The 288,358-nt window shown below is 40.3% G+C and overlaps 18 protein-coding genes and 2 long non-coding RNA genes across 36 annotated transcripts in view; 12 read left to right on the top strand and 8 right to left on the bottom strand.

Moving 5' to 3' along the window:
* The window catches only part of LOC125768759 (Ig-like and fibronectin type-III domain-containing protein 1), a 105,679-nt gene extending 17,295 nt beyond the window's left edge, over positions 1–88,384 (top strand). For 2 of the 6 annotated variants that reach the window (XM_049436831.1, XM_049436832.1), the window contains exons 3-16: positions 9,097–9,195; positions 30,277–30,339; positions 49,356–49,386; positions 62,175–62,484; positions 73,309–73,482; positions 80,606–80,740; positions 81,380–82,255; positions 83,421–84,511; positions 84,579–85,037; positions 85,110–85,356; positions 85,424–85,602; positions 85,685–86,181; positions 86,256–86,703; positions 86,794–88,384. In XM_049436831.1, coding sequence (XP_049292788.1) covers positions 62,397–62,484; positions 73,309–73,482; positions 80,606–80,740; positions 81,380–82,255; positions 83,421–84,511; positions 84,579–85,037; positions 85,110–85,356; positions 85,424–85,602; positions 85,685–86,181; positions 86,256–86,703; positions 86,794–86,994 — 4,395 coding nt within the window. In that variant the 5' untranslated portion in view covers positions 9,097–9,195; positions 30,277–30,339; positions 49,356–49,386; positions 62,175–62,396 and the 3' untranslated portion in view covers positions 86,995–88,384. Of the gene's footprint in view, positions 1–8,719; positions 9,019–9,096; positions 9,196–30,276; positions 30,340–49,355; positions 49,387–59,773; positions 60,000–60,088; positions 60,446–62,174; positions 62,485–73,308; positions 73,483–80,605; positions 80,741–81,379; positions 82,256–83,420; positions 84,512–84,578; positions 85,038–85,109; positions 85,357–85,423; positions 85,603–85,684; positions 86,182–86,255; positions 86,704–86,793 lie in introns of those variants that run through there. The other 4 variants (XM_049436833.1, XM_049436834.1, XM_049436835.1 and 1 more) reach the window with 4 other exon arrangements.
* LOC125768772 (amyloid protein-binding protein 2) lies at positions 54,157–56,124 on the bottom strand. Its single transcript, XM_049436857.1, has one exon. The coding sequence runs from the start codon at positions 55,814–55,816 to the stop codon at positions 54,401–54,403; it is 1,416 nt and encodes a 471-aa protein (XP_049292814.1). The 5' UTR covers positions 55,817–56,124; the 3' UTR covers positions 54,157–54,400.
* A 9,699-nt stretch (positions 88,385–98,083) lies between the features above and the next one.
* LOC125768789 (signal peptidase complex subunit 3) lies at positions 98,084–99,217 on the top strand. The gene is made up of 4 exons (XM_049436896.1): positions 98,084–98,212; positions 98,276–98,493; positions 98,594–98,860; positions 98,933–99,217. Exons 2-4 carry the CDS (start codon positions 98,351–98,353, stop codon positions 99,060–99,062), a joined length of 540 nt encoding a protein of 179 aa, XP_049292853.1. The 5' UTR covers positions 98,084–98,212; positions 98,276–98,350; the 3' UTR covers positions 99,063–99,217.
* A 131-nt stretch (positions 99,218–99,348) lies between these two features.
* Positions 99,349–100,775, top strand: LOC125768779 (methylglutaconyl-CoA hydratase, mitochondrial). The gene has a single exon (XM_049436879.1). It carries the CDS (start codon positions 99,566–99,568, stop codon positions 100,520–100,522), a length of 957 nt encoding a protein of 318 aa, XP_049292836.1. The 5' UTR covers positions 99,349–99,565; the 3' UTR covers positions 100,523–100,775.
* On the bottom strand, positions 100,719–102,669 carry LOC125768785 (phosphomannomutase). Its single transcript, XM_049436887.1, has one exon. The coding sequence runs from the start codon at positions 101,556–101,558 to the stop codon at positions 100,800–100,802; it is 759 nt and encodes a 252-aa protein (XP_049292844.1). The 5' UTR covers positions 101,559–102,669; the 3' UTR covers positions 100,719–100,799.
* Positions 102,670–110,272: 7,603 nt separating this feature from the next.
* Positions 110,273–115,404, bottom strand: LOC125768765 (glutamine--fructose-6-phosphate aminotransferase [isomerizing] 2-like). The gene has a single exon (XM_049436848.1). The coding sequence runs from the start codon at positions 114,137–114,139 to the stop codon at positions 112,109–112,111; it is 2,031 nt and encodes a 676-aa protein (XP_049292805.1). The 5' UTR covers positions 114,140–115,404; the 3' UTR covers positions 110,273–112,108.
* Positions 115,405–116,368: 964 nt separating this feature from the next.
* On the bottom strand, positions 116,369–142,530 carry LOC125768757 (DENN domain-containing protein 5B). Of its 3 annotated transcripts, none has more exons than XM_049436827.1 (14): positions 142,061–142,530; positions 140,401–140,684; positions 125,834–126,359; positions 124,123–125,146; positions 123,712–123,965; positions 123,394–123,603; positions 121,292–121,502; positions 120,953–121,223; positions 120,675–120,710; positions 119,483–119,618; positions 119,017–119,413; positions 118,824–118,942; positions 118,043–118,756; positions 116,369–117,929 (listed from the first exon to the last, which is right to left on the bottom strand). In XM_049436827.1, exons 2-14 carry the CDS (start codon positions 140,657–140,659, stop codon positions 117,740–117,742), a joined length of 4,347 nt encoding a protein of 1,448 aa, XP_049292784.1. In that variant the 5' UTR covers positions 140,660–140,684; positions 142,061–142,530; the 3' UTR covers positions 116,369–117,739. The 3 variants fall into 3 exon arrangements, with proteins under 3 accessions (XP_049292784.1, XP_049292783.1, XP_049292785.1); XM_049436826.1 differs by lacking the exon at positions 120,675–120,710 and adding an exon at positions 120,084–120,404; XM_049436828.1 differs by lacking the exon at positions 120,675–120,710.
* Positions 142,531–142,797: 267 nt separating this feature from the next.
* Positions 142,798–144,151, top strand: LOC125768776 (glycerol-3-phosphate phosphatase-like). Of its 2 annotated transcripts, none has more exons than XM_049436874.1 (3): positions 142,798–142,940; positions 143,013–143,280; positions 143,344–144,151. In XM_049436874.1, the coding sequence occupies exons 1-3, from the start codon at positions 142,831–142,833 to the stop codon at positions 144,004–144,006; spliced, it is 1,041 nt and encodes a 346-aa protein (XP_049292831.1). In that variant the 5' UTR covers positions 142,798–142,830; the 3' UTR covers positions 144,007–144,151. The 2 variants fall into 2 exon arrangements, with proteins under 2 accessions (XP_049292831.1, XP_049292830.1); XM_049436873.1 differs by having other exon boundaries at positions 142,803–142,940; positions 143,004–143,280.
* A 534-nt stretch (positions 144,152–144,685) lies between these two features.
* LOC125768766 (gamma-aminobutyric acid receptor alpha-like) lies at positions 144,686–206,378 on the bottom strand. Of its 2 annotated transcripts, XM_049436849.1 has the most exons (9): positions 205,631–206,378; positions 204,020–204,385; positions 173,073–173,801; positions 171,128–171,195; positions 165,129–165,349; positions 159,968–160,050; positions 153,425–153,691; positions 146,498–146,639; positions 144,686–146,424 (listed from the first exon to the last, which is right to left on the bottom strand). In XM_049436849.1, exons 3-9 carry the CDS (start codon positions 173,317–173,319, stop codon positions 145,494–145,496), a joined length of 1,959 nt encoding a protein of 652 aa, XP_049292806.1. In that variant the 5' UTR covers positions 173,320–173,801; positions 204,020–204,385; positions 205,631–206,378; the 3' UTR covers positions 144,686–145,493. The 2 variants fall into 2 exon arrangements, with proteins under 2 accessions (XP_049292806.1, XP_049292807.1); XM_049436850.1 differs by lacking the exons at positions 204,020–204,385; positions 205,631–206,378 and having other exon boundaries at positions 173,073–175,000.
* LOC125768791 (uncharacterized) lies at positions 155,575–157,219 on the top strand. The gene is made up of 2 exons (XR_007418964.1): positions 155,575–156,138; positions 156,986–157,219. It is a non-coding gene; the product is annotated as an uncharacterized LOC125768791 (long non-coding RNA).
* Positions 166,962–167,867, top strand: LOC125772087 (endocuticle structural glycoprotein ABD-4-like). Its single transcript, XM_049443444.1, has 3 exons — positions 166,962–167,146; positions 167,372–167,514; positions 167,609–167,867. Exons 1-3 carry the CDS (start codon positions 167,129–167,131, stop codon positions 167,865–167,867), a joined length of 420 nt encoding a protein of 139 aa, XP_049299401.1. The 5' UTR covers positions 166,962–167,128.
* A 7,005-nt stretch (positions 206,379–213,383) lies between the features above and the next one.
* LOC125768768 (arylsulfatase B-like) lies at positions 213,384–219,254 on the top strand. The gene is made up of 5 exons (XM_049436852.1): positions 213,384–214,085; positions 214,263–214,652; positions 215,865–216,117; positions 216,252–216,409; positions 218,083–219,254. Exons 1-5 carry the CDS (start codon positions 213,918–213,920, stop codon positions 218,905–218,907), a joined length of 1,794 nt encoding a protein of 597 aa, XP_049292809.1. The 5' UTR covers positions 213,384–213,917; the 3' UTR covers positions 218,908–219,254.
* A 2,890-nt stretch (positions 219,255–222,144) lies between these two features.
* LOC125768764 (arylsulfatase B-like) lies at positions 222,145–226,572 on the top strand. Of its 4 annotated transcripts, none has more exons than XR_007418962.1 (6): positions 222,145–222,310; positions 223,180–223,813; positions 224,570–224,983; positions 225,052–225,834; positions 225,927–226,055; positions 226,416–226,572. XR_007418962.1 is itself a non-coding variant. In XM_049436846.1 (5 exons), exons 2-5 carry the CDS (start codon positions 223,277–223,279, stop codon positions 226,495–226,497), a joined length of 2,037 nt encoding a protein of 678 aa, XP_049292803.1. In that variant the 5' UTR covers positions 222,145–222,310; positions 223,180–223,276; the 3' UTR covers positions 226,498–226,572. The 4 variants fall into 4 exon arrangements, 2 of the variants coding, with proteins under 2 accessions (XP_049292803.1, XP_049292804.1); XR_007418961.1 differs by having other exon boundaries at positions 225,927–226,078; XM_049436846.1 differs by having other exon boundaries at positions 225,052–226,055.
* Positions 226,573–226,720: 148 nt separating this feature from the next.
* Positions 226,721–227,808, top strand: LOC125768787 (ER membrane protein complex subunit 10). Its single transcript, XM_049436891.1, has 4 exons — positions 226,721–226,870; positions 226,938–227,198; positions 227,265–227,555; positions 227,636–227,808. The coding sequence occupies exons 1-4, from the start codon at positions 226,799–226,801 to the stop codon at positions 227,705–227,707; spliced, it is 696 nt and encodes a 231-aa protein (XP_049292848.1). The 5' UTR covers positions 226,721–226,798; the 3' UTR covers positions 227,708–227,808.
* Positions 227,772–228,808, bottom strand: LOC125768783 (growth arrest and DNA damage-inducible proteins-interacting protein 1). The gene is made up of 2 exons (XM_049436884.1): positions 228,350–228,808; positions 227,772–228,287 (listed from the first exon to the last, which is right to left on the bottom strand). The coding sequence occupies exons 1-2, from the start codon at positions 228,717–228,719 to the stop codon at positions 227,821–227,823; spliced, it is 837 nt and encodes a 278-aa protein (XP_049292841.1). The 5' UTR covers positions 228,720–228,808; the 3' UTR covers positions 227,772–227,820.
* Positions 228,809–228,989: 181 nt separating this feature from the next.
* LOC125768782 (uncharacterized) lies at positions 228,990–232,333 on the top strand. Of its 2 annotated transcripts, none has more exons than XM_049436882.1 (3): positions 228,990–229,313; positions 229,678–230,014; positions 230,080–232,333. In XM_049436882.1, the coding sequence occupies exons 1-3, from the start codon at positions 229,227–229,229 to the stop codon at positions 230,523–230,525; spliced, it is 870 nt and encodes a 289-aa protein (XP_049292839.1). In that variant the 5' UTR covers positions 228,990–229,226; the 3' UTR covers positions 230,526–232,333. The 2 variants fall into 2 exon arrangements, with proteins under 2 accessions (XP_049292839.1, XP_049292840.1); XM_049436883.1 differs by having other exon boundaries at positions 228,991–229,313; positions 229,681–230,014.
* A 235-nt stretch (positions 232,334–232,568) lies between these two features.
* On the bottom strand, positions 232,569–233,337 carry LOC125769502 (tetraspanin-9-like; the record flags this gene model as incomplete). The annotated part of the gene is made up of 1 exon (XM_049438235.1): positions 232,569–233,337. A coding segment is annotated over one exon (468 nt), but the record flags the coding sequence as incomplete, so codon positions are not given.
* Positions 233,338–233,345: 8 nt separating this feature from the next.
* On the bottom strand, positions 233,346–257,744 carry LOC125768786 (tetraspanin-11-like). 3 transcript variants are annotated; one of them, XM_049436889.1, is made up of 4 exons: positions 257,646–257,744; positions 235,035–235,159; positions 234,779–234,970; positions 233,346–234,526 (listed from the first exon to the last, which is right to left on the bottom strand). In XM_049436889.1, the coding sequence occupies exons 2-4, from the start codon at positions 235,110–235,112 to the stop codon at positions 234,095–234,097; spliced, it is 702 nt and encodes a 233-aa protein (XP_049292846.1). In that variant the 5' UTR covers positions 235,113–235,159; positions 257,646–257,744; the 3' UTR covers positions 233,346–234,094. The 3 variants fall into 3 exon arrangements, with proteins under 3 accessions (XP_049292846.1, XP_049292845.1, XP_049292847.1); XM_049436888.1 differs by having other exon boundaries at positions 257,533–257,734; XM_049436890.1 differs by lacking the exon at positions 257,646–257,744 and adding an exon at positions 255,767–256,099.
* Positions 239,569–240,032, top strand: LOC125768790 (uncharacterized). Its single transcript, XR_007418963.1, has 2 exons — positions 239,569–239,705; positions 239,780–240,032. It is a non-coding gene; the product is annotated as an uncharacterized LOC125768790 (long non-coding RNA).
* Positions 257,745–269,405: 11,661 nt separating the features above from the next.
* On the top strand, positions 269,406–287,777 carry LOC125768769 (DNA-binding protein D-ETS-4). Of its 2 annotated transcripts, none has more exons than XM_049436853.1 (5): positions 269,406–270,631; positions 280,208–280,997; positions 281,080–281,240; positions 281,913–282,225; positions 285,196–287,777. In XM_049436853.1, exons 1-5 carry the CDS (start codon positions 270,596–270,598, stop codon positions 285,600–285,602), a joined length of 1,707 nt encoding a protein of 568 aa, XP_049292810.1. In that variant the 5' UTR covers positions 269,406–270,595; the 3' UTR covers positions 285,603–287,777. The 2 variants fall into 2 exon arrangements, with proteins under 2 accessions (XP_049292810.1, XP_049292811.1); XM_049436854.1 differs by lacking the exon at positions 269,406–270,631 and adding an exon at positions 277,685–280,079.
* The last annotated feature ends 581 nt before the right edge of the window (positions 287,778–288,358 follow it).

The following is a 288,358-nucleotide window of genomic DNA, read 5'->3' as shown; positions in this document are numbered from 1 at the left end:
TTAGCAACCTCATCCGGTACAAATAAAGCTGCGAATTATGTCAGAGCACTAGTGTTTTGACATGTTGCGAGTGGTGAGAAGGATGGAGTTGTGGTTCCGGTTTTTTTCGAAGCATTTCGTTCAATTGTAAAGAGAGCTGAAAGGCATGATTTTTGTTTCATTGAGATATGTTTGTAATATTTGATTTAGTAAATGAATAACCATTTATTAATAATAATAATTACATAAAAAATATGAGCTTTTCGTTTGTTTTACTATTTAAGTATACTTAAAATACATTAAAAGATAACCATAAAACCTTTATCGTGGGCTTTCCTTTCTTTTCTACGTAACAGCTGCACCATTTTCCTAGCCAGTTTTAAATTTTATTATAATTAGAGCGTCATGCAAAATTTACCCTCCTGCGAAGATTATTATGCACCGAACGTGTCACATCGAGCAGTTGGTTCATAATTTAATCCGGGAATCTTAATCTACTCCGGGAAGATGGAAAAATGAGCAGGGATTCTGATGGCACACCGAGTGTATAAACTGCTTAACGGTCAAGCTTAACTTCCTGACGAAAATGAGCATTACAAGCATGGTTGGTTTTGTGGTGAGAATGGAGTGTGTTTTTTTTTTATTTCATTCCTTCACTCACTGTTTCGTTGTTTTGTTTGAGTGCTATTATTTGCTAACCACAATGGAAAAATGGAGGGGCAGTATCTCCCTGCATCGGAAAAAGCTATCAAACCCAGTGTCTGACTGACTGTTCCAACAGCTGGGTGAGGATTTGATTCCTTACCTTAATAAATTTCAACCCAACGGTGTTAAACCTTCTGCCGGATAGTAAATGACCACAGGATATTCTAAGAGCCGGAAGGTAATGAAATAGCAACAACAACGGCCAAAAAAAAAACAACACCCATCCAACATAAGCGGAAGAAGACACCAATCGTGCCAAAGATGGAACGAGATGAAGAAGACGCAAAAAGGAGGTTGAAATTAAATTATGCAACGGATCTTGCTGCTTCCATTCAGTTGACATTTCCATTTTATTCTCTCCCTGTTTTGGTGGGGTAAGGAAGGTGTGGGTGAGGAGAGTAAAACGATGGGTGGTAGCAACAAAACCGGAAGGTAAGGCCAACTGCTTCACTTTGTTTCGGTGAAAGTCCAGCGCAGTTTTTTTTTGCTACTACTCATACACAACTCCACCAGAACGCTTTCCATTCTGGACAGACAAAGAAGAGTTTTCTCCCTTCCGGCCTCTCCCCTTCCGATTCCTTTCTTTCCTACAGAGTCCAACCTCCAACCTCCGGCAAATGGAGCATGGATTCGGTTCTTCGTTCCGGTGGCTGGAAGTGTCGTTTACGGAAGTGGAGTCTAACAGTTGGATCCCTTTTGCTGGGAATCCACTCAATGAAACAAAGAAAATGATGATAGATAACGATCTACGTTCTTCGCATTTTCCTCCTGCTGCTCCTGCTCCTACATTTGTCCTCACGTTTCCTGTCCACCATTATTCCCTCGTGTGCACATGCGACATGATGGAGCGGGATTTTCAAAACGCCTTTTTCTAGCTCTCGCCATTGACACACGCAGTGGCGTTTCGATTTCCCTCTCGACAAGTGGTCTAGCTTGAAACACACACACAAAGAGTGGCCGGACGGTATCCTTTACTTCTTACTTACTGGTGGTCGAGGAGGTTGGACTTTGGGGCTTTTTTTTGCTCCGCTCCTTGCAACACTGTTGCCTGTTGGGCTGGCAACAACACTCTTTTACGCACGGAGATGGCAGAGCACACGGTAGAGTGAACATGAATCAACCATCCCCAAATACCCTAGGGTTTTTGGGTGCTTGCTGGTCTAATATTTTTTTCTTGTGTCCTCCGCTTTATTTTGGAAGCTTCTGATGGACTGCGGAATAGATGTGCGATGAAGCTTGAAGCATAGCATCAAGTTGTGAAGAACTGGCCTGCAGGAAATGGAACATTCAAACGTTCCAGCTTCTTGTAGTTGCAGCTGACCCGGGGGGAGTCATTTGTTAGGGACGGCATTATAGGAAGGTGTGCGCGTGTGTGTTACGGAGCGTCCGGAACGAATTAATTTAGTGCTGACCTACAGTTCCGAATATAATTTCCATCTACATAAATACATAATGTACCGCAAACCGGCCGTTGGTTGCGGTCGCATGGTCATATGCCGAATTCCTCCATATACCAGACACTTGGGAGGTGATCGTTACCGGGCTGGTAAGCATGTCTAAGCACACAGGTGCATATTTTTCCTGCCACATTGCTTTTTCTCAACCTATCCTGTCCTATGTTCCAAACCCTCTCTGATATTGGTGTATTGTGCCTTCTATTTTATTTCACCTAAATGTTTCTACAGCAGGCACGACGAGTACGTGTCTGTTCTAAATGTAATGTCGTTTTTCTGTGGGATAGTTTTTTTTTTGTTTATGGTAGTGCCTTTTGGGTGTTCATAAATTGCGCAGACAATTTATAATATTGCATATATTTAGTGGTAGTATAAAGATATAGTAAAACGAATCGCCTACAGAATTTTCTATTAGGTTTTGTTGGGGTTTTTGTTTTATGAACTAGATCTGAAGTTGAGAGTTTAAACGTTGACACTAATTTAGAATGGAATAAATTAGGTATGGCAAAGAACTTGAAGACTTTTCCAGACCAAATAGTAAGCTTCTTTTGCAAAAAGACATGATTAAATCCAAACAATTTGAAAAACATTATTCAGCTTCCTGTTCCTCGGATTCTTTGACCAAAAAAATCGTCTCTTTTCTTGTTCAGGGCTCACTATAGTTCAATTCGTTATTAATTCAAACTTATAAAATAGCTCGATTTGCAATCGAATTAAGTATCACGACGATATTGCATTTTTCTTGTCTACCTGTTAGAGATGTGCACACTAAGTAAGAGTGAGTGAGTAAGTTTAATCGTAGAAAGGAATTTATGATTTCAACTCAGCATAAGGAGTTTTTATGACTCTTTTATTTACTCATTTACGGTTTTACTCACTCACTCTCTCTGCCGACTAATAACTCACTTCTTAGCGTTTTTACTTACTCACTCTATGTGCCGACTAGTGACTCACTCTTTTGCGTTTCACCTCACGCAATACGAGTAAGTAAGTCGGCAGAGAGAGTGAGTGAGTGATCGTCAAGGAGTAATTAAAGGATTAGTTTAGAGCAATATTTTTATGACTCGCAAAAGAGTGAGTAAAAGATTCAAATCCTTATAACGTCTCTTTCACGCTGTTTCACCTCTCTGAAAAGAGTAAGTATTCTCATCTCTACTACCTATTAACCTTATCTTATCTAACATTCGTGAGAAAAATATCGATTAAAAATATATTTTACATTGTAAATCTTATTTATACACTTTTGAGTATATTTATCATGTGTTGTATTACGTTTTTTTGTAGATAAATTCTAACTTATATGGCAAAAAAAAACTTTTACTAAAGCTTTTGATAACCTGCACAACTTTCATGGCACAATAATGAAAAGCAGCTTGTATCTAACTTTTTACAATCTCTCCATGGATTTTCCACTTTATACAGAGTTTTTATGTTCGGTTTTTCCCTTAAGCAAGACCGAAAAGAAACACAAAAAAAACTGTAATAAGCTCACCATCCTTGGCGCAGCGAAATTGCTCAACGAAATTGAAATCAAATTCAGCTCCTTCCCGGGCTCGTCACACTTGACCGGAAATGATCATAACGCGCCGGAAGGGTTGTGACATCACAGCACGGCACAATACGGTGTTGGAAAACAAGAAATGCCCCCCTGCGCACAAACAACAAAAAAATGGCACAGTTGACCGGTTTTGCCACTGACGACGGCAAATAAATCACACAAAAAGTGTCATAAGGTGAGTTGGCCAGTCTTAGCTTGCCCGGAGCGAAAAACGGACAACCATTTATCAGTAGTAGCTGTTCTGTTGCGCGAACCGAACATGCAAGAAGAAAGGGAACATACGAAAAGGGAAGCAAACGAGCGTAAACAGAAAGAAACTCCGGTAAAACGATGAGCTTTTCATTTAGTGTGAGAAAAATAAAACTCCTAAAGACGAACCAACTCCCCGGGGATATCGGTTTTTGTGCCGAAAGTTATGGCCGCAAGGATGCAATGGCGCCGGCGAAACAAAATCCCTTCCCGTGGAAACCAATTAACCTTTGACCTTGTTTTGGTGGTTCGCATCGTACATTACAAAAAAAAACAAAAAAAAAACCAGAAGGATCCGGCGGCTATTTTCACACTCGCGTTACATCGACCGAAACGGCGTGTCAGGTTTCGGGCTTTGTCGGCGAAATGGTACACCTCTTAAAGACGCACGTCGGATCGGTTTCCCTGGAGAACTGACTGAGGGCGCTTGATCCTGGCAATTGGTCAATGGTACTGTCCTGGCTGCCTTCCCGAAAAGCAACAACAACAGCAAAAAACCCGTTGCCACTCGACTGGGAGCCGGACTTTCGGGTTGCTTCATTCTCATCAACCCGGAGCATTTTAATTAAATTAGCATCCAGACAATCGCTTACGGCATTCGCCTGTCAACCCTGCTCTCGAGGGAACTTTCCAGCAGCCTGAGCCAAACTCGGACGTTTCGAAGGCGAATTTCAAACGGCAGAAGCTACCCGCCGTTTGTGTGCTAGTTCTTTTTCGCAAAGCTTCCAGGATCGGCAAGGATTTCCCGTGCAGCAAAGGGTTAGCGTTCTGTGCTGCTGCCCTGGAAATGTTAGTCTAGTTTTTCGTTCGCGTATTGTGTTGGGTTTTAATGTACTTTTTTTGGCCTTCCGATGAGCGTTATCCAAACGATGCACACGAGTGCACTTAAATCTGTTCAAGCGCAAAGGAAACCAGTCAGTCAGTGCACCGGGCAACCGTTGATGGAAGTTGCACGGGAAGGTCCTCCATCTAGTTGGCCGGAGATCGTTCCCCTGTTCTACTGCATACGCTTTCTCGGCGCTCCTGTGAGACTGTAAAGTTCGCTCGTCGTACGATACCATGCTTGCTGCTCGCTGACTTGCTAACGTTTAACAACAGTCATAGTCCTTTCGGGAAGTGGCAAAGGATTGAAGCAGAACTAGCTTGCAACTCGAGTCGTTCCCTTTATAGATTGGATTTGTGAAAACGGAGAGAGAGAAAGAAAATGCCGGAGGTCGTAATCAACTAGCAAGGATTATCGTTCCCTGCACTCCACGGACTGGTTTGACTTGTTTTACAATTCCTACACGGTGCAGCTCGATGGGCGAAATGTGTGTGTGTGTGTGTGTGGGCGATTCGCGCACCCAACAAGATAGGTTAGGGAAGAAGTCAGTAAAATGAGTAGTTTTAAGAGTATAAATATGCAAACTCCCATCGTACTCGAGTGCTAATGGTTTCGCTTTCAGCTACGCCTCTCGTTTCTTCGAGGGTTTCTAGGCGCGGCAAACCCTTTCTAGGGTCGGGTGCAAAAGGGCCACACAGCTAAGCTTATCGTGATGCGCCTTTAAGGCGAACAGGACGACCGGTTGCTGTAACGAGCCTGATCGGGCTTAGAGTTTTGGGAACAGCCGAGCCATGTACCGAGGAAAGATGCAGGAATGCATAATTAATTGCTACAATTTAGCTGTTAGTTATCGTTTCATGACCTACGGTAATGAACGCTGGTCGTCTTACGGAGCTCATCCTTGCGTAGTCAATACGTTTTGCACATCTGCAGTTGTCACCACGTAATCAGTATGATTCAATTACAAAATCGAGTTTATATTCGTTGTAGCTTGATTACCATTTTAATGATAACGATATTAAAATAAATATTGAATTGAAGCAATCGCTGATGCTATTTTGATAAAGTTGTGATTCAACTTAGTAAACAAGTAGGTAAAATGATATCTACTAGTGATATTGAATTTGAATATCCAAAATGTTTGATTAGGCGCTGCTCTGGGATTTGTCGTATACGACGAACGACAACGACAAGTTTTATGGGTGCTCTCAAAGTGGGTATATAAGGAGGTGTAGTCATGTAGAACATTTGGTAGGAAAAAGAGGATCGACCCCAGTTGTCAAATCCCATCCGTTTGTTCATGTGTGTTGGTGAATGGCAAATGTTTACATCCGTATTTCCCTGGCGACCAGATTGTACGAATAGGCTAGCTGTCAAACTGATCAGCCTATGCTTCTCGTGTGTGGATATGTGCGTCGCCACGAGTGTGTGTGTCGACATGTTGTCATCGTATATCTGCCTTGTGTGGTTTTGTACCTAGCGTGATTTGGCGTACAAAACTAAATAAACATTCTGCAATCGTTGTGAACAATCTGGTTTGGTTAGTGTTTTTTGAAACAAAATATATGAAAATGAAACGTAACTCTTCGCATTTTCATAAATTAGGTGTTACGGGTCAACTGTACAAAATGTCGGCTCGAAGGGAAGCTTTGGAAAAGTCTGCTGAACAAGAATCCGAAAATGCTGACCCTGATTCTACGGTTGATTGTTTACATGTCGGTAAGTAATTACAGGAACGAAAGAAACGAATGATTTCATAGCTCTTCACTGTGTTAAAGAATACAATTTCATGCCGTCCGTTTCAGACAACCATACAGAAGACACAGAAGACAACCAAACAATCGATGTTGTTCCGATTATTGAAACACCGGATGGTTATACCGACAACACGTTTGTAGCATCGTATCTCGACGAAGATTATGATTGGCTGAGTCAAGCTGATTGAGTGAGTTTTGTTTGCCATAAACGGCTACACGATCAATTATTTTTATTTAATAGCCATTCGTTTTTCTTTACAGGCATGTGAAAGTTTCAGAAAGGATTAATATTAATGTATCCATCGATTGATTGCCATTGTTCAAAGGATCTCCTTCTTCATTTTGGTCAATATTGATCAACTTTCATGAGATTCCGATGCTGTCGCCTATGATTGCAGCAATGTTCCACGGCATCACTAAACATTCTCAGCTACAGGAATTTCTAGGACCGTTTGTTAAAGAGATGAATGATGTTATCGAAAATGGTATCCAAATTAACAACACAGTAGTTAGTGTGACCTTGCGCGCATTTATATGCGATGTCCCGGCAAGAGCTTACTATCAAGGTAAGTTGTTTCGTTGCTTTATTTAACTTACAGCATAATTATTGTTGAATCATATTTCTAATTTTAGGTGTCATGTATTTCAACGCAAAACATGGATGTTTGAAATGTTGCACCGTCGGCGAACACAGATCTAAGAATAGATAGAAGATATTGTGGTAGCAGATCGCCTGCATCTATATCTCGTTTATTAAAAAATTGTTAATATTCTTAAAAACAAGCGTATTTATTAAAAGGTTGTGAAAGAAATTAACTCAAGAATATGCTGTAAACTCTTACAGTTCTAATGTGTTCCCGTCCTTTTCGTAAACTTATCAAGAGGTTGCGTGAACGATTTGATGCCGATTTTTGTTGCTGATTAGCGGATGATATTTGCACTTTTATTTGATTATATGATATTTGTGGCTTTTGGTCCATCAACTAACAAGCGTTTGCTGTTGGATTTATCATTCAGATCGATCGACATGCGTTTCATTTTCCAAACCACCTGCAAGTAGTTAAAACCGAGAAAATTATTGGTCATCAAACAACAGACCAATGCCCGTACGCGAAGGACTATGAATCTTTACCTCAAAAGACCGCGGATCAAATACAACTCAGATAAGACAGGATATAAATAGCACACCAGTGAAACGGTGCTAAGAGCTCTACAAAAGCACATTAAAGGAGCTCTACAATAGATACATATGAAACAAATGTCTAAAAAGATATATATATATTTTTTCAAAAAATAATTATATATCTTGTCACATTTATTGCAACTATACACCGTGAAAAATAATGACAACCGTCGCAATGCCTTTTGACAGCTGGAATTGTACGAATAGGTCTTCTTATCAGTACCCCTAAACGTATACCTTGTAATTGTCCTAATCGTAGTACTTTTAACGATTTTGTGCCGCCAGGGTTATATCGTTGCCACAATCAAAACACTGATGATCACATAAGCGGTAAATGCGTAGAGTAATGTGTAGGATCCAGAAGAACGACGACACGCCACATTTTTGGCCGAATTTCCACTCAATACTTTACAATTATTGTGGGCACCTACTGCACCTACATTGTTCGTCAACAATATCATCACTGTATGTGTGGCCTTCATCGGTATACATATATCGACCCCTGCTGTCAAACTGAAATTCAAAATGGCAATATGTCAAATGCTATGAATACACCTCCTTATATACCCACTTTGGGGTGCTCTAGAATTTGTCGTCACACAAACTGTCAAACAGAGAAGGGACGTCAAACCGTAATAATAATAAGAAAAACATCAAATCATCAAACATACAAAACCAACAATAAAGCGTCCTCAAATCTGAGTTCCATTGCCTAAACTTGTTAGACTGGCCGCTTTAATTAAAATTCAGTTAGAAATGATGCACATTGGACAACTTGCGTCCATTTAATTCTACTGCAACAATTTGTTCTGTTTTGACAACCAAGATGCACGATTTGAAAGATGTGCCTACGACAAGTTTTACGAGGTTTATAGAAAAAACAAATTGATTTGTATAACGACAGATGTATGATCATGTTTTACAGGATTTGACAGAGCACCTTCATACAGCTCCATACGTTTGTATTTGTCGTTCGTCGTATACGACAAATCCCAGAGCAGCGCCTTAGTAAGCAGTGGCAACGCCATCTAGCATAAACCAATCGCACCAAATAGATTGAGGTTGTCAGTTGTACGACGTAGCTGTCAGTTGTATGTAAACGATAGTTTTGTTTACATTTGAGTAAGAACGGGAAATCGATAGTAATGTGAATAATATTCTTTCTTTAAGCTCAGTGATATAGAATATGATGAAAAGTGTAAATAAATATAGGCGTTGGAAAGTGCTCTTTAAAATGTTATCGTTTACAGTTGAAGTTTTGTTTATGGGTGTCGTTTTATGGCCAAAACAGTGCAGCGTTCTTACAACCAGTAACGTACCAACGTACAGCGATATAAAAAACTAAAAACGTTTCATTCATTATTTTCATATTTACTTTTATTTTGCAGATATTGGCAAACGGATTTATGTGAGTGCTTGTGCTGCGGTGGTAAAAAAATAGAGGAATTATCAATCGGAACATCAGCCTCTCCGCGTAACGTCCGGGGGTAAGTTCTACGCTAACAAGCACACACTATAACCACTACTCGTTGTACCGTTTCATGTACGGTCAGTAACGTCACGACGGTAGTATAAATGATGGGATGCTGACATTCCTATCAGCATGATATGAAATAGGCGAAGCGGAAGATTAGCTTTTTGCTCTGTAGTTCGACTCCGGAACAACACATCACCCATCGACAGTGCGGTGCGGCGCACATGTTGCTCCATTTATGTCAACAATTGAGTGATTGCAAAAACAGACTTTGAATTTTGGGAGGTTCACTTTTACGCAGTCGGAAGTATTTGTTGTGGAACGAACGCGAGCATCATTCGGAAGCGCTCTTTTGTTTCGGATATTGCTTGCAACCGACCGGTGCAACGAATGGACCGGAGCTGCGCACATAAATCAAGTACAATCACGCGTTTTTACATGTCGAAAATTGAAAATTACGATTATAAACACTGTTCGTAAGCAAGCCGGACTATCCATATAACCGTTGATGAACGTTTCGTGGTCTTCAAAAAACGTTGGGTGGACAAACGGGAAACGGATTATGCTGTGAAATCATTTGTTTCGTGTTTTAAAAAGAATGACTTTTATAGGATTTATTTGAAACATGTTCCCAAAGCATTTCGGTCACCGATAGTAGTCTGTATCATGTTCAATGTGTAATCGACCCTTTCATTCATTTTTGCGCTTCGTTAATTCATGTTCCGTGATTCAACCACGAAAAGCATGTTTGATTAATCCAGCGAAGCGAGCGTACACAAATTGTACTTTTTATATTTTTATTTTGTTACTATAGCCTTTTTTCGGAGAATGTTTATTTCCCTGCTAATGGATAAAGTCATACCAGCACGAATCATTAACTCATTTTGGATGAAGCCGCTGTCATGTATTTCGTACACGATTGCTTGCCACTAGGAGCGCACGCAAAAAAATCGACCAGCCTTGCAAAAGGAATTCCATTTTGCAGTGGAAAAGCGGTAACCTTTTGCCGCTGCTGGTGGCATTGGGAAATTCTGCTTACCGTTGTATTTACGCTCCGATTTTCTACCACTGCACCCATTGCCACCATACATAAACCCATCCCGGCGCACGCACGCCACGTGTGGTTTATGATACTGCGGGATTGCGGCGGCAAAAAGCAATAGACTTTAATTAACGGTCCTAGAATACCGCACTCGACGACCGCGGAACCGACCGAAAGTCTGGAGGGCTGGAGGTTTTTTTTTTGTGCTTGAAGGCTGGAATTTTTACCATTACCCATACCCCTCCTAAAGCTGCCAAATTCCAGGCTTCAAATACGATGTGTTTGTGGGCGGAATAGGAGATGGCCATTTCGGGGGTGGTGGTTTGTGGGGTACGCGAATTAAAAATAACATCGTGCCCTGTACCTGGTGATGGAGTGTGAAGCTTACATTTGTTTACATGCTTCAATTGACTGCCCGTCCGTTACCACACGCACACACACACATACGGTGCCACCGTGTGGGGAGGATGAAGTATGTATCGGGTTAGGAACCGGCTGTAGGACACGATATAGCAAGCGGGTAGGTTAATGCACCAACGGAAACTCCTCGCTCGCTTTTTTTCCCAGCCGTAGATCCCAGTACCAATGTTATTTTTTCGTGTCATTTTAGCTACATTGCACATACGCGGGAAACGCACGCTGCTAAAGCTTACAGCCATGGGAATGTGCAATCATAAATTGTTGAAGCAACGCACACCGGTAGCACTGCTGTCCCACCCGGCTTCCCGATCCGCTGCCCTTGCTCGACAGACATGCAATCAAAATCTCGGCACACGCTCGGCATTGTTCTGTTCGCTTATGCATGGCGCGATTAAAATTATGTAATTACGCGTTTAGCAGTGAACTTGTAAATTAATGAAAATAATCGCATATGTTCCTCCCATCGTGTTGATGCTGATGCGTTGCGGTCGGGCGGCTCTTTTACAATGCATGGATTTGGAATGAGTCCCTGGGAAGTGGGAAGTTGACACTATTATCGCTTTTAATATCATTAACAGTGTTTTCCACCCCCACCCCACCACAGGTATGTTTGTCCCATGCCCAACAACAATCCCTTTTGTACGCTGAATGGCCATTTTCGTATGGCGGAAGGAAACATTTGATGGTTCGTTAGACCGGCGCGAAGTGGTTGCAAAGTTAAAAAGGCTTTGTTTTTATTAAATTCAATACTCCATCCCCGTACCGTGCGTACATTCGAGTTTCGTGTTTGTGAGCCAACACTTGAGCATGCTGAAGCATCACTATTTGCGTACATAATTTTCATATTATGAGTAGATCGTATGTGGCACGCGCGCGTGGGTTGCGTTTTGGCGCTGTGTTGTGAGATGCAGGCTTGCATGTGTGGTACGTTTTCGAAGCATTTTGTTGATTTTGTCTATATCTACCTACTACCATCTTACCATGCACGGAAACTCTTAATCCACTGGAAGCAAGTTTGATAACGTTGAGGCGAGCAAACAAAAAACAAACCTTCCTTCAAATCCACAACTCTTTTCGGACGGTTGAATGTTGACTCTGGCCAGACTGTGTTGTCCGGTGGTCCGATGTGGTGTAAGCACGCGCGTGAATGATTCGCATCATTTGGCGTCTAAAAATACACGGCACACGATACTGACCGTGTGTGTGTGTTTGTGATTTTAAAGCATCGATCGACAAGAGGCAAAAGATGATCGAAAAATCATCATGTGTGCTAAACGCATCCGAAGGTCACCATCGGTCGATGGCTAGAAGCGGCATAAAACTCGTCTCACGATGGGGGTAATTATGACGAGCTGTGTGATTGTGAGAACAGTGCCAAAGGAAAGAAGACTTTGACGGTGAATGTGTTCTTGTCGAATGTACGTATCGAGCCACTCCTTTGAAACTGATTCGCACGATCTTTGAATTACAGAATGATGACTTTTGACTGTACTGTACCCTACGGGTAATAAATGTAAGTTTTGCGCATGATGTAGCATGGCACTTTTTGTGCATGAGGCTACAGCTACAATCTAGTCGAAGACATTGATATTAGTGGTGGACTGAGCGGGGAAATAATGTTGACCGGAATAATCATTCATTCGATTCGTTGTTTCCGTCGGAAAGCTTTGAACTGATTATTTGATTGCATTGCTAAAGTACACAGACACGTCGGTTTATCTTTCGGTTGTGATTTTAGGACTTCCAATCATCAGCATTATCGGCAGTTACAATTTTACTACGCTATCAACGATCTTATGGAACAGATTAATGGGATAATTTATTTTTAGGTAAGAATTGAATTAGAACTCGCATCAATTTTGCCCTTAACCAACCCTCGTGTAATACTGATGGAAACATGTTAGATGCTTTTTTTGTACGAAGCAAACTGGATTCCAAGTGCAAAGTTTCGTAGTAAATTACATCTAGCAGCATTAAAAGTAGCTACAGCCAACTGGTCTGGAGTATCAACCCATTTACTACGAAAGAAACTGTATCGTTCGACTAACATAAACTGGATATATCACTGCCACCCCGCCGGTTAGTACAAACTTTCTCGTTGGAAAACCATTTGAAAGCACTAAAAAAGTAAAACCAAGCTTACGGCAAACGAAGTCACAGCAAACGAAGCGAACCTTGATTTTATGCCCGTCTTACATAGCAGCACCGCTGATAGCATTCTTTATCCCAAACGACAGCAAATATGCTGTCTTCCTTTCATATTGCACACAAATTCCAACCCATCGCTCTGCGTTGACATTCCACCACTATTGGAAACGGCTCGACCGGGCTGAAAAAAAAAACACGTGGTGGGAGTCGCACAATACCACCCACCGAGGTTCCCCTTGTCAGGCCATCACAACCACGAGTGGGGGTAATAGTCTGCAATTCCATCTTCCGTAGACCATTCGAATCATACTGGAATCGTCGTACTCGCCGTCGCACCATAAAATCTGTGTCTACGCAATAAACGGTTTTGGAGACTTTATGCCAATGTGTACACTTTTGCAAGAATTGCTACCGAAACGATTGCAACACCGTGAGCACGGGTTTGGTGTGGAAGGAAGGGACTGGAGTTTATTTTGACATCATCCACTCGGAGCAGCACTTTTCCATGGAAAAAGGAAACATTACGCTACGGTAACAATTTTTATGCAAATTTAAGCGTCCATGTTTATCTATTTCAATTGTTGTTTTTGGTACTGCGTTTGGTGCGGGAAAGTTGGGTATAGATTCATTTGTTGATTGAATTTTTGTGATGAAAATCAACTAAAGTGGTTGGTTTTTTCTTTTAAAGTTAGGCTATAAGCCAACTGATTGGTGCACGTGTTCGGCAGGTGCTTTGCGATTTGTGAAACGATACTAAAGAAAAGATTTTAAATTTGTATATAATTTGTTTAGTGTTTTTATTTGTACAGCTTCTAAAGTTTTACCGAGGCATGTTCGACTTAGTTTTCGCTTATACTCACCTTGATCGAATTAACTCGTGCCCGTGTGCTTGTGGCTGTGTTAGAAGCTTCCCAACGTGAAATGGTTTCACTGATTGTAAACTTTATTGTTATTTGTACACAAAAACCATTCATTTGAATTAAGATCCCATCGGTCCCATTAACCGATGCTTCCATCAACGTGGCGAACATGGCAATAAATGCCTGGCCTGATCATTAATTTTTATCCTCATCGATGTGTTTTTTTTTTAGTTCCTGTTTTTCAACCCCCTTGTTCGTCACCAGCAAGGTGAGGTTGCGATGTATCAAACAAGGGGCAGAAGTGCAACCCACTCGGGTGGTGGTCGTAAAACTCATTGACCTGTGGGGAACCATTTGGTGGAAAATCGAAAAATCAATTCCATTTCCGTTCCGGTTCAGGAGAAGTGTTGCAGGAGAAGAAGAAAAAAGGATGGTGGGATGGTGAGAGAAACAAAAAAGCAAAAAAAAAAAAACGGCGGGAAGTTCGCAAGCAAATGAGTCATGGTGTGAATTGCTCGGGATAAGAATTTACGATCGATTTTCACGCCGAAATGGATTTATTTACTGAGTGGCGGTGATTAATGTTAAAATGGAATTAATCCTTTCGATCATCGGCAAACCACCCCGGGCGGTGGTCCGTTTATGAGAAGGTAGCGAGACAGAGACAGTCGGTCGGAAACAATAAAAGACACGTTCGTTTTTGTTCCCGCTAGAAAAGTACCGGCGCCACACACACACACACACACATAAAGCGAATCAGTAAATTACAATCGGAAAATATGGCACCAAACCTCTGCCCCTGGTTTCGTGGCAGGAAAGGGTCACCATTTTGTCCAGGCGGGAAATGCTTCATAATTTCGCACCCATTACAGGTTAGCGAAATTAAAATGCAAATTATGTTGGCGCCAACTATTTATGAAGTTGCAAATTAAATCATTTGGTAATGAAATAACTTAACGCTTTGACACCTGACAACTGCACAGGTTGCCCAAATTGGGTAAACTTGTGTACGTGTGGTTTTCATGAATTTTATTTTATGTTTTAATAAAACATGAAAAAGGTCCATCATTTATGGGGTGAATAGTTTGTTTTAATTAATTAAAATTATATGCTGAGATTTTTCGTTGATTTATCATTGGTAATAAAATATTATCTTTTTTGTTATTTGAATTTTAGTATACAGATGATACGAGTATATATGAAACAAATCAAAATATTTTACAAATAAACATGAAAAGCTAGGAAATATAAAATCTTGTAAAAAGAAAATAAAATATCAAAATTCCAAAAAAAAACGGTGAACTGAATCACTCCATACAAGAAAATCCGGTGTTGATAGATAAACTAGGTTAGGTGGCTGTTATCCTTCACTGCGCAGGGTGGCTGTTTGATTACATTTGCCCGTACGAAAACCAAACAACGAAACCTTCCCCGGCAAAATAATAATAATAAAAAAAACTCCCCTGAATCTTCGCTAGGAACTGTGGCTTGGGGAGAAAGTAATAAAATTCGATCCCTTCAAGGGTTTTTGGTTCGGCTCTTTGCGAAGCTAATCGCCAAAAGGGTCGACACCCAATCTATATTCAATCATTTCTTCTCATTTCGAAGTCAACAACCCGCATCACCGGGCACCTTCCCTTCCCTGCTTGGCAAACTGTTTACTAGCCGGGCAAGGGCCACCAAGATCCTTTCCGCGCGGTGTACGCATCATCATTTGCCATTTCACTAGATTATCGCTGACATGAAAGATTCCCTTTTTACCCAGTGTGACAATTGTTTGCATATCGGGGAAAACAGCTCCACGGTTTTTGCCACCGCCAAGAACAACCACCAAGAACGATGGCAACGAGCAGACCACTAAAAGGTCCCGAGTGGGTCGTGAAATTTGTTACCCCACGATAAGGGTTTACGAGTTTCCTTGCGTTTTCCGCCCCACCCGATGGTACCATTTTAGCCACCCTTCGTGTGGGAGGTGGATTCCCGAAACCGCGAGGTCGGTTTTGCTAGTGCGAATCTATTGTTACCTGTAAATTAATTGGCTGTAAAAAGGTGGCCTATTGCTTGGCAGGGATTCATTTTCTTTTTCCAAACACATTTTCCACCCTCTTCGTTATCTAGAGCTGCTTTCTGGAGCTTGAGGAAACGATTTAACGACAAAACCATTACCAAACTCCCGAACAAGATAGGAGAACCGAAACGCTCCACCGTAGGTGATGGATGGCTTGTTGGCTGTGGGGCCGTATTTAATAATGAGAAATTATCAATCATTCTTCGCTTACATCGCAGCATATTCTCGTTTTGCAAACATTTTGTAGCCAGCAGGTAGAGTAGAACTCAGTTTATGTTAATTTTTTTGTTTTGCATCTTTGAAGAATCGTTTTGTCAATGGCTTAAAGGTAGTTCGTTTTGAACGAGGTTTAAAGCCGGCCCAAAAGGTTGGATTCAAGAACGTTTACAGCAAATGGGTACTTTTAATTGAATAATAGAGAACTTTAAAGGATGGCTTATTCGATTCAGAAAGAGAGCATAGACAATGATTAAAATCATAATTATTAAACAATGTCTTCTTTGGGATACTACAACAGACTCATAGCTTTTGGAGTGAGGTTTCTTACCTTTATTTACTCATACCGCGATAGTAAATGTTGCGTAAATACGATGGATAGAGATGAGATTTTGAATTAGTCCTACCGTTAGAAGGATCTGCGCCTTTGCCAGCTATTCCGTCAAACGATTCGAAACATCGTACAGTTATTATCGATTGAAAAGCATTAGAAATGAAACTGGACAATTCTTCAAAGTTCGAATTCATGGCAAGAAATTCAACACCGTTCCAAGCAACTCTTACCATCTACGATATTATTCATGTCGGTATTTGAATATCAATAGTGCAGCCGCTTTTCGCTGGCATTCACTGCTGGCTGGGCGTATTATTTATTTTTTTATGAACACGCTCGATCGAATCAATATTTGCTTCTAAATATTACATGACGAAGGAAATTTGCTCTTATTCGTTACGGCGTTTCCCACCTGTCTAGAAAATTTGACTAAACCCGCTGGTAAACACCCGTCAGAATGTTGGCAGATCAGCTGGCGGAAAGGATTTGGCACCGGGATATGTTGAAGCTTTTCTTCCAAAAAGGGGATAGGATTTACAGTTCACCTTGTCTCAAAAGTCTGCCCTTTCTTCATCTGCCCACTGGCATATACCACAGCAACCACGCGCGTGATTACTTTTGGTCGATGCGTTTCCATTGGGATGGAGTTATCGCTTTTCTTTGTGTTTTTTTCGTGCTTTTCGAAAAATTTCACTCCAAATTGCCTGGAAGACAAGCATTTCAAAGCGTAGTGTGTACGGGATTACAAGTGAATCAATATTGATAAATTGATTTTCAATTGATTGCGAGCTCCGTTGGCAATTCGTCACAATGATCGTGGATGTGATGATTTCTTCGAAATAGAGACATTAAAAACACGAGCTCTTTGAAAAATTGCTGCCATGATAAGTGTAATGGATGCTTCCAAGGGCTATCCTTGTGAGAATTTTTTTATTAAACAATTCTCGATATTATTCCGATATGAGTTTCGTAGCTCAAAAATCGTCACTTGGGATTTTATTGATATTGGATGAGTCTGATTCCCATTCAGAATCTGAATCTTCATGAATCTGAATGATTTTCTTAATTCGGATTCGTGACTGTAAATCTTTTTTTGTAAAGAACCCCAGACCGTATTCTGGATTTTTGTTTTACCAAATTCCCAAAAAGTCAGTCTGGAAAACAGTCCGAATGGGATTTTATACTGGTCTTGTCGTGTGGACCACAACTTTTATTCTCTAGTATAAAGATAAATGAGTGTTTTGGCAGTCGATTCGTGATTTAAATTACTCCTCATTTAAGATCCTTATAAATCAATCTTCTCAAAAAACTAGAAGCCTTTTGTTTAAGTGCTACAAACTCAGGATGTGGTCTACGATTCCTGGCTTTTGAAGATGCTTTTTAAACGTAGGTGAATAGTCAAGATCTGCGGTGCACGGAAATCGGTATGATAGGGAATATTGTACTTTAACTAAAACTGTATCTATTAAAAATGTAAAGCATCAAGATCAGAATGTTTCAATATAGAAAGGTTATTATTTATTAGAAAAATATTTCATTTAAGTTACAATCCTTATCAAAACCACGTATAACGAAATAGAGTTACTCAATTACTAAACTAGTCAAACTCTCAAACTTTAAACTGTTAAAGTGAAATCAACTACTCAAAACAAATACAAAACATTTGTTTTATGTAATAATCGAAAATAAACAAACATATCTAACAGTGAGATAAAGCGAAAAGTTGTCAAACACTGTAATCAATGTTCGTATTGAGCTCTTTAAAAGATAAAACAACATCATCATGCCACTTTGTAATGCAAGTAAATACATAATGTCGGAAATCATACATCATGCCCGAACACACAATCCTGACCAGCCCTTCCACTCGAGCACGGCTAATAGCAAAACCACGAATTCAATCATACGACGTCTTCGTAAAATAATCAAGCTGTGCAATCACACCACTCTTCGTCACCGTGAAATAAGCGAACCCTTACAGTATGATTCCACTCGAGGCCCGTGGTCCAGTGGCGACGTCTGATGGAAAACCGATCAATCGAGTAATTTCCTCTCGGCTACTGGCCTTTTTGCGACTTGAGCACACGCCGCCACGGTGCCGGTGAGTGCATCGAATTAATGTAAGCAGTCCATTAACCGAATCCGGTGCATTCCGCACGTCCGTTGCAACCCGTCAGCGAGCGCATCGGTTGCCATCCACACCATACCGGGCGAAAGGAGCGTTGATTTTCACGACTATCTATCCGATCGGGCAACAGAAATCGGGTATCCAAGGCGCTGCATCAATGCTTCGGCCATTGAACGGTTGCATGCCGAACGTTTGCCCGCTGGAAGTCCAACGACCAATGTACGATGGCGTCAGGCCTCGATCAACGGCCGCACTGGGCGATGTGCGCACTAAATCGAACACCCCCTGAAGCTACAACTGAAGGAAGATGGGTTTGCGACAAAACCCCATGTACGGCACTCCCTCAAGCCCTAGTGCTTCAACCGTAGCGCAATGTGCGCGTTGCGTAACACCCCAGCACCACAGCTAAGACGAAAATATGTAGCCACAGTCCCCCGTTTAGGATAGGCCGGGACACAAAACCACAGCAATCGGAACTCTTCACCGGCGTGATCAGCATAAGGTACGCCAGAAAGGTCCATCTCATTTGCTCTGCAAATGGGTGTTCAATTTACGAGGTGCCACTTTTCACAACCGTACCATCCGGTGACAAATGGTTTTACACCTGCCCTCGTCGCGAAATGGACACTGTTAACACAACCCTACAGAACTGACCCTGACCCAGAACCGCAGCGCACATGTTACCTCGGATGTCTCTGGGGAGGGTATTTGTCTGGGGAGGTTTGTCGCAGAACATAATGCGGGCACGTGCCTTTGCTCTGGTCACCCGTGTATGGTGGCATCGGATGCCTTTTTCTGAGCGGCATACCGCACAAGGCAAGGGCCATGGAACGCATTGTGGCAGGTCAGCAGGTCTTGGAAAACGGCGTGTACTGCGCGGATACTGTTTACGGTTTGACGTAGATCAACGTGATGAGATTGGAGATTTGAGCAGAGCGAAGATGATCGTTATGTATGTTGAGGAATTCACACATAGTTAGGAAGGTCTCGTAATGTTAGGTAAATCTTTAAAAAGGTGGGTGAGTACACTGGTTAAACTGTTTTAATTGCTGATAAGGTTACGATTAAATTTGTGGAATATGTCGTTTTTTTAGAGTTTTTTTTTATTTTGTTATGATTTATTACGAAATAAGTAAAAAAAATTTTTTCATATCATTTAAAACTTATATCTTTCTACAAGGTGTTCGTGATAAATTTAACAATTTTCGCAATGGAAAAGAATTTGTTTGTTGTTTCTATCGTTTTTTGTTTCTATCGAATTTGATGAATTCACAAAACCCAATTACAAATGGAATAAATCACAATACCATCAACAATAGGTATTCACTCAAAATACCCATCATCACAGCTTCAATTCTGTTTGGGAACCTCGAACAAGCTGATGCTACCAGTCTCCTTGGGATGGCCTCAAAAAATGAGTTAGTTTTATCTAGACATTGGAAACATTTTGAAGTAGCAGAAATATTAAGTCAAGCATTTTCCACTGTTCTCACACATATGGCTAGTATGGGTAAGAGGTAGTCGCTTGCTTATCTTTGATTGTTTTTACTGTATTCAGTGGTCATTGGGCAGCAGAAAAATATAATCAATTATAAATGTATTGCGTATCATTAGTATCGCGCAACGGGGATATCTCAATTTTCCGTACATATCATTTGCAATTATACTTATACTGTTTATACTCTAAAGTTATAGATTCGAATTTTTTATCTGATCGTATAGCATTCAACATTCTGTTTATACCTGTATAAAGACTCCTGCGAAAGTGTAAACGGTTCGGATGAGATCTTGTACATCTCCTATCATATGTAGACCTACCAGCAATGCCACTAAATCTTAAAATCGCTACATTTATATTATTTTATTTTAGTACAAATTTATTCATCAACAAACTACATGTTATCCATTTCTATTCTTCATACAAAAAACCAAAGCATCTGCTTTTGCAACACTTTTACTTCATCGCACTAGTTTTCCAGTACGGGAAATGCAGGAAAACTTGTCTATAAATTCCACCGCACAATATGTCTTCTGCGAAAGGAAATGTACTGCCATCTGTAGGGTTGAGTCGCTTTCCCACGTAGGCTGATGCTGGTTTGTTGGACTCGCCGTACGTTTCATGTGTCACACCATTGCTGCGTTTATGTCCTTCCTTTCCTGCACTGCTTGGCCGCTTATGTGGCGTACGCGTTCAACCAAACCACCATTACAACGTAATACATATTTATGCTAATGTTTTCCGGTGGCAACATAAAAATGACTAATGTTGCAAACTTGCTGTTGCGTCCAATGCACACAGGTTCCACGCATAAGAAACGGTTTCGCAGGGTTGTACGTTGCAACTGACAGTTAGCGCCACTACCGTAACCTAGATTGGTGGATTTAGAATTTCCCGTAGCGTACAAAACTCATTTCGATGCTGTCATTCAGCGTGCGATCGATTAGCTGCTGCGGCGATAGATCGTGGTGTGGCCACGAGTTGGAACAAGAAATTATATACTCTCTTCTCCGGGGTTCACGGGCATTCCGCAAACGGGGACCGACCCCTAGCCCCAAATGCAGCCAAAGTGCATCGATTTGGAATTCGTTCGAGTGTTTGAAAAGACGGTACAGCGGTCCGTGCCGAAACGTGCACAACCGAAACGGTTGAAAAGTCATTCCAGTGAATAATTCATTCGCAGTTTCCATCAAAGGACAGAAGAGCGGATGAAAATTGCCACCGGCGTGTGTCGCACGGTTTGCTCGTTTTCTCCAGCAACAGAGAATGCTTACAAACCCGGTGGCATCGCTGACGGTGGCAGCTCGTGTAACGATTGTAATGGTTTGCAAAGCTGCACGATATGAAGCTCCAATGTCGATGCTGGTACCCGCACCTGAGCAGCAGCAGCAGCAGCAGCAGCAGTAGTATTCATCGTGTAAGACAGTCGTCCTAAGACAAAGCAAGCAATACGTCGAGATCTGCAAATTGCTTCATGAATTTGTCATACATTAGCATCTCAACCGCAGATCGGGTGTCGGGAACACCGTTTGGAACTCGGGTTGTCTTGGTACGATGAAGGATTCGTACGGTGCGACGAAAAAAAAAAGGGAAATCCATCTCGAAAACGTCTCGGGAGGTTTTAAATCCAATTTCTGTGCTTCTGTTTGGTACCGCGGTTAGTGGCTGGCTGTCGCGAAAATTGCCATTGTGAAGCGTTATTTATTGGAAGCCTTGCGACAGAGATGAGTCCATGTTTTCTTTATTGGATTGGTAGCCGTGAGGAGTGTGGAACCCATATTTCTCCGGGATACCGTCTCTGCCGTGTCTTATTTTCAATTTGAATGCTGATGGAGGCGGTATTTGTACAGCTTAAATGTACCAAAAATTGATGTTTTTATTGGAATCAATTGTGCTTTAATATCTCAATTTTCATCTTTTTAATGCATCTCCTTACGTAACTTTACCATCAGTCGTCATCTACTAGCAAACACCTGCGTATGTGATCATTATGGCGTTGGAGGAGGAATCAAGACATAGCGTAGTGAACACTGTTCGCTAAAACTACCTTCCCGGCTCAACAGGCCCATTTAGTACGTCGGCTATTTAGTGACCCATTCTCATACACAACACCAGCGACCAGAGCCTTCCGTTCGCTCCGGCCTCCGTCCCAGACTAGGTCAACATATGAGCGGATATGTCCAGCACGTTAGGGTGTACACGCACGAAGGAAGCGGGAAAAACGGGGTAATGGAATAGGTGGTTCCGATTTCAAGGGCAACCAGTTTCAGCTGGCAAGACGACAAGCTGATCTCAAGTACGTTCGGATTGCAGCGAACCGGCGGCGCATGAAGTGCATGAGCACAAGCGCAACTGGGGGCGATACGATTCCTGTCTGTTGTGTGTGCCTGTGACAAGAAGGTTTTGTGTGGGGTTCTAGCAAGATAGGGATTTTGTAAAAGATTTATGGTTAATTTATCGTGCAATAAGAGTGCAAGAAGAGTATAGCACTTGTTACGTTTTCCTGTTTGTTTTTTTGTACATGTATATGAGGTTGTTATGATCATGTTAAAATAATCAGTATTTTGGGCAATCATCGCAGAATGTTGGGCATTAATTAGACTAGAGTTCAACAAGTGTTCATATATTTAAGAAGTGATATCATCTTCTGCTGGTAATCTTAAAAAGATACATTAGATTAAACATAGAATAATTCGTCAGATTTATGAAAGGCTAAACAAAACAAATGGAAAATGGGATCGAAAAGCCGCTTTTAATGTTTAGCTTGCTGTAAGTCCAAAAAACAAAGTTTCTAGTAAACCTATAGGAACTTATTATGCTAAATGTGTACTAAACAAGTTCATTGAATGCGGTTTCGGTGGAGAAAAATGATTTCGAAGCCATTTATTAAATTAGTGTTCAAACTAAACTACTACCTCTTGGCAATTCGGTGCGTAGATTGATGTATCGACACAGGAAATGTTGTTTACGCTACTAACATCTTTAGAACAGAATAATCATCCCATTTACCGTTCTTCAAAATATTTTCAAACTATTTCATCACACTACAGATGTTTCGTCTGATTGAAGCATTTGCTTGTGAATTTCACAGTACAATCATTTGCAGTTTTCGGTTGTTAGAATTCTATTACCAGCCCATTGCCGCCGTGATTTCCCCTTCCAACTATCAACTGCACCGTATGCATTCATCTGATTGCGAAGGTTCAGGTGTAGCAACAGCTACACGGGTTAGTTAGGTAAGCTCGCACAAAGGAAACCACCATTTCCAGGCACTAGAACCAGAGAACGGAAGCTCGGCGAAGCGTGCAAACGTGAGCAAAAGGATCACAGATAAGATCTGGGCCCTCATACAAACGTGTTCGGGGTTCCGTTTTCGTACACTTGATTTGGTACGTTGCGATTGTGGTATGGACGGAAGGGGACATTCGGAAGGTATAGTCAGCTTTCCATTCGGTAGCATAAAATCAGGTCAAGTGTGACTTCTGTGACTTGAAAGTGTAATTATGTTTTGTGGGAGCACATCATGATCGCACTCTCCCGCTCGAGCAGGCCGCGATGGTACCATCGGTGCCGCAAATAATCGCGTCGTTTATTTGTTGCGTCAAGTGTTCGACGCTACGGCGAAAAGCTCTTAGACTGTTTGCCGTGCGAGTTGCCGAATGTAAACGTTCGGTTTGAAATGAGATATCAAAACACCATTAGGAAGATGGTTCTGTCTTTGTACGGTCGGTGGCGATGATTACAAGATTGGGTGACAATAAGGCTTATTTCGACATCTTGATAGCGGTTGCCCTCAAATCCAATCATGGATTGCGGGGATGCGAGGAAGACGGTGCAAGAATGAAGGTCTTTAATTGCTATTTGGCACGTATCGGGTGTTAGAATGAGGACGTGAGAAATAGAATGTGTCAGCTTTTGTGACAAGGCGAAGATTCATCGACTCTATGCCGGCTATCAAACTTACGACACCAAATAAATCAATTGCCCCTTTCTGACTGTTGGTGATTTCTTCAAGGCAATGGAAATTACATTATTATATAATTTTTTTTTATTCAGGTAGAACGGCCTGGCACATTGTTATATTGATATGGAAGAAAATATTCTATGTTCTATCAATTTCATGTTAAATCTAGATGTAAATGATTCTGAATCATCGTCATGTACTTTTTATTTCTTCCGGCCTTCTATGAGACATATGAGATTTGATGTATTCTGGAAAAGTTCGTTAGCTAAATGACTACTCCTGAAAGAGGCTTTCTGCATATATGCAGATGTACAGAAATACTTCAATGTTTTCGCATTGTGTTGCAATTATCGAATGGAGGATCCCTTAGTTTCTAGCCTTGGTGTTCAATCTAACACACAGCAGGTTAGATGTTAAATCTCATGAGCTACTGTAAAAATAATCAGTTTATAACTTCTAGATAGCCATTATTATACCTTCAATATTGGACACTTCACTTTGTAATCGCGCAATTGAAGATTTTTATTATTATTAAACAAATCGCTTTTATAATGACTAAACAAATCACTTATAAATATTAAACAAATTGTATAGTCATATGAAGATATGAGAAAAAATATTCCAAATTACCATCGTTATCTTGTATACTACAGAAACAAGAGAAGTGGTCACTTCATCGATTGACTCGGACCAAAAGATTTAATCCTATTGTCACCACACATCGAGTGGACTTTGATATGTTGTCCTTCGAATTATGATTGCATAGTTTCAGGCTGAACACAACATGACACACCAACACAGAGTCGAGCAATCCTCTTATAACAAAAGAGTTGCTGTAATTGCTATAATGAGGTTATTTGTACCAAAATAGACTTCTTGATGAGTTCGTGGTTGAGCCTGAGTGTTTTCGGAGTATTTTGGGGTTATTCATTGTCAAATCGTTAAATCATCTTCATTCATTCATTTTCACCGTGTCTGGTAAGGATGTGATAGCCTGTGTAGGATGTGTTGCTTTTCAATTTATGAGCCGATGGGGTGTGAGAAATTGATGCAGTATTTAGCAACGAATTTGCCGAGATTGTTCACTTACATGACCCTCCGATTGGTCCCTCTGTCTGGTTTCTCGCATCGCTCAAAGGCAGCTCGCATCTGCTGCACCAAGGCCAAGGGAACTGGTAGATCGGTCGTATATTGTCACACTCGATGAGCGGCCTAACCTTAACCTAGCTTCTTACATTGCGAAGCAATCATCTTTTTAGGAATGTTGCAATACCGCTCTATACCGGCCCACTGGCTGTATCTGTTCATGGTGGCAGTTATTTATTCTTGACATTAAAAGCGAAAAAACAGACATCGAAGGCTCGCTCGCAAACCGGGTGAAGAACGCGCTGTTAATTTAAAACAATTCCAACGGGCCGAAAAAGCTAAACGCACAAGTACGTATCCGTTCTTTGTACGGCTTCTTGTGTAGCAGCTCGAAATCGAAATAGGAAGGGGCACCTGCGATCAAAAATGGTACATAAACCTGTGGTTTCATCCTGTTTAATTAGCAATCAATTAGTGTCCAATCTTGGTCGGGTTGGCTAACTGCTAGGAGCGGGCCAAAAAGTGTGTTGCTGAGTGATCATTGACTCGATTGTATTCTTGGTACGTTTCTCTCGTGCTCTGGCCAAAGCCTTACGGTCATACACTGCAATATGGCGTTTATATGTGAATTAGTTAACAATGTTAAAGCGTTTTACTGTCTTGTTTTCCCACCGGCGGGAGATGACCATCGCAGGGACATATTGACCGTGAATGCTCACCAATGTCAATGTCAATACGTGAATGGAAAACATTTACGAATGTGTCGGTTACCTTTTTCAAGGGAACCGAATGATTATGTTTGCTGATGGCAAAATTGAATTTGAAGGCAAAGCTCATCATGGTGATCATTGCAACGGAAAGCGTAACTCGTGTACTGCGGCAGTAAAGGTGTGTTATTATTATTTCAAATATAATAACAGGTCATTTTAGTAACATTGTAAACACTTCCTATGTATAGTATTTTTAACCAAGACAGAAAACATCAGCTCGATTAAGGAATCGTACCCATTATTGCCTGATCCAAGATATTTTAGGTTAGAAACTAAGTCCTTTTCATAGTTCATATTGTTGATACTTCTAACAAGCTAAACATATTTTTTTCGGGATTTTATTGTATGACAGGTATCGTCTTAAGATTTATGCTTTCTAACTTAAAGGATACGATCGTCCTCATAATTGGATTTGCCGATACATTAATTTTTAAATCCGGCTACTCAGTGAGTTTATTGAATAATTTTAGGTGCATAATAAAATGATGATTTCATGCCAATTCTTCAAATTTGTGAAAAACAATTTTTATATTTGTTATCAAAATAGGTTTAGGTATATGTATCTCGAATCAGGAAATAATGATGTTCCTCGATGACTATCTGCTGATGATACAAATTAAAGTGGAATTTTTCAATGAATTCATTCTGTCACTTTTCAAAGAGCATTTCCCAGTTGACTTTATCAAATCCATAACAAATTACCCTCATTTCGATATCTTCTTTAGTTATTTGATTCCTAATCTTGCTTATTTTTTTGGCAGAGTCGAAAGAATCCTTTTAATTGCCACAACACCAAATTACTCACCCGTAAGAGACCTGCTTAAACCGAGCCACAAACCGTACGGCAACAATGCTGTAACAAATCGAGCTCCATATTTCAATCCTTAAGTGGCAGAACACAACAAATGAACAAGTACAGCTTCTTGCCCAAACAACTCAAAACGCCTGCCGAGGGATCTGTTGTGCGTGTGTGTGTGTGTTGGTGACGATTGTTTAACAACACGACCAATCTGCGGTTTAGCAATGTGGGGACACGACAATGCTGACTTCAAACGAGTCGCATTTCTCGGTGGAAATTTATTACCACTTTTCCAGTACGGTGCAGCACCCCCACCTCACTCTCGTCCCCATACCTCCCAACCATTTTGCAAACCCCTCACGAACGAGAATGGCAGTCGGTCGGATTCGGAAAAGGGAACCCATTTTTGGGGGAGAAAAATCCACAAACCGATGGTTGCGTCAGTTAACGATTTGCACGGAAGAGGAGCAATAAAGTTGCCAACGGCAGCTTAGCGGAAACCACCGTGCAGAACAACACCGTGTTGTGCCAAAAGGTGCCCAGGCGAGAAGCCAAGAATTTCTTGTTACTAAAGATACGCCTTCGACTCATGCGCAGATTGCTATCGAAAAAGGTTATTGGCTTTTGGAGTCGTTTGGCTGGCTCTGCATACTTTCCCGGCCAGGAAAGGGAAGTGATCCTTGCGAATGAAGGGAGAAAAACCCCTCGAACAGTAATCTTTACTCGGATATAATGGAAGAGAGAGCAAGGAGGGTGAGAGATGTCCTTCTGGAGCGTTTCGATTGGGATGGCCGGGGAGGAAGCTAAACGAACCGCGGTACCGATAAATCTATTGCCATAAAAATGCCATCAAGTATGGTTTTCCTTTTCGGTGGGTTATTTTCCCCCGAATCCTGCGGGAAAAGGCTGTAAAACTAAATTTGTTCGTTGGTATCACATTGACCAAAGCAGAGCATGATGGTGGTGTGTCTTTTTTATTGCAGTTAAATTCTTTCTTCAGCAAAAACAATGTAAAAGATCATACGAAAGAGCAATGTTTCGAAAGATACTTCAAATTGGAATGTTTTTTTTGTATTGTTTTTAACTCGTTGATGATTTAACTACCATTGCTTTATTTTCGTTTTTCGGTTATTTAAGCATTCAAAAAATATTATTTAAAAAAATAATAAGTAGTGAGTGTTGAAATTTGTTTAAACAACGAAGTATACAGTTTAAACGTCTAGTCAAACGAATTTGTATAGTGGATAATATAAACTAGGAATGAACTAACAAAAAAGAACTTTTAAAGGAGGAAAAATCTGTAACCAAATAATTTTCAAAAAATAATTTTATAAGTTAAATTCCGAACACAAATTTGATTAGTATTACGTAAATGGGAAATAGAGCCATTAACGGTTATTCAGGTTGCTTTATTGATTGTGCAATTTAAAAAACTATTCGAGTATTAGTATGTTTGGCTTTCGATTTACTGTTTTATTTATACATCAGTCTTTCTAGTTCATTGTAAATTCATATAAACCTGTTTTGAAAATCCGTACAATTTATTCCAAATTAAATAAATGATTCCAACATTTTCTACGTACCCTTATATTTATCAAATAAATAACCATAGGTTAAGGAACGTACAAAAATAAATAATATACTACACTCAGGGTGGCCACTCAACCGGGAAATCGGGAAAACCGGGAATTAGCCGGGATTTTTTTTAAACCTGGAAAAACCGGGAAAACACCGGGAATTTCTCCGGAAAATCGGGAAAATTTTCTTTCATGTAATACCGAATTAATCGTCAAAGTATACAATTTGAAGAGTTTTTTTATTCAAACAAAACGGCCTGGCCGTCCATGTACTTACAGGTACATATTTTTTGAGGCGCTTCTATTTTTCCCTCTCATAAATTTGCAACAAATATGATTTTTGGCATTTTTGCGATGATTTCCTAATGTTTCCAGTCCTAGTGCATGTCAGTATCTTTATGTCAAACCTAGACATGTATTTTTAGATTTTTTCGATTCTTTTGATGCATAGTTCGGAACATGAGTGCCCTACAATAGGTCCAAACTCAAGGAAAGGACAGACTAGACTAACAAGCAGAGTTTTTATACAAACAGGATCATTGAATTCGTGAGTCATTTTACGAACTAAATCAAAAGTCCTATGGGTTTTACTTACTATGTTTTCATAATGTTTCGCTTGTCCATTTATGTTGCATGAATACTAATGGACATTTTGCGAAAGAACTCGGTTCATTTAGCCCCATAGCTCTGTCCATTTAGCCCCACCTTGACAAATTAGCATCACGTGAAACATTTACTTTCATTAAACATTTTTAGGATGTTAATGTTATACTTATTGTGTTTAGTTTTGATTAAACTTCTTCAAATGTCCATAATTCCCAAATTCCCATTTATTTTAAAATGATGTCAACTTTGAAATACCAAAACATGTAAACTGCTTATACTAACTTGAAACTAGAAGATTTTATTTAAATTTTATTAGGTTAATGCATTGAAATTGAATCACGTATGAACAAGTTCCAGGTCTCTAAAGTTGCAGAGAAACCCGATTGTGGTTTACACACATGAACCTAATTTCTGGAGCCCTAAGGAGAAATGAGCAATCGAAATCGGTTTGTCTACCCAATTAGCCATTTGCATGGAATTAGGTTAAATGTTATATGATAAAGAACTTCGGCATTAAACTACCGCGCAATGTTTATTTACAACCGAGAAACTAAGTGTAGTGAACCGCCAAAAACCGGGAAAAACTTGGAAAAAACCGGGAGAAAACCGGGAAAAAACCGGGAATCTAAAATTCTTATTTGAGTGGCCACCCTGTACACTCTAACTGTTTTGAATGTTCCGAGGAAAATCTGCATACATGGGAGGACTGGTACGGATTGTTTTCATTGGGAGCTTTATCATAAATAAGAATGTTATAGTAGCCAGAACCCTAAAACTGAGGTTTGAAAATCTTAGAAATTAATCGAACAGAGCTGTACTACGTACCAACAAAACTACAAACTCTCAGGTTTCCGGTGCTATCGAGCCGTAGAAAATAACAAACCAAACAAAAGTCCTTCTGCTAGCAAGCAGCAAGCTTATACCGGATGGAAGATTTATGCTACACACCTCTCGCCCAAAGGTCAAAACAAGTGAGTGGTAGGAAAATTCTCTCCAACCCCTCGTGGTGGGAAAGGGTTCAGAAATTGTTTCCCCAATATTTTCGAACCCAGAAAAACCGGCCAAACCCCTGAAGATGAAAAGCAAAACAAAACAATCACCGATCCCATGGTCTTCATCCCCAACGTAACCGTCCCTGATAGATCGAGTCCGGTCAGATGAAATTGTGCGGCTTTCTTGGGTGCACGATTCCTAACGCATAGTTTTGGTTTGAAAGTTGTTAAAAGTTTTGTGTCGGTCAGGTTGCAGATGAGGTTTCTACAGAGCTGCAGGGAGATCTTACGTGAGCTGAAGGTGTTTGTGATAAATTTTATTTTCTCTAGCATTATGAAGGTGCACGAACCAATGCTCACAGTGCATGAATAGTTCACAATAATAAATATGATGGAAAAGATTTTAAGTACACCTAGGTATAGTGGTGTATTAATTTACCCTCAATCGGGACCAATTAGGAACGATAAATGGCTATGTTCTAAAACCACTACCAGTAACATGCTGTGAACGGCCCAAAAATAACAAACGAGTACGTGTTTGATAAATTCCACTTTATTTATGTACTCTTTTCCCGTTCTTTTTCAGGTGATTGATGATCTAACGGTGTTGTTGTGCCCCGACAAGCGTACGTCAGCTTCATTCCAGACGGTAAGTAATTAAACAAATACTCCGCAAATAGTTCTTACTCATCGGGCGATCAATTTGATAGCAATCGTGCATGTAGGTGGATAGTATAGAACAAAGAATTTAGAGCAGGACAAAACATACACCCACCAAAAAAAGCTTCGTCAAATTAACATGATCCTTGCGTGCGGGACCTCGGTGCCCTAGCGAATGGGCCGATTGCGCAACGTCCTTGGCGTTCGTGACGGACATCAATATAGTGAGGCGTCATTCAAATACAGTGAAAGAGAAAAAAACAATGAAATTTGGATTTCGGTACGGAGCAGTCCTTAAAATTATTCACGAAAGCTAGGCGAAACGTTTCGAAATTTCGAGTGTTTCAATGGTTGCACGATGTCGAGTGGTATAAAACCATTGCAATTAGCCCTTGGGTTGAAGGAAAAAAAAATAATGTACGATTGTTATTTCATGAAATTGAATATTTCATTTCAAGGTTTTCATATTCAACAAAAAACCTATAACTTAACTTCTGTTTTCAATTGATGTTCACTTGTTGATACATTTCTATTTTAAATTAATAATTCAATCAACATTTTGAATGGTAAACATCCCCAGAAAACATGAATGTTTTTAATTCATTTCGTTTTTCTTCAAACGATATTGTTGACTTTGAAACTCTCGCTACAACCCAATGATGAATGTGTGAGGAAAGACTGTATGACCGGAATCACGACTACGTCGAGCCGTCGCCACCGTTTGCACACGCTGCCAGCAAAATTCCATCCACCAACGCACCATCCGCACGAAACCTGTCCGGAATAGTAATGGCCACACCGGTATGTGCAATGACGAATTTAACGAAAAGCACGCCCGGCCGCACGCAAACTTTCGATAATGAACACGAAAGCATCGGTGCCGAGAGTTCACAACCCTAAAATGCTACCGCGCGGTTCCCCACGGTTCGACCGACCCTGCCAGGAGTCAACTGGTCAATGGTTTATACACCTCAAGGACGTGTACCGTACGTGTCGCAATGTTGTCGCCAAAGTTTGGCCAAGCTTCGGCAGCACAAAGGTGGTAGCATTCTCATAATAATGGCGCTTGGATGGCGCTTATACAGTGACCAATCGGGACTAAGATATGGTCGCGCTCGTAAATAGTGTTTGTTGTAGCACACGTCCACTCGCTACGACACCGTGAGTGTGAGGTGTACGTTGGTCAATGAAATTGTATCAGCTTTATAAATGTTACAAAACCATCAGCGAAACGGAAGGATCTTTAAGCAAGGGAGTGTTAATTTGTTTGCTGGGATTAAGTGGATTTTTTGGAACATAATACAAGCATAGCTTATTACAATTTTTCCACTATTTGATATATTTGTCTATATAGTTACTGGATTGCAATAAAATACGTCATGTATAGTAGAATTATGCTGAAAGACAGTCACTCGTTGAATAATTGAAGACTTTTTGATGCCTGCGTGTCACGCGTTTTTTTTTCGAAGTCGTCGTTTTTATGCTTTACTCGGATTTTTTTTTCTAAATATACTGTTCCATATTTACTATTCTTGAGTAAGACAATTTTGAGTAAAAGAAGTGTTGGATTGCAAAAACTGTAGATTAAAAAACCAAGTAAAATGTTTCTACCTTTCCATAACACTTTCTCTTACACTTCACTTTTTGTGAAAGAACGAAGAAAAATGGTCCCTTTAGAAGCGCCATTAATGATTCATATTTCCATTTTGCTTTTTGTTTAGTTGGATAGATTTTTTTATAATTTTTTTATGAGTTTCATTTTAATGAAAAATATAACGATTTTCCACATGAGCTTTAAGGTAACTGAGGGATGGGAAAATGTTCCTCATTTATTTATGAGAAGGTTTATATTCATCCCTCATTATTTTATATATTGTACAATTGAGTTTTGTTTACTGGGAATTTTGTTTTAAGCTGACAATAAAATTGGCTAAATTACTATTAACATTAAATTTTTTATTAATTCATTGATTTCCTTATAAATTTCTTCATATTGTAGTATTCCCTCATATTGCAAAAAGTGTGGTATAGAATTTAGAAACCTAACTGTTTTATCAAATTAACTTCAATGTTACGTTTGTGAAGAAAAAAAAAAGTTCATATAATTCAAATTAGAATATTCAATTCGTTACAAATCTGTTTTACATGCACCACGCACGTTTTGCTCAAGGTGAACCTTTACTGTAATCACACGTTACGCAAGATGGCGTTGAGATGTTCTGGAATGAGTCAGTGTGAAGGAAGTGAATGGATGTTCTAATCCCTCATCGTTTTCGTAGTGGCAGAAGGTTCATCGCGAAGATGAGCATTGGTTTCGATTCGATGGTCAAGGTGCTTTCGGTGCTTCGATCGATCATTACCGACCGTCTAGCGTACGTTTCTGCTTGCTGCCACGAAAACCTACAACCATCTTAATTAATCAACGACAGTGCGACCCGGCACAGCAGCAGTCCCACACTTAATTACTTCCTTTGTTCTCGCCTGACACTCGACGATAAACGACACCTTCGGCCGCGGTCTAATCGTTGGACACGCGAGATTCTTTCCGTACCCTCCCGCTGCATCTCACCGCCCGTCCCATCGCGACCCGTGGGAGGGTAAACAGTGGGAGGGATGGTACAAAAACACAAAACAAAACCTGTATTGTGGTCGAGCGCACGCCACCTAATCACTCTCCACACTGATGCACCTGAGATGCTGTATTGCCGGTGTTCTGTACGAGCGTTTGGGTACCCTCGGTTCCCGGCCCTTGGTCGTCACCGGTACTGTTCACAAAGCAGCGCATTGTCTTGTTCGTACGCAAATCCGTACGCTCACTATCTCACACCCAACCACAACGGCCCCGGGTATAAAACAAGCGCGGACCTCAAGATGCTTCCTCCGTTGTGGTGCAGCTGCAACTCGCGCGCAGTGACTGCAGTTTCGTTATATAACGCACCACCCGGTTTGTATGTTGCTTTGCAAACTAGACAAACTCACCAAGCGCTGCGTCGAAACAATGTCGATAAATTAGCCCTTTAGGCCAAGCTTTAGCTCAGGGTCGATAGTTGGATCCATATGGATTGAGGGTACGAGGGTACTGGTTTTTGGGTTATATTTCCCGAGCTCACAAGCAGTGATGCATGACGGTGATTGGCACGTTAACCCTCTGGGATGGGAATTATGATATGATATAATGTAGCTCGTTTGATTTTCCATGATTTGATGCCCGATTTCGTAGCAACGCGTATGTTGTTCGTTTGTGCTGATGCTAATTTGTGCAGGACTAGTGTAAATCGGTGAACGTTTGATGCAGGTAATCCTTGCACCAGTTACACGATTTCGACAAATTGGAATATGATGCAATCAAACAATGCATTTGAATGCATTTCGTTTACAAACATGTTTCCGGATGCAATTAAATATTCATCAAATGTTAATATCACATTCTGGTACATATACTGTAAGCATAGTTCTGATTCTGAGATAATTTGAACTAAAAACTGGAATACTATATCAATTTTATTAATTATATTAGGTAGAACGAGCTGACAATATTAAGTCTATCTATAAATTTCCAATCTTTTATAATAAATGGGTCAGAAATTCTGTCTACAACAAAGCAGCATCAGTATTCGCACGCCATTTAACAAAATCTGCAGCTGCAATTTATGAGGGGTTTACCAGTAGACAAAAATGTTGATCTGGGATTATCAGTAAATTCATTCCAAGCGACTATTAATCGATGCGAATAGAATCCACCAGAATATACATCTACATACATCAAACACAGTTAAACCGAACATCTTTGCTTCTATGTTGTATATCTGGTGGGATGAACTTCATGTTGTCTATTATGACCTCCTTGAATCCATCACCGTTAGAGCAATAGCACAAAAATTTCCACGGAACTTTCTTTTGAAAAAGATATCATAATTCACTGAAGCATCTAAAAATTGTCATTCGTATAGAAAATTTGGTTGAAATTTGTTCATAAATTAGTTCCAACATCATGAATCAAGTTCAGCCAATTATTTCCTATTCTGTGCTCCTCATACCTTGATAGTACTAAATAATTGAAGTAACGAATGAAATTTGAAAGAATATTGCATTCCTGCTTCTTTCACATGTTCTGCATTTTGTAATACATCATGCTTCTAGGGTGGTTCTATGTCTCATCATTATTGCATTCGATAGACATCAAAAGAGTTTTTTCTCCAACCTGCTACCGGTGTGTCATTCACAGGTACCTTCCTTGGAAGGAAGGAAATTCAATAAATTCTACCACCCATGTAAGGGGTAGTTTGCCGGTGCAGAAACAATTTTATTTACCTACCAAATTCATCATCAATCACACTGCCACTTCCACGCTGGCCAGTGGCATTGTAAATATTTGACGCGATCCAAATGTAGTTGCACCTAGTACCGGCCTGGAGCGACATTCTTACATTGAACGTTCGAATCTAGGAGTATAAATGGAATAGTGTTAAAACGAAGAAGTTTTTTTTCTCACTACCCTACACCCCGCTATAAGGGGTCACAACGTAACGAGAACTTTGAAGTATGCTCTTTTGCCATTGCCGAACAAAAATTGTTATCTAGCAAAGTAAGCTGGCTAACGAGAGAGAGAGACAGAGGATGAAAAAAAAGTTAGATGTGAATATCAAACACTATCGTATCATGCTGTTCCGGTGTAAGCGATGCCGCCCCCCACCTGTGTGACGATAGAAGGAAGATGCACCAGTGTTATACCAGTGTCGAACGCTTTTCCTAAGAACATCCTGTCGCGAAAGGAAAAGATAGATAGTTTGGAAATGCGGTATGCAAAAGGTAAAAGGCAACACAGGATAACATCCGTTGCCTTTGGTGTTGGTTGATCCTTGTATAATGGAAAGTTTGAGCAGTGGGTTTGTGAGAATGTGGAAAAGGCAGGAGCTTAAACAACGGTATCGCTTTTTTTCGTACTCGCTTTCGTTACTCACCGCTCGCTAGTTATAAGTGCGCTGGAAGATAAAGTGTAGAATTTTAGGAGGACGGCTTCGGTCGGCAGAAACGCTCTAGATGGAGATGGAAAAGAAGAGAACCGTGTCAACAGAAGAAAAAAAAACTAAAAAAGAAAATCTTTCTCACCTCCCCAAACTAAGCAATCATGCAGCCAATGCAGCATCATGTGCATCGTTTTTCTTTTTTTTTGCATCGTCTGCTTCTGCTTGTTGGCTCCTCGTTGTCGGTAGAATGTTCATAAATTTTTAATAACATCGCCAACCGCCTCTCCTCCCTCCTGGCTGACTGGGAACGTTGATCTTGTTTACTGGGAACACTGTGTACACTAAGCCGGAAGAAAACACAGCTGCATACTTCAAATGTAAGTCATCCTCCTTTTTTGTGCCCTCCGAACTGAACGGCCTGATCTAACTAATGTCTACGTTGTGTCCCAGAAGACGCTCTGTTTTGCCCTGCGAATCGGTTACGAAAATGCAGCCAGAAAGCAATCCATTCGCCCACAGAAAAAATAGCTTCCCCGTGCCATATTTCATAGATTCGTTAAAGCTCTTGGGAAGTTTCGAGCGAAGCAAAGGCGACATTCGGTTTCGCTGTGGAGGTAGATTGTCGCGTTATGACGTGAAGATGTTTGATCTGCGTGATTGAAGTGATTGGCCCCGCATGCTCTATGGCTGTTGCCGACCTGTGCCACCGATAAAGATGGATGATTGAGCCGTCACCGGAATCACCGCAGTTGATTCGGGGTCACGTGTCCCTGAACGAGACCTCGGGTACAGCCTATTCTCGCAGAGCTGTGTCAACGTACACACATCTGTTGGAGTTGGAGAGAAATAGAAGATGAAGACCTGTTGAGCGGATTTTGATCCAGATGTGGAAGTTGTAGACGAGCGAGCACCACGGCGTCATTTGTAAGTTTGAGCGCGTTATCTAACACTAGTCGCGGAGTATCAGATTTCCTATCTGCGTTGTGGTCGCAAATCCCGAACAATGTTGAGACAACGGACTTACTTTTGAGTTGGTTAGTTTTGGTTGCTTCTCGGTTTGGCGTTGATTACGCACGCAGATGAATACGCCGCAAGCTGTTGTAGTCTTCCGATGGTTCACAAGATGTTTGCACCATTGACCGGTTCCATTCACTTTACACAACCCGTGTGACCTGTTGGTCTGTTGGTAATGAACGGCTGCAGATCCAGAAGGTTTGTTGCCTTCGCACCGCCACTTTACAACCTGTCGAGTCATCTTCGAGATGGTCAGCGTGATGAGAGCCAAGCCGCTAAGAAGCGGTAAGTTCCCAATCACCGTTCTCTTCGAACTACTCCGGCGGGAAATCAATTATGGACCATTTGCTCCGTGCGCTTGTGGTTGATAGACTTTCGATTGGACCTGCTCTGAATGTGAGCATTCCCCTTTAGTTGACGTTTACCTTCGGCGCCCTCGCATATTCGTTTGGTGGATAAACTGGCGGCGGAACCGGTTGAATAGAATTTGATTTGTTCTTTGACTTTGAGCAAATCGTGCGGCAAGGTGAAACAGGTTTCAGCTTCGGTGGGTGCATGTTTCAAACGATTTTATTTTAAGTTCTGGTGCAGCTGCTGCAGCCAGTGGAGGGCAACCCTCATGTTTCGGCGGTTTCCACTGCTGCAGGACCTCTGGCAATGACACTATAAAACAGAAACGATTCAATTCCATGGCTCTACAGGGAAAAACAGGGAGTTCTTAACCGGGCAAACTAACTTCCTCCACGACCGGTACCGACCGGTTCGGTTGCACCAAGGTGCAGTTGTTGCACCGAATGTTGTACCACCATCAAAATGGGGGGTGGTCGTGGTGGGTGTTTAGTGATGCGGTGAATGTGCCACCGGGCACAGTTGATCGGACGATTGGGCACTTGGGTTTGGGGTTGGTTTGTGGTTGAGACGAGCGAGGAGTTTTATTTTTCGTTTACACCATACCCGGCAGCAATTCAATGCAGGTGGTTCTGATCGTTGGCAGAATGTGGTTGCGATTGGCTTTCGATTAGATTGGCGATTTTTTCCATTTCCTTTTTGCTAATTAAGTTGGAAATGGATAATTTTAGTATTTAAGAGTTTAGTTTATTAGCTTCATCTTATTTATGTTATTTTATGTCTTTAATTAAAGTAGGTATGTCTCATATTGTTGTTCAAATTTTTAAAAGTTCAACAAACTGAAAACTATAAATTTCATATAATCTTTCTTGTAAGCGGTGGGTTGCTTGTTTCAGGTAATAATTTTCTGTAAGAAGCTTTTAATATTTTAAACCGAATTCCGCTCCCTTGCCGGAATTTCATTTACCATTGTAAGGTTATTAAAATCACTAAAAAACAAACTATGAAAATATTGCATCTGTCCAAACTGTCAACAACATTTCAACGGACAGAGAAATCTTTTCACTCTCGGATGAATAACTTGAATGTCATTTGCATTGAAATGAAATGTGTCAAGATTTTATTTTTTGGTTTTTGCCAAACTCGCGTCCAACTCAGCGATTGACACTGTGGTACGAAAATTAACTACCTTATCGTTTTCTTTTTTGTGTGACTGTAAACGGATCTACAATTTCTATTTTACTGCAGTTTGATGATTTTTTTCGTTTAAGGTATTTATTTTTATTTTTTCAGTGTTACTTTTATGGAATTTGACTTTCTTTCTTCCGTTTTTTTGTTGCGTCATAAAATTATCTTTTTTCACTTTTCATTCATGCATTTATTTCATAGCATTTTATATAACAATTATAGGTCTTTTCAACATAATAGAAACATTAAGTTTTTTATGAGACTATTGCTGATGCTATTCTATAGGACCATCCTTTACCAATTAAAAGAAATGTGTGTATGTAATGGAATAAAATTTAATTTAAAATTGTTTTTTTTATCCATGACCTGGCCGGATGGCTATTAAAATTATTTTAAAAATAGTAGAGAGTACTGGTGTGAGCTTTTCTAAATCCTCAATTATTTCCCGTTTTGGGCAATGGGCAGAAATTGGGACTGATCATATAGTGATGAAAAGTACAAAAAATAAGACCAAATCACCTGCTTGTTACTACGTTGTAACGCTTGTACGTTGAGTATTATCTTTTTTTTTTAATTCAAACCATTCATTTTCACCTCCAATGTTTAAACGAATGATCCAAGTGTTACACGGTAATCGTACAAAAAAGTACGTTAATTGCAGCGTTTAAAAAAATCTTTTCACATACTTCTTTTTTACACGTGTACACCTTGCCCGAATACGTGCCCACCGCTAAATTGCTTCTCTATCGGCTTTTGTTGAATGGGCCCATTCTTTCTAATTCATATTTCACGCGCATTGTGGCTCTCGCGTGACCGGTAGCTCCGAAAAATTCCATTTCATATTTTAGCGCAACTTCTTTGTCACAAACGGTGTACAGCAAATGGTGGAAAAAATAGTAATATTATAATATGAATGGCATGTAATTGTATTTGACAAAGCAATCCGGTCAGTGGCAGCCGGGAACCAGCAGCACAGTGTTCGTTTTTCCTTCGCTCAACCGAGATGGAAAATTGGCGCTTGTTAGAAGCTTGGGGACGACTGGGGATGTAAACACTGTTTTGTCCTTTCGCTCGCCGACTCTTGCGCATTTCAAATGGTGTGGAAAGGTAGTTACCACCTTCTGGGAGCGAAAGGCGGGTGAATTCTTGACCCGAATAGAGAGCCCGTGTTGAAACGTTCCAAATGACCTTTCTATCAAGTAGACGGTGGAAAACGCAACCGAAACGCTTTCCTTCGTTCCCTCGTTTCGGTTGCTTTCCTTCGTTCTCGTTTGACAAGCAAACTGTTACGCAGAACTGCTTGATGGAAAAGCATCGTACGATGGTTTTGAATTTCCACCGCATTCACCTCGGCCTGCTTCCGTCCGTTGTGGAGTATTTGTAGGTTTCCTCGTGGTTAGAATTGACCCGTACCGCTAACCCGAATTTTCTTCACACTTCAGTGCGGACCAAGCACAATCCACCGATTTTCCAACATTGAAACAAACTGCTGGCGGACGAATGGTGGCTAGAAGCATGATGGTGATGGGGGGATATTGCTATTGCTGGTCAAATGTCGGTACTTCTGGTCAGATTGACTGACACAGCAAACCGCGAAGGGCACAGGAGGGAAAGAATAATACCCAACATGAACGACACGGCAAAAATACTAAAATGGGAACATTTTCCACGTGCTCAGTTTTCGTGCCAGCAATCAACGGTGCGATCGACGATTTGCTGCTGTCCGCCGGGAGATGAGATGATGGGCCCCGATCACTTAGGCAATGTACAGGGCAGATGTAAACGCGACCCGTTATCAGTCGTTTGCACTCGAATCCGGTAGCTTCGGCTTATGGCGCTGAAATGCACCAAATATCTGCAACGATCGGAATGGTACACGGGTTTACGGGCTGGTAAAACTCCGACAAGCGCAAGGATGCAGAGTTTGTTAAATTTATTGAATGCATGCAAATTCCGCGGAAAATTCCGCACTCACGAAGCTGGCTGGTCGCGTGTACCAAGGCACTTCCCCATTCTACTCCATTCGATGATGTGCTTTCCGTGCCGGCTCGGTGAAATATGGCTCGTTCGCACTGCAGTTCGATATCCCTTGTCTTGTTTTCCTTTCACTTTTTCCCCTCCATTTTGCTCCGGGGGGGAACCGTCCCCCTTTCGCATCGTTGTTTCTCTCGTCCCTGACAATAAAAGGGGTTTGGTCTTTCGGGGTTTTCGGGTCGGGAAAAATGTCAAGACCAACATCGTTTCAGTGGCATCCATAGTGCAAAGTGTGCACGTGCATCGAAATGGGAAGGTTTTCCTCGTTGTCGGCAAGCAAGATATTTGAGAAAATAAATCACCGAATGCAGCTGAGAGCATATGCACGGCATCGGCCATTTGCTGGTAGAAGATGGCTGCGTATGATGACAAATTGTTTTACTTTTCCGAGGTTTCGATCGTTTAGATCATTTTCTATGAATTTGGGAGTTAGTTTTTTCCAATAGGGTTTCGTATTCTTATAAAAACTGTCTCTTGGCCTAATTACATGAGTTTTTTAAGTATAATTATTATTAATAATTTTCAAATTTGAAAATTTATTAGCTAATTGAATCATTTAGATGTTTGAACTATTTTTAATCGTTAAAACAAGGGAAAGAATGCCTTTAGTTAAGATATGAGCTAAACTGTACCATAAAACGAATTGGTATAATTACTTATAATATGGCCATATTCTGCTATAAGAAATATTGAGACATTTGTACAAAAAGCATTAATTTACGTTAAATAGGAATTATAAAAAAGATTTTAAAAAAATATTGTAGAAGAAAATGAATAAACTCAATTGTGTTTCATTTTTCAAACATTACTAGGTATTTATGGTTTTTATAATCGATCAATTATGGCTTAAGGAGTTACTAAGCGCTTGGCTGATATGTAATTAAAAATATATTGCATATCATCAGACTTAGGAGAACTTTGGACTAAACTGAGAAATAAGCTTAGGAGATATATATTGTTTAAGTTGTATTTCAGGTGTTTTATTAGAAAATATCTAACTATGGGTACTTACATTTTATGATAATTGGGGAATTTTTTACCAGAAATAATCTCTAGTAGTATTACTAAATGACACATGACAGACGTTGAAAAGTATATCACGCTGCTACTAAATACACACGACCATACCGAGTCGTATTAACTGAACCAGCTTGCAAATGATGTAACAGGCGAGCAATCTGGATTGATTATGAATACACGTACATGACAAACTAATATCAATAAATAAAGGCAATGCATTATCCTGCCCGTCAACGTGTGCCGGTAGCTACGCTCCAGTAAGCATCGATAAACAACCATTGATTATGCGCACGGTGTGGGACCCAGGGGTTGTGTCACGACAGACTTTATCTGTCGCCATCTTCGTCCAGATGAGCAATCATAAAAGTACGTATCACGTTCCTAATCCTGCTGTCAGCTTCGTTCCGGTGGTACCAGGTCCTGTTTGGCAAACTTGTCGGACATGTGCGACCGTGTACGGGTTCCATATTTCAACGTTTTCATTTACCCATGGCCCATGGTTTACCGACCGTATGCTATAAAGAGCCACAGGTAACGTTGTGTGACCATCCAAATAAGGGGACATATTTTGTCACTCCTCCACATTACGATCCTGTTTTGTGCTCCCGGTGTTGTGGTGCTCCGGAACCGCAGGTCCAATTATTATTGCCCGTGTTTGTTGTGGAAAAATCGATCCCTTTTTTTGAACTGATGTGCGTGAGGACCAGGTGGCCTTGGAGTGCTCAGTTGTCGGTGGGAACGCTGCTCCAACTACACCGTCATCATCACCGGCGTTATGTAAGAATTAGAATCGATGGAAGCTATTAAATCGCTTCCTCCCGTGGACATATCCGCGAACCCGTCCGTCGCATCGCACCTCCCAGAGCTTAAACGAGTAGTGATTTGACAACTACTAAGCAACCCTCCCACACCGATGGGAAGAGATATCCGGCCTCGAGGGCACGAAACCGTCCATTCGCCATTCCACCGCCAACGGGAGATTGCGGTTAGCGCTTTCGTATGCTAATGTAGCGTAATCCGTTTTACCTTTACACTGGGTACCGCTAGCCCAGTTTTTGATGCCACCGAGAAGGGAAAAACGAGTGAAACGGAAAACTAATTTCAAACATCACACTCGACCGAGTGGGATACCATGCCGGACGTTGGAAGAAAACTTTGATTCGTGTTGACGCATTTCCACACGAAAGCATCCGGCCAGATGGATGGACACACAAAAAAGAACTCCCGAGGCTAGATTATGAAATTATGCAACATCGATTTTAACGCTACGGAACGTCAGGAAACAATGTGCCTTCAGTTTTTGTGCTCGCTATCGGATCCAATTTTTTGGACATCCATATTTCCATTTGAGTATAAAATATTTGTATGCCTTTTGTCCGACTGCTTTGTCCGAAGCTCGGAACAGATTAGTCCGATTTGTGGACCAATATGGACGCGACTCACGGTAAGTGTGTTTGTGTGTATAAGTGCGATAGCTTCTGGCCTATGAATATGGTACGATATTACACTGGGGATAACGTAATGACATTCTGATTGGGTCTTGGTAGCGAATGGAAGGTTAAATTGGAGGAGCAATGATTTGTAACAACGTCTAAAATTGGTAATCTGAGAGGTTAGATTGTTTTTCATTCTGATGAATCGGTAATTTGATTGCAGTGTAATGGAAAGTTTGAACCGCTGGATACTTGGAAAAAGTTGTTCACAGTTAATTGAGGGTCTTAAAAAATAAATTCAAATTGTATACTAATGTACGTATTAATTGCTCTAAAATTCCGCTAGATGGCGCAGCCGATTCCACTTAACATTGCAAAATTTTAAGAGTTTATCATTGATTTATTCGTGTTTGTATTTCACTATAACTTTCTAGAGTTACTTATCGTATATTGAGGTATCTGTGGAATCTGATCGAAATGTGCATATTTCGTTAGAAAATGTATTTTAGTTTTTTTAAATGAAACGAATGCGAAAGTGTAAAAAGAAGGATTTTTTTGGAAAGAAACTATTCAGGAGTTGATCAATCAATAAAAAAGAAAGAAGAAAATATGGCTTAACTTAACCTTAACTTTATTTACCCGCCAGACGTACCTGGTTGCAGTTAGAATTAAATTTGATTCCGAATCCTGTCGTGAAGACCGACGTCGCTACAGTTCAAATTCATAAAAAAATACCTCCATACACCATCATTAATTCACTCAATAATATTCAATACCAATTCAAGACAATTGTTGCAAATCCGAAGATAATGTCATAAATACCTATAACATTGCTAAAATTCTTGGCTAACAATGCCAAAGCCATAGGCTTCTGAAAGGATATTAATATTCAAGTTTTCCTTCTACATCAGCGCAAGAAAATATGCCGAATGAATCAAATCAGAAAAGTAATCCAAAATATACACAACATTAATCGATCTTAAGTACCATACTTGAGTTTGTATAACAATTCTGTTTTTCCAAATAGACCTAAGTCAAATCAAGGGGGTTAGTATAGACCGATAAAACCTTACCGAACTTTCTAGTAGTACAACCACTGGACGTCATCATCAACATCACCAACCAATTCCAGGGGCTGATAAGAAAAGAGTGGAACAAGTGGATGCAAGGAACTAATTCGAACCTGACTCCTTCAGGAATAGTTCAAAATAGATGATTTTTGAAATAAAAGCTACATTTCCTTATCCATTAGGGTGGTCATTATATGAGGGTTATACTGAGGGTAATACACACAAAAATACGCTTTCTAAGTTGCCCTTACAGGACATCATTTGTTTTAATATCTGTCAAATGGCAAATTTTCAAGCAAAAGATGTGATTTTTCTACGGGTATTTATGACTGCAGAGCGATACATTAGCAAAAAACAGAACGGATTTATTTGAAAACATAATTTTTTATTTACTTATTTATTTTTTTAAATACTTCGCAAATTTAATTTAACGTACTCAAAAAAAAAAACAAGAATAGCTATTGGTCATATTATGGTTAAAAATATTTTTATTAAAACTGTTCATATTACTTACATATTCTTGCTTACATATATTATATACATATAAATGTATATACATTTTAGTACAACTCTTTCACAATTATGTGGTTGAATTTTTATCCATATTGAATATTTACTATTATTCCATTTTTTTATTGTTTGAATTTTATATTAGCTCATAGACAAATGAGTTGTTAACCACTTGTCATTCTGTCCAAACCAATCGACCTGCCATGTCAGCAAACAATGAACGTTGTATTACATTGAAGACATATAAGTCTGCTCGTCTAGCAGCGGCAGCAGCAGCAGCAGAAAGCACGTTGCTTCCGGGTTAATAAATAAAGCTGCATCCATGTACATTACCAAACGTCTGCCATATCAGCAGGGGTGGGTAGTGGATCAAACTGTAGCACGGGGCAAAACACATCCTTAAGAGCAACCATTCGGATTGTCTCAATTAGCCGAGAGCATGTAAACAAATGGGGTGTTTGCTTGCCCCCTTCAAAGAGGGTTGACTACTGAAAACCTTCGGCTCCTACTTTGTATCGTTGCGCACCCCCAAACGGCACATAGCACAGAAGCGACACTGCCAAAGGAAGCCCATTTTAATTTAATTTAAATTCACGCGCACGAACACGCAATCAGCTGCTTCGGTGGTAGCTCGTGATCGGAAAGACAGATTGGGCTCGAGCCGAGTTGAAAGCATCTGGGAAGGTCTGAGTGTTGCTCATTCATCGGTAGTAAAGCAGTAGATGCCAGAGTGTAGATGCCCCAGCATCTCCCCGATAACACTGTGAAGAAATCGGGCAAAGTTCTCGAATGGCACACAGGCGAAATGTCAGACGAACGAACGAACGAGATGCAACTTACTGGCGGTGGATCATTATCGATGATTTTATCATCGCCCTTTTGCTTGCTGACAGGAGCCGATGATGATAGTGTGGCATTTTATTCGGCACGTGCTTGCAAATATTTGGAGCGACTTGAACTTTGATTGAAAAAGATAATGGTGAAGAAGAATAATTCAATTGACGCAAGCAGTAACAGGTGTTTTGGAAACAGTTGCTACCGAAAAGTATTAAAATTACAGGATTTAGAAAACAATTATGGTTTAATTAAAGTGTTTTATTTTACTCAATTTAATTTAAAATATAAAACGACTATGAGAAAATTATCAAAAGACATTTGTCGTTTGATGTCAACTTAAAGTGAATTATACCAAATTGCCGCAATCGTTGTTGTATGCTCTTCAGTCGACAGTACTTCCATTCCACCTTTCATTACTCCTTGAGTTTACCTCTCTGCACCATTGGCTTGCTTGAAACTTGTCCCCATCCAAAGAAGGTAAGTCTAGTGGTCTGGACCCGGTTGCGACAACCGTGCTGCGGACCATGCAAAATTTAAAACTAAAAGTGCAATTTCACTGCACACAACCGTTCAGTGGGAGGTCGAATTAAGCAAAAAAAAAATGTCACATCATTCACGGATCATATCGTGTGAGTTGCGTTAGCCAAAAACGCATCATCGTGAAGCGCTGCAATCATCCATTGCTACACAACCTGTAACACATTTATGATGAGCTGTTATGTGACCTGGCGAGTGATATGCAGTTTGTGCAGCTAATGCACAACCAGGTCGCATTGCAATCTTTAGCGTGGCTTGGCATATGCGTATGGGAAGTATGCGTTAGGTTAGTAATAAATGATTACAGACGCTAACGATATGTGGCCAGCAATTGTGGCATAATGTTTAGATGTCGTGAGGAAGTTGAGAAATTGTTTCAACGATCAACCTCCACGATTTCGAAGTCTTTTTCGTACAGCAGTCATCATTGAATATAGTATAAACAGATAGATTTTTAATACAAATTTTCTGTTTTTACTTTCACTAAGTACATTTTAGTACATACGTATATAACAGTAGAAGTCAATACAACTGTTATACTTGTATAACGTAGTGTTTTTTTTCGCTTCTTAAGAACGGCAGGATAGCCAGTCCTTGCTACGGGAGGACAGTCCAGATGGGATTTGTTATCCAGTCTTGTAGTGTGGAACCGGCGCCGTTTATCACATACACCACCGGACCACCTCTTATAACGTAGTGTTATACGACTGTAATTTGGACTGTGATTATGGGCAATGAAAAATGTGTTACACAATTTAGGTGACAAAACATACAATTGTAAAGCATCAATATATTTTGTACATTTTAACAACGAGTTTCTTGTTAGTCATCCCTGTGAAATTTTAAAACAAATACTAATCCTTCGTTCGGTACCCGTCGTTAGGAAGCTTTACTTAAAGTGTTCATTCGAGTGTAAAAAAAATTGAAACAAAAAAGGAAACAAAAGCTCGACAAAATATGTCGGGAAATGACAGGAGCACTCTGATATTTTTCCGTGCCACAACCACTCTGGTTGCCACAACTACAGTTACAATTCGCCATTAGAATACTTTCGTCAAATGAAAGTCTGTCAACTTTTGTGTCGCATTTTTGAACCACATCTTTTGTGCGTTTTGGGGATAGGGCTTTTTTACTTTCCTTATACTCCTGGGGATGGAAATTATTTTCTTACACCAATCCATCATTCATTCGAAGTTGCCTGGCGTATTGCTCTGTTTTTTTTAGGAATTTATTTTTTTTCCTTGCAAATGTAAATATGTAAGGAAAATTAAGAAAAATTCAAACCTTAAATAAAAGGTTTATAAAAAGGTTTATACAAAAAATAAAAATGGATATTATGTTTTATTTGAACCAAAACGATTTTATATATTTTTCATTACAACTATGTTTTCTAATTTATTTTTGTTATGCAAAAATGTTAAGTTCTTAATTTAGAAAAAAATCTGTTCCTTACGCATCAACCATGATCCTGCAAGTAGTTTAAATACCTGTAACCAATTGTTTGCCTACACGGCAATAAAAACTTAACGAATTCGCTAAACCAAGAACAAATTCCCTTTTTGTCATCTTTAAAAAAATACAATTTTAAGCTCTGTACCCACATTCAACCATAAAAATCCTCAAAACCTAATTAACGACCTTTTTCGAGGATGGCGAACCCCACAATGTGGGACAACCGGAAATGAAACTCTATCTCCATACCATTACATTCCCGAGTGTGAGCAATCTTTCTTCTGTCCGTCCTTCTCACAATCTAGCCCTTCCGTTCCTTGTCGTCATCAATTTCGCAACACAAAACGTGAAAACATCAAACAACTTTCCGTAGAAAATCTGTCACTTTTTGCGAACTCGGTAGGTCGTGTGTGTGCCGCCGTTGCTGTAAATTATTTCAACCGATTAAAATCCTTGTTCGTTACTTGACTGTCTGTTCGTATTTTCTTTCTTTCGTTCCCGTACCTTCCTGAGTGGTTCCATATTTCACCTAACATTCGTTAGCGTTGTATTACAACCATCCCTGCCCGACCATCCCTGTGCTGTGGTAGTAGTACCGTGAACATCAAATAACCCACAAAATCTGTACCACAAGCTTAGCCCATCAGCTCTGTACGTAGCATAGCACCGGAAAAGCTGGTTGGAAAAGCTTCTTCCAGCTACCGGAAGCAACATTTCTGGCCTTTTTCGTAACCCCCAACAAATGGGTAGGAAAGTTTGACTCATCGTTTGACAAATTTAAATTGCATTGTAGAGCACGGAACCGCCGTTGGTTTGCAAAAGGTGGTGCTACCCATTCACTGGGGACACACTGGGAATATGCCAATCGCTCCCCTTCCAAGGTTTTGCGATCACATTCGCGCATTTACGAAACGCTTCGTTTGCTTCCCGTTCCAATGCTTTGCCATGCCAGGCCCGCGCTTATGCTGGCGCACCGTGATGCTTGCTGTCGAATAATGACGCTTTAAATACCTGCCTTGCGAAGGTGTCAGTGGAGAATACGTTCGATGAAGTTTCTTAGTGTCAAGGAAGAAGCGGAACAATCGAATCGATAGGTTCTTTGAGAAACTTTATTCTTCATGCTTTTAAAGTTAGCACGTTTCAAGTGTTCTAATTGATCTGAATCAGACGCTTCTATTAGTCATTCAACAAATAAAACGCTTATAACATCAGGAATATATGTTTGCGCCTGAAGTTATGCTTTCAGCAGAGCAAGCGAAATTAGAACAGTTGCCAGTTACAAACAAACCATACAATGCTTACGTCCAAATAAATATTATTTAGAAGCTTTACGAAATATTGTGGCAATAAAACATTGTAATTTATAATATTTACTCGTTGGTACGTAACTTATCAATTCAAATCATCTACTCTACGCATTAGTTTCCATACCTTTTGCAGCATTCACACGAAGCTTCATCATTGTCATCATGATGCTGACGCCGTACACAGGGCCTGCCTGCAATGTGATGCCACCAATGTTGTGCGCGAGAGGCAAACAGCGTGACAGCATTGTGATGATGGTTCCTGCTAAAAACCAGGAAATCTTACCACCGCTCGTAAGATCACGTACCTTTTTTTCTAGCGGTCGGCCCGAAGATGAGGTGTTCGATGGTTACCTGTGAATGTTTAGTGCCGGTTGCAGTGTCGTTCACATATACGCACACACGTGCCTTTTATGTGTCCCGACCACCAACAACTGCTAGGACGTGTGCCTGGCACAGCACGTACTTCCTGCACTCTGGCGAATCTTTCTTGAGCGGGTGTGTCTGCCAGTGGAGTACTCTGTGCGTTGCTGCACATTAACATTCGCTTGCCTTCCTATTGGCGATTGTTAAAGACCTTCAGATGGTGCTAAAACCATTTAGTGCATTTAATACTAAAGTTAGCTAGCATGTGAGGCATAATAAATATCTATACATATTAAAATGAATCAACCAATGATCCTCGAGGGTGATGTAATTTCTCTATTTTTAAAGAGCAGAACGGTGCAAAACGACGGAAGCGAAAAAATCTTCAATGAAAAACACGCGTATACATGCGAACTGTTGTAACTCCCCAGTGCAATAATTTACTGATGCGGTTCAGAAAATTTTCCGTCTCCAAGGTACCACAGTTCGTTACACACTAGGCGTACTTTATAAGTGTTCCATTAAGATCAACACGGAGAGTGTACTGACCACCGACATTGACTACCGGATAGCGAAAGTGAATGAAACTATCCATGCAGAACGTAATACTGCGATACATAGTATGTTTATGAGAGCGCCATTAAATTAATCGATGCGTGTAAAAAAGCTCTCAACCAGTTAGGACAGGTGCAATATGTTACAAAGAAAAAGGTTATTGTTTCATTTAATCTCGATCTAAAGGCATTAGGATTAGAGCGATGGGTGGATGGAAGTTCATTGCACTTGCATAAATAAAAAAACCATTTAGTGATGGAAAACCTTTTTATAGAATACATTATTATCTCATTTAAATGCTAATTTAATTGATGTCTGCTTAAGCTTTAGTAGAAAAAGACTAACTGTTTCCTTTCACTTTCATTTTCAGATTAACAACATACAACTTTGTTCCGATCTATGTAAGTATGAACACAGCAATTTCTTTACATTGAAATTCATTAAAAAAATGTGATGCGACCGATGTTTAAAATATTCTGCAATTTTCTATTGTTTTAATTAATTATTTACACTATACGAAATAACGTATGTTTCGATCGAACCTCTTGTCTTCTATGGCTATGAAAGAACGGTACAAATGGGATGTTGTACCAGTTCTGTCGTGTATAATCGGAAATGATCCTTTACCATATTGACTTTAACATACGCTCTAAAATAACGAAATTTTAGGTTAAAATTGCTTTGGATTTTTTTTTTTTATAAAAAAATTTTATTAGCATTCATATTTACATACCATTAACAAACATTGTAACATTAAGGAAAAAAAAGAAAGGTTTTAAACAGGCAATGTGTATACATATATACACAACATACATTTACGGGTTGGACAGAACTACATCAAGGACGTTTATATCAATCGCATCATCATTATTGCTAATGATGTGGATGATATAATTTGCAAACAGTTTGCACACAGCCACGCGTTTACTGGCTCTTATATTTCCCAGAGCAGGAAAGCGCAGCACATTGAAGGACGGGTCGACGAGTTCAGGCACATGATGATTTACTTTTTTAAGGAGACTTCTCCAGGCTCCGTTCACTCTTGGACACATCGCGAATTTGTGCTCGAGAGTGTCTAGAGCATTACACGTCTCGCAAGAGTTAGCAAAAACCCCGTCCCATCTGCTGTAAAGCTCCCCATGAGGAACCTTTCCATTTACTAACATGTAAAGCGTGGAACGTTGTGTTGAATTCAGCTGTTTATTGTGTATGTTTCTCCAGACGTTTCTCCAGTCAACGTAGGGTGTTGTCCTCATGATTTTGGCGACTGCGAACCTCTGGATCTGTTTATTTATGATCTGTTTTGTTTAGCAGGGTTCACAAGGAACTAGCGGAATATAAGCCATCTCCTGAATCACTGCTCTTAAGCATGGGTACGTTGTCGGGATGCCCGAGAGGTTCGGTGGGTTTCCAGCACTAGCGATATGCTGGAAACCAACTTCCAAGCACTCCCTCTCTTTCACGTACCGGTTTGTTAGGAGCGCCATACATTTTGTTTGGGGTAGCTGAAGGTTCAGACCACCTTTCTTGCGTGGAAGAGCCAGTTGCTCCAGAGGAACGCGTATACCTCCGCTTCTGTAGTACAGCAGGTATCCGATCAAAGTTGTGGCTCTTCTCAGGTCGAAAACCCTCGGGGCACACACCGAAGCAACGTACCACAGTTTGGGGAGCAGAAACGTGTTCAGGAGAATGACCCGCTGCTGCAAATTGAGACACCTTATCCTGTGCAGTCTCACCCGAATGAAATTTTTTATTTTTCCATTTATATTTATGTATTTTTAACAGCTATTGCAATATTCGGCATACGTCCATCCGCAATAACGTTAAATGTAAAACGACAGTATTGTTTTATTTAAGCGCATTATGTTCGCTGAGTATTTTACTGTGCGGCGAAAAGAGTCATGCGAGTTGCATACCCTACGGCGATTACGTCAAAGTACAGTGGTTGAAATTACAGCTATGCAGTTATAAACACGTACAACATTTTAATTTTTTGTTGCTCTATTATATTGATTTGGCTAATATTCTTACGTACGTGTTTTTATGCGATGTAATTTGTTGTAAGTCGTTATTTATATTAGAAATTGTTACCTTATTTGGTGTTGAAAAAAAACCAAACGTCGTTTTCTAAATTACTCTTCCTGTATTTAAAATATGTTTATCGAAAGCTATTGCACACGAATGAACTTTGATTCCTAATCCATGTTCGATTGACGCAAAGTAGAATGTTTCATCCGCGTTTGTGGCTTGGAATCGATCCAATGTTTGCAATAAACGGAATACAATATGCATCATTCCACTGCCATTTGCTTCACCTGCGGTCATAGCGTCTATTTAGCTGAGGACTAGTCGATGAAGTGTCCGTAACAAGGGTACCATCATCTGTGGGGAACATCACTGAGAAAACGGAACTCATCACAACACACAAACGTGCACCGGTTCTTATTCTGCGGGTGAACGCAAACCGATGATTGCGCAACCGAGCTCGTTCCTCCACGATCCCAACACCAACATCGCTTAGGATCGGATCGGAGTGCATGGAGGGAATTAAATTATTCAACGGGTAGAACGGGAATGGCAAACTGCATCGTACGGTCGGCCGCAGTTGCATGTCAGCATGTGCGGGGAGGTGTGCATCGGGAACGTTTCGTTTCCCACACGTAGGATACGTTGTATCGCTTCATCTGATGCAACTTTCGATGATTATTGGCACAAATTGTGTTGGGTTTGTTTGGAAAACTCGACGAATTGCGACGCATTCCAGGATAAAGATATATGTGGCCACGTGCCCTAGGGTGCGAATTATTGCGACGCGAGCTAAAGCGCAATAGCCCACGGGTTTTTGGTTGTGGAATACATTTAAGGACGCCCCTTCTACGCATAGAATGTTGGGAAAAGACTCGTCTATAGTATTATAAAGTTAAAGTTCTAACCCACTAATGCAATAAACTATGCCATGAAACCAATTTTAACATTCATCCGATTATGCTATTTAAACTGAACGCTTTCACAGCAAACGAGCTGCTGAATATTCTGTGCCCAAGCGCAATTAGCCTACCGATAGTGGCCTCAGGACATTCCCTCATTCCCTATTAAAACTTTCAAAAGTTCATCCACCGCGCGTCCGGAAGTTAGAAACGTAGTGGTCGAACAGTTTAAATTTCCCGTCACCGGCTTTCCAGGGCAAGTTGCCATTCCGCTGTCAAACCAAACTCCCAACCGTACGGAGTACGGTTGGTAGAAGCATTGCATCTGCATCGGGTGACCAGTAGTACCACCCCGTTTCGATTAGCCTAATTGTTATTCAATTTAATCACCCCTGGAGAAATGTTGCTGGGATGGTTTGGGATGGTTTGGGAGTAAGCAGAATAGATTATGGGACGATAACACGCTTATCGCGAGTCAAACCATTACCGCTAGGTGAGGATTTAGGGGTGAATCGAGCCGTGTCCTCGATTTGGTGGTTTTTCGTTGGAATTGAAAATATCTCTTTCGCTCTCTCTCTCCAACACGATATTTCATGATTGATTTGATTGATCGAGTGGCGAATGCGATGGCTTTAATTTGCATAAACCACGCTAACCGACTCGTGGCCACCATTAAATGCTACAAAGGGAGGAAAAATGCACGTGAAGTAGGAGAATGCATTGAAGTGCATTTAACGATCGAACGAAAACGCCCTTCATCCGGAGACGATAAAGCTGAACAGGCGGACGGAAATGTTCCCTTTTTTTAATAAACACACGTCTACGCCACTGCTAGCTAGACCAGTCACATGTGTTCAAATGTAGACAAGCTAGTTGTTCGCATATGTTGCACCTAATTCAAACCAGACTTATGATCATCATCATCATCATCATAAACAGCGAGGATGCAATTGGAGAACATAATTTTAACGCAATTTACCGAACTGTATTCGTTGGAACACGAAAATGACCCAAGGTGCCTTGAGGGCTCTGCTCCATTTGGAATGAAATCGAATTATGAACTACAGTTCAGTAGCCCCGGTCTGTCGGCGCGTAATTAAAACGATACCATCGGCACGGAAAAAGTTAACGCACTCCCGGAAAAGTTTGTTTCTGCTTCCGGTGCGCTTGCTATGACCTTTGTCCAGTGTGCTCGTTACGACAAAACCGGCTACTTCGAAAATGGCCACAAATGCAATTGCTAAACGATAACCGGTATAGGTTGACACAATGCCACTTGGCTTCCATGCTACGGACTTTTGTAGTTTGAAAAACTTTTTCTTAACCTCGTTCTCGAACATTGGACGTAGAGTCAAAAAGTCAGAATGGAGAAGTACATCATATAGTTTTCGTACATCGGGAAACTGCAAACAATAAACAACATCGTGTTGTACAGTGGTCACATAGCGATAAACTAGAGTTAGAAACAATGTTTAAACCTGTTAGAGTTACATCGGTAAACAAAGACGAATGTCGGGCGAAACAATCTTAAATATTTACTGGTGAAACTTATCAACAAAATAGATACAAACATGTCGTCTGTTATTAAAGACCTGTGAGACCTTGCGTACCTGGTCAGAGTCGGTATTTTACCAATCTAAACTCACTTAACTCACTGACTGAGCGTAACATTTGAATGATACTTAAGAAACGAAATGGATATTACTTAGATAATTTTTTAAATGTTTGGCATATTTCATTTTTAGCAATCAAACTGTTTTAAATCTATTTCAAAAAATTGAACTACAAAGCTCACTTCCACCACAACCAAACCACCGAAGATTTTAAACACAAACCGTGTCACTCAAAGTCAACTTAAACCTATTCCGATACACCATGAGGGACATTCAAAAGTTGTTCGAATTCCTACTCAATCGATACTGGTTGCGTGATCTCTTGCTTCCCCGTACAACGCACAAGGCATTGAACTAAGAGTAAAACTAAGAAACTGAAGGTTATCAACGTGTCCTACCTACCCATCGACACGAAGTGCGAATCGTAATCTTCACCTCCTTCAGATCAACCTTGGCCGTATATGTGTAGCGTCAGAAGACCAGGTAAAGGTTGTTCGCGAAAAAAAAACTTCAACCAGCTTACGATGATAGAGGCACACTGCTTCACCTCTCACGAATGACGTTTTGATGATTTATGATGGAGGGCCACTTAGAAGAATTAACGAAAAAACAAGTCCAAACACAAAAGCGGTTGTTTAATATTGAAGAGACAAAAAAACCTTACTTTTATTTTCATCTTAAAATCGACGAATCTTTTGTAGCCTCGCATGATGACCTTAGCGGTTGTACACGAGGGTGCTAGTGACGCTGCACAAATTTCTTACATGCTACTCTCGACACGTGGAACACTTAAACAATTCTAGCCTATAGTCTTGAAAAGGAGCACACATTGTTGCTACAGTGCTTGGTAAAATTCGACAGCCGCGTGACCTAACCTAACCGCTGCAAGCGAGCCCATCACGCTCGAAGGACGAGTCCAGCTCGAAGAACTTCTCTTTGATCTCGCGCAGAGAAAAGGAATGGAAGTCGCGTTCGCGCGACGGTTGACTCTCTTTGGTGTCCCGCCGATTGTCCGGACCGCGCAGGATAACAGCCCGCGTGTGTTCCAGCTGCTGGTGTACGCGCCGGCTTGTCGGCATGAGTTGACGGGCCAGATCGAGAGCAGTTTCGGCGTGCCGCAGCGCCATATCGAACCGACCGGTCGTGTGCGAACGCAAATACAGACAGTGCGCCAAATAGCCCTCGAGGACGACGGCGTGCGGGCTGAGCAGTCCGTACACACGTCCAGTAATATCGAGACACTCGGTAAACGCGGTGATGGCGGGCAGGATGGCATTCATGCGCAGCAGCACGAACCCGTACTGTTGAAGGACGTCCGCGTACTTGCGATGTAGACTTCCGTACACGGTGCGCGCCCGTTGCACCGCTTGACTGATCAGCATGTTGCCAAGGTCGTGGCGCTCCTTCGCAATGCAGAAGAGCGCAATCAGCTGCAGCACGTCGATGACGTCGCCTTTAGCCGGGGCGTCACCATCCGCTGCGGAGGCGAGCGCTCGCAGCGCCCACTGATGGCAGCGGTCGTAATCCTGCACGTGGTAGTAGTAACTGCCGAGCTGCAGATAAGCCTTGACTAGAGGGAGGAGCGGTGCTCCGGGCTCGCCGGCCGGCATCTCGACGAATGTAAGCAGCCGCTGTACGGTGTGAGCTGCTCGTGAGGTCAGACAGGCACCGATCTGGGCGCGCAGCAGCCTCACCAAACACTCCATCTGCAGAGGCCGTCCCGGTTGGGGTAGTAGCTCGATCAATTCATTCGTAAGCGTTAGCACCTCCGCCCCGCATCGGCACCATCCAGCCTCATACAAGTAGTCGCCGAAGCGGAGCGATTCCAGCACACGCGCCCTGATCCTCGATTGATTTTGAGTTTCCCCTTTGTGTAACACCAGCAGCAGCTCGGTGCGCAACATATCACAGTAGTTGTTGGCAAGGTCCCGCAGGACCGCCGGCCGGCCACAGGAACGGGCGGCCTCTCGTAAACACTTCTCCAGCGTATCGTAGTCCGGGACGTACCCGTTGAACAGCTTCATAAACACTACCGGATCGGTGAGCTCATCTCGTAGCATGTCGCGCAACTCCGGATAGCGACACATGCGGTCCAGGATGGGTGTTAGCAGCGGTGCCGGTAGAAACTGCAACTGCATCAACCGTTCCGCGCTGTCACCGTTCTTCGTCTTACGCACACTCTCCACAAACGCTCGAACGCACGATTGCTGTAGAGAGGGTGAGTTTTCCGGCACAATCCGGATGCCACTGAAGCGAGCCTTGTGCATCGTTTGAAACAGTTCCGAAATCATTTTGTTTTTGGTGCTTCACTTTTCGTTAACGTTTATCATGTACACACACACACACACTCACACGTTAAACACGCATATACAGTATGGATGTTATCACGCCACGTCCGACTTCCTTTGGACGCCTAACCTCAATATTAGTTCGATCGGTCTGTGGGATGCTGTATCTCTTTCTCTCCACCGCGGAACAACGCATTCAATGATCGTGATTTAACTTATACAAAACGCACGTTGCGATACGTGCAACCTTCAGCTCTGGGAATTCAGCGAACAACTAACGTGTTGTGCGACGTTGGTACAACGCTTTATACTGACGCTTTGTCTGACGGGATCCCGCTCGATCGCGACTCGATGTTACCCACACACACAAACACACCGTCCCAGGAACGAAGTTGTTTACAAGAAGCGGTCCAGCAAGTCGCGATCTTCGTGCCACTGTGCGTACTGTTTGTTTGCCGGTGACGCGCCTCCGCTCTCTCCCATCTCTCTCTAGCTTCTTCACGATCGTTCTCGTTTTTTTCTTCTTGCTGCTCGACATTGCTGCGTTCTACCTGCGCGATCGTGTAAACAACTTCGTTTCACATATACCATCAAACGAACGTTGCCTGCGACACGCACATTCGCGCTGTGGCACGATCACGATCTCCTCCGCAGCATGTCCAGTGTAGGTGAGCCCACATGGATGGACAATCTCGTTTATCCTCTGCGCTTTTGTTTTCCGTTCTCTTTTCGCATATCGATCGTCGCTTACGCAGGGTTCGATCGTTGGGTGTATGCGTACGGGTGTGCGTGAGGTGTTTGTTTATTGTACTGCGTGGTGGAATTGTACGCTAAATGTGGAATTTTTCGGACCAAGCAATCGGTAAACAAGATACCCCATGCCGGGAGGGTCAAAGCACCGTAGCCTGAATTGGGCGCTGCTGCATGCGTAAAAACGTGGCCATGACTTAGTGGAAAAATCACGAATATGCTGCTGTTATTGTATTGTCCAGTTTAATTTAATATTTCATTATGAAATGCAATGCGTTGGTCATTGCTGTCTTGAGTAAACACTCTAGCTAACTTTCCTTTTCAAAAGACATTCCAGTGAAAGCGAAATCTATGCATATTTGCGTTTTAGCCATGCTTTTCTTTTGTGTTATGTTATGAGAAATTTGCACGGTTTCAATGTCTGAAAAATCAATATTTTTGCTTACTGTTTAAGTGCAAATCTTTGCATCAAATTTCTTTGTGTTTTAAAGCTAAGCTTATCTCTAGCACGATGACTAACAGCTTGTGACATGCTGTTCGAGGTCAAAGACACTATAAAGCGTGGTAAAACAATATCAAATTTCGGTAGGCTACAAAAGTGCGCAATAAAATGTCGCAGGATCCCATTCCAAAATCACCTTTGGGGTCACTTTCACATAACCTCAATAAGCGACATTGAGAACGGTGGCCCACAATCGATTTGGTGTTGTACCGCTTTCCCGTCGTAACAGAAGAAACAGATTTAAACTCAAAAAGAGGAAGCTAGCAATGGCGTATTACGCTTGTTTTTTTGTGTTTCATTTAAAGCTTGCTTCATTTCGAAAGTAAAAATAATGAGAAAAAACGGAACTGATTTTTCAAAACAAAGTAACAAACTTTGTTTACGCGTATTTTACTGAATCATTGCTTGTTTTTGAATTCCTAACATCCAGGAGGACAAAAAAAGGCCCCTGTATACTGATTGTGTGCCAAAACAACAGTAGCTTGCTTTTACTTCTCTTCTGTTCCCTTCACTCCTACCCTGGTTCCGGTCGCGAGAAACACCCGCACATGGAATTATAAGCCATACCGCCGGCCAGTGTAGTGCTGCGTCATGTCCAAAATGTCTCGCAAATAAAAAAAAAGGATAAAAAAGGTAAACAAACCAATGATTTAACGCGAAGAAACCGATGTTTGGCCGCGAATGGTGTGAGCGAGCACGCAAAAAGCGAACCAGTTTGAACCGGTTGTAGTTTTGTTGTCCATTCCTTCCTTTTGCTTATTTGAATTAAACGCCACGTGGACTCGTGTGATTAATTGATCGGAAACCGTGCTAGTGGCGTCTTGAAAAAGGGAAGTGAGTTGGGAAAAAATATAAACAAAGAGCCTACAATTATCGTCGCGATCCGCACGAGCGCCAGACAGGTGGCCGGGTTCGGTGCTTCGACACTGGTGGCGCTAGTGAAGCGTCGATCGTTGCTTGATTCTATCGCAAAACTATCCGGTTCTTGATGGTTGGTGCAGGTTTTGCCTTGCGATAACTGACAAGACCATGGCGGAAAACATGACGACACACTGCCTGACTGTGGCATCAGCGATAAAAGGCTCAATTCTAAGCGCTACGGTCACTCGACTCTGCTTCCACGTGATAACGGAAGATGTGGTTCGACTGTGTGTGCAACGAGGGGCTGGTGCTTCCCACTGTGACATGCCGGTCGTGCAGCAGCTAAGTGCATTTCTAACCCGGTTTCAAGCACGGAACATAGATTCGGACACATGCTATGTGGTACGATCGGAGGAGCCTACTTCCAAACGACCCGATCTGTGTGTATGTAACTGACCGGTTTCGCCAGACCCTCCTAGTGCACCATTTATCACTCAATGGTAAACTGATGGTTGGGGAAGGGCAAGATTAGACATCACGATTTGCACACGAGTGCGAGAATGAAACGATCGCACTGCATATTTATATGTTCCCACCCGCGTGAACAGCGGTTCGAGACTCGCATCGGTGACGTCATGAAACTGTTAATTCTGACATCTTTCCAGCTTCGAGGACGGACGTATGGAAGTTTTTGATCCAACTTCGGTAACGGTAAATGAGGTGGTCAAGTGGATGGCTTTGCGGTATGCTGTCAGGCTTCGTTTCTAGCGGCTCAAGAGGTACTTCTGGCTAAGCCAGTTTGAAACGTCTTCCGCCAATTAAGAATGTACAACTGTTGCATAAAAAGTGTTCCAAGAGATAATTTATGCACAGGGAGGAAATCCATTAATAACTCTGTGAGAGACTGCTCAATTGATCGATATGCCTTTTTTTAGGATTTATTATACAAGGATTTATTTAACAAAAAAATAATAAAAATAAATTGAAATAAATAATACATCATTCCATTTCTATTTTTTAAAGCTACTATAAAACGAAAAGAGCAATTTAAATTTATGTTTAAATGTTATTTATTTTAATATTGCTTATCCCATTTTTATTCACTATTATTATAATTGCATTACTATTGAAATTTGTATTGTTATAAATATGTGTGATCCTTATTATAACATCATTTCTCGACTGTAACTCTAATAACTATCAGAGATATGTTTATCAACAATTCAAATTAAATTATTACACATGAAAATTTTCATAGAAACGCATCCATCCAATAGAAAGTAGTCATATTTGTCAAGCAGATTTTGAGAGGCTTTGCTTTATTTTTGCAATTTCAGATATAAATTTAAAGATTTGATGAAACTTTGTTGAAAGAATCCACATAATATTTTCCGGAAGAATAGTCATCTTCTTTATGTTGTAATATTGTAAAGACTAAACCCTTACGGCTCCTACGCTGAACAATACTTTCATTACGTAAAGCAAATTTAGTCAGTGGCACTCCATACGCACTAGATCAGGACCTTTTATGGGCACAGCTGTTAGTGAGCGAGACTCGGATCAAATCTACTCTGTCCCCCATTGAGCATCCATCTTACAAACAACTCCGCCAACTCGTTAACGATGACGCATTACAACGATCAAGCGAATGACAATAGACGACACTGACGTCTTAGAACCGTACTCCAGTTGCGGGCAGTCGCGACAACGAAGGTCAAAAGGTGCTCCGCTGCTCATGTTTTGCAACTCGCTGGGATCAAACAATGACGTACTTAGGAGACACAGTGGTAGCGGTGATGGATTCAGCGCGGATTATCGCTGATGGCCTTCGTTGACTCTGCCCGGGCAGACAACCAGGAATTAAAAGCCGACGCTGTCAGTGTTCGGTTCGTGAGTGGAATATTAACAACCGTTGTTCTTTCACGAGGTATCTCGTAGGTCTAACAAATTTACAGACGTTTCATCGGCCTCTTTTACACGATCGTTTTTTTCTAGTGGTCGTTTTGTGTCGATGATCATAGTATATCCCGAGTATACTGTTACTCACAGGGTGTCTCTGCTTGGTAGCTGTAGGTATGTGATTGATTTTACATTTTAAAAAATCTAATTGAGGAGTTTTACCCGATAAGTTAACTTTCCGGACGCTAATGATCAAAGAACGAAACTTTGCGGCTTCTTTACAACACTACCTCCAAATTATACGCCTCCATTTCCGCGTTTTATTTCAGACCCTCATTCTGTAATCTCTACCATGTCCAATTTTACGTGTCCACCACTAGAGAAACTGGTTCTGGGCGCCAGCAAAACAGCTAGCAATTGATAAATAAAATTACATCAGCCAATCCAGGATTTAACCGGTTAAACAATGGAAGTTTAGGTTCGGTTAGTTTACATTAAGCAAGGTTAGGTTGGCGCGGTAAAACCCACAAGCGGCTAGGAATAGGTCATGAGAGAGTTGATTATTTGAATTTTAGATCAATGGGGAGAAAAAAGACGTTATGGTTATGGTAGATTAAAAGGTTAGTTTCACTTCTAAACAGGCCGCGCGATCGCGACATGCAATACAAATTGTTGACAGCTGACTACAGGGGGTGTGTGTGTGTGCGTGTGATTTTGCATAAATTTTTCTTTAGCAAGGTGATAGTAAATATTGCCATTTGATTGTGACGTTTAAAAAGTAGATAATCTAGTCAATCGGTATATCGAGAGTGTTAATTAGTCTCTGTAAGATGGTGATTATCACTCGAACAGGTTGTAAAGAATGCAAGCATACAGTCACGCTCAAACGTTGTGCTACAATGTTGGGTATTAGTTTACGTTATCTTACAAACTCTTACCACACCTCGTACAAGACAATGTTATTGTAAAAGATCATTTTTTGTACAGTCAAATAAGAACAAAACTAAAATATTCCAAATGATTCTTCTTGGCTTAACGACCTTACAGGTCACGCCGGCCATTTCTGGCTTACTAGACTTATTTTACCACGTAGCCGGATAGTCAGTCCTTGCTACGGGGGGACGGTCCGGATGGGATTTGAACCCGGTCCGGCCGTGTGGACTGGCGCCGTTTATCACATGCACCACCGGGCCGCCCCGAAATGATTCCAATGATATGAAGTTTAAATCAACAGTTCAGGGTACACGTTTATGTTATTTTTGTTTTCTCTTTATATTCTAAAGAGACTAAAGCTTTCTACCCAATAAATTAAAGAGGAAAATGAAGTTCGATTATACTTCAAATAATTCATCGATCGATTCCCGATTCGAAAATTGTTTCCTTTTGTAAAAAATAATGGAAAAAATATATATTACATCTTGAATTTCTAGAACGATTATTATGACAAAAGTTCTTAGCAAATTTGTAGAAGAATTCTTTAGGAAACTCAAAACTTTTAGTTTGTATTTGTTTCAATAAAAATATTGTTGGAGATTGCGTAGGACAGTTTGATTAGTACGTCTACTTTTTGGCAATTGTTCCTAACGTTGTTATTGATTTTTTGTTAACTTTTTTTCTTTTCTTCATAAAATCGCAATATTGTGCGCAATTGCAGTTAATTGCGCTTGCATTAATGAAAAACATAAAATTTCCTGGATTGTCCACCTCTTCCTGTTTGGATTTCCGTGTTGTTTTTCAATTGCCGCCTCCAGACAACCCAAAACAAACATATACGAACACGCTAATTCTATCTGATCCAGTTTTCGGTCAAAACGGCAAATCATTGACCTTTCGGCGGGATTGGAGCGAGTAGATAAAAGCTTAATGCGAAAAATAGGTCTACGTGCCATCGGGCACATGAGGCCAACAGTCCAACGTACATGTCCCAAAGCACTTCAACCATGAGCCCTCAGTCACGTAATTGATGTCCAGGTAGGTTCGGGTTTTTGGCAAACCAGTTCCGGCTCGCATCCCTCTTCCTGGTGTTTGGCCATATTTAGCGAACTGCGTATCCAACCATCATGGTGATTGGAGCGAAAAAGCAAACGCCAAATGACGACCATTGCAAATCAATTAGCTACACACCCCTGGCATACGTGATAAACTGTGCGCACGAACGTTTCAAGGATCGTCCAATTCTGCTAATCTAATCTGTGGGATCGGGTGGACAAAACTCGTCCAACGTTAATAAGTGGTACCGAATTTGAGTTTTACATACCAACACAACCGTATGCTTCCATAATGAATTTTGTTTGTTTTTTTTTACCCTAACCTTACACCGATTCTTTGCTTGTTTTTATTTTATGGCAGGCACTGCAGCATTGAATGAATTACCACGGGATAGAACCACGGCCCAGCGCTCTTCGTAACGACGACAATTTTGGAACACACCTCCCATTCCGACGCTTTGTGTGATTTAATAAAGCTACCCGAACCGCACGGATTGTCAAACCATTAGAACCGGACGAAAACAGCGGCCAAACGAGCACAACCCAAGCCAAAGTCCTCGGGCAGGGCACATCGGAACGCGCGATGGCGATGGCTTCCGACCATGTTCGGTATCTGCTGCTTCTGCTGGTTCTCCTGCTCGGCGATGCTGGCCAAGCAGCCGATCCCGTGGGTAAGTCAATTGCTTACTTCGTTAAATATTTATTATCCACAAGTCTGCGGACGGAACTAGCGTGGAGGATGGTGAAGTTTTTTCCACCCAGCGTACCTCCATAACTTTAGACTTCCTGTGCGTGTGCTACATCCACGCAGCAGCATCCTACAAATTCAAGCCGCCGGTGATGGTGAATCAATCTAAAATTAGCAATTTCCGGCCATTTCACTCGAACACACCAACCAAGTCTGGCAAGCAACTGGCCAGATCGTTACCGGTGACAGTTTTGTAACCTCGGCTACTCCGACACACATACACAGACCGTTAGGCAAAAGTTTTGATGAAACCGCGCGATAACTTGACCGCCCTACGGGGATTCTTCAGCGATCCGCTAACAAACGGCTCGCGCGGAAGTTCAGCATCAAGGGAAGCATCAAACATTGGAAGTTAACGTGCCATGGTGAAGTGAATCTTTTACCGTTTGAAAATCGGCCATGCGCCATGTTAGATGAAGGACTTGAAGATATTTGAAACTGCCTGATTTCAGTTTCTCAACGGCCCCTGATTGGTTCGCGAAAATTCACTTTAATCATAATTACATTAGTCACCTGAGCTATTCCATACAGCCGATGGTCTTGGTTCGGTGAGGTTCACATCACTGAACCACTCACAAATTCCTGACGATGATCTGGTCTTGTTGAAACCCGGCACGATGATGGAGAATTACCCAGCAGCATTACAGAATAGGGCTATGTTTCTTTAGTTCCAGTTTGTGGGAAATTCTACCAAAAAGGATAAATACCACTCGTAGATAGATAAATGTAAATTCAAACATCTTGAACATTCCAATTACCGCACCAAACTATCGCCCGGGAATCCTTCCGCGTATGCAAATCGTTTAAACTTTCTCAATTACCGAATGTTCATTTGTGTAAAAACATTCAAATTAAAGTACCCGTTTGAAGTTGTCCTTTTTTATTTAATTTGCAAACATATCATCGAGTAAACAAGTTTACTTTCCGCATCATTAAAACGGTTCACCGGTATACCGGGTAAATGTAGTATCGTTCCTTCCAATCCCGTTCCGGTAGTATGCCAATCAAAAAGTCACTCGTTTCGTGCACTGCTCTGCTAGTACCTTTACTCCATCGTTCGATTCTTGGAAAAATGCACACTGATTAACATTGGTGGAAAAGTTTACCATTTTACAACGCAATCATTAAGCCGGCCGACCCGCAAGGATAAACGGGTGCACGGGTCAGGATCGCTAACCCGGGTGCTTTACGATCGTCTGGAGCTGCGTGTAGGAATTGTGTGTAGGAAATTAAAAAACTTTCCCTCCTATCGAACTCTGTTGGTTGTGGTTCGACATTGGATTGGGGTTTAAACAAGTGGTCCACCTGTGTACACAAGTTTCCTCCACGCGTTGGTAAGATTCGGTGAAACAAGAACTATCAGACAGCATCAGGAAGGACGTGTCGTGTAACGATTCGTTGCAATGTAACCGGAAGCGTTTGCACACCACTTTTGTACATTTCTACAGACAACGTTCGCTGTCGGCATATACTCGTGTTTGGACGAGAGATAGGCTTGTACGTAAAGATTATAATTCTCCCAATGTTGGATCCAACATTCACGTGGGTGGCATGTCATATGAAAGCTACTTTTGACGAGCGGCAATAGCGTGCGATATACGTAAACACGGTTCTGATGCACATGTCATTCGATGCTGTGGGTATTTTTAGTTAACAACTATAATCCCACTTTAGGTGTCTTCTAAACATGTTAAGCTTTTCGATTTTTTTTCGTAGTCGTAGGTGAAAGTGGCCAAACAGTATGTTGACTTTGACTGTACCCTAATTTCCTGGAAACCGTTTGGACAAATTGACCCTCGTCAGAAATGAAATCCCAACCCTCCCTGGGTACTGTTGTCGACACATGTCTGACGCTGTGGGACTAACGATAGTCTTAATTGAAAGTCCAAAAATACAGATCTTTCGATATCCCGACCATAGAATAATGTTTTAGCAGCGTGTTTCCAGCTGGGGTTTAGTGGATGTAATGGTTTCATATCGCGGCATTCAAGCGATTTAACCTGGCAGCAATACTATCTGTGCGTCCCATCAGACGTTTTCTTGCAGTTTAGCAAAACAAAAAAAAAGTTGTTCGAATAAATCCTGGCAAAGAAAAACAAACCCTCACTAGCTGCTTTTCTTAATACACAGCCTTATATCGTTTGCCGGTTTATTATGAAGGAAAAACAGATTATCCGGTAGACGCACGTATCGAGGTCCCGAAAAAGCCCCTTCAGGGAATGCGACTGGAACCCTCTTCCGGAGGTAGAATAATTCGTCCCTATACTCGGCATACAAGCGGGTGAAGCTATTTATGCAAATTGGATTGTTCCTGGGTCGAACACCCTCAGGATAGTCACACTTACAGCACACATCCTCCGTTATGTGGTGGTGCAGTATCCCTTCGGTCATGTGTTGGTTTTTTTCTCGTATGTGAGGGGTTTATGAAATAGTAATTTGTACTCGTTACTACTTGAATCTCAGCATTTGACTGGTGGAATCCCGGTGGGACACTAAGCTCACGCGTGGAACGCTTGTGGTCGATTTACAAGTTGGGTTCACATGTTAAGGCCGCATGTAAACTATTAAAGTGTGAAACAAAATTATCACGGTTTAAGGGAGCCCGATGCGTGATGTCGTTATGCAGATTAGTTTTTAATACTTTTAAATATGTTTGACATAATTTTTATTTATGTAAAGTATTTTGAATCCGATTTTTTATTTCATTCCAAATGCCAAAAGCAAAAGTTTAGGTAAACGGTTTAAAGTTGCAGGCACTGGCTATCGTAGGCAGTTGGTATAGCAAATAGAAATACGTGTAAACGTTGCATGAGAAAGGTCAACAGAGGTGATCAATGCAAAAAGAGAAAATAAGGTAACGGAGAGAAGAAAATAAAAACCAGAAAAACGAGAGCGGTGTGGGTATGAAGTAGAGTAGGTAGCAGCAGAGGTAAATTGAACTTGATCATAAGAGAAACGAAAAAGAAGGCATCGGAATAATTTATATGTTTTTACCCTAGATTTGTGTGAGTGGAAAAATACAGCAAATTTTCCATACTAACTTCACAGGTACGTCAATATTGACTTTTGGAAGTAAATCCCTGCGTGGTGATTTGAGGGACGTTTTCTTGTGTTACCACGGAGGTACAGCGACCAAATGATTTCGTTTGTTTATATTCTTCTTTTCGTAGGGACGGGTTTACCAATTAAAATAATTTCTTTAAACGAACAACGGTTTTATAAATAGTTGCTAAGGTATGATATAGGTCCTTGCACGCTTGTAAAGTTAGCATATGGATCAGGATAGAAGTCTAGAAATGAATAGAAGTCAAAAAATCTAATAGTAGGTATATGAAAACGGGAACAAATACCCAACAAATTTGTTAGACTTTGTGGCTATCATAACTATTAAGACTTATGAATATCAGATTTAAGAAAATAATTTACTAATCAACGCATTACCAAGCGGCAAATCTAAAGATGGTGGGACAGATTTGATAACAGTACCCCTAGAGAGCGTTTCGCTTCTTTCAAATTATAGCCGCGCATCGTGGAGTGGGAATCGAAATTACTAAAAATTAACATCACTTTTCAAGAAGAATATGCATTTTCTTAGGCTATCATCATGTTCCGTCAGGGCTGCTACGTGTTCCTTGGAGCGGAAGACTTCAAGAATCATCATCTGCAAAAAAATTGGAACTTGTTATAGATGCTATTGGTCAGCTGTTCTTGTGGTGCTTAACATCGATGAGATGATCACAAATTCTCGACTAATGAAGAGCATGACCACAAAAAAAATCAGACTTTGTAGTCTGAAGTATTTTATTTTATAAATCAATCAATTAGTGGTCGCGTTTTAGATTAGCTAACTTTGATTAAATACTAATACTAAATAATTGTATTCACAGATATTGCTAATGCTTATATGTAGTCTACAGCCCAATTTATTCTTTGGATTCAATGAAATCTTTTCGTAAGGCAACTCTCAATGTTGATAATATTGATTCTTTGTACTCAATTCAACTCAATAATCAACTCAATTGTTAAGCAAACAACACGTTTCTACAGATTTTTTTTTAATTTCTAAACTTTAGTTTGTTGCCATTGTTGTTACATTGAGTAATTTAAAGAAAAATTCTACAACATACGGCAAAAAAAACTTTAAAGCATAAATTTAAATTTGTCAAAAGCCCTTTCTTTCCCCTGTTAGTTGGTAAAAGCTAGTTTAACAAAGGTGACTGAAACTCCTTCAATTGGGTTTTCTCCGTCGACCTAAGAAAATAAAACCATCTCGAAGCTAATTAAGCCACGATGTGACGGCAAACATCTTGAGCGATACAACAATGAAACGTTTTATTGGTTACGGTTCGGCTAACCTCCCATCGACCCAATATTACGACTAATCGCTCGCAAATGATCTTATCTGTTATCGCTCCTCCCCAACAACACCTCCCAAGAACGGCCAAGAATAGCAAACTCATTACATCATCAAGCGATCGCCAAGGATTGGCGTGAAATTCAGCTGAAGAAAAATCGTTTTCCGGTTTATCGCGCAACAGCGTCTTACGGACCTGAGCCGGGCCCCCGCGCAATGGATGGAAATGTGCAAATCTTCTAGTAATGGGCCTTTACGCGAACGAATCATTGACGCCCTTGATTGGATCGTTTGATTCGTTTCCGTAATTAGAATGATTGAAAATAACAATTTTCTCTCTTTTGCGCGGCCCCCATTTTCCTGTAGGAAACCCAGTGGCGCTCAACTTTTAGCGACGAGTCCACGTCGAGTGCCGGTTAAAGGAAATTAGCTGTATTTTCACTTCATTTCCTGGACTTCCGCTAGGGTTGGAAGCTTTGCGGGCAGGTTGGTGTATCACATCCGTTCTGCCCTTCCTGCCCCTCCGCATCCTTCTTCCTCGAAGTGGATCTTCATCACCGGAACGCCAAAGTGTGGCGTTCCATTCGGTTGGATATTATTTATGTTCACTCATTTTTCAGTCTGTTCGGTGAGATAAGATTTAATTTGTTATGCCACTCCGACACCGCAACAAAACGACAGCATCAAATCGGCTTCGGTAATGGCGGTGGCGGTGTATCCTTTTTTGTGCAAAAACCGGCGATCCTTTTTCACTTGGCTCGGTTCGGTTGGCAGGAATGACAATTTCCTTGCTTCCCTCATCCACTTTCGTTCCTCGTGGATGGAAGTCAAGCGATCAGGAGATGAAGTGACACGAACATGGTGTGTAAATTTTTAACCAAAAACACTGCTCCGTGTTTGGTTTCAAGCTGGTTCCATACCGCTCGGGCGACCAAGTGCGGTGGAGGATGTTGTTTGCCAAAAATGAAAATAAAACATCCGAAACATTTGATTTGGAAGACATAGCGGCATGGAGGCAAGAGGGAGAGAAAGAGAGAGAAGTAAGACAGAAGGAAAACAATGTACATCAAATGGAAAAGTTTAACAGTACGCTTTCCTTTCGTTTTGGTCGTTTAATGAACGTCAATCCTGTAAGAAACAATCTTGCGAAGGGTACAATACATACAATGTGAACCAAAAAGCAGGTACGCGTTCTCTTCCAGTGTCTTATCAGCGAATGGTAAACCGAATGTGTAGGACGATATAACAACAGACAGCAGACTTACTAATCGCTTTAATTTTCCCGGAGCAAACAATGCAATCATTTTTGTTTTATTGTACGTGATTTGTATAGCACCCGCAAAAACTCCTCTTTTCTGGACTGTATGATAGCAGCATTAACAGGCAAATATTGTACGCTTATGATGCCCCATCAAACTAATGAGGTTAATCAATCGTACGATGAGAAGAAATTTCAAGAGATTAATATTGTTTGTACCGCTATGGTTTGTTCTTATAGAGACTATACAATTGTTCACAAAATAACATACAAAATGCAAACGCTTAAAGAACTGAACTACTCTTCATTTTTTAACAACAAAGACTCCTTCCTGTCACCCGAAATAAATGCCATAAGTTGAAATTTTAAGTTGTACTCACTGAAGGACAAATTATAATACATATATAAATATTTATTTGAAGTTATTAAAGTTTGTTTCATATTTTATTTTTTTTTAAACTACTTTATTTGTCTGATCTGCGCGGTTTTACACGAGCTTCTTATAAGAAGGCGCTCTTTCAAGGCTGAAGTATTGAAATATGAAATATTTGTATGAAATATGATTTCATTTCATGATAATTTATTTATGGTTTCTTAGTTTTTTTATCTATTTAAAATTTATAATAAAATATTCTTTAGGTATATTTTATTTTAAAACGCTTCTTTGTTGGATTGATTGATTTTTTGATCTTTAAATTTATCATTTGTCAAAATATACGTGAAATAACAATTTCGAATATATTTATTAACCAGCAAGTCGATCCTTAAATACGAAATATATAACACCACGTGTCAAACGATATCCAACGCTTAAACTCAAATTAAGCGAATTTCTCCGGAAGGTATTAGCCGCGTAATTCGGAAAATCACTGTAATTCGAAAGTATGCGCCTAGAAGTATGCAATATTTTTTTCAGACAGATTTTTGACTACTCCCGTCCCTACAAATGTTTCTTTGTCATATCTATTTTTGTTTTTAATATTTGTGAAAAAGAGATTAAACTTAAGTAATCTTTTAAAAAATCAAATACAGACTAAAACGTTTTTTTTAGCAATAGCCTTTTATGAATTATTTTTACGACATAGCGGAAAAATCAATCCAATTAACGATTGAGTTTCTTCTATATAGATATGTTGCCTTAATTTGCTTTCTTATGATTCAGTTCTTGGAAATCACAAAATTTATTTCCTACCGTAATGGCAAGTTGTACCAAGGTGTAGCACCATTAAGCCATGATATCATCATTAGAGCAGCTTAGTGTTCAATGCAGTAATAAAATACCATCTCCAAACAAAGAACACTTTTCGAAGCATATTTCTTTCATTACCAACCACACAGTAGAGTGATAGTGCGTGAGTCAGGCACATTATTTCCAGCAAGACACAATAAAAAGAAACAGATTTTTCTCAACCATGGCTACATTAGCACCGATATTGTGTGCATGCATGTACATGCAAACGGTGCGTTGTTGGCAAGTGATTTATGAACTCGTGAAGGAGTCGAACGTTTTCGTCCCCAAAGGAGAAGGGAAATCAACTGAAAGTACTTTTACGCATCAGCTCGTTTCGTCGAGTTTCGTCAAAAGTTAAGTAGAGATGGTTGGCAAATCAACTTACTTCTGTTGTGTAAGTGTGCATGTGTCTGTATGTGGGTTTTCGTTTTCCCATACAACACCCATAAACGGCAAATGTACTTGCGACCGCTTACATTTGCTAAACTTTATCGTTCGTAATGGTTCAAATGGGTGGAGGAAAGCGATTGCAAATAAAAAAATATAAAAAACACACACACACCTACAAGTTGAGCTGCGAAGCCTTTATCGTTCGTTCGACATTGAGTGAAATATTTCGACAGCTTTGAAAGCGAGCTACCTACAACAGATTTTTACAACATCGACATACGAGAACATGCCCACCAAGTGAAAGGCGCTGAAGGCTCCAATCGTTCGTTCCCGGTGGCATTCCTTTGGCACTTCACATTCCTTTAACCCAAGCCGGCCAAAAAAAAAAAGACGATCACAAATTTCGACGGTAGGCTTTTTGCTTGTGGCGAAAGAATTACAGCCTTCTAAACGTCATTCTTTCTGTCCCGCTCCCGGGACTTTTCTGCTCTGCTCCACGCAGCCGGGAAAATAATAATCCTATCAAACGCTACCACCGACGCCACCCTTCGAGTGGAAGACGTTTTGCCGAACACAGTCGGTAAGGAGGGAAAAAGCGAATGGAAACCCCCGAATCATCCCCAAAAAGGGGGTTGGATGGTATGATGATGCGCAACGGTTCTGGAACTGTGAGCGAATGAAGCGATACACCAAATGCCGATGATTGCCGGATGGTTGCACACGGAAAATAAAAAATGGAACATTTTTGTAGTCTGCTTTCAACAAGGTTTCAAATCTTTCGACTATCGATTCGAAATCGGACCGTATCCTGTCAGTAGACGCTTTAGAATGAACCGTTCTTAAAGCTGTCCGACACTGAAATAGTTGTTTTTTAGTTGGAGGGAACAAATGTGTGTGTGTTTTTCTTTTGCATCCCGATCTACCTTGCTCTATTTTATTTCCAGCTTAGAACTCTTTGCTGTGCTCGTTATTTTTATAACAGACGTTGGTTGTTCCCAATTTTTTTTGTTTGCCTCTGTTGTCCACCGGGTTGCAAACAACGTTCCTGGATCCGGTAGTAGTCGCTAGATTCATTTTATCATTTTCCACACCTTGACGAACGCGGTACCGAAAGCCAGGTCAGTGGGTTCCAGCCGAATAAAAATGGAAAATTACAAACAAAAAAAAACGGTCCAAGACACACTTTCCTGCTGCTTTCCTGCCTTCGCATTCCTCCGGTAAGGCTTTGTCTGGACTTCAATACTTCCATCACAAACAGTATACCGCCATTTGGAGAGTTTGGTCGCCAAGAACGTAGCCAGATTCGACATTAAGGACACTACTGCCGACGGATGCGATTCACTTTAGCCTTCCGGGCTAGCCGGTGGTAACGAGGAAACTTTGCCAATTTCACGGTAAACATTAATTTTGGAATCAATTTCAAATTCCAGACCGAGTTTTGCGGTGGCAAACGGATCGGGGTTTTTGTGCCGGCTTTTTCAATATGATTAATCCGGCTGTAAGTTTGTGAAATTGGTGGTGCTAACACCAATTCATATTTATTCCCAAATGGGACGAACAATGATCGAGCAAATCTTATTCATTTGTTGTTTGGTGAAGATTTTAACTAGAGCAAGTGGTCGTGTTGTGGTTAGTGGAAAGGGAATATGTTTTTTGTTACTTTAAACAAGAATAGAGGAAAAGGTAGATGTTTTATATGTTATAGAATACTTGTTATAAAAGTTTTATATTAGCTGACTCGGATTCGCAGATACGGGATTTTGACATTTGACAGCCCAATTATAGTGGAGCGTCGATTATCCGGATACCTTTTAACCGGCTGTCCCATTATCCGTGCACTTCGGAAATGACACTTACAAAGACGAATTGACATATTCACTGCAAAAACCGATGAAGGCAAGAAATAAAATATTCAAAAGGCAATCAAAGACTCAAATAAAAGACACTCAAAATACAATTTGCTCAAGTTCGACCAAACAAAACAGATTTATTGTACAACGTATAACTAAGAAAATGAACATCTTACGTTAGACAAAAAATTCATCCATTACAAACCAAAATAAAAAGAGTTGTGCGTATTATCCGTGATATTCGCTTATCCGGGAAGGGCTGAGTTCCGATGAGCACGGATAACCGACGTCCCACTGCAATTTAATAGTCAAAAATCAAGTGTATAGGAAGAAAATTGTTTAATAATAGCTTTTTAATTCGATCGATTCGTTTTTTTGTTGTTGTTGCTAATAGTTACCTGCTGCTGAAAATATTACGAGCAAAGAAAGAAGTCGACTCTATAACAACATGGTATTGCTCTGGCATTCGAAATACGAGGACTGAAATTGTATCTCGGGGTCTTGTATAATTTAAGTTAGAAGATAAGGTAAACAAGAACAAATTAACATTAAGCGACATAAGTCCTGATGCATATCAATCTATATGCTTAATGCTTATCTATATAATTTTCCTCGCATTTAAAAGTCTTTCAAAAATGAAATTTAATTGAGCTACTTTAAGAATCCAAATTCATTATTCTTGATTGCTACATCTAAATCTTCGGTCCAGGCAAACGTTACACTTCACATTTCCATCTTTAATTTTCCAATTACAGTGGAATGCTATTGCTCATTCTTAACTATTCTAACTTTTCTATTATCCACACCCACTATCTTGTCTACCAGTCTCTTGTATTACACAACAATAAGAGAAGTTAGTAATCGTGCATTTGGTATATTGTAAAAACCTTAGTGGAAATTTTAATGTTATTACTCATTAGTAAAATTCATCTCATTCCTTCGTTCTGATTCAGTTTCTTGTTGAACTGACATATATTTATATTCGTATTTCAAAAGTTGGGAACCCACTCGAAGTGCAGACACTCTCTTGAAGCCTAAAAATGAAGTATTTTGAGTTATAAAATGAAAAAAAAAACACGGATTTTCTTCAACAGTCTCACGGAAAGGGATTTTCTTTTGTTAATCAAAGATAATCTTCAGCCCGCTCTTCAATGTCCTAGCACAATAACAATAAAACATTAATAAGATCAAAATAGTAACACGCATTAAAAATGGACGGTCCGTCCGACTCAGTGTCCAACACTTACGCAATCTCGTAGCCATTTAGTCGGGTGTTCGAGCAGGCCGTAGGGAAATTGAAACCAGAAATTTACAGCAAACTTTACATAGATCCAAATCACCGCCACAAAGAAAATAGGTCTCGAGCAAATACCCTGAAGGTTGAAGGTGGAAAACATTCCCAAGTGGCATCGGCTACTTTACACCAGTACGGTTCATGGACGACGGGTTGGTGTTCTGTGCACACAATAAACATTTAGCTTTATAGTGATTGCCGACATTTTTGAGCCATTCAATTCCAGCAACGCTGACCCCATTTTTCTATGTCCGTTTCGGTAGCAAAATGTCTAATTATGATACCCCTTCCGATCGTTACATTGATGTCCTGCTTTTTTACCTCCCTCTATTTTCATTCGCTCTTTCTCTCGCTTTTTCTCTTCACTCAGGCACGGGAGGACCGTCGATGGTGCACGTCGGCGAGGACGCACTGCTAACGTGCGTGGTGATGACGCCCTACAACAACGATACCGTCCTATGGCGCAAAGGACCGCACGAGATCCTGTCTGCCGGCATGAACCGGGTTACCGGTGACAAGCGGATCAGCGTGCTGCACGATGACTGTAAGTACCAACCTCGGGGAAGCGGGTGGGAAGGAATTTCGCCCCATTTACATCTCGGCTGGATGAGGAAAAATTGTGTGAAAACATTGAAAACATTTTTGTCGCTCATTTACGGGAGTGATTATTTCGGTAATAATCGCTTCTCATTATCAGTCACCTTCTTTTTGTGACGGTGGAACGAGCAGAAATCCAGCGAACGACACTGTCGATAAAGCAGGTTAACGAGTGTGGCACCACCTACGCGCCAGCTTTGTCCGTTTCGTCTATTGCGAATCCTGGCGAATCCTTCCCACGGGCGCCTATTGGCAACACTTCCTTTGCCCATTCTCAATAATTCAGCAATTTAATTAAGAAACAGTAGAATACCTGACGGGGGACCGAAGAAAAAAGGCGTCTGTCTCTCTGTTGTGAGACGTCTTGGCAGCCGGATTCAAAGACATTCCAACAGCTGGAATGTGCTCGCGTACACCAACCTGCACAGACCCGGGGGTTGGGCAGGGCAATCAACGTCAACGCTAGAACCGTTTTTCACAATGAATGGAAAAACCTCGTTCTACGGACGAGGGGAGGGGAGAGGGGAGCGAGAAAAATATTTTCTTTTACCTTTTACCAACACTCACGCCTTTTTCTGTCCGCTTAGTTTTTACTGCGGGTACACGTAGGTAAACCAAGTGTTGTTGCCGGGTGAATTTAGGGAATTTGGCCACATTCCACACTCACTCGACAAAAAGGGTTTTCACGCGGAACGTTTCATTCCTGGGTCTTAGGTGTATGGCGCGCGCGCGCACACACGTACACACTCAGCAACTTTTCCTTCATTATACTGTCGGTTCTGTCGTTGGTTGGCGCCATCAGGACATAGCGTGGTGCGTACAGTCACACCACGCCATTGACACGAAACGAAACGAGCCAGATCATCTTTCTACCTGCAAACAACTTACCGAAAGAGTAAATAAAGTGAAAACAATTGAATTTAAAATTGTTTCCCACCCGACGACGACGATCCCAGCAGCTTTGGCATGGACAGGGGGGCACCCCCACGAAACATCGAAAGGATGAATCCCGACTATCTGGAATGAGAGAAAACTCCCGCTCATGTCCTGCTTTTCTTTCAGGGGAAAGGCATCGGAGGGGGCGGTTTGTTTCAGCATTAGGGATGGCTGGTGGACAAAACCGGTCACATACACTGGTCGATGTGTGCTGGGTTGTGTGCTGTGTGTCGCCGGGTAGCATCGTTCCTAATTTTAATTAGAAAGTTTCGAGTAATTTATGCTACGCTCGCTTATTAGGGCGTACGAAACTCGTAAGCACAAAAGTTAAAGATACTTCCCCGAGCGTGTTCCCCGAAGAAACAACACACTATTGCGCCAATGCCATTTATGGAACCAACCGAAAACCAAAACGAAAAACAAAGACTCACCAAAAATGGCAAGCGGCAGATCCTTTTTTGGAAAACCATCGGTACCAATTTCGTGAATGTGTAGATTTGAAGTCGTTGGTTCCCATTTGTAAACGCACCCAGTACACTCCCAGTACAATAAGCTTTGCGTATTCGTTTGCGAAGGTGAAATTTATGTTCAACTTGGCTTTTCTTGGTAGCGGTGTGTTTACAGGCGTAGGTATGTGTCTGTATGTGCCACTTCTGGAGAGTTTGGCGCTTAATCAGAATACATATACGCACCGGCACCGAGTGCGATCCAGCTGCGATCGATTTCACAGCCCGACCGGTTGGTTGCTCTTGAAAATAGAACGCAAATTCATTGCGCTTCATAAGGGGTTCGGAAATAGTTTCGTTTCGGTGTAATAATTGCGGCAGTAAAAGGGTTCGAAAGTTTTCTTGTGCTATAAATTCGATAACGTACCAATGAGGCACGGGTACGACGAGCATTTGTTTAGATCATAAATATTGCACGGAACAAGTTTAGATGTTCTTCATTGTGCATTGCGCATCTGCTACTTTAGATAGATATTTAAAAGCACATTTGTTGCACTACAAATGCATTATCAACAATGGCAACGCTACTCAATGGTAATTTGAATGCGGTGTCGCCTAAAAGTATGCATTCTATTTTTTGTTAGAAACACATTGCACTAGGATTTGGTTAGTAGCCGAGTAATGTTTGATAGTTTCGTTGCATACTTTCAGGTGCTACGCCAGAAAAGAATCTGTTAGTACGTTGCCTAGAGGAGTAATATTTCAAAGGTTTGTTGAGAACTTAAAAACCTGCGTTGAATGTGTATATATTTTTTTGAAAATCAATTAAATTCTCTCAAAGGATCGAAAGCTCTCAATAATAATAACGACAACGTATATCTTTTAAAGTTTAACAATTTTAAAACTTTAGTCTACTGAATCTACTAAATCTTTATTTTGGATTTACACAAGCTAAAAGGAAGTACAATTTTTGCCGAAGTTACTCGAGATAAGGGTAATAACTTAGAACTTGTTCTAAGTTCGACCGAAAACTGATGTGAATCGCATAGCTTTCTGTTTACCACTATTTATTCAATACTCCTCCTTACAAGTACAAGTTCATTTTAATTCATTAGAGCATTCTTTAATCCAGACTCCATTCTTTGGTCCATTTCAATTCATTTAATCATACTTTTCCTATGACATTCAAATTCTAACAATACGTGGATTTTTTTGTATAATTAAATTTTTATCTGTAAATTGTTATTTACTCCCAAAAATACACAATATTTTGTTGCCTCAATCGCTATAAATCATGACTAGTGATCATATAATGGCTATTACATACTATCAGGCGTTGACCTAGAAAGACTGGTACTACCACAGCAGCTTTGTGTAAATAAATGATTTTTTTAAATTAATTTTTATCATTTAAAACAAAAAAAAAACATTATATGAAACATTTAACAAAATGATTCCACAATGAATGATTTTTGTTTTAATTAACTACATGATTTATTTGTACGTAAAGCTGTTGCGGCTAATGTAACGCATTCTTATACAATTAAAATACAATGTAAGAATTACCCCCGAAAGTGCGAACTAGAGGGATGGTGGGGTATTTGATAGCATTCAAGTGCTTCAATTAATGTAACATCTGCAATGCACACATTTTCGCAACAGTTCAGTTCCTTGCCGAAACGCATAATTTAGTGTCACTTTGAGCGAGTGTAACAACCGTTTTTCCGTCCACCCTTTTGCGCATTTCCAAAACCAAGAAGATGTACGGATGAGATGCTTTGTGCCTTTTTTTTTATTTCACCGTACTCCATTTACTCACTGGAAATCACTCATCACTCACTTGAAAGTTTGTCCACCGTCCGCTGCGAGCGACAACTCCACACCAAGCAGATCAAAGGCATCCCGTCTCGGCCCGGCATCGGCAAATGGGCGGAGAAATGGTACAGCAAAAAAAAGACAGAGGCAGAGTTCCTTTTACTGTATACCCCCCGTTGCTTCTCGGTTGGTTACGCTTTGTGTCATTTGCACGGCTTCCGGCCACCGTTACGGAAAACGATTTCCCGAAACACGCTCTACACAACCCTGGGCCCGGTAGTGGTGATGATGATGGTCGAACGGACGGACGGACGGACGGATTTTGCTGGATGGGAAGACCCGTTTTGCAACACTGTCCGGTATCGCTCGGTAAATCAACACGTAAGACAGACGGACAAACAGAACGGCGTTAGTAGTTTTCTGTCCGAGCATGTCCACCTTCCCCGGTTTGGGGTGCAGGCAACTTCCAACTTCCAGCGTACCGATTGTCAGAGAACAGTACGCGTCTGCCGTGGGTTTGTTTATCTTTTGCTTCGCAGCAACGGATGTTACATGTAGGAAAGGTATAAAAGTTTTCACCGTATCGGTCTCTAAACCAGTTCCCTTTTTTCTGTCTTGCGAACGTTGAGTTCAAACGATGCTTTTCATTTCCCCATTGTTTTCATGCAAGACTCGTTCCAATCCTAGTACCGGTTGCATTGTACGGATTTTCCCCAACTGTGCGTGGTGGTAGTTACAGTTTTCATTCGGTGGAAATGAATGAATATAACCGATTGTACAATTCTCGTAACGCAACGCGTTCTTTTTTTCTGCATTGATGATTTAACTCTATGGAACAAAACAATTGTTTTGTGCAGTGCAGGAAAATCAGCATTGGATATTCACCGTAACGCATGTTCCGTAAGCAATTATTGGGTAGTTTTTTTCAATCGAAGCAAAAAACTGTTGGGGAAAAAATAGTGAAACAGTTATTTGCATTGAAAATTGTAGCTAGAATTCAATTCAATCAGCATACATGCAATAACAAAACAGGTGAACAGAATTTTCGACAGAACTGGTTTCCAAATGCTTGAAAAAAAGCCTTTAAATGCGTTTAAATCAATTTCATTTGGTTTGGGTTCTTCCTTCATACTTTGCTTTAAATGTTTTTGCTTAATGCTTAATAAAGCCTTTAAATGCATTTAAATCAATTTCATTGATGTTTGGGGCTTTCCTTCATACTTAAAAAAAGGAAATTAAACATAATTTAACCACTACAAACATGAGGATAGTGACATTTTCAACTCTAATCCTTCAGCTATAAAGACCTCTGATAATATTAGAGGTTGAATAAATGGGATGTAGAAAAATGTGAAATGGGCTAAGCGCTTTTAGTCTGTTACAGTATATAACAGCACAGTGACTTCTCGAATGTCCTTCCACACAAGGGACGAAAATTCCTTCTGACTTTTCAGTAAATAAATCATGCTGCAGTATGACCGTATGGCAACCAACAGCATGGAACTTAAGTTATTGGACATGTTTGTACTATGTTTGATGTACGATGAGTGCAGGCATAACCGAGCTTTTTACCGTTCCCAAATAGCTCCAGACATGCAATGCTCAAGCTTTTACAGATATCATCTGGAGCAACCTCGTTCTTGCGTATATTCTTCACGCTATATATCGCTATAAAATTTACTTCATCACAATGCTTTATAATGTTCGACTGAATTCCTCCAAATGGTAGCAACGATTGGTTGTTCTACTTATTGGATGTTCGAGAGATTTCATATCCTCATTGAGACCCAACAATTAATTGAGACATTTTGCGTTGAGATATCCAATAGTTCCTTATTGATACTAAAGAAATAACTTGATCTATGCGATATACGATATGATTTTTCTCCCAGTAGTTTAAGCAACTAGTATAACATTAGTATCGTAAAATCATTTATAAGAATTGTGAAATATATCAATTAGGCTTGGTCTGGTTTCAGGGCAATCCCATTATATTGAGCCACGGGATTCGACAAACCAAAGAATGTTATAAATTGCGAAAAATCAAAGATCGATCCTCATCTAGACTAGCCCTCCTAGCAAAAAATGTACTACTCCACTTATAAACCATTACATGGAATTCATTGCCAAATAGGGCATTTAGTCAAAAAGATCATACGCATAGGATAAAGTGAAAGTCATCAGACGAACAAAATAAAGGTATAAAATTTGCTGATAACGAAAAGCCAACCTCCAAACCAATTGTCTAAATCTTTCCCCTTACACAGACTGTTTCAACATGGGAAACAACTTGTAGAAAAGGATAAAATTAAATTTCATTCCCATCGCGCATTATGTGATTTGCAACACTTTTCTTCATTTTTTGTTTCTGTTCACTCTTAAACAGTCGTTGTAATTCTTCTACGTGAAACCATTTTGGTGCCGAAGAAGTTGAGGTCACCAGCGAGCAGCAAGCTACCTGGTACCGGTAAAAGTTGCAAGACGGTGATTAAAAAGCATAGCAACATCAACAACAAAAACAGCACGGTTAGAGAAAAAAAATCCTTCGTTTCCGTGCATTTCGTAGCAAAGGATCTAAGGCAACCGTTCGTTGACGCCGGCTTGCCTGGGTTCGCTAATTATTTTCCTCCGGCACTCCGTAAGTTACTCGGCACGGTGGCGACGGTACCCATAAGCAGACTAAACCGTACCAGTACCGTAGTACCTGTTCTGTACGTTCCAATTCGCACGGGTTGGTACCCATTTCTCTCAAGCAGCAACAGCGCCATAACAAGCACCTCCGGTGAAGTGATACTTTCATTTCCCACGACCGCTTCAGCACTTGGCGATTCAGCGCTCACCGCACCGGGAAAGCAACGAAGAGAGTCAGAGTTTAGTAAAGCACCATGCGTCCGCTTGCTTCACATTTTCCCGGCACAGCTAGTGCTTGGACGCAGCACTTCACACACACACACACACACACACAGCTGCCAGTGGACTCCTCGTAGAACAGAGAAGCGCAACACTGCAACCAAACCCATTACCGACGAAATGCTGCACTCGAGTTTCTTTCTATTACCAAAACCGCGAAAAATCTTCTGTACTTTAATTTTCCGGTTAAAATCGTTCACCGTGTTTTTTTTTGTTCTTACTTCGTACCAAACGCGAAACGTTTCGGTGGCAAAAGTGAAAGTTAACATTTTACTTTCTTTGATGTTGTGGTAGGGGTAGCTTTTAGCAAGAATACTTAAGTTATTTTCTGCCTCTTTTTTTTGTTACGAATTGGCATTAAAATGTAACTGTATGTTGTTTTCTTTATTTGTTTTATATCAGGGTGGAAACTTTTAAAAGAAAAATGTGAACTAAAACAAACAATACGAAAAACACACAACGAAATAATCATTATTCTATGTATATTATTTGTATACCGTTAATATTGTCATAAATATTTATAAACCATTACATGGATGTGGGAAAGAAATGTTGAAATATTTCTGGTAAATTCAAAACACCTATAAGTATGCAATTCTCTTTCAAGGAATCGTTTACTAAACATTTTATTAAATTGATTGCATAACTTCAGGCGTACATTTACGCCACCAACAAGAGTAAAATTTTGTGTCTTCTAATAAAATAATGGAAACTCACAATACATACAATACAACTTTACTCGTCTAGAAAAAAAAACTTTCTCATTTGAAATATAGTTTTCTGAATCATTTCATGGTAGAAAAAAGTAGTACCAATATACATCAGTGAATAGATATTTTTAATTACCAACCACGAATGTTTCGCGCGGGTTACAGAACAATAGAACTGTGCACCGTTACACTAAGTATACCTGCTGTTGCTAGTTTCTCATTACCATTTGTTGGTTTTGTTCTTTTCTTGCAGCGCCCAAAGGCAGGACTCCACTCGGCGGTGACGTATGGGTGCTTCTTATCAAGGAGGCACGTTTGAACGATTCCGACGTGTATGTGTGCGAGGTGAACAGTGACCCGATTGTAAGGAGCTTCCATCCTCTAACAGGTAATTATGCCAACGCCAACCGCTCCATACAATGGGGCTCCATTTTGCCTTGAGCGAACGAAACACAAGGTCGACGTTAGTATTGTTGCATTATTAGAAACTCATCACACTGAGCTGCTTGCCTGTAGGAACATTGTTTACTAATAAAACTCAACTCAAACTTAAAGCAAAGATGACGCCCTTTTTGGAACGAAAACAAAAAAAAACATCTCCAAAATGAAAGGTTCAGATAATGTTTAAACAAGCCGCTTTCAAACGATAAAAAGCATGTTAATCTATGCATAGAGTACCAACAGAGTTTTGTTCCCGTTCCGAGCACTAGCAAACAATCAAAGAGAGGAATACCATTATCGGCAGCTAAGAACATCTTAGCTCCACCGGCACATCTACCAATTGCCTAGCCTGGAAACTGCGTCGCAAACATACAACGATAAAGTTTTCCCTTCGGTTGTGATCTGCTCTCCATCATCCGATGCCACGACCCACGACACGCCGGGGCAAAACCACCAAACGCTGACAACTTTTTCCATTAAAACACGATTTTTTGTTCGCGAAACTATCGCGGAAGCAAGATTGCTTGCCGTACACTAATCCTTATACGTTGTGCCCTTACTGTCTCGCTTTCTGTCCCATTCGCAGTTCGGCAACCAAAGAAGAAAACGGCCTCCAGTCGGAACACGACCGATTCCCCGTTTGCCAGCACAGCACCATCCACCGGTCGCTCAACGTCACCGGAATCTGTAACATCGGAAGAGGACGATTCGTCCGACATGTACACCGACTCGGAGGAAGAAGTGAGCCAGGATGGTGTTCCACTGGTGACGCACGATTTCACCGATTGCTGTCATGCGAACAACGTGTCCGAAGGGTGCATGGGTTTCTGTGTGCTGCACAACATTTTGGACGGATCGGCCGGTGCCGAACCGGAGCAGTGCGAACGGGACTTTCCAAACATTGTACGCTGCATGGCGGACGGGCGGAACCATGTGCCGTGCTGTGTGGAGAAGGGTATTCCGGACCTCTGTCAGGATATGTGCCGTGGAGAGTATACGCCTTTTACCGATTTGCTTAAGTCACGCGTGTCTTGCGTACAGCATACGCTACCCGGACTGCAGTGCATTCTGGACAATATCCAGAGGCTGCCGTCGGAACCACAATCCGTCTCGGTGGAACCACTGACGGAGCGTTCGTTGCAGGTTAGCTGGCAGGCACCGGAGAAATTGGCCTCCAGTGTCAAGTACTACCAAATCAATGCTACACGTTTGCATGCGTTCGATCAGGACTTTCTGGCAAATGCTACGGACTCGAAAGATGGGCTAGTGACGCTGCAAGTTTCGTCTGATCAGATGACGGCCGTTCTGTCGAACCTGACGCCCTTCACTATGTACACCGTCACTGTAAGTGCGCACAATGATCATGGTTCCAGTTTGCCCAGTATGCGCATTCGCGCCCTTACGCTTGAGGGTGGCGTCGTCAGCAAGCAGACCAGTGTGGCCGTCGTACCGGTACTTCCAGGTAAGAAGGTAGCTTTGTACGAGTGTTGTTGCAGGTACATAAATGTACCAATCAATCGTATTCAATTAAGCAATTAACGTTGATCTGAGCTAATCTGAGTGTTTTTGGAATATCATCCAAGTGTTTCGAGTGAAGTATAATTAATTCCATAATGGAGTTGCAAGAAAAGGTTCCCATTTTTCAAGTACTTGGAACAAGGGCACTAATGGTAGAGTCATGTTCAAGACGTGTACGTGAGAACTAAAAAGACGATGTAAATGGCACAGGAGAAGGAAGGAACAAAAAAGGAAAGACAAATCACCGTCAATATTACTGGTCACTGCCCCAGTAACTTCATCATGAACTAGTGAACGAAGCGACACCATTATACACCATGTCCCCGACACCAAACGGGATGATTTCAGTGTAACGAAATCATCAAATCACTGCTTTACTGGCTACAGAAACAGCAAACATTTTATTTCACGATGAAACCAAAGAAGAAAAAAAAACCGAACTCTACAGAAGGCACGTATTGACGGGATATGGACAACATGACTTTTGCATTCCACCGTACTAACAGCGGTTGGTACGATACCGGAAGATAAACATGCGAAACATAGGGCTCTCGTCGAATGCAATGCCAAGGGCCGATCGATTATTTATCCATTTTTAAACGTTCGTCTCCGTTTATTCTGTTGTGTAACTGTATAGCGACCCTACCGTTAGCGTCCATTCCGAATGCTACGCGATAGGCCGATGATTAGCAATCGATAAGTTAGATTCCGAGGAAAAAATGCCCTATTTTTTATAGCATTTGTTCGATGTTGATACTTTACCAATTTTGTATAAACTTGAATCCCCTTTGAAAAGGATTTTTTTCTAACCATCCCAATGGACATTTATTCTTTTGGGCCTATACCGCCTACCCGGTTTGCTTTTAAACAACATTTAAACATTCTAAACTCATAGAATAATGAATAAGAAATGATGAAAATCAATCAATAATCGACATTATCGCGATATTGATTGATGGGAAATGGGAGCTAACGAAAATGTTTTATTTTGACAAATTTGTTCTAATTCCTTTGTGTATTTTCCTGCACATAATCCTCACTAGGAAGCTTAATTGCATATTGGTGTAACAAAATTGTTTTAAACATACATATTTATGTACATTTTCCAGATGTCCGTGGATGTTGCATGAAGAAAGGAATCACTCATCGTACCTGTCTGGAGAAGATGTGTGATCCGGTAAAGGCCGACTTTACCGAGGTACCGGATCTGATGGTTTGTGCACCGTGGGCTAACATCACCTTTGCCTGTCTGGCGAACAACGTCGACCATACGCCCTGCTGCAAAAGCCGTGGAATACCCGAGGGATGTCTTTCGTTCTGTTCTGGCACCGTCAAAGCAATCAACTTCAATTACTTCAAATGTCTCCAGTACATGTCCGAGTATAGTAGCTGTCTGCTCCAGGGTTACGGTGTTCTTTCGGGACCTCCATCAAAGCTAAAAGCCCCATTGATATCCAGCCATTTTGTGGTGCTGGAATGGAAACCACCAAAGATTCTACCGGACACGGTAACCGCTTATCATCTGCACTATCGCAAACTGGGTAGCGGCGAAGAGTACATCGTACTCGAGAAAGATCAGGCACCGGTCATTGTGGAGGATCTGGAAGCGGCCACCTACTACGAAGCTTTTGTCGTTGCCGTCAATGCGCACGGCAAAGGTGGTCCATCACCTCGCTTAGTGTTCCAAACGAAGCGTGACATGCTGATGGAACCGGCCCACACACACTACAACATATCGGCATGTTGTCACGCATCTGGGTTGCTACCGCAGTGTGCTCCACTCTGTAGCTACGACGCCAAGATGTCCGACATTCAGAAGTTGGGCAACACGTGCCGGGGTCAGATCGGAACTATCGTGCGCTGCAGTGCCGGTGGACGAGACCACACATCCTGCTGTAATCGTCGGGCAGTTCCACCCAAATGTCAGTCCCTTTGTCGAGGTGTAATTACGAGTTCGCCAGCTGATTGTTTGCCATTTGCGGGTAACATTATACAGTGCTTTGAGGAGGGCATTGGGCATATTCCGGCACCGGTTGAGGACCTGCACGTTACGTCCGTTACGAACACTTCCATTTCGCTTGCCTGGGTACCGTCGGAAATAGATGCAAACAATACGGAAAATAAACCAACCGATTATCTGGTACAGTATGGCAAGGTGAACAACATGACCATGTACGAAACGGTGATAAAACTGGAACATGTAAGTATTCATTTTAAATTGCACTTCTGGACACCTCTCGTCTAAGTTTCTCTCGGTGTGTCTCCAGGAACTCAACACAACCGAAACGGATATAGAACTGAAAGACCTGGAACCGAAAGCACTCTATCGCATTACCGTGGTGTCCCGCGGCGATCACGGTACGTCTTTGCCCTCGTCGATGCTGTTGATCAACACCTCCCGAACGGATTCGGCCAGTACGGTTTATGGAGCACCATCTCCACCGCACTCGCTTGCAGTTTCTGCCCATAGCGCTACCTGGATCACGATATCCTGGCAGCCGCCAGAGTTTTCTCATCCACACGAAAGCATCACCTACAGGGTGATACATAAGGTGGCCAACAACTACACCGTGATCGACACACGACTTTTGTGGGTGCGAGTGAACAATCTACTTCCAAATACACAGCACATCGTGTACGTGGTGGCGATAGGCTCGAAGGGAACCAGTCTACCGTCAGAAACGCTAGTGGCATGGACAGATCCTGCCCTACCTGCTTACGTTGATGTAAGTGATCTGTTGATTTGTTATGACGAGGAAATAATGCCCAGCAATTATTTCAATTTCTTTTATCAACAGCCCCCAACAGTACACCCGTCCGACATCATTTCCGAAGGTGGTTCCATGACAATTCTCTGTCTGGCTATGGGAAATCCAGCTCCAACGATCTCACTCTACGTCGGAGGACATCTGGTAAGGCAGGATACTTCACGGCACATGATTACCGTCATTCACAATGTCACGACGGATATGGAACACATTTCCTGTTATGCCGATAACGGTTATGGCATCCCAATGCAGGCTGCCAAGAAGGTCAACATTAGCTGTAAGTAATGGTTTACTTTCATACCGTTTAACAAACAATCGTACTACAAATCTCGTTCCGTCCTCAGTTGCGCCTCGTATACAGGCCTCGGGAATAACGGTGGCATCGGTGGGTGAGTCTGTTGATCTGAAGTGCACTATCCGTGCACGTCCTATTCCAAAGACAATGTTCTGGCGAGATCACGATGGACGCGTTCCAGTGATACAGGGTGGTAATTACGATATGTCCATGAAGAACGATGTTGATGTAAGTATCCTTGGGAAATGGTCCATGATCACATTTATTTAAAGTTCCACTTAAAATTCTATTTGATGGCGTTCTCAAACAGGACAACTCGCTGTACGTGATGACACTGACGATCGCTAAACTTAGCTCGCAGGATGTTGGCGATTACTTCTGCCATGCGGAGAACGCACTAGGTTCCTCGACAAGAGCCGTATCGGTGCGCATACGCAATACGGCCGCCTCGTCCAACATCTCGGAGTGTTGCATGGCACAGAACGTATCGTCAGCGTGCATGAGCGCATGCTCGTTCTATATCGATATCGAAAGTGTGATCGATAGGCCAGAGTGCATCGTGGACTTTGACAAGCTGATGCGCTGTGCTGCCGACGGTTCGGATCATCGAGGTTGTTGTGCCTCGAAGGATGTACCGAGACGGTGTCTTAACTGGTGTCGCGGTGAACCGATCACTCCACCAGGTATCTGTGCGCTCCAGCACACCCGTACGATCGTTGGTTGTTTCCAGGAGAATCGTGATCGTCTCCCGGGACCTCCACAAAATCTAAAGGTGCAGGTACTGAGCGATGAGGAAGTTCTTATCCGGTAGGAATCCACAGACCCAAGGACGCTTGTAAAATCTTGCTGATTAATTTCAATTCATTTACCTTAATTTACAGATGGGATCCACCAGCAAAGAACCCAAGTACTGTGGAAGGTTACCGGGTGTTTTGGCACGATCTCGAGCCGGTAACCGATAACCTTTCGAACGTCATCAATGGACTCGCCACGAGCCGGTTGGACGCGAAGGAAACCAGCATCAAGCTGGAAGGGCTTAAACCGAACGTCATGTATGAGCTCGTGATCAAGGCGGGCAACCATTTGGGTGCCTCGGTACTTTCGGAACCGCTACGATTTACGCTCGGTGATCAACACATCACTAGTGCATCGCACGGCACAAACGCCGGTGTGGTCAGTGGCATCATTGCCGGTTTGCTCGCGATCATACTAGCGATCGCGGCCATCTTTGTCGTAAAGCGCGGAAAGTTTGGACCGAAGCAAGCAAACGGGGGCGTTGCGTTCGAAAATCCGAGCTACCTGCGCGAGATGAATGTCGAACATGTGCAGGTAAGTAAGGTGGCCATATAAATTGCAGGGACTGTCATCGGAAAACTCATTTGCTCACTAATCATTTGCTCCAAACGTTCGATTGCACAGATTCCAGCCGTCTCCGGGCAGAACGTAGGCAATGGTGCAGACTGGCGGCAGGAATCGTTGCACACAGCGAACGGTACGGCTACGACCGGGCTCACTCATGACAATTCCGTTGTCCCAATGGCCACCGAGGTCAACCCGTCCCTGTACGAGGAGCTCAAGCTTGGCCATGATCGTGCCGGGTTCAAGCGGCTGGTCTCCTAGGAAATGATGATTGCCGACCCGGAAAAACCGCAGGTCGGAGGTGACACGGTACTTGTACATACCAGTGGACAGTTTTAGATGTGATCATCGATTCACGCGGTGCGAACCACAGTGTGCACGCTAGCAGCGCGGGTTTCGATACGTAGTTGAAAGCCGATTTGTATTTTGTACTCATAAACTGTGACACGAGAAACGGGAACCCAAACGAGAGGGACAAACATGGGACAAGCAAGTGCAACACGGGCAACACCGTATACTAGAGTAATAAGGACGCAACCAACTAGGGCAGAGTTAGGTGCTGACACAGAGGATCACCGATCTTCACCAGCAGTCACGCTTTATTGTCGCGTTTCACCGGTGTGATAAAGTTCTAGTGTCACGAAACGACACAAAACGCCAACCAAACACAACGACAGTGATGCTTCTTCATTGCACAGCACGAAGTGGTTGCACAATGCGAATGATGGCCATCTGATGATGAAGCCACCAATTCACATCATGCAGCAACCATCAAACCAAGGCAAGACACAAGTACCGCTCTAGTCAAATAAGGAAACGGAAACGAAATTGACAAAATGGAACCGAATATCCGTTCGTTTGGGCATTATGTATGTAGTACATTTTTGGGCCGAATTTCCGCCGGCATTCCTCCACATCTACACTGATTAGTTACCAGTACGTTTGTTTTCATTTTTTTATTTCCACCATCTGTTAAAATACTTAAACAACATGACAACATGTCGAACATGTGTAATCTCAGTAGCTGTGTTATCATTAAAACGCGTTAGCCGTCGTCGTGCACAAGTAATTTTAGACTCCTCCTCTCACCAACGATGCAGAATTTATTTCATCTTTTCTCCCAAACATTCTCCTCAATTGGCACGGCACACAGAAATAGAAAGTTTACCGAAGTGAATCTCATAGTCCAAGGTGTAAGTTTAGGTCTATAGCGTGTTTTAGCATGTTAACTAACAATGTGACGAGACCAACGTGAATCCCATCACCAATGTTATTTGAGCACGGATAAAACATTCGCCGAGTGTTGACATGTTTTTTTTTCCATTACGTGAACATTAGTAATACCAATGCACACAATGTAGTTATCGTGCCGTTTAAAAGAAAGAAGGAGAGAAAAAACATGAAACATTTTATTAGCAGAAAAGGTTGTTTAAGCCATTTTAGTGAATGATGTGCGAGCGTGTGCGCGTGTGTATGTACGTGTGTCTGTTTGTGTGTAGTTTGTAAAGGAGTGTGTGCAATTGTGCAGTAGTAAACGAAAGTGAACGACTATAAGTGCAGAGGATCGGATCGGTCGCAGTGTCAGTAGGCAGGAAGCAATAAATTTGAGGATAGTTTTTATAATAAAAAACAACTTACACATTAAACTAAATTCGAGCAAAGCGGTGTGTTGCAGTGAAAATATCACAAAAGTTCTACCAAATAGCTCAATAGTCTTTACTGGTCATCAGTGTACTAGATTGCAGCATCATGGAATGGCCGTAAGGAAGATTATTTTCCATAAATTAAAATCACTATTCTTTACACAGAAAAATATTCACCGTTTCCTTAAGTTACTCTTTTTAAGTTTTAATCAGTATTGCTTCAACTATTCTATTCCATTACTGCACCAATATTCCAGATTCTTAAGCTATGAAATATGAAACAGATAAGAAGAGACAATACGCCTTCTGACAAAACCAGCTTACCAGAATCTGTAAAGTATTCCTGGCGATCTGCGAAAAACTATCTTGAAAATCTCATTCGTCAAGCCTGATAGCTACCTCCGAGTTAGCCATCCTATAATATCTACATATAATCGGACTGCACCTCATGAGGCAATGGTCATCTTCGGATGTCCGAATGGTTGATGTTGCGATAACTTTTTTTTTGTTGCAGAGACCGAAGGGGGGAAGTGGAATTTCATTTAACAATTTACCAACTCGAAGACCCTCTTGCGCGTGGAGTGCAGGGAATAGTTTGGCACAAAACAACTATTCCTATTTTTATTCAAAAGTAACATTAAAAGAAAGCTGCTATACATAATGTTTCCAAATGTAGTAGTATATTTACGGGCGACTCATGTCATAAAGAGTCGAAATTATTATTTTGGTTTCAAAAGGGACAACCAGCCTCCCCTAACATAGGGAACAGACGCTAGCTATCCCCTTCGATCAAATTATCCTTATAACCCATCTTCCAAGGGATTGGGTTTCCCCGTATACCCAAGCTCAGATATTTGGAGAGATCTGTTACCATTCTGTACACCGTGGACGTATTGAGTCTGAGTAGTGCATGGAGAGCCTATATTATCCTTCAAGGGACTTCGGATCCGCAGCCATATTAGTGCGGTATTAGTACATACACTGACAACAGGTGATGTGTACGCATGCAGGAAGTGTGGAGAAGGAGAATGAACCATGAGCTAGCTGAACTGTTTGGCGGTGCAGATATCCTGACGGTGGTCAAAGTCGGAAGGATACGATGGCTGGGCACGTGATGAGAATGCCGGACTTATTCCCCACCGGTAAGGAGCTTGTCCATTCGGCACGAGACGTAGAGGAGCACAACGAGCTCATTGCCTGGATCAGGTAGAGTCAAACCTTGTAGAATTCCGAGTTTCCTGGAAACGGATTAGCGACCTGACCAAGTCTTCGGGACCAGTTTAGGGACCTGATCAGTCCAAGAATAATAAGGTGTCATAATGAAAGATTCTTCCTTCAGAGCAGATACTTTGTCTTCTTCACAATGATCATCAATCCAATTCTTAAGATCACACGTTTCAGTCTTGTCCACATTTCTACCGCATCTAAAAATCTCAACAATGCTTTGGACAGGTACTGTCTTTGAGTCTCGTCTAAATGATCAGCAGGAAATTAAAGACAGCTGATCTGGTTGCAATTCTTAGTGTGGTGAATGGATGCAGCCTAAAAGTACTTAGCCAATGTAATGAAAGTAAACGGTTTAGTACACCAATACTCCTCGACCTCTTTTTGCGAGAAGGATTAGTTAGCAGAAAGGAATAAAGGCCAGTTACTTCTTTTATCAATCATGCACATTGAATATTGATGTGAAAATCTGGTTAACTTCTCGGAACAAAAAATGCTTGCTAACTATTTTCATCCCAGTCAGTACAGTATAGCAACCAATTGAAATGTTCCCAATCTCCGTACTATGATGTACACCTCAAGTGCCCTCCTTGAAAAGGGTTTGACTATCAAAAGTTTTAAATCGTACATGGTTCGCTACACACTACTTGAGCAACACACATAACCACTAGGTTATGGTTATGTCTTTCACGACTGTAAACTTTTACCGGTGATGGTTATCAATCTGGCAACCATGGTAGTGGTTTGATATTGGAAATACAAATCCCATCGTTGCAAACAATCCAACCGATAAAAAGCTTCGTTGATGAGAGTGCAAGCAGCATGAGAGAAAGTTTTCCTATTGCATACCATACGCAAACATCCCTGTGTTTATTTCCTTTTATCCCTTCTTTAAGGAAGCGAATGCTCGCTATATTTCTCTTTTCGCCCATTTACTTCTATACCAGCTATGGAACTCTCGGAAAGATGCAACTCGCAATGAAGCATCCAGTTTGTCTGCCTGCTGCCGTTCGCCTCGATCGTTGTGAAAGGAAAGGGCTTTCTAGGACTTCGAAAACCTTTTCTTCCTTGCCCTTTTCAAAGCATTCTACCAGCGGGAAGGAGGAGATGGGGGAATAGCACGGGGAAGAAATACAACAACCTCTGGTGCGCTCGTACGTATAAGAATGCTTTTGGGTGGAAAACTTTTCGTTTTAGTAAAATGGAAAGTTGAGGACACGCTTGTTTTTGTGTTCTCCACTGGTTTTTTTTCACCACTTTTCATGCACCTTGCCGGTAACCAATGCCATAACGTATGTCAACTCCGGCTTGGGGAAACTTTTGTGCAAGAGCTTTACCCGGATATTTTGCTAGATTTGAGTGCATCTTGTAGTTTAGCAGCATTGTTTCTCAGGTCGCATTTTCACGCTCTCTTTCATACTCTTTTCTAGTCAACATACATATTTATGTGCAACTTTGTAGTGAAACGGTTTCCGGTTTTACAAACACAGCATTAATATGCATCGAGATGATGCATTTCACCACGCGTGTTTAAAATTGGGTTGCTAGAGAGCATTTTCGGCTATTTCTCGCCAGGCTTTCTACATTGTTGAACAGCTGTTAAGTGTGTTAGGCTTTTACTTCTTAGGTGTATGCTTTCTGTTTTCGAATAAAATTAGTCTAATTTAATTTTTTTAAAAGAGTATACATCAAATGCATACATCTCAAACCAAGCTATTCTTTACATTTTATTCTTTCTCAAACGAAAACGAAAGAAATTATTATTTTGCAGAATTTCAGCGATCTTCATCTCCCAGACCCAAACTTATTTCCTTCAAACCGCTCTTCAAAATAATCTTATTGCATCTTCATTTGGCCTTACTTACCCCGCAGCTTCTTATATTCTTTCGAATTCATTACCTTTGAACATTGTATATTCACAAACTATCTCTTTTCCCTTGGTGAAACGTTGCAAAACCACACCTGTACAGAGAAACAGGTTAGAAAATGCTGTAAACACTAGTCTCCCCGTCCAAGGTAAAACGTGTTGAGTTCTCTGTTGTATTCTTGCGGTTTGCGGATGGTGTGTTGGATAGAAATAACTTTCTTCCATTTCTGAGAACAGCAAGCAAAGAGCACAGTTATGCACGATTCAATACTATTTTCCCTTCTTGCTAGCTGATCGACCCAGTTACAGTGTTACGCCGTCATGCATTATGACTGCTTGATGAGGCTGGTTGTTCTAAAGAAGGTGTGAACATCACCAAAAAAAAATCTGCTGTATAACTTGTAGGAACCTGCAAGAAATCTTGTGATCTATTGATAGAACAGTAGAAGAATGACATTAGTTCTGAAAACCCCAATGAATAGGTCTAAAAAACAACTGTAAATTCTGTAGAAAACTGTTGCTGGAAAACCTTAAAAATATTTCTGAAACAAATGTACAAAACTGTAGAAACATTCATGGAAAACAGAAATGTTTTAGAAAAATTGTAAAAATCTCCAAAAACTCAAGTGGAAAACTATTAGAATATAAAATAGAAGAAATTATACCGTAAAACCAGTGAATTCTCACTGTAATATTCGTAGAAAATTGCTGAAAATAGTCAATATCATGAAAATGTAATGTACACAGATCAAGATTTACTGCAGGGAAAACTTTATAAAACTTCTGCAAACCTTGGATTATTCTACAAATGGTATATATTTAGAGGAAAAATATTGGAAGCCTCGAGGAAAACTGATCGAAAATTCTCTGTGACAAAAATGTATAATGTAGGTAAATGTGACAAAAAATATATTAACAGCCAGAAGAACACTAAATTATTGGTTAACTCCTAAATTGTGCTGGTGAATAAAATTGTTTACAAAAAAGTGGAAATCTAGTACTGGAAAGTCCATCAAAATATACTGGAAAACTTAAAGAAAACTATTAAAATTTATTGAAAAAATTCCCCTTGGGAAATTCCAAAAAAATGTTGTGGCAATTGTTAGACAATCTGTATCCAACTGTGGCAAATCCTCGAAATAACTGTCGTAAAACTTGTGCAAAAATTTGAAGCATTTTTCTTTTACACAGTTCTTTACGGCTCTCTGCTGACATCTGAAACGTTTTATCTTCAGTATGCGAATGGTTTGCCCACAATTGTGCATCACGTTCCTAACCCGCCGAACGCCAGCAAGCAGTTGTCGAACAGGAAATATAACTAAAATAAGGAACAATCTTCTACGTACGAAACAACACAAGAGAAAACTTTCCACTAACGGGCATAACCACGAACCGGATGAACATCTGTGTACCCTCCATACACAACAGGTGAGAACGTGCGAAATGCCCCGGAACTACTTACAGAATATCTTAAGACGTGGTGCGTTTTGCATTTCTTTCGGAACAAATTCCTGCACGTTTCGCCTGTTTACGATACTTTTTCAGTCACACACACACACACACCCTTCACGTGGAACCTACCCTCAATCGATATGCCAATTTGTGAACGAATCATCAAATCGAAAGGTACGTGAGGAATTTTTTACTTCATGATCACTTCTCATTCGAACGGTTTTTTTTGGGGGGGATAGTAAAGAGGAAAAAAAACTAAATTATTATATTGGTAACGTGAAATGAGCGAGCTGCAAGAATCACAGACATTTTATAATATTCAAAGTTCGAAAGTCGGCGACTGGAGCCTGTATTTGATAAATGGCGTTGTTTCCACACGGCAGGACCGGGGATCAAATCCCATCCGGACCGTTCTCCCTTTTGCAAGGACTAAATATCCGGTTATGTGGTAAAAATAAGTCTAGTAATCCAGAAATTGGACAGCATGACCTCAGAGGTCGTTAGGTCAAGAAGAAAAAGAAACTTTCAAAGTATTCAGAAAGAAATATTTAAATACTCCAGCTCATGTAATGAAAAATTGAAGCCCTCGATTAACTGAACAGAACATTTTTGTTTTCTTTTCATAAAATTTATGTTTTTATCCAAGATTAATAGTGATGCGGCAGCTTGAAATAATTGCTATTTTAGAGATGTTATGAAAACGCCTCGCGAAGGTATTAGGTTTTTAGTTGCCGAAATTTCGTGTACTCTCTTTCTTTCTCTCTTCTATAAGAATCTATTAAAAATCTACATACAAAATACTGCAAATTGCAGATCTTAACACACAGATATCGGCCTTACGATATTAGTCGTTATTTGAAAAAAGAATATAAAATTGAATTCTGAAATTGTTTCAGAGTTCGCATCTATAAATGCAGAGCAGCAAAGTACTCGAAATGATTAAAGTCTTTACAACTCTTAGGACTTTATGTATTGCCAGACTAGAAACATTTACGTTAATTACCTGTCTCGATCGAAAACAAGCCCACTTACAGTCAACCGCGGTTGATCGAAATAAATAAAGAAAGCAGAGACACTCTGTCCCGCTGTATAGTAAATAATAAATTCAATTAAATCCTCTTCCATCACGTACGACGGTAATGAAATGTAACAAGCTACAAACGAAAAAAAAAAACGCACACAGAACAGCATCAACAGAGACCACGGCACGCACACAAGCGGTCGGAATCGTGCAAACAAATGGACGTAACGCACCAGCGGTAGCAAACATTGGACAACGATACTTGCGATTCATTGTTTACCTCTTTGTTTTTCGTGGCGTGGTTTGTTTAATTTTTTTCCCCTTCCCTCACGCGTTGCAATTTAATTTGTTAGCTTTCAATCGTGCGCACACCGTGTTGAGATTGGAGATCCGTTTTTTTATTTTCATTTTGCACCACGATGTAAAACAAACATTATTCACCAAACTAATCTTCCACTTGAGCCATTATTCTGTTTAGGCTTATCGTGCACATTGTAAATCATTTCAGCATTTCAACCGCTAATCTGCCTGCAATCAAGTGCATCTCCCTTTCCTGCCCAAACTCGCCGGATTTGCAATCTATTATCTATCATTTGTTGTACGAAATCCACCATTAATCTCAATTACATTTTGTCATACTAACGGATTTATGGATACATTTTTACAATGCACTTGATCATTTGTGGATGGGTTGGTATTACAATAACAAATTCAACTCCTTAACTGAATCACGTTTGGGGATGTGAATCCGGGGTCCGATCCACACGAAGTAACTGGGTATCAGATCCCATCCTGGTCGTCTACCCGTCCCAAGGACTAGATATGGCCTGGCCGTTCTGCATCACGTGGTTATTATCTACATTCGGCACTACGACTGTCCACGGCGGAAATAACTAAGGTCAAAGAATTTACTGGTTGGGTTGTCGGGTGCCATTTTAATGACGTGACCAACTACTGGTACATTGCCGTTTCATCTGTTGAGTGGTTTTTATGAGCTTAGAAATTTATACGATTGGAATAAGTTTTTGCAATGGTTTAAGATAATTTATGCCATAATGTCATACAATAACGATCGTTGTATTTGTGCCTGAGTAGTAGTAGTAGTAGTAGTTTTTATTTATTGTTCGTGATAATAAGTATACAAGTACATTTTCAGATGTTTACACAGTGGGTTTGCTTTGGTGCTTTCCTCAATATAAGTGAATTTTTATATAGCTTTGCTGTTTGTATTCTATGTTGCTAGTTAGCATTGCCTTTAGGCGTTTGGAAAATGCAGTGGGAAATTTAACAAAACCCACCACAGGACAAGAAAAAAAAAGAATTTTGTTTTTTGTTTTTTTTTTATATATATATAAAGAATGACGCCAGGTTACGAGAGAAGAGAAAAGCTAAACCTAATCTTAATTATCTAACAGTGAATGTCGTTGGAGAGGTAGAGGATAGGAAAGAAAGGAGTTGGGATTGGTAATACAATTATAGTTATGATCGGGACTAGTGTGAGGGATCCACTAGTGTGGGGTTTAGGTTATTATTAGTTCGTGATAAGTAATTGGAGTTATGTTTTGATATGAATATTTCGAGGGGTTCAATATTGCAAGTTCTGTGGATGTAATTAGTTCTATACTAAAAAGGAATATTCAAGAAAGTTTTCAAAAATCTATTTTGAATTCTTTGCATTTTTAATTGTTGTGTTTTAGCGCAGGAGTGTCAAACTGGGGATGCGTAGGTTATTATAGGCCTTATCAGGGAGGTGTACATGAGGATTTTGTTTTTCAGACTTAATTTTGATGATCTGTTCCAGAAACAATACAGGCTTCTGAGTATTTTTTCACATTTGATAGTAAGGTTTTCAGTATGTTGTTTGAAGGTCAGGGATTTATCTAAAATGATACCTAGATACTTGACTTTGGTACACCATGGTATATTTACTCCATTCAATTTTAGATTGGTATTAGGTATTTTACGCCGGCTAGTGAAACGGGTGAAAAAAATTGCTTCTGACTTGTTAGGGTTGATCTTCAATTTCCATCTGTTGCAGTATTTGTGGTAAATGAGTAAAGATTTGTTTAGTGTTTTAATTGCGGTTTTCGATAATCTACTGCAGGTGCTAATGGCCAGATCGTCGGCGTACTGATATTGGGTACAGTTTGTCATTTTAGGTATGTCAGCCGTAAAGATGTTGAAAAGTACGGGTGAGAGTACACTCCCTTGTGGCACACCCGCAGGGGGAGTGTAGTGTATTTGTGCCTGAGGTACTGGTCATATGTAAGAAAGAGTCCACGACACGGAGGTTGGTAGACGGTTCAATCCTATCAAAGGTACCTGCGAAATAACTTTAACGGACACTAAGGAAATAAGCTGAACGAATTTGATTATTGGAAGTGAATTCGGAAAATACCGTGAAGGTTTCGATGATGCCATCACTTATCAATTAATTTTTTATATGGATATAAAAAACATATATAAGAGTTTACATAATGAGCATTTAGAAGAGGTTACGAAGAATTATGCTGAAGAAAATGATAAGATAAATATTCAAAGCTATCAATTGTGGTACAAATTATAAAAATTGTAAATAAAATATAAAAAATATAATAATATATTCATATAGCGAAGCATTTTTAAAAAGAAAATTTATTTATTGTTTAATGATAAATTGCCACAAACCATGTCTATGGTCTTCATCTACCTCCTAACTAAAAATGTCCATCACACTAACCAAATTCAAATTCCTGCTAGAAACTCACATCTCAAGCAATGGGCAACCTTACATTGATACAACCTGCAAACGGTTCCATGCACACCGTAAAGCATGAAATAAACCGTGCCCATAATTAAGCTCGCTCATTGTCTTCCGCGGCTCATGGAGACGCCCGGTACTTTGTGCGGTTGATTAATGGACGTTGTGTGCTGCATTTGCTGCAATGCCATTTTCCCCATCGCCATCGAAAGACCTCGTTTTCCTTCAATTGGGTGTGCTGCTTTTGCATCAAAACCCATTCGCATTCATAAATTAGCGATTGGCTACGGACGGTTATAATCGGTCGTTCAAAAGGCTCAGAGAATGTGTCTCAGGAGTGAAAGAATCCAGCAACTATGTACGGTGTGCACAATGGTTAAAGTGAAAAAGATATTCATAGCAGTTCGCCATCCGCTTTTCGATTACCATTTCCGTGCTGTATTGAGGTGCTCACTGTATGATAATTCACGAACGCATCCTCCGGAAGGATCGAAACAGCCGGCAGCGCTTACACAACAATTAACCTTGCTGCTGCAATACGTGATACAAGTAGCAGAGGTATCGAACGTAATTTTACTTTCTCCTTTTTGTAGCAAAAAGCATTTCGCTTTGGACTAGAGAACTATTTGTTTGTTTTTTTTTTCTTTATTTTAAATAGCTTCCCCGAAGGGAATATCGTTCGATTCACTTGCTAGTGCTCGACACCCGGGCTTGCTTTTCGAGAGGAAACAACCAAAGACCGATACGGATCGGAAAAGAAGATTGATGTTTTTTACACTTGCTGGTTGGTGGAGAGTGTGTGCGTCGAAGGAAAGGTAAGGGGGTTTGTAGCATTTACACGCGAAAGCTTACCGGCACAGCTTGAAATTGCACCAAAACGTACAAAAAAAGTACAAATGCTGCTGCACTGCTGTAAACTTTGTCTCCCGTACGTACGACATGTCTCCCCAGGGAGTATGGCAACGTACAAATGGCACTGAAGCACACGGCTGGTAGGATGGTAGGATGGAATTTATCAGCTAACAGAGGAACGGGTTTTATTACTGTTCTTGGTACATTGCTATGCTTTTCTAGACGATACAGTACAAGTATTTCACAATGCTTTGTAATCAAATTGCAAATGTTCAAATGTTATTTAGTAATAATATTATATTTGCAATGGTTGGAACGTTTGTTGAAATATAAATGGTTATTTATAACACTTTTATTCTAAAAAATTAATTCAAATAAAACGGTTTTATTATGAAACATGAATTTCGCATAATGTAATCTCATAGTACCACGGGTGCAATTATTTCTATAATCCCGTTTCCGATCTTCAAACGGATCTTTTTTTTAAATTGAATGAACTCTTCAACCAGCCGCTATAATCGGTTTTTCGAAATTTGTTTCGCTGCGTTCGAAAACGTGTCATTTTCGTTCCAGTCATTGCGTGCGTTTACACTCACACTTGTGAGTTGAGCTCTTCAGCCGCACACGAAAGCTGCACAGGTTCGATATCAACAATTCCCACTTGTAGCCTTTCTTATCAGGTAAAATTAATTAAAAATCAATTAAAAGTTTAGTGCTTATAGTTACCAATTCTTCCTTTTCAGTGGTAGCACTTGTCCGTGCAGTGCCGGCAGTATTTTTTTGCATTTCAAGGGCACTGAACGAACACCATCCGCAAGATGCATACTGTTATGACCCGTGGTAACGCGATTTTAGCGTACTCGCTGAGCGTTCTTTCGGTGCTTACGTTCTGCTGCTTTGCTTCCACATTTTTCTACGATTATCGTACGGACGCTCGAATCAACACGGTGAAAGTGCTGGTGTAAGTAGCAAATCAAGCGTACCGACATTGGAGCAACCGAACGCCGGCTGCACAAACCATCATGAGCCACGTAATCAAAACATCAACTGTACACTTTCAGCAAAAATGTGCCAGATTTCAGTGCTTCCCGGGAGAAAAATGATCTTGGGTTTATCACGTTTGATCTCGCTACCGATCTGAATCCGCTGTTCAACTGGAATGTGAAGCAGCTATTCCTATACCTAACAGCGGAATACACCACGGAACAAAATGCACTGAACCAGGTTGTGCTGTGGGATAAAATTATTCTTCGCGGCGAGAACGCTAACCTCGACTTCAAGAACATGAACACAAAGTATTATTTCTGGGACGATGGTAATGGTTTGAAGTAAGTGAACGAACCTCTGTGCTGAAACATTCCCACCAGAAGCGCGCTTACGATTTTTTCGTTTGTTTTTAGGGGACACCGAAATGTGACGTTAACGTTATCGTGGAACATCATCCCAAATGCTGGACTATTACCGAGTGTGTTTTCTCACGGGCAGCACTCGTTTAAATTTCCCGAAGCGTACATCGAGTCGCCGGTCTAGTCGTTAAGAAACCAATGAGCAAGCTGGCCGTCTATTTTTGTCCTCTTTTTCCATCAAGAGTGTATTGTATCGTAACATTTGAAACCCTTTTGATTTCTGAAGGGAACAAACAAAAACAATTGAAATAAAATGGGCTAAAAACATAAAAGTAAAAAAGGAAGAACAGATTTTAGGATTAGTTTAGGGTACTATCCTCTATTTGAGAACCGTTTCTCTAATTAATCCCACATCGCATTTCATTTGGATATTCCTCCGAACGGCAGCATACGATTTGCTTGACAGCATCCTCCTATAGTAAAGATTTGCTTGCTCCAATTGTCCAAATAACGGCTTAAAAGCTCCGTTTGTTTTGATCGTGATTTCCACACGCAATTTCTTATGTAACGTAAGCGTAACAACATAAGCGCCTTTGCCGTGGTGACGTACGGTTACTTTCACTACCGTCGAGACAACTCACTGCCGAAAATCATTTCGTATACAAAATTAACAATAACGTTAGTAAAATGCTTAAGTCGGGCACGCTTGCTGCACGCTTTGTGAAACGGAGCTTGATCGGTGCGAACGGTTTACGCACAATTACAGCACCAACACACCGCTGGCTCAGTGATGATCACGCCAAGGGAAGCGCAGGTACGGCCGGGGCGGACGTTGCCCCGAATCAGGAGCTGCAGCTAACGTATCTAACCGAGGAGGACAAACAAGGCATCGCAGTGCTGGGAATGAATCGTCCAAAGGCACGCAATTCCTTCAGTAAATCACTCGTTAACCATCTGCTCGAAGCGATCGAGGTGCTTGCACACGACAAGAACGTGCGTGTGGTGATCCTGCGCAGCTTGGTGCCGGGAATATTCTGCGCCGGAGCAGATTTAAAGGAACGTGCCACATTTACGCCACAGGAGGTAAGCCGATTCGTGTCCAAGTTGCGCCAAATGATGGTAAACATCGAGCAAATGCCTACACCTGTTGTGGCCGCAATCGATGGAGCTGCCCTCGGGGGTGGACTGGAGATGGCTCTCGCTTGTGACATGCGTGTGGTGGCTACCAATGCGAAGCTCGGCCTAGTAGAAACGAAACTCGGCATCATTCCGGGTGCGGGCGGTACACAACGACTTCCACGCATTCTAAATCCGGCCGTAGCGAAGGAACTGATCTTTACCGCACGTCAGTTCAGTGGCGAGGAAGCAAAAGCTCTTGGCATTGTTAACCATGCCGTGCAGCCGAACGAAACCGGAGACGCTGCCTACCAGCGTGCACTTCAGCTTGCGATGGAGATTGTCCCGAACGGACCGGTCGGTGTGCGAATGGCCAAGAAAGCGATCGACAAAGGCCTACAGGTCGACATTGGTACTGGATACGCGATCGAGGAAGCCTGCTACGCACAGGTAATCCCGACGAAGGACCGCCTCGAAGGCTTGCGAGCATTTGCTGAGAAAAGGAAGCCCAACTTTATCGGAGAGTAACACGGAAGGTGCACCCGAATGTCGAATTACTCCTCACAAACAGCTCGAGATCGTTGCAAAACAGTAGGGTATGACTCTCTGTGATAGATGAAACTGCATTTATATTCCATTTTACATATTTCTACCGGATTTGTTTTTGTTCGTATATGACTCAAAGTTCTTTCCATTCGAATTAAGACAACTGCGCGTACCTGGCTGCCTTGTGAAGCCTCCGCAGAATGGAAGCAACTTTAATAAACCTAACTAAGATAAACGCACTGCATTCGTCGTCCGTTATTTACAATTTTAACAATTCAGCCAACTTCTTCCTTGTGTCCTCCGGTGACATCACCTGGTGTCCGATCGTTTGCGGATGGCTAAAGATTTCGTAATCATTTCCACCCGGATTAGTCTTATCGCCGAAGAAATGAATTTCCCGAAATGGTTTCGTTCTCTTGGAAATGTGACGCAAACAGAAAGTTTTATCCCACCCAACCGGATACACGTCGAAGCTTATCTGTCCGCCTATGCTGTAGGTAAGATCCACTTCGGAGAATTCCTCCCTCAGCCGGTCAATCATTGTCTGACGCACTTGATGCGTTTGGTCGTATTCGTAGAACTGATTACGTTCCTCCGTAGAGCAGTTGCGCCCGATCGGGCACACGTTCAGCATACCGTTGCGGAACTCGATGAATGTTCCTCGCTTAATGGGTAGATCCAGATCGGCGATGTAATGCAAACAGTAGCTAATAAAACGCTTTAGCACATCCTCGCCAAGATGCTGACTGATGGACATTTTGCCCATCTCTTTGCCTGACTCGTAATGCACCAGTCCATTCTCGGGAAAGACGTAATCGAACTTTTGCAGAAATTCCTGCCCATTCAGTTGTTCGCACATCTTCGCCAGATCCGAACCACCCACCACGCCTAGGGTGGCCCTTGGTAACACGGTTTGATACAGAAAGGTTTTCATCTCCTCCGAGATGGATTGACGCGGTGGCGTTAGCGTGCCATCCACATCGAACAGAATCAACACATCGTCACGATTTAGATCCATGTTGGGATGTACACTAAAAGCGTCTTAAATAATTCTAGACTGAAGTGAATAAAATGCAACCCTTTTCTTCCTCACGGCAAAAACAACTGAACGTTTGATCCCGTTCGATTACACATACGATACCAAAGGTAAACATTTACCGGCTGTCAAACCCGAAAAACGTAAACAATCCCTACGTGGAAGAAAAACAGCTCACGGAAAGCTTTTCGAAATGTCAAACTTGCGCAATACAATGCACAGTCGTCGATCATCTACCCGGCAAAATATGGTTAAATTTTAAATTTTTGTTTTCTATTGTTTTTTGTAAAAGATGTTTTTCATATTTACACACGAAATGGAATTTGCATTACGTTTAATAGTAAAAAATATCTAACTTCCCCTTTTTCTTAGATGTGAATTCGTTACTGATTTTTTCAAATGAATTATTTATTTAATTTTACAATGGCCTCGATGTAATAAAAGAATTGTTTCGAGATCAGCTTAATTTCAACCATTCAACCTTGAACACATTCATCGTCCGCACATTTTTCTAAGTGCATATACGGCTCGTAATAAATACCACGTTGGCAGATTTTGCATCATGCTCAAACACCTATCCCACGTCACACGTGTGTTCGCCATTGCAATTTCCCTTCACGGCTAGTTTACCATTCCAGTTCGAACCATTTGTAAAACTTTTTTTAACGCATTGTTCCATTAATGCTATTTCAATATTTTTTCCTGCGTTCCATTGTTCCGCATTCTCGTAGCATGTACTCATTTACATGCGGAGTTCTGTTCTAAACCTGCCTCAACTCTTTTGTGTTTTGTGGCCGCTCAACAGACAAGATCTACCACAAAAATAATGATCAACCTCTAGTCAATTGTGCACATGCTCTTTTGGCTTTCTTTGATCGAAATTACGCAAGACACACAGCCACAACACACGCAAACAACAAGCAAGATCAAATCCTGCTTCTGCTTAAAATGTATGTTGGATTTTAGGTATAAAAATTCATCAAGGGTCTGTCGTTTCTATTTATGCAATAATTCCCCTACCAGATAAATGACCGTTTGTTGGTTGCTCTTTGAAGCAATATTGAATGTCTGGTAGACTTTCCCCCTAGTATGCTATTTTTAGTCGGATGTCCAATGTTACCTTTGTCCTCTTAACTCCCTACCCTGGCTCTCTGATCCTTAATTCTCCAATAGAAAAAGGAGAACACCACAGCTTCAAAACTGCAAAATACTGCACTATGAGAGATCCACCACAATGGAGTTACGGGAAGGTATTCACCAACAGAAATTGTCGTCACAGTGTTGAGTGTGTCTTGTGCTCTTGGTGCCCATTGAAATCTTTTGATCGTGGTTGCATAACAGCCATGTTTCGATTTATCATTCAGGCCAAAATACGATCGACAAGATGCTGCAATGGCAAAGAAGCAAAAAAAAAACAAGCAACAAGAAGGTGTATATGGAACGGTGCGGAATAAAAACTAGTTTCGGTTGAACCATTTGGACCCTGTTGGTTTGGGCCTTTTTTATGGAATTGCAACACAATTGGGACAGCAAGTTTTTTTATTTTGCTAGCAAAATAAAATCTTCCTTAAAAAACACACCCCAAATCGTATTACCTTTATCAATGCTAGTTCTGCAAATAAATTTATTCATCACTACCAAATCATTTTTTGTGGTTTAGCTCTCTCATTATATATTCAAAAAATTCTACTTCGAATTAAATACAAAAACAAGATAAATGTAGAATTTCATGTAACGTGACTGATCACCAACATATCGCCCAATTTTTTTGAAAAAAAACCCCAAACGTCAGTTCTTATACTAAAGATTCGAAACAACCGTTTGTATTCAGCTCGTGAGGTTCATTTCAAATAGTACTACCGATTGTTCAGCACTTTCGGTTAGTTTCGCTTAAGAATTGATTCTTTTGATGAATTTGTCTCTTTTACACCATCCAACCCATACGCTACTGAAACAAATATTTTTATGCTTTTAACACCACTGTATAATCGCTGATACTTGAAAAATGTGTGTCTATTACACTGCGCGATCCCTTCAGAAACTTGAAAGGCGGATATTCACCGTAGCCTGTGTTAGTAGTCTGATAAGGATCCCTCTACACCTCCAGCCCTGATGGTCGAGTGGTCGAACGCACGTTGCGTTGTGCAAATGTTGTGTTGCCCCGTTTGCTGCCAAGCCGGTTTACCCAACTCAAGGTTGACCATGGTTCGGACCACAAATGGACCTCAAAATGTAGACTTTGCTCCTGTCGTGTAAAGCAAGCCCACCAGCTTCCGCCTTACCTGTGGGATCCACATACGAATCACGTCCAGCAGCAAAGAACTGGTATTCGCCACACGAAACCTGTCTGTATGTGTGAACGTTTCTTGGTCTGGTCCAGAGATTGGTTTGGTACAGAAAGTCAAACTCCAGCAAACGGATCTTTTTCCTGGAAGCTGACGTTACACGTCGAGGTCCGCAAAATCGAAGAGAGCACCCTTGTACACCTTCAAAAGGGAGGGAAGATACCAACACGACCGAAATGTCGGTCGTCACAAATGGGGGAATCCTGTTGCGACCAACATGCGATAACCGGTCGATCGCTATCGCACGGACACTGCTGTTATCTCGTCATCTTAGAAACGGTGACTTCGGTGCACATTGATTAGATTGGTTCGGTACGCACTACAAACACTACCGGACCCGTACTCGAGATGCTCCAAATGCAAGAAGCGGGACCTGGGGCCCATTGTGCGGAACCGGTTACGAATGAGACGAACACACACGATAAGATATCATCATTCTGCGTACACTACACCCGAATGTGATTATGCACAAATGCATCTGATGGACGGGGAACAACACACATTAAAATCGCTTCCTGTCTTACGCATCGCTGTTAATTGTCCGAGAGAAGGCGGAAAATGCATTTTGCTACCATCCGACCAAATGGCGTATCAATCGGGTGTGTGTGAGTGTGTGTGTATAAGTGTTTGCGCTTTGATGGCCAAACACTTACGTCATGGTGATACGATCGGACGAGAGAGAACTTACCGAATCGTGTACAGATTCGTACACCCGGAACTGATTCCATCCAGCTCGCAAGAGAAGTTGCGATTTTTTCGGGTCCAACGACCCCCAAACCATTAATGTGTACGATGCAACCAAATGCAATGGTTTCCATGATTTCGGAGATGTCTAATCTGAAAAAATAACGACCAATCGACATGAATAACGAAAAGGGGCAACAACAAAAAAAAACAGCAACGTAACGATGTCTAAAATGCAACCTACAAGTATCGTACCTTGTTTAATGCGGGGGCTAACACACAGCCTAAGTAAAGGCTGTGCCGTAGCACGATGCTGTGCTACCTTCTGTGCCTTCACTCTCATGAAAAGGGAAAGTGTCTGTCCGGTTCCAGAGCCTTGCCGTAGCAGCGATAGAATGGGCTTTCCTTCTCCTTTCCGTGTGTGTGATGGAAGCTGGTAGCCTACTCTTCCGGGGTTTTGTTTTTTTTTCTCAAAACATCAACCCGAGTATCGAAAATCCATACAACATTGCAACAACATCCAAGCAAACTGAGTAGGCAACGAGCTACGTACGAACCATGGGTTGAACTTTCCGCAATCGAATCCTCCATCTGCCTGCTTGGATTATTAGGTAATCATCGTCGTGCACAGCCTTTCTCGGGTGACTTTTACGTGGTTGGTGTCCCCTTTTTCCTGCTCACCCCCCCCCCCCCCCCCCCCTCTCCTACACCCCGGCTTCTGCTGGGTTTTTCGCCCCCGCTTGCTAAGTTGAAGCCGTGGCTTCAACACCAAAAAGCGGGGGTCCGGGTTTCACCTTTCGGCATCATGGTTTCGTGCTGTCGTCATGCATTGACGCTACAGAAGGTCATTCAACTGTGCAGTAAGGAAGAAGGAAGGGTTTTTCATTTGCTTCAAGGCTTTCGAAGCTATTGAGAATGGTACCTTTAGGATTTATCGACCCGCAGCCAGCGAAACGGTGGTATTTAAAGTCGGCAAGTTCTGCACATTCTCATCGATTAATGGGATAATTCGTTTGCGTTTTAATTTAAAAGTGAATATTTCACAAGACAACTTGTTAAAAACTAAATTTTAATATTCATGAAAAATTAATATTTGAAAGAAATAAGAAACAACAGCTTTAGTTGAAGTTCTTCTGGTATTGGATGTCAGTACCCAATTTATACTTAACACACAAAAAAAATAGCTAATCACGAAAAAGCAACATGAAAAGAAATGAGAATCTAAAGGTCAGTAAATGACATGGAATTAAATTAAATTAAAATTATATTCTAATGTGCTATGCTGTCGTTGTCGTTGAATAAGAGGAAATTAACCTCCGGTAAACTGTAAACCGAAAAATTCAGCCACTGAAGAATGTCCATGTTCCGTTAGGGGAAAGGTAGCTTGCACTGATTTACGAAAGGAGTTGTGGAATTTATTTGAAATGTGAAAATTACTATGAAAAGAGTAAATTTTACAATACTAACACTTAACAGTAAAAGATCTTTAAAAAAGTTAATGATCATGTGAGAAAAAGGAATTGAGATCAGTTTTAAACCTTCCGTAGATGATCTCCTGTATGTTTTTATCTCAAATCGATTGGGATTTCAATGATGGGAAAGCGAGACGATTTTACCAGATATTCATAAATATTGAATACCAGAATATTGATCTCGCTCTTATGTTTGATATTTTAATTTTAGAGCTCATGACTTTGGTCATGACTGACACTTTGGTGAGTTCACACATTCATCATGATTTTGAGTAAATTTACAACAAATAAAAAAAATAGTTCTTGCAGTTATTAAAATTAAAATGAATTAAAAATACAATATTTAAATCTGCAAAACCCTCAAGACATGTCAATTATAGACACTTACGTGAAGTACACAATTAATAGTAACAAAGTAAAAACAAAATATCATGCTGTTCAAGTGTGATAGTACAATTAAGTAGATCGCCGCTGAAGCTTGTCGGTAACTGCACCTTCAAAGCTGGGAATGAAATCACACAGCAAAATGGAACCATATAACTTAATCATGATAACAAAGTCGCATTAAGATCACTCGTTCTGAAGATACATGTTACAACAAGCGCTCGATAACAACAACAAAAAAAAGCTTTCCTTTTCATTTTTTTTGTGTGATACACACGATTCTAGACCCATCGTCTTTACCATTCACTCTGGCAAAAACAATACCCGCAACAGCAAGGTGCCTCAGGGCCGTACCTTAAGACGCAACAAAAGCCAAGCCTTTCGAAATCTGGACCAACCTCGCGCCCCTAATCCTTTCCACCCGATGTACGATGAAGCTCAGGAGTTGACGATTGTTCGACGACGAGTGATGCCAATATACGTTCTAAAATGGTTCCACTCGATCGAGCACACACCGTAGGTCTGTTTTACGCTGGTTAAGGCGGAAACGCTTTTTTTTTCCTCCATCGGTGCCAGTTATTAGCTGGAGCCGTAGAGTAGTTAATCCCGATTTCGAGTGTGCGACGCTCAGTCGTTTTCCATCGTGTCAGTTTGCACAGTTTGTACGACCTAAAAGGTTGAATAAGTCGTTCATGTAATTAGCTGCCGTACATGGTTGAGGTAGAGCAGCAAACAAACCAATATTTGGCATAAATATTGATCGTTTCGTTGGCAGCTTTGAGATGGTGAATATTGTGAAGGATAATTTGTTTAACTATTTTTTTCGAATAAGTAGTTTTAAAAAAATAATTAACGAAATATCATAAAACATTCCTTACATTTACTAAAAAAAACTTGGAAAATTATACAAAAGGAAACTGTGACCTTTGAGTAGTTAAGTAAATACTTCTTCTCCGGTGACACATTCGACCATGACGAACCGAACGAATGCACCAAAATGTGCAAACATCTTCTGATGGTTGGTGACAAATACAAACGTTTCTGTCCAAACGCATATTCGTTTTTTTTTTGTTGTAACCTTATATACTTTTATTCGCCAATGATCCCTGTTGTCACGCCTGTTCCAATGTTTGCCATCGTCAGCCGATCGCCAGCCAGGAAGGGAAAGGTGAAAAAAATGTCAAGGCTATCGAGATAAAAGTGAAAAGCTGTGACAGTGGGGAACGACTGCAACTGGCTTAACTGGCTGTGAAGTTGCCACACTCCCCCAAACCGTCCATTACAAAGGTACGCACCTCGCTTAGAAGCAAACTACAAGTTGGCCAGGGAGACTAGACAAGGTGGGAATAATAGTATCACGACAATGGTGAATGATTTGTAGCAGGGCGAGACCAGACGACAATATACTACATTCGAGTGGCCAAACTGAAACTGAAACTCGAACCAATCCGACATCGACAGCGACGGCGGAACAGGTTTGTTGCGCTCATCCTGGACACGTAGTTCAGTTTCGGTGTCCATCGAAATGGGGTGATTTTGCCGAGAGAACAGGTTCTTGCGCGACATGGTTCTAAAGGTCAATTAGGATCAATCTTCCTCGTTCAGGATGCGAGACTGCGAATAAGGTGATTGTCTCCAAGAAGAATTATCAAAACATTTCTTCATAATTGTCACACCATTTTGAACTAAAATTTTATACAAATTTATATTATTGAGTTGTGCAAAATTTAGATTTTATTGAAAAGACTTAGAAGAGTCGTTTACTATTTTGTTCTAGATGCAGTAATCTAAGTTTTAATTGTAATGAAAAAAGCTCTTGATCTTTCCATGGACTTTCGTCGACATGGAAAGTCGCCCTCTGTTGGTGGGACACGTATTTGGTAGTTTATTAAGAGCTAAGTTAAATTGAAAGCTTCAAAGTCAAGACTAGGTACGGACTAGAGCAGATTAAGAAAAATAACAAAATAATGTATAAGCTAAATTTTACTGCACAAAAACGAATTATGTACAAACATTTTAAAAAAAATGTAGAAGTTTATGTTGGAAGGTAAAGGTGAAAATAACCACTATGGAATAAAGCACTACAATATATTTTGATACGATATAATATATTTTGATGATTTTTTCCATAAAAAAAAACTTACTTTTGGAAGGGTAAATGAATTGAGTTACTTTTAAATTTAAGTCTGAGATTCTTGTTTTATCAGGAACCATTGTTCAATTACTTACCAATTACTTACCAGTATTCTATGTCACCAACATTTGTTCTTGTGAGTTGTCTGAACTTTCATATCCCTTTATCATTCTAAACTTGTATGTCTTGACGTGACCTAGGAGATAAAAGTCTGGATTTCGTCTTAAGCAATTACGTCACGTGTTGGTGGGGTCATTGTACATTAGACAAAGATTCTATAGATACTCAGAAAAATGAAAAAAAAGATAACATATCAAAATATGAATAACTTTCGTCTTGTTTGAAACAGCCACAGAACAAAACCATCAAAAGGGCAACACGTTCAACTACCAGCACTAAAATGATGGTCCCACCAATAGATAAAAAAAAGTTATCACCGTGTACCATCAAAACAACTTCCGGTACAGCCCAACTTTTGATCAACAACAAAAAAAGTCTAATGAAAACGTAAATAACGTACAACCATTGCGAAGGAAGTCTTCTTGCGCACCCAAAGTACAGTCCCGGGTGGGGAGAGCTTTTGCGCCGATCGTACAGCAATCAACACGCATACACACGCAACCAGACGAGGGGTTGGGCGAAAAGCACAACGTGACCAATATCTACCCTTCCCCCTCTCCCCCCAAAAAGCGGTTGTAAGGAAAGGGGGTGTATGCACGACATGCCACAAGGAAAGTGGGGAATCTACGTGCATGTCGGGTTGTCGACGCTCGTAAGCATAACGATGCAATCGGTGGAGGAAGCACACGCAGAAGGTTGCAGTCAGCGTTAGAGGGAGGCCCATTAAAGTTACCGTTAGCTTCACCATTTGCGGATGGGGTAGAAGAAGAAGAAGAAGAAGAAGGAAAAACAATCGTGTGTGAAGGTGTATTGCACCCAGATGCAACTGCATCAAACAATCTTTTCTATGCTTAGTTCTGTTGAAAATAATTTCAAAATCAGAAAATATGTTGTAAATATCACAAACCATATTACCTTTTATTGTTAAAAATGTAACAAAATTTAAAACATCTTCTAACACCCTGCGGAGCACCGAATTGACACCGAACAAAACAAAAAAAAAAGCCAAAAATCAAAGCAAAGGTTAATGGGGCGCGATCGACCTTGAAATTCGAAACACAAACAGAAAACCACTTTTATTATTGTTTTACGAAATATTCGCTTGATGAAGTAACGCATTTTCACTGCCGCAGCTTATTTGAAACAGAGAAGGCAAATAGCAAATACAACAGAGAGAGAAACAAAAAAAACCGCCAGTTGCCTAACCCGATGTGGTCATTAAAATGAAAACCACAAACACACACACACGCTTTTTGATACATTGTGTCCGAAATGAAAGTTCCGCGTCTTTTTGCTTTTTGGGGAGACCAGGTGAACAAGAAAAGGAAACAAATCGACGACATAATACGGGAGAAAGTATACACCGGGGGCGGTGATGTTTTGAGGTGATGAGGTCTTTAAGATGGCCGATGAGGTAATAGTCAAAACTCGATCAGATTGGGTCTGTTTCCGGTTAAGATGCAGGTTGATGAAGATGCTCCTGGTGCTGTCCAAATGATCGTGCCTCGATCGCATTTTCAGGATAGAGAGATAGACAGAAAAAAGCAACAAAATTGGTTGTTGTTTTTTTGTTTTTACCAATAAAAAGAAAGCACTAATACTTTATTCACATACACATGCATTCGTGCTGCACACTGCCTTTTACATGTTACAAGCTACAGCCGGAACGGTTCCTTATCAATTACTACGGTGTATCTCAATAAATTGCTATCGCAATGCATCGCGCTATTGGAATTAGTATTTCTTCCACTCCTGTATCCATACACGAAACTCCTTGAAGCTTGAAGTTCCCTGTACCATCTCTGCCGATTGGGGTCTGCCGAGTAATCTTTCTCTCACCCCTCAGCCCCAAACAAATTTACCGCATACCTACATATTCTGCATCCTTTATACTGCGTTCAATTTTTGGCTTAAATTTAGTCCTTACTAACCGAAAAAATGTGTGTGTGTGTGTGTGGGTGTTTGTCAAAAAAAATTGAGTTTTTTTTTGTTCCTATCTCGAACCTATTGCACCCAAAATAGAACAATGTTTCGTCACGCATCCAATACATTGTAACTGGCAGCGGAACGTGGCGTCTACGTCTACCACGCTGCCAGCGGCTGCTCTATACATGCGCTGGGGCGCGCGCGCGCCTCAAACTTCTAATCTTTAACTCACAAAACAAAACAATGGCCAATTTTACAAAGGAGACCGCGCACGTCATCTAATTTTTATGATTGAAGATACTGCTGCTGCCCCTTTTTTGTTGTTGCTGTTGTTGCACATTAGATCAGATTAGGCTGCTGGGCTTTTTTTTTTGTCTAAATGCCAAAAATTAGGCCAAAAACGTATCGCGCATGAGATACGGCAAAAAAAGAAAAGAAAGAAAGACTGATAGATCACATCTTCAGCAAATCTTTGACAGCCCTGCTGCTGCTGCTGCTGCTACTACTACTGCCGACCTATCAATTCCGTGTAAAATGATGCTAATGATAAAGTGATGGTGCTTATCACCGTAACAGAACATGCACACACAGACTGATACGCAGACGACGCACGTTGTTCGAGCTAGTTTTTGTGTGGTTCCATAGATACCTCGTCTGCCATTGCCATCTTCCGATCTTCCTTCTTCTGGTCCCATCCGTTTCCAGATTACAAAACAAGCTCGCCAGGTTGAAAGTGAGTGTGTTTGCGCATATTGGTGACGTTGCTTTTGCGTACGTGGCGGATCTTTCATTTTCCTATGCGAAACAACCTGCACAGACAGCACGGTAACAAAGTGCAAGCAATTATACAATATTACCATTGTTCCGATGATAGCGGTCTAGTAACAATTACAAAATGAGCTTATTGATAGCAGCAGGAGCAGACAAACCCCAAAACAAAAGATCAAGATTCTCACAAATCGTATTACTAAACAAGGTTTAACATTCATATCGTCACGCGCCTCCAGTGTGATGTTTGTGTAGTTTTGCAGCTGCATCTCAGCATCCAGGTCTGCCAGCAGCAAAAGGCCACGGGGGGGTAAAACAACTAATAGTAAGAATTTTTGTAAAATTGAAGCTTAAGTCCAATAATTCATTCTCTGCACTACATTCTCTATTGCCTGTGTGCGTGCGTGAGAGAAAGAGTTCGCTTTTAGCATAAAATAACAAATTTAAAAAAAAACTCTAGGAGAACAACTTAAACGCTATCGAAACGCTCCAAATAAAATCGTGGCAGCTTCCTGACATATTAAAAAAAAAAACATTGCAACAAGCACTAGTAAACGAAGTGGCATTTAAAAGAAGGAATATTCCAGCGTTCACAAACCCGGGGGCTCCAGTTCCCGGTACACATTTTCACACGCACGGTTAAACCGTACGATCACACGATACGTACACAGATGCTCACGGAAAATGTTCCCATGTCCCCTACTCGACCGTGACCGATTTGGCGAGATTTCGTGGACAATCGACATTGCAGCCACGCAGCACCGCAATATGGTAGGACAGCAGCTGCATCGGTATGACGGTCAGCACACCCTGCAGACAGTCGACGGTGCGCGGTATCTCCAGCGCCTTGGACGCGAACGTCATCGTTTCGGCATCGCCCTCCTCGCAGATGATGATCGGACGTCCTTCGCGGGCCGTCACCTGCTGCAGCGCGTTCATACACTTCAGATGGACCGGATCGCGCATTATGATCATCACGATCGGCATCGTATCGTCGACCAATGCCAGCGGGCCATGCTTTAGCTCACCGGCCATAATGCCCTCGCTGTGCATGTACGTCAGCTCCTTCACCTTCAGCGCACCCTCCATGCAGGTGGCAAAGTTGTACCCGCGGCCCATGATCAGCAGCGACTTCTGCTGGTACAGATCCTGCGCAATCTCCAGCACCTTCTGATCGAGCATCAGCACCTGCTTGATGTGCGCATCCAGATTGCGCAAACCCTCGATGATCTCCAGCCGACGACCCTGGAGCGATAGACGATCTTCGCTCATCACCAGCGCAAACATTACCAGCGAGATGAACTGCGACGTGTAGGCCTTCGTCGACGCCACGCCAATTTCGGGCCCAGCATTCACGTGCACACCGCAGTGCGATTCGCGACAGATCGAACTACCGACCGTGTTGGTAATGCCGACGATCAGTGCACCGCGCTGCTTGCAGTACCGCAGCGCCATCAGCGTGTCGGCCGTTTCGCCCGATTGCGAGATGAAGAAGCACACATCGTCCCGATAGATCGGCGTATTGCGATCGAGAAAGTCGGACGCCAGCTCCACCATCACCGGCAGCTCGGTCAACTCCTCCAGCAGCTGCCGTGTGGCTACGGCGCTGTGGTATGACGTGCCGCACGCAATCAACATCAACCGCCGGCAGCGCTTGATCTCCGGTATGTAATCCTTAATACCGCCGAGCGTCACCTTCTTGCTTTCGAAGTTGACGCGACCGCGCATCGTGTTGACGACCGATTCGGGCTGTTCGAAGATTTCCTTCTGCATGAAGTACCGATAGTTGCCCTTCATGATCTGCTGGATCTCCATCTTGAGCGTCGTGATCTCGCGCGCGTGCGGATCATCCTGGCTCTTCTTCAGCCGATGGATACCGAGCGCCCCATCCTTTACCGCGGCCACATCATCATCCTCCAGATAGATGACCCGGTTCGTGTGCTCAATGACAGCGGATGCGTCGGATGCGAAGAAGTATTCCACCTCCTCACCCGGATTGATAAAGTCGGCCGTGTTGTCCGGCGTCGGTTCCACCTGCACATTGCCGGACGAACCATGACGATGGCCCTTGCCGTACAGGATCGGTACGTGGTTGGTGGCGAGGCTTGTTTTCGCCTTAATCCCTACCAGCAGCGGTGAGCCACGGCGCGTCACGACACATTCGCCCGGGAAATGCTTCGACTTGAAGGCCAGCGCAAACGCACCCTCCAGCTGTTGGATCACCTGCTCGACCAGCTCGCGGAACGAATAGTTCGGGTGTTGCTTCCACAGATGATGGACCAGCTTCGCGATCGTCTCCGTATCCGTGTCCGACTCGAAGGCGTATCCGCGCAGCTCCAGGAACTTCTTGATGTCCTTGTAGTTCGTCACGATACCGTTGTGCACCACGACGAACGCGTTCGTGTCGTCCGATCGCTGTGGATGCGAGTTCACCTCGCTCGGTGCACCGTGCGTTGCCCAACGGGTGTGCGCAATGCCGACGTGCGTGTCGCACGATTCACTGAAATCGATCGTTTGGGCCGCCGAATGGATCGCATCCTCCAGCACCTTTACCTTGCCGGTGCGCTTAAACATCAGGATGTCGGCATCCACCGTGGCACCATCGACGGCTACACCGGCCGAATCGTAGCCACGGTACTCCAACCGCTTCAACCCATTCAGCAGCAGATCCAACACTTCGCGCCGTGTCTTCGGCGTAAGGAAATTCAGATACGCAAAAATGCCACACATGATGGTGCCTTTCTTTTCGCTTCCACAGCCCACCCGGGGGAACTATGCTCTTCTACTGAACCGTTCGTTACGCTTCGCGGAAACACGCACGCACCGTCACCAAAACAACAAAACCCGACCAGCCACACACACACACGAAGCCACACGCAGTGGAGACGAAGTAGGCGACGCGAAATGTTTCGAGCGAGAGACGGGCCGAACCGTGTGTGGAGTGTTGTGGCGTATTCGAATCGCGTACGGAGCTGAGGCAAGATCTTTCCGCGGGCGCGTACAACCGAAGACTGAACTGTTTGTCCGCTGGTCAACACCAGTTTATTGTTGCGGGCCGCTGTCTGGTTTGAAGCCTTCGCGATGTTGGTTGGTGTTGGTTACCTGTCCGTGTTTGCCACGGGCTCGTTTGACTGGTTCTTCTTGCGTTCGCGTGTCTTCGATTCGCCTCCCCCTCACGGAAAATCGGCTTCAGCGATCGGGTTCGGCGCGGCAGTGACTTGCTGCACGTATCCTAGGGTGTGTGTATCTCCGGGACACTTGCCCGATACTACTACTATTACCACGACGACGACGACGGATTGCGTGTCGGTGGGGTAGTAGGCACCAGACAAACGTTACTAGAAGGCACAACTTTCACCGATCGACTTCCTCGATTCGATCAAGTGCTGTAAACGATCTTGGTAGGCGCACAGTAGTGCTCTTGACGTGCCCGTATCGCCTTCTGCGTCTATTTAGTATGCAAAGCGCGACGTTTGTCTCCAAATTCAAATTGCCAACAGCAGCGGTGGGATCACATCCAGCCACCAGACGAAAGAGTTTACACGTTTTTTGTCGAAGTATTGTTGACGTGTACTTATTCCTCTGCTGTACAATACATTCTTCGTACTGACTGCAGATGTAATTCCTCTCTGTTTAATTTTTACTTTATCAACTGCCAGCAAACAATCACTATCACGATCAATTATGCGTTCCCCAAAATGGACGATTACACGAAATAAAATGTAAAAAAAACACAATACTACTAGAAACACACGGCCGGCAACAAAATCACTTTTCTAAACACACAATGTACGGCCACTTCTAAGCAACACACTTCACCTAGCCGTCACGCGGATATAACGTTAATTGGCCACATGCACGAGAGAACCGTTTTGTGGAATGGATTCGCGTTTTATTTCACTACAAGTAACCGTGATAAGGCAGCAATAGTAATTTGCTGTATTTGTTGTGTTTGTTTCGTGTTGTTTTTTTTTGTCTATTTTGCCTTTCATTGACGATTTCGTGCACCCGTCACAAATGCCAACGCTGCTTGTCAGCTGACTGTCAACGTGTGGGGGAAAGCTTCAAATGTCAATATGGAGCTTTCGACCTGCGGCCAAACCTAACCAAAGTGCATTCGCAATGAAAACCGAATGAAAAATATAAAACCAATTAAAAAATATAAATTCACGTTTATCTCTGCTGATGACTCATTTAGATGTATATTCCAAGCAAAATGATTTTTGTATGTTTTCATCCATTTTTTCAATCCCAAGATGGTGAGACCAAAAACGTTAATAGTGATAGAAATAGCGTTACACAGCGTTACATTGAAATACCAATTGCATTTTTCCGGTCACGTTTCCTTCTAATCCGAACCCGTCACTAAACGTTTAGCAATTGTCGTGTTTGCGAACGCAATTCAAAAAACTTTTGCGAAACTACATATAAAAAAATTGCAAAAAGTAGCTATAAGTGTATTTTCTGCGAAAAATCGCTATTCGAAGCGCGACTTAACGCCAGTTTTCTGTAATGGCGGCCAGAATAGCCCGATTTTGTTGGCAATTACAAAAGGATTAAAAATAATAAAAAAATTAAAAAATCTTTAAATTTATCAATTTCCTAAGGCTATATAAAGCCTTAGCTTTTTTTTAAAAACTAAGCAAAAATTCTAAATGGATGTATTTTAATGCGAATTTGTTGAAATGAGTTTCTTTTCACTCGAATAATGCTTTAAATAAAAAAGAATAAAAAATTATAAAAAAATAAAAATTCTATAAATTTGCCAATTTAGTTTCTTTTCACTCGAATAATGCTTTAAATAAAAAAAGAAAAAAATAATAAAAAAATAAAAAAACTATAAATTTGAAAATCTCCAAAGCCTTCGTAAACGCGACAATTGCTAAGCATGTAGCGACGGGGTGAAAATGCAACTTTTCTCAATTTTCTAAACATATTTCGACTCGCGGTTCTTCGCGATTTGCTTTGCTACCATTAACGGCAATGGATGATTTTATTCTCTTCATCGTTAGTTTTACATTTCATGCTCACGAAGACACAATGAAAGTGGTGCGTACAGTAACCGACCCGACTATACACGAGCTAAATGTTCTTCTACCACTAAACAGATCTAATGTACGTTCGATTGACTAATATCAAATGGGTGATTAACACACGCATCACTGGAGATTAATATGGAGATTGTTTCGTGACTTGGAGGGCAACGGAACGTTTGCATCTTACGAGTTAAAATGAATTTAATCGACTTTTACACCGCATTATCGATTGATACCTCGCTGCTTAACAGCAGCATCAAATTTTCCCGATTAAATCTCGTTTGTGTCGTGTTCAACTTTTCTTCATTTCTTCAATTGTCGCACGCATCGTCGGAGACGAATCAGGCGTCCCGAAAGATTGCTGTGTGTCGTTTTTCCACGGAGAAATCGCTCATATTTTGGCACAGTTTATCGTCGATGACTATTTTGTTTTTCTTATCTTGCTTACCAATTTAATACGATTCTTATTACTTTAGTTTAAAAAAAGCTAAAACCCTGCAAAAAAAACCCGCATGTAAAATAGGAATACTAACAGCAAACATAACTTATCGCGGTATACAAAACAATCAAAAGCAAATAACAACAACAAAAAACACATTTTACATTGGTGTAACCTAGTATCCTAGTAGTGGTATCCTCTTTCAAGTATTCTTTGGCCACGGTTTCTGAACTGGGATTGAGTAAAAAAGAGGTTCACTAGATAATCTCTCGTACTGGGTTCAGTCTATTTGAGTAGTATTTAACCTTATGGAGTAAAATCATTCATTTTCCACTAAACAGCATAGTGGAACATAATATTCTTGTATAAAACCTAACACAACGAAAGACACCAATAATTACGTTTGCTATTCAGTAGTACCAAATATTCATTTCGACAGACCCCATCAGTGTTACAAGAACTAAGTCTCAATGGAAGTATTAAATGTAAATGTACAAAAAATAAGACCATCTTTACATACACTGATATCTAACAAGCATGCTATTTAGTTGAAAAAAAAACATATTTTTACTGATCCTGCAGCATTCTATTAGAGTAGAGAGTAATTATTTTGATGCGACACTTAAACTTTAATTTTTAAACCCCGAGAAATCGATGTAGCTGCAAAAAACAAACAAACTTTCTTAGCTTAACAAAATTTTAAATCCCCTTCGATCACGAAATGATCATCTGGAAAGGAAGCTGCACGTTTTAATTTGAGTACGTCGAGTATTTCGTTCTCGTGCGTGAGATTACACTTTTTACCGACGCGCTTTAACTCTTAACGCTCGAAATCAAATATGGACCCAATCCAGCCTAACAGTGAGATCCGATACCTTGAGTAATTGAGTTTTCCAACACTATGTGAAATTCGTCCAAAGGTTCCAATATTTGACGCAGGAATGTTAGCAGTCCCTTCTTCCGCATGAAGCTCTGCTCCTCGTACATCTCGGCCGTCACGCGGGTGTATGCCATGGGCACTAGCATCCGGTGCAGAAGATGTTCCCTACAGGAATAAAACACAATTATTAGAAAAAAAACCCCAAAGCTCATTTGCTTAAGCAAACAACACTTCAACCACACATGCTCTGTTTCTGTTAGGTGTTTTGTATTCTTTACCTCAAACTCAAACAGATAAACAATTGGAACCGACCATCCTTGCCCAACGTTTGCTTTACGTTATTGATCTCGTCCATCAGATGGCAGTAGCAGTGCCACACGGCGGACAGTTCCTGCCGTGCGACGGGCGAGAGAGCGACACCAGCAACATTGCCACCAACACCACTACCACCACCGTTGCCAGTACCACCGAGATGATGGCCCCCACCGAGGCTCGTACCTTGCGGTGGTGATTCGGGGCTCGAGCCACTGGTGGGAGGCGAACCTGTGGCACCACCACCGCGCACCGTTTCGACCGATTCCTCCACCAAGCATATCTCGAACTGTTCCTTCACCCGCACGAAGTAGTCCCAGAGGTAGAAGTTACGACCGAACAGACGGGACGAACGGAACCCGCACAGGAAGGCCTGCTCGAGACACTTGACCAGCCCATTCTCACCGCACAGCAGGTTCGTTAGTGAGCTAGCGTCCCGATCCCGACTCGGCCGATAATGCCATTTAACGATCGCGTTCACGCAATCACCCAACATGTGCTGTATGTCCGATGGGCGTACCTCCGGTCGTTGTATACTAGGGCTACGAGTACGAGGCGGCGTCCGGCACGCCTCAACCAGCTCTTCGCTGTCTACCGTTCGGGGCACAAGTTGACCGATCAGCAGCCTCTCTATAGAACCATCATCAATGCCACGACCAAGCCATCGACCGCATGGAAATCTGTAACAGTTTTTGAATACATAAAATGTTTTTGTCACTTTAACAGGTTGTTAAAATCAATACTCACTTGTAAGTATGTCCCGTAACTTCGTTCCTGATAACTACATGTTCTACCAACCATTTCGATGACATTCCCGTATCATCGTGCCCAATTCGTAAGGACGTTAAAATGCCGAGGGTTTTGTGCTGTAAAGGAAAGTACACAAATACCAATTACAGCAAGACTTCATGGAAATCAAGAATAAAAACAATCATCTTACATGAAACACAAACTCCAGCGAATGTCGCGGCACGTTGATGATCTGCGTTTCACCCAGACTGCCCGATATCGCTATCCAAACGTTGGCCGATGTCGTAGCAGCGCTAGATTTCTTCGACGGGAATATAACCACACGGTACGGCAGCTTTGTCGTCGGATAAGTATTCGTGAAGCAGAAATAATCGACCGCATTCAGTGTAAGCAAATGGTACAGGAACTGTTCCACCTCGTCATCGCAGCGCACAAATGCGGAACGTTTGTAGAGCTGGCGTAGCAGTGCAGCATCCGTTAGCAACGTTCGCAAGTGACGTGACAGTACCTTCTTTTCCAATGCCAATCGTACCCAGGCTCGGGCGTATCCGATGTGCGTTTTAATGTCCGTCATCGCTAGAATGTTGCTGTGGAAATAAAGAGAGCAAACAAAGCAATTAGCAAACAATTTATAAACAATCGAATTTACACCGTACCGGATGTCAAATTCTAGCGATTCCGGAAGCGGTCGTAGTTGCTCGGGACCAAGGCTTTTACGCTCCCGAGATTTCGAGCGGCCACGAGTTGGGGAAGGTGGTGGAAGTTGTGGTTCGATGGCTAACGATGAAAGATCTGCGAAAGCATCAAACATACGTTTTAATGAATTGTACATAAAAATTTGCTTTTATCACAACAACAAGAAAAAAGAAACTGCAACTGAAACGTAAATATGCAATTAAAACAGCAAAGATAAGTATAAATAAATAAGTGAAATAAAATAAGCAAACACACGAGAAAACAATTGATTCAATCAGCTACGGTCCTGTGCAATCTCTACAACTTGTGGAAATCCTTCTTGACGGTGTGGTTAGCAAAGAGTTAAAATTCTTAAACAAAACAGATTAAAATATTTTTTTTCTATTAATTACGTTTTGTTTTCACCTCAACCGTGTTAATCCGTACTTGCATTTAGATATATATACGCCTAGCGATACCGTATGAGACACACAACACACAAGCACACTTCTTCTCAATCTTTGGCCACAATCGGGAATGGAAGTTCTCACGGGCACATGAGCCGGCAAGGACATTACTCACCGCAGTGACTGCGCGTGGAAAACAGGTTAGCTACCGACCCATTACGCATACCGACAAAAGAAGCAACGACATCGGACAACATAAAGTTAGTAAAGCGACCCGGCGACGTCGTTGGTACCGTTTCGGCCGACGATGATGCTGCGTACAGCAGTGTTCCGCTACCCGGGGCCACCCGGCCACCACTGTTGCTACCACTGTTGCCCTGCAGCCGGCGTATTTTGTGCGCAATGGTAGTGTGATACTTAAAGCCACCCATGGTGCCGCCGCTTTTCGGTGGCTTCAGAGTGCGATAGCGCGTTTCGGAGTTACTGCGTGCTTTTTCTTTGCGTCCATGCAATTTTGTGTTTGTGTGTGTGTGTGTGTTTGAAGTCGATTTAAAAGTCGTTAGAGATTGCAGTTTGGAGCATCAAAGCACAGAATGGAAACGAAAGAAAAAACAATATTGAAAGAAAATTAAGTGAAAAATTAATGTTCGAGAAATGGAAAGCAAGAAAAATAGTTGAATAGATTAACAAAACCATACAAAAAAGTTCGTTATATCATGCTACGAATGCGAAAAGAAGCAAGAATTTTAATGTAACCATCACGTACAATCCATCCGTTTCCGCATTACAGTCCACGCTAAGGCTGTGTGTATGGGAGAAAATGTAGCATAAATGAATGTTGGATAGAATATTACATCACATCTTAGAACATTGTTACAACGAAGAATCTAAAAGACAATTCCTTTTGGTAATGGGACGCTAAAACGCTAAAATTATTAACCTGCTATTGCTAACTTAAGGGACAAAAAGATCAGCTAGCGCGAGCTGATCAGGACGTATGGAAATGATCCTCTCTAGAACACTAATAAAACGATAGAAACATACCAGGGGTGAGATAGCTATTTTCCATCTGATGTTTGCCCGGATTTTGGCAATCCTTTATCTCCAGATATGCTGCCAGATGCGTCCAGAGCGCGGATTTGCCCTGCTTGCTGATTAATCCGTGTGACCAAACTTTCTCCAACAGATCACACAAGGAGGCAATCATTGTGTTCTCCTCTACACCCGTTACCGACGCTTCACCGCTCAGTCCGAGCTCTATTGCCTCCGTGCCCATCTTCTCTAGCAGCATTCGTTTAGTTTTGCTCTTGATGTCCTTTCAAGGGAAAGAAAAAGGGGGTTTCAAGTAGACCTTACAACTTTCAATTTGCGAAACCAACTCACCTTGAGAAGCTTTTCAACGAAAGTCCAGTTGGCCTGTGCCAGCAGAGCCGGACTGATTTCCGCACCAGACAGATTGGCTGAATTACGATTTGATTTATTCCCATCTGCATCTTTGGACAGCCCAGATACATTCGATGCACCACCATCAAGGGAAATCTCTTTCACCTTCCACTTGGTGCTGCCATTTTTCACTCGTCGCAAACTGTTGCCTCTGCAATAAAACATAAGGAAAGAAACATTGTGTATTAGAACGTACCGATCATGACTGAAGCGTATCGCAAAGAAAACCCCAAATATTAATGTACCAAAAGCCAACAGATTGTATAATTAGTAAAGATGTCACACAGAAAGTAATAGTGGGGAAGCGGGATAAAAGTGTGTACAAACAAACCACCGAATACATAATAAACGTTGTATAATACAAACCGAGAGCAGAATAAAATAAAAATCCTTACCTGCACAATTTACAAACACTAGCTCATTTGCAGAATGCTTTTTTTGCCAACACACAATACAGCGAGAAGCTGAGCAAACAACAGACTAACACTGGGGTTTTAAATAATATTTCGTGAAAAAAAGTTATTAAATACATTTAAACAAAAATAAAAGCGATGCATCGGTCGGTGTTTGTTAAAAAGAAAAAATAAGGATTTTTATTGCATTTCGTTTCGTTTTCTTTTCCATCTCGTTGTGACGACGTTTTGCTGCTGAGGAGAAAGAACTAAAGATTCGTCTGATGGTAATGATCCTCTGTAGTAAAAACAAAACACATCTACAAAACTAAATATAATCACGAATCGTACAGTTGCATGCAAAACACGTCACATTATTCATGCATAACACATCACTGAAAACGCATGTTCTAGAGAGAATCATGAACTAATTACACTAGTTACAAGCTAGGAGAGGAGATATGTTTCGTATCACCTTTGGCTATGAACGGTACTTGGAACGGCGTGTGCATAAAGAAGCTTTAGCGTGCCTTGCGTGGTTGTTTTTGTTGTCGTTGTTACGAGAGAACAAAGAATATAGCAATTTACATTATACTCGAGAGTGTACAGTGAGTACAACAAGTGCAACAGGAAAATCCGAAAGAAATTTAAAATAATGGTGTTTGTATGCTTTTCAAATAAAATTATTGTGTATGTATGAAAAATTAGAAGAAACCCCTGTGAAACAAATTTTTATGTTTATGCTGAAAATATCTTTCAAAATCACACGCATTGTATTTGTTTGATGAATTGTAAACCAAATACGCTAAGTATTTATCACGTATAGAAATGTTTCAAAATAGCAGTATTTAGAGTATTCTAGCACAACACACTTGTTGCCTGTGTGTATCTAAACATTACGGATAGGAAATAATGCAAATCAAAACGGTTAACAAAAATAAAAAAAGGTAAATGGTAGAACAATGTTTTCAAATCCTATTACGTATAAACAAAGTTTAAAACGCTTAACTATTGCATTAAAATCTTACGCGAAAACTATCATATAAAAACATATGCACATACTTAAATGGAAAACCATTTTACGCATCTAAAACAACACTTGCAATATCACAACAATTTACACTTGAGGCCGTAGGTTTGAAACGATTTCATTTTTCCTGTTGCTGCGCGTCGTTGGGAACGTTCTGCTTTCATATGTGGGAGACGTTTTTTTTAACCAAACCAAACTCTTAAAAGTTGCAATATTGATAAACAGAAAGTAGAAGCATCACACCATTAAGTCGATTAAGTCGAGAACCGATACCATTTGAAGCTTTTGATAAATTTGAAGAATATGATAAGACTTTTGTTCGTTTCTTTTACATTCGTTGGAGATTTGCAATATGGTTGTCGTTTCCACTTGTGTATCCCGCAGAACTGTTTGGTTTTGCATATCCCTTTTAACCTCCACGTGAAGCCTTACACCACCAACAGCACACAACAGTACCCACCCACAACGGCAGAATAAAATATATATAGTAAACAAACCATGCCTCATTAAAACGCGCGCGCTAGCAACTGATTCCGGAAGGGAGACGGCTGGCCACACGCATCCACACACGCGCACACACACACACACTAAAAACAAAAGCGTATGTGTACTATTCGTACCTCGAGACGCATTCATGGTTGAGGACGGATTTCTCCAGTAGTGGGAAGCTCCGGTAATACGGTGGCCTTTTATCCAGAATTTCACTCGGTGGGGCCACCTCCATGTCGACTGCCTGCAACCGTTTGTCCAGCAGCTTTTGCGTTTCTCTGGCTAGTATACATGGTTCATAGTTGGCGGTTCGGATCATACTTTCACCACCGTACCGCTTACTGAAAATGGAAACAGACAACAGCAAGAGACAGAAGCCAACAATTAACCATTCTAACCCGATGATATGTGCGCAAGGTCACGTGTGAAATGGAGCGCAAAATAGTTACCGTAAAATTTTTATCCTTGAGTCGAACAATTTTAAACTATACTCCATGTCACCGTTCAAGCTGTCCACCAATTGACATCCGTTCAGATCGTCACCCCACGAAAGCATGATTTTGTTGTCGATCAGCGTGGCAAACATTTGGCTCTCGAGAAAGCGGGACAGAAACGGGCGATGGTGCTGCGGTTGGTCCGATAGAAATGATGCCTTGTCGAAGTTGTGCAACGACTCTCTGTTCGTCAACCATTCATCTTTGCTCTGAAGAAGAAACAGCATTAGAATGGAACAACCGTTGCGTTTTCGATAGTGAGTCATTGTGAGTGAGTCATTGTGAGTGAACAAACTCATTGCGTGTCCTTCGGGGTGGCTCAGGTACGGCTTGCCGAAACCGTGCAGTGAACCGTAAAAAACCTACCTGATTGGGAAGTATAACAAAATGCTCATACGCGGCAAACATCTGCACGAACCGGTTGAGGAATATTTCGCGTAGTGCATTGTTCAGTCTCAGATCTTCATAGTACTGCTCGAGCGTCGAGAGCGGTTGCTTCTGCTTGGTACTCGGCATGACCTCGTTCGGTCCGCCACTGCTATCCACCTCGTCACCTCCGCTACGCCGTACAATATCAACGATCCTTTGCCGTACATCCGGGCGCGCCGGTACAGCCGTCGCAGGCAGTGGCATATCGGGCGAGTTTGGCCGGTCCCAGTCGAGCAGGTCGTGCAGCGAATGCTTTCGACGTACGTGCATCCCGGACGGGAGCGTACAGCTCGCCGTCATCATGTCATGGTCCTTGAGGAGATTCTTTGGGCTGAGTATGCTGGGCGGATCGAGTGAACGGTCGCGCGGCACCGCGTACTTATCGAGCACGGCCGTTATTTCCGAGATGAAATCGTGCCGGTACGGGAAGGAGGGTAGCTCCTCGGGCAGTTGTACCGATTTCTTGTCGATGTCGACATAGCAGAGGTTCGCCTCGCTACCGATCCGTACGCTACTGTCACAGTCGGCATGCAGCCCCATCACGAACGGGACCGGCGCGTCGAGGAAGTGGTGCAGCGAGGCGGGCAGGATAGGGGCGTACACGTGAGGCCACTGGAAGGGAAACAGCAGCGACGTGATACACTCGGCGACGATCGTGAGCTTTTGATAGTCCGAGGACCGCAGCAACACTTGGCTCTCGAGCAGCACGCACGTGAACAGCTGAATGACACACTCAACGCCGAGATAGGTAAATAGTAGCCGCAATGGGAAATCCATGAAGGGTAGCTCGTCTTTCTGTGCCGGTCGCTGCAGTATGGTGGCAATGGGAGGTAGGTGGGGTTCTTCCGGCGGTATGTATATTCGTATCGATTTTCCCGGCGGCGGAGTGGACACCTCGTACAGGATGTTGTACACGTAGCTTTCCAGACTTAGCCGGGAACCGGGATGTCGCGGAAGACACCTAAAATGGACATAAAGATCGTTAGTTGTGTTGGGTTAGAAGATTTTTTTTGGAAGAGTCATTCAGATAAATTGTTCAAAGAAATCATCATTTTAAAATCATTTGACATGAATCAAAAGATCTTTACATATTTCTGATGATTCGTGGCGGTATAGATCCATTATTATTCCTAATAAAGATTCAGAGTAACTCTATCGGTTTCAAGATTCATTCCGATTAATGAATCTGAATCCAATTCGCTCAACACTAATCGATAGTTGCCCTATTAATAATTGCTAATTAATTAATAATGTCATAAATTTAATGATCAATATCGACGATATCAATATCGACGAAATATTGGGCAATTTAATGCATTATTTAATAAAGCTTGTTTGTATGTATACTTGTTATTTTTTATATGTATTTTATTTTTAGAGCTACTAGTTCTATTACTCAGTTAAATATAATCGCTATTCGAGGCAAAAATACCTCCCTTTGACTACCACAAGTCACGAGCCAATATGCCACAATATCGAACACGTCATAGTTGTGAATTCTGCACAGGAAGGAACAAACAACGGGCACACCTTGTACCTTTTACGATTACCGACAGAACACAAATAGATCCATCCGTTCACCCTCGTTTCCGCCGGCTATGCCAACACATATTGCATTCTTAGCGTGTTTAGGAACCCAATCGCTTACCGATAGAGATTCTGCAGAAATAGCTCCGCCACGTGCGCATAGGGCACCTGACAGACGAGCGATAGGCTCTTGGCCACGTACAGCTTATCCTTCGTGACGTCATAGTAGCTGAGTGCGGATGCCGGCGCTTGGGCGGCAATTTTGAAATGTCTCGGCAGGGACCGGCTGACGGGGCTTTCCTTTACGCGCCTTAGCGTCCCCGGCGGTGGTTGCTGCGAGCTGGAAATTTCCGTAATAAACATCGACTGGAGCGTGTGCATGGCGCTACATATCTGACGGTTGCGCACTTCCTCGTAGAACACCAAGCTGAACCCGTAGCACCGTTTGCCGTCCTCGCGCGTCGTCGCAAACGCGTGAAACCGTGGCTCGATGTTGTGCTTTTGGGTGCGGAAACGTAAACCCTGCGGCAGGGACAGCATACAGATGCCGTGCGCATCGAACGGATTCCACGCGACGTGCTCCGGGTAGTGGCCTAGCGGTTTGCTTTTGTACGCACTGTCTAGCGGGGAGCAGTGGAGACTGTCGCCTGAAGTGAGAAAAAATAAAGGTAAATAAAATTTAGTTAAGAGAAATAAACTCGTTTTAGCTGATGTGACGGGATCTGACTAGAAGAGTATTGTGGCTATCATCTGCTGGAGTTGTTAAGATGTTGGCATGATTAAATAGTAAAAGCAATACTAAAACGTATAAAAGCTCTTCAAACAGAATGCCCTCGTTTGTTTATGCATTCACCTTTTGAACAGACACATTCGCAAAGGCCTGTAACGTTCCATTTCATGACCTATGTTTATATGCACGACCTACTACTGTGCACCATTTGCGTTGCTCCATTCGAAACACCCAAAACGGTAGTTTGCCATTGCTTATACAACTGCTTTTTTCCCCCGCTCTAGGCAAAGGCCAAACAGAGGGCTATTGACCGAATGGTACCGCTACCGTCACGGAACCCGCCAAAGACGATCCTCCGGAAAGAAGCTTTGTCATTCAAGATGGGTGCGTTTGTACCGGGGAAGGAAGGCGACACCGAAAGCCTACCGGTGTACAACACCCCTTTACTGTGGAGAGGAGACACAATTGCTGGCAAAATTGCACCACACATGGAGGATCCGCAAACCAAGTGTTGCAAACGATTCGGAAAAAGCGTTCGCCAAACGGGAGGGTGGCAAAGTGATTAGAATCGCTTAGTGAACATCCCACTCATCCGAGCGGCATGAAGGCATTATGCTATGTGTGTGGCACCGCTGTACATCTCCAGTCGGTAAACGGTGGGCTTATGACATGCTTCACTTAAATGAGGTCAACTGGTTACAATTTGACGTAATGATGCTTGTATCGTCATGCTGGAGAGTGTGCGGGATTAGCAATGATTGTGTAAAAGATGTCGATACCTTCACCAAGAACGCGAACGAAATGTCTATTTCGCGTGTAATCGACGAGTAGTTGTATTTTTAAAAAAATATATTACGGTGGATTATTATTTTTTTTTTGATTGGCTGATTGCTGATTTGATTTTAAACAAAAAATTAATGTTACCGGATTAGTCTACAGGCATAGAACCAGTTAGATTTTTTTTCTCTGTCGCTAATGTACAGTACCTCTAACACAAACTTGGACGCTTTTAAAATTGAAATTTATGATTTTTTATCAATGTGTCTTTAAAGTTTACCATTAATGTTTAATGTTTACCAATGTTTACCAATAAATTTGAAGATTTTGTTCGAAATGTTTTCCAAAATGTTGGAAAAATGTGCAAAGAGTTAGGAATTTAAACGAAAATTGTACATTTGAAAATTACACATTTGTTCCTGATTACCTTGATACCGCCCGGCCGTTCTAACCGAGCAAAAATAAAAAAAATAAATAAAATAAAACAAAAAATAAAAAATAATAAAATAAAATAAGATGGGTACATCCAGGATATGCTGCTCTTTCTCGGATCGTAGAAGTAAATAACTCCTAACCAAAGTAACTTTTATGTAATTATGGTAATGCTTAATTGTTAACAATCCAGCTAGATCCGTATATTTGATATTGATATAGTGATTTTAATCAACAAAAAACGTTTATAATAATTTAATTGTAATGAACTATACAAACAAATCAAATATAATCAAGACAATAGCCTAGCAGTAGCTTTAAATGTGGATTGAATCTTTCGCTTTTAAGTTATTTCAGATATGTGTTTCTGATATCAACAGTCTAGTAAAGAGTAGGAGATATTTCAACAAATTTTCGAAGAACAAGTCAGGTACAACATGAATATGTCATGTACAACATGGAAATTGTACAACTCTAAATCAAATATCGAAAAGGGACCCCAATCTCCAGATTGTTCCAGATTGTTTTTTAGTTTATTTTTAAATCGTTGTCGTTGATCTTTGTTGTTCAAAATGTTGCTTAAAAAGATAATCGAACTGAGCTGCATCGAATTATCTGAAAATTTACATAAAACTTGTACCCTTCCCCCGTTATAAAATATCTTAGCAAGCCAGAAATGATCGGCGTGACCTTTGAGGTCGCTAAGCCAGAAACAGAACAAAACATTGAAACAAACGTAAAATGTTGCACAAAATTATACAAACAATATTTTCTTACGTTTTGTCCAGCGAAAAAAAGCATTTTTTGCTATTTATTATTTAATTTTTTGTCTGTTGTTTTCATTGATTCTCTCATTTGTTTGCTATTAACTTTCCTTAAATAAATATTGCAAAAGAAGATGGCGAACATTCATTCCCAAAAAATTATTATCTACACAAAAAAGTCCACATTTTCTATCTGTCCGCTTTTGCGTTTGAAGCACTGTAAATAGTAGACAGCGTCGAAGAACAACGAAGCGTAAACAAAAAAAAAGATGCCATTATCAACCGGGAACAATTTAACACGAAGCACTGGAACGCAACGTCCGATAATGTCGATCACTCGTACACGCAAACTACGAGCCACAATGATGATGCTGACGCTACACCGTTCCACACATGTTTGTTATTGCATTGGCTGTCGAACATGTTCTACAATCAGCTGATTGCTTATCAGAAAAAAGTGATGATGTTTTAGAAAAAAAACAACATCGAACAAACATAGCAAGACATAGATCCCATGAAATAATTCGAAGCAAACACTCGATGGTGAAACAACAAGAGAATTATCTCCTTAATAAAATTATGAACACTCCTATAACCGCCCTTTTCCTCTCTTGTCGACAGGGTTGTTCCAGTTCAACTTTCATACAGTTTGATTACCCATCGTTTAAAAAAAAAGGTCACTGCTGAAGGTAAAATATTGCCACCCCGAAGCAGATGCAACAGGTCCGTTTTTAGGCACTTTGGACCCTTCTTCGATAGGTGGAGATGATGCTACCGATGATTAAATTAGCACCGGCTCATTACGGTCGAAAACAATACCGACGATAATGTTTTATGATCCAGCCGCTTTTCGACAGTTATATGGGGGGTGGAAAGTGATGGAAAAAAAGAAAGACACACCACTGTACCAGTAGCACCCTCAGCTCAGTTGAATGAGTTTGTTTTCTCTGATTTTTAGTACCGCACAATGTTTGTTTCTATTTCACGATTTATTCGAATGGGAAAATCCGGAGTTTGGTGGTACTTTTTTCCAAACGATCAGCTTACTTCCTACCATGTTAATTAATTCAAGAAAAAATCACACTGGAAGTAGCAAGTGAAAAAATAAGGTGCAGTGCAGGAAAAATACTTCCGATTTCACTTTCGAAGGTGGCCACTCAAGCGTGGACTATTTTTTTTTTTTGCTCTTCTTTCCCTTCATGGCCTTCAGTCCCCATGCAGTGCTTTGCTATGTTTAAGCATACTATTTTTCTCTATTTTGCTGCACTACCTTAGGACGATTTAGACGGTGGTTATGGACGAATGCACCTTTACGTTGGATTCGAATGTACTAAGAGTCGAACATTTCCGCAAAACCCGACCGACCGTCAATGCTTGCTTCAAACCAGCCACATTAAAGCTAATGGTAATTAATAGCCAACACATACACTTTGATGGGAAAAAAGCTAACCCATTCCCTTGCTGTGCAAAACCTTAGTTATTAACGATGTCTAGTCAATAGTGGTAAGACAGCAAAGCAAATCTGTCGGTACTTCCTCGCACGATTCAAAGCGTATCGGCCATTTTGCATTTAAAGGAAGTACCGCCGTGTGTTAACTAATGCTTATTTCTTGCTTTCGAATTAATAAGCTACATTTATCGTCTTTCAACAGTGTAAATGTTTTTCCCGGTAAAGACATTTACAAATCGAAAAGAATTTCAAACACTTCTAGTGAACACATTTTAGTTTAACCATGTAAAAAATTACATGATTACATGAGTCATTGATCACGACACTGTGCCTGAAATATTGATACTCTTTCTTTTACCGTTTCGGGTTGATTCACCACCGGGAGGAAAATTGTTTCCACCTTTTTCAAGGCTTATTTATTGCCGACCTCCAAAAAGTCATGGACAGCGACTAAATATTGGTTCTTGACATGAACTGAATCCTTTAGATCACGCCATAACGTGAGCCGTAGGGTGGATGAACTTGTTTCCATAGCCTTGATCAATTTATTACAGAAAAATGCTGTTCGTGGTGGAACTTTTTATTGGTGTCTTAAACAGCTAGTCTACCGTCCGGTACATTAGTTGATTAAAAGTATTTGTGGATTCTAACATTTTTTATTTTTTTCGGTGTTTGGTCTGTGTATGATAGGTTGGGATATCATTACATACGATTACAAGCATTCATAGGTTTTGGTATAATTGGTTTAAAAATCGTTTAAAACAATAGATGACTGCCATAATATGTGATTAGTGTGACTTCTTATACGAATTTCCGCGTTAAGCGTATTATTACTTTATTTAATAAATGAGCTCAGAATCATTCGCTATGTAAACAACAATCAATTCTTATGGAAGGGATGGAAAATACGATTACGGCAAATTTGTTTGATTATTTTTTTTCAGTTATCGGTGATATAAATATTGAAGAGTGACCTTCTTATGGTTTTTCAAAAATAAAATAATATTTTCTATTTTACGATACATTTTTTACCAAAAACTCATCAAAAACTGGTAAATAACTGCTAACTGATAAATAAAAGTAAACAGTTCATATGTAACAGTTCAGTTCAGTATCATATGTTATAATGAATTGAAAAAAAGTATAAAAAATGTTTTTTGAATCATTTAAAACTACAATAGTTTGGGGCGGCCCGGTGGTGCATGTGATAAACGGCGCCAGTCCACAAGGCCGGACCGGGTTCAAATCCCATCCGGACCGTCCCCCCGTAGCAAGGCTTGACTATCCGGCTACGTGGTAAAATAAGTCTAGTAAGCCAGAAATGGCCGGCGTGACCTGTAAGGTCGTTAAGCCAAGAAGAAGAAGTTTGAAATCTATTAAACGTAAGAACAAATGGCAATGTTATAGTAGATCACTTTGCACGCGCTATATCCGTTTTAAGACTAAACAACATAATTAGAATATAAATTAAGACAATACTAAAATCAGGTGAATTCTATAAAATGAATAAATCTATGCTTTTTTACGGAGCAAACAAAACAAAACTTAATAGAACGAAAAACGATATGTAATAATAAAAGATAATAATGAAAAGATAAAAAAGATACAAAAACAATTAACTGCATATTTTTTAAGTTAAAGTAAGGAAATTAAAACAACATGAAATCAAAGGAAAAAAAACAATTTAAAGAAACTAGAATATCAAAATCAGAAAAACTATATACATTCAGAATAGCCAAATGAACATTCAAATAAATTAGGAATGTAAAATACAGTACATAAGTAAAGTAGCGAAATAGTAGCAGTAGTGAGTCAAGGGAAAATCCGTCTACGAAGAAGAATATACGGCTCAAAGGGCCCTAGGTCAAAGTATGAATCTAGCATAGACCGTTCCCACTATTAGACATTGAAACACCTACTACCGACACAACTACTCCCACTTCTACCAAACTAAACAGTCGCAGAATGTGACATAGAAACAGTACAAAAATGGAAAGCCTTATAAAGGCCATTAGCGAAGTCACCGCACCGGTCACGTACTGGTGAAATCAAACGTCATAAATCACACCTCAAACAGCAGTTAATAGGTTTGGCCATTCAAGTAGCATGGCCGATGCCTTTCGAGTGCTAGACGATGCTGTCATCTCTAACGTAGGCGTTTGCGGTGGAAACTCAAAATAAAAACCCAAAGCGTCTCAAAACGAATTGCGATTTCGGTAAAGGTAAATTACAAAAATTAATATTTATTCACTCATACAAGAGAGCATCATTAGGAATATAGTCAAATGCACTTGAAGCGAAAGAAAATAAAACCATTTCGAACGCGTACAAAGCGTGCAAACGAAAATTGAATTGAGTATCACCCGAAGTGTTTGGCGAAAGCGCAGCTCCATTCCTGTGCCTTGTGGTTACGAATTCCGGAATGAGGGTGTGTTTTGTATTTCCCCTTCAATCCTCTTCTCTCTTCGCCTTAACGTTCCAATGGGCATCGGGAGCAGACATGTGAATTTTCCTACCTTCTAAAAAGTCGGTCACATTGGTCACCAAAAACCGCACACCAACATGGTGGGAATTGGGTGAAAATGTTGTGCGAATTTATTATGCGAAAGAAAAAAAAACCAAACAAATGGAATCCATCTTATGGGAACAAGTAAACGACGCAAACGTGAATAGTCACGTGATCTTCGATATGTTAAACGACGTTGGATCATTTTTTTGCTGTGTTAGGTTCGTGTTAATGAAGGAAAAATTATCTCTTCCTACAATTGTCACACCATTTGATACCAGTAATCAGCTAAATTTAAACTGCCCATATCGAATGCAATTGAGACGTGCGGAAGTTCATTAGCTTCAACTTTCTCTCGGCACAAAGCAAACGAACAGAAGCCGAGATTCATTGCGCTATTGCAAAATGGTAGGAAAAAAGCATTTCCCCACCTGTCTCGCTGTACACCCTGACCAGACACACCACATGTATGAAGGAAATGCTGTTTTAAAAAAAAAAATTCAGCTACACGTACGTGCCCATTATCCATATTAACGTCCCTTATGATTAAAAAAAAAGGTCGCATAAAATACAGCAAAGATTTGGAAGCGAAGGTATAGTTTTTGCTTTGCTGATGAAAGCTTTCGGCGTTTTCCTTCCCATAGAGTTCCGATGCATGAGCACAATACACAACAATTGCATACGAAACACAGTGAGATCGTGAAAATGAGCTCAAGTTTTTGTGTGGCTTTTCCTACAGAAAACTTCGACCCTATTTCTATTGCATGGGAATTGCATACATGTGCCAAGGGAACAAAACAAAACGTTGGGACACACGTAAGAAAGCGGCAAGAAATTTGAAGTCATGCGTTTTAACCATTTACAGCGCTTAGCCGATGGAACGAAAGGTTGAATCATACGAAGCTGACAGCTTGTTAAAATTGCGACCAGGTACATGACCCATCGCGCAAAAGTGCAATTGCCTCGCAAACAGATGCACGAATTCCGTCACAAAACCTGCTGGCGTACTGGCGGGAGTGGAAATAATGTTCAATTCACTCCGCACTGAGCTTCGCGCACTGCACCACATCAAAGCCAATTTACGGACAAGTGCAAATACCATCCGAATCGTGGTGCATCATTTGCACTGCACTGCAGGCTAGAGGTAAACGGTGTCCACTGTTAAATCTCCCATGGGCGGGCGGGGGGATGGCGATACGATCGTGCAAGTTCAGTGAAAGTTTGCAATAGAAGCAGAGGGTGGCCCGATGAAGGTAAAAGTGAAATCGAAACTCCAAATGCAAGCCCCGTTTCGGTTGCAAAGATGGTTTTGCCAGCTGAGCGCTGTGGTAAAGTGTTAATATTTCAAGGTCGTTACCGTAAATACTTTTCCAGGGGACAGCTAAACTTTACCGAGAGGGAAAATATTAAGGAAAAAGAAGAGCTCATACTAACCCCCCTGGCTGGATGGCATGCGCAGTAACCATCAAGTGCACCAGGTGTTCTTTCACCAGATTTAAATTGCCATTAACGAGGTAAATGCGGTAACATTTTAATATCTTTTTTTTTTGTTTTACTTCGAATCATAAAGATAGTGACATAAATTTAGTAAATGTCTCAATAAAGGATTTCCAATTTATCGGTCTTTATATGACAATACTCATACCTAATCTTTTCCAAACCTTTACCGCCAACCAACTGCAAGGACTTCTTGACGTTGTAGTGCCACAAAAGAATAATTCTTTTTCTTGTATAATTGATCTAAAAATTCAATTATATTAAATTTAAAAATGAAGAAAATGTACAAAGTTCCAAGATTTTGGAGAATTTTTTTTCAGAAATTTTTGCCTTTTACTGAGTGCTCTGTGACTCGTTAGACATATTAGACAAACACGCCACTGTTTGAAGAGTTGATCAACCGATATTGCGTAGAAGTATCGGGATTCTCAGTCTTTCTTGCTCTGCCTAACTAACAGTAGAACATGCTAAACCATGAAGGCATGACGATATACCAAGGTATACACAGTTTCATGATAAGAACCAGGCATTTCAGTTCAGAATCACAGTCTCTTGGTCGATAGATCCAATCTCATTTGGACAACCGAAATGATCTTTCATATAGTGACTTATAAGATTGTGTTTTCTTCGTTGCCAGATTAATTCTCAAATTCCCGGATAATAATAATGATAAGTCGATAAAGGGATTCTTCGAAGAATAAGTTATGTCAAGTCATCTCATACATTGTAGAATTCAAAAAAAGAAATATTGAATAGAAGCAGTATAGTAGTATGACTCTCCAGTTTTTAATTATTAGTGAATTTAAAAAAATTATCTTCTCCAAGAATGCACTAGTCAATCGTAGACACAGTTAAGGATACTTTTGGGTTGGCCACACAATATGCTTACATAATGGACACCTTCAATAATTTAATAATCACCAGCGATAACAGGGCTTACATAGCCCCATCGAGTAACATCAACCATCAACGAAACTCTTCGTTACATTAATGATATCAGATGAAAAACTAATAAAACGATAATAATATACCAAACATAACTGCATTAAATTCCAACCCAGCAACGCCAGTAACACCAGTGTTCAGACAACTGCCCTTTTTGCTGTGACGTACTTTCGGTACTTTCTCGACGAAGGTTGAATTCCCTGCTGCACCATCTGCAAGATGTTCGATTTCTCAACATTTCTCAACACGCATCCATCACCGATCCGTGCTGAACGGATCGTAACAACTCTTACATCAACGTTTGCTGGTGGCCCAAACCGAAAACTGTTCAATTTTTATGAGCAGCCAACGCTGCTGTCGGCCTGGTTGAAAATTGTGCACCAATAACATTGCCCCATACGATGGAATCGGTTTTAGCCGTGTAAGGTTATGGGAAGATGTGCAACCGGCCGATGTTTCGATTTGCCTTGACTGTGAGCACGCGGACATAATCCAGCCAACACGTTGAATGATGCGTTCGTCAAAACCACACTGGTTCTAGTCTCGTATGCGTTGTTACTTAACGCAACACGTCTTAAGTAACGAGCGTCCGCCCAAGTACAGTACAGCTCTGTTGTACATTCCTGAGTAAGATTATTTTGGGATTTCCCGTCTCGAAGCACCACAAAACATCCGCGAACCAATGCAAGTAAGAAAATGGGCTAGCATTCTTGTGAAAACGATAAATTGCCAATGGTGTGTGTACCACCTCCCGGTGATGGCCTCGAGGGAAGATCCGTGATCCTCACCGGACGAAACGCTGAATAATGTATGTGTTGGACCGTCAATTGCGTAACACACGTTTGCTCACCCGGAAGCATGTTGTGAAGCAAATGTAAACATTTGCGAATGGACGATAGTGCGCCTTCATTCTGCGAGATGTTCCTAGTCCATTTCCCGACGGAGAAATATGTAGTTGGTCAATGAAATTACCCAAGGTAAGGTTTTATGTGAAGTCCTGGGGTCGAGTTCATCACTGATGTTAGACATCACACAAAAGTACAAGAGTTTCGGAACGACGCAATCCGTTCCTGATTACCACATATATGTTGTAATAAAATCTTATTTTCTTATCCTCCAGTGTATTACTATTGTTTTCTGCAATGTGGTTTGTGTTTTCTACAACTACATACATTGTACAATTCAATAAAAGGTAATCCATTTTTTGGAAGAATTGAAAAAATAGTCATGTAGACTGATAACTCACAAACAAAAGCAAAACATGTTAAGAAAGAAAAAAACAAAGCTATCTGCCAGCAGACAGCTTAATGTATTACGGATCAGAATCGTCGCCTGAGACGATTTATCAAAACTTTTCCACTCACCAAAAATCAGTCCCCAATGAGTCCTGATCGAGATTTCAAAAACGGTTGCACTTTAGTGTTGGGAAAACAATTGGCACAACTAAAAGTCCCGCAAAATTCCCCGTTTTCTCGCATTCTTAGACGAATACTTTTCACAGCAAAACAAAGAGAATGGAAAATCGATACTTGGCACCAACTTTTCTTGCGTTCCCTTCCGGATTTATGTTCCGGAGTGTCTGGAAGTCAGGTTCTCCGCGTTAGCACAATCTCCCGTCGTCACGGTTGAACCAGCCGACGGACAGATTGGGCGCCGCTGGGTCTGATTTCTTCGCCCACAAACGTCACTAGACGACGTCGTTATAACAATAGACAGTAAACGGTCTCTGTGCTGCCTGCGGTTCTGCCTGTGATGTTGTCCAATAAGCGTCTATTTATCGTCAGTTCTGTACTTTAAGAGAAAGGCTTTTTTAATTCATACGTTCCCCCACACAGCAACTCAGATATGTGCATTTAAATACGTGTCAAAGTAAATAAATTCATTAGGAAATATGAGACGTCACCATTGTGACTGATATGAAACGGTTAGCATTTTGCCAACGTTGGTAGAGTCTGTCGGGAAAGCGGTACATCATAAAGTCTGTTTATTTTATGATAATAATACCTTTTCGATGTGAAATAATGAAGCCATTCAGCTCCGATGTTTGTGCGCTGGGTTCAGTAAACTGGCTACCGATATAAAGATTGCTTGTATTTGATTGAACATCATTAATGTCAGACGAAAGTTTTAGCATTATCTTTGGTAAATCACGTTCATGTGACATGTTTGTTTGGTTTTCGGTTTTTATCTGCATTAGTTACGTCAAAATATGTCCATCACTTAGCCAAAATCCCCAAACCATTTAGTGTGTATTTTATTAAGCAGCTCTTATTCTGCAATGTTAAACGTCCCGTGAGCTGACACATCAATACAACAACATTTATGTCACATCACTTCAAGTGACTCATTGCCGTACGACAACGACAACAACAAAAACTTCGCATGCCATCGATTTCACTTTTGGGGCGAAAGCGGCCTGATAACGCGCTTCACGCCGTCAGACAATAACGAATGGTAGAAAATTTATCATACCGGCCACTAAGAATGGTTTAACGTGGGATTTTATGTGCATTTTACACTGTGTGTCATAAGTATGCAAACTATATTTATTTAAATAATATAGCTTGAAGTGGTAGGTGATAAAACCGGAAATAAGGTATAGCAAATTTTACAAATCAATACGAAATAGCTCTCTTTTATATTTATTTAATAAATAAGAACTATCTTTAAAAAGATTTAGAGAGATTTGTACATATTTAACATATATTTACTACATTTCCTAATGCATTATGAACAATTACATTTTTAATAGCATTTTCATGTCATTATTAATTATTTTTATAATATTAAAATTTTTATATAATACAGGTAGTATTATGCGCCTATATTATATATTATCCAGCCTATTTGCGAATTTTATAATTTGACTGGTATTTAATACGTTCAAATTTGCTTTAGAATCAAATTCAATAGTCTAATTATAGTCTAATTCAATCAAATATTTTTTTACAAAATTTGTGAAACTAAAATCGTCTGTGATACGGCCTGGCTGTTCTTGAGAAGTAAAAAAAAATCGTTCAAAAAACAGAATACATCTCGAGGAAAGAAGGCAGTTTGATTTATAACTGTCAATTTGTAACGAAATTGCACCGGAAATTCGGAATACTCGGATTTTTAGGATCTCTGCGGTCCGCTTTAATAATGTATGTTTTACTATCTGTATACACCAAATTCTATGAAAACTAAAAAAAATAATAAATTCTTCTTTTCATTTATTTATTTTAAATTAAAAAATAATTAAGCGGTATAAATATAATTCAGAAAAAAAAATTTCGTTGTTCTCTATCAACCCTGTTAGTAGGAGAATTGTGTCGCACTAAGCGTATCGAGGGAAGCGAATGTTGCCCAATTGGCTTCAAACCTTCATAAAGTAAATATAAAAAAAATCTTGAGCATATGGCATAACAAAAAGTTGCAACATTGCCTTCCCTTGGTTGCACATTCGATGCTGTTGTAATGCTGAACACGACAGTTTTATGCAGCAAGCATATCGTTCGAAGCAGAATATGCTCGCGGTTTGCATAAACGAATACTTGGCCAGGTGCGCTTAACGAACTGGATGCCACCACCATTCAAGCCGCGAATTCTAAATGCCAAATATCACAGACGGGCATTAGATTGCAGGTTTCTCCTTACATCGTAAGTGAGCTGTATAATTTGTTTACGTGTTTGTTTGCCTTTTTTTAAATAAAAAAAATAAAAATTAAAAAAAACACATATTGTTTCCTCCGTTCTTTCTTGAGGTTTTTTTTATTAAACGAACTAAAATATTATAAACCAAAACGTTGTAAGATTTACGTGAGAAATGCGCACGGTAATACAAGGCTAAATTGGACAAATGCGTGGAGCTGTATAATTCTTCCCACACATGCCACACACTGTTTCAAGACCAAACACCCCAACCAGTCACTGTTGTCGTGCATCCGCCCCTACAGCCCCATAGCAAACGGCATTATTTCAGCATCTCACACGAGTTCAATAGCCGCACACACCGTGCACGACATACAACATGTCCGAGAGCGCAATTGAAGAATTAACTTCAAACTTGAAGGCATCCACAAGATGAGATGCCAATGGCCATCCAACCGGCACCAAGTTCTACCAAATGCTCGTACACACACACACCCGCAAACGCCAAATAAGTATGATGGGGGGTGGGTGGCGCTACAACATTCCCTTGAGGTCATTTGTCTGTTCACACTGTTGGTCAATAATAGGTGCGCACCACAGTTCCCACAGCATTAGCCGAAGCAAGTGCTCTTTTATTAAAACCACCCGCCTAAGGAGTGGTTTCTTGCGCACGTCTGTACAAATCTGTAACTCGCGGCACGATTTGCGTATTTGCAATGAGAAGCAAATGGTGATTTAGATTGGCGCAGAAATAAGAGAGTAAATGAAAAAAATGTTGTGTTTACAATAAATTCAGTAGAAAAATTAAATTAACCGTAGAAAGAAACAAAAACTTAAATTTGTTTTGAAATCAGGTAAAACAACATGTAAACAGCAACAAAACTTATGTTAAATGATTCTACAAAAATACAAAATACATCCGACTCAGCATGATTGCGGAACATTACCATTCACAGTACAGTACAATGATATTCAAAACAAAAATAACCTTGCCACCCAACACCCAGCAGCACGTGGCAAATACCGGAAGCTCGCGTGAAATGATAGCGTGAAAAAGGGGGCAAGAAGACACCTATCAATATCACGTCGAATGGAGGAATTGTTTGCTACTATCACGCTGTAGCTAGGAAAGCGCAACAACAAATCCAATGAATTAGCATTTTAATTAGGCGTATGTGTTAAATCAGCGCAACTAAATTTTGCCTCTGAAATTCGATATAAAACTGCGTGTTTAAACCTTTTTCCAACATGAAGCAATGCACATATAAGTGTGCTACTTGAGGAAACAAATGCACAAAGCAGAAAGGGACTGCATATTCAGTTCAATTGACTTCATTTGTGTAAAGCTTCCTGTTATCGTGGTCTAGCAGTCGTCCCGGCAAGGGAGTTGCTTCATGGTAGTTCGAACAACGGGGTTCAAGAACGACACGCAACACGCTGTGGAGACTTTTTTCGTTTCCTTTCGGACGGCACATACTGCTGCTTCAGGGTTGCAACGGGACAGTCAATTGATATTAATTGACAACAATTGAGACCGTCCGGGACGTAGAATGCGGGACCCGGTCACAACGGTAGTCGTCGCCCCTGCTTGTTCTTGCAGTTGTTTTGAAAAATATATGAAGACCTCCAGTAGATGGCTAATGCTTCAAACAAGATTCTTTAAAGGTTTTTGCCTTTGCTTGTTTGTCTTAATATTTTTGGTTGCCTAATAAACTGAACGAACAAGTCATGCATTAACTGCCGTAGAATTATGTAAAACAATAATGTGATTAGAGGGAAACAGTCATTTTTCCTGGTCTACTTTTAAGAACACCACCGACCAAGGATTTGTGTTTTTGAAATTAAAAAAAATAGTAGTAAAACTTCACAGCGTCATATATTTAAAAAAAATATATAAAAAAATATCTAATTATTTTTTCCACTGTTTTTAGCTTAAAATAAAGAAATTAAATCTTACCTGCAAATAGATCCGGCTCCAGTCCAGAATCCAGATCCAATCCGCAGATTACGAAATAATCTGCAAAGCGTGTAAACTGCTGCTGTACGATATCGTTCTGCCCCAACCGTTGGCCACCAGGGCCGGGAGATTCGGTAAGACTTCTGACCGATTCCGCCGACGTTCCGCCATTATTCGTTCCAGCTTCGATTGTTATAGTGCGACCAACGCTACCAACACTACCGTCGGCCATACCGTGACCGTTGGATTTATCACACATTTCTTAACCGCGATTGCCAAACAAACTGGAAGAAAATTGTGGTGGTTTTTTTTATTATTTAAAAAAAGATTTACGTGAGTAATAAAAAAGGTTTGGCGATTATGAAAGGTTTTTCTTTTTGTTTTCCTTGCAAATCATAAACACTCATCAACACAAACACACATGCATGTTTTCATCGACACGATTGGTATGCCAAATCTTCGCCATACAATTTTGGCATGATCTTGCTGATCTTGCCAATTGCAATCTCTCTTTTTTCTCTCTCTCTCTCTCTTCTCTCACTGTTACGTGCTATGAACTCGCTGATCTTAAATGTCGACCGATTTGCGTCGCTGTTGGTAAACATTATGTGGTATGCGCCCCCAAAATGCCCTTCGCTACCCAGAACCATTGGGAGCGAAAGGAATACAAAGAGCAAGGGGAAGAAGAAGCACCAAACTGACATAAAAAATACCAAACAACTTAGAAACAAAAAAAATAGGTCCAAGCAAGCGACGCACAAGCATCTTCGCAAGAACGCGAACGTATACAATCATGACCTTGCTGCTTCTTCAACCAAAACAGATGCCGCCCGTTCTTTTGCCTCGGCATTTTTTTTAATACACCGCACTCAATAGGTTCTTCTTCATTGTAGTCTAGTTCAATAGCGCACGTTTGCCTGATTATCAACGACCGCATGCCCCACTTGAAGAGTGTGCGTTGTGTATTTGCTTGCCAAGTGCAATTCGTTTTAACCCGTCCGTTACATTGCACGTGTCCGCTGTACAGTGGTTACCTAAAAGGATAAGCCAATGAAAGGAGGTTTGCTGCTCTGCTACCAATAAAGGAATAGAATTGTTTACATGGGAAACGCGCGCGCGCAGAAGTGTTTACAACCGTGCACAGGACGACCGTGGCCCCAAACTTGCAAAATCCCCCCAACTGCTGAATGGCCCCATATTGGCGAGTGTAGCAAAGGAAGCTTTCACCGTGCGTGTGTGTCATGCAAGGAAGTGAAAGGTCGGGTTTGGTCGCATTCCCACCAACATGGGGCGCGAATCAATAACGAAAAGGGAACCACATTTTCAATATCTTCCCAACAGCACAGCAACACCAATCAGGCCAAGGAACGAATTGATTCTACAACGCTTTCTAACATTCTTTTTCTTGGTTTGTAGCTCGCTGCAGCATCTTCTTCGCTGTTTGGCCTTCACCCTTGGAGCTTGAGCATGATGAAGAGAGAAAGGACGGAGAGACACCGAGAGCAAATGCCAATCGCACCAACACGTACGCACGCACACACACATACACATTAGTGTTTGAACAGATTCACACGCAAGGCTCTTTTTTTTATCTCCACTGCAAAAGCAGTAACGAGAGTGTGGGATTTTTCTTTTCATAACTACACTAAATCGCACTTACTTTATTCTGCACAACACGATGCTTAAGCGATATTAAAACGAACGATTGAAGATTTCTTTAAACATACACACACTCACACACCACGGCACCAGTGCTTATTATCAAACGATCTAAGGGCAAGACCCCCCTCACTGCTATGAGGGCAAATGGCTTTTTTTATGAAGCTTCCAAAAAAAACATCACTACTGTAGAAAATCACGGCAGGCCGCGGTCGATTAGAGGATGCTTCTTGCAGAACGCCCTTGCATCCATTTTCACCGCTAAACACTTCTCTTGATCAACACGTTAAATTTTTGCATAATGCGTGCTCCAAATTCGATTGTTAAGCACACACAATATCAGCACGGTTGTAGCTATGAGTCGAGGATATGGCTTTCCGTATAGCTTACAGCTCCATCAGCGAACTTTCCTCCAACGTCGTTGCTCACGCACGCAACCTGCTCGCGTTGAAAGACAAAGAAAAACAAACTGAAAAAATAAATACACAGCCCGATTGACTGTCCCGAACGGCGAACGCAATTCGGTTTGGTTTACTACGCACGGTTCAGTACTGTCCTGCACAATGGATGGCGTATCTGTTCTCAGCAGCAAGGAAACGGTTCAAAAATAATTTTTTTTTGTTTTTTAAAACGTTTGTAATTGCATTTTAAGTTTTTAAAGTAGTTTATAAAGTGTTTTGATTAACGAATTGTGATTTCAAATCTTAATTATAATTTTGCGTTAAAAATTTACATTACCTTTCCCTTGACATTTGTGCTTGACATTGTCCAATGTCAGGTTTGTTGCACAAATTTGTTTTTTCTCCTAGACGACTGCTTTTTATTGAAGCCCGAGCGAATTATCTCCGTTGTTTGTGTTTTATGTCTGTTTTAACTCGGTCGTAAGTATTCGAATATTGGCAAAGGGTAAGCCGCGTCCACGTGTAGTAACGTTTACCTCTCAGCTTCCATAGATTGTCCAGAATGTCCAAATACAGTGGTAAAAATCTCGCAGCACTTTCACCGGCTGAGATTAAACAGTGGGTCGATTCGTTCGACACGGTGCTCACGGATTGTGATGGAGTGATTTGGGTGGACAACAATCCACTTCCTGGTGCGCCAGATGTGATTAACCGTTTTATTGCGAACGGTAAGAAGCTTTTCTTCGTGACAAACAATTCAACGAAAACGCGACCAGAATTTGTGGAGAAAGCTGTTAAGCTAGGATTTAATGTCACTATCGTAAGTAGCAGCTTAATACAGTATGTTTGGATATGGTGTTGAAGGTTTTTTGTTATGTTTTAGGATAATATAATTTCAACGGCGTACCTTGCCGCACAGTACCTGAAAAATGTGGGATTCTCGAAAACCGTCTATGTAATCGGTTCCACGGGTATCACCAAAGAGCTGGACGCTGTCGGAATACGGCACATTGGAATCGGTCCTGATACGCTCCAGGGCACATTAGCCGATACGGTTGCCAGCTTTGTGCCCGATCCGGATGTCGGTGCGGTGATCGTTGGCTTTGATGAGCATTTTAGCTTCGTAAAGATGATGAAAGCCGCCTCGTACCTGAACAATCCGGACGTTATATTCATCGGAACAAACACGGATGAACGTTTCCCGATGCCGGACCGGGTCATTCCCGGCACGGGAAGTATTGTAAAGGCCGTGGTAACGTGTGCCGAACGTGAACCTATGGTCATGGGGAAACCAAACCCACATATTTGCGACATCATCCGCAAAGAGTACGATGTGGATCCGGCACGAACGCTCATGATTGGTGACAGGTGCAATACGGACATAGTGCTCGGGAAAAATTGTGACTTTCAGACGCTTTTGGTCGAAACGGGTATACACAATGCGGCCGACATTGAAAAGTACGCGGCATCTGATGATCCAACCGTAAAGGTGCTTGTTCCTGATGTATATCTCCCCAAACTGGGTGACTTGCTGCCGTATTTGTAAGAGGTAATTATTTGTGCTTAGCACAAAGCGAACCATTGTCTAACGATGGATTTGAAAAAAAGTTGTCGGAATAAGCATACTGCAAAGAATTTGCTTTGTAGGTTTTGAACAAATGTGTTAATAAAAAAGACATTACAATATTTTATGATGTCAGCATGTTATGGGAATTGAGTTACAGTCATTCGAAATGATTTTTTACTGCTAATTAGTCGCAACATTGTTGAAATTTGCACTGACACAAAATTTTGCTAACTATTAGCAAGAAAGATAATTTATCTTCTCTTAAACATTTAAACCGAATGACTACGCTGCTGCGTTTTGTTCCTCTGTTTTCTTACAAATGTTCTCTCTCTTCTTGGCTTAAGGACCTTAGAGGTCATGCTGGCCATTTCTGGATTACTAGACTTGTTTTACCACTTAGCCGAGTAGTCAGTCCTTGCTACGGGGGGACATGGTTTGGAGGGGATTTGATACTCGGTCCTGTCGTATGGAACCGGGACCAATTTATCACATACACCACCGGGCCACCTTGGCGATGTTCCACCTACTAAATAAATCATTTCGAATCATAATCATAAGGAAATAACCAGATAATCATTTTCTTGCCCATTTTCGAATAATTTACCTTGCAAGTAAAGCAATGTTTGTTTTCGGACAATAAAAGAGGACCAATACACAATGAACACTATTGGTTTTATTTATACTACTTCCGACACACATCCAACATCGTTTACTATGGGCAATTTGTTTTAAATTTACTTTAAATCTCTGCTAGTGGTAACGTTTTGCTTTGCTATCAACTTGTACTGCGGCGGCACACATCCGCCAACCCTTCACGGTGGAGCGATTGCCCGATAAATTGACCAGAAACTCCCTGCCTTTCTTTGCTGATGCTGTGCAATCACTAATTCTGCCCCGAATATTCCCATACCCAGTCGTTAATCAATTCTTTCTAGTAAGCGCATCTGGTCCCAACGCGAATTCTAACTGACAATTGAATATAGTAATGTTGCCGTTCTGCTCACTGTTCGGTTTCCTTTGTTTCCTAACGTTTATTTCTTTATTTTACCATACACGCTCTTTAACTTAGTTATCTTTAACTGCTTCATTTCTAACTTTTATTTTGTTTTTTCTTTCGACATTGGCACATACAATTGTTAGCAATTTTACATTTCACTACACTACGCGTAACGGTTGATTCGCTTGCTTAATGTTATAAACACTGTTAGTTTTAGCTTGCTGTTCAATTTGTTTCGTTTCCTTACTACTGTTACTACTTACTTTCTTTTACGACGTTTGAGCGACCTTTCGTGGAGGGCACAGATCCATACACTACTCTCATTATTTGGTTTTTAGTTTTATTTCGTCGTTTGACTTTTGTTAAACAATTTTGTTTTTATCTCTATCTTTCTAATACCTTCCCGGGAAGGATCGGCAGCATCTTAATTCTTTTTTTTGTTGTTGCTTGTTTGTGAAAAACCATCTCTCTAGCCGGTCTTGTGATGTTGCTGTGGCAGCCGCTCGCTGCGCGACAGATACAGATACCAGTAGAACACATTGATGGCCAGGAACAGCAGTGGGAAGAAGATGCGCGAGGCACGATCGATCTTGGACACCGAATTGAACCGAGGCGCTCGTTTCCTGCGCCTGCGTGTCCGATGTCCGTTGGCACCGTGTATTTCCGACGCTGTCAGCGGCGCATTAATGGTAAGATGTTGTGTCGTCCCGGATCGGTTTGTGGATGTTCCAGAACGCTGTCGATGCTTACCACCGAGGGACGTCGTGGCCGTCGGTGTGGACGTAAACGAGGACGAGGTAGTGGCAGTATCAATGGAGGCCCCGTACGTACCTGTCCGCTCTGCCGTGGAGGAACCGCTTCCGGCATGTGGATCACTCGTAGACTCTTCGATGCCACACGAACCTCCACCGAAACAAGAAACATCCGTCCAGGATGATTTGGGTGTCTTCCGCATTGGTGTGAGTGGGAAAGAACACACGGACAGCGGAATAACCTCGATGATGCGTGAATCGGTCGAGGTACTACCCTGAGCCCCACTGATGGAGGTTATCGTAGAGCAACGCTTGCCAACACATCGGCTGGACGTGGATGGGCCGATGTTGATGGAGTGATGCTGGGTGGTAGACGAACCGGCTCCATTGCGTTCTGTCACCTCTCGGTCACTATCGTCCTCATCCGAGCTGGACGTCAACTCGTCTACACTGAAGTAACACTCGCCAGAACCGTACTTGGTGAAGTAGTGTACGATCGCAAACTGGATGATCGTTGCGAAAATGAACGCAAACGAAAGGAACACGAAGAAGTCAAGCGCGGTCGGATAGGGCACCTTCGGGAGATCAGTACGTGCCTCCAGACCCAGGAACGTCATCGTCAGTACGGTGGTAATACCGAGTGAAACTCTGCAAGTGTCGATGAGAAAAAAAAAACAGAATGAGAAGAAGTTGGATCCAGCATGCAGATGCAGATACTCACCGATCAGCCGTTGCCTCGCGGTTCAACCAAAACGAAACCCACGACAGGACGACCAGCAGCACGCACGGCCCGTACACTTGTATCAGAAAGTTGCCCATATGCCGCTGTAGATGGAAGCTCACCAGTAGCATAGAATATTCCGCTGGAATGATGTAAATCGCAATCAACCCATCTTATCAGTAGTAGTACTCTCCGGTAATCTCACCCCAAATGTTTCCCACACTCCTCAACATTTAGCCTCAATTTTGAGTCAATCTACCCAAAAATGATCCTATCCTTGTTGGCAGCTTTCACCACAAATTCAATTCCCCTTTCCCAATATCTTCCCAAACCTTCGCATACAAACCAGAAACATGAATAACAATATGTCGTGCTATTATCAGGACGACAGCGACGTTCCATGGTGTTGTGCCAGGGCGTCGACGCGTTCTTGCTTACAAACATGTGTTTAGTTATTGGGGCCGCTCAAGCGCCCTATTTGAATAGATGATTCCCTATTTATCAAGGTATTAATATTCCTACGTCAATACAAAAGGGTAATAATCGAACGGGCATATTCAAAGGTTGAACTACAGCGCTTTTGTTGCGCAGAAGGGAAATGCATGAAAACTTATGCCCTCGTTTTAAAGAGATTTCAGAAGACTCTAGATCTCTTCCGTTTCTTGTTCAGTACATCAAAAGAGAAACATTTCGAGGTTTGTATAATCTTCATTGAGTATTTTTTTATCTAGTATATCGTATAGTAACAACTACTTAATAGTTCTTCTTAAAATTCATTTTTGTATATTTAGTACCTAACGGCATAAAAACAATAAATTCTTTTTGGAATTATATTGCATACTTTTAGGCGCACGAGTCAGTTGTCCATGTAAGCAAACAAGTTCTTGCGTCTGATATTATAATTGTTATTCACACGATTTAAACTCTTTAAAACCTTCACCTGATCTTTGCTGAATTTCCATCTGGATATTTCCTTGCTACGTAATTCAAATTCTTCACGTAAAGATCAACACAAACATTATGTTGCCGACGTTTCCACGCACCAGAGTGGTTGGAAAATCATACAAATTCTTCAGCTCTGTCTAGCAACTTATTTTCAAACGACATTCCGACCGAGACACCATACGGGATGGATATTTTAATCACCTTTACATCGTTTGTCGTTCTCTTTGATTATGGGATTAATTCCATGCTGCCATGTGCTACATCCGGACGGAAGTAAAGTTTAACCAACCGTCTAAATACTTTAAACTGTGTTCATTTACTGTTCAAATGGTAACTTTGGTTTGTTTTGCTAAGATCAGTTCTACTCAGCTACTCGTACGTTGAGGTTCTGCATTTTTCCGAGTAATAATCTGATTTTCTAACCAAAAAAAAACTCAGAAAAAATACCTACCGAACTCATTGTAACCTACTAACAGCTGATTGTGTGCTTTCTACGCTAGTGTTTATTTTGTTGTATCATCTATTTTAATGTTTACCTAACAGCCTTGATTGTTGGGCTTGCTTCCGATTGGTTGATGAGAATTTCCTACGAGTTTCACAACTTCAACCGTACGCTTTTCACAAACCAATCAACCAAAATTTGGTAACCGTTCCCGGTACGATAAACATGTAACAAACAAACGGCTAACGTGTTGTTTGGGATAAAATTCGGTTTCTCGTTTTCTCTGCGTCTGGTATTTTTTTTTAAAGCAACACTTTGTATGTTCTATGGAGTACCTTCGACTGTGATACCGATCGAATCAAGACAACGAGGGTTTTAATTCAAATACCCCCACTTGAAAAGCATGAATATGTCAACCACAGCTTTTCGAGTGAACAATTGTCGGGGTGGATAATAAAATACTCACCAGCATCATCATCAGCATCATACACACTTGTTTAGAGCATGGACAATCCTCAAAAGCCTCGGTTATTTGAATGGTTTTTGAGTTTTAATTCATCCGACCGTATAAATTTTCTAGCAAATGACCAAAACAAGAGTTAACAAACAGAAGATAAATACCTCATGGTTATTATCTATGAGTATATTGAGCTAAAAGTTCACCAATTCTAAACGTTGAAAATCAGATCTAAACAAAAATTTAAATTAAAGTATTCATAAAGCTTAATTTAAACTTTTTTACAATTTATACTCAATAATACAAATCAAATATATAAACTAGCTCCTCCATATTGTTTAATAGGTTGGAGGAGCTTTAAAACTAATTATAAAAACCGCCTCAAAGCTTTAGTAGTTTTAGTATTAAGAGCACTCAAACAGATGAGCTGTAAAACATTTTTAAAGCTCGCAATAGTAAATGAATTGTGTAATACTTTAGTAAAATTGCCTAAAGTTCTTAGCACCGCTTATCATCTTGCTCACTAAAGCATGCGAACTATTTATCCTTCCAAACAACCCCGTTACGCACCATCGTCATTACTATTTCTGTGAAATATAGTCAAATTCCGCACGGCACACAGTTGTAGCGATAAGCTTCCGTGGCCACAAAAACCACCCTGTGCCGGGGGCGGTGGCAAAGCGAATGCAGAGAGAAAATCGTTCCCTCCCTAGGGGAAAGAGCGGTGGCATTTCCCGCTTGACAAAGCTAAATTGATTCCTAACGAGATTTATCCTTTTACACGGCGAAATTGATCCACTCACGTCGGGCATTCTTTCTTCAAGCAACGGAATCAGCTGTTTTCAGCGTCTTGAATTTTTGTCTTTGTTTGTTTTTGGAGTTTTTTTCCTCTTTTTTTTTGTAGGATGTTTATCTTAGCGTTTCGAAAACGGAAGCTGTGAGAAAGACATTCTCTGACAACAAGAGGACAAAAAAAGGACAACGAACGGGAAAGGAAGCAGCAAACTGCTACCGTTCGTTGGGAAAGAGAATTGAATTATATCACCGTCCGGAAGTTGAAGATAATAACCTTGAGCTTGAACGTAAGGAAGCCTGGCTGGAGCATGATGCAAAGCTAGCAAAACACTGATACGATTGCAACGGTTTATGAAACAACGTGTTTTTTTTATTTGCCCAACAAATGTTAATTCTACCTGGTTGAAGTCCACTAAAGCACGGTGGAAAACTTTTTTTCCCCAACTAGGGTTTACTGATACTGTTAACCAAGTAATAAATGTGGTGTGAAACAAATTTTGCTAGCTGAGACAATTAAAACAAGAAAAATGTTAGATCAATAAACTCAAACTCTATCTAATACAAATGCTTACTCTTATGGTAAAATAATTGTTTATCTTTAACTTTAAACCTTTTTGAAACAAAAGCCCCTGTTTGTATTAAAGGTAGGAAAATACAATTTCAAGAAAACCTTATAACCTTATACCGAACCATTGTTAAACCCATGCGGCAGACAATTTGACGAATAAATAAATAAATAAATAAATAAATAAATAAATAAATAAATAAATAAATAAATAAATAAATAAATAAATAAATAAATAAATAAATAAATAAATAAATAAATAAATAAATAAATAAATAAATAAATAAATACATAAATAAATAAATAAATAAATAAATAAATAAATAAATAAATAAATAAATAAATAAATAAATAAATAAATAAATAAATAAATAAATAAATAAATAAATAAATAAATAAATAAATAAATAAATAAATAAATAAATAAATAAATAAATAAATAAATAAATAAATAAATAAATAAATAAATAAATAAATAAATAAATAAATAAATAAATAAATAAATAAATAAATAAATAAATAAATAAATAAATAAATAAATAAATAAATAAATAAATAAATAAATAAATAAATAAATAAATAAATAAATAAATAAATAAATAAATAAATAAATAAATAAATAAATAAATAAATAAATAAATAAATAAATAAATAAATAAATAAATAAATAAATAAATAAATAAATAAATAAATAAATAAATAAATAAATAAATAAATAAATAAATAAATAAATAAATAAATAAATAAATAAATAAATAAATAAATAAATAAATAAATAAATAAATAAATAAATAAATAAATAAATAAATAAATAAATAAATAAATAAATAAATAAATAAATAAATAAATAAATAAATAAATAAATAAATAAATAAATAAATAAATAAATAAATAAATAAATAAATAAATAAATAAATAAATAAATAAATAAATAAATAAATAAATAAATAAATAAATAAATAAATAAATAAATAAATAAATAAATAAATAAATAAATAAATAAATAAATAAATAAATAAATAAATAAATAAATAAATAAATAAATAAATAAATAAATAAATAAATAAATAAATAAATAAATAAATAAATAAATAAATAAATAAATAAATAAATAAATAAATAAATAAATAAATAAATAAATAAATAAATAAATAAATAAATAAATAAATAAATAAATAAATAAATAAATAAATAAATAAATAAATAAATAAATAAATAAATAAATAAATAAATAAATAAATAAATAAATAAATAAATAAATAAATAAATAAATAAATAAATAAATAAATAAATAAATAAATAAATAAATAAATAAATAAATAAATAAATAAATAAATAAATAAATAAATAAATAAATAAATAAATAAATAAATAAATAAATAAATAAATAAATAAATAAATAAATAAATAAATAAATAAATAAATAAATAAATAAATAAATAAATAAATAAATAAATAAATAAATAAATAAATAAATAAATAAATAAATAAATAAATAAATAAATAAATAAATAAATAAATAAATAAATAAATAAATCAATAAATAAATAAATAAATAAATAAATAAATAAATAAATAAATAAATAAATAAATAAATAAATAAATAAATAAATAAATAAATAAATAAATAAATAAATAAATAAATAAATAAATAAATAAATAAATAAATAAATAAATAAATAAATAAATAAATAAATAAATAAATAAATAAATAAATAAATAAATAAATAAATAAATAAAGAAATAAATAAATAAATAAATAAATAAATAAATAAATAAATAAATAAATAAAGAAATAAATAAATAAATAAATAAATAAATAAATAAATAAATAAATAAATAAAGAAATAAATAAATAAATAAAGAAATAAATAAATAAAGAAATAAATAAATAAATAAAGAAATAAATAAATAAATAAATAAATAAATAAAGAAATAAATAAATAAATAAAGAAATAAATAAATAAATAAATAAATAAATAAATAAATAAATAAAGAAATAAATAAATAAATAAAGAAATAAATAAATAAATAAATAAATAAATAAATAAATAAATAAAGAAATAAATAAATAAATAAAGAAATAAATAAATAAATAAATAAATAAATAAATAAATAAATAAAGAAATAAATAAATAAATAAATAAATAAATAAATAAATAAATAAATAAATAAATAAATAAATAAATAAAGAAATAAATAAATAAATAAATAAATAAATAAATAAATAAATAAATAAATAAATAAATAAATAAAGAAATAAATAAATAAATAAATAAATAAATAAATAAATAAATAAATAAATAAATAAATAAATAAATAAATAAATAAATAAATAAATAAATAAATAAATAAATAAATAAATAAATAAATAAATAAATAAATAAATAAATAAATAAATAAATAAATAAATAAATAAATAAAGAAATAAATAAATAAATAAATAAATAAATAAATAAATAAATAAATAAATAAATAAAGAAATAAATAAATAAATAAATAAATAAATAAATAAATAAATAAATAAATAAATAAATAAAGAAATAAATAAATAAATAAATAAATAAATAAATAAATAAATAAATAAATAAATAAATAAATAAATAAATAAATAAATAAATAAATAAATAAAGAAATAAATAAATAAATAAAGAAATAAATAAAGAAATAAATAAATAAATAAAGAAATAAATAAAGAAATAAATAAATAAAGAAATAAATAAATAAATAAATAAATAAATAAATAAATAAATAAATAAATAAATAAATAAATAAAGAAATAAATAAATAAATAAATAAATAAAGAAATAAATAAATAAATAAATAAATAAATAAATAAATAAATAAATAAATAAATAAATAAATAAATAAATAAATAAATAAATAAATAAATAAATAAATAAATAAATAAATAAATAAATAAATAAATAAATAAATAAATAAATATAATAAATGAGATGTTAAAAAATAATTTTTAACTCAAATCTACTAGAAATCTAAAAGAAAAAGTTTGTCAATTACATTGCATACTTTCAGGCGTTCATTACTAACATGCTTCATATCGTTCGGTCTAAACGAGGAATAATATTGAAATTTAAAGTAAAGTTATACATTAGTAAAACTAGGCAATAAAACAAAAAAAGAACAAAAAAATACACAAAATATGTGAAAAAACTTCATTTTCCGGCTTGTCTAACACATGTTTTCTGTCGTGAGATTAGCATGAACACTTTCCTACCAAGCTTTCCACATTACGTTATCCTACGAGATAAAGATTATAATCCTCACCACTTAGCGAAGATTTGTTCGACAATTTAGATTATACATCCCTTTGAACGAGTGCTTTAAGCCAGCTCGTCCCTAGCGATATCCACAACCCATTATCGAGCCATCGCCTGGCATAATGAAGATTCCATTGAGAAAGTAATTAAAAAATTTAATCTCCACCCAGTCCCGGTGGTTGACGCCGTACCGGGTCCGAGTGTGTGTTCCTGCATGGCACGGTGCAGGATGGAATTATGTAAAATAACTTGAGATGATGCTGCACGTTGGAGCGGAAGCTACCGAGTAGTCTTATCAACCACTGTGTTTTATGGATACGGTTTCCCGAAAGTTTTTTCCAAGGTGCATCCGCCTCTGACCATGTGAAACATACGCACACACACACACGCACACCCGGTCCAGTTTTCGTGTTATCGTGTCTGCCCCATACCATATACTTACACATGTAAAGCTTGCCGTTGCCTTCGCCACCCGTCGTTGTACGGCCGACGCCTCCATCAAGTCCTAGACCGAGCTCCAGGTCGGCGTTGTTCATCCCATTCAGGACGGTCGCACCAGCGCTGGCCGTGTTGTGCACTACCCGATCCGTCACGTTTCCGGCCGGCCATTCGACCAGATCGAACTGGGACAGCTTCATGTCGTCTGCAATGGAAACGGCCGTCCGGCCACTGTTCCACCGATACAGGACATCGTTCGTGGTGTAGCCGACTGTATACCGTGGTGGGCAACCGGATGGATACCGGAAACGAAAGAAGCGAAAACAGAAGAAGAAAAAAGTGTACTCGGGAAGCAGCCTCTTGAGGGACATAACTGGGGTGTCAGTCGTCGTGGTTGTAGTGCAGGATACCGGCTGACGATACTGCCATGTAATTAGTCTTTCCCATTTGGCGGATAATTCGGACGTAATCGTCAGGACGAAACTACTCATTAGGCTGCACATCTTTAATGTAATTAGCGAAAGAAGCAAAAATGGTTGCCTATTTGATGGGGCGTTCCTATTTCCGATCGTATACCTAGTAGGCGTTTAGGGTTGAGATTGCAGTTTTGGTTGGGCATATTATTCAGCTTATGGATGTAAAATTTAAGAGTTACAAATCTTTAAAAATATATTTTAAAGATTACAATACATGGGGAAAATTGTAGGATGAAGTTTTTTTTAATTACCGTTGGGCGACACTATTGAAGTGTTACATGAATATTGAAATACTACTCAATACTGTTTGTGATTCAGTAAATCTCTGTTGCAAACCTATATGATTTTTTTCTTAGTATTCTATATAATTAATCAATTATGTTTACTAATTTACTAAAACTTAATGCCTAGCCTATGTTTTATTTCGTTTGATTGTGGGTTTAAAAAAAAAATTACTCATCTTTTTATACTCTTGTAGCACACTCTATGTCACGAAAAGGACACCGAAAGTTCTAACTCGTGAAGCTATAAAAACTCTGTATGAGACCATGATGCTTATGAGGAACCTATTTATGTATTTTTTTAATTGTAATTAATTACACAAAATGTTTAAAAAAATATGAAATCAAACGTTTTTTCTTTGTACATAATTTCTTTGTTGTTGTGAAATATATGTGCAATTCAAATTTGAAAAAATCTTTTGATTTTTTTTCTAAAGACAAGTTTTTTAAAAACATTTTTAACTTCGAAACAAGAAAACCATAATTATTTATTTACTTATATTTCATGATTACGGCTTTAGCCGTATTGTGCGAAAAAAACATAATTAAATATACAAAATGTTTAAACGTTTTAAAAAACATTCTATAAATATTTATGAACTCAATTTATTTTATATATTTAAATATATTTCATTAAATAAGGTAAAATATGCACCTATATAATCCTTGCACCGTTCCCGATTAAAGGTTTGTGTCCGAATGTTACTTCACCGTCAAGTGCAGTGGATTTGATTCGAACGTTTTGATTCAATTATCCCAAGCCGTTATGCTGGCCGTACAACCCGACCTCATAAGCCAAGCAATTCAAGCTCCACAGCTGCAGTACAGTGCTATGGCTGTGGCTGAAAGCGTGGCAAAATTCAATCCGCTTGTTCGGACCCATTTTATAAGAATTTAATCATCGTAGGCAGACGTAACGCCGCGCACAAAGCGTCGGCATAAATCGTGGACAACGCCCGCTCATAATCCACTATTCTCTTCATTTGTATGCAAATCCACTTAAAGATCTAATCACTACATTCACACTGCATCACATTCACATGCTGCGGGTGAGAGGTGCTTAGTGCTGCGTGAAGATGGCAGCTCGTCCAGGGCCGGAGAGATAAAGTGTCGTTTAGTAAGAAACGGCACTAAGCTGTGTAGATCGTAAGTTTATGCGGTTAACATTGAATGGCGCCGGTACACCAACACAAACACCCAAACGTCAAACTTGCACCCGAAAACCAAGTGCCGAGCGAAAGTGCATACGAATGCATTTTCTGGGCAGTGAATATAATTTCCCGGCATGCCGAAAATCGCCCCAAACAAACGAACGAGAACAAATCGCATCAAAAGTGCAGTGAAAGTTTTACAAAAGCATATCAATGGCAAGTGCAGCGTTTCCTGTCGTCAGCGTCAGGTTTGTGGATCGCGCGTTGCGGGCGTTGAATATTCATGAAAATAACGCAAAGCTTGTAAAGCAGTGTAACGCTCGCTGTGGTGGAAAAGACAGATAGCAGAAGTGTGAAATGGACTGACGTTAGCTAGAGGAAGGAAAAATCGGGTTTCCATCAACTGACAGCATGGGTAATGTGCTTTTTTGTGTGTTTCTTAAATCTTTCCCAGTTTTCAGATGCCATTTTGCTTACGAAACGCACATTTAAAGACCACAACAAGATGATAAATGCTTGTTTCTTAGCTTTTATCTATATATATAAAATTCTCGTGTCGTGGTGTTAGTGTGCAAACTCCTCTTAAACGGCTGAACTGATTTGTATGAAATTTAAGCTGGACGTTCGTTAGGTATGAGAATAGGTTTAGCGCTATAGTTCGTTTCGCTAGGTGGCCTCTGGCCAATATTATGAGTTCTTTTCGGTTTTTCCTACGGGTGTTATCAAGTAGGCATAGCCATTTTTTCAACACGAATAAAGTTGAACACTACTGAGACGAAAAGCTTCTAACGAACAAATCAATCAAAGTAGGTACACATTTATTTGTGTAATTTTATTCATTAAAGCGTAAAGTGAGTGATAAACAAGTAAAAAGCAAGTGCGTGATTAATTAAAAAAATGGTATTTAGTGATTGCGGCTCGGTGCTACATGTGGAATCGGCGCCTTACACGGAAGGACCTGGCATTGAATCCCAATCGTCAAAAAAAGCCAGAAATACATCCTGAAGTAGCAGAAAAGAAGAAGTAGAGCCACAAAAAAAGAAGAAAAATTGCTTTAATATCATTGGATATCATTTTTTTAATCGCCACTCTAATATTACCACACGAATCAAGATTGAACACTCAAAATGTTTGCTTCTTCTTGGCTTAACAACCTTACAGGTCACGCCGACCATTTCTGGCTTACTAGACTTATTTTACCAGATAGCCGGATAGTCAGTCCATGCTAAGGGGGAACGGTCCGGATGGGATTTGAACCCGGTCCTGCCGTGTGGACCGGCGCCGTTTATCACATACCACCGAGCCGCAAAATGTTTGCTAGAAACCTTTAATTACCAAACGCATGTTTAAGGGCAAAGCTAGGTTTGCCGGGTTAGCTAGTCTATATATATAAAATTCTCGTGTCGCGGTGTTAGTGTGCAAACTCCTCTTAAACGGCTAAACCGATTTGTATGAAATTTTCGCTAAACGTTCGTTATGTATGAGAATAGGTTTAGCGCTATAGTTCGTTTCGATAGGTGGCCTCTGGCCAATATTATGAGTTCTTTTCGGTTTTTCCTACGGGAGTTATCAAGTAGGCATAGCCTTTTTTGCAACACAAATAATGTTGAATGCTACTGAGACTAAAAGCTTCTAACGAACAAATCAATCAAACTAGGTACACATGACGATTTATTTGTGCAATTTTATTCATTAAAGCGTAAAGTGGGTGATAAATAAGTAAAAAGCAAGTGTGTGAATAATTCTCTCTCTCTCTCTTCTTGGCTTTAACGACCTTACTGGTCACGCCGGCCATTTCTGGCATACTAGACTTATTTTTACCACGTAGCGGGATAGTCAGTCCTTGCTACGGGGGGATGGTCCGGATGGGATTTGAACCCGGTCCTGCGTGGGTACCGGCGCCGTTTATCACATGCACCACCGGCGGTGGATAATTGAAAAATGTTATTTAGTGATTTGCGGCTCGGTGGTACATGTGGAATAGGCGCTATACACGGAAAGCCTGGTATTAAATCCCAATCGTCAAGGAAAGCCAGAAATACCTCCTGAAGTAACAAAAAAGAAGAAGAAGAGCCACAAAAAAGAAGAAAAATTGCTTTGATTGAGAGTATCATTTGGATTAAGAATGGAAATAATTTAAGAATTTTCAATTAATCAACGATATTCTCTAATCGTCACTCTTAATAGTACCACACGAATCACGATTGAACACTCAAAATGTTTGCTTTAACTACAAAACGCATGTTTAAGGGCAAAGCTGGGTTTGCCGGGTAAGCTAGTCCATAAATAAAAATTTTGAGTAATTATTTTGCATTCTCGTAAACCTGTACCGTAATCCTTTTTCATTCATCAGACTATTTAGAATGTAATAAAATTATTTTAAATTAGCAATACGGCCAGGCCGTCCTTTAAAAAAACAAAATATTTTAAATTAATAAAAAATCCACCTTTGACAGCAGTATCCCGCAATATTGCGCCTAAAAATATGCAATATATTCCCATTAGTATCATATACGGTCGAAGTACTATTCTTCTTACCTTGACCTTAAATACTAGTGAAGACATATTATGTACACACGTTATAAAATAGTGTATGACTTAACATTCCGTCCGAATTTCAAAAGTAACCGCAAGACATCCTTGATAAGCGAGAAAACTTAATTGCATTATGAGCAATATACTGCTCATAAATCGAGCTTTCCAGACAGGATTTATTTAATAAATATTAAATTTGATGAATAAAGAGGACAAGATGACTGTGATTGATACCAATGTGTCAACTTCTTCCATCAACTATACATGTTAATAAGTTCTGTATGCTTAACAATACAAGAATAGCATACATTTAGGCGCTTCAAGCATCTTCCCATTACTATTTTTGGTAACGAAATACTAACAAAAGGACAAAAGGATAAATTATTTCTTACAATCAAATAAAAATATGAAGTTCAAAACCCACATAAAACGCTGAATATTATTGTGAGAAATTCTCACGGAGTGCTGGCTGTAAATTTTCGGAGTTTTTTCCACCAAGCCGAGAAAGCCGTAATCGTCGCGCGCCGTTCTGTTTGTGACTGTGTATTCGTCTGTCAAGTTCATTATTACATAGTTCATTTGCTAATCCTAAAGTTCACTTACTGCCCTAGATGAATAGTCCAATTAACTAATTCCCTTTCAGTTCGTCCTTGAAACATTTCATGAAAGATTTCCTATTATTCCTGTAAATTAATTCCTGTAACTCCGAATCTATTTTCAACAATTATTGTTGCGAACCTTTCTGTGGTCTTTCGTAATTCTTCAAATTAAACACGCACTCAATGCAAATGCTCGCATTAGTGAAGTATACACACTTTTACACGCAGATATGCAAATTACTTACGGTGCCCGGGTATAGTTTGACAACATCTTCATCCTCTTCCCTAAAAGACCCTTACAAACCACTTCCTTAAGCAGCGGAGTACACACGGTAAACCCATTTCTGTTAAGTGAAAATGCGATGGGAAAGTGCATCCAACGAAATAAACCATCCACAGCAAGTAGACAAATCGTGTACGGTACACATACGCCCGATCAAACACACAAATGCATTTAGTCATACAGACAGAAAAATATATTCACAAAGTTCAAGCGTCACTGGTGGAAAAGTTTTTATGCTGTGCGCCCGTTTGCACTACCACGCCACTCCGGCTACTATTGCCTCTGTAGCAATCCGATAGTTTTCGTCATGTGTTTGTTTGTCTGCACAAGCAAAACAACAATTTTATTCGAATTGGAACACACGCGTTCCGGTTCGTTTCCAGTCAACTTCCGGGGTGGGGGTGTGGGAACGTTTGCTTTCTTTTTATTTTTGTTCTTCCCCTTTTCTGCCCACTTGTGCTAGTGCATTCTCGGCTGTCACCTTCCGAGCCCGATCGGTAGCGTAGAGTACCTTCCCATAGTATCACCTTTTACCTTCACGAGCACGATTCGTTTCGAGATGAAGCGTGTAGTAAAAGTTTACAAACCCGGAAAAATCATACCACATCCGGGGATCAGGTTTTTCTGAACCGGCATGTGTGGGTGTGTCGGTACGCGCCCCAGTGAGTTGTAGTGATGGAGGTGAGATTTATTGGCTTCCGGTTGCCAAAGGTAACGCAGTTTCCTGCGGTTTTCCGAGATGCTTCAACGATCCTCGCGTACATTAGATGGCAACACGCATCCCGAAACTAAATGGAATGGAAACGGCGGCCACCCTCACCAGCACCACCACCGGTAACGACACGTAATCAAAATTCAAGTGTTTTTTTACACTTTGCTTTTTGTATGTTACGCCGGTGTATCGATGACATATGATTGGAAGCGGTGTAAGGTCCAGGTGAGTCAATATGCTCGACCGGGTGTAGGTGTTGGTGTATCAGCGACCGCAACCACAATCGATCAACTTTCCGGGACGATGGTTTGGGATTTAAATCTAAACTGAAAACAAATTGAACCCCCCAAAACCCAGGAGCACTCGGGAACGTGAACAGATGTTCTGGGCGTATTACTAGCCAAGCTCACCGATTTGCCGTTGTGCGAGTTGGGATCATGCAGCAGTAGTACAACGAAACACAATCCAATAATGGTTAGGTGGATAAGCATTTGCCAAAACATTACTTACACGAACCAAACTTCAGCGGACAGCGTTGTGTATCCATTGGGAAGTCCTCCAGGTTCATTGGACAGCCGGCCTTAATGGTAAGTCTGCAAAGGAAAGCCAGATAAACAACAGAAGTATTAGTGGAAAGAAAAACTGTATCAGCATCATATTTGGTTGAGTAAATCGATGGGTGGGAAAAATCTTAACCAAACAAAAATATTTCCATTTCTACCCCCGAAGTATCGTATAACAAGCGCGCTGACAAGATGGCACAATATGCTTTAAATAGGATGCATCCCTCAACCTAGCAGAACCGTCGACCAGACGACGGATAGCGTGGACAAAAAGGGAACTAATGGAACGATAATTGCCAATTTGGTCCAGTGTGCAGATCTCGCCCGATACGTCTGTCTAACGGTCGGACCTACCGGCGGGGAAGTATTAACTCAATTGGTGGAATTTCACTGCAGAAATGGACGGAGAACCGATCCGGAAATAGTAAACCGACGTACACTATACGGGCCGCTGTCTTCGTGCAACAATAGCCCAGATGAACAAGCGCGAGCGGCCAATTTCCTTCGTTGCGATGAGATGCTTTTGCGAGGAAAACTCAATCTTAAAATTGGCTTCACTTGGGGGTGTAGAAGTGTATGGAGTTTGGTTGTTTGCTTGGAGTTTCGAAAGTATGAAACTAACACGCATTTTAATAATTGAGTGAGTCTTTTCTGAAGCAAAACTGTCTGTTGTTCTGCTGGGTAAAATTTCAAGAGCTAATTAAATTTTATTTTATATGTTATTTTCAAATGACTAATAAGCCACCTGTTAGAAACTCCTTACAATTGTATTTCAAATGATTGAATAATGCAAAAAACTTGCGCTCAATAGACAATCATTAAATTTTCTACACGCCTACAGTTATGTGATCCGCCTAACAATAACACTTTTTTTATTTTTAACTTTTTATGCTCCTTTTAAAATTCCTAAAATGTTTCGCTTTTCTATTACATTATGTCATATTGCTGGCCTTGGAGTTTAGTTTGTGAAGGTTAAAAAATTAATAACAATTTTTTTTAACATTAACAATTAACAATTAACAATTAACATTAACATTTAACAATTAACAAACAATTTTAATTTATTTGGGGTCTTTTATTCAAAATTGTTAATATCAATTTTAAAAAACCCAAAAAATTGATAAAAATTCTCTAATATTCTTCAAAGAACGAATTATTTAGAAGCGTTCTTTAAAATTTAAAAATTGCTCAAGAACGCATATAAGCCAAATGGTAAGTACTTCATTGTGAACAGAAGTGTAGAATTCCAGTGGTATCAAATTAACCCCAGCGATAGGCGTGCAACAGGCACCACGGTTGGAGTGTGCCAACCTTCATTTCGCTATTCGCTGCTAAAATTAAACCATTCCCAACAACGAAAGCACTTGTCTATAAAATGTAGCACCAGCATTACCCCACCGGCTGACCTTCAACCTGAGCCACCGAGGTCCAATTGCTGCTCCGCCAAAAAACGGTACGGCAATGAAATTGAATTCCCCGCACAGTCCACCAAATTAATCCCTGGAGCAATATTAACTACGGTGCACGGCGAGTGTACGGCGCTTTCGCATGGTAAAGAACTGAAACCGAACGGCAATCGCGAACCATTAGATGGTTGATCAAACTGCTCGTTTCGCATGCAATTTAGTGGTATTTAACGAAGGATTTAAACCGTCCTGCGTCAGTGCGCGTATTCTCTCAGCGGCGTGTGGTAAACGAAGGACGATTCGAGCATGACTATCGCATGTGAATGGAACGCAGCAAACGCCTGAAAAATATCGATAATAATTGGAGAAAAATACTGAAAAACAAGGGAAGTTGGTTTAACAACCATTTAATTCCTGCTCATGTAGTTCACTAGACATAATTATGCTACCTCTACTTTACAACCTAAATTTTACATTAACAAAGCGATGATAGGGCCTAACAAACCTTCATAAATGTACTTTGACTAGTCGTTAACAGAATCAAATGCAACTGTAACGATTCATGCTTTCCTATTAGCAAGGTAAGGACCTAAAAAGGATCATTTCCGCATTACTTTTAATTATCAGCGTTGCATAAAGCTCCATCGTTCTATGTTGCGGTGAGAGTCACAATATGTTGCACCACACATGTGGCTTAAATTCAAACAGAACAGACACACACACGCTTCAAATCTAACACAAAGTTAATGAACCATACGCAAACGCTGTTGCAGTTGCAGATCGACCCGTAACCTTTTACCGACCGATCAAACTTTATGATTATTTATGAAGCGCTATTGCCATTCGAACCGTGATTTGCAAAACCACGAGCCGGAGCCTCCAACTAGGAGCCGGATTCAAACCGATGCGAGCGGACCAACTTTCTCAAACAATCGATTTCATTTCGTGTGCTCTTTTCAATTTCAACACTGCTTCTGCTATAGTGTTCGCCATAATGCCCCGAGGGCAATAGCGCGTGTCAAAAGTAACTAGCACTGGTGACTCCTTGTTGCGTTCTTACTGCGATACAAAACTACGAGTTCCGATAGTTCCGAGCTGTACGGGATGACCGACATAAGTCCCACTGGTGCCATAGTTCGGGAGACGATTTGTCTAGCACCGTTTTTCACACCTACCCCCTTCACAGCAAATGCTCAAACAAAACACCACAGCCAACCATCCCGCCAGGAAAGTTTACCGATTATTGATGAATTCCGATCCGCACTTCGACAGCGGGCAAACAAACGCCCGGAGTGAATTTGATTGGGTTTGCGTTTGGCGTTCGGTAGCCAGTTTACCAGGCTTTCCTTTTCCGTCGTTTGTTCATGGTTTTTTTTACTTCTTCTATGTCATCTATTGGCTAACAGTTCCGTACACTCCATCGGTGTGTGTACGCAAACACTAGCTGAAGCGTTTCGATGATCGGCGGTTTCGATACACCAACTCGGGATGCTGTTGCTCGTTTTAAGAGGATCCGGATTCAAGCGTAAGTAAGCGATCATTTAACCAATGTGAAATGACCACCATCGACAACATGCAAATCAGTATTATGTTTTTGAAAGGGGGAAACTCACTTATCAGTCGTGAAAATTCCTGTTTATGCGTCTTTAACTTGTAAAAAGCAACTAAAGTCGTACAAATTGCATAGCATTAGGCGTTTTAAGTTCCATATTGCATACTTTGAAGTGACAAATTGAAAGCTCCTAGATGTATGCAATGAAGTTAATAAATTGTATTACTTTCTTTTCTAGTATTCTTCGTTTTCTTTTCTTTTTCTTTCTCCTATTGTACACCACTTCAAGTGCGGCAATTAACCGAAAAAATAAATTACTTACTGATTTGTTAAATATATCCACTTTTACAAATATTCCATTTCCCCATTCCCGATTTGTCTCGATTTGTGAAATCGTCGTATGATTGTTGGAGAAACGTTCTTATTGCGATCTTTCACTCAATCGACCTCGAAAGGTTGTTGCGTTACCACTAACACACTTCAACACTGATCAAATATTGCTTCTCTATTTGCCTTATCACTTCTGCGGACAGCGTACAGCCACTGCTGATGCTCTTTTCTATTCCTATCACGATTTCTTCCATCTCCTCTATCTACTTTTCGATTAGCTCCCAAGTGTATCGGGACACCCGTCTCTTGCCAACCCAAAATATCCTACCGCTAGATGATGAGCTTTTCGTTGTTTTCTTCCTATCATTCGAATATCCTGTACAAGTTTGCAGATTTTTTTTTTGTTTCAATTTTTTACCCCTCCTGTGTTGCTCACACTTTTTCACATTTTGCCATTTTTACGCGTTTCGGATATCGCGCAAGTGCATTAATAGAAATCCGAAACGATGAAAGTGCGTACCCGGCTTTCGCTGTTGATGTTCTTCCACCTTCGCCACTTCATACCCGACACCCTAGCCGGCCAGAAGGAAAAATGAAATACACGAAACGGACGAGAGTCAATTAATGGAAAACTGATGGGTTTTCCCGTTGACACTTGCGATGATGGTAGCGTTTGTCGTTCGACCGCGTCCGTCGATACGTCGAGATAGGAAGCTTTGACAAGTGAAAAACCAAGCACAGCCTCGTGTCGAAATGTTTTCCACCCGTGCCACTCGTACGGCGGGAAAAAAGCTCTCAGAAATTTGTTCTTTCGGTACAGGCTCGAATAAAGCCGGGAACGAAAGAAAGATGAAAGAGAACTAAACGTTAGCTTCCGTCGTTTGTATCGCTAATTGACGAAACACGAATATTGGTTGTGATATTTCATCCGGCTTACTGTTGTTCATAATGGTCCTACCAAAAAGTTTGGTTATTCTTGATCGTAAAAAAATATAAATTGAATCAATCACCGCTCGACTGTATGGTGATAATGCTAATAGATTATGATTGTCTATTAATAAGATTAATACTGTAAAATTAATAACCAATGAACGTTTAACGTGTGTTTTACATTCAAAATTTTCCTTTTCCAGTAGCCGGATAGTCAGTCCTTGCTTCGGGGGGATACGGTCCGGGTGGGATTTGATGCACGATTCTGTCGTGTGGAATTGGCACCGTTTATCACACACACCACATACCAGAAAAATACAATACCAGAAACTACGACTTTGTATTATAAAAAATCACATAAAAAACAATACAGTTTGGCTCATTGAAAGAAGCGCCGGCTTTGTTAAGCATCTTTTGCTTAACTTTGGGGGTATTTTATATAAATGTGCCTCATCATAAACCCCCGAATATAATACAAGGCGAATGATATAATACCTACTTTCCCCGTCTTAAGAAGCTTTTTCTCCTTTCAATTAAAACAAAAGAAATTTCAACCAGACCATGCCCCATTAGTGCTTCCAAAACAATGATTCCTGCTGACAGGTTGATCAATTTCACTACCACACCAGCGCACGTTCGAAGTTCGGGTCAAGTGGAGAGAAAAATCTTCACACTTCATCAATTAGTACAACACTCAACAGCTGTGCGATTAGTTCAAACTGGTACCGGCAGGTAAATTAATAGCAATCCATTTGCCCTCAACGATACTCCCTTCCCATGCAAACGACGCTGGAAAGACTGGAGTGTGTGGTAAAGATTTTTCACTTTCCGTAGTGAACATTTCCACGTGCAACATACTGCCACGGAGTTTTGTTTCGGCGCTTACTTACCGGCTAGAGTAGAGTACACGTCCGTCCTGGTAGAGGCGCACGAACTTGTTCGGTGTCGTGATGGTATGCAGATAGCTTTGCTTGCCATTGTAGAAGTACGTATCCGGCTTCCAGATGCGCCCGAGCATGGAAATGCTGAGTGCTAACGTGTCCTGGGCACCGCTGAATGCTAACCGCCGATCGACCCACGACTGCCGGAAGTAGCAATCCATCGAGTATGTCTGTGAAAATAAAGAATGGAGGGAAAAATAAATCAGAAGAGCGACACATGCTGCAGCATTCTGAATGTACCACAGTTATTCGAAAGGATTGCGGTGAAAAATCTGAAAAACAACAATCGTTCGAAACGGTTGGTCAGTAATTCGTTCGATGGGAACACTTTTTGAAAATAATTTGAAGATGTTTTTCATCATTTACTGCTAAATCTTAAGACTCTTCTCGAACCTTAACGTATGATACTTCAATTTAATAAAATATAGTTATGCAACGAAGCACAGTCTAAACATCGTTCCCACAGGTTCCCACTGGTAACGATGTCATATTACAACCTCTGCCTGACCAACGAAATCACGCGACACCGCCACACCCCATCCGACATCAGACACGTCTGGCGATGCACAATTCTGCAACGCCTGCAACCAACAGAACAAATTCCATTACCCACAGTTCCGCACCGTCAGCAGTCTCCGTATCCGGCAAGCCCCAATTTAATGTTAGAATTAAGATTCATTCTGTTTTGTTCCATCATGAAATAAACAACTCATAAATATATATTTGAAGTATGTTTTATTTCTCTCCATGGCTTTTCGCTGAGTTTTAAGTGGGAGCGCCTAAAGGTATGCAATTGTTTTAATTGATATTTTCTAACCCCGTCACTACATGCTTAGCAATTGTCGCGTTTGCCAACGCGACAAACGTAGCTCAATTTTTCAAAAATATTTTGCGATTCTGGCGCGACTTCAAGGTTGTTTAACTTTTCTCGTGCAAGGTTGATTTACGTTTTTAATCGAACCGGTAGCGAGAGAGATTTATTTAAAAAATTACAGATTTTTTTTAATTTAAAGCATTATTTGAGTGAAAATAAACGTATTTCAACAAATTCGCATTAAAATACATCAATTTATAAATCAATTTATAAAATACATCAATTGCTAAATTTCCCAAAAAAAAGCTAAGGCTATTTTCAAATTTTTAGAATTTTTTATTTTTGCCAATTTGTTTCCATCTCGCTATGTTCTCCAGAGCAGCTAAAGATAGCAGGGTCCCCTTTAGAACGAACGTAAAGGAACGGAACGAACCTAGTAGGTTTTGAACGAAATTCTCATCACTACAATAGATATTGCCATAAAAAAAGAATTAGGACATGCATTTATAACTTCTTCACCAATATTCGGGGCAAATCCAAAATTCGGGGATCTTAACAACATATCTGTGATTTTCGGTAGGACTTTTGAAATATCGGTAGTTTCAGGGTGCTCGTCTGTGAATCGGTAGGCTTATCAAAAATCGGTAGAAATACAGATAAATCGATAGTTTTGGTCACACTGGTCCCGCGATACATGGCGCAGGTGTTTTGCACCTGCAAAAACAAAAAAAGATACAACAGAAGCAATTCATCCACGCGTGCGGGATAGAAGACATTATTGAAATGTAAACATCGTTCCCCGGCTGCTAATATTGTGTACTTCCGTGACGCAAACTTGCCCAAAAATGTTTGGAGATGGGATTACGGATGGCATCACTAGAGAGGGAAATCTAACCCAGCACAGCCAGGGTTTGGCGTTACTGTGTATATATAAAGACCTATCACTAGGGTCGTAGGATCGTATGCAGTGGATGTTTCACTTTCTGTGAAACAAGCAAGTGTGGTGTGTGTTCCGATCGTTCCGTGACTAGCAGGATCTTATTTCCGTATAGGATTTTCTGGTGATTTTTGGATAGAAACTCTGCCTAAGTGTGTTTGTACATTGTGTGAAATATTTTAAATAGGAAGGTGTTTGATGAAAATGAAGCTTTTGGTGAGTGTTGAACTTGTGGATTCTATTATTTTACTGTTGCATTACGTTGGATTACGTCACGTGTGTTATTAATTGAATTTTTCCAACAAATTCACTCGTGTGGAACGAGACAATAAGTCTGCATACGAGACAATACGAAACAATCGTTGCAAGCTGCAATGGTTGCATTATACAGTTTACGGCGAATACTCATGTATAACTTCATTCATCATTTTCTTCCTGCAGATCGTACTTGCACTGGTGGCATCTGCTTACGGGTACCCGCAGCATGAACGTCACGAGCATCTTGAACATCATGAAACAAGCACTTACATTCCTATCCTGAAGTACGACAAACAGCAAGACGAAGATGGCAGCTATAGAACTATGTAAGAAGAGTTACTAATTTAAAAAAAAACCCTTCCTATATACTTTATTATTCCTTACAATTTCTTCCTCGTTTTAAATTGTACCAAACAATAGCTACCAGACGGGTAATAATATCGTACACGAAGAGTCCGGCTATCTAAAGGATGCATCGGAAGATCACCCGAATGGTATGTTGGTCCAGCAACGTGCCTACTCGTACGCAGCACTGAACGGTGACGTCATAAAGGTGCAGTACACTGCCGATAAGAATGGGTTCCGTGTTGAGAGCGACAGCTTGCCCACACCACCCCCAGTGCCGCCAGCAATCCAAGAAGGATTGAAGGGGATCTACGAATTAAACGGCATCGTTTGATAAGCGGATTGCCATTCAGTAGATTTCCCGGACAAACATATCTAATATATTTAATTAGATAGTATAATATTAAAGCCACGCCAGGCTCGGACTGCAAAGCGCGTGCTGTGTGCTGCTGCAATGCTGCAAACGTCACGATATTCATGACAACACTTCTTAGCTGCCGACCGAATATCACGTTCATGACGAAGAAAGCAACCAACATTGACTGTGATTACACTAAATACTTCCCCAAAAAACGGAAATGTTATTGAGCTGATATTGGTTTGTTTTAATAAAAGTTTAGCAAAAGTTTACTTGCGCCCTTTGCTGAGTGCATTTCAGCACTCTGAAACACTTTTTTAAATTCTCCAAATTCTGCCTAATTCAGAGTTGTGGGATAAAGCTTGTTAAGAAGCTTTTGTTGTATTCGCAATCAAATTATGTAAAAACTAAATATAGTCATACTAACAATCCTTGTTATTGCCAGCCAAATCGACCAGTTCTGGCCGCCATTACAGAAAACTGTCATGGCGTCAAGTCGCGCTTCGAATAGCGATTTTTCGCTGAAAATACATGTTTAGCGACTTTTCGCAATTTTTTTTATATGTATTTTCGCAAATTTTTCTGAATCGCGTTCCCAAACGCGACATTTGCTAAGCGTTTAGTGACGGAGTAACAAGGATATAGAATCTATTGAATCGCTTGACTGAAGTGTAGCTAAATTGTTTTACAACTATTTAAGGATTGCATACACTTAGGCGTTAGGCATTATAAATTTAATTACTTTTTATGAGGGTCTATGATACCTTCAACTTGGTTTTTGGATACGTTTTGACTCCTAGCTTTCAATAGAAACAGTTCTGCATAAAAACCGCGTGTATTTTAGATTAGAATATTTTGCTAATGTCACTTTCAATCAGCTGCTCGAAAAATGTTAAAAGAAAAGAAATATCTAGTAGATTTGACTACGGAACGGCCATGTTTCCTTGGAAATATAAAAATTCCTTTTTATAAATTTTTATTTTAGAAGTAATTATTTGAAAATTATAAAAAAAATGCAAATTTCTCAAGAATTAAATTCTTGATCGTTGATCATTTAACATAGCGGTAGATCTAAACTATCGGGCAGATCCACCATCTAGTAACAATAAGTGGAATTTGCTGGATTATTTAACTGTCTAAAAAATTAAGCTTTCTAACTTGAACGATAGGTTTTTATCAACCAAATATAACTATGCATATATTCCTCTCTGCTACGCGAAAACGACAACAAAATTAAGCAAATTGCTCGATTTTTCTACGGTTATCTTGTTCCTGTAGATGCACAACATGCTATGAAACACATTTTCACTCTACAAATTGATAGATATTACCACAACAAACATGAAAAACTCAACCTGAAACGTCTCTTATCAATACACTATCAATCAAGAAATATGCTTTTGAAGTCATTGACAACGCGACATCCACAACAAAGGTAAGCGCTATCACTTTTGTGAAATATTCCTACATACAACGGCTTAAATCCAAAGCTCATCCTGCTTGGTCGGTTTACCTGAACTTGCACACAATAAACATGCGAGACAGACAGGCAGATGGTACGGTAGGTGCCAACCACACAGAAAAACAGCACAAATCAATATCTTCTCTTATACTGCACAAAGGAGGGAAAAAACCAACACGCCAAATCTGACCGTGTTGAACGATCCGACCGAGAACAGTTTGCCGCGACTTTCCGATAAACTCCTTTCACCTTCATCTTGAGCACTATATTAATAATCTTGCAAACATCGACTGGGTTACCTTTATAACCTCCAACACAACAATAAGGATGGTTTTCTTTTTTCACCTCACTTTTCACTGGATGCAAGGAGTGAGAATTTGGTGGATTGAGACGTTATGTTACACATTGTTGATTACAATGTGCTGTGCTTGGTAAGAACCTACCCTACACCGTGTGAAGGACTAAAGGGTTCTTTCTTCGTTTTCGGCTCTTCGCAAATGGTAGTGTATGTTACAATAAAAAGACGTAGAAAAGTAAAAAAAGCCTCAACTATGTGGCGAGTAAACTCTCAAAAGAAAGTTTTTTTCCGGCCACGAAACTTGCACCAAACTATGACGGCAACTATGCAGATGAAGGTTAGGTTGTTATTCGATTCTTAAACTTGTGCAACTTGGCTTTATGAGCCAATTTTTCATGTAGTCGAACTATCCGATGGCGTTAGGATTAATGCTTTCCGTTGCTTAGCGTGAAATGTTCAGCAAGCTCCAGTACAAAAGAACAGAAGGATAATGTCAAAGAAAACAAAATGGTGAAAATCATCAACATTAATCTTAAGCTAAAAATATACGAAAAATGTAAAAAAAGAAAAAAACATAATACGTCCTTAAAATATTGTAACAATCTTGTCTGAAGCAATGAGAGTCGTGCACAGAACGAGATGAACGGGAAACACGACACAAATAAGCAACTAAGTAAACAAATAAAGCACAGCATAACAAACGAAATCAGACCCATGAATGCTACAACCCTTTGGGAAGTATTTTAAAGTGGCACACGAACCTAGAACCACTGACCACAAACGCGAAAAGGTTCACACAGCCAAAAAACCCGACTTTTCCAAACCGATCCGGACCGAAGGGGTCGGTTAGACAGAAACTGCTTGTTCTACTAACAATCCTTTTTGTGTCTGATGCTTTCTACTATTTCTCAATTCCTCTTTCATGTGGTTTTTCCACCCCATTCCATGGCATATTCTTCTGGAACAACTTCAACCAGCCAACGGGCAATAGGACGACGCAAACGAATCGTTTAATCAACGCACGTTACACACGTCCATGCTAAATGCCGTAGGAAAACAGCATCATCATCGCTTTCATAGTCGGCGCGACCAGTTCGTTGCCCATTCACGTGCTGCAAAGTTTTCCTCATTTTCCACGAAAACCGAAAAACCGTTCATCATTCATTTTGGGCTGCCGTGTGTTTGTGTGTGTGTGTGTGTGTATTTGTAAGGACGATTACTTTTCCCTCGCTTGTTTGTTAGGACGTTTTCACCTTCATCATTGAGTGAATTTGTGTTTGCTTCTTGGTTCAATAACGACGTTGTTAGAATAGGAAGAAACAGAGGAGAAAAAAAACAAACAATCCTGACACAATTTTTGCCCGCACTCTTGAGAGACCAGCACCAGCGAACAACTTTCGTGGTCAATAAGTACCCCCCCGTGAAACGTATTCGCTGCTGCCCTATCGCGGCAATAAATGATCGGTTATCACTTACCATATCCACCTCGGAGATTGGCCCCATGCTGCGTACCATAATATCCACCTCGATGATTGCCGGCGGTCCTGTCGATCCGCATCCGTTGTGTCGCACGCCACAGTAAATCGATGGAAAGGTAGAAACGGAAACAGTCAAAACACAATATGATGAAAGTTAATAAGTCATTCATCTGCAACAGCTTATCGCGGTGAATGTGATGGCGCATCTACTTCCTTCCCTTTCCAAAGTGACGCACAGGTAACACAGCCATTTTGTGTCAGCAGCACGATACAAAGTTATATTGGCAGGATTACGATGCTTACGCCATGATCTGTACCAGAGCGAAAGAGAAGGCCCTTTTTCGGGGTGGCGATTGCGTTACTTTAGCGTTGTGATTGATTTGATCGGTTGTGAGGGAAACTAATTTGTAACTAATATACTTTTCCTTCACGGAGTTTGCCTGGAACAAGCTTTTGCTAATGACACAATTAATATTGCCAAGTAAATTAGTTGATCGTTGCTAAGTTTCCTGCCAGTGCTGACGTTCATTTAATCGAGTGTTCGATTTATGAACTGTTCGCTAGTTTTGGGAAGACGTCATATTTTGCATGATTTACTCTTCAACATTTTTCGTTTAGAGTTACATTTAAATTGAATGCTGTAAATATGTGTCCGAACTACTGAAAAGCAAAAATGAGAACGCCTAAAGGTATGCAATGTATTATGTGATTCGTCAACACTTGGCTGTAACATGGCGGTGACTTAAGGGATCATCAAAGAGATTTGTAATATTAATTACATAGTATTTAAAGAGATTGCGAAACAAAACCTAACCTATTATGGTGGAGAGAATTATACGGTTACTTCTTTTGCTAAACATTTTCCATAATTATACCTGCCTTACATAAACAAATTGCAAAAAATCACAAACAATTGTGAGTATATTATTTCTTTTGAAAGCTTAGTTACTAAAATTTAATTAATTCACTTTTGATTTATTCATTTCGGTTAGACATTTTCCTTAACTTTTTTTACCTTAGTCCGAGAACATACGGACAGAGGAATAATCCAAATATGATTTGAGACTAATTTTGTTTTGTTTTTACGTCAGTTTGAATGTTAAATACTTAAACAAATATTAAGAATAACTAAATAGAAGACATATGTGCATACTAAATTATAACAACGCAAGTGTGCCCTTAACTACTCGCCTGCGGTAGATCCGTTAGTACATACGCCTAAAGGTATGCAATTTACATTTTTTAAACCTGTTTTCCAGTGGCTAATGCATACCTTCAGGCGATGTACATTCGAAACTATTCCTAAAGAAATCATCTCGATGGAAATACCATACTTATGTGAAAAAGTTTGGTTATTTAATCTACATTAGATAAACCATTAACCATGAACTAATCGATGCATTTATATTTCGAAAACATCGTTTGCGCACGGATGACATTTTCAAACCGGAACAGAAATCATCATATGTATGGATGCTCGCACATCATTGCAAGTAAACGTAAATCATGTGTTTAGGTACCGCGTTCATTTCATTCCACCGTCAACGAACGAACCAGTCTCACCAGCATCCTCGTTAATGACAATCGTCAGTCAAGCGTGTGATTCAAACTCGGCGACCACCACCAACGGTAATGAATATTGATGGACGAAAAGCTCGGTTTTTGACGGTCGGTTTTCCGCGCGTAAATATTCTGTCGATTTTCTTTGTATCGTGCTGCGTGCGTTTGTATGGCTTTTGGCCGAAATCGGAATCGTTTTATCGTTCAGGCAGAAAACACCATTGATGAATTACGGTGTCCACCGTAGTTCCATCCACCATGGAACATGATTAACATTTTGATAGCATTTCCGCTAAATCTTTGCCCATGATCATCTTTACTCGCTACGGTTCGGGTTTTGTTTCCCCCAAAGGGAATGCACACTTTCCAATCGGAACGCTTACCTCCAAAGTCGGGTCGAATGCTATTGTCGTAGCCCCGTAGCAAGTTGTCCAACAGTTCCGATATGTTCGCATGGTTGTTGCGCTGGGTGAGCCGAATGGCACCGTGGACGGGACCGGCCGGAGCAAGAAAGTAGCAGGTCCCGATGCCGATCGCTATGTTGCTGAAGGACCCGAGGATGATGCGATTGATGGTGATGAATAAATTTGCTCCCACCAAACCGACAGCCGTCGTGTGCGCAACGGCCATGGTTGTTTGCGATCGGCCCAGCAAACGACGTTGAGCCGCCGTTTCTGCCGTACCGTCGCGTTATCCTTAATCAATCTTTTGTCCGTACCGATGGTACCGATGGTGGTTGCCGTGTGGACACTGTGGAGTGTCCGTTCCTTAACACGTGGGACGCCTTTGGTCGGAAAAGAATATTGGTTTTTCGGGTAGTGCCCTGCCCGCACAAAAAAACTCGAATTAGTTCCCTCTTCGACACGATCGCATTCTGAGCTCTTGGTTTATTCACAAGTCACCAGGAACAACAACACAATCTGCATCATTTGTTCGGTTGGAAATTCACGCGAGCCTGTTGTGGATGCAATCTGGACGCACAGCTTTCGCTTGCAGCACAGTAACCCACATTCGGTTTACCACCATGAACCGAATAAACGATTGATCAGAAACAGTTCGATTGCATCCTGCCTTCATTCATCCTGCGCGGGAACTGGTGTACTGGTGTTGCCCTGAAAAGGAACAAAGAGAAAATACATTCATAAGCAGATGAAGAGGCGAGCGAAGGCAAAAAAACAATCGTGTACATCGACAAAACGGCTCCTCAACAAGGAACATCCGCACGCGAACGACACACAGAGATAAAGGATGAAAGTTGAAAGGGTTGTTAGTGGTTTTGTGGTGAGCTGACGTTCTCAGCCCTTCAGGGAAGGAACGAACGGCGTAAAGGCGTTCAACTAAGGTACACTTTTTCTGCCACCGTTTGATGGGCTTCCGGACGTTTTTTTTTTTCTTCTGCACAGGCTGCCATTTTTCACCCTTCTTTCATGGCCGTTTTTTTGTGCCACTACAGTGGCAAACCTCGCACAAAGTTTTAAACCCATCGGTCCACCAAACCGGTCGGTGGTCATCGGCGTAGAATGTAGAATATGACCTGAAGCACCCTGAGGGATGCTTTCAGCTTACATTACAATGAACTTGATGCTGGCGAATTTGTCTACTCCCGGCATACAGCGAGTGTCCTAAATGCCTTACCACACTTCCAGCTCACATTTGCCAACCTGAACCTGGGCTGCCACAACAATCGTAAAGGTGTGAGCGCAAAACGGAGGTAGAATAGACCTAAAAACCATAAGCGAGTGACTTTCCATGGTCCATGGTTCGGCAAACAAACATTTCGAAACCAAAGCAGCAACGAACGAAAAAAAAATACAAACCCCACAGAACAGTTCGCTCAGAAGGCGAATTCATAGTTAGTGAGCAAATACACGTGCCATACTGGACGACGCGCGCTCATAAGCGACGTATTTCATGCGCTAAGATTTATGCTTTTTCTGATACGCCGCTCGGTTGCATAGTTTAACACTTTTGCTACATTAAATATCTCGTGCCGGGTTTTGCAAGGGTGAAGCACTCGAAATGGAACAAGTTTTTGGCCAACTTGTCTTCTCCCGATTCTATGATTATGTTTTGTCGTTGGTTCTTCGCTCTTCTGTTTGTATGTAAACTTTTTTTTGCCGCTGTTTTATTACTATCTCCTGCCGCTCGGTAACTTTGTTTGTCAAATGAAAAGTTTCCTGATGGAAAGTCTGATGCTTTGAGGTACACTTTTTCTAATGTGTTTTATTTTTTTTTAAAGTTGTTGACAAACATTTACATGTGAGTAAGTTTTGTGAATTTGAATGGGCAAGAGCACAACAAGAACAAACCAGAAGCAGGCAAAATACATTTCAATTAAGCTGTTAATGTAATGTTGTATGTTTTTTTCTCCTTAGCTTTCTTCTTTATTCTAAGTGACCGAATTTTTATTTTAATATCAGGAATAACAATACAATACATACAAAATCATGACAATTTAATGCTAAAATCATTGAAATGTTCATTTTATTTAAATGTTTATTTAAATTTCTTTTTATTTTTATGAAATATTTATTTAATTGTTTTATTCAATCCATATATGTATCCACAGAATTTAAAAAATGAACAACTCTTTCTTAAGCTTACCAATTTGACAGAAATTGTCGGAAATCGTAGACTTGCCATAAAATGCCTTAAAGTAAATCATTCTTTAGAAAATCTGTTACAAAAAGGTGGCTATTTACTCTAAGGTTTGGGCAAGTGACGAAAATGGGATCAGTCGATCTAACTCAGTTATTTCCTTAAGAAATGTATACTTTGCATTGCAAAACGAAATATTTCATATGAAGTTAGAGAATTTTGGAATTTAGTATTTGTGAGACTTGCTGATCTGAAATCTTTGTTGGGAATTTTTTGTTCACGAAACACACACAGAAATAGCGAATTAACGCATCAACAATAAAGATATTCCAAAAACTAATTTAACACTCTGCTTCCTTCCGTCCAGAGTCTGCGGTACGATCTTCCCAGAATTCATAGGCTGAACAAGTATTCTCTTGAACTTTTTTCTTTTTGAAGATGAACCTCCACGACAAACATCAAGATCGTGATCCTCCCATTCGTAGTACACTACGTAGGAAGTAGGAAGTTTGTCTGTCTAAAAAATCCTTGGTGGGACAAACCACTGTACAAGGTCATTCTGGTTGATTTCTTTCTTGACGGTTGGTCACATTGCATTATTACTACTTTATTCTGCTAAAAATACTGATTAAATCTTAGAAGTTGATGAATGATTTCTTATTACCGATTACCGATTGTCGACTCTAAATCTTTAGAATACCCAAGAAATGCAACTTATTCTATAAAAATTCCTTAGAAGAAAATCAGTCCAAGTCATGACTCTTTTGTAAGCGCTGTGGAACACGTGACCTGCAGATTATCACGAATTGAAGGGAAAAATGCGTTCATCAGTCGTAAAATTATCAACAGACTTATTCATGTCTAATATTTCAAACATTTAAGATATATTTGAATACTTCAGATAATTAACTTATAGCGTAAACTTACTTCCATACAACTGTAGACTAAATTAACTTCCAAATGTACTCATTAGATTACTTGATGCAACGAAAATAAATACTTAAAACCCTCAGAGCTGTAGACAGACGGTAAAACTCTAATTTGACATAATCATATAATAGCGAAATAAAATCTGCTTGTTACACCCGGATTAGTAAACCAAATTCCCAACGCTGAACCCATCATTTCATAAATCCCGCATACTTTTCACAGCTCACATTATATAGTACCTTAACTTTTGGGTAAAATTTGCGGTTTAGCAATTCTAAACAAATTTTAGACAGACAGAAAAAAACCCCACACGTGTTACCTTCAGGTGGCTTTGCGGTAATTCGCTTTACACCCGGCAGCGGCTTTTCCGACATCGCTTAAACAACGCCAATTTCTTTCGCGCCAAGAAACAACGGATCCCTCCGGCTGACGGATTGTTTTTCTCGCGCAAATAAATACGCAAAGAGGATTTACGGCTTATTACCGTTGGGCACGGTTTCGTCCTGCGGCGAGAGCGATATTTATGATTATCGTTTTATTGCTCAAGGGGCAGTTCAAAATGGCCAGACTCACGGGTAAAGCTTTCATAATCATATTTACAATGTGATTATCACGTTTCAAAGTGTTTTAAAATCATTAAAACAAAAAATATACCTGTAAGAAATAAATTTTAATATGTAACATATGTTATTAAGTTTACAAAATGAATTCTTTAAAAAAGAATTATTTGATTTTAACTGGTAACAGACATTTTTACTACAATCAAAATTTAATACAAAATAAGTCGGAAAAAACTCACACATTACTTTAGATTTACTGCACACGATAGGAGCGATTAACTTCAATTCATTAAACTGCCACTTTCTACTACACATACATGCCACTTCAGAGCATCGGAGGAAACAATGCCATCGACATTATTGCCATTGCCACAGAAATGCCGAAAAAAAACCCATAAAAGCTCATATGCAATTTTCTCACTCCCCTTATCTACGATCGCTTTCTCCCCATCACCATTCCAGTTCCTTCACACAATTTTTAGTCTTATCATACGGCTTTAAATCATGTCGACGATGGGTTAAAAATGAGAAGAAGAAAAAAATGATGGAAGCAATCGTTCCCCTGAAGTGGTGGCATAATTGAGCATGGCATTAAAATCACCGCAAGGGGCTATAAAATGCTTTCTTCGTCTTTTTTCTTTTATTTTCTTTTATCCTTTTTGAATTAAAATTTCCACACAATCCCAATGCCGGAGTGGGAGCGCAAAGGGTAACCAACAATCTATGTCAAAGCGACATAGACTTTGCCTCAAAACCACATAACCAACACCGAGTAACCGGGTCTGTGCCGGGATTCAATTACATTTTGCGATCGCATCTACCAGAAGAGGATCACAAAACGGGGGGCGATAACAGAATTATGATGCTTTATTGTTTCCAGACGGTTTTTTCCGTTCCGTTTCGCTTCTTTTTTTTGCATTCCTTCTCGCATTTTCCCACTCTAACGTACAGGAACTTTGTTTAGCAAAGTAAAATGGGTGATTCTTTTCGCTAAGTTTGAAGAGTACGTCTTGCATGACAAATGCCGCCCCGAAAAACCAAACCCCATTTTGAGAGAGGTTCTATTTTCAGGGAATGGCGTTTGGTTTGGTTTATTCGCTTCTCGCATCCCATTCCCGGCTGAAGGTCAATTGAGCTACAATACAACGCTTCATCGCAATGTTTGGGACCTTTACACTACTTAAAATTTATACTCACACACACACACACAATTGGTTGCTAGAAGCTCGGAAGCAATCACTCAACCCATCTTTAAGCGTCGACCGAAAAACGATTAAGCTATTCTAAGAACGAACGAGTAAGCAGACAGCGCTAAGCAAAAGAAAGCGAAACACATCTTGCGACTTGATTAGAGTTTGTTGATTCCCTGCCAGCACAACATAATCAAAGAAGGCCTGCTTCAAGGGTATGACAAACATCCTCCACCGTACGGCTGTATCGCAAAAGCTACCCCGAAATGGAAAGGATCCGGAGATCCTGTTTGCACGACTTCAATCCTTCCTTAAGCGAGCTGCCTCAAGAAATTCGTTCCGAAAGCATGTAAGCGCATCGGTGAAGTCTCAGTTTCTTCGTTCTGCTCTAGCGAGCAAATACTTTCACCCTTCCCCATCCACCAGATAGTTTGTTGGACTATCTCCCACCGCTTCATTACCTCCAAAGGCCCCTAGGAATGGTGGAAACGCTATTATAGGCTCGTCTATCGGATACCTTGTGACGAACAGCCCAAAACCACTTGTTTGTGCACGCGTTTACATCGCGCTGGTATGGCCGATGCGGGAAAAGCAACACTCGGTTCACAGTTTTCCAAGAATCAGCGGCCTCAGTATCAGCGGCGATGTCTATCCCGTCGACGGGATGTCAGGAATTCTGGATTGGAATGTGCTATGGTTCAGTACACTGATGGAACGGTCCAAAACACTTCCACGAGTGATATACAGAGAGAGAGAGAGAGAGAGAGAGAGAGAGAGAAATAGTGAGGGAGGAGAGTGCTAAAGAGGTCCTTGTCGAGGGTCAACGGTGGAAAAACTACTTTCCCCAATAAAAGAACAAGAACGCATCAGGAAGACTGACCAAAGGCGAAATGAAGGGATGGGAGCTTGAACGAAAAGAAACAGCTCAGAACCGGCGCTTGTCAAAGTTTGTCGAGGAAAGGAAAGGATTTTGCTCCTGAAGCATCACAAGTTTGATGGGCATGGATGCTATTCGTTGCAGGCAGAAATGTGTTTTTAAATTGTTTTTCCTATCCACCCAAAAGGTTTCTTGGATTAACATTTCTCTTATTAATGTTTTGATTTGTGTGTTTATAAATGTTTTCTCATACCTATTATTTTTTTTCCCAAAAGGTTCTTGGATTAACATTTCTCTTATTAATGTTTTGATTTGTGTGTTTATAAATGTTTTCTCATACCTATTATTTTTTTTCCTTTTTTATTGTATTTTAAATTCTCAATTTATTCAAATATTTATTATTGTTTTTCTGTGTTATTGGTAATATTGTTAACAAACATGTACCTCTTATACATAATAAAGAGTTTTACCTCTGATGTGTGTTTTTATAATGCTTTTTCAGGTATGTTCAAGTGTTAAACCAAGTGTTGTTTTACTTTCCATTTTTTTTTTTGTTTCAATGTTGCTTTTGTTCTTCCGATTTTTTTTGGCTGTCAATATTTAATTGTTTTTTACATTGTTTTATAATTTATGTTTAGATTTGATGAATCTTGAAGACATTAGAAAATGTTTCACAAATTTATATATTGTTTTTAATTCTTCAAACATAATTTCAAAATTTTATTTTTTCTATTCTCATAAAATTTGTATTGTAATGATTAATTGTTATGTTCGTCTTTCTAAAACAGTGCAGAAACGCAAAATCTATAGCTTTTTTTCAATTAATTGTTATGTTCCTCTTTCTAAAACAGTGCAGAAACAGAAAATCCATAGCATACATGTATACATCGTTTCTACACCAAGGCAAAAGTACTCAATCGGGCAGACTGCCTGCGAAAGTATCAACAAAATACGGTGACACTTAATGAACTTATCGACTTCCGATCGCAAGCGCTTTACCCTCAAATTCTGCGACTACTTTCGTTCGTCCATTGCCTCTGTCCATCTATTCCAACATGAATCGGCTTTCGGCACAACTCCTCACTCACCCAATACCCTCCGAACTCAATCGAGAATCGATCCTTCTAATCAATCGTTCCTTCAGTCGGTACTGCGACTGGTTCTTCCATACCAAAGCAACCTCCAGGGACAACGTAACATCCTCGTCTGTGGGTAGCAGGCAACAACAAAAACAAAAAACCTTAAGAAATTTATCTTGTTATCCATCATTTCCTTAGCACGCTTGTTTTGCTTTTATTTGACGGTCTAGGGGACCGCCTCCGCCCAACCTCTATGCACTTCCCAACCGAGGGTGAGTGTTGTTCGTGCGAAATCTTTTCCAACGGCGTCATGTTCCAACCGAACATGGGGTGCCTCGGATGCTCGCAGAAATTGTCAACGATTTTTGATCCATCGGTTCCGAACCCCATCCGTTCTGTCAGTGCTTCCCTTTTGACAAATCGTCTGCTCAAATATTGACTGCGCGGCTCCATCAGACCGCTTGACGCACGGATTGGCAAAGGACACCCCAGCACTGGCTCTATCGCTTCACTGCATTTCCGGTATTTATTGCATTTCGCCTGTAAAGCCTCACGTCCCACGTCCGCACGGCGTGTTCGTACGAGTTGTGTTCCAGGATATTTGAGCAACCACTAACACTGCTGATCGGAATTACGTTTTCTCTTGTGTGGGCGCTCGATGCCAACCGGAGCGGCGGAAATCGAAACCAACGCTTGGTACTTATGGGAGTACGGGACACATTCCGGACGTGCGCGTGAAAGTTGAAGCGGTTGAATCGATTAGATGGCTTGCTTACCAGAGTGTATGGCACAAGCATCGAAGATTGGAACAAGCGGCACTTTTCTGCGTCTTATGCAATGCACATACACACCGATTGATGTGTGTGATTTTTCATCAACTTACGCAAATTGTGCGATGCAGACTTACGCGATCGATGTAAACGGATGTATTGTAATGCAATTACGAAAGTGATTTCTAATCATGCTGAACACAATCGGGGACGGGTTGACGTACCGATTAAAAAGCACATGTACGTTGAGTGTGTTTGCTTGTTTTCTTTTACCACGTTTTCAGTTTGGACTCATTGGACTCATGATACAAATTTACCTAAAACCATTAACATTTTTTTCGTTAATTAACTGTATGCTTGAACTAATTTTATATCGAAACCATATGTAAATAAATAACAAAAATGTTGAATACATCTTTAACGTCTAAATGTCGCAATCATTATCAAACTAAATAAGTACCAAATGTGTAAATTCAGTGCACTATTTTTCAAAACTGTTTCCTGTAACAGCATGGATCAAGTTATTAGAAATGTTATTAAATTTTTATATCAATTAATAAGAAATGAAGCTATAATCAATTAATAAGAAAATAAGTAAAGTAAAATAACGAGTATCCCTAAGTTCGTTAAATAATTTACAAAACGAATATTTAAACATTAATAATAATAAAACCAATGAAAAACATTATCAACCTTTTGAAAAACGTAGATAACAACTATTTGTAAATGCTTTCATAAATTTGTTAAACACTAAAGAAAATTATTGCAAGTATTTTTTGTGAAACAGAACAAAACGGTGAAATGTAAAATATCAATAGAGATGAAATTTATTTAAAAAAAGTTAATTTATAAATATTAACAAAACCCAATAATTTGAGAAGAGAGAAAAAAACTGAAAAAAACGTGAAAAAAGAAGTAAAAAGAAATCCAATAAAAGCATAATAAACCAGTAATAAAATATTTTAAATTCAAATAAAAAAAAAAACAAGATAAACTGGATTGATTGGTTACGTAAATAAAATATGTAACAAAAAAAAGACATAGTTGAGTATAATATCTACACATTATAAAAAAGTAAAACATGCAATGAAGATTGAAAAAAAAATTTGTTGATAAACTTAAGAGATGTTTAGGAATCCGTTTCATTCTGTTGTAAACTAATTTTGTTTCTAAATTTCTGTTTTCTAGAATTCATTCAAATACTTATAGTTTGATATACCTTTGCATATGCTAAAGCAGTTCTGACAAGACGTCAGCTGTCAAATTTTACAATTAGTATACCAACTTCTATCATTAAACATGAACTTGTTAGCTCTGTTTACAACAAACACAATACTTGTATTAAGTGTACTCTACACAGAGCTGCATTTCTGATTTTTCTGATTAACTGTTTCATATTTCTAATTCATAATCATAATCAATTTCCAATTTGGAGCAGTATGACCATATTCTCTTCAGCGCTTTTTGCCTAGTTGGGCCAATAAATTCCTCCAATTTCGATTCTTTTTTGCACAGTAAAAACACTTCCTGCTGATTGACATTTTTCACCGTTGAAGTGATCTGCAAATATAGTGGAAGTAAAATTCACAAACCCCTCTGTACTCATTCAGTTTCGTGTTCCACCGAACCACTGCAAGTCGTGAGTCCTAGTGTTCCAATAACTAACACAACGCACCACCATCGACAAACGCTGTCACCTCGCTGGCTGCTTAAGTGGTCTGCTGTGGTACGGGTTCGGGTTTCGTTTCAGCACTCGTGTGCCCGCTTTGCAGCGATGACCCCTTTGACAGCAGCGGAAGATGAAATCACCGTTCATAGACTTGAGGTGAAATTGAGGTTAGACGAGCGGGACTTCAACGCGATTTCCTGTGCTCCATTTACATGTGGTAGATGGTTGGGGAACAGAAAGTTCATCGATCCGCTGCATGCCGAGGCAATGAATGTGAGGCCAATGTGGGAAGCTGCTCGCTGGAGATCATTTGCCTTGTCGTGATTGTTCCGATGAACGAGGGAGGAAGGAGAAAAAAAACGAAATATAAAACGTCGATAAGACACTGCCAGCACGTTGTTGCCCCGTCTTAAGCTGCCTTTCATTAGCACATAACGAGAAGTACTCTTCGCCCTTCTCGTGACCCGAAGGCAGGGTTGGACAACTCATTCCTTTCAACCGCCGGATTCGAAAGCAACTGAATTCCGGGCCGTGGGCAACATTCTTGCTCAAAGTTCTTCCAACACACACACACAGCAGTGGCAAGCAGTGAGCAGTTGTTCGGTTAGCATCTGTTGCTGCGGTACTGAGGCCACCTCCGTATCACGATAGTACGAAGCACAAATCGCAGATAATGGAGCATGGGAAAAGTGCATGGGAGGTATGACTCCTCTTTTTCCGTAGTACTCTTCCGTTGACTTCCAATATCTCAATGCCGTCCCATTCCCCGGGCTGCCAGGAAGCGGTTGGAAGGGTTTCGAAAGAAAAGAAGATGGGAGGTCACGATAAAATCGTTATGTGATTTTCATGTGACATTACGGATCGCAATGGACAGGTGGTTTGACGGTGATGACGATGGTGATGATAATGGCACGATGACGGTTGGTTGCGGTACGTTGGTCGATGGCACAGATTAGCCAGACGCCTGGCAGGATAACTAATGATGCTGGATTTTTCCCGTCGAATTCTTCCAAGCGAATTTCCACAAACACCCATCTTACCATCTATCCCACGTTTGCCACCACCCCTTCCAAGGCCTGCCGATAGTGAACAAAGTTTGCGATAGGGCTCGAACTGCCGTGGGCAATTATCTGATCTGTTCCCGGCAGCACGAAACCCAATAACTTTAACTGACGTGACTCCTCGTATAACCCTGCAGACCCCTGGCGTTCGTTCGGTGAACCGTATTAAAGCTCTGCACTGACACTCTTTATTTTCTCCCCACGTTTATCCGAGGTCGAGTACCGGAACACTTTTGCTAATGTGCCCCATCTCTCATCACTCGGAATGCTGTTCTGTGCGAGAAGAACATTGATGGGTGTTCGATAAAGATGATTATGATGAAGATGGTGCTAAACTGACCTTCGTATTGTTGTGTTGCATTGTGTTTTACGATATGCTCGAGTTACGATGACCTCCCGATCGATCAACAGTGTTTGCACTTAACCGGTTGAAGTGACGAAACTGAGCACAGGCGCATAAAGATTTGATCGAACAAAATCATAACCCTGTTTTATCGACTATTGTACCCTGAAAGAGAGCTACTTATAGAATGTTTTACTGCAAGAAATGAAATCGATGCCAAATTTCTCATATGATCAAAATATTATTTGTGAATAATTGTTCAAAAAGCTACACATAATTACTACACATGGAACAATATAAACAAGTTTTATTTATATTGTATTTTTTAAATGTTTTCTAACAAGCAAGTTTTAAGTAAGTAAGAAAGTAAGTAAGTAAGTAAGTAAGTAAGTAAGTAAGTAAGTAAGTAAGTAAGTAAGTAAGTAAGTAAGTAAGTAAGTAAGTAAGTAAGTAAGTAAGTAAGTAAGTAAGTAAGTAAGTAAGTAAGTAAGTAAGTAAGTAAGTAAGTAAGTAAGTAAGTAAGTAAGTAAGTAAGTAAGTAAGTAAGTAAGTAAGTAAGTAAGTAAGTAAGTAAGTAAGTAAGTAAGTAAGTAAGTAAGTAAGTAAGTAAGTAAGTAAGTAAGTAAGTAAGTAAGTAAGTAAGTAAGTAAGTAAGTAAGTAAGTAAGTAAGTAAGTAAGTAAGTAAGTAAGTAAGTAAACTTCATTTTTGTGTCATTAAAAATCTGTAGAAAGAAAACTACAATATAAACAATTTAACAAATATTTTTACTTGAAAGTACATGCAAATTAGCTTAAAAATATGATGTGAATATAAAAAAAATATACTAAAGCTACGTTAAGTGCCATGCTTCCAGCAACTCAACCAAATCGGGCAGTGATTCGAGTCTATGCGCCTGCCAGGTATGCAATACAATTGCACCTAATACTTAAATGTCGCTGGACCTTTAAGGCATTCAGCCGATACATTCAATCAGTATCTCTTATTAACATGATCAAGATGCAGAATAACAATTCGCAAATCTTAAACAAATATCCAAATCTTCGAAAAATCGAAATACAATCAAGTTTCTTTGAGATATAACAATAACCAAATACAAAAGAAATAAATATTTAAAACTTTTAAGACTTATAAGAACAAATAATACTAATGAATATAAATGTAGATAAACATGTGCCTGAAAATGCCGAATTCCTCAAGATATATGTAATGAGTCGCGCCAAATAATAACGATGTACTTCATTAGTTTATAAACATACAAACTAAATTAATTTCAGTTGGTATTTAAGTACACATTTTTTACAAAAAATACTGTAATTTGTAAAAAAGCTGTTTACAAGTATTAAAAAAAGCAGCTCGTTATGTCGCAATTACACTCAACATAAGGTACATGGCTTATCCGGGATAGCGAGCAGCAAAGTTTATCCACTTATTAACGTGTGGTAATGAAGTGTACGATCCAAGCCTTGCGTTAGATTACTGTATTAAATTTTACAAGGCTTGATTTTACACTTCGCTACAGAAACCGTCATCAAAAATATTTTGTTTCAACCGCTTCTCGATAATGATGCGAACGTCCTTACCTCTACAGTGAACCAAACATTACTTTTCTCTGACTTTTACCTCGTACAGATGGTGTACCAATTAAAAGTATGAAATGTTTCACCTCGTGTACCATTTTACCCGACTGGCACAGGTGTAGGCCCACAAACCTACAAGAGGGAAACACTCTTTTATGGCTACGTTACCTTGTCAACGGTTTATGTGTTTTTGAACAGCTAAATTATTCACATTTCATCATTAATGAGTTAAAAGGAGCGGAAATCGATGGCTGTGAAATAATCAAAGTTTAGAAGAGGTGTGTCAGTTTTTTTTTTTTTGCTACACTTGACTGTTTTATAAAATTATTTACAAATCAGAGAGGGCTCATTTTAATTTTACGCACAGACTACCGGTTTGGTCGGATCGAACTTTATTCCACCATTTACAATGCATTCCCAGCTCAAGCACACTTCAGCGGAAATGGGTTACGGTCGAGCATTACCATACGCGGAGCAGTAAAAAGCATCCAGTCTATTCCAAAACCGAAAATAATCACACCACTCAAAGCTGGACTCGTGCATCCCGAAGGCGACGACTTCTCGTTCGAAGCCACAAATCCGTCATCTCATCAGAATTGTACCCAAATCGTTCGCAGCAAAATGGAAATGATAACATTAATGTTTTATGTATTTTTGGCATCATGCACAGCTCGTCTCCCGGGAGCGTTTGTAGGTTTTTTTTTATTGCCGTTTTTTCCCTTTGACACCGTCCAAATGACCGGAAACCGTCTGGATCGCCATATTGACATCGGAAGAAACGAACGCGAAACACTTTCACCATCACACGGACAAACTCGGGTGTTTCGCATTAGAATAAATATATGTGTACGAACGCCCTCTTTCTGTTGTGTACTTAACCTTAGTTGAATTTCAATAGCAAAAGGAAAAAGAGAGTTTTTTCTCTTCAATTTTCCTCACGAACGGTGGGAGGTTCAAATTGCGGCACAACATATGCTTTTTCTGGTATCGCTCGATGGAGAGCCCTTTTATGTTTTGTGATTTGTTGTGAAGACAATCTGCTAGTGGAGCAGAAATGTTAAACATCAACATGGTGAAAAGCAAATAAAACGCGTCTGTGATGTAATTGTGTCAGTTTCAAAGTATTTGTGAACGCCCTTTAGTTTGTCTTTTCGAAAAGATGTTCAACATCTGATCGGATTGTTTTTCTTTACAGAATGTTTAGTTTAACACAAGAAGTACGAAACAATTCTATCTTATTGTACTGTAGGTTACTTTAAATACAATTGCGAATAGCTCGATTATATTTTAAGCTTTTTCGAAGTTAAAATAAATGTGTTAAAGCCATTCAACAATTGATATAGAATGATTTAACCTTAATAATTAAGAAAACGTGAGAGATAGAGATGGGCAAAACGGTTCTTTTCAGTTTCAAATATTATTTTACAACCAATATAGCAACCAGCAACTGGCGCCTTTTTCGTCTTAAACTATAAAATTGACAAATTTTCTTAATAGCATTATTTTAACAAATTAAAAAAAATACTTCCGCGTTCCGATTAAATAAAGTTCTCTACTTGTCCGAACCGTAAATTCGTCAGGTACGTGCAATATTGCTCGGTGTAATAAACAGCAGGATAATATTGAAGATCTTGATTTAAAAATAAATATTTAAATTTATTAATAATTCAATTTTTCTAACAACAAATTACTGTTGTTTTTAGTATTTTTATTTATTTTTGTAATAAAATCTTTTTAAGGGAAATAAAATTTATCTCCAGATAGCTTACATAAATTTCAATACTTAATTTTCAATTTCAATACTTAATACTTAATTAAAAAGGAATAATATTTTTATGACGTAATTCATATTTCCTTTTTCAGTTAATTATTTACTACTTCTAAAAACCTATATTTGAAGGAGGCGCCCACTACTTGAATGCTTGGAAGAGTAAAACTTTTCCTTCGCGAAAAGTTCTTTCCTTGTATAATCCTATATTTCAAAGTGATCATGCGTACAATATTTAACGATGCTACATTAACTATTAATAACTTGTTTTAAATAATAATATCTCTTCTCAAACTGAATATTTAAAATGAAGTGAGAAAAATAGATTAAAATCGAACTTGTTTCCTACACTGAACTATTGCAAACAATTTTGCTCAGCTTCTTTTTTATCACACATAATCATTCCTGATAATCGTGTTTTGAAATTATTATTCAATTTAAGCCACCAGTAACGTAACGAATCTCAGATTTGCTGGTTGCAAAATTCAATTTCCATTCCTATAAAAGGGCAACCAAATCACAGCGCCAAAAGACACCGTTATTAGCACATTCGGTTTCACACGTAACAAGCCTTCAGGGTAGGTGACAGCACATAGATCAGATCGGAAAAATATGACCCAACAGTACATACATCACACCTTCTGTTAGGCAATAAACCAGCGTTCGCGAACAAAATGGGCCCATTTGATCCTGAACTGTCGTCACTATCACGTGCCTTCATCGCGATGAAACGTTCATCCTTTGGAAACCATCGCCAGCTGCATTCCCTGCGGCACTCTCCCACGCAGACCCGAAAAGGGGTAAGTTGATTTATATCGAAGCTTCATGCCGATAATGTAGCGTGTGACTCGAAATCGTCTGACTTTACGACCGCATGTGGAGTTGCAACGGAAGCAACGTGGAATGGACCACCGAAAGGGGGAGGTGTTTGGTGACATTCACAATCTTACGAACCACCCGACCGGATGTACGGTTGAGCACATCAAATACCGAAAATCCACGATTTTCTCACCTCTCGTACGACGACGGTACGGTACGACGCATCGGCAGCATCGTAAACGTCTTCGACTCACTGGCACAGGAAATCGGAACATTCGAGTGGTTCGTGCAGCATTTTTACATTATTATCACCGTAAGGCATCCGAGCAACACTTCGAGACACGCTGCATGTGTCGAACGGTGGAAACCGAGTGGCCCGATGTCGACGTGTAGAAGGAGTGCATTCGCGAGTGAAACATATGGAGCAAGTCTTTCGGTCCGTGAGCATTCTGTACGATTTTCCGTTCCGTAGCTCATCGAGGCGAAAGCGAAGAACAGACATTTGCCTTTTTTGCTTGCTGTTCCTCCTATCGAATGCACTGAAAGAACAAAATAGGAAAAGAAAGTGCACTATGGAGCGGGCAAAGGATTGCGAGCTTTACAGTGAGTGGCATTTGCATAAGCGCCCGTAAAACTGTGTATACAGGTGTATTGAAGGTACAAGTCACCAGAGAAAGAGAGAGAGAGCACATCATTAAAGCAAGGTTGTTAAAATTTCGTGATTTATTGAAGGTTTTTGGTGAGAGATTTCTTTGACAGTACGGTTGAAGTGTGAACTACTTGTTGTACTTTGCTGTATAATAAGAAAACTAGAACAGAACTCTGAATTGATATAAAACATATTTATTCTTTAATTTTTTAAAAGAAAACGAAAAAATAGATCAAAGAATATTAAAACTTTTTAAGTATTTTTTTTTATATTTTCCTAATAAAAACTTGTTGGAAGATGAAAAAAAAATTTTAAACACTAAATACGTTTCTTTTACAAAAAAATTTTAAAAAAGATCTTAATTTTTTTTTCTTTGAATTTCCTTTTCCAAGAACTGAACTGTTTCAATACCTCCCAACGTCACCGAATGCACCACAAAAGAAAGAAAAATCCACTGGAATGGAAACCAATGACGACAAGCTTCTGCATCCGGTGGATTATTCAGATTATGCAGAACACAAGAAAAAGTGTCGTTTTTTTAGTGTCATTCCAGCTTTTGAGTTGCTGTTGTTCCGGGCAAACAAATCAAAGCCAAAAGCTGGCGGTTGAATATTTCTTTCTCTCGGCTTTTATTCCCAGAATAAATGCATACAACTTAACAACAACCTTGACGTTGCAACAAACAGACCCGTATTCGTTTTTACTTTTCTGTAAAGCGTTAGTTTGTTTTTTTGGCAACAAAATTCATTATCTCAAACGTTTGATTTATGGCGATGGAAATTGTATCGATGAATGCTATAACTCATCATTTGTAGAAAATCGATATCGAAGGGAAAAAGTTTTTCATAAGGACGCACTAAAAATTATGCCAAAAATGCAGTTATTTTTATTTAAGAGCGATTTTTTCTATTACCCACCCAAATAGTAATCAATCAGAGGCATCACACATTTATATCACCAACACCTGGCCATCATTCCAGGCAACGAACTGTCAGTAAACGATGAGCCAAAAATAACCCGATCCAGTAAAACCGTTTAGCCCTTCTTGTATAAGCTGAGCCCTAACCGGTTGGTCAGTTTGTTGGCATTAATCCAACGATACTATCCGATCAAGCATTCCCTAGGATGATGGTTGTTCAAATTATCGTTATCCTCCTGCTTCGGTTGGTTTCACGCGACGATGTAAATTACTGCCACTGCTTACCAATCACGAGCGTATCTCTGGTGTGAAAATGGAAAGCACTGTTTTATCCGCGTCCTGCATGAAAAAGGGTGGTAAAACCGTTAAATAATGCTTACGGAGTACCGTACCATTGTGGGATTATTGAAAGATTTTTGTTTTCCTGCCATATCATGATTCTGGATCAAAATCTGAATTACTAGGCTTTATAATTTCACTGTAAGCCGTACATAAACGATCGATTTTACTTATCCTTTTCAATTATTTTTTTAATTATTTGCTTCATACTAAGGCGCTGCTCTGGGATTTGTCGTATACGACGAACGACAAATACAAACGTATGGAGCTGTATGAAGGTGCTCTGTCAAATCCCGTAAAACATGATCATACATCTGTCGTTATACAAATCAATTTGTTTTTTCTATAAACCTCGTAAAACTTGTCGTAGGCACATCTTTCAAAACGTGCGTCTTGGTTGTCAAAACAGAACAAATTGTTGCAGTAGAAATTAAATGGACGCAAGTTGTCCAATGTGGATCATTTCTAACTGAATTTTAATTAAAGCGGCCAGTCTAACAAGTTTAGGCAATGGAACTCAGATTTGAGGACGCTTTATTGTTGGTTTTGTATGTTTGATGATTTGATGTTTTTCTTCTTATTATTACGGTTTGACGTCCCTTCTCTGTTTGACAGTTTGTGTGACGACAAATCCTAGAGCACCCATAAAACTTGTCGTTGTCGTTCGTCGTATACGACAAATCCCAGAGCAGCGCCTAAGGGATAATAAAATTTGTTATAAAATGACCTAATAAACATAGTAGCTTGTTAAAATTTCAAACCTAATTAAGAAAAGTATTTGTTATTGTCTCTTAATCGTGTAAAGTCTAAGTAAGCTTACCAAGTTATGAACAACTAGGCGCCTCCATTTATTTTATTTACATTACAATGGCGTTTGTCCGAATTTAATAGGGACTTGACCTTCGTCGGGTCAACGCATGGTACAGCATGGATATTATGTACTTCATATATTGCCCATAAATATTAGTGGATTATGTATTGTGAGGGGACGGACCGGGGGAAGGGATTTAAAAGGGGAGGGTATAATTTTACTCCTTGGTTTATTGCTCATCGTGAGTCTGCCATTTTTATTTGAACTAGAGCTATTGTTTAACATTCACTATTGAACCTTTTAAAATTATCTATCATTGATTTTACAGTTTACATGTCGAACGGTAATTGTCATTTCCTAGACGCACGAGTAATCCTATTACGGGTTAAAAGACACACGGATAAACGGCGTTGAAATTACGTTAAGCTTATAAATTTTTTTTATTTTTATCAAGATTACAAGATATTTCATGGTTTCAATAAAAAAGCTTAATAATTTATCTACAGAAACTCAAATTTTATTTTTTTTTTTTTGAAAATTTTTCCAAAGGTCCTATTAGATGTTCTTGTATACAACTTATTTTGCAGAAAAAAATATTCTTTTTATGAACGTTTATCGTATTTTTAAGCTCAGTGGACATGGTATTTTTTCCTAAATTTTAAAGATTGATTCGCACAATATTTTGAAATTTTGAAACATTTGTAATAAGTATTTAGTAAATTCGACAAACTAAAAATCAAAAAAATTAAAATATAAGCTTCAAGATTAGTTGTAAAAATCGCATTTTCTGAGTAGCATTAGTTAAAAGTAATCAATGTTTTAATATATTTCCTAAGACCTAAGAGATCCGCTGTAACGTCCTTAATCCAAACAAAGACCAACCAAATTTTCATCAACTTGACAACTATCCATTTTACGATACAACCACTTACACGACACTTGGATACACAATCTGTCCTCGGACAATCTTCATGTTCGCTCATTAAATTGGCCTACCATAAAACATCCAAAACGTATTGCGTTTCCCACAGAACAGAAGGAAAAACAAACACATAAAAGAGAGAACACCGTTCGATAACGTATAACAAAATGTTTCACCCATTTCCGGTCCCACCGTGGGCAGACGCTTCTCCTTGCACCCATCCTCACTGCCATGGCCGAAAAAGTCACTCGCAATAAATCACTTATTTATTGACGCACTTGCCGGGCCGATGGCCGAGCGAAAAGATTCCTTCACCTTCCTCCGTCGGACATCATGCGGCGCAAAACTTTTCCAACTATTATTGCAGTAAAAGGCAACCGCCATCAATGGCGCACACGGCGCAAGCGAGAATGCATGATGTATTTTTTTGTTTTGTATTTTTTCTCTTCGGTAGGATTAACGAGCAGTGAAAGCATTTGTTGCTCGTCGGGGCCAACATGCAGCGTTCCGCTAACGATTGTCACGATTTATGTTGGCCGGACTTCGTTTGTGCTGCGGATCCGTTTTGGCATGCCGTTTTGTTTCGGCAAGAAATCATTACCCGAAGTGCAGCTGTGGTTGCTGTGGTAACTTGTTTGTGCAACTGACCGCACGTCCCCGATTGAAGATGGCCTTTGGAACACAAGGGGAAGAACTGTGTCAGGGTTTTCTCGAGCAAACAGCAAGAGAGAAAAAAAGCACATTGTATGTATGTGTATGCGGAGGCACAACAGCGAGAATAAAATGAAACTTCCACTTTGGCACTGTTCTTCGTGTGCAGTTGGTTGCATCTTCCTGGACATCTTTCAGCAAGGCTAACAAACCGAAGAAGGATCGTTTCAGCACGGTTTTCGGTAATTAAAAAAGAATGTTTGTTTGTTTTGAGAGTAAATATTTCAAACCAAAATGTCAAGAAATATTTTTGTCGAGCGAGCGAAAAAGCGGACATTACAGTGGGAATAGTGATAATGAACAATACTTTTAATTATTGCACACATACACAATATAAATTATGTTTGGTTTAGAAAATAACGTCCACTATCAAGGCAACAAAATGGGATTTTGAACCACAAATATTGGCTAAGGTTTTAATATTTCTGTTCATAAACATTTTTATATTCTATGACAGAGGCCTTTTTCTAGGACAGAGGCCTCCAAACTTTTTAGATGGTGTACGGCTTTGAGTACGGCTTGGAATAGCCACAGCTGTGGGCCAATCTCGGGATCTCTCAGGAGGGCCTCGGGCCGTAGTTTGAAGACCACTGGTCTAGGATGTAAATAATAAATATTTACTTTTTAATTATACTTATCTATTTTTTTAAGCCAGAGTTAACTTTACACTTCAATCAAACCTTGGATAAACATTAATTTTATTGGAAAAAATACAATAAACATCAAGCAAAACTTTGAACAAAACTGAATTCCATTTCCAAGAGTTCTAGATATAAGGAAAAATTCCACTTCAACAACACTTTTCACACTCAACTTGAAATTTGTTTAGTATAGTTCTAACTTTAAAATCGATCGAGATCCTACATTATATTATAAATTCTTAATAAAGAATTTCGGCAAAGAAACGTTCCTTATTGAGCAAATAAGCAAAGCATCCACCGTGAAAGATCTTAAGGTTTAGTTGGATGAAGATCTCTCATTTCATTGTCTCTTTGACTACGTAAGAATTAGGCTGGTGGCATTGCTCAGTCGTACACGATTCTTTTCAAAATTGTATATGGGATTTGACAGATAAAATCGGATGACGATTTTGGGCTGCTGTCAAATTCCGATATAAATCTTTTAAAAAGAATCGTGTACCACTGAGCACTTCCACCAGCCTTACGCGATCCGCTATGTTTAAAAGTACTGTACTGTTGCTAGATTCGCTCCATTCTTAATAATGCCAGCATGGCGTGGACTCCAGCTGCAGGTACTGGTATACAGAGACTAGAGAGAGTTCAGCTGAAATTTACGTGCTTCGCAGTAAGTAGATTTCTCCATTTCTATGCCCTCATTCGATTACTCCGTTCCTATGCTTTCGTATTCTCTATTCGAATTCGATGTCCCTTCTATTCTATCATCCTTACCTGTGCTTTACCTCTCGTCGAGAAGTCTCTTATCAAAATCCACAGTTTCGTTTTTGGTCAGAATTACCCTGGCTAATCTGCTCGCATGCTCGCTTCATTTAATAGAGATCATCATCTGTTTGGCTTACGCCTTTCCTTTTCTCACATCCGCACTTGACTTCTACGACATTGTCACTCATTCCTCATAAGTATAGATATCTCCATCAATCCAGTAAGAAAAATCTCTTCCAGATTTCTATGATCGCCTGGATGAGCGATTCTATGATCGATTCCACCCAAATGAAAAAGTTTTGTCGTCCCCTAGTAAAGTTGTTGAAACAACCTTAACGTAACTGACCTTACACATTCGGAAAGTGTGACGCGAGTACGAAACGAATGTATGCGAGTACGTAGTAAAGAATGTATGCGCGTCCACATTACAATGCCATACAACTCTCAAAAACGATCAAACACAATACAAAAGTTTCTTCGAATAGAGCAATAAGCCATTTGTTTTTCAGTTCCATAAATAAATGTACATTAAAATTATTATTTTCCATAATGTAAAATGTACTCCCTGTTCGTGATCGACCCCCACGTTTTGTCTGTTCTTTTTAATCAGAGTGTTCTTTCGAATCGATGAAAATTAATTTAAACGATGTGTTTACAATACATAATATGGAACTTTGTCTTAGCCCTTCTAAGACTACTCCTAACACTTCTTCTTGGTTTTAACGACCTTACAGGTCGCGCCGGCCATTTTTGGCTTACGAGTTTTATTTTACCACGTAGCTGGATAGTCAGTCCTTGCTACGGGGGGATAAACTTTACAAATTATTGCTTCACATGTTCTAACAAAAAGGGTATTTGAAAAAAGGAACACCACGACATTTTCATAAAAATAAATTAAAAAATATATAATAATGCATACATGGCGCAGCCTGATAAACAAGGCCGGTTCCACACAACAGGACCGCCTTTCAAATCCCATCCGAACCGTCTCCCCGTAGCGACTATCCGGCTACGCGAGAAAAATAAGCCAGAAATGGACGGATTGACCTGAACGGTCATTAAGCCAACAAGAGACGAGAGAGATAGTAATTCATAAAAATAACAAAAACTAAAAGAACGCAAAACCATGGCCAAAAGATACTCATTCTATATCTCATACTCATCTCTACAATTTGACAAACATTTACGCTACTTTCGTTACTGTTATTTGCTTTTCAGACATTTTATGTGCAGCAGAAAATGTTACATATTCACACAGCTCGATTAGAAAAAAAGAAGAAGAAAAAACATCCGAAATACTTCAATACTCATTTCCCCAAACCATCTCCCGATCGCGACCAAAAAACCAAAAAAAAAACCCAAGGTGATAAAGTGTTGGCCGTTCGGTTCACAGCAATGGCCCCGGCACTAGGAAGCGATAAACAAAAACACCTACAACTTCGCCGCCCAAAACTCACAAGTACCATTAATCGTGCTTCCATAATCCGTCTGAAGCACCCGGGCGCCAGATAGTAACGGTAGACTTAGCACCGATTTTCCGCCGCGAAGTTTCCGCCTGACCTGCGGCTATTTGACGATTCGTTGCGAATGAAGTTGTCGTCCGCGGACTGCATCTTAGCGAAACCCATCTTATCACCGTACCGTGCTACCAGGTTCTGGTAGCCGCTTTAGTGCTCTATGAAATGTTGTTTTAGCAGCGAGAAAGTGGACAGAACACGAGGGACGAGGGAAACTCTCAGTTAAGGAACGGGTATCTTTTTTTTGTTCTCATCCCCGCCAGGATTGGGTGTTAGATCCTTCCGTCATCCATCGTTCGGTGGAACCGATAAATCTCATACGGAAACTGATATACGCGCCTTTTCGCTCGAAGGAACGGATGGGTTGCACGGAACACAGATTGCTTCACCACACCATCAGCTTCATCGCTTAGTATCGACGTGTTCCCCGTGTTATGTTCGGTTCGGCGCGCTGCAGGCTATTTGTCCGACGTCTTCCAACGGGTCAAAAGGTGCCATTATTTATGAACATTTTCACCCGGGACACCGGGCAGGACCTCTCATCAGCTGTCGGTACATTTTTCCGACAATCTACCCGGAACACTGGCCGAGCGGACTAAATTAACATGCCCTTTCAGTCGTTCGGTGCTCTTATCTCGGCGACGTTATCGGCCAGCAGGATGCACGGTTTCCTGCATGCCCGCTACAGACGTGATGAGTTGAAGAAAAAGCAAACTACCTACTTAAACCCCTGCACCAAGGAATCGAAATTTATTGCAACCTTTTTTGCCATCACTAATGCATGTACTCGGTGCTCTTGGGGCTATAAACACACACACACACACACACTCACATCCGCAGTCGCGCAAGGTTTGCTAAAGGGGAGGATGCTAATATGAGCTTTACCGTGTAGCACTTGGCTGAACCGGGGCCGTTCACCAACGTTCTGAAAAGTGGGCTGGTACGGGTTGGGAAATGGAATTTTAATTTGTCACTACAATTAAGCGGAAGTTTAATTTCCTGCGGTAAAAGTCACTGCTTACGGTGTACAAGACCATGAACGCCTTCACCTTGCTGCTGCTGTGTTGCTAATGCGTGTCCATGGGGCTGCGCTCTTTACACGATGCTCTACAAATAGCGTGTCAAGGTGTAGAGAGTGCACATTTAGGAAATGGATCACCCGAATCTTTGCTTCACTTATAGCAAACATTTTTACCCATTTTGTTTGCTATTTATTTCTTTGCGCACTTCCATCTCACGTACGCCGGAGCTAACGCAAGAAAGAGGAAACCGAACACATCAACATAGCGTACCACAAATGACACGCGGCACATTAATCATGCCCAAACTGGAACGGTGACCAAGAAACCATTTTTTAAAACGTATTTTAAGTTACCAAAAAAACAACCTAGAACTGTAATTAAAAATAGAACTGAAAGCGGTTGTTGATCAACATTTCAAATGTCAACAGTATTTTGCTGAGTTCTTTTTAATATTTTTTTAATAGATCACATCTTCTTGGAATGCGATTCTGTCTGGCAAAATCCAGGCTCATTTGTTCAGTTGTTATCTTGAGGTTAATCATTAATGTCAACTACTAAAAATGAAAATGATTTAGTATTAGTAATCAAGTTAACTGTATTAAGATCTAGGGCTTCAGTAAATTCATTTCTAAGATTATTTCTAATTTCAATTAATTTACTATACTCCAGCCGTTCATTACAACTCTCCGAATTAGTCTAAATAGTTATCTTTATTGCAAGAATTACAGGCTTTGCGAATGTCAAAGATGGCTGTATTTCTGGATATTTTTTTTCAACTTGGACTGAAATGTGTCAAGCTAAATATATATTCCTTGCAAGTTGAAATTGATTCTGATCAAAGCTTTCTCCGAAGAAAGAAATGGAGCAAAATTCGATTTTCGATCTAATTCAGTTATCAGGGTCTAAAAAGTCTAAGAAAATGCGAACGATTCCAGTCTAACTTAGTACACCCCAACATGAAAACAATTTAGAAATAGTTACAACTTTCCTATTTCAACTCAAAAATCGTGTAAATAAACTCTTTCAAAGAGTTTTCACGAATAAAATCAACACAATTCTAAATATTCTTCAAGTTAAAATGGAATGCAGGTAAATAGGTAAAATTGAAATCATTTTTTCATCCTCAAGCTTTTGCAAGCTAAAATAGAATTCATACTTTTGCAAGCATTTCCATGACATTACGGATATGTGAATTTTGAAGGTTTTAAACATTTAATTTCAATTTGAAGAACAGACAGAAAGTAGGATTTACATCTACCTCTACTAATGCCACTTCCACTTAAAAAAGAAATCTTAAACACAGCCTAATTGACCGTTTCATTTCATAAAAAAAACCCTGTAATAGTAACAATTTACCAAATTCTTCATGAACATGATTTAACTGATGTAAAAACACTCCCTAATGACAGACAAATGTACAAATGTCATTCCTTTATGGATGACTTTATGGCAACAACACTAATAGTTCTTGCTTCTTTTAAGCTATCAGTAGAAGTAATGATTATTCGAAAACACAAACATCGTTTTCTAAGCAAATTTCTCATTTCTGCTTATCTAATCAAAACAACTTCTCCAGCTTATCTAGCCTGAATTCATTAGCTAATATTCGAAATCATCAAGTAACAAACGAATAAAATTATAATTCATTATCGCTCGTCGTTTGTCGATCAATCAATGGGTTCTGTTATGGTGCATATCCTACCAGTCGGATCCCATGTGCTTGGGTGCTGCTGATAATTAAAAATCCATCATTTCAATTGCATTACCCCAAACGGTTCCTGTGGGAACTATTCGCTGGTGCACATTTACTCCGATTGTTTGCAATTATTCAGCTGAAAATTTATTAGCGAACTTACTAAGAATGCAGCGCTCTCGTTTGTGCCAATCGAAATCTGGCAGGTTCTTGCACATACACACTTATAGCAGACACCCTAAACTCCGCTTGTAATCAGTGTAATTGGACACCGTACATGGTAAGGCAAGAGCGTATACGAGCACGTCACACGTCTAGCGTCACACCGGGAAACGGAAATACACTTCGGTGCATTTACCGAGTGCAATGTTCCAGTTCTTCTCCTCCATATCGTTGGTACGGTTTCCAAATTATTCACTCCCGCGACACGCCAGAAAGTGGATTGAAAAGTTCTTCCTTCCCGTAAGGCATTTATATCCCCGCAACCACCATTTGATTACGAGGCAATGCTTAGGACATTGCAATAGTACAATGCTTGTGCTTTGTTCATATCGAAAGCAACAAAAACCGCAAAAAAAATTCGCCCACTCGTTAATGACTTTACAATAAAAAAGTGATCCAATGTCTAAAGTTCCTTTTTAGGCCTTTCTTTAGGAAAAAAAAACATCTTGACGGGATCGAGATTCCCACCCAACGCCACCCAAAGCCTGTGTGTTTGAGGACGGGTAAAATATATCCTATTTTCAGGCCACAATTAGATTCGTACAACTTTCCACAAGATAATTGCCCCAACAGTGTGGGGTCGAAAAGTTTATCCTATCACATTTTTTTTCTGTTTTGTTTTGTGTTTTGCATTTACTTCTCTAAGCTGTTACGAAGCCATTACAAAAAAGGTGCCATTTTGATGGAGCTAGAACGAGGAAAAAAAATGACGTACTAAGAACGGAAGTTAAAAGAATGATGACACAATCATGGGAAATGACCTTAAAACCGATCCAACCACAGCGGTTTGATGTTTCGAGCTAAATGTGGAAGAAAATGGAAGCACTTTTGACGGTGTAAAGTGCACTGCCACTTGAACGACAAACGAACGAGTGGCCATTATGAAGGTGGCAGTTACCACTAGGAATAACTGTGATGGTGTGTGTGTTGTTTCTTGATTCACACCACCAAAAAGAATCGCCGTTCTACAACCATCTTTCAAGAGGTTCGTAATGGACAGTTAAGAAAACATGGAAATGATGGTATGTTTATTTTATGGAAAATTGTTACATTTCGTATAATGGATAAACACTTACATAAAACTATAATAAACTTTAAACTAGTAATGCTTGTTTGGGCATAAGTTTAATACATCCGTTGAAACGAGTCCTGTGGATTCAGTTTTTGAAGCCGTCCAAAACTTAATTTAATTTGGGATGTAGCTATACAACTAAATTTTGAGCTTCGGATCTTTAAAAGTAGGACTTCATCCTGTGGAACGACACGTGATGAGATTCACGTTGATCACGTGATGAGAGCAATACCAAGCAATCTAAAATCCCAAATCGTCATTTATATACAAAAGATACGATGGTGCACAGATTTTGGTCACACATTCCAACGGTTGACTCATTCGCTCAATCAAGGAAATCAGGCAGACAGAGGATACTTATATTTCAAGCCTGGAACTAAAACGAAGGGTCGCCACCACGGTAGTAACGATCAACGCAACATCGCCATCGTAGCAGTAGGTGATAATACACCCCAGAACCGGAAGACAACCCTTAGGAACGGATGAAAGAACCACGGGAATGTCGATAGCACGATCAACGGATGACGATATCGGGGAATCGCGATTGGCTATATAGGAAAACGCTGAGCATGTAGAAAATACATTATAAAATAGGGTTCAGCTAGGGAACCAGCTTCAGTCTTAAAGCTTATGACGTAAGCTAAAGGTGTCACTAGTATTAAATAATATTTATTTTTTATTATAAATCAACCACGATTAACATCACTTGTACATGAGTTCAGGGAAATCATGCCTACTACGGGCTCCACATACTCCTGCGATCCAGAGGACTCCACACACAAAATGCACCCTAATACGTCCGGAAGTCCTCTACGTGTATGAGTCCTGGACTAAGCTAACGGAAGACGCCAATACACTCGCCATTAAGGACTGTCTATGGCGGTGTATGCAAGCAGAGGTGTGGAGAAGGAGAATGAACCACTAGCGAGCTGAGCTGTTTGGCGGTGCAGATATCCTGATGGTTGTCAAAGCCGGACGGAAACGCTGGCTGGGGAACGTGATGAGGATGCCGGACTCATGCCCCACCATGAAGGTGCTCATCAGCGACCCGTTTGGCACGAGACGTAGAGGAGCACAACGAGCTCATTGCCAAGATCAGGTAGAGTCGAACCTGATAAAAATTGGATGCGGCCGTGGATGGAGGACTGCAACCCTAGACCGAGTTTCCTGGAAATGGATTGGCGATCTGGCCATGTCTTCGCAACGTGCTTGAGCCTGAAGAAGCAGGCAGACCAAGATGAAGAAATAAATGAGGTAGTTGAAGCATATTCTGAGAAGATTTGATGACTAAGATTTATCCACCTTAAGGACCTTGAGCTTAAGTTAATCGTCAACAACATTGAATAATGTCGTCTTATGACATAAAAACACAAGCTGTCCCGAATACTACTCAAATCATGACTCAGACTACAAAGTGAATATAGTTCCTGTGTAATATGTATTCAAAAATCTGGAATTGAATGCGACTTATTATTAGTCAACTTTCGAAAGAATTTGAGAACTCTTCTGGAGAATATTGAAGATAGACAACTAATTTTTAAATTCATTTCATAAAAGATATTTCTACTTGGTTTTCTGTTTGTTAATTTGAAGTAAGTTCAGTTGAAGGCGGTGCCTCGTACATTCGGAAAGGATTTGACACAATTTTTTATTTAAGGCCTAAGATTCCTGCATGTTGCAGAAACATTTACAACGCATCGATTTCATAGCTAAATTCTCTCTCTTCTAGGCTTAACGACGATCATTTCTGGCTTACAAGACTTATTTTGTTGGAAATGGGAAATACCATTTATTGGAAAAGTCAGGTCTTGCTACGAATGGACAGTCCGGATAGATTTATATACCCGGTCCATTATTTAAAGTATTACCCGTTGTGCTAAATTTCTAAAATTGTCACAACGTTTGTTTGTGTCTTGAAATTCGTGGATTAAAGCTTAATGGTAGGAACTATTATGACAAATTCGTTATAGCGTCTTACACCTTACACTCCCGTGTACTTCTTACACATGTCCCGTACTGCGACTAAATTAAAAGTATTTTAAATTAGTTCTGAATAAGTCTGAATTCTAATTTTAACAGTTTTTCTATTGTTGAAGATGTATTCTATAGATATTATATTGATAGATATTATAGGTTCCAATTGAAAACGAAAGATATTCATATACCTACTTCATGAATAAAAATGATTTTTACTACCGTAATGCTGCAAAACAATAATCTACCAAAAATATTGGAAACTCAACGCAACGTTTTCAGCTTGCTAAAATACGGTTCCACAAACGTAAACAACCCACAGTTTGAATTGTTCTAAAATTTTCCAACAAAGATTTCTGCAAATCTTCGCTCTCCACACATCATCATCAAGCCACCGTAAGATTCTTTCCCTACAAACTATGAAATGAAAAATCATTCACCGTCCGTCAGAAGAAAAGAATGTTTGCCGTAGGATTCGCTCCATAGCCGCACACTCATTGTTCAGCTGTCTCATTACAAAACCCGTCTCATTTCTGCCATATTGGTGAGCCCAATCATTGCGATCCAAGTGCAATTAGATTCCTGCCACAGCCATACACGGGCCATATCCCTGCCATGGGGAAAAGTGCACTTTCCGGAAAAACGGGAGGAAAAGGAAAAGCAGACCCATTTCGTCAGTGCTTGACCTCCCGAGCCTGTGCTGTGACATTGCCAGTGACACAAATCCACTAGTCGCCCACTCTCGACGCTGCTAGTTGTACATGACGGCCGCTTGGTGTCTTTTGTCAACCCGGCCGAAGGTTACACTTTTGTCTTCGGGTTTTGCCCAGAATTTGTGAGACCGTCGTGACTAAACCCGTTAGCTGTCTCGATGTGCCATCGCAATGCACTCACTTGTCCACTTTGCATTGTGACTTTTATGCTTGCCTTTGTCATTTGTTGGGTTGTTTGGAGAAATGTTTACGTCTTCGTAATGTTAAGCGGCAATGGAAAAGAAAATGTGACTCGCAGATGCTTCTGTTCTCGTTGCAGCAAATCAAGGTTATTAGTTGCTCTATTTGATTTAGCCTTTCACAGATCAAGAGATTATTTGATAATTTGATAAAAAGAACGATAATTTTTCAAACAAATTTCAAGCATTAGTTATTTTATTTTTAAGTAAGAGATATACCCATAACTATAAATCCATTTCTTACTATCTCTATCGACAATCCAGCTCGAAAAAGCTTATTGTAATCCGTCAAACAATCCAAACCCAACGTCTATTAATTCAACGGTTGGGCGTAACAATATGTTCATGGATTACAGTTTTATGTTCACCTGTCCATTGTTTCTTACACCGTATCGCCATGACACTGAACCTTCGTAAACAACGACGAGATGGTAGGAAAAATAGCTACACCCAAAATTGGACCCGTCCCACACCGACCACACTGGCATGAAATCGCAATCAAACTAATTTCTCTGTCAAAAATTCAGGACAACCTGTTTCGTAGCTATGGCCAGCCTTTTAGGCAACCGGTCGTTAGCTGGCCAAACGACTAGACTGAGGGCAGCAACACCCTCAGGGAGCGGACAACCGGTGCACAACATTGAGCGCTTTCGATACGGTACGGCAGAACACATTCGGGAAAACTTTCTAATTTATTATAGTCCAAGACAGTAAAAGGGCACACAGGGAAAAAAAAACGATTGTTACTCCGTTCCATTGGCCGAGCAAAAGAAGCATTCCAGCAGCAGGGATGGGGCAGGTCGGTAGGCAATCGGGTAGAATTTTTGCGACACCAGAAGAACGCAACGATTGCGCTGGTGTTTTTTTCCACCTTTTTCTTCTTTTTCGTACCTGAAGTGGCTTTCCATTCATGACACTCTTTGGGCTATCTTAATTTTAACCCCTTCCGCATCTTTTGCACAGCTATCCTTGTGCTGAATTGTTGCCAGCACGGTAAACGAAATGGTTCGATTGTAAATTAAGCTGACAACCGGTTGTTTTCTTCTCTTTGGTTTCTTGGATTACTTGTCCGTTACCCTTGCCCTGCTAGCGTTGTTTGGTCACGTCAAATCTGCTTACATTTAAACCAGAGCAAGAGCTGAATTTATTGGTACTTTTCATTCGATCTAATCGGACCGTAAATATTTTCGCCCAGAGTGTTAGATTTGGTCACTGTCGGGAAGTTTCAATTCGAATGGAAAATCAGAAAATGGTCCAATTAAATTTATCGGTTTCACAAAAAAATGCATAAAAATCGATGATTGGTTGAATTTTTTTTAAATTACTAATTGTAGTGTTTTTTTTTATTTGTTTAACATTATTACTAAAAATACCGGTTTTCAAATTTAATGCATAAAGCTCGATTATTCACCATCGTTTAAAATACGCCTAAATGTATACAATACAAAGCACATGTTTTGCTAGATGGATATTTTATTTCAAAAGTGTCGAACCTTTCAAATTAAATGAATTAATACTAACTCCTAAAGCATTTATTTGCTCTTGCCAAAACATTTTTCAAACATCGTGAAATCGTGAGGAGCCTTAATTTAGTTCCAAAATTCCATTTAATTCGAATTTAATCAGTTTCGAATATCGGTGTAGTAGATTTAGACTTTGAGGTAAGTTATATTTAATATAATTTTGTTACTTATGTTACACCATACATTTTTTTAAAATTATTTATAAGTTTTACGACGAAACCATTTTTATAACTGTTTAACACACAGAAAATATTAATCAAATCCGAAAATTAATAAGGACATTAATGTAAAAAAATAAATAGATTTATTACAAAACAATTCAATTATTCATCGTTACAGTGCAGTAAGAATTAATACTTACCTAATTTTTTAATATTTTTATGGTGTAACGGTTCAAGTATAATTCTTCAACAAATTATCAACACTTTGTTCTTTTCTACAGCAATTTATGATATCCGAGTTTCTCTTCCATCGTCACTGTTGTATGATCACCAGCAGCCATTTCAATCAACTCACCCGCCCAAGCACCGGAAAACAAACAAACTTAATAGGTGTTGATTGTGCTTTTGATTAAAATTCAACGAACTACTAAAAACGCTGTTCACAGCAAAGCACGCACACACACACATCTACACCGAAATTCACACACCGACGCGACAAAGAAAGTTACACACTCGAAAGAAACACTTTGCATACGGCTTTACACTGTTTTTTTTCCGGCGGCGTTCTGGGGATAAAGAATCCATTACATCAGCACGTTTTCAAGAGGAAGTGCAGTTTTTCTCTTCTTATTCGTACGATCTTATTCAAAGAAGGATCAGACACTGTGTTAGACGTTAAGAAATTAAACAGACAATCTCTTACACTATGTACAAACTTTTACTTTGATGTACATGTGCGTCATTTTACACATATTTTTTAATTTAAAAAACACACGCACACACACTAACCTTGTATCAAAAATACCACAACTCGAATCGATGTGCTGGTAACATACACTAACTGATGAACAGTTCCTTATCGTTCGTTCTTTTTGTTTCACGAAAAGACGTGCAACGCGAAAACATGCGGGAATTGCTATCAATAAGGAAATTACTTCTTTTCCTTCAATCGGCCATCTTTTTTGGGGGTGGTAATTTATACACAAAGTATCGCAATAAGTACAACAACAAAAAAAAACCCACTGCACAGTGTGAATATATTCCCCCGTTCCGTTGTTATTTGCCTCCTTTCGTTGCGCTTAAAGTTACTCATTTTACAGTGCGTTTCAGAATAGCCGAAAAATAGACGATAAAGGAATGAAGAAAAAAAACCTTACAAAAATCAACCACGCACAAACAGAAAAAAGCACACCCCACCCCGTTTCGGTATGAAATGATTGGTTTTAAATTAAATTTTACTTTAACGGCTTCCTTTCATTTTCCGTTTAGCAAAACCATTTTAGAAAAAGATCGGCGCCATGAAAGTTTGAAGCATTTTTTTCGTTGCTGCCGTCTTGCTGTTTTGATCCATTTTTTTTTTCATTTATTCTTGGTCGAATTATTGTGCACTGCACGTACATTTGGTCGCGTTCTGCTTATCGCGCCTGTATCCTAAGTTTGATGTTTCATCATCTTCGATTTATCGCCACAAATCGAAGTGCCAAACAAACAAACAAAAAAGAGAACTTTCACTATGCACAAAAGGAACAATGCGCAATCACGCGTGTGAGCTAGTTTCCAACTATAACTATAAAACCACACATCAAAAGCTTCTTCGAAAAACGGCCATTACATCGTTCGTGGTGTTCAAATCAATCGAAGATCCAAAAGCGAACAATTTTATTTTTGTTAAAACTATTTCACCCTCACATTTTCTTCATTCCTTTGTATATTGTATTTATTCTTTTTAAATCACATTCTTAACTATACACCATGAACACAAACACTCACTAAACTGCATAAACACCTTAGTCAATCCAATCTTTCCATACCGATTAAACGATTTTTGAACGGTTCTAATTTTTTCAGCATCGCTCGAAGACACCCCGAAGCGAATGCGTTCGAACCCGAACAAGTCAACGCAACTACTGACAGAAGGAATCGCTTCGCTTTCATCGATGGCACGCGTCCGTTTGTTCAAGCGTACAAGCTACCGGGCGTCTCCTTTACCAGCAACACGCGGTACCATGTGCGCGGTTGCTAGGGGAAACGGAACGGCAAAAGAACTGATCGTCATAAGAAAGAGAGAGCATAAACCGTGCCGTGCGAAAAAAGAGCATCGAAAAGGGAAAGTGGCATTTAGTTCGGGTGTAAACAAGCGATCTTCTCAGGGAAAGCTGCTATTGCATCAAGGCGAAAGCCGAAGCGGCGAAAGAAACGGAACACAAAACCGTATGCAAACCGATAGTTTACTCGTTCACACTTTCGTGTCAAGCGTACCGAAGCTCAACACGTGCTTTTCGCCGAACATCAGCCGAAGCGATAGCGCTATTTTACGATGGTACGAAAAGCACGTGAAAGCGCCAGCACTAGCACCAGCTACGTACATGCTCGGTATAAATTTTTCGCTTCCTCGTAAAACCACGACAGATTAACGGTGGCAAGGGATGGTGTGTTTTGGTGCCTCAATAAAACTTGATAAGTGTGTTCCACTAACGCTCGCATAACGTCACAACCAGAAACGTTAGACCGACGGACAGGTGGACAACGTATTGCTAACGCCGTTGAGTGAAATCGTCACGCTGGAACCTATTGTTTGGCACTGGTTTTGTTGGTTAACCACATCGGGTAGCAAACTACCGGGCAACTCTGTGTGCGTGGCTGCTGTTATGATTATTGCAACCGAGAACAACCGATGATGATGATGATGATGTCATTCACACTCGAGAGCCAAACGTTGTTGCAAACCGCACCCGCCACATAAGCTGGGATGCATTACTGGGGTGGAATATAAACCATGCAGCTTTGATTTGAATGAAAGCTTCAAAATATGAAATAAAAATAATGCTGCCATGTACTATGTTGATTAGTGCCGCACAACCAATCGGTTTGTTTGGATTAATGAAATATACGAGTTTTATTGCTTTTTCTTCAATTCAGTTTTTAAGTGCTAAAGAGGAAACAAAATATTTGATTAAACTATTTTATTTATTTTTCTCTTAAATTTGTACATCTAAGCTACAATACAAACACAATTCTTTTCCAAAATATTCGAGTACTAAATGACGATTTGTTGTACTAAGTTTGTACTAAATAATGGCGGGAAACCAAATTAAGGAGTTTCGCATTTTATGAGATTAGGAATTAGCTTGTTCAAAAATATTAACAAAAAAACGCTATTGTATTTTCTGGAAGCTCAAGGAAGCTATGAATATACTGGCATACAAGGAAGAGACAATTCAAAGAGTTAATGCATTGCCATTTGAAAGCTCAAAGGTTCAACGAGTTTTTCTGCAACAAACATTTAGCATCCCAACATGTATCGTAAATCTTCGAATCGATTAGATGTCCTTTTGATAAAGTAATAAAAACAGCGTATTCAAAATTCTATTTTTTTCTCTTTAAACTTTTGTCGTCGTTTCGGTCAAAATTTGTAAATATAAAAAATCATCTCGTTAAGTATAAGCTTTCAGTATTTTTTTTTACAATATTTTTAAATGTTTGTGTTTTTTTGTATTTAATTTTTTAACTTCCCTTTCCTGTAAACACATTCAAGTAAAAATACTACCAAATCGATAATTATGGAAGGAATATGGTTTAAAAATTAAACCAAATTAAACCAAACAAATAAACCAAATTTGTCCTGTGTTGAGATTCTCCATGAATATCTTCCCTTAAAGCTATCTCGCTTTCTTGAATATACAAAAGAATAGGCTTCTCATTGAATCTAAACAACCAAACGAATGCGGAACGTTAGTGGATTCCTTTGCCATGCAATAATTACACCTTTGTACCCCAATCGTGGCCAGAGATATCTTCACCAACCAACCCAGACACCAACCATCATTCCCTTAAAGCAGAAAAGAAAATAATTAAACTCATTTGTACTTGATTGTAAATTGCATTAAATCCCACTTGCTCTCGAATCGAAAAGCAAATTAACAACTTGAAGCTGCAAAAACCGCGTCGCAAGCCTTGCTCTTGGTGAGATTGTGTTTTATTATTTCTGTCATCAACTCCGCTTAGGAATGAGTGCTATTTAATTAATCTGTCAGCACTGCTCCACCACCGTCGGTAGTTTCTTCCTTGTCCTTGTCACAAACTAAATATGATATAGTCTTGGCGTACCGTAAAGCTTGCTAACTTTTCAATTCCTCTCCATCTGGTCGGATGTTTGCAGTAGGCGACATTCTCATGTTCACTGTATCCGTTCCGGTGAAAATGGGAAAGAAAAACGAACCATAGTTTAAAGCGAACGAACATCGACGTGAGCATTACATTTACAGCGTCCTGTCCAATCATTCCCAGCGAAAACCGAGATGATTGTGCAGGAATCATCCCAGCACGTGTTAATGGTGGCATTTCACGTGTCACGGGTGATAATAAGATATCTCCTGTACGCTACTATTATCCAACTCAACAGGTTCATTGCAGAAAGAAGAGAGACTGATCTTTTTGCCAATAACGCCAACTCTGTGTACAGTAAGGCATCGCTGTGAGTAAGTTACCCATGGTAAGTGTATCAATAAATTCTAAATTTCTCTGCTTGTTCTAAACAAATTAAAAGTATAACTTTTATGAAAAACCTCCAAAAATCCACTTTTTGTTAAATATGACATAATTATTTCGGAAGCCAACAGCTGTTTTCTGATAAATAAACAAAGCTATCAAAACACACGCAAACAATGTGTTACAATTTAAACGAGCATAATTGTGGCTCATATGAAAACATATGACTATATGATTGACACAAGCTGAAATTCCCCAACCTCAAACTGGAATTGCTATGGCGAGCTAACCCATGTTAATGCCCTGTATGGGATTTCTGTAGCAAACAGTTATTATTTCGAGCGAACTTATCCACAGACGTACCAGGAAGCCTGAGGTATATTTAGCAATCATCCGACTGGAAGATGACCGATAAAGACCATCACCAGCATCGCCTAGATTTAGGTCATGGTTTGGGGAAGCCCAACTAGCTAACAGGGTTTAAATGTAACAAGCTGTCCAACTGGTTTGCTTCATGAAAAACAGAGATGTAATGATTTTTACAACAAAAAGGGATCGAATAAAATTCTTGGCTGGATTGTACACACAATATGGAGGACTGATTCTAAAGTAATGGATAAATTTACTGATAGTAATAAAGGATAGTGATTTAAAGACGAATTACAGTTGATGACAATTCAACAATCGATCATAATAATAATCAAATAAGTAAGCACCTTTAGAAATAAAATATATTTGAGTTATCAAATGCTTTTGGCATTACTTCTCTAACACTAATTAAATACAAATTGAACATAAATAAAATATCTCTTCTACAAAAACATCACAATATTGATGAGATAAAAGAAATATTTAAAAAGAAGGAAAAATAACGATTAATTTGATAATCACATCAGGAAGATAAAGAAAGTACCATCAACCCCCTCATAACAACTCTTAATGAGTTTTAATGAGTTTTTCGCATAGCGAACAAATTTAAATGCTATGAAATGGTGCTCGATGTTTAAGTCATTGGCCTGTAAGATCCACTGCCAAAAGATTTTTTGGAGCTACTAATGCCAAGGTGAAAATTTCTACAGCAGACAATAGAACGAATCCTCGAAGGGATTTAAGGATTAAATATTCTTGGGAAAATCTGTTTTTCATTTACAATGAACAATACAATTACAAATAAATTACAAAACCTCAAAACTTAAAGTTGGAAGCTGCATATCAAATGTATGAAACTTATAATTTATAGAATTATAAAGATATGATAACAAAGCTAAAAAAATAATCAAATTTAATATAAAAGATAAACAAAACATCAAATGTGATTATTACAGCAATTGAATAAACAACGAATAGTTAAGCAAATTAACATGAATTGGAGTGATATTAAAAAATTAAAATATGCAAATCAATAAAAAAACTAACGAAATTAAAAAGTTTAAATGAAAGTGAAAATTTCGAATCTATCTCTCTATTTATTTCCTTCTCTTTATGATTCAAATAGTAATATGTATAATAATTATCACTTTAACAGGCATGTCAGTCCCTTGTCCAGAATGACCAATTCACGCCATTTCAGTCCTTACTCAAAACACACAATTAACGTGTTAATGAAAATATCAATTTAAACCTGATTGTAATTTTCGATGTAAAGCTACATGAAGAAAATGAAGCTATTAACAGAAGATTTTTTTATTGAATTAAAATTATCAATAATTTTAAGAATATATTTCAATAAAACGTACGGCTACTCTAGGATATTAAGTACTTATGTTCTTCCTGAATCTTTTGCTTCAATAATGTAAACGAAATTCAAAATCACTGAAACTTCTTCTAACACACCGAGCCATTTATTTGAATCCAAATTGATATTGTTATGTCGAAGCGTATGTTTAGCAAATGTACCCATTAAACATGAATGCCCGAGCTAATTCCTTCGCTGTAAATAAGCTTCTCAAACAAAGCCACTACGGGGCCACGGGACCGCCACCGATCGAACATGTGATATGGAACAAACAACACCACATTCAGTGAAGGTCAGTTACAGTCCGACCTGCTACAAACGACACTGTACACCACCAACTCGATCTAAATCGAGTGAGATCTCCAACGACGTACTACCTTCAATTAAAGCCTGTCGATAGAGGCGCCGAAGCGTAATGTGCGATTATTTGTAGGCAAACTTAGCGTCCCGTCCTCGTCTCATTCGCCATTCTTCTCTCTTTCTCGCTCTCTCCCTGGTAGTACCCACGGGGGGTATCCTGTCCAGTGAAGTGTACCACTCCGAGGACCTCCCCTGTGGCCACCAATGTGTTTTGATTTATGCTCCAGACTTCGTGATGTTTGTCGACATTGAGCCACCGTGTTTCAACAGTGGCAGGAGCCCGTGGCTAACCAAAGCCGAAGAGATGGGATTTTACAGAAAACTGGGCCATGTACTGGATCGCCTTTCGCTCTTTTAGCGCCCACAACGACCGGGTAAGAGTGATACGCGTCCGTGGATAGTTCTAGAACCGGAACTAGTTGTGGACGAAAATACTGTAAATAGATCGGTCTCGTTACTCGTCCACATTCTTTTGTATTTTTTTTTTTGTTCATTCTATATATTGTGATATTTTAATGGACATCCAGTTCCAGATTCCTGGCAAAGTGCAATCATCTGTGACGCGTATGATAATGAAGCTTTTTACTGCTTTGTCCCCGGTTCGACCACACCCGCGGCTACTATTCCGGGCGTGCGTTCCGTACCAAAATCATCCCGATTTGCATACCTTCGTTGTCCTTTTTTCAGCACCGTCCCGACGTCTCGGCTATCGCTGGCCTTGAACGAGACTGGGGCCACTCGGCACACGGCGCATCCCTCCACACGCGCTCACCATCTCCCAACCGGATATGCCGCTTACAGCTTCAGCTCGAACGGTTTGATTACGACTAAGCACGACCTACACTCGTGGCGCAAATATTACATTCAAATTCAAACCGAAATGGAATGGCTTCTTCCTTCCTGCGTGTCTTCTCACACACCATAGGCTCACTGGTTATGAATGTGGCTCTATGTGCCCCCTTACGTCAGTCCACTTCCTGCCACATCTAAAGGCAATGCTAAATTGTGCTTTTTTCCATCCTCCCTTGTCCAGTCACACTCAGTGCACAACTGTGCACTAGAGAATCGAGTTGATGCTTTCGATTACGATTTTTTCATTGTTCCTCATTTTCAACCACACATACACACATACACATACATACACATTCTAGAGGTGGTGGCGAAATTTACACGATGCCGACAGGCCCCGGAATCGGAACGGGGGCAAACTGGCTAAAGACTGACAATAATTTGCCACCGACCACTTGGGCACGTTCGGTTTATGGATTTCGTTTCGAAGTGAAAATTTGTCCCGTTCGCCACCCTTTTTGGGGTGTACCTTCGGAATGGTTAGCGGCACCGTACGTGTCCTTTAATCGGTCCTACCATTAGGAGAAATTCATACATGCACGCACGCACGCACGTTCGGCATTTGAGAGGTTTACTGGCAATGTGAGAATTATCATATGGGAAAGCAATTGATTAGAATCGCTGACTGGCGAATGAAGTAGCTCGAGGTTCTCAATTTCGGTGGGCTTCACGTCGGTGGTAGAAAATAAAGCGGCAAACAGAATGTTCTTTTTTCTAGGTTTTTCCCATTCTTTTTTATTGTGTTCCGTGCTGTGATATGATTTCTTTGTGCAGAGCTCATCAATTAAATCAACAGTTCACTCGCTTACTGGAATTTTAATGATGAACAAATATGAAACCATCGGAAATGTTTCGACAATCGCAGTGATGGCCACATTGCAGTTAGGTTCTCAGGAAATGTATTTTTATTTTAACCATAGATTTAAGAACCTTCATGAAAATTTAATTTTTAAATGTAAATAATTCTTTGAGGGCTTTTCCAAGTTTTTTAGTGCTTTAAATTTCGGATACCACCATACATTGGACAAGATTAAATAAAATGATAAAATAAAGATGGATAGAATCAAAGCAAACGAATGTATTGTGAGTTCTTGTCATTTCTTGTCCATGCTTTTGCTTGTCTACGATTTAATGTGTGTGATTATATTCCATTTCTTCCATATTATAATTGCTGATAGGAGACATCCTAATTCTACAAGAAAACATAGAAACGCCGTCATTTATTGCAAGTCAATTGCTTTAAGTTTCGCCCAAAAAGCCTTGGAGAGTGTGATCGTCAAACGAGATCTTTTGAGGGATCTTTTGAAAACATGTTTGCATACTTTCAGGCGGTTAAAGCTCAGAAAAAATGTACCACGAAACCACAGTCAGTGAAGTAGTTATGAAAATTTGTCTTTAATGTACAATGACATTTATCATCAGCTTGATCATGTCACGAGAAAGTCATGGAAAAATGATATTAAATAATTATTAGGAAATAGGAAGTAGTCTTTGGATAAATATGAGTCTGTTAGACTACGGCATTCCAACAAAAAATAATAATATATTTTCCATTCTTGTTTTATTCACAGTTAGTTGCTCGATACCGAAAGTAAAATTAATGATTTAATGAATTAAAATTTGATCGCCATTGCAGAAGAATAACACAGAGTAATCCGTCAGTATCAAAAAGAACAAACTCAAAAGGGTAGATCTCATTTAATTGAAAATTTAACTACATGTAAAATAAAGTTTACTGGGTATATTAAGCAACAATTCTTATCGTGCTACGGACAAATAAAGTCTAGGAAAGCCAGAAATTGTTAAGCAAGACCTTGAGGTAATAACGCTATAAAAGAAGAAGAAGATATACAGTAATTAAGCAACGAGACAATATAACTAAGGAAGGTCAATGCCTATAAAAAATGTAGAAGTAGAACAGCAGGTGAAGAGAAACATAATTTAGTCATATATGCACACAGAACTGAACATAAATGAATGCCTTAGTTGTACATCCAAGAGTGTGTGATAATATTTAGTAAATACCATAAAACATAACATACCGTAAAAAGTCGGGGACCTTAGGAAGCACATACGACCGTAAATGATAAGCCGTGTGATGCACTATCAGAGGTAGGAATGTCTAACCCTAAACCGTTTTTAAGAACTACCGACTATATAGTACATGCCGATTGCATCTGTTGAACTTGAGAAGTTTTATAAACCGGTCACAATTTGCAAGTGTTCTTGAGACTCTGGTTACAACGCCTGTCACCGCCACGTTAGCGAACCGCTTCATCCACCCTTTCCACCCGGGAACAGGTGAACGAAACTGGCATGTGTTGGCTTACTTTAATAAAAGTCTGCTACACGCGACCCACCAGCTATCAGTCTGTCGCGAACCTTTACACCGCTCACAGCGGCACTTCGTCTGCTGGGCACGGGGTGTCATTATTGGTGTGGTTAAGGTGTTAAAAGCAAACAAGTTGCGATCTCAAAAACACAATAGAAAGCAGTGCTAGTACACGAGTGCTCACGATCGGGAAGTGTTTATTTGTGCATAACGTGAACAGTGAACAAGGGAGCAACAAACAGCCCAACAAAAGGGACTGGGAAGGGCATTATTGGACTGGCGAAGACTGGAACCATCGCCAAACGTCAATTATCGATATTATACAATTCGATTGATGAAATCGATTGATCCACTCGTCGTGGACGTGTACGGTCGACGTATGATGAAACGCTCAGTGACGTGCTCAGTGACCCTGTGGTTGTTGTGGTTAAGTGTGAACGCAGCTACTGCCCAGCTAGAGCTAGAGCGACCCAACATTGTAATCATTGTTGCTGACGATTTGGTAAGGATCTGCACAACATTGGGTCTCCGCAAGTGGAGTGGGTGTTTGGTCAAGTGCTGAAGTCCACCTCTCCAGTGGGACAGTGATCGTTCGTATGATTGATCAGTTTATGTAACACGTCGCCTCTTGGGAACATTCCGAGTGATGCAATTTAAATGTTCTCACCGTTCTTGTCAGGGATGGAATGATGTCAGCTTCCACGGATCCAATCAGATACCAACGCCCAATATAGACGCGTTAGCGTACGACGGTATCATACTGAACCGTCATTATGTTCCACCGCTCTGTACCCCTTCGCGGGCCTCGCTGATGACGGGCAAACATCCGATGAACATCGGCATGCAGGACCATGTCATCCTCTCGGACGAACCGTGGGGTCTTGGGCTGGATCAGAAGCTAATGCCCGAGTATTTCCGCGACGTTGGCTACCGGACGCATCTGGTTGGCAAGTGGCATCTTGGGTTTTTCCGACGTGCGTACACACCGACATACCGTGGGTTTGATTCCCACTTTGGCTATCTTGGCCCGTACATCGACTATTGGGATCACAGCTTGCAGATGAATGAGGTAAATCGAAACAGGATAATTATTTTCATTACCAAGCTTCTGCTATATAGCTACTGCATTGATAAAAAAGATTCATGTTTTTACGGTTACATTCCACCTTTAATTATCAACAAAACTTGTTTCCTATTTAATACATTGCGAACAAGACACAACCAAACCACACGATCACATTTTGTAGGCAGCTTGAAGCACATAAAGTACTGAAATAAAATGTAAAAAAGCAAATTTTGTGCTCTGTTGGTTTTGCTCAAGTATGTAACTATAGTCAACTGCATAATGTTCAACTTTATACTTTATATTTAGCACAAACCGATTCATGGTCGACTTGTTTTAAGTGACTTTTTATCTTATAGCGGCGGGTTGAATAATTAATGCATTATTTTTTCAGTTTGTTTTTCTTTCGGTTCGTTGCTTTAATGATAATTTGTATGCATTTGTTAATTGTTTAATGTTTAAGTAGTAGTTTAATGTTAAAAAAAGGAGAAACGATACTAATTTGGACAAGTGAGCGAATTATTTTTCTTAGTATCTACATTAGTATGAAGATTTTTACTGGTCTTACTGACATAAGTATTTGTATTATTTGATCGTTAGTGATGAATTTATGAGACTTCGCTTTGAAGTTGAATTTTATAGGTTTTCATAAAAACAAAAAAGGAGATTAATTAACTGTTATACAGAATAAATAAATAAGCTCTAATATTATTAAATTATTACATAAATAAAAATTTGAACAAAGCGGACAGAACATAAAAATATAATATTAAATGAATTTTAAATGAAAAAAAAACAGAACATGGTGATTAAGCAATGGAATGATAAATAGAAAAAAAAATAAATACAATAGAAATAATAAGAAAATATAATAAAATAAAAATATAATAAAATATAAATCCAATATGAATAATTAGATAAAGTAGTAAACAAATAAGAATTAAAAATATTTGTCAAAAAAGCACCTAAAGTATTCACACATCACGTATGGATACAGACTAAAATTAAACTTCTTCATTTCTCCTCTTCCTTTCTTATTTTTACTCCTTTTATCTGCAATGCTTAATACACAGGATAATACACAGGAAAAGCTTCATTTTAAACCACCATTTCTCAATTCCGTTTAAATTCCTCCTCACGTCAGATAGATATATTTCAACTTTAATCACTTTCCTATGCGGAGCTTTCTGACTATTTGCATTTTCTACCACTTTCCAGACATCTGCCCGAGGGTTGGACATGCGTCACAACACCGACATCAACTACAGTGCAAACGGGACTTATGCAACGGATCTGTTCAACGACGAAGCGGTCCGTATTATCCACTCGCACGACCAAAGCCAACCCCTGTTCCTGGTGCTAACCCATCTCGCTCCCCACACTGGCAACGAGGATGATCCGATGCAGGCACCGGAAGATGAAATCGCTAAATTCAGCTACATCCAAGATCCGAAGCGTCAAACATTGGCAGGTTAGTGTGGTAATGCACCGTTCACGGACAGCTGTCACGGTCAGGGTCAGAACCGTGCGGGAGCTGAATTATGCGGACTGGTTTAACTCGTTTTGCTTGTCTGTTTCTTTTCACCTTTGCTTTCCGTCAAGCAGCCATGATCGGGCGAATTGATACGGGGGTTGGACGGATCTATCGTACGCTGCAGGAGCGCAACATGCTCACCAACACCATCATACTGTTCTATGCTGATAATGGTGCACCGACGGTTGGAATGCATGCCAATTCGGGTTCGAACTACCCATTGCGTGGGGTAAGTAGTGGAATCTAATCAAACTCATTAAAATTAAGCGCGGCGTTAAATAATGTAAATTAATCCTCTTAACAACAACATTAACACATCATCATTATGTCGCTAAATATGTCCTTAACTTAGCAAAAAGAATCACCCTGGGAAGGTGCGGTTCGAGGTGTTGCGTTCCTATGGAGCCCTCTACTACCTCGAAAAGGTGTCGTTTCCAACCAATGGTTTCATGTGAGCGATTGGTTGCCAACACTCGGCCATGTGGCAGGTATCGACATCCCTCCAACGACCAGTGCAATCGATGGTCAAAATCAATGGATAACGCTAAACAATTCAACTGGCTATGGACGTACCATGGTGATGAATAACGCACACGATATGTTCGAGTACAGCAGCTACATTAAGCACGGCTGGAAGTATGTCAACGGGACACTGTTTGAAGCTTACGATGGGTGGCTGGGACAACAAAACGAACATGATCAGTTGTCTCAGACGGAGTACTACGATCGTCTTATCGCTCCAGGAACAATTGGAGCATTGATGCAACTCGTCCGGGACAGTGTTGAAAGTGTTCGAACCTCCGCTAGCTTACAATGTTTGGACAAAGTAAAAACTCCCTGCGCGCCACTTACACGGCCTTGTCTTTTTAACCTAGTTAACGATCCCTGCGAGCGTAATAATCAAGCCGGACAATTTCCAGAAATTCTGGAAGCGCTTGAAAAAGATGTCAATCATTATAGAAAAGAAGGTGTTGCGTCTCGTAAGCAACCATCAGACAGTAGGTCTAATCCTGCACGGTATAATTTCACCTGGACGTGGTGGCAAGACGAATTAAAGCCACATTCTTCTCTTCCTAAACACCAGAATCTTTATCATGCGTTACGGAATTTTATTAATAGTTTTATGAATTCTTTTTATACAAAGTATTTAAAAACATTCTACTACTAGCTTAACTGTTACAAATATTTAAAGTACACATAATGTAAGATTCTGTGTTTTATTACTGAATGTTTCAGTACTTTTAAACAAGGTTAAACCATATCATTGGGTATTGTAACATAAAAACTAGCAAACTTCTAACAATACTACTCAGGTTTAAGATTGAACCCAACTAACTACAGTGAAGTGCTAATTATCCAGGTACCTCTTATCCGACTGTCCAATTATCCGTGCAGCTCGGAAATGACAGTTTCAAATGCAAATATTAACTACAAAACCGATGATGGCAAGAAATGAAAATCTCAATAGGGAATAATACAATTTGCTCAAGATCGATCAAGCAAAATGAATTTATTTTACAAAGTGCAACTAACAAAAATAACATCTGGCTGATTGATCTAATATTTATCAATAAAAAGTGTTGTGCCTATTATCTGTAATATTCGCTTATTCGGCAAGGGCTGAGCACGGATAATCGGCGTTCCACTGTACTAAGAATGTGGTTAGACCCCTTGGTGTATGTGGTATTGGTTAAATCCGCTGGTTACATACGAAATGGCCAATAAAAAAAATCTATACGGACCAAGTTTTTAATACTGCCTGGCCGTTATTTAATAAAATCTACTAACAAGCGTGGTAATAGTTTGATACTATAGATTCAAATATTTTGTCATTTCTGGCTTTTATTTTATCACTGTATCTAGAGTTATTTAATACAAACTTGATTCTTGTTATTTTTATAGCAAAAATATTCTCCCTGGGAAGGAGCAGTCCGTGGTGCTGCACTGATATGGAGTCCTTTGCTTCTAAGGAAAGGTGTCGTTTCCGAACAGTGGATACACGTGAGCGATTGGTTGCCAACACTTGGTTTTGCAGCAGGCATTAAGTCCCTTCCCACAGGCACCACAATCGATGGACAAAACCAATGGCTCACGTTGCAGTCTGCTAATGCCACCGGGCGTTCGGTTGTGATGCATAATGCCGATCAAAAGTTTGGCTACAGTAGTTACATGAAGCTCGGTTGGAAGTACATCAATGGGACAAGTTTTGCCGGAGCATACGACACGTGGCTAGGCGAGGGTATCGACAACAGCAATATCACTGGCGAGGAGTATTACAATCGCCTAATGGATATCGCTAGTATCGGATCTTCTATGAACCTTTCTCAAGATAAGGTGCAAGAAATTCGACAAGCAGCTACAATTAGTTGTCCCGCCGATGTTGAAGAAGTACTGTGCGATCCACTCAGCATTCCATGCTTGTTCAATATCGTCGATGATCCTTGCGAGCGAAGAAATCTAGCTGACCAGTACCCAGATACCTTACTCGATCTACAATTGGATGTCGAACGATACAAACGAAATGCTTTGCCACCGCGAAATAAACCCGCCGACAGAAGAGCAGATCCTGCCCTGCACAATAACACCTGGACTTGGTGGCAAGATACGGTGGACGAGGATCATTCGGATCACTACATCCTCTACGTAGCCGCGGCAGTTGAGATACTGGTAATTCTCATCCTCATATGGTACGGTCAGAAGTATTGCACGAAGTCGAGCAAAAAATGATGCCAGAGGTGGTAAAAAAATGGTCAAAACAGAAGATAATTCTGATCTACTTATTTCATTAGTCTTTATTTCAAGCAGATAAAAATGCAAGATTGATAAAGCTAAAGATAACAGGTAAATTTGTCCGGTGAAATGCGGCACTAGATAACATCGTCAAGAAATTATTTGTAGTTTGATGATTACATTTGTCACTTCAATTTTCAACTGTATTACCGCAAACTGTGATAACGAGAGTTGAATGACATCGTGTAGATGCTTTATGCATCGGGGTTAAATTAAGGAAAAATAAATTACAAGTGTTTGCAAACGGTTGTGAGCGAAAATAAAATTATTTCCTTAGCATTTAAGCTGTTTTGTTAATAAAAAACAGAAAAATATATTTTACGTAACGAAAAAAGCAAAACAAGAAACTAAAATAAAAGCTCAAGGTCAACGGCTAGACAGACGTCACATAAATTCTAATATCGCAAAACATGATAAGGGCTGTAAAGCGCCACTAATTAAATACGGCAGCTTTTTTGTGCTATCTGAGGAAGTTCAGGAAATTAGCTATCATATCTTGGCATATCGTCAATTATTAATTGTCTCGATCGTGAATAGTCCTAGTAGCTAATAGTGAGGTGATTTCAGTGGCGGGTTTAACGGTAAGCGAAGGTGGCGGTGACGGGCGGCTCCGTGTTCGCAAGTGTATAAAATCAGAACTTTTTCTCAATCCAAGCATTTGAAGGGGCCCCGTTTGATTTTTTTTTTTGATCCGCTACTGGGTGAGTTAGAAATTTGATATTTTACTCGAAATCGAATGGTTTGTGTATATGTAGAATAAAACATTTGTAAACCATGTTTAGGCCTTTAATATTTATTGGTATGTATGTATTTGTTTGTATTAGGGGCGGCCCGGTGGTGCATGTGATAAACGGCGCCAGTCCACACGGCCGGACCGGGTTCAAATCCCATCCGGACCGTCCCCCCGTAGCAAGGACTGACTATCCGGCTACGTGGTAAAATAAGTCTAGTAAGCCAGAAATGGCCGGCGTGACCTGTAAGGTCGTTAAGCCAAGAAGAAGAAATATTTGTTAAAGATTCTGGAGTATCATTTATACATTTTTTAAGTATCTCTCAAGTAATTTTTTTATGGAAAAATTAAACCGAAAAAGAAAAATGGAATATTAAAATTTACAAAAAAAATGGATTCCAGTTTGCGAATTTTGTTAGAATTAAGAATTTTCGCTGTAACTACTACAAGAAGAACTAGAACTTGCCTAACAGAAATTTTAAAAAATAATTCTCTGTGTCTCAATGTGCTTGGGCCTCAAAGTACGCTGAAAGTGCAATAATTTAATTACGAAACACAACATTTTGCTGGAAATTTGATGTAAAGATTTGATTTTTTGTATTAAAAAATTAATAACTGCTTTCGATGAACTGCTAAAGCAATAGCGTTTTTAAACGATACGCGGACTAAGCGGCTGTGAAGGCCCGTGCTCGCAAGTGCTCAGATCAACAAAAAAATAAAATCAGAACTTTTTTCTCAATCCAAGCATTTTGCAGGAGACCCGATTGCTTTCCCGCTTAAGGACCCAAGAAGTGTAAATCCGCCACTGGACTAAAGCAAAAGCCATTGCATCGGTTCAGGCGTAGCCAACCTTAAACACGTTTGAACATAATTTAATTCTACCATTTGAGCGGTTTTTGAAAAATAAATTCCAAATGAAAAAAAGCACATGTTGAGAGTAATACAACATATTGACAAAAAGTAGGACATTTTTTCAATAAAAAAAAAATTATTGAACTTCTGATTAAAGATCTCGTTGTACGTTGTACATACTAAAACGCATTTTATGAAACGAAAATAATGCTTCTTTACGCCACATTATTACTTTACGCTACAGATAGAGCAATGCAGCAACACAGTTCCGTATCATGTTCCCGATTCCAGCTGTCAGTACCCGTAGCACTCTATCACTAGAACTAGAACGATTCGTTTTGCAACGATCTGTCCGACCGGCATTAAACTATTGTGCCTGACCACTTACAGCGCTTGTAAGCCATTGTTCTGCTTTTGTACTATCTGTATGTTTCGTGCCGAGAATGAGAAATACTGCATTCGGTGTGCTTTAAATTACCAACACCGGTACCACAGACAACATCGTCACACACAGACAGCTGATCAAACAGTGGCGTACAGACAAACGAACAAAACCCAAACCACGCCAAAGCCTTTCCGCCCGTTAATGCATTTTTCCATAATAATTTTCCATTTACTAGCTGTAATTGTGTGTACAGTGCGGTTACTTATTGCAACAGCATCATCCACACATTTGGAAAGAGAAATATTTTATCACAAAACATACCGAGTAACGCAATAAATGATAAACTGATGTGTGATATTTTGAAATTACTAAACTGCTTGGGGATTTATTTGCTATTACATTACTCAACAATCGCTTGCTTTTTCTAGTGATATAGCAATACCTGACGCTAGATGACCCAAAACCTGCAGGAACTCCAACACCGATTTATTCGTTTCCTGGAGCCCTTTTTCGTTCAATGGCTCAATCAATCCACTACCGGAAGCGTTTGCCTATAAATACAACGTTGATTAAATCCCTTTCAATCAACCGGTTCCCTCAAAACCAGCTCCCCCAAAACTCGCTTCTAAATTTGCTCAGCGTTGCCTACGTTATAAGACATCAGACAAAACCAATTCGTGTAGAATGATATGCTGCTGTTCCATACTCGTTCTTCCCACCACTAACATTACATCGTTATTTTTGAACTAGTCATGACACAAAGCTACAAAAAAACTTTTAAAAAAACCACCAACAGTTGACAACAATCCTCCTTTATGCACATTGGAACGGAAAGGCAAGCAAAACAAAAGCTGTACATTTTGTGATTTATTAGCAACAATCTTTTCAATTACAACACACGCTACCGAAGATGAGGTAGAAAAAGCACATGAAACAGTAGATTCGCTTGTACATTTAGTTTTTTGTGTAAAAATAATTATTACCCGTTTTTTAACCATCTTCACAGCACTCGATACACCCATTTTCCGACCAGCCTGGCCCAGACAGGCTGGTTCAACCGTACCACAGGGGATTTTGTGATAACAGTAACTATTCCCCCCCCCCCCCCCCCCCGCCCATGCCGCATGCCGTCTTCAATTTGTTTCAAACCATGATGCGAAAACATTGCCTCTTGCCATCTACGAGGTGGGGATCTCGTCAACCGGTGTCGACTACGAGCCGAGTTCAGTCCACCGATAGACATTCGCGAGAACGGTTCGTAGCTGTCTGCGATCGGGCTTCACGCTAGTGTTTGTCACAGTTGTGTCCTGTAATTTGGGCTCTTCTTCTATACCATCTTCGACCAGTGTTACATCCTTTTGCCTAGCTACGAGGTTAGTGAAAAGAGTTATTTTCCTGCGTTTAAGTTTAAGTACACGAAGGAGCTGAATGTTACCAATTACTAGCAAATTACTTACGAACATTAAAACCGGTGCAAGTGAAACTTTCCCTAGTGTAAGATGGAAGCAAAATCCGGTACACGGTTATCGCAAAACTAACGCATTCGAGACATATCCAGTTGCTAACCGCACATGCAGCATGCAGAAGCCATCCGTCCGTTCGTTTGTCAAACCGTTTAATTTGTGCTGACCGCTTCCGAGTCGGCTTCCCGCATTGCTACGTTTGGATGGGGGGAAGTAATAGAAACCGCTTCGCACCAAACGCAGCCAGTTCCACCAAAGCCTGGCGCCCAACGTTAGCGCGGGCCTCCGGGTATTGAAACGTCGTGGTTCCACGACTGATTGGAACCCGCTCGCCCCATCCTGGAGGCCGTTTGTTTCGCTTTCACGTCTCGCTCGCTTGCCGAGCCAAACGGGTGACAAGCAAAACAAGGCGTTGATCTGATAAAATCTAATTGCTTTATTTTGTTTGTTTATCACGCCACGAGATCTGCAAACGATCTTTTTTGGATGGTGCCCTGTTCCGTGTTGAGTGTGCGTGTTGTGTGTGAGAGAGCCGCGGAAAAAAAGAGAGCGAATGATAGCGTTTCGTTGAACGTTTGTTTTAGTTTCGATAAAGCATCTTTTGAGCTTGAGCAGCTGTTTTGTTGTACGTTTAGTGATACGCCCAAACAGGCCCTCGTTACAGGGTTTGAAGGACACTGCACGATCTAATCAGTGCACGGGACAAGCCGGTGCTATAGTGCTCCAAAAAACAAAAACTAACAAACCAACTTTCGACACTTCTCCCGCGTTTGTTTCAGATGGCGTTGCCGTAATTGCAAAGAATACTAAGAACGCAGCCCCACACTGTAGTTGGCCGAACGTTCGTATCAATTTCTAAATAACGCACCCCAAAAAATGAGTAACCGGTGCGGTACACCTACAAAGAAGATGACGCACCTCAGTGCCGTACTGCTGGTATGCATCATCGGTCACTACGCACTAGCGTACGATCAGGAGTCCCGAAAACAGCCACACATCGTCATTTTCACGGCGGACGATATGGGCTGGCATGATGTTGGGTTCCATGGTTCGAACCAGGTAGCGACACCGAACATTGATGCCCTCGCGTACGATGGTATCATCCTAAATCGGCACTACTCCGCACCGATGTGTACACCGTCCCGGGCGGCCTTGATGACGGGCAGACACCCGATCAACGTTGGCATGCAGCACTACGTGATCGACAGCGATGAACCGTGGGGTCTCGGGTTGGATCAGCGCATTATGCCGGAATACTTCCGTGAGGCTGGCTACCGAACGCACATGATTGGCAAGTGGCACCTTGGATTCTTTACGGAGCATTACACACCGACCAGCCGGGGGTTCGATACACACATCGGGTACCTGGGACCATACGTGGACTATTGGACCTACGTGTCCAAGATGAATAGCGTGAGTATTTTGGATGTTTGAGCAAGAGATCCTTGAGGAGTTCTTGTCTAATGAAACATGAGGCCGGTGTATGTGGTAGCTGTGCCGATCCCTACACGGCAGGACAGAGTTTCAATTCCCATCAGGACTGTTCCCCTGTACGCAGACTATCCTAAAACCAAAACCTGTTGAGAATGAAACGTTTGCTTATTTTTTATCAAACGTTTAATGTCCAAACTTGAATCTAGTGGTTATATCTACCGATGAGGAGCTTTTTATCTTTTTCTTTTATCTCTTTTTTCTTCTTCTTGTGAAACCACAAGGTTTCCCTCTTCCAATTTTTGGAATCCAGTTGTTTCCTTACATAAAAAACCTGTTGATCCACATGTTTTTTTTTGTTGCTCCCATGTGATGAATGAATTGTTGTTTCCATATGTTTTGCATGCGTTTCAAGGTTAATTGATTCCAAAAGCGTTCTGTTTAAACGGTTGCATCTGTGTATACCTTTCAAACACATATGATTTTGTGTTTTTTTGTTCCCCCAAAAAACATGTTTTAGTTTTTTTTAGAAACTCTATAAAACTTGCTGGTGCGAAATAGAACCAACTGGAACGATTGAGACAATAAAGCGCTATGTATTACTTGAATGTCACTAAACGTTAAGAATCGCCTCACGCCACCGTTATCATTGCTCAAACAGTGCACCTCATAAACCGACCGAAGTAATTGTAATGCTACGTAAGCTTATTTTATTCCGCTTTCGTTATACTACTACAGGGTACGTTCGAAGGGTACGATATGCGTCAAAATCGGTACGTTAACTATGCAGCCAACGGTACGTACGCGACGGATTACTTCACAACAGCCGCTAAGGACATTATCGCCGAGCACGGGAAAAGCGAACAGCCGATGCTACTGGTACTAAATCATCTAGCACCGCACGCAGGAAACGATGACGATCCGCTGCAAGCGCCACAGGAAACGATCGATCGTTTTGCGTACATTGAAAACCACGATCGTCGCACGTACGCAGCCATGATATCGAAGCTGGACGACAGTGTTGGAGCGGTGTACGAAAGTTTGAAAGCCAACGGAATGCTCGACAACTCGATCATTGTATTTATGAGCGATAATGGCGGTGTTACACGGGGGATGCACAGCAATACTGGCTCAAATTATCCGTTCCGGGGTGTAAGTTGGCGAGAGATACTTTCGCTTTTTTTGGAATATAGCTTAGTGACATTTGTTTCTTCTTGCAGCAAAAACACTCTCCTTGGGAAGGTGCCGTGCGTACTGCGGCTCTCATCTGGAGTCCTTTACTGCAGGACACTCAGCGTGTATCGAACCAATGGTTCCACATCTCCGACTGGCTACCAACGTTGGCATCTGCCGCAGGGATACCGGTGGGCAACAGTTCCTACAGCGATATCGATGGAATAGATCAGTGGGAAGCACTAGCATACGGCACTGGTAACCCAAGGCAAAAGCTGATGAATAATCTGGATGAAATATTTGGCTACACAAGTTACGTAGAAAACGGATTCAAGTACATCAATGGAACCACCCAGGACGGTTTAAACGATGAGTGGTACGGTGAGACAGATCCGTTGGATAAACTACCGGGAGATGATCAGTATCTTAGTGCTGTGATGTCCACCGGTATTGCCCGTGCTGGCAAGCTGGATGAAAAACTCATCTCGTACCTTCGGCGGCACGCCAAAGTTAACTGTGGCAATGCGATTTCAAACAAACCTTGCAACCCGCTGATAAAACCTTGCCTTTTCGACATCATAAACGATCCGTGCGAGATGCACGATCTCGCGGACGAGCATCCAAAGAAGCTGCGCGAAATACGGCAACATCTGGAGCACTATCGATTGCGGGCGGCACCACCACGTAATCGGCCTCACGATCCGGCAGCTGATCCGACCAAATTTGGTGGCGTTTGGAACTGGTGGCGGACCGATCCGGCCAAGACATCCAAACAGCACGACGAAATACCGCCACCGTCCCACTCACTGTCGAAGGACACACAACTCTTTGTAATTATTCCGATCGTAGTAGTTGGTATTATTTTCGTAATTGGCACCTTACTCTATCTTTCGAACAAAAATATCATTAAACTGTGCCGTAGGAAAAAGCTAGATTCCTCGACAACGCCCAGCGAGATACCGACAGATGCTTCGAGCCCGGATGGTAAAGCGACGGCCGATGCTGCCTTTAGCTCAAAAATCTACGTCATTAGCGATAGGGACCTGGACAGGTAACGGCACGAAATGGTATTCGGTAATATTTTTTTGTTTTTTGTTTTATTATTTTGTAAATTAGCTCTAAAAGAAATTCTTGAAATTCGCGCACAGGCTACATTAAAACAGGTTACATTTTTATTCTACTTTGCATCCCGTTCTTTTCACTATCTTTGTTACACTTTTGTTGGACGGCTAACACGTGGGGTGGACTTCACACTATCTAACTTTAAGTTACCAAAGAAATTCTATAAACTAATTAACAAACCGGTTCGAGTTTCTTACGTTTTTCGTTCGTGCTTCCAAACGCATCATGGGATTAGGTTTTTTTATTTAGATACATACGGATGATCTATTTATTTTACCATATTTTACAGCACTTTGAATCAATCTTTCGCACGTGATGATTCATCAGCGATGATCGGCAGCGCGTTTGCACGTGATCCCAAGAACAGCTAAATCCCTTGTATCTCGTAAATCTTATTTTACTGTAAAATTTGAAATAAAACCCGATTTGAAGACCCATTATGTTAATGTTGAGTTTTTATTCACAATGTTTATCAATGATTTTAAAAACATTTTCTGATCGCGCGCAATTTTCGAACACGTGGAGGCGAGCTGATATTGCCTAGAGTTTGACACGCCTGTCGTGGACGACAACTCATATGAACTGTCAAATTATTTTCAGCCGTCACATTGCAAAACATTGGAAGTTTTATTTTACCCAAACTTGCAGTCGGTGAAAAATCTACTTAACACAATGAATTTGTTAATGAAAATATCTTTCCTCACGTCTGTATGGCTTGTCTGCACCATCAGCTATGTACAGGCGGTAAGTTTCTATCGTTCAATTGTAGTTTAATGCAACTATCGTACTTATATTTGTTTATGTGTTGCAGAATTCACTCGAGTACGATGGTTGGTTAAACATAGCTCTTTTCCATGCACTGGACATCGACGAACCAAGCAAATTTACCCTACGGGGTAACGTTACCGTCACTAACCGTAACACCGGATTGGTCTCAGTGACACAGGAACCGCTCTCACTGCAGGATAGAAACAAATTGAAACGATTAGCACAGGAGAACCGGCTCTACCGCCTAGAGGCACATGTTACCGATTCTGATGGTGTTACTAAATTTCTTACCTCATCCAAAGCGGTAAACGTCATTCGTAACCCTGGCAGGCAATAGAGCTTAATAACAATTATCATCAATCCTTTACAGTGCGCTTTGGCAAAATCACAGCTCACCGATGTGCTGTGGGTTTCGTTGGATCATTCCGGGACGGTTACCGCAGTCACGCAATCGGTAAACAATGGCAATATGGATGAATGTCGTGATCTGTCGAACACCGACGTTGACGTGCTGGACGAATTCAACACAGATGTGTACGTGAAGCATACCGAATCGGCACCAATTCCTGATACGGCCAGCTTCATACAGAAGATGGAACGAGAACGTGAAGCACGAGAGCGCGGTGAAACTAAGGACAACCGTAGTTTCTTTGCAAAATATGTAAGACTGAACACATCATGTTCGAATGTATTTCTTATCAATTTTAATTGCTCGTTGTAATTTTCGTTCTTCATTTTTAGTGGATGTACCTCGTGCCGGTTGTGATTCTACTCCTGATCTCCGCTACCAATCCCGAAGCAGGACAACGCTAACATGGGAGGGGGGATTCAGCAATTTCTTTCTTAATTTATGCTGCATTTCAGTCACAACCAAATATAAAACAAGCATTCATATGCGCTCCCACTATCTATGCGCATAATTCCATTTATTTTGTCTGCTCTCTCGATGCATCAGAGTCACCGATCTCCAGCTGGGCAGTCTTTTTCTGCAACTTTTCCATCATTTTTTCCTCCTTTTCCTTCCGTTTCGCTTCCTTAACCTTCTTGCGATCTTCACGTTCCTTCAGCGCCAACATTTCCTGGAAGCGCTCGTCACGGGGATCAACCTTGAATCCAAAATGTCTTCGAACTTCCTCGACTAGACGATCCTTCCGTTCCTTTGCTGCGCGTGCTTCTGCTTCCTTTTTCGCAATGCGTGCATTCAGATCGGTTGTCCATTGGTCAAGCTTTTCAAGCTTCCGTGCAACTTCCGCTTCACGTGCTTCTGTCGCTGCCTTACGTGCCTTGCGCTCGGCTTCATTTGCGTCCATCATTTGCTTCAGACTAAATGGAAATGCAACACGCTCGTATTCCTCTTTTTCGAACGTTTCTTTTTTAGTGGGAAAGCACACACCTGGCGAAATGAAAATGATGCTTAGTATGATTCTCTGCTATCGATTCCGCAGACAAACTTACGTGGATCCACCCTGCTTCCATCGATGCCATACCGACCGAGCATCATGCGTTTGTATTTGACGGTTTCGTGTATCCAAGATTGCGATTGTTCATACGGAAGCACACCATGCAACATGTTTCGATGCTGTGGTAGCAGGCGTGATTTGTTCTGCAATTTCGCTATCCGTGCTTCACGTTCTTCCGCTGATTCTGCATCATCGTCTACGAAGGTAACCGGCAGGTCTTCTGCAGTAGGCTCCTCGTTTTCCAGCTGTTCCGCTTTCTTGCCTAATCGACTGACTCCGCATGTTAACGAACGCACTAAAGTGAAATATTGTCCAACGGCCGCAGGCGATAGCGTACGCAGTGGAAACAAATTTACTGGAAACATCACTTAACTTTATTTCTTTAGATCTTCTCTACGACGATCAGTTTCTCGTATTATGTTGTGTAAGTGAATGTTTTGATGCAAATGTCAAATTTAACAGCTGCATCGGACATGCACGTGACATTTTATTTAACAAAATATTCTTATTTATAATACATTTTGACGGAAAATGTATTTTTTATCGAACTGATGAATTAACACAACCCATAGCTCGTTAATAATGATAATACACTTTATTTAGAGCTCCGTTCTGGGGTGGTTGTTTTTTTTTTGTTCTTCCTTTATCGCCCAACTGTCAAACAGTGACATCATTTTCGTGTTTGAAAAAAAAGAAAACAACAAACGAAACAGAAACCGGATTGCGAAGCGAGCTGTGTGTTTTTCATTCCATATATAGTACAACGCACCCACAACATTATCGTTTCACCGTAAAGTGCATCCGTCTGGTACGCCAAGCAAGCGCGACTCCTTCGAAAGTGCACGCGAGTCCGAAAAGGGGCAGCAGCAACAATGTCCACGAACAGCGGTGGCAGTGCTAGTGGACACTACCCAGCGAATGTAGCAGTATCCAACTACCACGATATTTACGTTCAACAGGTATGGCGACGACGTGCTATGGTGCCACGGTGCCGCGTCGTTACGGTTCACCCTACCCTATATTTCACTGCCAACAGTGAACAGCCGTCCCAAAGTCAGCCGAATGTCATGTAGCATTCGCACTTCCTAATGGGACGTCCGAAACCCCCGAGACGCTTTCGCGGCCCGTGACGACATCTGCGAAAGTGACCGACGAACGCGGCACCCAAACAAAGACGCGACATTTTCTCTTTATTCCGGTTCGCATTGTCTTTCGGACGGTTCGATTCTGATACGCTGCCGAATCGATCCATGCAAAACGCGAACCAGTCAAGTGAACAGTCCGGATAAAATGGTGCGTTTCTTTCACTCCGATATGTTTCAGCAGCCCGGCCAAGAAGAACTAGATAGCACAAACACTAGCACCTCGGCACCACCGGTACCACAACCAACAGTGATAGTATCCTCGCAGTCGGGTACACAGACCAGAAGCGACAGCAGCTCTCTCTACTTTCCGACAGCTCCACCAGTCCCGTACAGTGAGCTCGGCGAACCGAGTACATCACGCCGTGGAGAACCGCCCAGTTACGATGAAGCGGTGGATGTGGAAGCGCCACCACCGTCCTACGATTCCCTGTTCGGACGGGTACGGGAGGCGCGCAAATCTTCCCGGGGAATTTTGGATTTTTTAGTAAACATTGTTATTCTGGTGCTTGGCACGCGTAAGTATAGCATTACTGTCGGTCAGTAGCACGTTTGGAAAATATATAGCCTTTTCTACTTCTAGTCGGTTGCACCATCGCCCTGGGCATTACGATCGTCATACCGGTGTGTATGATCGTGTTTGGTTCCATCTACCTGTACGATTGTCCACAGGGTGAATACATACCGGTGTATCTGCTGGTCGGTGGTGGTTTCGGTGTGCTAAAACAACTGCTACACCTTTCCACACGTGTCCGTAGCCGGGAGGAACAGGAACTGGAACGATTGCGACAAACACCGACGCAAACGCTCATCAACTGCTTCATGCTCGGTTGGTTCATTATTGGTTCGTTTTGGATTTACCAAATTTACGAACCGAACTACGATCCGGCTTTGGGCAAGTATTGCAACAAATCCCTGTACCTGTTCACCTTCTGGCTCATCACGTCCGTCTACATGATGCTGTTTGTCGTAACGATCGTGCTGTGCAGTGTCAGCATCATTAGCCTATGCTTTCACCGGCAAACCTAACCGGTACTGCCAAACATTTCGACGGATACGGGCCCTGCACAGCCTCACCTGACCAATGCGCACCACTAGAAGCCATTTCGCATGGCTGGAAAACCGCCTGCGCACATTATACTTGTTGGAGAAGCTTTTGTCGTAATTTTTCATCCCTTTCTCATTATACATCTCTTCTCATTAATACGATTGAGAGATCATATGTTGACGAATTGTGGAAGAAAAGAATCGATGGAAACCCTTTTAAAAAGGATTACATTTTCTTCCGTTTGCTCCCTCTCACTGTTTTTTGCGATCGTACAATCGATGTGATCTGCACCTCTTAGCACACAACGTTGAAACAAACAAATACGTTGATCGTGTTTGCTTGCTTCTTGGGAAGTTGTTTTTTTTTATAATAAAGCCTTGATGTGGTTAGTTGCATTGGTTGCGACAAGTATAAGTGTTGCACGGTCACGAATCTGGGAATTCAATTTCCTTCGAGAAGAGAGTGATCTCTTTTAAGAATTTAACGGATCGTATCTTCGATCTTCCACATTGCTTTAGCCACATTGAGAATTTTTGTTCAAAGAGAATTTGTCGTTCAGCTTAACGCTTGATACCAAAAGAAAATGATGAGATGGGAATATGTTTCGCTTAAACAAACGAATATAATGAAGAACTGATCTAGTAAATTGCTCCTCTTTATCGATTTTGCTTTAAATCGTTTTTCTTCCATTTGTTGCTTTCTTTTCCACTGTTTGAAGCATACTATTCCAATAAATTAAGTTAATTGAGCCCACCACAAGCACGTAACGGGTTGGCATACAAATTTATCTCCCTTTTGTTGGTCACAAGCAAAGCAGAGACAGTTGAACACTTGTCCGTAAGGTCATGCGGCATAAGTAATGCGCCATTTCGTTGGTCTATTTACAACCAAACTGTAAGCCTCGAATTTCTAAGCATGTACAATGTGAATATGCTTCCTTATGCTTTTAAAACGAGCCGTACGCCGTTTTGCAGCACGAACCTCCTCTGCGGTGAAAACATACAAAACGCCAAATCTATAGTGTACAGAAACAAAACACACAAAGCTGCGTTCGGTGTCGCACATGATTTAAATGTTTAGATATCTATATTATATGTATTATATCTGTAAGCCAGTTAAATACACATACACGCAACGGTAAAGTTACAGTGAAAGCTTTCTGTCTTCGTAAGCCGCATCACTGTGGCGTATGTGGCAGCACTGTGTGTATATCTATATTTTTTTAATCATCCATACCAACACCACAATGATAAATGGTGTGTTAAATTCTTAACGTTTAATGAACTGTGTAAAACCACGAAGATTATACATGCATATATACATATACGCAATCGATTTATACAAAAAAAGAGATAATAGGGGCGGCTTCATGAAACAGACCAAAATAAAAAGCAGAACTAACAACTAACTATGAAGCACTAAATAGTTAAACGCCATTGGAAATCTTGTGTAATGAAGAAAGATTTAGTATAAACACTAACAAGATACCTAGTAATGGGTAAAGGAAACGCAAAGAACACACGAAATTTATAGCTCCTTTTGGTACTGGAACTTAAACCTACCGAGCAGAGATGAAGGGTTTACCTTCCGGGCGTTACATATAAAATGCATAATGCATTCTACGGTCAGTACTGCTTGTTGTACAACGCTTCTCTTTCTCGCCAATTCAGTACTACTGGTTTAATCGGCCAAAAACATCCTGAGGCAAACGATGTTGTTATAATGATACACGATTCCATTTCATCTCACTGATCAGAATCAATAAACAAATATTGGAGAGAACCCTGAACCCGCTGCGTATAGTGAGAAGTAATGTTCTCTAAAGATGACAAATACCTCAAAGTACTACTAGTTTAATAGCTAAACTTCATCCATCGTAAGGTTACAAAGTTTTAGGAATATCGCCAAGCTTCTACAACATGTCTCAATCCTCAAACAGATAAATCCATCACATTTATTCTTCTTTTTTCCTTGTTTGACTTAGGTCTAAAATTCTTCATCAGTCTCATGCATATTTATCGGCGCTTTATTTCTTAATTTTGTTAATGTTCCTTTCGTCGATACTTTTTTAATTTCTTCTCATTCTCTTTGTTACATTTTTTGTAAAAATTTAAAACATTAAAGTAATCATAAACAAAATGCAAAGGAAAGAAGAACCTTTTACCTTCTCTATTCCATGAATATTAAATGCTTTTGTCAAACCCCTTCTATTATATTTAAATTTTCCCCAGATTATAAACGCAACAAATTAGGTACAAATTTATATATTTTTTACAGGCCTTGTAATTCATCTTTATTGCACTTGAATCAATTTTTCAATTAATTTTAAATGATTGTCAACATGTAGTAAGCCATAATGGTCGCCGGAACCATTACCAAAAGCAGTAACATCGATGCTCCACCGAGCAGTAAACTGTTCCGCACCAATGCTTGCGTGATCGCTTCATAACAACCCATCCGGTAGATCGTGAGTGAGGTTTGCAGCTGCTGACAAGGTCGCTTCCGTGCACCGTAATCATCCATACAGCACGAGTCCGGGATACGCTCGCTCCAGTCACGATAGTCCTCTACTCCGCAGCAATGCAAGTCTTCCTGCGTCATGTCCCACGAAACGGTCGTCAACCGGCGGCGTCCATACATATCCAAACTCTGATACATCTGGTCCTGCAGCCCAAGAGCAATTCGCTCCCGAAACGCATAACCTAATACGGATCCGACACCCAACACAACCACGGCTAGGAATGATAGCAGAAAATACTGCGGCAGTACCCACCCAGTCGGAAAACACGGATAGAGAGAAATTTAAATTCTTTTCGTTCCTTTCTGTTTATTAAAAACTACATAAAAGCACATGGAATTATACAATCGTTCGTGGTAGCATAAATTTTGTTTCTTCAATTTCTTTGTCGTGGCTTACAATTTGCAATCCCTTTTTGTCGTCTCGCTTCAGCCGATCGATTGTGTTTTAAATTAAAATAAAAAAAAATACCTTAACAATTAGAATGTAATGAGAGCAGGATGTGAAAGTGCCTTACGTCTGCGTGAAGCGCAAAACATTGTCCAACGCCACAGGGAAACGTGTGATTACTACGTTCAAATGAAGGGAAGCACAAGTACAAAAAAAAACTGATAAACTATGTATACAGCAGATAGCATGAGCATACTACTATGAATCCCGCTAGTTCTTAGCGCTTTTACAACGAAACTACACAAGGTATGATTGTGCCGCATGGACGGAATGCTGTTTAAGCTTGCAATTTAAGTTCTGCCTGTCCAGAACATTTGCTGACTCAACACGAAAGGGTCACAAGAAACGAGCTGTAAAAGTAGATGTCTTAATGTATCGAAGTACGAAGTATGTGCGACTTGGATTAACGCTCCCTATTGCTTGTTCAGTGTGCAACCAGATGTCCCGCACGCAATACTTTCCACGGAGGATGGAAACCTTGCTCGCTGTACTCAACCTTCCGTTTGCTCTGCTTCCGGTCGGTTCAGAGCCTAGCCAAGGGAACGTATGAACGGTTGCTGGATTGCAGATGTACCATCATGTTTATTCAATCATCCGGAACAGTGAGCACGAGAATATCATGCCGAATATTAGCAGCACTGCAACACCAATACCGCCACCGCCGATGATGGCCGCATTATCCCGTATGTAGCTGGACGTGATCTCGAGACAACCGTTGATGTAGATGTTTTCCGGGCTAGGATTCTCGACGCACGGCTTATAACCGTCCAGTGTTCGCTGGCAGCACGACTGTGGGATTTCACCGCGCCAATCGGTGTGGCCCCTGACGCCGCAGCACTTCAATCGCTGCTGCGTTTCGTCCCATGCCGTCGTAATGGTGCGCCGCGTACCGTACAAACTCATCGACGAGCGCATCTCGTCGCCCATCGTTTGTGATACCTTCTCGCGGAACACGTACCCAAGGATGCCACCGATCAGCATCGTCACGAAGATGAGGAACACCAGTATGAAGTACTGCAATCAGAATCCGGAAGCAGCGTGCAATTGCGCCCCGGAAGCGTTCAAAGAGCCGGGAAGGATGGTGGAAGGTGAGGTGAGACACATACACGCAATCGGAAAAAAGGAAAAAAAGAAGCATTATAATCGAACGTAAAAAAAACAACAACTTCAAGCCCGTAGTGCGCATAACTGGTTGTTCCAATTGTTTTAAAAGCTACTACTACTTAAGCGACAGTACAATAAGCCATTTGGAACAGGGTAACCTACCGTCAGCAGCATACACTTGTACTCTTTAGCCGCGCCCATGCATCCGAAGAACGACAACAGACAAACTAGGGCGGAGGTGGCAATCAGCACATATACCGCACCGGAGAACAGATTCGTACCGAGCAGCTCGTTGATGAAGTGTTTGTCCACCAGTGTCCAAATGCCCAAACCGAACACGATTGCGCCACCGAGCTGTAATGCAATAGTGTTGTTAATTCCCGGTACAGGGGGATTGTGACACAGCGCTGATACTTACAAAGATGACAAAGTTGGCCACAAACATGCTGTACTTAACGCACTGCCCGCAGCAGTCCATTCTACCTCCGGATCCCATGATGTATGGTTCTTGTTCCTATCCTAATGCCAGCAGTGATGCAGAACCTGCCAAGGTAAAAAAATACAAGTTGGGAAACGTTGTAAAGTATTTGTGAAATTTTTTATGAGTTGTTGGATATTTTTTTGTACTCAAAACATTGCTGGAAAAAAATGAAAGATGATCGTATTACTAGACGTTTTGCTGGAAGATAATCATTTGAATACACTTTTCGGCTATTCGTCTCCACACAATTGCAGTTTCTTATTCGGAACCACCTGTTTGGAACATCTTTATGACTTCTCTATTTTAAAGACCTACAATCACTAAGACCTATGATTGTTCCGGACTATCGAAAGGGTACAAAATTTTGGAAATCATGTTTTATCACCTCGTGCAAAAATTAAAATGGTCTTAAAAAGTAATTCCTTTCTTTATGCATTTAAACTTCCATAACCCAATGAGCGGATATAATCGGACGAAAGTAATTCATATCATTCAACACTGTTTTCATCTTTTCCTGGTGCGCATATACGTAACGATCTGATAACGTATGTCGATTACCATATGCGTGACTCAGCGGTAGACAACGAGCTACGCTTAGTGTCACCTTCGATACAGTCCGCATTACCAATGGGTGTCAATTTACAATTGTTTTACCGTAAACACTTCCCTTACTCCAACCATGGAAACCTTCCCCTTTGCTTTGTGCACGATGTCAATTGTTTAATTGACTTTAGCGTAGAAACCACTGCCAAAGTACAGTGCGCATTTACGCACAGCTCCAACCACATGTCTTGGTACCAATAGTTTCTCCGGACTGTAAGCAACGTTCGAGGGCACCGGGCTACCGTTAAAGGCCACGGTTGGCACAAGTGTAGCACGCCACGTTATGTTGTACAGTGTCGTGAAGCAGCTACCGCTCATCAACGTCCGGACGTAGTGTGTGGATCCGCATACTTGACCAAGGTCACCGGATCAGGGGGGGAAGATGTTTACGTCGGTAAGAAACGCACTATTTACGTATGCTTTCCGTTGCTGGAAGATCTGGTGAAACCATATTTCTAGAACACTATTTCTAAAGATGTCCCCCATGAGATGACGCAGTAGTGACTCCGATTGTAGATATGTTTCATGTATTTCGCAGACGATGAATAAGGTAAGCTAGATACATTACTACAGAATATGTGAGAAACTATTCCATGCTTTAATACCTAGACAAACTGGTACTCGTATGGGCTACAGAGCAATTAATTTCGCTTGGATTACATTAATTGAGGTACTACTGTAGAGAAACCACTGTAACATTGAACACGGCTTAAGTTACCTTGTGCATCCGACTCAATCCAGATTAGCAGTAGTCAATTTTGCTGCCTCCCAAACAAATCGTACCAAATCTCATCTGATTGATCTTTAAACATCATTCAATTTTTTTACGTAAAACGATGCTCACCGATATCAACGCATCAGCAATGTTGGCCACTTCCTGCATCCCATCCATCTAGATGTATCGCTCAAAAAGTGAACGCAACACTGCCATTCATCGAAGAAACGGTCGAGGGTCAATGCCGAAATCGTTCACCGCACCGTACCTTCGTAACCTTCCACCGGTCGAACCACCGTCCCTGACCATCGAGGTTCCGGTTTCCTTGGGAAGTGACCACACGGTACTTTCGCTTTTTTTGCGTCGCGTCTCTTAACCAGACAATATACTCTCCCTTCCTGGCCGATCAGCTTGAACTAGCTGGTTGGGCTGTCCTGGGAACGAACTTTGGTAGGCGTTTGCTACAAGTTCCACGCTTGCACACGGTCTACTTGCGTTTTGCCTGAATTGAACGTTCAGGCCCATCCCAGGTCGGTCAATGATGCTGGCGTAAAGTGTAGGTAATGTTGCATTACGCAACTGCAAGTCGTCCGTGCACGAGCGACCACGTACGCGAGACCAAACCGTCGTGCCGTCTAATGGTGTCCGTGAGGGTCCGATTATGTCGCCGACCGTTTTGGTGCAGCCCAGTTTGGGAAGCATGTTCCATCGGTGGCCGATGGTTACGACACTGGGAAGCACCGTGTAGGACCACCTTCTTTTTGCCTGCTAGGTTAAACCATCATTAATGCGCGATCTCCACGTCCCCCGAAGGAAGACGACAGACTAACGCGCAAATGAGACGTTAAAAGCAATTAGTTTAAGAAAAAAGGGTGTTCGTCTTTTGTGGGAAGAAATTTGAACAAAAATAAATACAAGTAAGCAGGAAATAAAATAACAAAACGCTCCAAAAAATATGGCTTCTCAATATCTAAAGATCGTTCATGATGATCGCCGTTCGTTTTTTTTCGCATGTGTACCAACATCGACAGGGAAAGTTGAAACGCTTTTTCATCCAAATCCAATCGCTCATCGTTGTGCAACGGGGCAGTCCGTTTAGGTTGTGATACTTCTTGTAGTGGTTCAGGCGTTTTTTTTTATTTCTTGGATACAACATAACCCCAGGAACACCAGTTCGGGGATAATCGACTTGACGTTAACAATCTCATTATGGCGCTATTTTTGAATGCGTAAGTAACGATATCAGTAGATTAATGATAAGACGCTACAAACAATGTTCGTACAGCATGGCTTTTGAAATGACAGTGATAAATTAAGTAGTTTTATCTATTTAAAGCTGTTAATTCATGTATTGCACATGACGACAGATAAAGCTACGAAAGCTGTATATTTTCGTTTATTTCTCCTAATTTTCTTAAGACTCATTAGTATTTATTGGGCTTATATTATTAATTGTCAGGTGGGACATAGATTCATATCTATTGGTTTTTTGACTAATATTTGACTTAAAATATCAATAATAAGCCATTATGTGATAAATATGAGTAAGTAGGTTGAGATTGTTCAACTAAATAAATAATTTGAACTTAATATGACTGAAAGTTATAATCGAAAAGCCAGAAATCTGAATTTGCTGATAACTTTGATCACAATAAAGGTACTCCTCAATATAAGAAAACTTCACACATTATCTTAAATTTGATCATAATTTACCTTTCCACAAACACAAATTAAAGCACAACCCCTAAAGCATAATGGCATATAAGCCCTTTTCCTTGAGATAAACTTCAAGATACGGAACAAAAAAAAATATTCCTCCACAAATTTGCTTTAATTCACGCAGTTCAGCTCGATTGACCAAAAAATCCACGACACCACACATAACCTCTCCTCAATACACTGGTTCCAACTTTCTTGCGGCGATGACTACCCCCATCGGGAAGCATAATAAGCCACTGTCACGCCGTCAATATCACACCAATGTGTGGATGGCTCCCGGTGTCTTTTTTTCTTTCGATCAGAAGCCAATGTACTAACAAGAAAAAAAAACGCATACCCGATAAAACTTAGCTCAGTTGGGTTGCTGTCCATTAAGGCATGAAAAAACACAATCGAAACATCATTTGTGATCCACCGCATTATACAAACATTCTTTAATCCGGTTTCAACATTCCAACTGACATAAATCAGGCGACATTGGAATGTTTCTTGTTAAGTGAAGTGAATGATTCATCCACCGTTCTCAACTGATTTCATAGGACAGTTCAATTATAGTACTGTTTTGCCAAGCACTTTAAAATCAATATTCAAAACACCGACGATTAAAGCAAAGGAAGGACAACCGATCATTACGCGTTACGATCGCTCAAAACATGGAACGTGACTCGCTTCTATGACTAGCTCCAATTAAGAGTTCTATTTCTACCGTGCTGTTTATTCTACGGTCATACATCTGGAATGTCGTTTTGCTGCGAGAACGCTACAGGAACTCGTGACTTGAGTCATATGACCCTACCGGGCATCTGAACGTTTCTACCGATAACTAAATTCTGTACATTAAACATAAGATAGCTTCCTTATCCTTTAAACTTAACCACAACAAAATGTTGAAATGATTTTTTGTGCTCTTTGCATAGTTTCCCGATGAAACTTTGAAAGTTTATCCAAAAAAACACTTAACTTGAAGCGCCTCTTAACATGACCATTAAAACCAGCTTCAAGTGAATTAAAATTGCTCGCACGATTTTAAACTCAAAGCGGTTGAATCTTGTCGCAATGTTACGTAAATCTAATCTTATTCAGGCTAAGGATGCATGCAGAAATGGAATGTGCGCAAACCTGCGAGCATAACAATCATTGCTATTGGTGGAAACCAAATAAAACCCCCTTCAGGAAGGCGCTTGTGAAAGCAAAAGCTTCTTTTCGCTGTTGCGCTACCTACACCAAGTCGTCGCGGTCGAGGTTTGATTGTTTCGCTTCTTTGGATGAATGTTTCTTTATCATTTGGAGCGTTTGAATTTCAATTTTGAATGCAACGCACTGTGAGGAAATAGGTATACTTTGGGGTAAATTATGAATGGGTTTGTATGGGCGCATTAGAATAAATATACCCTTTATTTGAAAGGGTTGAATTATGGAAAAAGTTCAAATACTTATTTCCCAAGCGACAGAGCAAGCGATATACGACGAGTTGAAATGTCATTTGCTCTACGGCTCACACACACATGTACATTTCAAGCGTTTAATCTATGTAGGCTGTTTGGTGCGCTAACGCAACTATTGTTTTGATGGTAGAATACGTTGGTTGTTCGGTTCCCACAGAAATGGTACAGAAACTATTACATTTATTTAGTTTTTTTTCTAGCCATTTGTGTAGTTGTTGCGTTTTATCAACAATTCCTGAAACAGTAGCGATTCAGATAATGGAGAAAATAAGTGCTAAATAGTCAAAAGTGTGCAAAAATCATTCCGATGCGTCGGCATCGGCAAAAGTGAGATGCACTGCATTCAAAAGATGTAATATTCTTCAGGATCAAAAAAGAATTCATCCAGGAATGACCAGTGTGGTGGACGAAAATGGATACCTTCCCGAAAAATATTCGCAAACCCGAAACAAATCACGGATAACATTCATTAACGATGGTAGAAAGTGCTTGCGTATCAGAAACGTTGGTGTGTGCGTTCACAGAAAAAAACTACAACGTCAGTACGACACGAAACAGTATTTATTTTTTTCTATGGGTTCAAGAGATACGGTTGTATTGAAAAGACAGAAGGAAAGAAAAATAAATATGTTTTTACATTGTTTACCGTGTAACAAAAATGTATACAATTATTCATTATTTAATACATATCTAACATTGGCAACTAAAAACACAATCGTTACACAATGTGTTGTGAACGCAACAATCAATCGTTCTGATTCACGGTTCGAATCTACAATGTTGCGAACGCGACATATTCTCATAGAACGAGCATGTGAGAACTTTAAGTAATCATAAGCAAAGTAAAGTAGGTCACTACGCGATACGTATAAACAAAGACAAACCAGAAAGCGTTCAGACCCTTAAGCGTTAAACGAGAATCGAAACATAAAACGGTCACAGCGCGACGCGCGAAAACATAAACAATCAGCACGCGTTCTGATCTTAAGCGTTAGGTCGTACGTTCAGGCGATCATGTTCGGGCACCGGATATCGCAAATTGAGAATCAAAACAAATACTGATAATGCATTATGGGTGCTGTTGACATGAATGCGAAATCGCATCTTAAAACATCCAGTAAATTGGGTCATGGCGCGCTACGCATAAGCGTAAACAATCTCGGAAGTGCGTTGGGATAAACATATGAGTTTCGGACCTTAAGCGTAAATTGATCATGCTCATCATAACAACCAATATAAAACACAAAGGAAGCATTACGAATGCTACGGGATCAAACTCAAATGCTATCGTATAGAAATGATTTCATCTCGTTTTAATCCCTTCATCTCACTTTTACCTTTAAGACTCAAGATCCATAAGTTAGTATATAAGCCGAAAGAAATTATGAATAAAGCACTTACAAGTTTACAACGCAAAAGGCACGGTCGTATCCGCGTTTCAGTTCCTTTTAAAAACTTCTAAAAAATATCGCGTCTTCGCGTTCTAAATTCCACTCCAGTGGATTATATGGTGGCTCCAGAGAGGAGTTATAGCAAAAGAAGTGCTCATAACTCCAGTGTCGAACTTATTCGACTAAAGTTTGAATTTAAAGTGATTAAAAGTTCAAAGTTAAATCGCTTAAAAATTAGTGAAATTAAACCGTGGTTTAAGTGTTTGTTCAAGTTTAAAGGTTGTAACGTCAAACTCCGAATATTTTAATTCTCCGTTTTCGACCTTCGATCGTTTCAAAATCGTCGTTGCTTATATTCTGTGTCAACAAATATAGCTTAAACCATTATAGGAACATTAGTGCTTTACGTTGTGTTGTGAAAGTTTCTAAAAACTATTGTGAAAGACATTAACATTGATCCGACACACGCGGGAAACCCAGAGAAGTACCGTGCAACATCATCACAGCGAAGCCATCCCAGTTCCAGTTCGGTTCTAGCTCCTGCCGATTTACAAGAGGAAAGTATCAGCTTATTCAAGTAAGTCAATTTTCTTATCATACGGCAAGGAAATCGTAGATTCGTCCAAAATGCCTTTCAACTTTGTTAAAAACCGCAATGGTAGCTGCCGCCTATGTGAAGGTATTGATACCTCCGAAGAAACAATGGCGGAATGCTTCGAATGCGACCGATGGTTCCATTTGCAATGCGTTAGACTGACTCGCAGTCCAACACCAGCCGACTGCTGGTTATGCCCCAAGTGCCAAAAGATTAAATACAAGTTGAAACGTATGGAATCTGCAATGGAGGCATATGCAAAAAAGGATGGGGAAAGAACAAAGGAAAGCATGGACGAATCCAGTTTGGACACCACTATGAAAGAAATGGTTATCAACCAAGGAAAAATGGTAGATAACCAAAAGCAACAGATGGAAGAATTTTTCAACGCTTTCAAATCCATGATGGATGAAAGAAAAGGTCCATCGCACATGGAAACCTTCTTACGAAGACAATCCTTGATGCAATTGCCAAAGTTTGGAGGTGATCCAAAAGAATGGACAAACTTCAAACAAACGTTTGACAAAACAAACGAAGAAGGCAAATTTACGGATTTAGAAAATCTAAACCATTTAAGACAAGCTTTGAACGGAGACGCCTTAAGGCACGTTCAACAGCTTATGATGGAATCTAAAAACGTAGGCGAAATTATTAAAAGGTTAGAAGAAAAATTTGGAGGAACAGATCTAATTTATTTAGAACTGTTGAATGGATTACAACGACTAAAAAAAGATTCAAAGAATATAGTCGTTGATCTAATAAATGCATTAGAAAATTTAGTGCATACAATTAAACTCATGGAAGAACCATCCTATCTCAGTGATCATAGATTGGTGCTTGATTTAACGTCAAAGCTTCCCTATAACATACAACTCGATAGAGCCAAGTATGTAACTAAGGAACAAGTCAGCTTAAGGGATCAAACATTAGACGAACTATGCGAATGGCTTAAACCTTATGCGAAAACCGCAACTGTTATGAGTACGTTACAATCGTTTACTCAAAAGGGACACGTTAATATCCATGAGTCAAAAGGCGAGGCTAAATCAAAGCCGAAAAAGCTAAGATCCGACCAACCGGAAACTAGTAAATCAAAGGCAAAATGCTTAATATGCAACAAGCCACATGATACTATCAAATGTTACGCTTTGGTGAATAAAAATGTCACAGAGCGTCAACAGATAGTTAAAAACAAACGTCTTTGTGCAGGATGTTTAAAATCAAACAATCATGCCATAGAAGCTTGTAGAAGCGCACAAAAGTGTGGTATTAATGGATGTACATCAAAACATCACAAAATGCTTCATCCTTCGGGAACAACTCCAGCAGTTGAACAAGAAGCCGTTAATAACCATCACGAGGTACAAGTGCCGTCTTCGACACACTATCAAGTGTTACCAGTAACACTAATGAACAAAGATAAATCCGTTAAAACATACGCCTTTTTAGATCCGGGTTCATCTCTAACCCTATTAGATGCAAAAATCGCCAGGAAACTCTCTTTAACGGGAGAAAATATTCCACTTCAACTGGTTTGGGCTCAAGGTACGAAGGCCGACCATGAAGGAAGTCAAAGCGTAAATTTGAGAATTAGAGGTGCATCAAAAAAGACTTTTATCCTAAAAGACGTTAGGACAATCAAAAATTTAATGTTGCCAATACAAACATTAAACTATAACGAATTGTGTCTTAAGTACTCTTATTTGAAAAATTTACCGATTAATGAGTTTGAGAATGTACAGCCGACAATCGTAATCGGTATAAAACATAATCAATTGTTAATGGGGCTAAAGCATCGATATGGTAAACAAGGAGAGCCCATTGCTATGAAAACCAAATTAGGTTGGCTTGTTTACGGAAGGAATTCGGATCAAGAAAATACAAACTTTTCAATGGTCATTCAAGAACAGGAAGACATCCAAAAGATGATGTCTAACTATTTTTCAGTTGAAGATTTTGGTGTAAAACCAATAAAACAACTTCCGGAATCGGAACAAGAAAAAAGGGCAAAACAAATCCTAGCAAGCACTTTGAAATGCAAAGATGGACGTTATGAAGTCGGTTTGTTATGGAAAAAGGATAATCATCAATTTCCCGCTAGCCTTGACTATGCAATGTCAAGACTCATAAGCTTGGAGAAGAAATTGCAAAGAGATCCAGAACTAAAGGACTGGGCATTGACAACTTTCGCAAGCTATGTAGAAAAGGGTTATGCTAGAAAACTAGAACCTTGGGAAACTGAAATAAAGCCGTCGAACACGTTTTATTTACCACATTTTATAGTAATAAATAAAAATAAAATCCCGCCCAAACCAAGATTAGTGTTTGACGCAGCAGCGAAAATAAAAGGACATTCGCTAAATTCGGCCTTATTATCAGGGCCAGATAGCACAACCTCGTTATTCGGAATTCTTTTAAGATTCCGTGAAGGTAAATATGCTATTTGTGGTGACATAAAAGAAATGTTCCACCAGGTAAAGATCCGCAAAGAGGATCAAAACACCCAAAGATTTCTTTGGCTAGACTGCGAAAATCGTAGTCCAGACACTTATGTCATGCAGGTAATGACCTTTGGCGCTACCTGCTCACCAGCCTGCGCACAGGCTGCAAAAAATTCCAATGCCGAACGGCTAAAGGATAAATACCCGCTAGCATTAACACCAATCGTACATCAACATTATGTCGACGATTATAATGACAGCTTTAACTCAATAAACAAGGCAATAGAAACAGTGGAACAGGTTATAAAGGCTCACGATGAAGGGGGCTTCTTTATTACCAAATTCTGTTCAAATAATAAAGAGTTGCTCGATACTATATCAAGTGATAGGGTCAACGAAGATAACATAAAGGTGCTAGAAAGCAAAAATGAGGAATCAAAAATACTTGGCATTTATTGGAATACTAAAAGGGATAACATCGGATTTCATTCGAAATTAGATAAACTACCAGCCGATGTGTCTCTCAAGTTAAGGCCTCCCACCAAACGGGAAGTACTATCATTTGTCATGAGTTCTTTTGATCCGTTAGGATTAATATCCAACGTAACGATACAAGGAAAAATTCTTATGCAGGAAGTGCATAAAGAAACGAATGAATGGGACGTACCAATTTCAGATAATTTATTTGTAATATGGAACACTTGGTTGAAATACATCGAGCAGACCAAACATATTCGTATTCCTAGATGGATCATGAAATCGCTCACATCGGAAATAGAGCTACACACCTTTGTAGACGCTTCCGATAAGGCGTTTGCGGCCGTTATCTACGCCAGAAGCGTGGACAATGGTAAACCGCACGTTCAAATTCTCGCAGCCAAGGCTCGAGTGGCACCAATAAAGATGTTATCAATTCCTCGTTTAGAATTACAAGCTGCATTATTAGGGGTTAGGCTGCTGGACACGGTAAAAAGTGAAATGAGAATCAAAGCATCCGAAACAACATTTTGGAGCGATTCTAAAACGGTGTTGGCATGGATAAAATCCTCTCATCGTAAATACAAACCGTTTGTTGCCCATCGTATCGGAGAAATTCTCGATACAACAACAATGAATCAATGGAGATGGGTACCATCAGAATTGAATCCAGCAGATGAAGCTACAAAGGTTATAACGAAACCTTCAATATGGCTAACAGGGCCAAGGTTCTTGACACTCGATCGAAAAGAGTGGCCTAAAGACGTAACCGTCGAAACGGTAGAAAACGAAAATCCTGAGTTTGTAGGTGCGATATTTGAAAAACCGAAAACGCCCTGCAATCAGGATCGTGGCCGAGCAGGTATAAAAGGAAAAAAGAATAAAATAAAACCCTGCAATTGGTATAGAAACACATTAATAGCAAACACTACAAAAGTGTCGGCTTTCAAACGAGGGCCGGAGGCGGTACATATAAAAGAGATGCCGTCACAAGCTAAATTCATTAAATTAAATACCATTACCATGGCCATACTAATACTTTTGTTTCTTTCAGCACAAGCAATTGGGGAATCAGCAAGGGGTTTAATAGCGTATGACTGCGCTAACAACGATATAAATATCACCAGCTACTCCCTTATGGACGTAGCATCTTGCGTTCCGCCATCCAAAAACGTTTCGACTGAAGAAATACGTATTCAAGTATTACAAAGAAGCCCGAAGACTATTGTTCACGTTCATCAATGTAAAGTAATCATTAAACGGTCAATTAAACATTGTGGCGCCTTTTCACACATATCAGATTATGAACGAAGCTATGAATATATCGTTAAGGAATTTACACCACAGGAGTGTAAACTAGCTCAAACGTTAGGAGAAATTGCTTTATCAATCAATACGAAGGTTAGGGAATTGCGTCGCAATCACACCACAAGGGGGGAAGCACTCATCGTAGGCAGCATCCAGGGAACAGCTTGCAGCGGAGGAACGTATCGGACATCGAGCTACACGTGGGAAAACGCGTTGGTATACTACGAGTACGAAATCGGGTTATACGACTACGTGGCTACGGCAGACCTCGAGAACGATCAAATCACGCTGCGTAGTGGTCTTGTTTGCGCGCATACAACGGGTTGGTGTCTAGATCCAGATTACGGCTACCTCACCTGGGAAGTGGACCTGCGGCGGCAATGCGAGCGAAACGACTTCGAAATCGTCTATGAAGGTACTGTGAACAAAACCATCGATAATGCAAAGGTAAATGCAGCGAATACAGTTTACACCTTAATCTCGAAAGAGCATATGTTTTCGATAAGAGCTCGAGACGCTACACAGATATGCGGCTTCAATAGCTACGTCACCGACCATCCTAAGATATTCATCCTCGAGCTAAGTGGTTATCAATCGCCATTCCAACGAAAAGCGGTCGACGGAAGAAACCTCGACTTATTCACGTACTTCAATTCAAAAATCACTCTGGTAGAAAACTATCTCGGCCAAAAGCTAAACGATGTATACTTCACAGTAATGACCGAGATGTGCAAAATCGATAAGGCGCTTCTGGAAACCAAGCTGACTCTGGCTCGACTAAATCCTAGTGAATTCGTCACAAACCTGGTGAAACGTCCCGGATATACGGCCGTCGTAGCAGCAGAAGTATTATACATCCTTGAATGTAAGCCAGTCTACGTTACATACGAAAGCAAAGAAGACTGCTATCAGGAGATTCCGGTAAAATACAATAACCGGTCAATGTTCATAGCTCCAGTAACCAGAATGTTACAACTAAGAGGCACGCAAATGGATTGCACTCCGCTCTTGCCTGCGAAATTTACCATCGGTGGAAGATGGTATACGACCGACCAACGCTTGCGTGAAACAACAGCACCACAACAACTAACAACCGATATCGTAACGAGCTGGACATACACACCATTGCCGAATCTAATGGAGAGCGGTGTCTACGACGCCGAAAGCCTACAAAAAATGAAAAATATGGTGTATGAACAAGGAGATAAAAGAATAGCGACATCAGTACTACATAAGATGATCAACGGTGAACATCCGAATCTGCAAGGATTTACCTTCGATGGACTCGTGTCAGAAAAGGTAATTCACAACGCCTTCAAAAAATACTGGTCTAAACTAGTCTCTTGGTCAACTTGGCTCGGAAACATTACGTCAACAGCTATCGGTATCTATGTATGTGGAAGAACTATTAAATTCATAATAGATACAATAATACATGGCAGAATTCTATTCGAAATCTACGGAGTAGGGTGGCAATTGTTAGCATCCTTTTGGGACTCCTTGACCAATCTGCTATCTCATCGCGGCCATAGACAGCAAGCAGCCAACAAAGCAACCACGCAAGACTACGTCAACACTCCGCTAGAAGAACAACGAAATGAAGAACCGCACACGATTGAGGTAATTCCGTGCCACGGCAAACCGAGGTTTCTGCTTCCATCACTTGAAACCGTCGCGCCTCCAGCAAACAACGAGATGACGACTCCTACAGCTTCACATCCTCAACCGCAGTGCTCTTCGCGTAACAACAATTGCGAACGTCAATGATTGCACGCATTTTATTAGGTAAATAACGAAAAGTTAGATTACACCTTTCATTCTCATTTCTTCATAGCTAAGACGTTGCGTATTTTGGTAAAACTTATAGTTTTACGAGGGCCGGAATGTTGTGAACGCAACAATCAATCGTTCTGATTCACGGTTCGAATCTACAATGTTGCGAACGCGACATATTCTCATAGAACGAGCATGTGAGAACTTTAAGTAATCATAAGCAAAGTAAAGTAGGTCACTACGCGATACGTATAAACAAAGACAAACCAGAAAGCGTTCAGACCCTTAAGCGTTAAACGAGAATCGAAACATAAAACGGTCACAGCGCGACGCGCGAAAACATAAACAATCAGCACGCGTTCTGATCTTAAGCGTTAGGTCGTACGTTCAGGCGATCATGTTCGGGCACCGGATATCGCAAATTGAGAATCAAAACAAATACTGATAATGCATTATGGGTGCTGTTGACATGAATGCGAAATCGCATCTTAAAACATCCAGTAAATTGGGTCATGGCGCGCTACGCATAAGCGTAAACAATCTCGGAAGTGCGTTGGGATAAACATATGAGTTTCGGACCTTAAGCGTAAATTGATCATGCTCATCATAACAACCAATATAAAACACAAAGGAAGCATTACGAATGCTACGGGATCAAACTCAAATGCTATCGTATAGAAATGATTTCATCTCGTTTTAATCCCTTCATCTCACTTTTACCTTTAAGACTCAAGATCCATAAGTTAGTATATAAGCCGAAAGAAATTATGAATAAAGCACTTACAAGTTTACAACGCAAAAGGCACGGTCGTATCCGCGTTTCAGTTCCTTTTAAAAACTTCTAAAAAATATCGCGTCTTCGCGTTCTAAATTCCACTCCAGTGGATTATACAATGTTTGCCATTTCGAGATTCAGGTTCGGTTATATTCATCGAACCCGAAATTAGTTTCAAATTCCTGCATTGAATTCAACGTTCATTCATTTTTTGCAATAATGTTGCAGCAGGCGTGCTTCTTCTTGTGTTGTGCGGTGCTCTTGCTTTGGAATATACAAACTGCTCATTTTCATCACCCCTCTCTATGAAGCAGCGTATTCAAATCAATAAATGCATTAGAACCGACATGTGGGGCCTTTGATCAAATCCAATATGAAACACAAGATAGGAGTATATAGAAAAAGTTTTAGTTAGAGTTAAAAATAACATAACAGGCGTAGGTGAAGGAGAATGAGAAAGCAGAGTGAGGAGCGTGAGAGTGAGCATAAGGGGGTGGGGATGGGATGAGTAGATTTTTTTCTCATTTCATCAAGTTTTGAACTCGACACTATAAACGCACAATATTCGTCGAAAAAGTACTTCCCTTCGACGTCGAAACGACGTCGTTTCGACGTCGGTTGCTAAGCGTTTTAAGCGTTTTTTGTCGGTTGGGTTCTTGCTTCAATAGATTTGCCATACTACCGAATCGAATCGAATGGTAAATTGATTGGTTGTCTGGTGTGCAAATCATGGCTTTATAGATTTAATTTATCCTAATTTCGCTATCGCAAATCAGCATACAGATCTTGTTTTTATCCATGGATGAAAACGCTTTACAAGGGCTTGAAGCAGATACACAAAAAACTGTTATAGAATTAATATAAGTTAAGAATAAGTGTATTATTCCTCTCCATGTCATACCTCCGCATTTTGTGTGACGTCATCACGCCTGGTAGTATGCAATATATTTTTTATTTATTGTTATTAAACCAATTATTCTAATTTGAGCTTGAAAGTAATCTAGTAGTTTGGAAGGATTTTAGGAAAAAAACATTAATTATAAAGAAATCATGTTTTATGTTAACAAGTATTATTAAAACAAAATTCAATAGTTCCATGTTCACAAAAATCTTAAATAATATATTCAGAAAAAATGTTTATATATCATATGATTTAAAGTTGAATTCGTAAATATTCTTAAACTGGCTTTAAAAATGTATAAGACAGTCAAAACTACCGCCATAGCCTCACGAATCATAATTTTCTCTTTCTACCCCATAATTAGTCCCTTACAAATTTATGTTCGATTCTATTCGATTCTATGGATTTTTTTGCTTTTTTTTGGGAAATTTTCTCTGATACCCCAAGCTTCACTTTCCAATGAAATTAAAGCTTTCAGATACTTTTGCTCAACCCCAGAAACCGATTCAGAGAATTTAACCCGCTGATTCAATAAATAAGTTTACCCTTAGCCTACAGCGAACCAATCGTATATATTTAAGGTGAAACTATTGTCTATTCCAAATCAAGTTCATAAAAAAATCCATTCACACACACACGCCAAAGACAATATTTAGGTGAGGCTATAAACGTTTGCCAGCAATCTAACTGGTTCCTGGAATTCTCCAAATAAAGATTACCGAATCTCTGGCTCAAGCGGCGAAGAAGAATGCGAACCAGTTTTAATCTCAAACTATCCGGCTAAACCGTCAAACAAGCTTGTTAGCATCTTATTAGCATACGACGAAATGGTCAAGCATGTGAAATGTCGCTCAAGAACGTTGTCCGAACGGTTGTATATGGGTGAAGATTAATTAGTTTGACGACGATTCTCTCAAAGTGATGCATCTTGGGAAGGAAAACCCAGTGATAGACCAGTAGTCTAGTCTAGTGTATTTTTTTATAGCGCCAGAAACGTTCTATTCATGTCTCCTACTCACAAAAAACAATGTCACTGACCTTAGCTGACTGCTTCAGCATACAACCAATACTTCTCCAATGGTTCTATGCAGACGACAAACGCGATAGGAATCTCGTTTTAAAAATTGCACCCATCTCCTCCTCATTTGCTTTGTCACCAGGACAATCGTCAGTCGCGATACGAACGGCTTGGAATTATTTTTTTTTTGTACTCCAAACTCGCAAACGGCAAACCGGAAACGGGCCTAGGGAAGTGTCAACCGGGCCTCTTTTTATGGACACTTTGCGTGTTTTATGTGATTGATTAGGGCACGTGTCAATGTACGCTTCAGGTAAGTAGTATGAGTAGAAAGGCAAAGTTCATTGTACATTTAGTTGCATGAGCAGAATACTCATTGTGTTCACAACGAAGGGGCTTTTTTCAAGTTTTCTGTATAAAAGAATCGACCTTTTTCACATTAAAAATACTAAACTAAATCTAAAACTAATCGATTTTTCAACATACTATTTGAAAGTTTGGCAGATTTCAAACGCAGATTGAAAATCGTATTTGGGATTGTTTGCTATAATAATATATATTTGCTATAAATAAACAACACTTTAATTGAAATTTTACTGCAAAACAGAAATTTGGCATTATTTTTATAGATTAATAATATTACATCGATTTGCGATTCAGTGATTTTGAACCAGCAGACCAAATTAAGAATTTTCTTCTTTTATTGCTCTTTTTCACTCTACTTTTTCTGGTTTTTGGTCTTTTTTACGTTCCGCAGTGGGACATTTAACCGCTTCGTAGACTTATTTTAGTCACACCTTGTTGCTGGAGGCCGTTTTAGATAAAATTCGATCCCTGCTGGGTTACTGCAAAATTAATTGACAGGACTTTATATACAACTAAAAACTGTTCGATAAGCATTTCTATTTTATTACTAGACATTTGTAAAAAAAAAATTAAAATTCAAAAAGATTGTATTTTCCTTCCTAGAGTTTTTGTTTCTCTGTTCATTTAAGTCTTTCGTGGTTTAACACTTCGTTCTCTTCTTTTTCCTTTTCTTCTTCTTCTTCTTCTTCTTATTTTCCTAATTCATTTGACCATAATCTTACTGGAATAAATCAGATATTTTCCACGTACATATTGTACGAATTGTTCTTTATTGATTTATTTCTAAAAAATCAACCCTGAAAGATGGCCTCAGTTGTCGAACTATTTTTGGTTTTTTTTTTTTTACATTTCACTACCCAATTGATCGTATGTTGTTTCAATCAACTAACGTATTATTCATCGGTTTCTTTGAACAATGTTGGCATGTAAATAAAAATATCACACATTAAAAGAATATTTGAAATATTTTTAATTATCGTATTATCTTTCGTTCCTTCGTTCGTTGGCCGACCACAAACCGCACAAGCGATTTATATTAATCGGTTTCATGCTGCTTTATTCAAAGGCCCTTGAACTACCCGCTAACTTTATTTTAATTTTCCCAAAACACCTGTTCCACACATCGCATGATTCCACACCACATTCTAAACACTCTCCCTCTTACTATTGTTTGCCCAAACGCACCTGGCGCATTGTTTTTCGTTATTTTTCCCCCAATGTATGGAAGCATATGTGTCGCACTACGGAATTCACCGCACCGCACAAAACGTACAACTTAATTAATTACACTTCCGGCTTTATGTGCGGCTAAGACAGAATATTTTTCAACCAAAAAAAATGCTAAGAATATACCACCCCAATAAAACAATTCACACTATTCAGTTTGTTAGGGGTTTGGTCATTTGAAAAACAAAACAAAATTGACACCCTTACTTCTTGCGAGGAGCTTTGCTCACTATAGGATCGCTTGTCCGTTAACACTCCGGTTTCAGTTCCGGTTCGAAGGATCGACGCGAACGTAATCGTAAATTATTTTCAAAATAATTATTTTGTTTACGCTTCGTCAAAAAAAACCTTTTTTCTTAAAATATTCTTCCTGCTTAGAACCTTGTTTTTATTTTTGGTTTTTCCAATTTCAAGAAATTCTCGTTAGCATAACACCCTCGCGGCAGCAAATGCGTACTAGCTTTCGGTTCGGTTCAGTGATGTTTGAAAATGTCGAAATGGAAATGGAACACATTACTTCAATGATTTATGCTAATCGTTACCACTCACGGCAGATAGTAAATCGTTGGTCCCTTAAAAAACCCCCCTCAAGTCAAACGGGACTCGCCTCGCTCGATGAGTGAAAGTTGACTGATGAAATACGGTCGAAAGATTGTGCGGTTCCCATTTCCCGGGTGTATGATGGATGCAAAGTACGATAAATTATCTACCTTTCTGTTTAATTTATTTCCTATTTAAATCTCACCGGTGACATCGACACTACTATTCCCCCAAAAACGTGACCGGAAACACTATCTGATCTATGGCGGGGTTTTTTTTCGTACTGCATTGAACCACATCTAAGCTCTAATGTTTTGATAAAAAACATGAACGATTTTTACGACACATTTCCGTAACATCCGTGGCTTACAGCTGGTGTTGTGCAACGCCTTTTCTCCGCGCGCATACAGTCACGTGTCGTGCTTTGTTCGCATGAATGAGTTGACGGATCGATTGTGTGATCATCGAGTGGCGGCAACATTGGTGATCGTACGCCCTTAATGTACCTTCTCCGTGGAGAATTTTAATAAAGCTACATCAGCGAATGGGTGGTTCGGTGGTAGGAAGGAAAAAAGTATTTCATAAAATAATATCATTAGAGCTTTTAAATGATTGGAATTAAAAGTCACATCGTATAAACTTTTTTAAGCCGACTGAAGAAAAGATAAAGAATTAAAAAAAACATTATCGAAAAAAAATATTATTTTAATATTTAACTCTAAGTTAACCATTATTTCATCCATTACTACACCAAGAGGCAAACATTTTCTTCACTTAACACAATGTTAAATATTCTTCTTTGTTTCTCGTTCAGCATGAATAGCATAAATAATGTTCTTTGTTTTTCATTGATTTTTTTTTTCACAGCAACCCAATAACGCACCCCTACCTTTACAAAAGGCAAGCTTAAACATCGATCAGTGCGCCCACATCATCCTATCATCCCGCAAACGATCTGTTTCGGTTGACGATTTCTAAATAAAGCCATTACGATAACCGCACAACATGGGCCTTCCTTTCGAATATTCAACCAACCAACCGTTTACCCATCGTTACCCCGTGCGAGCGTACTGTGTGCGCCATATCAAACAAGATCGGCACGTTGCCATACCGATGACAAATACGCCCACGTCTACCGAACCGACCCAACAGACACTTAACGACGCGCTAAATTTCGTTCAACAGCACGCGGCTCTATATCGGTTGGTATTTTGATCGTTTCGAAAAAGAAACATATGAACGTGCCGTACACCCTCGGCAGTGTTTGTTGCCGGGCGGTATCATTAGAAACGTAAACAAGCGATACGTTGTCAAATTTACGACCGAAAACCGTGGTGAGTGCCCTACCGTACTGTGAAGCAGGAAATGTCACAGGCTGCGAGTCTTTATGATGGATTTTAATGGTCTCAGAATCTTAGGCACGTAGTGTTACAATTTATGTTCTTGACGTACTTTGTTGTTGCGATCAAAAAGATCAGTCTGCGTGTTAGCTCCCACGGAGGGAGTAGCTTACACACCTTCCTATCAGTAGCACGTTTGTTAGATAATTTTATTGGACTTTTCTTGGACATTTACTACATGAAATTGCCTTCCAAAATCTCATATATAATGATACAGAGAGTAATGTATTTACGATTAGAAATATGCTTAAAGGAAAATAATAAACAAGAGAAAATTTCCACTAGGTTGTGCAATTTTAATTTTCAGGATGACGTATAATCCACCTGAATAGTCGACATCGTATTTATTTTTTTAATATCGACTGCCATAGTAAATTTATAGTAAAATGAAACTGATTTATAGTAATTCTGGTTTATTCCATTTGTTTATGGCTTCTTGAGCATAGTAATACATTTAGCTTAGATCATAAAACTTATTATAAACGCCACTATTTTTCACTCGTATTCTTTTTTTTATCATATGGCCTTCTTGTTAAAAAGATGTATCTACCATTAATAATTAACAGCTTCCGCCATAATAAGAATAATAAGCAGATAACGATTTCTTTTTCTTACTAAATGTTAATGGAAAAACATCTACAAACGTTAAAAAATATAATTAAGGTTGGTATAATTATACCATATTTAAATATAGTGTATCGGCATACTCGACTGAAGAACCTTGTTTACCTGATCTATGGAAAGATCAGGTCGAACGGAGAGGAACGCTCTCTGTATTTCTTGAACTGGTTGAATAAAGTCGTGTTTCGGAACAAGGGAAGATCAAGACTTATTATATACATACAATTTTAATGCTTTACGATAATATAGTAAAGCAAACTATCTCAATAAAGCATTTATAGCAGATTATATTCCAAAATGTAAAATTTATAGCTACAGCAAAATTTACTCGTATATTCCATAATTAAATAAAACCACATTTATGATCCAAAGTCACAACTTTTATATATACTTCCGACCAATTTTGCCGATAAGATACCGCGCGATGATGGAAATCATTAGAGCCATTCCTTCATCAAGGAAGCAAACTGCGGATCGAATGAGATTATATGATGCATCACTAATTTATGAAAATCGTTTTCCATACATTAATCAAATCGTTACTTTTTTATTCCACTCAATCAGTGTCTGGCAGTCCCTTTCGATCGTGAAATCCACGGTTCCGTGGAGTATTGACGGTTGGCAAACGCAAATCCCCCACAACAACAAACCAACAACAGCACACCAGACCAGACATATTCGGGTCAATGCCATCCCGTGTACATTAGTTGCGGTACATTCTAAGAAGAAGCGTAACGTAGAAAAAAAATCGTTCCAAGCTAATCAAACAGTTTTGGGTTTCAACGTGCCAGTGCCAACAAACAAAAAAAATCGTTTTTACAACGCTGCCTACAATCTTCCCACAAAATGGTTTTACAGAACAGAAACATTGAAATTGAAATTCACGCTTACTGTTTTTAGCAAACGGCTGAACACTGTGTGAGTAACATTAACAACTGCAATTTATTTCTTGTCCACTTTACAGACAAATAAACGAAACCGTATTTATTCGCGATGGCCGGTAGCGTATTTATCGCGTTTGGAATGGAATGTCAATGTGAAGAAACGCGGCGTAATAAAATGAATACGCGAGTTGGCTTAATTGCACTCGGAGTGAGATTTTTTTTTTGTGAAGGACGCACTTAAATTATAAATAACGTTCGGAAGCGAACTGCTTTAAAGGCAGAGAAAAACAAACAAAAATGCTCATAAGAAGCATGGTTATAAGCTAAAAACCGAAATAAGTCAAGTTCATCATTTTGCGGAGCCTAAATTGTCTAATTTGTGTGATTCTCTCGCTCTCTCTCTCTCTCTCTCTCTCTCTCTCTCTCTCTCTCTTTCCCACATAGAGGTCAAAAAAGGCTTTCCTACTTACTCGCTAACCTTCCAGCGGGTTGATCAAGCATACGCTCGATGCAAACTCATTTTCAACACAGAATCGAGTGACTTCATCGCTGGTATAGAAAGGGAACGTTTGTTGCTGCACTGCGATGGTGGGTGCAGTGCGCTTGTTCGCCACGATTCCACTTGCCACGAGCGGTCAATTTATACTACACACAGTAGTAGTAACACAGTGGCCAACATTCAGCATACCGGCAACGAAACAGGCGGAAAGGATGGTATGGAGTTGTGCTGTAGGGGGAAAAATGCTTAATGACCAACGCGGGCGAACTCTTTTAAGCCCCCTACTGCTTGGCAAGCTTAAAGGTGGCTTGTTGAGAAGAAGAAAAAAAAACAAGTTCCAGCAGCTCCATGACGACCACGCGCGCGCTCGCGCCACCGCACAACTTACGCACACCAGCGCAGTGGCACGATCCGCGTTCGCATGCACACAACCGAATGTGCACAACCTTTCGCGTGTGAAGGTTTCCATACCATGCCGGCGTCCGTTTGCACCAGGTACGGTGGAACCAGTACGCTTACCAAATCGTGCACCAACTACGTGCGAGCGCGCGCTGGCTCACTCTCGGGTCAGGGCAGCTGGCAGGGTGCAACATGCGGGTTCACGTTTTGTGGCTTAAAGCACTCTCCGAATGGTGCAGCTTTTGGGAGCCCACCTGTAGGAGGAGGCTTATGCAATGTTGGTTCTTATGCTCCAGAGGGTTTAAATTCGTGAGCGATACAAAAGTGTTCATAAATCTGAAGAATTATTAAGTTTATAAAACAAATAGCAATATATGGGAATGAAATTAAAAGCACTTAATAATAAGAAAACAAATTTATAAATCACAAAAAAAAAACAAAATTTTAATTTTGTTCCTCTCACGAAAGATGCTAGTTTTGCCATGATTGGGCGTCGTTTTGAGCGCGGTTGTTTCGGTTCCTTTTTAGGGTACGCCAAGCTCTCCTACAGCGTTGCCAAATTCGAGAATCGACAGATCGCCATTTCACTCGAAGAATGACGCACACATACAGCCAACACGTAACGTAAAGAAACTTTCAAAATAACAAACACTTCACAAAGATTGCAACACAGACAGTCCCCAAAAAATAGCGGGGAAAATATTTCTTATTTCACTAAACAAAATAAACGCCTTCACATACGTACTAAAACACTAATTTCACGCGTAGATAACGATCATTTAGTAGTTATCTGTGCAAATGCATGAGACGCTTCCCACAGAACCGATGTTAGCCTTGAAAGTTTAGTATCTTCACAACCTGATGGAGAAGTTTTGAAGGCGTACAGTTGCAGTTGGTAACGTTTAACAACACTCATGCTACCACTAATACACAGAATCTGTAGAATGATCGTACACAAGCAAAAAAAAGAAATCAACACACAACTGAGAAGATCATCGTATGGCGTACTTTTAGTTAGGACTCTTCGCATTTTGAATTATTCACAGACACATATTGCTTTAATAACATAAAACATCCGATTGCCACCGTCTTCCTCCGACGGCGAATTTTGACGCTATCCACTGTAGCAACATTGCACAACCGAAGCCTAAAAATACGCCTTTCACAGTTTAACCTCGCCTTGTGAGTACTGCTTTTGAAACACGATTAACTTCAGCACGGGTTCAGCACCATACATTTGCAAAACAACACTGCGCATTATTTTATTCTAAGCTTCACAACACGCACGCATTCCCTTTTATGCAAACAAAAAAAAAATACCCAAACTTTTATACACACCTGCTAAGGAGGGCTACGTTTCGATAGAATAGTACGAAACACACACACACAAAAATCACCTGCCGAAAAAGATTTTAGAGCTTTGAAAAGGTTACTATCCTTCAACACACTACCTGTAGTGGACGCGGTGACCGTTTGTCAAGCACTTTTGGGCAGAGAGTAAACGCGTGCAGCTCGATGCGAGATTTGAAATAAAATGATTCGTTATTGGTGGTGGTAGTCCCGTGTTGCGCCGTAGGACGCTACTCGTGCAGAGTTGTCAAACTCTAGGTATGAAAAAGGGCATTAACGCATTTTATTGTTTTTTTTTCTACATTTTAAATTTAAAATTCTCTTATTCGAAAATATAATTAAGTTCATAAAAATTAAGGCAAAATAAATTAACATACAAAATTTAAAAAAAAATAACAAAGTTTAGAAATGATTAAGCATTATTTTTTATTACAAACAGTAATTAAATAAATAGTACAGTAATAGTATTTTTTATAAAAAACATTTATCATGAAGGTTTAACATCTCTGTCGAAATTCAATTACAATCAAATTTTATCGATCACAATTGTCAATTGAAAACAAACAACAATTAAATAACAGATGTTCAAGTTATTTCTACTTTCATGAGCTATCTTTGTAAATGTTTAAAATTAAAATAAAATAAAATAAAATTAGTTGCCTGGTTTGATTAATTCATGGAAAATCATTGTAAACGGATGGTTACCTTTTTAATAAATGGATTTACGCAAGTTCTTCAACAGCATGGAAATAAAAAATGTCCATCTAACATTCCCATAGTTAAATACAAAACCAAAGGGCATACAATTATAATAAGAAAGAGATGCACTAGGTCTGGAATCCGAGTTCACGAAAAAACAAATTCGAAGATGCACTATGGGCGCTAACCATCCTAATTACTTTCCGACCATTTTCTTATTTTTTTAAGAAACAATTGTTTTGTTTCCCTTGCTTATAAAAGTAAACAAGAAGCAATGTTCAACATTTGTTAACGTAATTTAAAGTTTTTTTTCTCTGGCATTTGGAAGGCGTTCTGTTTAACTTTAATGCTTTGGAAGGATTAGATATTTTATGGTACTAAAAGTTTAAAACCATCAAATTGATAGTTTGTATTAATACCTTAATGAAAACTGTCATCAAAATTGAATAAAAATCCTGAGATTAAGAACTATTGTGTTTCAATTTCAGAACAAAAAAAACTACAAATACAAATAAAATTACAAAATAGTCACAAATCACTTCTACCCTTATGAATATCGTATTTATGCACTCGTATTACATGGTCAAAATCACAAGCACCAAGCGCCCATGTGTGCGCCTGTGAGTATGCAATACAACGCACACGGCATTTTACCCTGCACGAAGCATTACTATAGAGCAACATGGAGCAAAATCGCACTTTAAATAGGGGGAAAAGTCATCCAAAATTAAATCACTGTTTACGGAAACAATTTTTATACATCCAAATTTTGATTAAATATTTTGCCTTACTTATAACAATAAAAGTTTTTTTTGTTAAGTATGCGTTTGACCCAAATATTTAACAATTTCAGGCCAATAAAAATTGAGGCTTTCCCGTCACAGTTAAACAATTTTATAATTCCTCTCAACTAGCCTTCTTTACAAAAATGCTCTTGGAGAATCCCTACCAAAATAGCCATGGACGCCTGATATAAATGATCTATAATATGCTAAAACAAGTCATTTACATATATTTTTCGATGTAATTATCCCGCTATATAGATAAACCAAATCATAAACAAACACACCAAAAAACAGACAGACAATTTGGAACCTAATCAAAAGTGGACTCGAGCTGTGTGTCACTATCAGCAGTGAAAATGGCGCCATAATTGTGAGATGTTTGATTCAAAGTCAAGATACAATGGATACAACTATGCCCTCGAAAATAAACTGTTTTGATGGTGGTTATCTTCCTTCACGCTAAATATCACGCTTCAACTGTACTTGCTAAAGCTCCAAATTCAGTAAGGTTGTAATACAACTTCTCGCTCGGAACTGATACAATTTCTTGCCCGATAAAAACGTGCGGCACGACTGCTCTTCATTATCTATATCAACCAGTGTCAATCGCGATCGAGTTCTAAGAAACTGAACTGTTGTTTTGATTATTTAGCTGGTTCCTTGGAAAGCGATCGCCATCGCTCGGGGAAAAGACTTTCCTTCGTCAACTCTTATCGGGCATTTTTTTTTTTGGCCAACCACAGCCACAATTTGTGACCGATGCTCATCAGCGTACCGTTTCGATATCTTCGCGAGGTAGAAGGTACATATATTCAGAGAACGTGAAAATGATCCTTATCACCACACTGAAACAACGTCGAACAACGACAGAGGGAGTAGTATCGGACTGTATCCATTACGTGTTGCAGATGCGACAAGCTAGTAGCTGCAAGTTTCCATTTGTGAATGACCTTCAAGATTTAAAGTGATTTTTTTTATACATCGCTCACATGTGGTACCGTGTTAACATGATCTCCCTCATCAAGTTTTGCATCAACTTGGTTCGTGAGAAAATGATTTCTTTCGCTTCCTGTCGGAAGGAGATGATTTGTTAAGCATGTCGCGCATGAACGAATGTCAACGAGTGGTGCATTGTATGATTAATGAGGATGAAATAGTGCGCAAAATTTACACCTAATCCTTTATTAACATATTACTTTTCTGCTGTTTCATTCTTCTATTTTTTTTTTTCTATAGTTGTGCAAAACCACAGGAAAACACACTTTACCCATCTTTGTTCGTTAAGCAACATTGTCCAATGGTTGCACATGAGCTCAATGCGTAAACAGATAAAAACCACCAGCCGGCGTATGATTAATTGCAACATTATGGTTGGGCTGAGATCCTACTCCGTTTCGAAAGAATGCTGGGAAAATTCTCGGTTCCAGGAATACCGTGCACTTGTGTATGCACATGTATAGCTGCAAGCAACACCGAATGGTGCAACTGCATCAAAGTTTGCACTAAACTTTAAAAAAAATCCCACACCCCACACTCCAAACGCATAGTCGATAAGAAAATCCATACCAACATGACTACAATCAGCTATTTTCGGGTTTGTCGATAAGTCGTAAAACACCGATAGTCTGATAACATTTCTCAAAACCGATGACGTTGCGTTGGACACACCTCTAACCGAACCTTGGTGCTCGTAGATGTGGACCAGACTTACAAGCTACTTTTATTAGGTTGATTCATTTATAACAAAAAGCATGCCTTCATACAGGACACACCAATAATAATTGATTGATTTCCTGTGCGAACCATTTACGGCACTTTTCTTTGTTTTTTTGTTTTTACACATTTTTGACTTCTGTGAATGGTAGCCATGTACGCGCGTGTTTGACCAGGACCAGAAAGTGCTCAATGAAACGATTATCACCTGTTAGCAATGGTGACGATTTTTTGATAAGTAAACGGTTTTGCTTCGAACCGATTAAAAGGAAAGCATTCCATTGATGGATGACATTGGCTACGTGACGGAGTGTTAAGTGAGTTTTAAGTGTTACGAATTTGGTGAAAGTGACCGAACATAGTGTACATAGTGCTTTATCGGGCTGTAAAAATTGTATTTGCTGTTGCTGACATTTTACAAACTACAAAAAAGGTTAGTATTTTTTTTTTGTAAAATAGTTACATCACGATTGTTTCACTTCTTTTGAAAGAAAAGAGACCTTAGCTTTAAAAGTGTACGAAATTTAATATTTTTGTTCTAGAAGTTAATGTATATTATGCGTATATTTTCTATTGGTTGTGAAACTAAAGGTAGAACATATATAAAATATATTACATAATAATATCAAGATTATAAATCAGATTAAAAATGAGTTTGTACGATTTTCTTTTCAAAAATGGAATCTTCATTGTAACAAAATTCCATTTATGTATTCCATCCTGAAACTATTTTCCGTCGTTAATTACTATATTATCTCATCTTTTTTGCAATGAACGGATTGCGTTTCCACGCATCGATCCATTTTTTTGACTACATTTTATTTGTAGAAGTGCTCAGTTAGGCCGTGTTCCATTGATCGGAAAGCTGGCAATCAGAAGGTGCAATGTCTGTAGTTTTTTTGAAGAGAGGTTTATGTGTGCGTTGGTAGAACTTGTTATTTCAACATTTTTAAAATATTTTTTCATCGATGTCGTCACATAAGGTCAAGCATTATCATGCAGTAAAATGACTTTTTTGTGTCATTTTGTCTCGGCTCAAACGCATCAATTGTTATCGGTAGACATCCCCTGTGATCGTTTCGTTCGGTTGTAGCAGCTCATAGTATAACACCCTCAGAAACGTTAAGGGCCCTGCAGAACATTCTCCATATTCCAAAACAAAATTGCCACTTTTGAACTATGCATACCACTTCTGACACATTCGTTCAGCCAGAGAATTGCCACCGCAAACTTCCACCAAAAAACACGAAGACTTTCGTTAGCCGTTTTGTTCCTACTGAAGTAGAACTCCCCGCAAAAAACACTTTCTTCGGTACAAATGTTGGTGGTGCATGTGATAAACAGCGCCGTTTCCACACATAAGGTCCGGGTATCAAATCCCATCCGAATTCAATTATCAATCTGTATTACTGCGGGGTTTACTCCGAAATCGAAGCTGGAGTTGCATTAGATATCAACTCCGTTGTCAATTCTGGTGTTTCAAATCCGATTCCGACTCCAGATTCGAAGCAGGAATAAACGCTTCAAACTGTTTTCAAATTAGTTTTGCCCAGTTTTACTAAGCTATTTTTTGGTATTTCCCACATATTTTATGACATTTTTGCACATGTGTTAAAAAAAAGGAAATCCCTTCCTTACAACTAATTTATAAAACCGAAAAATGTTTTAAGGTAATTATTATGTTGTGAAATTTACTTAATTATTTCGAAATATGATATGATTGTGTGATAGCACAGTAAAGAAATTGCCTGCACTTAGCACAAGACCGCTTTAATAGGGTTGTAACGTCACGAGAACAAAACCAAACAATGTAAAGAGAATCATAACAGATATCTATTTCCATAGAGGTCTATATAGCCCCTTCAAGGCTGCCAATTCTGTAGAAAATTGATTTTTAATGTGAAGATATCAGAACAAGTATCTGCTATAATTTACGCTATAATTTAATTGTAATTTAATACTTTACGTCAAAAGTTATACCCCTACAATTTCTCTCTACTTCAAAATATTGACTAACTCTTCAAGTTTATATCATTGTTGGTCACATTAAATTATCGAAATATTTTGAAAATCCCTACCTTTTATAGCAAATCATGCTCATGTGGTACAATGTGGTACATTGTGTATTATTTTCCCTTACCTCCAACTGCATTTCTCCTCACACGGAGCTCTCCAAAAACCTATTTTATACTGTTTTTTGCTAATGAATACCCTATCTAATGTACATCCGCTGCTGATAAGTGGCCATAGGGCAATAGTCTAACACGTTTGTACCTAATTTTTATCGTTGTACCATTTGCCCACTGGCATGGTTCCAAATTGGGCCCAATTTCAATACACTTCCAGGAAACCTTAACTGGTAAACTTCTCGCCCAAAATCTTCCCCCGGGGTACATCCGTGTGCTAAAAATCCCCCGGTGGGAAAAAAAATAAATAAAAATTACCAGCCATCATTCTAATCAACGCTCCAGCTACGCTTTACACTAGATCAAAGGTGACGTCCATACGTCAAACGGCCTAACCAAAAATAACCCATTTTGGACAGTACCGAAATTCGATAGCAATTCACTTCTACCGCTATGACAAGCCTTTACGTACGTATTATCAGACCGCCAATGCATTATTATCGCCGGGTGCCATTGCCACGTACGCCCCGATAACATTACCCGTTCCACGTGTTTCGCGCCCATGCCACTATGGTCGCTCGGTCGTGATCCGATCACCATTCATCCGAGACATGCATTTTATTTGTTCATTCATCAAAACACATCTTCTTATCTAATCAGCCCACCGCTTTTCCCTACGGTATGCCATCCCCGCCCGCAAAGAATGCACCCCAAGGTTTGGAAATCTGCACGGCCGTATGAATGAATCTACAGTCCCTAGCTCGCAGTCATGTTCGTTCATTGATAACTAGCAATCCGATGGATTCGGTAAAGTTGTAAGCCCCCTAATGGTGAGAAATGTGGCCACCTAAATGCGGGAGCCAGCGTGGGATTCCTCTTCCTGTTCGGACAGGTACGAATGTACCGAATTACCTGATGGAAACAGGATGTTCGTCAGCGGTGCTACTCAAGATATTGTGCGCCCGCAATGTCAGTTATTCGCAACAAAAGCGAGCAAAAGGTTCTTTTTCCATTCTTTTTCCCACTGCGAGCGTCTCTGGAGATGTTGATATTATTTTTGGATGTCACTGTTGCTAGTGAGTTTATCACAGGAAGCAGCTAATTGGGCCCCGTTTATTATACGAGCCACTTCACTCACCGCACCGTACGTTGCTTCAAGATGTTCGATAAATAGGGTGAAATTATGGACTAAAGAAAAGGTAGCATGAGACCCTCATGGTGGCCTTGTAATAAGGGGTGTGAATAGAAATGGGATTTTTTCACACGTACCACACGTTTATTCTTGTCGATTGGCGTATTGTATTTGGCTATTGTTTCAAGACATACGCGTTTATTTTTTGACCGGAAATTACATTAATCTAGCATCCTTGATCGAATCGACTGACTGACGATCAATCAGATATCGGTAACAACTTGGCATGGAAAAGGCCTCCAACCTGTCCATTTGATGTGAGTTATATAGCTAACTGGAGCAGCTTGCATTTCTCCCCTTTTATCAACTCATAAGCAGATTAAACGAGAGACAAAGTAAATATTTTTTGATACAATCCTGTGATAAAATGTAATGGTCTACCTTGATACCATTCCGCGTACGTTGCTGTGTACGCAAGGGTTTAGTGGATAGCACCGGTGGCCCACACTATCTGATAAGTGCAGTGCTTGGTGGGGCTGCATGTCTGTCCTGGTTATATGCTTTTATAGCAATTCAAATTTCTTTGTTAATCATCAGTCGTTAGCTAACAGCTAATTAATTAATAATTCATTTTACTCTCACATGACTCATTGTATTAGAAGCTGAACTGTTCTCTATCAGTTACGCTCTTGAGGATCGTGAGGATCATGACCCCATGATGTGAGTGATATTAGTTACAAGTTTGTTATAGCAGGATCATGGATTTCCCCATTTTTTTCAAGTCATTTGCATCCAATTTCAATGGCCAAGTATCGTCATAGCACAGAATAATGTCACCAACCGGATACTCCAGAACCAAAAACAAAAAAAAAAAACAAAAATTAACCAACGCAACTGTAAACGTAGATCATCTAGCGAGTGGGAAGCAAAGAATGTGGAGAAAGGGAAGGAAAAACAACTAAAGATAAGTAAATATCTCCACATATATAACTCCCATGCAAATGTCGAGCGTTCATAAACACGGTGGAGAACCATTAGATTTACTTTAAAGCAAATCAATTCGGTATAAGGCAAATGGAGCTATCCCATTAATTGCTGTTCACAAAATGTTCTGTGTTTTTCTCTTTGTGACTCACCATCAGCATTCTTAATGAATGAATCAGGATCAATTGGTTTGATATTTGACGATCCTTTGGCATTTTCGCGACACGTATTAATTTCATAATAACTGAAGCAAGTTTCTTAGCAACTTAACGTGAATTTGGTGATTTTTTAACTCCTTTTATTCAAATATTTCGAAAACAAAAACTGCCGATATCTTATCCTACTGCAATATTAGAACAAATTAAACTAAGAACTATATTTGTACATACTGTAATATGTTGGCTAATTTCTAATGATTTTACACAATACTGCCGAAGCCGTAATAATTAATTAAAAAAAAATTCTAATGATTTTATATATTTTTTTTTGTTCGGTTATAACGGCCTCGCCGTATCAAGACTTATTTTACCACGTAGCAGGATAGTCAGTCCATGCTACGGGGGGACGGTCCGGATGGGATTTGAACCCGGTCCCTGCCGTGTGGACGGGCGCCGTTTTTCATATGCACCACCCCAAATATGGGCCGCCCCAAATGATTTTATATTATTGTTATAATTTTAGTTGTTATCTATAAAATCATACCTTTCTCAAATTTAACAATGTTTTACAAACAGGTTCCCTTAGTTACTTTTTTTGTTATTAAAATTTATGACAAAAAGGTTTTACTACTTACAAAGTTAATTTAAAGTTAAATATAACTGCTTAAAGGCATATGTCAATTTTTATATTAATCTACTTTGAAGTTCATAAATATAAGTTATAAATATAATAAAAAAAATTATTAAAAAAACTATTGAGCCAACCTAGCTATAATAAGTTTATTGTTATTTATAGTATATCATATAGAAGGAGATTGAGTCCATGTTAATGATGCGGCCGTTTCAAATTTGATTCGTTTCATTACCTTCGAAGTGTGGCAATAAAAACCAAGGCATTTTACAAGGCATAGTTAGCCCAAATAAAGGATAATGTTGTTAAACAATAGTCTTTATAAAACATCATCAATGTATTGGTGATACATCATAATGTATTGGTAAACATCATCGTAAAAAAATATTAATTCGAGCTCGTTCCTTTTGCGGCTTTTCTCTCATTTTAGTACAACGAGATTTTAGTACAGAAGATTCAATTATCAGCGGTTCTTTTTTAAGACTTTACCTACTATGCAATTTTATAAAGAAAAAACTTTTATCCCACAGTACTAGTTGAAATATTTTCAATAATTTCCTCGCAAAAATGTCTTATTTAATCATTGTTTTAAACGTGGAGCAATATTACCATTTTATCAATCTTTGCTCAAATTAGTATTTTTACTCTTGGCTTTAACGACCTTACAGGTCACGCCGGCCATTTCTGGCTTACTAGACTTATGTTTACCACGTAGCCGGATAGTCAGTCCTTGCTACGGGGAGACGGTCCAGATGGGATTTGAACCCGGTCCTGCCGTGTGGACGGGCGCCGTTTGTCACATGCACCACCGGCCGCCCCATTAGTATTATTTATATTTATTCATTTTAAATTATGCCGGCTAACGATTGTTTATTGTTGTATTAATTTTTTAAGATCATTATTAGTGTTAATAATGGATTCAAAAGGGTTGCTAATAGTAAATAATATTATTCTTTCACATGAGATGAACAAATTGATTGCAAAAGTTTCGACATCAAACAGAATATCGAAACGAAATCTTTAAAGTTATTTCACCAACTAAAACCAATCTTATGCACACCCATAACCACCAAAAACTCTCTCACACAAACACAATGTTAGCGTATGGACGAAACGATTCCAAAACAGGGACAGGTTTTTGTTTTTAATCAGCTTATTTATTCAACTTCCAAACGATGCTTATTTCTCCACCAGTTTACGTCCACCGTCGTCTTCAGTCGATTCCAGACGAACAAAAAACGACGCAAAAAAAAGAACCAACACCTTTAGGACATACTTCGTCACGTACACTAGCGCTTACAGGTCAGCACGTACGCATATCGACCATCGCACACATTTAACAATTGGCAAGAGATTTACAATAGTGCTATTTCGGTACCATTCTGCTTCGGTACTATCTTTCGTCTTACAATCTTACGTCTTACAATCTTTCGTCTTTCGTCGTCCAAGGAATCGTTTCCATCTGTCAAAGGTCCCGACCGGGACTAATGTCTTCTCGTGGCGGGTGTCTATCAATCGAGCGATAGTGACAACCATCGTAGTATAAAATGTGGGTCTCATAATTACATTGCTCTCCGCATTCGGTTACGATCAGAGGTTACACAGAGAGATTTCATTGTGCGGTTCTTACTAAGAACGATGGTACAGTGTCACCTTTAGTTGCTAAGCGCTTAAATTCGCCTCGAAAGGGTTCTTTTAAGCACTGCCAACACAATCTGCCGTTTGTTAAGATGTATAAATGTGCGCTTTGCAGGTCGTCGTCCGCTTCACTCAAAAGCTGTATTACAATCTCGCATTTCATATACGGGACTTCGTCGGAAAAGTGTTTGGTATTTGTTCGCAACATACATTAACAGAAAAACATATCTAGTGAATTAGATGATTATTGTCTTGAATGTTTCACGGAACTGTCAAAAATATTGCTCAATGATCCATTTCTTCACTTAGAACATCTAAAAACGATATAAAAAATGTGAAGAAGAAACGTACAATATAATTCTTTGTGGTAACCAAATATCCTGGATTGCTGAAACACATGAGTAAGTAAGCTTCTACTATAAAGTATCCACAGCTATTCCTTGTAATTATTTCTGATATGGTATAGACAAAACTTAATTCCTTCAGCATTATTAAAATTATTTAAAATCATCGTAAAGGGACACACATAACTTGAAACTTTTAATATTTTAAACACTTTGCTGTTCCTATGACCTTAACTTAATTATCCATATCAAAATCTATAAATAAAAATTGTATATTATATGCATTAATCACGATCCACCATGTTAGAACAATATATGATAAAAATCTAAAAACTAACTGTTACTACTATTTTTGTACTAAAACACTACTTATAATTCACGAACTTCAAATAATTTAGTACCTGTAATGAGTAATTTTAGTAATCTTGTATTTTTTAAATACACCTTGCTCCTTCTTTGCTTAACAACCTACCAAGAATGCCTGCCATAGAATTGCTTACTGGTTTACTGAACTTATTTTGCCTCTCAATTCAATTAAATAAAAAAGAATTAATAAAAACAAATAAAAACAACAGTGACTATGTAAAAGCAATACCTATCGGATAGGTAGTTCTTGCCAAATTGAACGATCTAGATACGAAATGTTGACCCAGGGACACCTTTCTTAAGCAGACAACTAATTGACCAAATATTGGTATACTATCAAAAGCATTTTACACACTGCTCAAAAAACCTTTTAACCTTTGAAAACATAATAAAGCATTACACCTTTTTGTATAAAATACAAGAAACAAACTACCAAACAAGAAAATATATATTCAACGATCTAAGAAGTTCATAACAAACAAAAGATAAACGAAATCTTGATTAAATTTCATTGCACGTTAAATATTCGCTAATAAACAAACAAAACAAATCAGTAGATTAGTTATCAATTTTCTAGTAACCATTAATAGGTTTTCGTCTGAAACAACAAAAGCTGACAAACAAAGCAGACAACGTAAGCGAAGAAAAACGGTAAACAGTCTTACGTGGGGTTTAAAGACGCGTGTGCTGATCGGCAACTTCGACAAACAAAAACGATCAAACCAATGACGTGGGAGTGAATAATAATGATCAAATCGTGTAAGAAAAACGTTAATAAAGCAACAGGAATACAAATAGAAGTAGCAGAGCAAAAATTAATAATAAAAAAAACGCAAACACACATACACGCAATGGAGTGAGAAACAAAACAACAACAGCTTTATATCAGAAGGCAACGCAATATGGGGGTTTGGTAGTGAAGATGTGAAAAAGAAAACTTTCAACACGGGTTTCGGGTTGTGTTTTTTTTTGCGCGCGATCCGAACGCATGGTTCAGACGTGTACGCGCGTACACCACACGCACGCACACCAGTTCCAGCGAAACCAACCCCCACCGGTTTGTATTTCTCTGGAAACGAAGGGAAGTTTGTGGTGGATTGGGGTGCGTTTTGGAGTCGCCTGGAATGGCCAATAATCTCGCTGGTCGCTCTCTTACCTGGTATGCTGCTGCTGCTGCGGGTTTCTCTTTACCCTTCGCGAGCGAATGCGAGAGCGAGAGTGAAAGCCAAAGGCGCGGGGATTTTTGCGTCGGTTCGCGGTGCGATCGGCTTAGCGCGAACGCGTTCGCAAACCGTTCGCTTATTCACGAATCAAAAGCCGAACGAAGCAGTAGTGAAGTGAGCTTGTGCTGGATGCTGGATGCGCTAACACAGTGTGTGACCAGCTTTTTCCCTACTCGCACAGTGTGTGTGGTCAACGTGGTTGGTGCGATCTTACCCAAGTTCTCAAGTGAATTTTTTTTGCGGTGATAAAGTGTAAATGACAGTGTGTCGTCACACGGTGTTGCAACGGTGTTGGAGCACAAATAAGCGTCCCTAAAACGCAATGAACAGTAGCGATAGAAAGGGTCAAGTGCAGCTTTACATTACGGGGACATTAACGAACAGCTAGGAAAGCCACCACCTAGGGGTGACCGGTGACCGACGGACAAACGAATCACGATCAAGTGAAGTGTCACAGAGTGTAACACCGAAGGTTGAAGTTTATCAACAAGTCGCGTAGCATCAGCTGGGTGCCTGTGTACCGCAGTTGTGCAAAAAAGAAAAGAAAAAAGCAGGGCACAACCCCACCAGTTCTTCGAGCATTACCGTGTGGAGGTTTTTGCCGAAGGCGTACAGTAAAAGAACCTCGAACAAACGGACGAAGTGTGCCACTCTGCTTACTGATAGCGCCACGGCCAGACCATCAGTCTTATCAGTCGGGCCGGACAAAAACGGACAAACTGTGCAAAAGATTCGCTGGATTCAGTTTGTCTTCTCACAACGGTGGTGCCGACTGCTGTCTTGATACAGTCCTAACAGCAACAAGTGACGCGAAGAACAATCCAAAATACCTTTGCACCTGCATTAAATCAGCATTTGCATTGCGCTGTGCATTAAGCAAACAAATCACACCACCTCCGCAAAATTTTCTTTGGTGAGGAGATAATTAAAGCAAACGAGCAACAACAACAAAAAAAGCATCCAACTCACACATACGCGATCGAAGTGAAAGGTGAAATAACAGCGTCCTCCACTCGCGATTCCATTCCCGCGTCCCACCCACGGTGAACAGCCAAGTTTGTAGTGCTTTGGTTGCGCGTGTGCTATCAGTAACTCCCGCGATTTGATAACGCATCCATTATACGGTCATCAACAAGCGTACCTTCCCAATCTCGTCCACCGCTTCCTACCTCCGTGCCACAATTACTACCACCATCGTACAAACGTAAACAAAACAAATACGCGTATCGCCAAACTGTACCGAACAACAATAATGGCCTACGAAATGATGCTGTACCCGAAGGAAAAGGTAAGCGAAGCAGTAACAAACGCGGCAAAGAAAACTCTTTCTCTTGCTGCCTTTTTCCAAACGAACGTTTGCCACGCTCTTGGCACGATCGATTACACCTGGGAAAAAGAAAATGATCGTACACGGGAGGGTGATGTAATTTTCACACTCATCTTCAACTCCGCGCCAAACCGATGACGCACTTTTGCTCACAACCGCTTGTGCGGTTTTCGCTTGGCTGAGGTGAAGTTTTTTTTTTCGCGCCTCCACAGTTCAACTGAAATGGCAAGACCAATTCTCCAGCAGTCCGTGCCGTACACCTCCTCGTCTCGTCATGATGCCTCGTCAAGGCAATTAAAACGCATTTATTCCATACTCCTGACGTACCGCGCGAAACGACTTTAGCGCGGAACGCGCACGCGCACAGCAGAAAGAATAGTTAATTTCGGTACAAATACCTAAGATCCTATACCCTGCCGTTGGTTACCAATACAAAAACACATAGCAAAAAAAAATGAAACGAAGACCTGGAACTGAACGAATCGCAAACCCACAGTTTGCGGCGCATTACTTCCATGATTGAAGTCCCGGACGACTGTTTACAAAACACTGAGCGCAAATCACAACACAAACATACACAATTTGCTTAAAAATGTACATTCGAAGGAGAAGAGTATTAGCTGATGCCCCCACGAAGCACAACAACAACAAAAACAGGATCATTTGATCGGTCTTTTTACTTATGGTGCTAATGTATTTAGTACAGTCTGGCCTTTCTTCCCACTTTTTGCTACTAAATGTGTGTGTGTGCGTGTGTGTAGATGTGTGTATGTGTAGTACAATTAGCATAATTATTTCTTATAACTATCACAACACGCGAACACTGCTGTGAATACTTCAAAATATGGTTTTATCCCTTGCTGGTACATTATGGCAAGATTTGTGCTAATTACTTTATTGTTCTTCTAAAATCCTTTTTAGTACAAATGTGCTAAGTAGCATCTGTAAACGAAACAATTGTAAATTGATTAACTCAAAGAGTGTCTTATACGTTTACTAAATGGTTTAATCCATAAACAAAACTATCTAATGCTTTTATTCGCTATCGTAAAAAGTTTAAGCTACGTACAATTTAGACGTGGAGTTTACAAAAGACCATGCTTCTCCATCGATAGTGACAGTTGACGTTTACGGATTTTTTTTTCATTTTAAGCTGATCAAACCGTTTAGAGGTAAGAATGATTTATCACATTACACATCGCGCGCGTCAATTTGAATCGTAAAAAAAATGCGGATGATTAAACAAAACCTAACCCACCTGGTTGTATTTAAAGCTAAAATAAAATCCCACCCGATCGTGGAATTAATTTCACACACAACCGCCTGCCCTACACACGTCCGAAGGGCACTGAGACGGTTTGCAGACCGGTTTCGTACGAACGTCATTAGAGGAGGGAAGAGAAAAAAAACAAAATGCAATAGTTACTCACCCACCGTACACCGTACAGGAACCATGTCCTGCCCATTCCACGTTCAAGGAGAGTCATGAGTGATATGCAAAAAATGATTGCTACACTATTGCGATCGCTTAGTCAGCGCTTACTGCCAACGATTGTAAAAAGCACCTTGAATGGTAGCTCCATCTCGGCAAATACCGTGGGCTTTCTAGCGATGGAATCCACCATGGGGACACGATCTCGTTCGTTTCCCTGCTGGAATGTTACACCATTTCACCAGTTTGACCAAGTCATTAGCGGTTGTGTGACATTGCAAAAAAAATAACTTCATCACTGTCTATTTCACTTGCATATGTACACGATCGTGATCGTTATGAGACAGTTTTCGAAAGGAGGAAGAACACCTCCTCACTCCTTCTGGAACACCCGAAACGGGAGGGTTGATAAGGGTGGCAACATCGCGAGGGGTTTAATTGTAAGATCACCTACAGCGTCCAACATCTATAGTACCTGGGCGCAAGCACACCAACACTACCGTGCCATCCTAATTCAACATGGCCGCGTGTCGCGTCGATGACATCATCCTCAGCGAACTCCCCTTTCTGCAGACAGTTTCACAAGTTTCTGTCGCTGTGTGTTTGTGTGGCTATGTGTGAAGCTGTCCAAACACGTTAGCTCTTGCTTGGACGAAGCCAACCGTCCATCGAGAAGGTAAACCGTAGAAACTCCCGATCTTCACACCAGTGTGTGCCAGCTTTTAACGTGACTCGATCGAGTTTCGCACACCGTCGACCTTCAATACATTGTTCCGTCCGTAATGACTTATTTATGATCGTTGGCCACTTCTCGTCACAGTTGTACGTCTTTTGAGTACTGGTCGTCGTAAAATTGCGACACCTTTTATTTTGCGCACACTGGGCGCGAGACACCGGACTACAACAAACTTTCACTTTTATCCGTTTGGCGTTGTTTATTGAACGAATTTACTGTTGATCTCTCCACCCGCTAGCTGATTAGGGTGGGAATGGTGGAGCTAGAAAAAAGGAAAGCAAATTTATTGCCCCGGTGCTGTTTCGCATACAAACAGGACAACGGCTTTGTTCTGTACACTTTACTGTATGCCACATGCGATCCATGGGAACTTTACGTCTAACAGCTAAGGCATCCAATCAAAGGATTTAATGATCGAATTAATTTGCATTTAATCCTTTAATTTATTTCCACTTGAGAGAGTATTAAAAAAAACATCACAAAAGAAACGAAGTGGCATAAAGGTAGTTCTATTTTTAGAACCGTCGATCAAACAATGAATGTTTGCTTGCCAGAAATCGAAATCCACCAGAGGGTTTGAGTGTGAAGGGCGCCGATCAGGCGACACACAGGAACCGGTGCGGGGGGCTAATTTAAAGTCAGAACCTGAGAACGTCAAAACTGACTGATCGAGCAGGCAACTTTTACGTGCGTCAATCTGCTGGATCTGCGATAAAAATCGTATTTTGCAAATCAATAATGAGCGAAGCTAAATATAGCAAAACGGGCGCACTAGGAAACGATCTGATTTTCAATCTCTCGCGCTTATGTCGTGACACTTTCAAACGGTACGATCGTTTTATAAATCCGGATTAAGGCCGTCTCAATAAGTAAAACATCGGGACAATAAAGTTTATAAGCCGGCGCACACCTTGCCTTGTGCGACGTATACATTTGGTCGGGTACGTTAATATTTCATCGAACGGCAGCTGTGGTGTTTTGTTTGCATGTAAGCTTCACAACACACCTCTTTCCTGCTAAGGGTAGGGAAGGGTGCTTTAGTTTTGTGTTCCCTGACGGTGTGTTATGGAATTCGTTTACAGTCCGCACAATAACTTCTAACGCTCTCGGCATCGCGGCCTTGAGTGGCGTTGTTAAAAACATTCCATGTCGGCTGACTACTAAAGTGTCTGCTATGTATAAGGCTTAAGACCCACTATACCAATCTGTTAGTTCGATCTCCGTTCACTCGCTCAGAATCCCTGAAAAAACCTGCTTCACAACAAAGTGGTAGCTTATGAGTTTGTAAAAAAAAAACGATCATACAACTACCGAGAACGGGAGGAATGGCATTCGGCACGTTTCCTGGATATCCTTGCTCCGAAAGTTTGATCGTATTTACACGGAACCGACCACATTACGGGCATGTGGTGAAGCATATCGCATCGCGATTGCTCAATTCGCGGCGGAAAACAAGTTCGTCACTTGCGCGTCGCTCAATTGAGCAAGTCGCCGACGGACCCACGACGCAAGACGCCACCATCATCGTCACGGTACGCTGGACACGGACTTCGTGACGACTCTCCCTGCGGATGGTCTACGAATGCGAGGGTTTTTCCCGTCCTCTTAAGAAAGAGAATTAGCAACTTGGGGTAGAGATTGTTTCTTCTTCTCTTCACCCGCTCCGTTGAGTTCATTGGTTCAGGTGGCCTTATGTAATGTGAGGTGTGCACAAGATTCTGCAACGCTCAACACGGTATGTAGGTTTTGGGTATTTCCTACGAATTCAAACATCTACTCGATTACCGTCGAGGCCACCGAGCTTCCACGGTAGCAATCGCTCTATGGTTAGATTCGTTGACGTAGTCAACGCTCCGATTGACTCACGTATGCGCCAGCCAACTTGTGCAATATCCAGCAATATGGCTGTGTCCGAACTGATTCACTACCGTATGCGCTTTCAAATGTTTGACGTCACAGCAATGGTTTGGTGTGTTGCCTTTCACTTTCACTTCCCTGCGCGAAGCAGCACAGGTTGTGTAGGATCGTCGTCGTCTTCCCCCTGGCCAACCTCAAACGGACAGCGGGTGACCCAAAAATGCAGTTCCTAGCTAAGCGACCGAAGCGAAAGCCTCGCGAACGGTGCAAGGTAGTTACGCAACTTAATCCAGTTTTAAGCACCGATGATCGTTCGTTTGATCAGACGTGCCAGAGTGCAGCCCGGGATGCTGAACCAGTCGTCAATAATCCAGGAAGTGGTTCGGGTAGTTAGCTCCGGGACAACTTCAAAACCCCGACGGTCCCGTTTCTGTCAACGTCAACGTGGCTTACATCGAACAAGCGTGACTTGTTCTAAAATCGAAAGTGTTGCCCATTCCAACCCTTTTCAGTTAGTGTCCTATTACGACGCAAACTAACGTGTGGCGTTAAATCGAGCTTTTCCAACAAATTGCTCTCACAGTAAACTACGATCATGATCGTACCAACCCAGAAATATAAACCTGCTCAAACCGGTATTGGCGTTCTAGAGCGGCTTCTTCGCTTGCAATAGAACTTCACAGCACACACACACACACACAACACATTCAAAGAGACACAACAAGAAAAAAAATAAACATAAACCAGTAAACAAAATGGCAGCGAACAAATGGAACGAATATTGCTTCCGCGATCACATTCGCAAAACGATGGTCAGAACCGGTCGTCGATCGCAAACATTGAGCAGAGTTTTATACGGCACATTTTCGGCAACAAGCGAATTACGATTCTCGAACTTTTGGCTGCCCGATTCGAGATGGAACATTGTGTTTTTTTTTTATTTTGCTCTCTTGCTTCTGCTTCTACTGCTGCTGCGTGTCGAATGTCCACGAAATCCAGCTTGACGCCCCGATATCGGTAGTTAATTTTGCATAATGTTACCAGATTCCTGCATACTAATGTGCGGACAGCCAATGGTTCGAAAGGTTACGCGCTTGATGGGGCAGTTTCAGGTTTGCCCATTTCGCTCCGCACATACACCAAAAAAAAGACGTGGAAACTTTAAGCTTTTAAGCTGAGACCCCTTGCAAAGGTAATTTGATAACCATCTCCTAGGGTAGAAGGGAATGCTACATGCTGTATAAACCATATTTCGTATTCTAGTTGATGTTGTGTAATTGGTGTTGTGTAAATGATTTTTTTAAAGTTAATTGTTCGAATTTTAAATATCACTATTAAACAGTGCAACTAGAAGTTGGCATTCTGACGAAGTACCCAAACTGTGGCGTGACTGTGGTAAGATTGATTTGCCATTCTCAACGTTCCAATTAGATCCGTATATTGAACAACCTCATCATGGTTAATGCAAACGTATGCTAATGTATTTATTCTGATTTGCAATAAAAAAATAAGCTGCTGACTAATCAAAATGACATACCTTTTGTTCCACTTCAGCTGCTGCCATAATATGTATTTTTGTAAAAAAAAAAGTTCTATGGATGAAGTGGCATTTCGGGGTTCAAAACAAATATCATGACTTTCAGAACGTAAATAAACAAATGTTAAGTGAAGCGAAAAGTGAAACGGTTTACTCGAGTTGCTCGATCTTCAACAGTTGGGATTGATTTTGATATGACATAAGAATTCTAGCGGATGTCCTCCAATAACCTCTAAGATCTTTTAACAGATCTCCCAAGTATTAATGGCTTTCGCAAATACAATGACACTTAAGATCAGCAATTTAAATTAAAGTATTACCAATGCTATTAATTATGAACACTACGAACCATTATTGCTGTTCAACAGCAATATAGTTCAATTTGGTACACTTTTATTTTTAATCTCCTCAGGGAAAACATACAGCCTGCAAGTCTGGCAATAAGTAGGCTGTAAACGAGACCCACCAACCTAATCAGTCGACAACAGTGACCATAACGCACCAGCAGGTGTCCCATCCATTTCGCCCATTCATGTCCCAGGGACCCATTCATCATCAGCCTCCCAAACATGGATCGATAGAAGCCGAGAGTTACTTCCGCAGTGTCGGAGATGCTATGTTCGCACCAAAAACCGGCCTACCCAACAATCGCAAAAGGGAAACGGGGACTTGGCTTTAATTTAATTGCTCCAGATCGGTTCCAGTGCATTGGGCATGCAGCAGGGAAAGTTTTGTACCGCACGGGATCTCGATCACCAAAACGGGGCAAAAGAAGACCTTGGGAAGTGGATGACCAGAACCAGTCCCGGCCATATCGATAACCTGGCAGGGTTGCCTACATTCTACTGGATCGATTCTAGCGCATCTCGCGCTCCTGGGACACTTTCTTCGCTACGTGCTTTTGCTCGTATCGGTATCGGAACAGCATCATTCTGGTGTGTCGAGTTTGTCTTTAATTAGAAAGGAAGCTCGTGCAATCCGGTACTACCAGACGCGCCCATACTGGAACAACCGAAACCGATTGCGGTGCGCGTTGTCGAAAGTGTGCAAAACGGTTGATTGAAGATGTAGCTTCATTAGATTTCTGTATGCGTCCCGCAGGATGGGACAGAAAGTTGGCCGCTTCTCGCAAAACAGCGCTAGTCTGTTAAATTGCCGGCAGAAGAATGGAAACAAACGGTGGTAAATTTGTTTTCTACTCTTGTGCCGATACGAATGCAAACAGGGTTGTGCTGAAATGCACCTGAAGCCATTGGGCGAAATCGGCGTCCACTTCGCGCTATACCAACCGCGTGTGTCTGACGCGCTGTTGCTGACATAAATATTTATGGTGTCGCATACGGTGTACCCCGCAAAACCTCGGGCCACCAAGCTGGTAATGGTGGTGCATGTCACGCTCGTCGTTGTTACTTGCATAAACAATCGGCCAACTTTAAGGTGTGCCAGCATAGAACAATCGCATACACGCTACGTGCAATGATCGTGTTTGCCGTGGCAGGGGACCGTTGGCAGTAGATGGAGCAAAATTTGCAATGCATACATTTTCACTCTGTCAATACGCGTTTGGCTCCACAATAGCAAATGATCCATTCGAACATCATCTCGCATGCTAACATGCATGCATGCATCGACGCATGACTTCACTAGAAATTGTACCAAATTAACACACACCCAAAACGGTCTGAGAACATGGTCAGTTTCCTCGAATCAACGATAATAGAATCCACTCGGAAAACGTCATTCTAGCGCTTACTATTTTCCCACCGAACTGCATCACACAATGCTTCACCACTTTGCCAAATCTCATCAAACACAAACTCCAACCCCAAGCGGACAGGGGTTTACTTTATAAACGATTTCCCTGTAATCGACACGGTATGATCTAGCAGCATCCACCGTGTGCTATCGGAGATGTGCATAATTCGCTCAGTATTTTTCCAAGCTCGTCACTACCGATCAATGAAATTCAACACTGACGTCAAGCTGGCGCAGGGAGTCGACCAGCGATCGATGTTGGGCGAAAAATGCCACACAGAAATATGACGTGATCGCTTTACATTTTTCGCTAATTTTCATTCAAACAACCCTTGAGCTAGAGTATCGATCATTACTACATGATCAGTAGTAGTACGCACCTGGCCCACAGGTAGAACTCTGACAGCCGTTGATGATGATGATTGTGCGCTTATTTGACGTACGAGTCGTACAGTTGGAGCTAAATTTAGATCATTACGTTACCACGCTGGTCGGAGCTTGCCAGTAAAGGGGAAACAAGTTTGCACGGTACACACGATCGACCTTTTTGCAGTTGATTGGCTAGCCTCAGGGTCCTCGTTCTATCGCTACGGACTCCATCGTTTTTAAGGTGTACTAGACCGCCCCATTTGTGTCTAGTTTTCCGATTGGTCAACCCGTACATATTTCAAACAGACCAATCGTGTGCCACAAATTCGGAAACGATCTAAGCTGTGGCTGTTAAATAATATGGCCGTCTGGACACAGTGCAACAAAGTAGGTTGTTCCAGGAATGGCACCGGTCTTATCAGCCACCCAACACACATGTGTTTTTGGATGTCATTTTACAATTGGTCATTTATTTAATAGATCCCTCGAACGAACCTCGATAGCGATCAGCGCATTTTGGTACCGAGGAGAACCGAGAATGCCGGTCCGATAACGGATACATGTGGCCGATAGGGTTGATGAGATGTTTTGATTAGTGACATCAGTCAGTGGTATAAAAGACGCTACCACTCCCGTCGGTAGAAGCTAAATACACTTCAGTTGTTCACGGTGATACGTCGAAGCGTGCAGTACTATGCCGGAACGATCTTGCCACGGAGCGAAGCGAGAAACTATCGCGATGATGGAGCAGCTGGCACGCGTAGCTGAACAGCTATTGAGCGAGATACTAAAGCAGGTGGGGACTAGCAGTGGAACTAGAAGCGTTGTTTTCGGAAGCCATCTTCACGAACTTTATTCGGTGTGCCAGTCTCCAGTGAAGCGTGTAGACCTTGAACACTGGTAGCCTTCCCCGAGTTAACGTGTGGTGATGCCAGTTTGCGAATACTAATGAATCGTGTAGCTCATAATGTTAGGGGCAACTCTGTTCTAGCTTTGCTAGTTTGAGATGACGCAGACCATACGGACGCTAGACATAAACGACACTAGCGCACGGATAACCGGCAACACACACACACGAGCGCCGAAAGCTCTAAAGCGCGTTCATTGCAGTAAACGACATTTGTTTGCAAAACCTACCACCGAAAGCCCTGTGTTTGTTGGAGAAGCAGTGAGACGCGCTGGACCGGTTGTGGCTGTTCGATCAGCAGCAGCAGCAGTAGTGCATGAGAACAAGACGCACCATTCAGAACTTTGATGTGAGCGGAGTGGGTGAGAAAGAAATAAAAAAAAAACGTGACAGAGAACAGAGCAGGAAATGGCATTACGCGAAACGATGGCGTAGTAGAATGTTATGCCTGCCTTTAGTACTCTCGTAGATTTTATTGGCTAGCGTTAGAAGCTTTTTTTCGCTCACTATTACTGTTGCTGACGTTCCCAGCGACGTCAACGATGCTGACTGTATAGAGTTCGATCGGGGAATCATAGTTCCGAACTGTGGTGGAGAAGGCAGAGGAGGGCGAGTATGGAATTCGCGAAACTCCGCTTGCGTTGTAGTTGTTGGTGTTGGTGTATGGCGGGGATGGCTATAGGATCTAGAATTGCCACCGGCACGTTGCTACACCTTGTTCTAGGTCTAGCAGCATGTGTCAGTCTGTGATATGTTTCGGAAGACGCGATACACGCTTCCCGGGGCGCGTGCAGATCGGCTGTGATCTAGTTTCTAGTGAGTGTCATCGGCGCGTGATCATCAAGCTTGTTTTTGGGATATTCTCTTTTTTCCACTGTGTCTTCCTCATGAAACTCCTGCTAATAGGCAATGTTTTACTTTTTGTTTCGTTTCCTTGAACACAGACGCCCCAAACCGTACCGGCCGGTAACTATACTTCAGACGTGTACGCATCGTACGCGGAACTGTTTGATCTGTCGGTGCTACCGAACGACGGTGAGGTCCCACTGAGTCCTCAGTCGCAGCAGCAACAGCAGCAGAACGGTTTCGGCGGACCAGCTCAAAGCCCGGAGTACATCCCGGCCACGATCTTCCACGACGTGCCGACTGGTGGCGGGCCGATGCAGCAGATGAAACAGGAGCACACGTCGGCGGCCTGGTCGGACAGTTGGAGCAGCAGCGGTTACAGCAGCTGCGGTAGCATCATCAGCAGCAACCCGGCATCACCGGAATCGACCGCCTCGTCCTACGGTTTGCTGGATCATCCACACCAGCAACCACTCAGCAGTCGTAGCAATCTGTCACCATACAACGGTATCGGTTTGCTAGACCAGCCCATCAAAACGGAGTACGACTCCGGTGCGGAAACTAGCATCGATCTGGAGTCGCTGCTCGGTGACTCATCGCCCTACCATCAGTCACAGACACCGTCACCGGCCTTCGTGAAGGTGGAGCAGAACTACGGGCAGCTTGAGCAGTCACAGCCGACTAAACCGCACGGTGGTTTCCAGATACTGCGGGAACATCTGCAGGATACCAGCTTCCAGCGGCGTCATAACCTGAAACCTTTAGAGCTGGATTCGCTGATCGGAGGGCTGACGACCCATGCCGATATCGGGCCGGTGTTTGAGTTCGCGCTGCAGGAGATGAAGAACGGTGTACAGGCGACCTGTACCGAGCTGGGCATCTCCTCCGGTAAGTGATCCTACCATAACTCAACCTCGTAGCAAACCCAGAACTATTCGCTCTAAATGCTTTCGGTTTTTCCTTCCATCAGATCCCAAGCAATGGACAACGGCAAAGGTTCACCAATGGTTGGAGCTGGCGATGGGCAAATATTTCCTACCCCGGCTGGACAACCTGGCTGCCTTATTCCCAGAGAATGGAGCCCAACTTGCAGCACTTCCGCTGGAAGAGTTTGTGCGCCGTATACCACAGGTAAGCGGAAACAAAACATCACCACAAAATGGTGTGGTGATCCACCACCCGGTTACCGAACCGATCACTTCGTCGATGACGTCAGCCTCAAACGGTCGTGGATTGCGATCGCGAGAAGGCCGAACGCACACAACGATGCGTCCATCTGGAGAACTATACAGTGTGTTCCGAACGCCCAAAAATCGCCTATACGTTGCGTGGTGTTTGTTTTTTTCTCTTTTTGTTTTTGTTGGACGGATTTCGCCTCCTTTACGCGCTCATCCATCCTCCCATCGAAACTTGTTCCCTGAACTAGGGTCAGACACAGTAACCACCGCACCGTTGCCATTTTAACGCCTGTGCATTCGCTACGCCGGGCGGCTTTTCACTTTCACCGCGATTTTATGTATTTGTAACGCTTCGAAGCGGTGTTGTCTCGAAGTCGTAACACCTTCTACACCGCAATCACCACCGGTCCTGCCTCTGAGCACAGCAAAAACCAGTCTTTCTTCGCTCTAGCACACCGCTTCGTGTACAGAGAGACGCGCATGTTTAGTTGCTGCAACATTCCATTCAAATGATACCGTTTGAAACTTTAGAGAACCGTTGAGCGACCTATTCGTTGTACAATGATTAGAATTATTCTTACTTGGCCAATTAAAATATCTATTTTCCGTATCTTTTCCTTACTAGGGTGGTGATAAGCTACATGGCTATCTGGAACTGTGGAAACAAATTCACCGGTTGATGGTGGGCGATAATGCAACCATTGACAGTATGGTCACCGAAAGTCTTACCAGCGGTGGTGTCATCTCTTCGATGGGCTGTACCAGTGGGAATAATAGCAGCTTTGGAGGAGGATTGTCACAAGATAGTATCCATGGAGGATTGATAGTGCCCAACAGTGTTGGAAGCAGCATCAGTAACGTTACTACCGGTCCAAGCTCAAGCCCTTCAATGGTGGAGAACTTCGACAGTGACTCCATGAACGGAGACATCAGCGATGGTAAGTTCTTGTTGATTTTAACTTTAACTCTTAAATCCTTCAATATCACTATCATCTTGGTGTTATCAATATTAGAAGTACAAGTTACTTTAACTAGTTGCTCTAAGTAGTAGACAAGATGAAGTTACTAAACTTTCAAAACTCAGTTTGTCCAAACCAATTACCAGCAAACATCAGCAAAAAAAAAACTTTTCACAAAAAAGCATACGAAAAACCACAAAACAAACATATCTCCGATTGCCATACATGCGTCGTCTACTAGACGGTCGCTTCACCGCTTTGCTCACCCGCCATCTTGCCACTTCTCGATCGCTCTCGATCGTCGCGTGGACTTTCTCTGGTGAAATTGATTTTATGTAGCGTTGGGTACACAACTCCCTTCGCACGAACCCTTTCGCTAGTCTCCCCTCACCTCCAGGCAGTAGAAGGCCCAGGTATTGAAACACGATACAAACACATGGACGTCCATTTCGCCTTGGAACGACCTTCGGAATAACGATCAGCAACAAAAACAAGCAAAAGGTCTTGCCGTTTTGTTGCCCATGTCTGGAGCATTTTAAATGCGTGATTTTGTTCGATAGTTTTCTTCTGTATGTTTCTTATGCCTTCGGGAATATGGTTTCCAATGCGTACAGATTACCCTGCTCACAACAAACAGTGAACAGGTTTTTGGTGGGGCAAAAAAAACGGAAAAGAAAAACACCCCAATAAATGTAGTTACAATACACGAACGATAAAAACCCGTTTCTGGGGTGAATATTTTGGCATTCGAGTTATATTGGAGAATAATTTCGAGATGTCATACCCTTTAGTTAACTTGCGGTTTAATGACAACGCAATACTTTAACAGTCTTTGGAGAAACATACTTTTACCCTGAAGTAAATGATAAACAAATATTTTCTCCCGTCCCGTCTGTCCGGCGCTGTTTGGCTGTGTGTGCAAAAACGAACTCCGCTCGATCGTAACAGCTTTGGAAGCCTCGATAGGAAGGCAACAACAACGCATTCGCATCCCCAAAACACGCAACACACATCTCTTTCGCTTTGTTGTATATTCTCCACGTAACTCTTTAATTTTTGCTGATTGGTGTCTGATTTTGTCGATTTCTCGCGCACCAAAGCAGCCACCCATTTTGGGAAGTTTGTTATTCCGATACGGACGGCCATGGTCGAGAGTCGCATGAAATCAACCAGCTAGCACGCGAATGTTGATGGTGTGATCTTTTGTTTCGTTTTTAGTTTTTTTGTTTGTGCACGCCATAAAACCAACAACGCAAATGGAAGTGTAACCGCAAAAATTCACCGTCACACTAATTTTACGCAGTGTGACGAGCAAAACGCCACTGAAGAAAGTGCTGGAACAACTCCCTGCAAAGTGATGGTGTGTGTGTGTATGTGTGTGTAGTTCATGATGGGGGAGAGAAAATGACTCCATCATCATATGTCTCTACTCTGAGGTAGTTACTCTGGTCGCCTTCTGAACTTGCGCATTGCATTACAGGGTTTCCTTGGTGTGATCTTTCACTTCTCGAAAGGTGTGCGATCACCCATGATCACCCAGAAACATAACTTCCACCATGGGACAGCGTTTGTTCCATGCATAACCTGAACACGAACGTCCTTGAGGTTTTACCTTTATCGCTTGATTGAAAGATACGACGGACACAGCAAAAGCAGAAGAGAAAGATCACAAAAGGGGGGGGAATGAAAAGAGAAGAGAAGGTGCGATCCTGCCTTCTTCTCCAAGGAACAATCCCACCATCCCTGGAACCCTTACAACGTCTGCACCCCCGTAGTACGTTTGCTTTCTCTGCCTTTTCGATGACGGGCGCATATCGCTTGCGTTGCCAAACCGGCCCCATGGTTCATTTCTTTCACACCCTCTGATCTTTTCCTCTATCTTCCATCCTCCAAACATCCACTTTGCGGTGTGTATCTTGCCCGAGGGGAAAGCTTATAGTGATTATCTCAATGGCGACCGTTTATTAGCCGACTGGATAAGACAAGATGATGGAGGTATCGATTTTGTTTTTAGTCTTACATTTTATTTGCTACTTGTTATTTTATTTTTAATCACACAATGAAACAGTGCAGCCAAGATCGCTGTAAATGGTACGATCTTAAGCTGTCTTATTTGTTTGTCGTTTATTTATTTCTGTTTTCTCGTACCAAACTCGAACACTTCAACTCGAGCTCCTTTCAGTTTTGCATACGATTATGGTAATTATGTGTGTGTGGTGAGCGTTTCTTTGTCTTACTTTCCCCTTCTAACTACACGCATGTTTTAATTCGCTGCTACGAGTGACACAAGCGTTCCGGAATGTGTCTGAAGCCATTTTGACATTTAACGTCACTTACGATAAGCAAGCTTACTAGGTGCTTTTTTTTCAAGTCCAATTCGTTAGTACAACTACTGGGATTAATGTTGATCACGTCCATGAAGATAGCAGTTCCTTGGTAGTTCGGTTCAATACCCTCTTACTAATACTAATAGTACGGAGTTAATTGTTCAAATGCCATCCGAAGCGACGTCTCAATTTCTCAATCACCATGCTTTTCAATTTCAGAAAGCTTTAAAATAAAGTGCTTTCAAATGAGCTGTTAAAGTGAAAACTATTTCAAGGTTCTTTACACTTCTTCCTCCACATATTCACCTTTCCGAAAAGAATACAGAAATGGTAAATACCAAGAAATGTGACTAATTCGTGATAGCGCAGAATCCTTTGCTATAATTGTCTTATACCTCTTTTGTAAGTTGAGGTTTCTTGAGAGACCCTCGTCAAACAATTTAGGTGAAGGCCGCATATCTTTTTTTTTTTGTTAGTTCGAGGTTTTGATGATGTTGATGAGAAAATTCCCATCCTTGCGAAATGCTTAATCATACACCATCTGAAGACATCGCGATCATCTGTGTATCGCTCTATAAAACACCCCAATCATCTTCTCTTCTTTCTCCTTTGTTCTTTCCAGATGACGACGAAGATATGCCCCTGGAAAGCCCCGGGAGCTCATCATCAGCTGGAGGTGGTGCGTCCACAACTACCGCTACCAGCGCTGGGCAAACCGGAACCGGTCCAACACCGAAAGCACGCCACGGAGGGTCCCACATCCATCTGTGGCAGTTTCTGAAGGAACTGTTGGCCTGTCCGGAACAGCACCAGAACGCAATCCGCTGGATCGATCGATCTAAGGGTGTGTTTAAGATCGAGGATTCGGTGCGCGTCGCTCGATTATGGGGTCGTCGCAAGAACCGACCCGCGATGAACTACGACAAGCTGTCGCGGTCAATACGACAATACTACAAGAAGGGTATCATGCAGAAAACCGAACGTTCGCAGCGGCTCGTCTATCAGTTCTGCAGTCCATATGCATTGTAAAGCAAGGATTGACACAGTTGAGATAGAATTTTAAGCTTCCTTATACTCCCCTTACATTCCCCGCACTCCTTACCCAGTTAGCCGTTAGAATATTATTTATGACTTTTAATTTATTGCTCTAGAAAGCGCCTAGCGCTTAAACAAAACTAGACATTAAGTGCACTTTTACCAATCGTCAAGTGTCCAAAAGCACAACCATCATTGCTTGGCAATCCGTTTGCCAACTCCATTTGTCTACCTATTTGTCTACCGTCTGATAAGTTAGGTTAGAATGGCACAAACCTTTCGCAATGATGTGCACCAGCCTCCAATTGTAATCACTCTTTTGTATTATCACACGGGCATGATCGTTCCGCTGTACGTGTGCGTGTGTTGATCTACACCGGTATACTCGTTTTGGGTAGTATTAACCCAAACGGATTACCACGGATGACACGCACTACACGGAAGACATGAGCTTTAGGATAATATTCTTTTAAAATGATGTGATTACTTACCGTCCATCTGGGTCAGCTGAGAATGGCCACAGGAGATGTCACCGGTGATGCTCATCTCCACAAGCTTCTGCCATTAGGGATTGTTGCTTCGTCGAAGATCATCAATCAATAATCGGTTTGAAAACTCTCGTAAAACATCACCAGCAACAACACGCTTCTCTGCTCTTCTTCTTCTTCTTCACATTGGCATCCGTTCGATTCGATTGATGAAGAGGAACCAGCAGCGGTTGACAGCTAGCGGACATCCATTCACCGTGTCCTTGTCGGTGTCCGCCAGTCAGACAAGTGACTATAAGCTGGAATGTATACCGGCTTCGTTCGTCTGCACTGTGGACATACAGTACAATGGTACACGATTCGCGTGTCCACCTAATCGTTTACTTTTTAACGTATTGCTTACCGTTCTGCTGCGTGCTGGTTTCCGGGCGCACCGGGTATTACGGGCGCCTGGCCGCAATGGCAGAATCGGTAATTTCGGTCCCATATATCTATGATATATTTTTACTGTAAGTTCTATGAACATTACATGTTTAGGTAGCATTCACGATCGTTAACTAGGTATAGCAGAACCCGTACGGTAGGTTTAAGCAATAGAGTAAGATCTATAACACTCTCTCACACCAACAAACGCCTTCCGGCGTTTTGAGTGAGGTTTGCCTTGCGCATAGTTAGTAAGAGCTCTTCTCTATTCTGTCTTCTGTCCAATCACTTAGCTTCGTGTGTTCTATCCTATGCTTTACTTTACATCTCACTTTTCGAAACGGAAGCTTTCCACCATAGCTCTACACAAGCATGGCGTAAGGCATTTAGACATTAAAGAAAATAAATCGGTTCACCTCACGAACCTCAATGTCGTTATCAGGCGACAAAATTAGGCTATCGTTGCAATATTTGAAATAATGATAGGTGCAAAAAAAATAAAGCGAACCAGAAACCGGGATACACCTGCTCCCGAAATTTCGTTGTTAGAAAGTTAAGAGAAAAGGAAGCCATACAGTTATCAGTCAGGTGACGCAACCGAATCAACAGTCGTCGATGAGAAACATAGAGCTCACTTTCTCATCGTAGACTTTTCAACGGTTATCAGAGATCATCAGGAATGGTAAAGGACCACGGCAAGCGCTTCATCTAGAAACGTTGAATCTTCACTTAATTGGGGTAATGAGTATGAAGTTAAAAGCGTTTTTAAACACATTTAAGAATTGTCTTCAAGTTAGAAAGGAGACCTTTCCCCGTTAGTATAACGATGAAAACTTTAACCTTAAATAGTACTACATTAAGCCTTTGTTTTGTTTCACATATTTCTTCCACCGGGTGTTTGGGTAGCTCCAACGTGGGGCATAATACGGTAGGCGCTAAGTTTTGCAAACAGCAATGAAAATCTACAAATAACTACATGTGATTTAAGTGCCTTTTCTTGATGTAATAACAAACACATACAAAAAAACACTCGTAATGTATAATCACAATATTTTATATATTCGATCGATCGATTAGATTAGTAAACTTCGCCGTTAGATTACGTTTCCAATGCTAATACCACAATGTTAGATGCCACTTAATACACACGTCAGATCTTACACTGTAACTTTTGGTCAGAATGTTGTTTTGCGGTAGAAACACTGTAATATGTAATGTGAATTTATTTGTACAATAAACTAGAACTAAACAAAAACAAGCAATGTTTTTATTATTCTCGAAACGGATCCTTGCATCGACATCTTCAGGATCAGTTCAGTAGCGGATCTAACGGTGGGCGGAGTAGGCGGTCGCCTAGGGCCCCGTCGTTTGGAGGGGCCCCGAAAGACAACAGAACATTTCATACATAACGGAACCGGAGCAGAAGCACTCCCCCCCCCGGTCATCTACTACTTATCGAACTCGAACACCAGAGGCCCCTTTAAAACTATGAACGAACGTTTTTCAAAGAATCATATGGATAAACGGCGGTGACGAGGTTGTGAATTTGTGGACCTGCCAGGGGCCCCTTTAAACCCAGAATGAACGATTTCCAAGGAATCATATGCACAGCCGAGGCCCCAGCGCTATGAATGGGTTGTTCTTCTTTCAAAACCATATGCACAGGTTTGCGAGTGTGTTTTGGCTAACGGTCACTGAGCACCCCCCCCCCCCCCCCCCCCCCCCCGGCCATCATCGTTTGCGGAGTTGTAGGGGCCCCGAGTACAGTAGGGGCCTCCAAAAATGACTCCCCACCCCCGGTCAGCACTTTTAAAATCATTTAAATTCTCGGTTTTTTTC

Source organism: Anopheles funestus, chromosome 3RL, assembly GCF_943734845.2.
Source record: "Anopheles funestus chromosome 3RL, idAnoFuneDA-416_04, whole genome shotgun sequence".
NCBI lineage: Eukaryota > Metazoa > Arthropoda > Insecta > Diptera > Culicidae > Anopheles > Anopheles funestus.
Note: the sequence above shows the minus strand (reverse complement) of the source record. Positions and strands in the feature narration are given on the sequence as shown.

Excerpts from the sequence above, each read along its gene's own strand:
- LOC125768768 (XM_049436852.1), top strand. The coding sequence starts at position 213,918 with ATGAAATCGATTGATCCACTCGTCGTGGACGTGTACGGTCGACGTATG. Across the intron at positions 214,653-215,864 it reads ACAGCTTGCAGATGAATGAG|ACATCTGCCCGAGGGTTGGA; the intron begins GTAAATCGAAAC and ends ACCACTTTCCAG. Across the intron at positions 216,410-218,082 it reads CGAACTACCCATTGCGTGGG|CAAAAATATTCTCCCTGGGA; the intron begins GTAAGTAGTGGA and ends TTATTTTTATAG.
- LOC125768783 (XM_049436884.1), bottom strand. The coding sequence starts at position 228,719 with ATGTTTCCAGTAAATTTGTTTCCACTGCGTACGCTATCGCCTGCGGCC. Across the intron at positions 228,288-228,349 it reads TGGAAGCAGGGTGGATCCAC|GTGTGTGCTTTCCCACTAAA; the intron begins GTAAGTTTGTCT and ends TCATTTCGCCAG.
- LOC125768776 (XM_049436873.1), top strand. The coding sequence starts at position 142,831 with ATGTCAGGTTTGTTGCACAAATTTGTTTTTTCTCCTAGACGACTGCTT. Across the intron at positions 142,941-143,003 it reads ATGTCTGTTTTAACTCGGTC|CTTCCATAGATTGTCCAGAA; the intron begins GTAAGTATTCGA and ends TTTACCTCTCAG. Across the intron at positions 143,281-143,343 it reads TAGGATTTAATGTCACTATC|GATAATATAATTTCAACGGC; the intron begins GTAAGTAGCAGC and ends GTTATGTTTTAG.
- LOC125768786 (XM_049436889.1), bottom strand. The coding sequence starts at position 235,112 with ATGGGATCCGGAGGTAGAATGGACTGCTGCGGGCAGTGCGTTAAGTAC. Across the intron at positions 234,971-235,034 it reads TGGCCAACTTTGTCATCTTT|CTCGGTGGCGCAATCGTGTT; the intron begins GTAAGTATCAGC and ends ATTGCATTACAG. Across the intron at positions 234,527-234,778 it reads ACAAGTGTATGCTGCTGACG|TACTTCATACTGGTGTTCCT; the intron begins GTAGGTTACCCT and ends TTCTGATTGCAG.
- LOC125768772 (XM_049436857.1), bottom strand. The coding sequence starts at position 55,816 with ATGATTTCGGAACTGTTTCAAACGATGCACAAGGCTCGCTTCAGTGGC.
- LOC125768782 (XM_049436882.1), top strand. The coding sequence starts at position 229,227 with ATGTCCACGAACAGCGGTGGCAGTGCTAGTGGACACTACCCAGCGAAT. Across the intron at positions 229,314-229,677 it reads ACGATATTTACGTTCAACAG|CAGCCCGGCCAAGAAGAACT; the intron begins GTATGGCGACGA and ends GATATGTTTCAG. Across the intron at positions 230,015-230,079 it reads TATTCTGGTGCTTGGCACGC|TCGGTTGCACCATCGCCCTG; the intron begins GTAAGTATAGCA and ends TTCTACTTCTAG.
- LOC125768769 (XM_049436853.1), top strand. The coding sequence starts at position 270,596 with ATGGCCTACGAAATGATGCTGTACCCGAAGGAAAAG. Across the intron at positions 270,632-280,207 it reads TGCTGTACCCGAAGGAAAAG|ACGCCCCAAACCGTACCGGC; the intron begins GTAAGCGAAGCA and ends CCTTGAACACAG. Across the intron at positions 282,226-285,195 it reads GAACGGAGACATCAGCGATG|ATGACGACGAAGATATGCCC; the intron begins GTAAGTTCTTGT and ends TGTTCTTTCCAG.
- LOC125768779 (XM_049436879.1), top strand. The coding sequence starts at position 99,566 with ATGCTTAAGTCGGGCACGCTTGCTGCACGCTTTGTGAAACGGAGCTTG.
- LOC125768757 (XM_049436826.1), bottom strand. The coding sequence starts at position 140,659 with ATGTGTGATAAATCCAACGGTCACGGTATGGCCGACGGTAGTGTTGGT. Across the intron at positions 125,147-125,833 it reads TTTCTGCAGAATCTCTATCG|GTGTCTTCCGCGACATCCCG; the intron begins GTAAGCGATTGG and ends TGTCCATTTTAG. Across the intron at positions 123,604-123,711 it reads TCAAGGATAAAAATTTTACG|TAAGCGGTACGGTGGTGAAA; the intron begins GTAACTATTTTG and ends TTCCATTTTCAG.
- LOC125768766 (XM_049436849.1), bottom strand. The coding sequence starts at position 173,319 with ATGGCCGTTGCGCACACGACGGCTGTCGGTTTGGTGGGAGCAAATTTA. Across the intron at positions 146,640-153,424 it reads CAACGGCAAGCTTTACATGT|CGGAATATTCTATGCTACTG; the intron begins GTAAGTATATGG and ends ACATCATTCCAG. Across the intron at positions 146,425-146,497 it reads CGCGAGGCAACGGCTGATCG|AGTTTCACTCGGTATTACCA; the intron begins GTGAGTATCTGC and ends CGACACTTGCAG.
- LOC125768765 (XM_049436848.1), bottom strand. The coding sequence starts at position 114,139 with ATGTGTGGCATTTTTGCGTATCTGAATTTCCTTACGCCGAAGACACGG.
- LOC125768785 (XM_049436887.1), bottom strand. The coding sequence starts at position 101,558 with ATGGATCTAAATCGTGACGATGTGTTGATTCTGTTCGATGTGGATGGC.
- LOC125768764 (XM_049436846.1), top strand. The coding sequence starts at position 223,277 with ATGAGTAACCGGTGCGGTACACCTACAAAGAAGATGACGCACCTCAGT. Across the intron at positions 223,814-224,569 it reads ACGTGTCCAAGATGAATAGC|GGTACGTTCGAAGGGTACGA; the intron begins GTGAGTATTTTG and ends ATACTACTACAG. Across the intron at positions 224,984-225,051 it reads CAAATTATCCGTTCCGGGGT|CAAAAACACTCTCCTTGGGA; the intron begins GTAAGTTGGCGA and ends TTCTTCTTGCAG.
- LOC125772087 (XM_049443444.1), top strand. Across the intron at positions 167,515-167,608 it reads GATGGCAGCTATAGAACTAT|CTACCAGACGGGTAATAATA; the intron begins GTAAGAAGAGTT and ends ACCAAACAATAG.
- LOC125768787 (XM_049436891.1), top strand. The coding sequence starts at position 226,799 with ATGAATTTGTTAATGAAAATATCTTTCCTCACGTCTGTATGGCTTGTC. Across the intron at positions 226,871-226,937 it reads CCATCAGCTATGTACAGGCG|AATTCACTCGAGTACGATGG; the intron begins GTAAGTTTCTAT and ends TATGTGTTGCAG. Across the intron at positions 227,556-227,635 it reads GTAGTTTCTTTGCAAAATAT|TGGATGTACCTCGTGCCGGT; the intron begins GTAAGACTGAAC and ends CTTCATTTTTAG.
- LOC125768789 (XM_049436896.1), top strand. The coding sequence starts at position 98,351 with ATGCATACTGTTATGACCCGTGGTAACGCGATTTTAGCGTACTCGCTG. Across the intron at positions 98,494-98,593 it reads AACACGGTGAAAGTGCTGGT|CAAAAATGTGCCAGATTTCA; the intron begins GTAAGTAGCAAA and ends GTACACTTTCAG. Across the intron at positions 98,861-98,932 it reads GACGATGGTAATGGTTTGAA|GGGACACCGAAATGTGACGT; the intron begins GTAAGTGAACGA and ends GTTTGTTTTTAG.